This window comes from Amyelois transitella, chromosome 26 (genome assembly GCF_032362555.1).
Source record: "Amyelois transitella isolate CPQ chromosome 26, ilAmyTran1.1, whole genome shotgun sequence".
Taxonomy (NCBI): Eukaryota; Metazoa; Arthropoda; class Insecta; order Lepidoptera; family Pyralidae; genus Amyelois; species Amyelois transitella.
The window spans coordinates 3,076,597-3,327,630 of NC_083529.1; the positions used below are offsets into that span (position 1 = coordinate 3,076,597).

General features: G+C 35.1%; 10 protein-coding genes and 1 pseudogene across 15 annotated transcripts; 6 read left to right on the forward strand and 5 right to left on the reverse strand.

Moving 5' to 3' along the window:
- Positions 1-53,678: 53,678 nt before the first annotated feature.
- LOC106135292 (uncharacterized) lies at positions 53,679-141,310 on the reverse strand. Of its 4 annotated transcripts, none has more exons than XM_013335549.2 (11): positions 141,071-141,310; positions 102,230-102,297; positions 95,701-96,356; positions 92,962-93,119; positions 92,270-92,413; positions 89,790-89,979; positions 75,814-75,937; positions 60,907-61,018; positions 59,568-59,670; positions 55,790-55,976; positions 53,679-55,117 (listed from the first exon to the last, which is right to left on the reverse strand). In XM_013335549.2, the coding sequence occupies exons 2-11, from the start codon at positions 102,285-102,287 to the stop codon at positions 54,372-54,374; spliced, it is 2,478 nt and encodes an 825-aa protein (XP_013191003.1). In that variant the 5' UTR covers positions 102,288-102,297; positions 141,071-141,310; the 3' UTR covers positions 53,679-54,371. The 4 variants fall into 4 exon arrangements, with proteins under 4 accessions (XP_013191003.1, XP_013191002.1, XP_060807745.1 ...); XM_013335548.2 differs by lacking the exon at positions 141,071-141,310 and adding an exon at positions 134,516-135,036; XM_060951762.1 differs by lacking the exon at positions 141,071-141,310 and adding an exon at positions 121,642-121,662.
- Positions 141,311-145,210: 3,900 nt separating this feature from the next.
- On the forward strand, positions 145,211-150,944 carry LOC106135274 (UBX domain-containing protein 6). The gene is made up of 9 exons (XM_013335524.2): positions 145,211-145,352; positions 145,432-145,765; positions 145,906-146,039; positions 146,559-146,700; positions 146,993-147,087; positions 147,526-147,679; positions 148,021-148,178; positions 148,478-148,607; positions 149,173-150,944. The coding sequence occupies exons 2-9, from the start codon at positions 145,514-145,516 to the stop codon at positions 149,446-149,448; spliced, it is 1,341 nt and encodes a 446-aa protein (XP_013190978.1). The 5' UTR covers positions 145,211-145,352; positions 145,432-145,513; the 3' UTR covers positions 149,449-150,944.
- An 800-nt stretch (positions 150,945-151,744) lies between these two features.
- Positions 151,745-158,632, forward strand: LOC106135276 (uncharacterized; annotated as a pseudogene).
- Positions 158,633-158,770: 138 nt separating this feature from the next.
- On the forward strand, positions 158,771-166,062 carry LOC106135277 (uncharacterized). Of its 2 annotated transcripts, XM_013335526.2 has the most exons (6): positions 158,771-159,844; positions 160,052-160,223; positions 160,849-162,263; positions 163,250-163,454; positions 163,592-163,767; positions 164,571-166,062. In XM_013335526.2, exons 2-6 carry the CDS (start codon positions 160,088-160,090, stop codon positions 165,441-165,443), a joined length of 2,805 nt encoding a protein of 934 aa, XP_013190980.1. In that variant the 5' UTR covers positions 158,771-159,844; positions 160,052-160,087; the 3' UTR covers positions 165,444-166,062. The 2 variants fall into 2 exon arrangements, with proteins under 2 accessions (XP_013190980.1, XP_060807727.1); XM_060951744.1 differs by having other exon boundaries at positions 158,771-160,223.
- A 57-nt stretch (positions 166,063-166,119) lies between these two features.
- On the reverse strand, positions 166,120-192,521 carry LOC106135278 (structural maintenance of chromosomes protein 4). Its single transcript, XM_013335527.2, has 25 exons — positions 192,114-192,521; positions 191,817-192,008; positions 184,037-184,213; positions 183,696-183,800; positions 182,993-183,180; positions 182,442-182,582; positions 181,983-182,151; positions 181,483-181,595; positions 180,924-181,062; positions 180,553-180,626; positions 180,181-180,303; positions 179,016-179,133; positions 177,772-177,974; positions 176,594-176,778; positions 175,802-175,925; positions 175,097-175,238; positions 174,747-174,875; positions 173,912-174,069; positions 173,369-173,507; positions 172,291-172,470; positions 168,783-168,965; positions 168,145-168,274; positions 167,720-167,837; positions 166,926-167,109; positions 166,120-166,284 (listed from the first exon to the last, which is right to left on the reverse strand). The coding sequence occupies exons 1-25, from the start codon at positions 192,402-192,404 to the stop codon at positions 166,126-166,128; spliced, it is 3,864 nt and encodes a 1,287-aa protein (XP_013190981.1). The 5' UTR covers positions 192,405-192,521; the 3' UTR covers positions 166,120-166,125.
- A 774-nt stretch (positions 192,522-193,295) lies between these two features.
- On the forward strand, positions 193,296-195,855 carry LOC106137113 (uncharacterized). 2 transcript variants are annotated; one of them, XM_060951747.1, is made up of 5 exons: positions 193,296-193,568; positions 193,830-194,012; positions 194,110-194,199; positions 194,595-194,917; positions 195,535-195,855. In XM_060951747.1, exons 2-5 carry the CDS (start codon positions 193,977-193,979, stop codon positions 195,578-195,580), a joined length of 495 nt encoding a protein of 164 aa, XP_060807730.1. In that variant the 5' UTR covers positions 193,296-193,568; positions 193,830-193,976; the 3' UTR covers positions 195,581-195,855. The 2 variants fall into 2 exon arrangements, with proteins under 2 accessions (XP_060807730.1, XP_060807731.1); XM_060951748.1 differs by having other exon boundaries at positions 193,296-193,536.
- LOC132903433 (putative nuclease HARBI1) lies at positions 195,837-197,928 on the reverse strand. The gene is made up of 4 exons (XM_060951746.1): positions 197,345-197,928; positions 196,820-196,952; positions 196,214-196,349; positions 195,837-195,971 (listed from the first exon to the last, which is right to left on the reverse strand). Exons 1-4 carry the CDS (start codon positions 197,485-197,487, stop codon positions 195,844-195,846), a joined length of 540 nt encoding a protein of 179 aa, XP_060807729.1. The 5' UTR covers positions 197,488-197,928; the 3' UTR covers positions 195,837-195,843.
- A 326-nt stretch (positions 197,929-198,254) lies between these two features.
- Positions 198,255-199,758, forward strand: LOC106135287 (pre-mRNA-splicing factor 38). The gene is made up of 2 exons (XM_013335541.2): positions 198,255-198,943; positions 199,513-199,758. The coding sequence occupies exons 1-2, from the start codon at positions 198,288-198,290 to the stop codon at positions 199,730-199,732; spliced, it is 876 nt and encodes a 291-aa protein (XP_013190995.1). The 5' UTR covers positions 198,255-198,287; the 3' UTR covers positions 199,733-199,758.
- A 301-nt stretch (positions 199,759-200,059) lies between these two features.
- Positions 200,060-210,196, reverse strand: LOC106135289 (protein SAND). The gene is made up of 7 exons (XM_013335542.2): positions 209,834-210,196; positions 209,187-209,347; positions 208,047-208,247; positions 207,348-207,508; positions 205,760-206,018; positions 203,210-203,684; positions 200,060-202,723 (listed from the first exon to the last, which is right to left on the reverse strand). Exons 1-7 carry the CDS (start codon positions 210,110-210,112, stop codon positions 202,583-202,585), a joined length of 1,677 nt encoding a protein of 558 aa, XP_013190996.2. The 5' UTR covers positions 210,113-210,196; the 3' UTR covers positions 200,060-202,582.
- Positions 210,197-217,314: 7,118 nt separating this feature from the next.
- Positions 217,315-223,894, reverse strand: LOC106135267 (probable chitinase 2). The gene is made up of 8 exons (XM_013335514.2): positions 223,758-223,894; positions 223,203-223,379; positions 222,909-223,009; positions 222,284-222,549; positions 221,129-221,286; positions 220,558-220,712; positions 219,127-219,658; positions 217,315-218,941 (listed from the first exon to the last, which is right to left on the reverse strand). The coding sequence occupies exons 1-8, from the start codon at positions 223,816-223,818 to the stop codon at positions 218,748-218,750; spliced, it is 1,644 nt and encodes a 547-aa protein (XP_013190968.1). The 5' UTR covers positions 223,819-223,894; the 3' UTR covers positions 217,315-218,747.
- Positions 223,895-232,470: 8,576 nt separating this feature from the next.
- Positions 232,471-241,126, forward strand: LOC106135271 (acetylcholine receptor subunit alpha-type unc-38). Its single transcript, XM_013335520.2, has 12 exons — positions 232,471-232,610; positions 233,528-233,728; positions 234,395-234,526; positions 235,609-235,767; positions 236,275-236,462; positions 236,632-236,738; positions 237,178-237,312; positions 237,925-238,030; positions 238,632-238,827; positions 239,369-239,515; positions 240,445-240,605; positions 240,875-241,126. Exons 1-12 carry the CDS (start codon positions 232,532-232,534, stop codon positions 241,094-241,096), a joined length of 1,833 nt encoding a protein of 610 aa, XP_013190974.1. The 5' UTR covers positions 232,471-232,531; the 3' UTR covers positions 241,097-241,126.
- The last annotated feature ends 9,908 nt before the right edge of the window (positions 241,127-251,034 follow it).

Genomic DNA, 251,034 nt, shown 5'->3' on the forward strand with positions numbered 1-251,034 from the left:
TTTAATTAATAATTCCCAAAATAAGGAAGTTTATATAAAACAAAACGTACCAACTCAATATAAAACAAAGAGATAATCGAATTTCACATCGCTCCAATTACGATGATTCCTGCCCCTCTTATCTTTATCCATATATTTATTTCACTATTTTCATCAAAAGTTGCGGCGGCAGCGGCTTAGAATAGTTTTGTTCTGATTTTGCATCAGATTACCCGATTTGATCTTTTAGACCTTCTTCTATCAAGTGCCTATTTATGCCTTAAAAAGAACCGTTAATCATTTTAAGCAAACTAACCTATATATTTCTAGAACACTGTAATAACACCTTGTACATACATTTTCTTCTATTGAAAAAGTACATTTTGAAGTCAACTTTCCCGCTTATAAAAAATGTCGTGAAATTTTTATTATAACCCCTGATCCACTGCACAAAATGGAATGTCATATTTTTTATTCCGTTATCACTTATTTGGTTTGATGTTCGAAATTTACTGCTAACATTTGGAGGTTATAAACGGTTTACGATGGCCCTTCGAATTATTGAACCTCGCTTGTATATAGTTATAATTTCACAAGTTTTATTACATAGAAATATACATAAAATCACTCTTCTTATCAGCATACTACTTTCGCTTCATCCACATTCATAATCCTCTTCATGCAAACTCAGTATAAGGTACAAGTTATTAATCTTGCTATGATTTACTAATTAATCTTGCTTTGATTTACGTGTAAGACTATATTACCGTTGTAATTTTTCATACCATTATAATGTATTATTCTCCTTATATTTTTAGGTAAAATTCTAATTTAACTTAAGACAAATGCTTTTGAAATTGTAATATAAGAAATCAGTCAAATTGATCGTTACCGAAAATTTTATATGTTGAAATCAGATAATTATATATATATCATATGTGTATTATTCTTTACCACAACATCCAAGTAAAAGTCATCGAAAAATAGTATTACATAATTTTCAGCGAAAATATTTTACTTTCAAGGGAAAAAGAGATAATAAGTAATTGAGAACGCAAAAGCCAGCTCGGGTAGAATTTCATCGAGTTGAAACGCGTATAAAGGTGAGTATTGACAACACGCATTTTTAACAATACATACAAAAATGCAAGTATTTTGATGATCGCTGATTGAATGTGAAGTAGTTCTTTCCTAGATTCAGTTTAAATTTAATCATTGGAGCATTAAGTTATTACATTAAATTAAGCTTCAAAAACTTGTCTTACCATGAAAATTTATGTGCGTATTGTGTACTTCAATAAAACCTACTAATGGTTGTGAAAACTTGGTCAAATAATTTCAAAGCATCGTCATCCTGGCGTCTTTCCCTGATACATAAACACCACTCTGGACAACCTTGGGTCCACCACCGAGGCCACTCCTGTCTTAACTACGTAATCTTGGATATTTTCACTATATCTAGTTGCCTGAATATATAGGTTTCTTCGTGATGTTCCCTCTACATAAGAGCATCTTAGCACACTGATGCACATAATTATATAACTTTAGAAACAACCATAGGTAAATGGACAACTTGAATATGTGTCTTCCTGCGCATCATGCAAAAAAAAATTAATGAAAATAATAATAAAAGAAAATCGCAATTTAAGTAAAAAATATATTTGTATTTGATTGACACACACCTTAAAAAGAACTCTGTCAATTTGAAACTGATAACATTATGAAAATTAATCTAATAAAACTCCGCGGATATCAATCTTTCAGGGAAGCATATTTTGTGATCGCCAAACTTCGTATCGTATTTCTCAAAGCCCGCAATTTTTAAGTTAGCTCTCCGACTAGGCTTGCGATTTTGTTACTATATATCGTCAGTTATATTTATACATATATATACTTTTTTAACTTGTACCGGAATTAAATCTTATATCTCCGATGTGAACAGCTAGCATAATTTACTAGTTTACAAATGTATGTTTACAAATATTTAGTAGTGGTAGCGAAAATCCCGGCACAACCGTCACAAAACTCAAAAGGCTGAGTGTTTTACCCCCGGAACCATGACACCTATAATGTTAAGTTGGTAAATTTTATGCTGCAATCCAAAACATTGATAGCGCTTTTTCGTTTTCTTTACTATTGAAATAGTTGCGATGACAGCAATAATAAATATGATTAACAATCGATATGATTGTAGAAAAGATCGATTGCTAGCCAGACTCATTGTACCGCTAGCCCTGCGTCAACTGGTGGATACGAATAGGATAACTTGGAGACTAATGTTCAAGTTATATCAAGGCACAGAACAAGTGACGTAACAGATAAGACTTTTAGCAGACTTTAAAGGACAACGATAAAGTAGAATTAAAAATAGTATAAAATAATAGCTTGTCTACTTGGCCCCTCATGAAAAGAGAGGCATTCGTTTTCAATGTGGGGCCTATTTCGGAAAGTTGCTGAAACAAAGATAAATCTGAATCGACTCTGAAGATTAATGCGTAAAGTTTACGTGAAAGAATTTTGGGTCACTTTACCTCAAATCGGTTCAAACCTAATTTTCACTAGAGAACCCTAGTGGAACGTATTACCATTATTAAATACTTACTACTGTAGCTTTGCCTGCAACCTTTATAGTAAATAAACATCCAAGACCCAAGCCATTTAAAAAAGTTTGTTCCTCATCATGCCCTGGTCGGGATTCGAACCCGGGATCTCCGGTGTCACGCACAAGCGCACTACTGCTGCATCACAGAGACCATCATACATATATATATATATACATTCTTATATCACGTCTTGGTTGCTAGCCCTTCACCTTAAAGAAGAATAGCAGGTGGGAAATGCTCAAAGCCCATGTTCAGCTTTACGGCTTAATGATAGAATTGAGATTGCAATAGTGACAGGTTGCCAGCTCATCGCCTAAGAATTCCAAGGTTTATAAGCCACAGTGTGTATACAGCTTATTATTTCATTTGATACTGTTGACAGTGTCTGGCGTCTCTGATTTATATACACAGCAGGTGACCCAGTTATGATGTATGGGAACGAGGCCTATACTCAATTTAGAAGATTACGGAGATAAGGTTAAATTTAAAATTTTACTTAATACTTCAAGTTTTATTAGGGAGCATTAAGAGGCCGTGCATTAAAGTGCCGTGTGGTTCCCGGCACCAATACAAAAAAGAATAGGACCACCCAATCTCTTTCCCATGGATGTCGTAAAAGGCGACTGAGGGATAGGCTTACAAACTTGAGATTCTTTTTTTAGGCGATGGGCTAGCAACCTGTCACTATTTGAATCTCAATCCTATCATTAAGCCAAATAGCTGAACGTGGCCATTCAGTCTTTTCAAGACTATTGGCTCTGTCTACCCCGCAAGGGATACAGACGTGACCATATGTATGTATGTACATTAAAAGGCAAATGCCAATATGAATGTACCTTGATCGATTCGGGGGTGTTTTGATGATAGGTCAAGTTAATGTCTTCTGATGTAAGGCCCGATTTCACCACCTCTCTGGAGAAGAGTCCTGGGTGCCCCTTTGTCGAGATCCTTTGCAGGGCAACCTAGTCCTTATTGGATGAAAGTAAAGTGTAACCTTAATCCAATATGTGTAGGGTTGCCCTGGCATTATAAAAGATATCAGTTACTTGAATGTGCAGGTTTCTGTCTTCAATAGAACACAAGATCCTTCTTAATAAGGACGTGAAGATATGTGTGTTTGTAACTATTTCATGCTTAACCAGCTGGACAAATTTTGATGAAATTTTAGTACACGTTTAAAATATAATAAATAGTGCCGTGTAGTTCCCGGCACTTTAGAATAGGCCCACTTCATATAATTTCCAATGGATGTCGTAACAGGCGACTTAGGGAAGACTCTTTGGTAAGCGACAGGCTAGTAACCTGTCACTGTTTGAATCTCGATTCCATCATTGAGCCATACAGCTGAACATGTACTTTCAGTTTTTACAAGACTGTTGGCTCTGTCAACCCCGCAAAGGATATAGACGTGATTATATGTTTGTATGTTTAAAATATAACCTGTAACACCACATACGGTACTAACCGCTGCCGCTTATGCCTCACACCACCTCCAGTTTCCCTCGGGTCTGCTCCCACAAGGGTGCTAGTGTGTACGGCTTAGAATGAGTTATGAACAGTTGTGGCAAAACTTTTTATACCTACCCCCATACAAGCTGGCCGTGATATGCTTTTTAACCACCGACGCAAAAAGGTAGGTGTGGTTTTGACATTGTTTTTTCGTATAGTCGCTCATCTGTTTAATTTGGGCTCCCTCTTTCCTATGATTTTTCAGAGTATAATCTGAACGTGCTTGTTTATTTTAGAAAAAGATTACTTTATATATTTCCATGTAAGTCGTAAAAGGCGATTTAAGAAGTGGCTAATGAACTTAGGATTCGTATTGATATGCTAGTTACCTGTCACTGTTGAATTTCAATTCCATCGCTAGGCCATACAATTTTATGTGGTGTTTCAGTCTTTTCAAGACTGTTGGCTCTGTCTACCTCGCAGGGGATATAGACGTGATAATATATGTTTCTTGCCGTAAGAGTAGCAGTGGAATACGTGCAAATAGTCGCAGGTTAAAGTTTGTGGACTATAAAAGTCAGAAATGACTGTTATTAATTTGATTACTACTCTTGACTGATTGTATCTAATCATGCTAATTAAATTTATACTCAAACAGTTCACGTCTTAAACTTTTGTAAGGTTATTTTTTTACATAATTAACAGAGTACGTTATATTTGTGGAATTGTAATATTAAAGTATAATAAAAATTATAAGAATGATATTCAGATCAATTATTTCATTTTGCGTGAGTAAGTATTTTCTTATAATGTAACCTGCTAAGACAGATATACACTTAAAACATTAGGTTATAGAAGATAAGGAACAATGTGATAAGGAAACGCTGTGATGTGGAAGAAGATTTAGTGACAGGATTAGAAAAGGGAATGCTTACATTTCATTCATCTTATACTTATACGCGTCGTAAAAGGCGACTAAGAGATAAGCTAATAAAGTTGGGATTCAATTTGTAGGCTAGCAACCTGTCACAATTTAAACCTCAATTCCATTTATAATGCCATACAGCTGAACGTGGGACTTTTCAAGACTGTTGGCTCTGACTACCCCGTAAGGGACCTAGACGTGGTAATATGAACGTATGTAAATAACGAAGTTAGGACATATTTTTAAAGCCGTTTGAAAAAGTCTAATCGCATATCATCTTAAGTTTCAGTCTACCTAGCTCAGAATTTTGAATACTACGATGAAATACTTAGAGACTATAACATTGTGCTTCAGTTCAAACTACCAGAAAGTAAGAAACTTCCAGATCTAGACCGGATCAGTGACTGCAAGCTGTGCCCTAGGGTATACATATAATACCTACATTTTTATTTACTAGCCGCGCCCCATGGTTACGCTCGCACGGGAATTTCGAGACGGAAGTACTTATTATGTTTTTCCAGGTTATATTTTCTAGGTTACTAAATTTATACCAAATATACATTCATACAAACATTATTTATCACAAAAAGATCGTTTAATGTAGACCTAATTTGTTTTATATAAGGTTCTTTTATTTTGGATAAAAAGCACAAGTGCACACGTCCTATTATTTCAATTCTATTTATATAAAACGAGATGACTGACTACCTGATAGACGTAAAGGAAGATTTATATATATAAGATTTGTAAGTATATACATAAACTTAATACTGGACAACATACTGACATATCGTAAGCTATATGCTAGTGCTCATAAATTAAGTTTTATTTTGTGTCGAAATCTATACGTCACAAGTCACAAAAATAAAAAATCATGCGACGTTATCAGTAAAAAAACAGCGAAAAACCTAAATCGCGCAAGCAAAGATTTCATGGATTGGAGCATATATACAACCTCCGACACAACATCGTCGGAGCCGCGGTTCCCCAGGCATAACACCTAGCCTGGCGGAAGATCTTCCCTTTGGTGGCGGTCGAGCCGAATCATCTCTCCAGCTACAATTTAGAGAGGCAATAATTTTTTTTTTCGTTTTTTTTTAAGGTATATTGGCCAGTCTGCGGGAATGACAGCATAACCTACTTGAATCACTGTGTATTTAACTGCTTGAACAAAACTCTTTTCATGCGGTACGGAGTCTGCATCAATTACAGGAGAAGCATGAACGATGATACATTTACAATTGTAATACCGAAAGATTTCGCGAGAAACAAAAGCACTGTGAGATATGAAGAAACGTTTGTTAAAAATAATGTTACATTTCACAGTGCCACTTATATTGTAAGTTTATAACAATGCCGAAAAAAGAAATAAATAAATAAATAAAAAACATTAACACGACATTGTGACCAAACATTTTTTTTAGGTTCATATAAGTGAGTATATTTAATCACAATCTACATACATGTAAATGTATGTGGTACAACTATGTGTGTTTGTAAGTATGATTATGATAAAGGTTCGTAGGTAGTCTATAATCAATGAGCAGGTCCATTTTTTAATCAGACAAAAAATTAATCAAAACAAGCAACATTTTTTTTATCCTCAAACAAACAATAAAGTTTTATATAGGTTTAACAAATAATAATAATTAAGTTTTAGGTTTAATTGCCAAACATCTGAACGTGGCCTTTCGGCCTTTCGATGACTGTTGGCTTTGTCTACCTCGCAAACGATATAGTGGTGATTATATGTTATACCTGAGTGTGTCTCATCAAGTTAAGTAGCTCGCTATCCTCAGGCGACTACTTGCTGGTATGCTGTATGTCGTGTCTATAGCTAAACCCACATACATACATATAATCACGTGTATATCCCCTGCGGGGTAGACAGAGCCAACAGTCTTGAAAATACTGATAGGCACGTTGATGACACATTCAGCTGTTTGGCTTACTAATAGAATTGAGATTCATATAAAGTGACAGGTTGCTAGCCCGTCGCCTAAAAGTAGAATCTCAAGTTTATAAGCCTATCCCTTAGTCGCCTTTTACGACATCCATGGGAAAGAGTTGGAGTGGTCCTATTCTTTTTTCTATGGGTGCCGGGAACCACACGGCACACTTTCTTAAAAAACGTAAAAGTAATCCTAATAAAGATTGTCGTTAATCTATGGATTTTAAATTACCTCTCACTCTTACCTGCGACGGTTTACTTAAACGTTACACCCATGGTCGTTTTACGACATCTATGGAAAAGATGTGGAGCGGTCAATTTGTAAACTGACTACCACATGTACATATGTATGAAATAATATAATTAAACATTATTCATTGTTTTATTCTTCGAAAATATAACAATGTCCAGTTCTCACCATCTTGAGTACAAAATCGTCTTCAGGAGTCTTCTTATATCCCGGTCGATTCTTAGCCTCAGCAAGAGTAGCATTTTTCTTATAAATTACACAGGCGAGCCTACATTCGTTAGTATAAGTCTTATTGTCAGTCGCACATACAGGCAAATAAATGCCTGGACAAATGTTGCATTCCTTTTTCGTTGTAAAATTGTAGGCGTCCAAATCTATCACGTCGACCGAATGGGGATTGAAAAAATCTATGAACTCTTCTATCTGCGAATGAACTGCGGTGAATAGAATTACTGCAAAGAAAACGGTTGTTTTATTATAATCATTGTAGTTAGGTCTAGTTCACATCGTGACGTGACGTGAAAATATAAACTTTAACATATCATCACGTCTATATCCATTGCGGGGTAGACAGAGCCAACAGTCTTGAAAACACTGCTAGGCCACGTTGAGCTATTTGGCTCTATGATAGAATTGAGATTCAAATAGTGACAGGTTACAAATATCCCTTAGTCGCCTGTTACGACATCCATGGGAACGAGATGGAGTGGTCCTATTCTTTTTTTATTGGTGCCGGGAACCACACGGCACTTGATGTAATATTTTATGATTTTAATTAATAATTAATAAAAAAAATAAAAAAATAATTTTTGGAAATTGAACTGTACAATCACAAAAACAAACTGATAAACTTGGAATTCTTCTTTTAACCTGTGACATTCTTGAACTTTTAAGTCATCGAGGTAAACATGGCTTTCATTATTCTTGATGATACTATCTACTACTATTAGTCTATCCCGTAACGGATAAAGACATAATATGTATGTGTATGTATATGAAAATGATTATTTTAACAGCCGCTGATGTGTCAAATAAATATAAGTATATTTAAGGTATTAGTCGCTAGCCCATTGCCCTAAAGAACCCTATAGGACTTTCTTTAATGACAGGTGATTTTTTATTGATGAAATAATGATTGGGACTGACCTAAAAAGTATTTTACAAAGTCATTTCTTCTATTTTCAACCATTTGAAAATAATTTACAACCAGCTAACTTGAAGGAAAGAATGATATGGATAAGTGGAAAATTGTCATGAAATTTGTAATCAATATTTCATCAACATCAATTTGAAATGCAAGAATACGCAGGAAATTATTTACTTACTTATTTTAACCGACTTCGAAATAGGGCGAGGTTCTTAATTTGTCAAAATCTTTGAATGATTAATATGAATTGAAGACGCGTGAAATCAAGTCAACTCAATCATCAATGATTTAAAGGTTATGCATATAACGTAATTCAATGTTCATTAATGTATTCACTTGACTTATTCTCATCTTTAAAAAGAAGTCCAATTACGAGTACATGTTGTCATATCAGCTCTCGCAGAAAAAGTGTGCTCGCTTTTAAAAAAAAATATTTAACCTTTTTAAATACTGGGGTCACCGGTCAATCACTAATGTTGCCATTCCAATTCCGGTGTTGCTGGCATTTGTTTTTATTATTTTTTTATTTAATTATTCTTTATTGTAACTTTTACAATTTGTTAAGTACCATTGGGTTAAGCAGAGAACCTTCGTGTTTTTTTTATTTTACTTTTTTGTACGCTTTTGGGATCTTACGTCTTTAAAACAACGGCAATGATGGAAGCTGGTGATGGAAACACAAACATTGCACTTATAATGCGTATTTAAATTTATCATTCTCCATTGCTAATAAGAAAAGATAAATTCGTTATTTAAAAAGACTGTAAAACACTCACACACAGATAATTACATCTATATTTCTTACGGGGTAGACAGAGCCAACAGTCTTAAAAGAATGATAGGCCACGTTCAGCTGTTTGGCTACTAAAACATTTTTTTTATCGTTAACGTCATGAATTTTGGTTGAAATATGAAGCCAATAACTGAACACAATTTAACATGAATTAATGGTAATTAGCCTATAAATTTAATTAGCAACTTTTTATTGGTAATTGAAATACAATAAAATTGTTGTATTTAAGTGGTATTTAAGAAATAGTTAATTTGTAAGTTAATTCAAAATGTTAGCTTTGGGTAAGTTTAAACTAAAATCGTTTAGATTTTTTCTCGTTTCCCTTTCGCTTTGGAAACGGTAGTAGATTTAAATGCAAGTTATTTTGACGTCAATAAGTGATACTCATAAACGTAGAGAAAAAAGGAGACGTAGTGTGGCTTGAACAAAAAGTGAAGCATCGTAATAGTGACATTGTACGCATGTGTGGGTGACAGAAATAAGATAATCTATGACGTACCTAATGACGGCCGACTCTCACACTATTGATGAGAGTGTGTGCGTGAGGCGTGTATATATACAGTGGGCCGGAATACTATTGGTGCTTCATTTTTCCGTATAGCAAAACTCTGTCCGTCTTTTTTTCTACGTCTACCGTGGTGCCATCTATTTAAAAAAAATATAGTTTTCTATCATTTTTTTTCTTTAAAGTTTAAGTTTATAATGAATATCTTCTTTTTTTGTCATTTATCTAAAACATTAATACATGTGGTACCCGGCACCAATACAAAAAAGAATAGGACCACTCCATCTCTTTCCCATGGATGTCGTAAAAGGCGACTAAGGGATAGGCTTAAAACTTGGATTTCTTCTTTCAGGGCAATGGGCTAGAATCCTGTCACTATTTGAATCTCAATTCTATCATTAAGCCAAATAGCTGAGCGTGGCCATTCAGTTTTTTTATGACTGTTGGCTCTGTCTACCCCGCAAGGGATATAGACGTGACCATATGTATGTATGCATTAATACATTTTTTAATTAATACATTATTTGTAGTTAACATTACTTCCTTTACAGAAGCGGTTCTTCTCACCTTAGCGGTTATATTCCAAAACGTCGAGATATTGGCACGATACGCGACCAATCAGGAAATCCAAGACTGGTATATGAAAGATATAGACGATCCCTTAATCCCCCTGGAGCTTATAAAAGACTGCAATAAGTGTCCAAGAGTCTACATTCCTATTTGTGCGGCCGATAACAAAACTTATACAAATATTTGCAGGTTGAATTGCCTTAATCAAAGACTACCTAAGCGTCATCAAGTCCAAATTCGTTATATGGGATTATGTATGACTTATATGGAGGCGTTTGATAAAGATTATTCGTATTTTGGAATATAATTTAATATAGTCATAATAAGAGATTTGGTTTAAATATTTTTGTTTGATTTTGATACCGTTTCAACTGATTTCCAAATCCTAAACGGAATTCTTTCATCAATATTTAGACTGTACCTAATAACAGGACATCTTCTATATAATTTTTTAGGGTTTGCTCTTGTGGGAATTTCGGGACATAAGTAAGTTATTCCAGTTTATATTCTACCTGTTTACAAAATTTGATCAAAATCCGTCCAGTAGATTTTCGGTGATAGGATAACAAACATAGACACATCCACACATCGTTATACATTTTCGCATTTAAAATATTAGTAGGCAGAATAGGACAGTCAGCTCATTTTCCCGAAAACCCGAAGCATGTTGCTGATTAACTTCTATAGCCATTTCACGAAGCAAACATAATATCACGCCTCTTTTCCGGAGGGGTAAGTACCGACTATATCTTTCCACTTGAACCTTGCATACTTCTTTTGCTTCATCCACATTCGTGATTACCTTCATGCAAGCTCGGTGGTTTCGGGTACTCTTGACCTGACCTTGACAAAGGACATTATTGTAATGTACTTCAATATATTTAAAGAAATACATACATACATACATAAAATCATGCCTCTTTCCCGGAGGGGTAGGCAGAGACTACCTCTTTCCAATTTTAAAGAAATATGTGGCTAATAACTGGCTGCATTTTTTACAACTCTACTAATTCACATTCACCATAACGTGACTTGGATAATGTGCTTCAAATAAAATGGGTATTAGATTCTAATCACGTTTTTTCAGTTACTGTGTGTTATTAGACCGTTTAAATACTGAATTTCAATTTCGTATATCATAACACTTCATGTCGTTGATAAGATCACATTTTTGATATTATTTAATAAGAAAATCAGTTTCGCAAAATGAAATTTAATAGTAAGTTTTCACTTTTTTGATATAATGCTCTATTAGAAGTATTTTATTTCTATTGCTATTTCTTAAAATACAATGTTAAATTTCATAGAAATGCCGGTGGTTAAGTGATACAATAATATTAGATGATTATATTTATATATTTACATATGTATGTGAAAATGTCATTACAAATTTTTTCAGCTTTACTCTTACTTACAATCCTAATGACTATACCGACATCAATAGCGCTCTGGGGTATCGACTCTCTGAGGAGATATGATAGGCGCATGTGGAGATATAGGCCCAACCTCCCCCGTATGAACATGAAGATCAAATGCGAAGACTGTCCTGATGTCTACTTACCCGTGTGCACTCAGAGAAACGAGACCTACATGAATGTCTGTCTGTTCAGATGTCACGGTTTCCATAGGACTTACGACAGAGTTGTGAGACGTGGGATTTGTATATATTTTTAGATGTTACTAGCTCTCCCGGCAAACGTTGTTTTGCTATATAAATAAATTTTAAGTAATTTCTAATTTAAAAAAAATGTTAAGAGTGGACAACCTTTATCACTAAGGTGTATGAAAAATATATATGTTGATCGATTCTCAGACCTACTCAATATGGTCGCAAAATTTCATGAGAATCTGCAAGCCGTTTCGGAGGAGTACGGGAACGAACATTGTGACACGAGAATTTATTGAGAACTAAATCTAAGATAATATTTATTTTTTATTTGATTTCTTCTTAGTAAGACCTCAATCAGCAAATTCTATGGTGATACATATAATCACGACCTTATCTCTTACGGGGTGAAAGAGCCAGCAGTCTTGAAAAGACTGAAAGGCCACGTTTAACTGTACCTATGATTTGACGATGGAATTGAAATGAAAATTTTATGAAAATAACTAGTTATACGGTTGAAAATGTAATTTATTTTAATTCAATAGCTATTGAATTACAATAATAATAGTATATGTAAGATACAGCGTCGCTGCTTCACATTTATCGCAAATTGTAAAAGTCGATCAAGGCTCCTAATGAGCTAGCAAACTGTCACTACCATGCTAACAAGAATTCCCTTAAGGTACGAGACTCTGTCTACCCCGTGCCAGCACCTTGTGTGTATGAACATATCTCATTTAAGTAATACTTAGTTAATTAGTGAGAATAGAGCCAGAAGTTTGCGGTAGCTATGACGCAACTCAATAGTTGATGCCGTGTGGTCCAAGTTATAAGAAATGTTTCACGTAGGTATATAGATGACTTTAAAATGAAGATGCTTCTTCCGCCTGGCTTTAGTCCCGGTTAAATATTCACCACTATGGGGACCTTTAGAAAAGATTATTAAGTTAGTAAGTACCTCACCTTTATTTAAAGAATAGTAACTTTATTCTAAACTGACCAGAATGATTTCTGGCAGAGTATACGGCCTTTGCATTGTTTATTAGTTTTTTTAATCTCTAGTACTGTGAAAGTAATACAACAAAAAATAGATACTAATTAATCGGTGATCTTAGAAAAAAGAAAAGTGAAAATTATAGCGTTTATTACATACACTAGTTTTGCTGTGTTATTGTTACTTCTCGATTGTTTACCTTAATTTAAATAAATAAAAAAAAAATACTGCTGTTGTACTTTTTTATCGAGTTGTAAAAAAAGACAATTTTCACTCTCAAACTTTCGCATTGCATGATTATAAATGTATGTAAACGGGAATTAACACAACCCGTTCGAAACATCAGGAAAAAAACGGTATGTTCCAATTTTTGATTAAAACTATTTATAATATTTTTACTTAGACCGTTTCCTTAGACGAGTCAGCTAGTGGATTTGCTTTATTATAATTCGGAGTTGTGTTCAACTCGGACTGTTCGTAATTAAATGTGGCTGGGTACAAGGCCAAAATGACGAGGGGAGAGAATGGTTCCAGCAACAGTCTTGAAAACACTGAAAGGCCACGTTCAGCTGTATGGTCAAATGGTGGAATTGAGATCCAAATAGTAGCAGGTTGCTAGCTCATCGCCTACAGGAAGAATCCCAAGTTTATCAGCCTTTCCCATAGTCGCCTTTTACGACATGGATGTCGAAGTGAAAGAGATGGAGTGTTCCTATTCTTATGTGCCGGGAATCACACGGCAGTTTAGAACTTATCCTAAGTATAAGTAGACTAATAATACTGCAAATGACCAGAACCAATTGGAAAAATTTAACCTACTGTTTTGTGTTAGATTTTTGTGGTAAAGAATAGGATAAGGTAACGACGAAGAAGAAGAAGAACCTCAAACTGCGGCCGAAAAGACAACATACACAACACGATTAAAATAACAATTAAGAAAACACATACATGTGGTCACGTCTAAATCCCTTGTGAGGTACAACAACAGTCTTGAAATGATAGATATTCGGCTTAGTGATAGAGTTGAGATTCAAATAGTGACAGGTTGGTAGCCTATCACCTTATAAAAAAGAATCCAAAGTTTGTAAGCATATCCCTTAGTCGCCTTTTACGACATCCATGGAAAAGATATGGAGTGAGTGATAGAGACTGGTGGTATGATCTTTTTTCTTTTTTTTTTGTACTAGTGCCGGGAACCACACGGCACAAGAACAAATAAGAAGTCTGTACAAAATGGTCCGCCATTAAACACAAGAATTTTCTAAACTTTTAAACCGTAAGCGTTAACAATAAAACAAAATTACTTCAAAAGTGGCGGACATTAAAATCCGCATAAAAATTCTTCAACTGACAAAGTTTTCACGGACCAATAACGAGTTTCAGAGTTTATGAAGTGAAAATTATTATTTTATGGTGAGTGTCCGCAGCGAGTATTTTTTTGAGTTACGTACATTTGTTTGAATGCTAACCGGTGTTTCATCGTAAGGAAACCGGCACATTCAAGCAACTGAAAGTGAAATCATGATCCAATAAGAGTAAGGTAAACTTTCAAGGGATGCAGAGGTTGCGAGGTCTTGAATCCGTACTCCTCTCCAGAAAGCCGAGAATTTAATCTGAACGCCAGGAGGAAGTGGAAGGTGAGTATCTGCATTAGCAGAATCAAAAGTCTTTTACTTTTGCTGATATACATACATAACGTCATTATTTCTTACGATTAAGATAGAGACAGTCAAAAAGGACAGGTTAACTGGTATGCTTAATAATGGAATTGAGATTTAGATAGTGACAATTTGCTAACCCATCGCCTACAAGAAGAATCCCAAGAATATGCAGTTGGCACACAATATGTTCTTTATACGCTTCGACGGCTTCTGTGGCGCAACGGTAGTATGCTTATCTGTGACACCGGAGGTCTCGGGTTTGAATCCCGGCAAGGGCATGATGAGACTTTTCTCTATAGATAAAGATTCAGGCCAATCAGACAAAAGTTAAAGAACTTTTGTTTGATTGGCCTGAATCTTTATCTATATAAGTATTTATTATAAAATAAAGTATCGTTGAGTTAGTATCTCGTAACACAAGTCTCGAACTTACTTCGAAGCCAACTCAATCTGTGTAATTTGTCCTGTATATATTTATTTATTTTACGCTTACAGATCAGTGATGATTATGACATATATCTATAAGTACCATCCTGACCTCTGCAACCTGTGTGGGGGAATCTAACACACATCGGATCATGGTTACACATTCAGTTGTTCCTCGATATTTCCCCTCACCGTAAAAATATCTGATATTAGGTAATCTAATATTAATAATTCCGAAAAGAGTGAATGCCTGGATGAGATTCGAACTTGTTTATGACGATTTTTTAAATCAGATAGTTAATTCTTTTTTATAGGGTATTCTCGGTTTTAAACGCTCAAACTTAAAATGTATGCAGCTGTTTTAAACTGCCCGATAGTCGTGTTAAGAGCCATTAGATGGGATGAATAGTGGAGCGCCTCATTTAACATCTTAACGCAGATTCTTCTACATTTTTATAAAGGTTTTTTTGTAACTGCGGTCTTCCTTACTAGTTAACAATATTCCATATTTACTTAAAATATACAAATGATTATTAACTTCATTTAATTTTTTCCTCCATCTCTAATCAAATAAATTACACACAACGATAATAAACCTTTGCAACACATTGATACCTACTCAAAAACTAATGTGGGAAAATAATGTTAGTTTTTACATAACGAACATTATTTTCTCACGTCAGTTTTTAGATTTTTTTTTATTTTAATTGATTATTAAGTTATGTTAAAGTTTTACCGATGTTAATCGTACAATAATTTATTGTACAGTTAGCGATGAAATGAAATATATATTTTATCTTTCAATAAAAGTTTACTTTTATTTTTAATAAATTCTATTGATTGATTGTCACTTTTATCGAGAAAATTATACCTTACATAATTGGCTGTATAAAAAGGAATTAAAAGTCACGCGTATTATCGTACATTCTGAAGTGCGCCAAGAAAAATATTTTTAACTGCGCAATAATAATGCTCAAAGCCTTATCTGGAAGTGTTTTAATGGTCACATTATAGATCGTAAAACGCCTGGTCGGTCTGTAGTTTTATGTGGAAAGGAAAACCGAGATTAAGACATTTACTTCTCTTTTATTGAACCCTAGGCGTGCTAGAATAAGTCCGTTAAATACTTTGAAGTTGGTGAGAATAATGGTAATATGGAAGATACATGATGCTACTACAACTATTGCTAAGAAAACCCAAAATTTTATTATCTTTATTTTATTCTCCCTTCTGTTTCTCATTAAAAATTTTAAATAGAGTATGTTATATATAATATAGGCTTTATTTTATATGTTAAAATCTCTGTACCATGTTGAAAAAATAAAGTTATATCCTTTTCTAAAAAAACATCTAGTACGAAGACCAGCAATAACTTACGAACAAGCGCAGCATAGGAAAACCAATATATAATTCGGGAATAAGCAAGATTAAAAAAAACATACTGAGAATGCAATCAGACGCAAGGTAACAGATGCATGGTGGACCCCAGAATGCCGGTGAGGCTAAAGGGAAAGTTATATGATCCATCATTAGGCCTGTCTTGTTGTATGGCAGTGAAACATGGCCAGTACTTGAGTGGCACGAGCAGGTTCTGCGTAAGGTATCACTGAAATGAAAAGCAATGCGCTGGATTTGCAGAGACATCGAGTGAGGACATCCAGTATTAGCTGCAGCCTACGTATTCTTGATCTTCTTCTTTGGTATGATCCCGGTTATATCCTCACCGCTCTAGGGAGGAGCCCGTGGTGTCCTTAATGGATTCTGGATTGGGTTATTCAGGTTTTTACACGAAGCAACTCCCATCTAAATTTCGAAACTTTTACAGGGGAACCTAAATCCATATTGAATCATGGTTACGTATCCTGTTCTTGATATAGCAGATAAATACAGGAGAACCAACTTCGCTCTAGCCACATCTAACAGAAGAATGTAGCCTCCGCCGAGTTTAGGTAGAATGGGCAGGCCAAAATAATCCTGGCTTCATACCGCGAAATGTATGCATACTATTCATGCGATTGGTCTTAAAATTGAAGACAGTCCACCAGTCATAAGGCTCCGAATCATAATGACGAAGGGTGCAATCGGGGACGCGCATTGATGAAAATTAACATGCAATCTGACACGCTTCAATTAAATATAACACAAAGCCGCGTACAAAATTAATAAGAATTTACAATTTTACCAATTTATTTATTTCACATACGCGTATGCAGATATCTCAACCAGCTCATCACGAATAATATATAAGTTGGAACTGCGGCGTTGTTAAAAAGGCACACATTTCCCTTGGTTCATAACGGTTATTTGTGCTCCAGAAGCGACCTCGCACTCTAGTTGGCATTGGTTGAAGTAGGATTTCCCGTTGGATCCACATACGGGATCATAAATCTGTGGACATGTGCAGTTAAACGATTCTACTGGGTTCGATAAATCGATTTTCTCTGGCGATGTTGTGGTCGGCTGCTCATTATTATGGTCGGTGTTGTTCATGATTCCTATACTTTCGGGGCCTTTGTCGTTTCTGTGGAAGAAATGGAATTATTTATTCATTATCCTATTGACGGCAGTCTCGGTTGCCCCTCTCTGAGGAGGAAGTCCGATGGAATCACAGCTTAAAATCCTACCACGGCCATTTACCAATTATTTTTTTCTGAGTCAGAATGCTTCTGAGAAGAATGCTTTCCCTCACCGTAAGAGCATTAATTAGCTGTGTAGTTCCCGGCACTAAAGAATAGGACCACACCATCTCTTTCACATGGATGTAAATGTAAAAGACGACGATGGAATAGGCTCATAAACTTGGGATTCTTCTGTACGCAATTGGCTGGCAACCTGTCACTATTTGAATCTCAATTCCTTTAAAAACATACAGCTGAACGTGGCTTTTCAAGACTGTTGGCTCTGTCTACTCTGGAAGAGATATAGATGTGGTAATATGTATGTATGTAGATGATCTTACTGTGCTTGACCTGATGATAAAAAAACACCTGCAACAAAAAATAAAGTGAAATTTAAAGAAAAGTGAATCATAGGTGCTTAACTCTTCTCATAAAGCAACCGGGACCAACTCCAAGAGGTTGGTTGTATTTTAGAGTCTTACTCCAAAATAAGCTGAATTATGCAAAATTTATTAGCATATTTTTTTATTCAAAATTACCCACGGCTTTATGTGGTTAGAGCTTCCAAAAAGCAGAGATGAAAATATTTTTGTTCTACTTTTTGCTCTAGCCGCGGTAAATTAATATTATCGTATCGTATCTAGTTTCCATATTCATGAAAAATTTCATCAACAGCGCAACTTCGGTATTTACAATATTTATTATTATTCACTCATTTATTATTATTATTTTTAAAGCATGGATTTATTAAAATTATTTTGATTTACATATTATAATAAAATAAATTAACTTACAAATAAAAATTATAAGCAATGTTTTTGTATCCATCGTTATTAATGTCGTATCTTCGTTTGGCGTACCAATAATTGTGAATTTCACAGTTATACCCACGGAGACACGTGAAGATAAGACTGTGATTGAATTACTGAAAACTAATTAGCTTTGTGACTAAGTTGTTTTGTTAAGGTGTCCGATAAAAAGGCGTGATGCTCATAAAGGCACAGATTCAAATCCTATTTCAACACCAATGAATCTCTCGAAGTTATCATAAGTTTGAATAGTAACCAATGCTGTTACGTTGAAGGAAAACATCGCGAGGAAACTTGCACATTCAGGTAATCGTTAGTAGTAGTTACGTACATAAGTTTGAATAGTAATCGGTGCTCTTACGTTGAAGGAAAACATCGTGAGGCAACTTGCACATTCAGGTAATCGTTAGTAGTAGTTACGTATATAAGTTTGAATAGTAACCGATGCTGTTACGTTGAAGGAAAACATCGCGAGGAAACTTGCACATTCAGGTAACTGGTTTTCTGGTCTTCGTTTCCCTGCAAAGGTTGCAGAGGTCAGATGAGAGTGGCTTCTTGTAAAAACCTAACACATCCAATCCAGGATCCATTATCAAGGGCGTACTCTGGGCTCTGCTCCATAGTGGTAAGGATGTAACCAGCTAAAAGCAGGAGGAAGAATAAGCTTTTTGACTGGAAAGAGATCATATTTCAAGAACAATCAAACGCACATGATAATTTTTTATTACAATTGAGATGTGAACTTAATAAATGGAGATATCATTGGAGGAAGGTGTCTCGAGTAAAAAATTAAAAACAATTTATAATTTAGAGGTGGGGTTTCTTACAACCTAACTCATATTCCGAGATATCAGAATCATTAAGGTAGGATACATAGAGACAAATAGCAATAAGATGATAATAAATAGTAAATATTTAATCCAAAGGCCAGATCAACAATTTCAGAATTTCAACTTGCAATCATACTGCACTGCGTCAAACTGTGAATAATAGACGCTCTCTGAAAATGCAGGGAATTTTTATGTTAGACTTTCGAATGAATTTAAATTTCACACGAGACTTTGATTGAATTAACTTGAAATACCGAATAATCTTGCCGTACGTTTCCCGGCACCAATATAAAAAAGAGTAGAATCACTCCATCTCTGTCCTATGGATATCGTAATAGGCGACTAAGGAATTTGCTTTATAAACTTGGCATTCTTTTTGTTGGCGATGGGCTAGCAACCTGTCACAATTTGAATCTCAATTTTATTATTAAGCCAAACAGCTGAACGTGGCCTATCAGTCTTTTCAAGGCTGCTGGCTCTGTTTAGCTCGCAAGGGTTATAGACGTGGCTAGATTTGATCAAGTTACGTTTGTCTAGACTTTCTTCTTTCCCTGTTCCCATTTGTCTTACATATTTTTGTGAACAGTACAGCTGAACGTGGCTTTTCAGTCTTTTCAAGACTGTTAGCTCTGTCTTTCCCGCAAGGTATATAGATGTGATAATATGTATGTATTTTCAATGAAAAAAATCTTTTACTTTTTCTATCAACCAAATGGTTAGGTACACCTTGAAATTCCTTATAACCATCGAGTTTAAACTCATATCTAGAGAGTTTATATCTATGCAGGAAGACTGAATAAAGCACCCGACATTTATCTCAATCCATTGGACTGAGAACATCCTTCGAAGCCTGATCGATCGAGAAATGAGAGAGGAGCGATTTATAATAAAAACGAACAGGCTTTTGGCAACTTTTTGGACACACAGATGGTAAGTATAGTCAACAAACTGTTAACTATACTAATTTAATAAATAACATATCATTGCAATATAAATGAATAAGAAACAGCGTGATAGGGAATGCGGTAGTATGCATATCTGTGACGCCGGAGGTCCCGGGTTCTAATCCCGGCCAGGGCATGATGAGAAACTATTTTTTTCTTATTGGCATCGGTTTTAAATGTTCATCAAGTATTTCTTATAAAATATATTATCGTTGAGTTAGTATCACGTAACACAAGTTTCGAACTTACTTCGAGGCTAACTTAATCTGTGTAAGTTGTTCCGTCTATATTATTTATTTATTTTTATTATTTATCATGTTCGAGAATTTTATTTCAACCTTTTTAACCGTATCTCACGTATATTTTGAAGAAAATAAAGCGAACAGGGCGCCCTAGTGCAAACGATATTTCCTGCTACAGAAATGTTATAACGTAATAGATTACTTTTTATTATTTTTATGTCAATCTATCTTATTTCCTATTTAAACGAGACAATTTGTTAAGATGGATCGAGTATGGTTCATTGCCCACAGCCATCTTTGTTCGAATATTAAAAAAAACAAGGTTACATTGCTTACTGCCAACACCGTCCAAACAAAACGCAACCATTTTTTTTATTTGTCATGTAAAGTTACCTAATTAAAAACTCCATTTAAACATTATAAAACATGTAAGTATGTAGGTACCTTCCACATTCGTATTTTCGGTTTCTAAATTCAAAATTCCAAGGTCACACACACCGGTCCGCCGAGATTGTTGGTTAATTGCCGTACACATTACTCACTGCCTAAAACTGTCCAAACAAAACGCAACGCATTTTTCTTGCAGAGTCAACCCATTTAATCATTATTAGGGTGCTTTTTGTTTAGCAGTTTCGAGTACCAAGCGGTTTCTGGACCGTGAAAACAGGCTTACCAAAAGAAGTATTTCATTCCATGATTTCACCACACTTTTATTGAGACTGGCTGTTTTTCGCCAGAAAAAAAAGTTTATTCCATTTTTGCAATTTAGAAGAGCTAGAGCTAGCAGCGTTTTTGACTTATATTTTCTTCTAAAAATATGAAAAATGATATTAAATTATGTGAGAAACTACATAGGTATTTAAGGGTTTTTTTATGCGTCGGATTTCTAAAAGGCTTTAACGATCGATAAAAGGACCAATCAAAATTATCAAAAGTAAAAAAATTGTTGTATATCTAAAAGGGATCTTGTCATATAGAAAAAAGTTCATCACTACCCATCTAAGCAAGAGGTGTGATTATTTTGTACGTAATTCGTATGTTACAAAACTAGCGTCTATTCAGCAAAACATATTATGTATATTTCATCGTAGGTATATCATTTCCCAGGGGCACTCGCCAAACGCTTAAATGAGTCCTCACTAAGTGAACATTACATCGAAATTCAGTTTGCAAAGTTGGTAGTACAGTTTCAATAATAAAACAAGCTGGCTAGCTACTTGTAAATTTACTGATAACTACTTAAAAATATATTGGAACGTCTGCGTACTTATTCCGGCAAAACTTTGCCTACTAAAATTCTGCGGTATATTTTCTCCGTCCTATGGAAGTAATAGGCGAACTAAGGGTAGACTGTTGGCTCTGTCTTTCCTGCAAGGGATATAGACATATATATGTATGTAAAATAATATTCAGTAGTGGGATTGCTCAATATAATTATTTATAAAGGTTCCAATATCATATGCACCTTTTATACCAAAAATACAATTTAACTTTAACTTCTTACCACTTCAAACTTGTATTCTCCGAGGACAAAAAGTCGGTTTTTATTTTGATCAGAGATTAATATATAACAATACAATAAGGAAATCCGCCTACCATTTTGTCATTCAACAATCTTATCGTTTCTATTTCAAGTGTTAGACGTAAAATGAACAACTTGTATTAAGACATTATATCTATAAATACAATTATTAAGGTAGCTACCAAAAAAATAAAGTTCATGAGGCGAACAAGAAACTCAGGTGTTATCTATGACTCAATGTCGTATTTAAGTTACGTTTTCTAAAATGCGTTATGGACTCGCCTAAATAATGTGTTATGTTCTTCATTATATCATAGGAAGTTTTTGTTTATTGATGCGATTATTTCATCAATGTTTTATTATTTAACAGTCTTGAAAATACCGAAAAGCATTAAATTAAAATTGAGATTTAAATAGTGACATGTCGCTAGTATATGCTACTCACCCAGCGAAACTAATACATTCATTGAAAAATCAAAGACCAAAGTCAATCTAAAAAAGATCATTCTCCATGTTTTCCCGGACGGTAAACCCAAGGTCTTCTTTATTTATTGATTTCTTTAACTTCACAAAAAAAAAGTAAAAAGGGCGGACTTACGTCTACCAGCTGATGAAACAGAAAAACTTTAAGTTGGTGGTGCAATAAAGTGCACATGCATACTGCAACACAACATATATTACAAACAAAATACATATACATACAATAAACATCTTTTCTTCTACGCCAAAAAAGGCAACAAAAAAAACTCTTCCAGAATACGCCTTCATCGTCTCAAACTTGCCGAAAGTGTGCCGGGCGGGCTGTTTCGCATTCTTTTTGGGTAAAAACATCTGGAGTGTCGCCAGACCGCCGCAGTCATGGGGGGTAGTCCAGGAATCGTTTGCTGAAGAATGTTATGATATCAATTTTACTTTATATGATTTTATAACGTGTGATAAGTGTGGAGGATGCGAAAGAGGTGGAAATCCATAATATCTGCCCACCCCAATGGGAAACAGCCGTGATAGGATGTATGTTTTTAAAATGGTATGTCAAGTGAAATATACAAATTTAAGTACCATAATATTAACATACAGACACATATCGCCTCTTTAACCATCATAGTGTAGTCAGAGCCAATTCTCATACGTTGAAGGTACCAAATGGCTTAATAATATACTCGAGAAGAATCCCAAAACATAAAAGCATTTCCCTTGATTAACTTTTACAATGATACGAGTTCTGCATAAAAACAGTATTTTTAATGCATTAAAAGTACCCTCTGTCCTTCTCCGTACTCTATACTACATATATTTTATGCAAAATATCCTATATCATGAAAATTGGTTCAATGGTTAATAGCTGCGAAGAGGTAAAAAAACTTACTTCGGATTTATAATATTAGTATGGATGCATTTTTATGTTATGTGACTTATAGTATACACATATGTACATACATATTATCACGTCTATATCCCTTGCGGGGAAGATAGAGCGAATAAAAGACTGAAAAACTACTTTCAGCTTTATAAAATTAAATCTTTTGAAAACGCAAGAATTTTACTTCTTGTAAATTTATTTAAAAGAAGCTTTATAAAAGCTGGCTTTCTTGAAGTGAATAACATTTTAATTGAATTAGTCTGAATTGACAGCCTTATATTCACTGCTGAAATTATATTGAAGCAATTCAAAATTACTTTATAACTTAGAATATTTTTACATAAATTTGCTTTCAAATGAGAACTATTACCTAATTTAAAAGAAATTAATGCGTTTTTTTTCCATGACTAAAACGTAGGGTGTTTTAGATTTTACTTGTCTGTCTGTTCATCCATGTAGTTGTAAAGATCGATCATTACAAATCCGTTCCATCTAATTGTCATATATAGAAAATTTATACACTGACATGTTTGTATAAAATTACGCCTCTTTCCCAGAGTGGTAGGCAGGGATTACATTGTTCTAATTGCTATAATCCCTGCATACTTCGTGTAAGTCAGTTAAGGGAACTCTTGACCTGACCTTACGCCATTATGACCCCATTATACTTTCGTCTGGGCGTTAAGTTTTCATTCACACTTTCCTTGAATAGAATAGAATAGAATATTTATTTGCTTTTGACTAGGGTTTACAAAAGTTGCAAAACAAAACATATTTCCTACTGGTCAGCCATTCATTATACATACATACATACATTATTATGGTCACGTCTGTATTGCCCTTGCGGGGTAGACAGAGCCAACAGTCTTGAAAAGACTGAATGGTCACGTTCAGATATTTGGCTTCATGATAGAATTAAGATTCGAATAGCGACGGGTTGCTAGCCCATCGCCTAAAAAAGAATCCCTAATAAAGCAATAAATAAAGTTTGTAAGCCTATCCCTTAGTCGCCTTTTACGACATCCACGGGAAAGAGATGGAGTGGTCCTATTCTTTTTTTCTCTTGGTGCCGAAAACCTCACACGTCTCAATTTCCACGTAATCTATACTATACAAATAAAATCTTCCAACATTAAAATATTAAGTCTGTCCCTTAGTCTACATCGCTACCCTAGTCGTTAACGTAATGCAAGTGCTAGATAGCTAAACAGTGATTTTTATATCGCTCTGTAATATTCTTGAGCGGTAAAAATGTTTCTCAGGCAAATTTTTTATGTAAATACTTATATTTTCTTGACAATTTCAAGATTTCTCTTGAAGTTGTTTGGTTAAAAGCTGTTTGAATTGTGGTTAGTAAATAAGTGTCTGGGTAAAGTGAAAGGAAAGTTACATTAAGGTACATTATTTTTATCGTTTTGCCATATTTTGGGTCAGTCTCCTAAAATGAGCATTTTATTTAATAAAACAAGCTATAACAATCTATAAAACAACTAACCTACCTTTAAATCTACATATATACGAGTATATACACACATACCTATATATATATATACAAACTAAGCTCCACTTTTTACACAACTAGCCCAACGCCTAAAAGAAGAATCCCAAGTTTATAAGCATATCTCTTTGTCGCCTTTTACGACATCCATGCGAAAGACAAGGAGTGGTTCTATTCTTTTTAGTGCCGGGAAACACACGGCAATCTCTCAATCTCAACTTACATTATAAATGCGAAAGTAAGTTTATTCATTTGTTTATTGCCTCTTCACACGTTATCTTTTAAACCAATGTTCCCGAAATATTGCATATTTTAGAGTCTGGAGAAGAATACAGGGTTTTTTTCATTCCGGTAAAAACTGAAGTTTTCATGGAATTTGCGGAAAATCTGTAAGTAGCGCTACTCGTATATTCGCGTGGGCAAAGCTGCGGGTAAAATCTAGTACTTATATACCTGATCGCTTATTTCATTGGCCAAGGCTCAACATCTTCCGACATAAATTCCCACAAGTCCACGTTAAGCCAGCCTGTTCTGAGCTGTAAATATCTATTTACAATCTGAGTTAGCCGGCCCTCCTCATTCGCAAAAAGTCCTCGGATGGTAATCCCTTAAGTTATTGGGGTGATAAATTGTCCCAGTCGTCGTTTTCCGGACAATTCAGTAATTTACAAAAGCGGATACTGCGACCCGCGGATGCTATCACGGTTAAGGGGAAAAATGTATTTGTTTAGCTGGAAAATGTCTTGATAAAGTTTTGTTGCGATTGATTTTCAATGTATTTTTACCATGTCAATTTTATAACAAAGAGTAACATGTGATTATTTGTGTCTTTTTTCACAAATTCTATATACCTCTTGCGCACGATAAACTATCGCTGTCCCGTCTCAAGTCATTATAAAAAGCGAAACAGCGACAGTTCGTTGCGCGACAAAAACGCTGTCGCCTGTGCTAATGAATACTCGTACTATCCTGAATACTACCGACTTCAACGGGACTTGCACCTTTGAAGTCGGTAGTATTCAGGGTTCGTGGCAAGAAAGACGAAGTCTCTGCCTACTCCTGCGGAAAACGAGCGTTATTTTATGTATATTTGTTTGAATATTACCTGACTAATATTCATATAGTATTAAGAAGTACTCCCTTCAATATTATATCATTATTTCTCTTCAAAGATCTTTAAACTTCATCAAAGCTTAAGCTTGTGAGAGACGAATTATTTTACGCCAACAATGACGCTGACACCATTCAAAGTTATCGTTATATAAACCCCTTATTACTAGATACTTTACTTAAGCATTATCTTTTCTATACAGTCACCTCATTATAGATAATTTCTGTGAAAAGCCTGTGAAAAATTGTGGCCATTTGGAGTAAGAAATTCAGAGTAACCCGCAAATTTTTCCTTTGATCCCGAGATTATGTTCAAAGATCTTTATGCTGAAATCAAGAAATAATAGTGGAATAGAAGAAAGACGTCTATTTATTTCGATATTCTTTCTATTTAGGAAGTTAAATTTTAGAATGATTTGCAGAGTTAGAAATATAACAAAAAAAAGGCTTTCATTTATTCTTTTATGCGATGGGATAGCAACCTGTTACTACTTGAATCTCAATTATATCATTTAGCTGAACTTGTAACCTTTCAGTCTTTTCTAGACTGTAGGCTCTGTATACCTTGCAATGGATATAGACGTGATTATATGTATGTATGTGTATGTAACATAACAAAATGTATAAAAAGAATGCCTTGATTTTATTAAATTTAAAAATGGATTTAATTCGTGTGATTTCGAAACTATTGTACTTTTAGCATGATGATATGATGATGAATATGGATGAGGCGAAAGAAGTATGATAATATCGTAGCAAGTAGAAATGATGCGAGAAAAAGTTCTGATTAATGTTCTGAATAAAAATTATGCTTACATCCCGTTTATTTCGCGTCTTCGTGGGAATTTCGAAATATCTTCTTATAGTGCTTCCCTATACTTCTTTGTCAACTATGAGCTTCATCATAGCTTAAAAATAGCATAAATTATAACCCAGACGAATAGTACCTAGTTTGGGCTATACACTGTTTTTGTCTGTAAATTAGCAAGTGCTACTTAGAAACGCAACTGATTGAAATTAGTTATTATTTAGTGTCTTTATAAACATCTTGTTACAATTCTATGTTCTCTATATTTTACAACTTAAATGTTCACCATTATCTGAGTTTAAGGATTATATTTTAATACACATTTTTATTACGAGCTATTCAAACTTTTTGATAGACGGGCTGGGTAACTTTTAAAAATTGCGGAATTTTGCGTGATATTTTTTTTACCCAAATGCTCAGACCCTAAACATAAGTGGCCTATATGTCACCGTCTAGTCTGAAAATGAATTAGATGATGTTTGTCCGTAAACTCTTTTTGACAACATTTAAAATGGTTGAATTAGTAACGAACGTTATTTAGTTAGCAACAAGGCTTCTTCTTCCTCTTAATGTCAATTCTATTTACATTCTAACCTCTCTGGAGTGATCAGTAGTTCCTAGATTGAATAAGTCAGGTTTTTACACAGAGCGACTCCCGTCTGTCCTCAGCAACCATTGAAGGAGAACCCATTTTACAAATCACATATACAGCTATCAAATAACTATTGAGTGATCCAATTCTATTAAAGTGCTAAGAACCACTCGTCATTAAATATGATATTTAGTATTCATAGACAAACGGGTCGGGCCTACTGAAATTAAATCTAAAGAAATATGTAAGTAGTGCCTTTGTACATAGCTTTATATTTTTTTATTTTAATTTTATTGCACAAAATATAAGTGGCAGACTTAATGCTAGAAGCATTATCTACCAGTCAACCATTGGGTATGACAAAGAACTTTATGTGGAGTCAAAATACATAAATAGATACATAATTGATATAAATAAATAGGTGCAGCGATTACTGAAATAAGTGAAAAGGTATTATATACCCTCGCGACTCAAGAGCAATCTATATACCCGTGATTTGAAACTAGAACGACTTGGGGATGTCCTGATGGATGGATTTATACCTTATTGTACAGAAATTAAAAGTGTTGAACAGTGCTTTGCTTATGCACTGTTAAACACTTTTACTACTGTACTCTAATTTCTCAAACCTTTGTAACAGTCGCAACGCTAATACATTTTGATTAATACCGAGAATTTAATATCACTTTAGAGTTTATTGTTCGAGTTGGTAAACGTTCATCCAGTTGCAGAGATGTTGAGCTAATTTCTTCAACGTTTGCAACGGGAGTTGACTAAGTTTTAAACTTTTAAGAAGGTACACGCAGGCACAGATTTCTTGCAAAAAGGATAGAACGTCTGTTCTAATTTCTTTGTTATATTAATTCGATCTTTGGAACAGACTTAATAAAACATCTTCGTCGTCATTGTCACTTGCCATCAGGTTAGATAGAAGACGAATGCCTAATCCAATATTTAGAATAAAAATTATATTGCATTTCTAAGACTTTAATATAATTTCTGGTTATCTCAAATGAAAATAGTACCTACCTATTAGATCAGTTATTCTTATTTTTTTCAAAACAACTAAGTACAGTCTAAATTTTACATACATACATATGATCACGTCTTTATCCCTTACGGGGTAGACAGAACCAACAGTCTTGAAAAGACTGATAGGCCACGTTCAGCTGTTTGGCTTAATGATAGAATTGAGATTCAAATAGTGACGGGTTGCTAGCCCATCGCCTAAAAGAAGAATCCCAAGTTTATAAGCCTATCCCTTAGTCGCCTAAATACTTAATTCTACTGAAGACTAAATTTTTTAAATAGAAATTACTCAGAGTCTTGCTAGCTTCATTTCATTTTACTATTCAGTGAATGAGCCTGTGGTTTGAATTAACGGAATATTTGAACTCAAAAACATAAGAAATTCCTAAATACCTATAATTTACGGGCACGTCAAAACAAGTAAATTTTTTGTTCGAAATAAAATCTAACTACTGTTTTATATCTCGCCTGTACCGTGTAATATTTCGACTATCACAAGTATTCAGCGGAATCCTCTGTAAATCCCATTCAATCTTGCCTAAGTTAAATTCTAGACGTTTCTCAAATAACTGTACGGCAGCATTGGAGGCGCAATAGATCTGTCAAAAGCTAGTTCGTGGTTAAGCTTTACTTTCAGATTACAAAAGATATTAATGTTCATTTTCAGATTTTAATTTCTCTGATATTTTAAATATGGTTGTGTCTGAAATTCTTAGAATATATACTATATTTAGGACACTCGTGTAAGAAAGCGGTATGGGCTGTGCGTTGTCTATCAGTAAGGGAAGAGTTTTATATTAAACAAGCGACCCATCCCGACTTCGCACGGTATTTATACATATAATTAATCCTCAGAATACTTTCTTTCTAAAATATCTAACGGCAACAAAATCCGTCCACAACTTTCCGAGATTAGCGCATACATACAGACAGAGAAAATACGAAGGACTTTTTAAAACCTGTAGTAAGTATAAAGATTCTTGTAGATGACTTATAAAATCTAGTCCCTCTATTAGTCTTTTCAAATGAAAGCATCAACATAAAGTTTAAAAGATAGGGTGGTAAAATGTTATCACGTCAGAATGCATTCGTCCATGTGACCGCGCCTTAATACTTACAAATTGTGACTTCCGCAATGCGGTAGAAGGAAAGGATTTATCGTCTGTTCTGTCTATAGACGTGGGACTCTCTGCAATTGTTTCAAGGTAGACATTTAAGTCGATTCCGGATTTGTGTCGTCAACTATAAAATTGATTCCAGGAATCTTGAAAGCAAGATTTCGGCTTAAAATATATAATGCAATAGCAGATGTAAAATTTGAACTTTTTGTCATAATTTAATAAGATATAAAATTCGGTACAGTATAAGATCAAATTTACACCATAATATACAACCATGTTAAAGATGTCAGATGGAGTCGCTTCGTGTGATATTGAAAGAAGTTTTGACTTCTTATTAATCGTGAGACTGGGTGAGTCTCACGATTAATAAGAAGTCACAACTTCACAATCCTGAATGGTTAAGAGTGAACCCCCTGTTGAGCCCAGAAAGGTGAAGAAGACCGAAGATGATAAGCCTACACGAACGAATCTTGATCATATTAAGAACGTCCTAGCTAAAGATCAACAGTACGCCGAGCATGCGAGATGAGAATTATGAATGTGGATGAAGCGAAAGAAAATGTGGTCTCTGCTATTCCTCCGGGAAAAAATTGTCCTGTTAGAAAGGTATACCTAAAATCTAATTAAGGACGTCCTGGTAAAGGGTCAGGTCAAAAGTACCCGAAACCGCCGAGCTTACATGAAGAGAGTTATGAATGTGGATGAAGCGAAGGAAGTATGCAGAGATCGTGGCAAGTGGTAAGAGGTAATCTCTGCCTACCCCTCCGGGAAAAAGGCGTGATTTTATGTATGTATGTATGTTCCTAAAATCGACTTTCTGCAAATTCTTACAAAAAGAAAGTAAACCTCCAAAATTTACTATTTCCATATGAAGCCCATATTGCTGAGGTAATTATGAGGAATGACAAACGTGCGGCCCTCGGGTCAAAATTTATCGGATTTTTACTGCGTTCTCAGTCTATAAAGGCTGACCTTATTTAACTTGCCCGCTTGAACTGCTTGGACCCTTGTAATTTCATTGAAACGGGTACAGTTACTACTGTTTAAGGGTAGCAACACACGCAAAGGAATGTTTGTTTGTTTTTTACCGACCTCAAAAAGAAAGTTCGTAAGGAAATTCATTTGTATGTTGAATATGGTTTATAGTATTAATTAGGACTTACGTAATATCAATTAGGCCAAAATAATTATATATGGGTCGATGAAAATTTTTAAATTAACACTAGGAAACGTTCCAAAAGATAACAATAAAAAGGGTAGAAATGTATTTTTTCTTCAAATTTTTTTTATCCAAAATCGGTATGACATAAATAAATACAAATTATCTTTCGTCTAAGAAAAAGGGTAAGAAGTAAGTACGATTGTAAGTATTTTTTCCAACTATCGCATAAAATAAAGTATAGCATAAAATAACCTTTTCAAGTTACAAATATGCTTAGCTTATGCTTGTTTTTTGTATAATTCGTTTCTTAAATTTAATAAAATGTTGAATGGTTTTGAAATTTATTAAGTCACTAAATACACGTACAATTCTAAATGTAGGTCCAATAAGATACGTGTGCTAAGGCCTTTAGGACCATTTAAGTGCCAAAGCTGACGGTTCACTAAATCGGTGCAAAGGAAATGAAGTCGATAACTAAGGAAACTAAGGATTTCATCTGAAGACACAAATTCTTAGCAAGACTCGACAAAATTAACCCAAAAGATTTGGATCATTCCCAAAAAGAATCCTAAAGTGCGTACAATCGGTTGGGTCAACGGTTCGTGATAATTATTGGTTTAATAACTTATGTTAACTATATCAACTATTAGTCCTGCTTAAAAAAAATCAGTGTCTTATGTCATTATGGATTCGTGATAGGTATATGTCTTTATGTTCATTTCATTTTGTTATTACTTTTTTTTCATACTTCATTAGTAATTCTTACATTTCTTTATTGTTTTTCTCCACAGTAAGTATGTACCTAAACTAGTATAAGTACAGACACTAGTCTCTCACACAGATCATTATTTTGGAACTGCATGGTTCACCTTATTTCTTATTTTTAACTGTGTAATTCTATGTGAGATTGCCGCGTGGTTCCGGGAACCAATATAAAAAAAATACGACCACTCCATCTCTTTCCCATGGATATCGTAAAAGGCGACTAAGGGATAGGCTTACAAACTTGGGACTCTTTTTAGGCGATGGGCTAGCAACCTGTCACTATTTGAATCGAAATTCTATAATTAAGCCAAATAGCTGAACGTGGCCATTCAGTATTTTCAAGGCTCTGTCTACCCCGCAAGGGATAAAGACGTGACCATATGTATGTATTCTATGTGAGAGAAGAAAAATAAAGATTATTATTATTTAGCTCCATTAAGGAAAAATACCTTAACGATGCGCTAAGTAGGCTATTTTAGTATGTGACAAAAAACCTTTGCAATATTACAATATGTAGATAGAATTTAGCTGACATCGTTGTTTACAAGTCGCAAATAATAAAATCAAAGCTAACGAACAAGGTCGCCCTTGTTTCTATATTCAGCAATATTAAATTTACTTTCTAAATATAGTAACGATACATCAGATGCCATTATTATGTTATTTCATTAAGATACTCGGAAATTGGCATGATTAAGATATAATTTAATTATTTATTTAATGATGTAAATAAAATCTTAACTCCAAAAGTCTCTAAAAGTCTCTAAATCTCTCTAAAAGTTCCCAAATTTCCTGTCTGTATGTATCATTTAACCTCGGAAAGTTGTAGACGGATTTTGTTCTTGTTTGAAATGTTGGAAAGGTTTTTTGGAGGTAAAATAATTGCAATTAGGACATACTGAATCATGTTTCTGGGACATAAGGTCCCATGTTCGAATCGCAATTGGAGTATGATAAAGATTATAATGTACACATATAATCACGTCTATATCCCTTGCGGGGTAGACAGAGCCAACAGTCTTGAAAAGACTGATAGGCCACGTTCAGCTATTTGGGTTAATGATAGAATTTAGGTTCAAATAGTGACAGGTTACTAGCCCATCGCCTAAAAGAAGAATCCCAAGTTTATAAGCCTACCCCTTAGTCGCCTTTTACGACATCCATGGGAGAGAGATGGAGTGGTCCTTTTCTATTTCAATAAAATGTTTTATAATGTAATACATTTTATTGTACAAAAATTAACTGTTTTCTGATTACTTGGTCGCTGTTTGTGTACTTTTTGAATCTCAATCCCCTCATATACATCTGACCGTAGCGCTTGAGTCTTTTGAAGACTATTGGCTCTATCTAATCCGTAAGGTATACAGACGTGATAATATGTATGTATCTATATATTAATCAATACAGTATCGTAGAGTTAGTAACCCATAACACAAGTCTCGAACTCACGAGGCTAGCTCCACCTGTGTGACTTCTCCCTTATATTTAAGTTTATAGGAAAGACTTTATCTAAAACTTTGAGTATAAGAACAAAATAAATGGTATTTACTTCAGTTAAAAATGAGCGGGTAAGCTTTATTCTAGAGACTTATGCGGGTGACCCAACACTGAACTATTTGTATCCATACCACAGAACTTTGTAACTTACGAACTTTTAGGGTAATAATGGATTTTAGTTTTTACCCTCGACGAACGTTAAGGTATAAAATCGCAGATCACTAGACGATCTATCTCATTAATATCCATCTATACTAACATTGAAAATGCAAAAATTGGTTTGTTATATCATTATTGCAAATAAATATACACAGTAACAAAAACATTGTGAATGCTTACTAAGTAATTATGAAAATAAAAATTAAATATCTTGCAATGGCGGAGAAATACAAATTATCTTTATTGCCCATAAAAAATACGTATGTAGTAGAAACATACATTATGAATATGTTGAGCAAAGACGGACTTATCGCTAAGCAATCTCTTCCAGCCAACCTTTGGGTAGTGAAAGGTATAATCCTGTAGAAGTGAAGTGAAGTATTATAATAAATAATATGAATAATATAAATAATATAATAAATAAACTACATACATGCATAAACTATAAATATAAACTTACACAGACTACATATTATATTATAATAAATAAAATACTACACAAAATAAATAAATACATAATTATATACATAATACCGATATAAAATAGCTTGATTAAAATGAATATTATTATGAACAAAGTTATGAAGAGAGATAGTACTTCTTCAAGTTCCCATGAAGTGCCTATTCCGTGAAGGGATCTCTTCCAGTCAACCGGCAAATAATAAAAGAACTAACAAATTTTGTTTACATATAATTTGGAGTATGAACAAGGACACGGGGGATCCCTCACATGGTCGGAGCCGCCATATTCTGAGGAACATACGTAAAATCTTTCTCCGGTAGGCACAGACTAAATTTTTCTACTTGCCCTGCATCTTTTTTCGTATAAAATAGCGCACCCTTAAACGACGGGATTTTAATATAAAGTTGTTTCCATTCCAATGTCGGCGACTCCACAATACGCTTTGTGTGTATAGAAAGAGGATAAAAAGTTTATATTCATGAAAGATTTTTTGCTTTTGTGAGAATATCCTTATTAGAAACTTGACTGAAGATCCAATAATAGATATGTTAGGCTTGTTTGTAAAAGAATTAGAAATTTTATTGGCTGTCTAAGAATTTAAAAAAGTTTGACATCAAATTCAAATTATGTTCAAAACCAATAGATTAATATGAGAGTCACTCTCAGAAACACGTAAATCTTCTGTCCCTTACTAATGCTTGAAGCATGACGAGTCGTAAAATGAAAACTGCCTAAGTCATAAATCGAAATTGCTCAAGCCTGTCCTTATAAGTAAGGGGCCCATTAAAATCGTCTTTAAGTGCAGAATTAAGATTAGGATCTGTTAATCCAGCACTCTTGAAAGGTCTAAAGGGCGCTGTTCACATTGGGCAAGTTACTGGCCAAGGCGCAAGACAGCAGCGTGTGACTTTACCGATAAATACGGAACTTCGACAGAGGCTACGCAATAACTTGAAAAAACCTTGACTTAATGCCAATAGGTTCAATGCAAATCGATGGCAAATCGATGGGCTAGCAACCTGTCATTATTTGAATCTCAATTCTATCATTAAGCCAAACAGCTGAACGCGGCCTATCAGTCTTTTCAAGACTATAGGCTCTGTCTACCCCGTAAGGGATAAAGACTGTATGAATCTTTTGATTTTTTTAATACTGGCTCGGCATTTGGACAGCGTCTATCTACAGTGTGCAAGACAACGGCCTTAGCAAAATAAAACTCTGACATTATATTTTAAAGGGTCTTACGAGAGATTTGGAGCGTTTTGAAGAGTAGTCTAATTTGTAGTGTTGTTTTTGCATGGTCGCTGTTAAAGTAAATTCTAATATACTAACGGTAAATAAGGATACTTTGCCTTATGACTAAAAGAAACACTGACCGATTATTAACAACGACTTCGTCCGCGTGATATAGTTATTATGGGCATCATTGAAGCCCTCATGAATGAATAATTTTTCCCGTTTTTTTTCAAATTTTTCATTATTTCTTTGCTCCTTATAGTTGTAATGTGATGTTATATAACCTTAAGCCTTCCTCGATAAATGGTCTATTCAACGCAAAAATAATTTTTCAATTCGAACTAGTAGTTCCTGAGATTTCGCGTTCAGACAAAAAAACAAACAACTCGCCTTTTACGACATCCATGGGAGAGAGATGGAGTTGTCCTATTATTTTTTCTATTGGTGCCGGGAACCACAAGGCATAAGTAAACTTCTATGATCCCAAATTAAATGAGGTGGAAGCTCGCATTTGCTTGAGTTCTCAAAACAAATCACTTATAAAAGCAATGATATAAACAGATATAAAATGACTTTGGTCATGAGAAAATGACAGTTTAATGGTTTCATACTTAAATGCAGTACTTGCGTACAGTTTCAAGTACCATCGGTTCATCTCTTAACTGACAAATACTCGTATAATATGATTTAAAAAAAACTGTTTATTTTAAGACCTTCCCAACACTAGCTATGAATGTACAGTTTGTGGGAAATGTCCATTTTTAAAAACATGAGGTATATTTCTATATTATTAATAGATTAATTTAGACTAGCTGTTGTCCCGCAACTCCGTTTGCGTGTCCTTGAAAATAATTGGATAGAGATAACATCGAGGGAAACCTACGAATTCGGACAATAGATATATAACCACAATTCAAGCCGTTTTGAATTTTCTACTGTATCGGAAGTTAGACAGAAGTCTGTTTCGAGTTACCCCTAGGCTCCCCAGGTAGGATGGAACTGGGAGTAACACCACAAGGATTAATAATGATTAATCGTTAAAAATAACATTTGTGCTATTACATCTTAAAACTAAAGACCCAGACTGGAAAGATAAATGTAGGAAAGCAGACCCCAGGCACAGGAATATGCAACAAAGAACACGCAAAGATGAGATTTATGAAGATTTATCGCTACAATTATAATAAACTAAATATCCGCCTATATCGTATTCGTCCTTAAACTCGAAGAGAAAAAAAAACTGAGATGTCATCGAGAAACAATAGTAGCACATCCGAGTAAGTCCCATTACCTACTCGCTCTTTATTATCAAAGTTGCCCCGACGTGAAATGTTGCTAACTGCACGACCCAAATAGGTGACATTGTTGAGAACTTCTATAATAACATGTACTAGTGAATCATTATTATAATCAAATAGATTTAACTTGGGAAAGTGGATGCGCAAAAGCTGGTTAGGTCTGTTCTGTAGTTTTTGATGTAGAAAATTAAATTGATATACATATATTTTTCAACTTTTCTTTCAATTGTCTTTGGTTTTTCTAATAAGAAAAACGCAGCAAGAAGAAAACAGAAATAGAATATTTGATGTATTTTCTAAATAGAATTAGTGACCATGTAGGTCGTAAAAGGCGATCGTCGTAAAAGGGATCGGTCGTAAAAGGGATAGGCAAAAAATTTGGGATTCTTCTTTTAAGCGATGAGCTAGCAACCTGTCACTACTTGAATCTCAATTATATCATTTAGCTGAACATGGCCTTTCAGTCTTTATGAGACTGTTGGCTCTGTCTACTCCGTAAGGGATGAAGACGTGTTTATATGTTGGTATGTATATCATAACCCCAAAATAGAAATGCGAACTATTAAATCGTAATAATTGCCAAAAATCAACAGAATCATAGCAAAAACGCTTTGTAAGGAAGCAATCACTTTCCAAAACAAAGTTCAAACATTTGCTGACCGTACCAGTGTATAGGTATCTAAGCCCTTTCATCCATAGAAGGGCCGGAATTTTTCAATTACTTAGCCCCGACATCGATGACAGTGCTGAAAAAAATGTCAAGAATAAGCCTGTAAGTCCAGTTAGAACTAAGAGGGGCTATAAAATAATAAATTTTAAATAATCATTTTACATGCCGTGTGGTTCCCGGCACCAATACAAAAAATAATAGGACCACTCCATCTCTTTCCCATGGATGTCGTAAAGGCGACTAAGGGATAGGCTTACAAACTTGGGATTCTTTTTTAGGCGATGGGCTAGCAACCTATCACTATTTGATCTCAATTCTATCATTAAGCCAAAAAGCGAACCAACAGTATTTTCAAGACTGTTGGCTCTGTCTAGCCCTCAAAGGATAAAGACGTGATCATATGTATGTATGTATGTATCATTTTATGGGAAAGCACTATTTTCGTGGGATTTGCAATACATGGCAATATGAACCTCTTGCGTTATTAACAAATAACGTACAACGAGTAACTATATGATCATATGATGTACAAATTAAACATGTTTATTCAAATTAAATTAAATTTTACCCACACAAAGTCACGAGCAATATCTATTAGATAGATATGTTTGCACTGAAATCTGTATAATATGCTTCATTATAATACAACACGAAAGTTTAAATTTAATTCTCATACTGAGCTCACAAAACTTCATTTATCCCCGGGGTTAAAAACAATTTCAATATAGTCAAAGTACACATGTGATAGCTAAGCATCAAACTGTTGTTGACTTGGCAAACAATGTCTTCAGATTCTGACGCAGACCTTGTATTCAATAGACTTCATTTGAAATCTATCTACTTATAGTATAAATGAAAGATGACACTGAATTTATTGATATAAAAAAAGTGCCGTGTGGTTCGCAGCATCAATAGCACACTCCACATTTTCCCCATGAATGTCGTAAAAGGTAATTAGGGGATCGGCTTATATAAAATAGGATTATTCTATTAGGCGATAGGCTAGTAACCTGTCACTATTTAAATCTTAATTGTATCATCATGCCAAACAGCTGAACTTAGCCTATCAGTCTTTTCAAGACTTTTTGACTACCCCGTCAGCAATATAGACGTGAGTATATGTATAAATATATCATAAACTACGCACGGCCTAAATAACTGAGTTCTCGGTTAGTTACCAGGTTCCATTTCCGATGTCACATATGAACAAATTAATGGTTTTTGTTATTATTATATTTTATGAACAAGAAAACGGTTGATGTACTTATACTTAAGTGTGCTTCATGTTCCAAGTAGCTTTAAGTGCCGTGTGGTTACGGCACATTAAAATAGAATCACCTTATATCTTTCCCATGGATGTCGTAATAGGCGCCTTAGACTTAAAAAAGAAATCAATATTGTTTCATGATTTCTTAAATTATATATTGCTCAAATATACGTGCATAAGAAGTTTCACTCTCAATTTTTTTCTACAATTTAGTTGATCTTTTACGGTTTGACATAAAGTATTATAGTTTCTGCAAACATAGTAGCTGCTAGTTTAAACTAAGCGATTGTTTGTCTAATCTATTTTGCTTAATATCGGTGAATTCAACTATCACATCGCAAACTTTCAAGTTGCATGAAATTCAGCTCTCTCGACCCACTTATTAGCAGAAAGTTATATAATGAATCGCCCGACAGAACAGCAGTATTTGACAAATAAAATTCAGTCTCTAATTATCACATCATCTCCTTAACAGTTTTCAAGAAGATATCTTTTAAGAATTTGCATTAATTTTTAATGTTGACTCTCACTTCTTCCAATCTACCGCGTCTTCAGTTCCTTTTCTTTTATAATGTCTTACAATTATAAAAATAAAAAAGTTATCACGTGTAAGTATAGCTTTTGCGTCTCTTTTGTGAACTACATGACAATCAAACAGAGTGCACATTTATCGTTATTAAAGTTTGCTAGATGTGTTCGTGTAATTCCCGACGATTTCAGAAAATAAAAAAAAGTGGAAAACGTTGGTACGAACGTAAATCAGATCAAATCTAGGACTTCCTGGCTAAAGGTCTATTCAGGAGTACCCTATACCGACGAGCTTGTATGGAAAATTATGAAAATGTATAAATTAATAAAAAAAGAACACAGTCATGATATTTGTATATTCATTAATTTATTCATTCGTTCATTTATTCAGATAGTCTTTGTTCATTTTTTTAGGATAGTAAGTAGTAATAAAAAGATGGCTGAAATGGCTTTCATTAAAGTCTCCACTGGTAGAAAACAATTTATTTTGGTCACATTCGACATGATTGATTGATTTTTTTTTCACGGTTGATAATTTTTGAATTCCCATCTTGACAAATCTATACCTTACGGGACAGCTTACCTCTAAATCAATTCTCCAGATTTATGACTACACTTAGGTAACATAACTTAGATTAATCTAGCCATTGTGTGCTATGTCACGAGATAACAGTCATTAGGCTGAGTTAGAGGCTTTAATGGCTAAATACTGGCTATCCGATAGACGTTGGCTATTGTTACGAGTACATTGACTGTACTATCTTGTATTTAACACTTAAAAACTCGCTAATGGGTCCAGTGGACCCAGTCCTTTGTATTTTGTTGATTTATTTTAAAATTACGACATTTGCGACGTTGCCGTTTTTAGTACCTTTCGGCCATAGCATAAAGCGGTAGATTACGATCTAATTTGTCAGTTAGCGTGCTGCCCGTGAGTGCTATGGACGTAAAAGGTGCGTATGGGTCCGCTAGACCCGGTAGCGATTAAATACGTAAGTGTTTTTTCTCTTAATTGTAGTACCTACATATGATCTCACCCGAAGAGATTTTATCCAAACGTTGCTATTTCTTTGATTAAACCACACCTACATATAAGAATTTCTATTATTAATATTCCACAGCATATCAAAACCTGTATTCGAAATATAATTCCGGAATTAGAACCAACTGCAGCATACAACGCATCCCTACCAACGAGTGGACGAAAAGTACGTTGTGGTCTATGTAACTGGAAGAGAGATAGGAAAACCAAGGTTTTTTGTGTAAAATGTAATACACCAGTTTGTGGAGAACACATGAAACAGATTTGTGCAATTTGTTATGGCTTAGTTTGATGTAGAAAAATGACAGAAAATGATTTTATCCCAAAAAAATTTAATCTAAATTTTGTTGATTTTGAAAGTTGATTTTGCTTGTTCCTATGAAAATTGATATCTTAGATATATTTTTTCTTAGTCGATACATTATAGTGGTATATTAAGGTAAAGAAGATTTTGTTTAAAATACATCGTTACAGAATTTATTAATATTAGTCTAAGTTCAGTCATAAAACTATGCCAAAATTACTTATATTTTTGTACTGACTACTTGATTAAGTAAAAACAGTAAATATTTCTTTTTTATTAAATATTTGTTTTCTTTTCGAACTTAACTAACGATATTAAAAGAAACCAACTCCTTTCATTAAGCAGTTTATAAAAAAAAGATGTTTTTTGTCTGGGGTCCGCTGGACCCGGTTGCGGGTGTTTATGTTGCTTTTTGAAGCGCGGGTCCCTTAGTGTTAAAGAAGATGCTAGTCACGCGAACGCATAAATAATTTAAATATACGGGACAAATTACACAGATTAAGTTAGCCTCAAAGTAAGTTCGAGACTTGTGTCACGAGATACTAACTCAACGATAATATATTTATAATAAATACTTAAATAGATAAACATCCAAGTCCCGGGACAATGAGAGAAAGTTCTTTTCTCATCATGCCCTGGCCGGGATTCGAACCCGGGACCTCCGGTGTCACAGACAAGCTTACTACCGCTGCGCCACAGAGGCCATCAGAATCACAACTTATACTTATCTCGTCGATATCGCTTGCGGAGTAGACAGAACCAACAGCCTTTAAAAGATTGAAAGGCTACGTTCAGCTGTATGGCTTTATAGATAAACTCTTTATTACACCAAAAGAAAAAGAAATCAGATAAAAAAAAAACAGTTTATAATGGGGTTAAGATTAAAAAAGTGATAGTACAAGAGGAATCCCAAATTAATAAGCCTATTCCTTAGCCGCGACATGAATGGAAATCATTGTAAGGAAATATACACATTTAAACAATATTGAATGTTTACTTAAGCATGATCCAATTATAAATTAGATTACAATGTATAAACAGTAATCTAATTTATACTTGAATCAGATCGGAATTGTTGGTGTAAAAGCCTGCCTTACCTAGTCCAGGACTCAATGACTCGTGATCTTGGCGGACATAACCTGAGAGGTGAAAACGCAACCGGGCCTTACGCCAGGAAAATGATGATAACTTATCACTACATAGTTTTATAAAGTCCCTTATATTTTCTGGCCGTACTTATGCACTAATCTCGGAAAATTTGAACAGATTTTGTTCCGATTTTAGATGTTGGAAAGAGAGTTTTCTGAGGAAGGTCAAAATCTATAAATGCTACCCGTCCGAAGCCGGGGCGGGTCACTAATGACTGGATAAAGTGACTTCGCTTTAAATGTTTTATAGTTAATTTAATACCAAGTGACGTTCAAATAATTAATTCATTTACCTCGTCTGTGAGTGGAAGATAAGGGGTTTTCAAAATCCGTCAACTAAGGTAAATACGGAATGCAAGTTTGTAAGAAAATTTATGATGTTATGAATTAAATAAGTGAACTTTTTACTTTGACATTCTACGACTGAGTTTGCTAATTAAAAACAGAATATATTGTTAAAAATTTATAATAGCGATGGGCTATAAACTTCAGATTCTTCTTTCAGTCGTTGAGCTAGCAAATTGTCACTATTTGAATCTCAACTCTATTATTAAGCCAATTAGCTGGCCTATCATTATTTTAAAGACTGATGACTTCTTGTCTACATCACAAGGAATATAGACTTGATTATATGTATGAATTTATGTAAATAATAAAAAAAGTAATTATGATAAAATCATGGAACAATGAAAGGAAAAGGGATAGACTCCCAAGATTTATCCCTCACCGAGTTTTACAAAGACAAAAGAGTTAGAATTTATTTCTCATGTAATTTATGTAATTCCAAATTAATTAATGCAAAAGTAAGATTTTTTATTAATTTATTCAAGCTTGAACCTGTGCAACACAATATTTCATTCAGGCGCTATAACTGTTCCTCCACCAACACTTAAAAAAATACCACAATCCGTAATTTAATGGGTGTACATTAAATTACGGATATGTATTATATTCTTTCCCGGATACCCCAGGCAGATAATAAACCTTTCCACTTGCCACGATCTCTGCATACTTCTTTCGCTTCATACACATTCATAACACTCTTCATGCAAACTCGGCGGAAGAATACCAACACAGGTTTGAAATAAACGATAAGTTGTACCCAGATCAAACAATACCTATCCGTTCCATAAAGGTGTCCTTGGACCCTGAAAGTCATGAAAACCACATCACATGACTTGCTTTATTTGAAACTCTGGTTCAAAATTAAGGAGTTAGCGTTTTGTCACGAAACGATGGTTCAACAGTTAAGATTCATAATTAAGTAATAGATTGCTACAGCAATGCCTGAAATATACCAATAAGTATCCGAACCTTGCCTTTCCCTTAATTGCCTTTAACAAACAGCATGGAAAGGATTTAGCACAAACTATGTTTTTTTTCTTCGAAGCTTAAAAAACAGTTTTTCCCGCTGAAATTACAAAAACAATCAATGGAAAGGTGTAAACTAGTTTATCTAATGCCTATTCATTCTTCTTTTAGGTGATGGGCTATCTTCTTTCACTATCTATCTCAAGGCTATCATCTGTCTACACAGTACTTTAAAGACAAAAAAGTGATATGCGTACGTAAACAAAAAATAATTGTTAAAATACTGTAAAATAAATATTTCATTAATTCTCTCTTTAAATTAACTCTCCTGCAGAGTTAAAAAAAAAATATGTAAAACTTACTTTGAGTGCCTATTAAATTAATTCGAATAACGCTCCTATATTTTCAATTCATTAAAATTGAATTTTCTGCTTGACCGTCCCATTTCATACGAGTACATTAAAGACATTCTATACATAATGAGTTTGTTCAATTTATTTTACATTTTATTTTGGCTTGGCAACTAAAAATGCTTGTGCCTAAAGAATTTTTCGTCTACATAATTTTTTTTGTCATATTTAATGTAAAAAGATTTATTATTAAACTGAAAACTTATGAAACTTTTAGGGTAATTGATATACATATTTTATGTTATCAATGCAATGCATAATATTTGTTTATTTTTTTTTTAATATTTAAATGTATACCTCGAACCACTTATAAGTTCCAGGCAACACTTAGCATAACATAAAATAAATATAGCTTTAATAATATATAATTTAATAGTACAAACTGTCCAATTTTGTAGGCAAATTAAGTTATACAACGAAACGTGGAAATTTTAGTTTTTCGAGACTATTGTCTCTGTTTACACAGAAAATGATATACACGTGATTATATATGCTCGTATATATGTATGTGTTATGTACTTTGTGGATAGACAACATGAATAACCACAGTCTTATTATGAAAGCGGTTCACAATATGTTAACCAGTGTCCTTCGTCCAATTTAAACTCTGTTATCTTTGCTATCGATATTATTAAACAATTCTATAAAACTATTCTAAATATACGCACACCGAATAAATTTTCTTATTGTCACCACTATTGGTTACGGAATAAAACTACGTCTGCTGTGAACCGCGTTCATTACGAGACTGATGTTATAAATTTTTATTCATTGCTATAGGACACTTCGTATCACTAATTAATTGTCATCTTTTGGTTTCACAACATTGGTTGATGTCAAAGAAATTACATAAAACTAAGTTTACTGCCGCTTCCAAAGCATCACCGCAGAAGAAGCGGTAACAAACTGCACTGCAACATTTTCTTCAACAACGTCAACTTCACTACAAGTTAAATAACTGTATGTCGGTGAATTTTATTTATAATCGTTTAATTGAAGTTTTCATCACTTACACCAGTACACTGGCATTACAAGGCTCGATTTATGTCCACTCAATAGGGGCATATACCTTTGTAGGTTTCACGATTATTTATTACCTTCCTGTTTGTACAATGACTTAACCGAATAAGAATCATTTTTACAGAATCATGGCTAGAAGAAAGATGTGATCTCTGTCTACCCCTCGGGAAAAGAAGCGTGACTTTTATTTATGTAAGGCAACGGATTTAATATAAATTGCACATGGAAAAATAAAAATTTGATTAGCTTTAGGGAAATATTCAAGGCAGTCAAGAGAAAGGTTTATAAAATTGAGATTTTTATTATTAGGCGAAGGGCTGGAAACCTGTCACTCCGGTCTCTTAGAGACTGTTGGCTCTACCTACCCCGTAAGGGATACATACGTAATTGCAAAGGAAGTATGAAGAGATCGTGGCAAGTGGAAAGAGGTAGTCTCTGCCTACCCCTCCGGAAAAGAGGCGTGATTTTATGTATGTATATATGTAGAAAATTATGCTAAATGTTCAAATCGTTTATTCTTATTATCACAGTCATAATCGATTTACCTCCAGGCTTGTCTGCGTGAACACTGCCTTATCGGATTGAATGCGAGATTGTAGGTGTCGCTTCGAATGAAATTGTTTTTCTCTGAAAGGGTTCAATATTCCAAAGAATTTAGGTTCAATGCTTTTTGGGGTTTAAGATAAAAAAGACTAAAGACCAAATTTCGAATGTCTTTCTAATTAAGGGTTTCTGCCTCCATAGCATAGCACACCATTGTTATAGCTGGAGAAACTATCGCTCTCCTGTTCTACGTTATTATAAAAAGCGAAACAGCTATAGTTGTATTAGATTATATATTATAGGCGAAGTTGTGAGTAAAATCAAATAAAAAATGAAACTGACACCCATTGACATAATATTTAATTCTATGCTGGCGAGACACATAATTTATTTATTTCTTAGGTTACTTATTACAGTCTTACGAATTCTCGATCAGCGGGGCTTAAAAGCGAATCAGCGATAGTAAGACGCGCGATTGAAACGGCGTCGCGCGTTGTTATTCTTGCTTGTCATATTGCATTTCGCGAATCTGTCTTTGTGTCAATATGCAACACCTAGCATTATGGGTGACTGACAAATTGCTGAACTGACATTTTGCATTTCTGACGTTCTTCGCCCCAAACTTTTTTTTTTCTCCCGACTCGCTCTTGGCCGTTTTCATCCCGTCCGTATGACACTGCATTCACTTTCCAACCGTTTCTAAAAATCACAGCTACGTGCCTGACCCCGTTTCATTCAAAACGATCCAATATTTACTCTCTCAGCACAAAAATATTTGCAGCTCGAAAAAAGTACAAAAGATTTCCTTCATGTTACCCTATTTGCAAGTTTGGTGTGCCTACAAATACATTTGCAAATATTATCACAAGTTATTTAAACAAAATTCAAGTTTATCTTTATTCACATCCACACTATTAACAATTCCACACTAATAATAAAGAGGAAAGATTTGTATTTTTGTATGTTTGTTACCAATAAAAACTACTAATAGGCTACTTTTTTTTCTGGATTTCTCGCAAGACCGCATTTAGGTACAGAAATACCTAAATTCGTTTTGAGCGAAAGGAACCACAGGTACAAATAAATTAACAAGATCTTGTTATTTTTTGTATTATTTGTTATAGTAAACATTTCCCGCACTACCACTTTAACCACTCCATTTCGGTCCCATGGATGTCATAGAAGGCGACTAAGGGATAGGCTTATATACTTGTGATTCTTCTTTTAGGCGATGGGCTAGCAACCTGTCACTATTTCATCACTATGTCATTATGAATCTCAATTCCATCATTAAGCTAAACATCTGAACGTGGCCTATCAGACTTTTTCAAGACTGTTAGTTCTGTTGACCCCGCAATGGATATAAACGTGATTACATGTATTTAAACCGTTTTAAGATAATTTTGCGCTTCATTGTCTAACGAGCAACGTAAATTTTTAATAAATAAAATCTATATAATTAAATAAAAGAAAGAAATTAAGTAAATGGAGATTTTAAAATTTCAAGTTATTAAGAATAAAACAACGCTACAAGTTTTTAATTAAATAAAAGTCAGTAAACAAAAGCAAAAGTAATCAATTTTGAGAAATATAAGCATCAAAGATCCTCAAAATTAGATTATTTCCGAGTAAATAAGTTCACATTAGGTCAATTTCAATGACATGTTGAATGGATCACTGAATTGAATATCTTTAAATTTTCAATTTTACGATCTGTTTCATGCAACTTATATAAGGAAACCCCTGATAAAATGTAGTAAAAATTTAACTTACTTTGAGGTCAACTGAATCTGATTTAAAATACAATCACATTCTAAGAAGTGAAGTCATCAGCTGATAATACCCTAACAAAAAACAAGAAGCTGTAATGTGAGAGTTATAGGATGTATTTAAGCTTATAAAAGTAATACTCTTCTTATAGATGATAAATCTGTCTCAATTCTATCATTAGTTTAATTACCAGCTTACCGTACGAGCCTTGATGCCTTTTAAAGACTGTCTACCATGAAAAGGATAAAACCTATCTTTCTTAGCCCTCTCTTTCTCTTAGAGAGCTTAGAAATATACGCTTCTTGTATAATTAAAAATATCATCTAATGAGTCTATCCAATTCAGTAATATAGGTCTACGTCATGTCTCAAAACAAACAAAAAGTTCTCGATTTCAATAAAAGTTTCCAACAAATGTTTTTAGACTGCAAATAAATTGACACAAACAATTCCTCTGTGAATTCCGAATTGTTTTTTCTAATACGATTTCTACTTTTCCAATACGTTCAAATCAATGTAGGCAAACCACATTCGCAATGCCCAGCCCGTAAGTTGAGTTACACGCACGTATGATCATCATCTCTACAAAGATTTTTAAGGCAACTGATATTTTTTGACCTCTATTTCGGTATTCTGGGCTGGAGGAAACAGTCCATTCTTTTTATTAATTTTCTGAAATGAGCCTGATAATAAATAAATAAAATATAGTTTTAGGGTGGGCAACAAGCTTCTTCTGAGTGACAAACTTAAATTGTGCTTCTGTCTACCCCATCATCAACCCGGCGGTTCCTGAGTTTGCTTGTTTTCCACGTTATTATCTCTTACCTGGCTTCCTTTCCTGGCTCTGGAGAGAAGCCCGGGGTAAGCCTTCGACCATGAATCCTGGATTGGGTGGGTCAGGTTTTTACACGAAGCGACTCCCATCCGACCTCCGCAACCTTTGCCGGAGAACCTGACCCTTATTGGATCGTAACTATCGATCGAATCTGTGCCTATCTGCACATTATGCATTTTAACCGGCAACCTTACCGATTCGACAACCCACACTCATGACTCTGTCTGCCCTATAAGAGAATAATTATTACATACATACATACATATAATCACGTCTATATCCCTTGCGGGATAGACAGAGCCAACAGTCTTGTAAAGACTGATAGGCCACGTTCAGCTATTTGGCTTTAAGATAGAATTGAGATTCAAATAGTGACAGGTTGCTAGCACATCGCCTTAAAAAGAATCCCAAGTATGTAAGCCTATCCCTTAGTCGCCTTTTACGATATCCATATCCAATAATTATTTATCTTGAAGAATAGAAGACAAAGATATGACAACAATGTGTATGTACGTACGAAACTAACAAATTCGCCCAGTCGCTGACATAACAAGGTGGCGCGAACTTACAAAAGGTGAAAAACTTTCCCCTTAAGGAGGCGAGCACAAACCTTTTGTATCTGAAGGGTTCCTACGGAAGGATTGCAAACTCTTCTGTTAGCGTCCATGAATAAAGAAGAATTTTCAGCGAAATTGTCGGACCGATAATGACTGTTCAGGGCTTGTACCTCCCAAATTGTTCAGATTCATCATCTTATTGGTTCCGGTTGCATCTTCTCGGATGTCACGTCTTTATACTTACGGGGTAGGCAAAGCCAATAGCTGGAATATGGGTAACTAAAATTGAAATGGGGGATTTTCTGCTGAATCAGGTCAAGACCATCTTAAACCGACAAGTTTGATGACTGCAGATGTAGTTATGCGTATAGTGGCAAGTGAAAAGTAAAAAAAAATATTTATTTTTAAAATAGGATGCAAGGTGTCTTTTTATGTAGATGACCAAAGTGGAATAAAATGCATTTTCGCGTGGCATGTAAAATTTGGAAAAGAAGGCACCTGTCCTGACCCAAAAACCCACCTAACCCAATAAAACACGGCGAGATGTCTATAAAATATTTATAAAACTCTGTGGTATTCTAAGCTCAAATTAAGTTACGAGTTCAATGTTGTAGTAGTATAATTGACAAGCTCATTTAATGAATTTTGCCAGTATTTCTTTGTCAATGATAAAATTAAGCATTTTCGCACAGCTCTACCCACATAAATCGATAATTTCCGTTTTTTTCCAAACCCGTGAGAATGTTTAGAAATAAGTGGGTTATTTTTAAGTCTGATTAATTAATTAGGTACATTCGTCCAAATGTCATTAAGAGCTACAGAAATTATAGTGTAAAGCGGATGAAATTGTGGCAGAAAGCTAAAAACTAATTATAATTAGACATTTGTATTTTGTTATCAAACAAGTTCATAACTAGTGCACCTAATTTTACCTGGAAGATTTTTAGGAGTATCATGAGCTTTTTGATTTCTTTATATTACTTTACATTCTTTACATGGAAACGAAGCGTTGTTCAAAAATATATTTTAAAATAAAAGAGATCATCAATTGTTAAATGCGTCTTTATTAAACTTATTAAACAGTAATTTAGAATGAAATGTAACACCCTATTCTAATAAAGAGACTATATTCGATCGAGACGTGCGTAATTGGATGGGGTTTCAAAATTTTATTAAATCAAATGATAAATGGGTCTAGACAGAAATTTTATTACAAGAAAGAAGAAATGTCTTCTATTTTTCATAAGTATATTATGATGACTTTTCGAATACCAGTAAAATGTTAAAAAAGATCAAAAAATTTTGATGGAGGGATAGGCAGAAATAGAACAGTTTTGACTTTCCACGATCTTTGCATACTTCGCTACATTTAATCTTGTCATGCAAATTCGTCAAATTTCTGCCGGTAATAAGTATGTAAGTCAATGGAATTACTCAAAATCTCGCTCACTCAATCAAAATTCCAGAGTTCATATAACAATAATCTTCCCGAAACCTCGATCTCGAAGCGATAATGTTTTATCCAGTTCAGTATCCAGTTTTATCCTGTCTTAATAACAAAAAGTTCCCACTTATTCCCATCATAGCCAACCTTAATATCATACACAAAGGTTAAACACCTCAAACGTGATTACGAAGTAATTGAATTACAACCTAGGAAAAATTCCCTCAATTTCTCCACGAAAAAAAATATATTTTTCCCCTAAATTTGGCAGCAATTACCCCCGTAGGGTCTTTCATAACGCTTTCGTACAAAGGAATTGAACAAAAGATGACCTTCCTTAGAGAACTTGTACAATAAGAATCACGTATTCTTTGACGCATTGGAACGCTGGGAAGTACTGAATATGTATAGTTTGACTTTTAAAGATTATTTAGTACATAGTTTGGTTATTGTTTTGGGCAATTGGTTAGCGACTTTGAATTTTAGTTCTTACTGCGATTATTTATAATATGGACGATGACAAGGTCTTAAAACGAAATAAATTAATTAATAACATAATATAACACATGTAATTAAAAATATGACGTAATTTTTAGTTTTGATTTAAAAAAATAATTAAAACAATTATGCCATCAGTGAATGAAAATACTATGGAACAACTTTTATTAAGACATAATATCCTATAACATCCCTCAACCTCAACAGTTTGGACTGTTAATTAAGTAAACGCAATAATTAAGGGAGCCACTAAACAAATAAGGTTCATGACGCGGAAAAGACACTCAGGTGTGACGTCATACTTAAGTTCCGTTTTGTAAGAGGCGTTTTGGACTCGCCCAAATTATGTGAACACAAAAACCAATTGTGCCGGTACTAGGAATTTATTTTGAACTTTCTCGTGTTGTTACAAAGATTAACATCGTTATTTTGTACAAAGAGAGTATTATAATGGCAATGACCCTTTATAACATTGTGAAGAAGGTGATTTTAATTGTACATTACATAACGAATATCTCAAATAATATTATAAATTCGAAAGTAAGTTTATTTGTTTGTTACCTCTTAAATAAAAGACATATACCTCTCATCCTGGTTAAATCTATATTTCATGTGGGATTTGCGAAATACCTGTTTTCGTTTATAAATGGCGCTGAATTCATTCATAAGATATCATTATTATCTAGCCTGAATTATCATTCAGGCGAAGCATCGTGTAAAAATTAGCAAAGGTATAAAATAAATATCATCACACGTTATGTCGTAAATACTGAATAACTATGCAAGGACGAATTTGTATGATTTGTCAGATAAAATCAGTCTTATCTGAGAACCTCTTTTCAACAGCAGCAGCAATCTCTTTTCAACTTAGTCATCTCCTCATTACACTTTTAATTTCGAAACGGTGAATATTTCACGGACGGCACTTGTCGACGATTAATTAGCACTTATTTATTATGGCTGAGGAAAGTTGACAGTGATGAAAGGGCTTAAATAACCCTACCCCGGCTTTTATAATGAAGAAAAACCCCGCAAGAATGTAAGAAACGACTGTCAGAAAATCAATACTTACTTAAGTATATTGACATTGTTTTGTTTGTGATTTATAAATAACCAACAAAAAAAATCAGGAAGATTGATTTTTTTTTTACAAATATAGCGTGAGAAATAGTTACCACGTATATTTATGTAATCGCGTCTTTATCTTTAAGTACGGGATAGACAGAGCCAACAGTCTCTCTTTTACAGGAAAAACGGATGATTAAAATGACGTAAAAAGTAAATATTACACGCCGTAAAAAGAAGATAATATTATTGATGGCATCATCTCACATAATTCTGTAGTCTGTTATCCCAAATCCTATAAGAACAGTACGATGTCATTTCCAGTGTATGTGAAATTTCAAGAGGATTTGCTAGTTAAAATTTCTTATGCCAACACACTTTCCCATTTATAAGCAGGGATTAATTTCTCTCACGGCGACATTTTCACAGTCCCTTAAATACCACTTTACAAAGCATTTGAATATTTAAATGGTGTTTTTGCAATGTTATTTTTCTTCAAAGGTCGCAGAGGTTAAGATCCATTAGTTGAATTAAGGTTCCTCTCATTGTGAATGCCATTCAGAATAGATGTTTTCTCGTAAACTTTGCTATTTTGGTTGCGGAGTATTGAGTTGGAAATAGTCAACAGGCTGTTTGTATACGTGAATGGAATTTTTAATTTCTTGATTCCAAAATATTAGTGTATTCATAGAAATTGGATAAATAAATTATGTATTATACCGATAAACATTAGTGTTTAATAATCTCGTATATTATAAACTTGCGAGACCCAACTTTCACCCCCTATTTTAGTATTTTAGGGGTTGATTATTGAAAAAAGTATCCTGTGTTATAACGCGGGTTTTTAACTATGTGCATACCAAATTTTATTCGAATCGGACTAGCGGTTTCGCTGTAAAAGCTTAACAGACAGACTTTCGCATTTATAATATGAGTAAGGGATATTAAGGAAGAAGAATATTGTATTTTTATGAGAAAATGTAAAAAAATATATAGATGTTTAAAGTGAGTCATAAAAATACTTATGATTATGACAATAATTTACGTCAGAAAGTGAACCTGAGGCTCCAAAGCTTAACAGAGTAATGTGCAACTGGAAACACGCAAAGATAAGAGATAGATAAGAATTTCCTTCCTTAAATAAAAACCTTCAAAACATTACTTTAGCAGAAAAGATTTGCCCCCTACTAAGAACTCTATTGTAGAAAGTAGTTGAGAAAATAAAGCGCGAAGAGGAAGTTAACATAGTTACTATTAGTTAGCTTTAATTCCGTAGATAACGAAATTATATTTGACTCCGGTGCAAACAATGTCGTTTTAAATGATTATCTAGCGTCAGAAAATCAATACTGTTCGATTCCATCAAAGCTAATGCTTACTTACGAGCCTGAACGGTACGCTCGAGACTCGACCGCATTTACACAGATGTTGTATGTTTGACCCTAAAGATTTGTAATTTAAGGTCTTTATGATTTGTAATTTAAGGTGATTTAAGGACTTTTGACCGAGCAAGTGAAGTGAGTGAGGACCGCGCAAATGAACGTGGGAGATTATTTTTGTATGTATGTTTTTAATAATATTAAAATTATTAAGAAATATTTACAATTTCGTAAAAAATAAAGGCGTTTTCGCGAGGTCTTAATTCGGCGGCGTCAAATACAAGTAATTACAGACAGGGACAAAATCACGCCTCTTTCCAATGACATAGGCAGAGATTACAGCTTTTTTACTTAACACAATCCCTGCGTAAGTACCTCTTATGTCCATCACAACTATCTTATTGAAACTAAACTAACAAAGATACTTAAAATACTCCAGAGCCTATGTTATATGCCTTTATTTATTGATAAATTGCAAGGAACATGATGAGAGTGGACCGAACTTATTACTTACAGCATCTCTTCTTATACCAGTTGCCGTTTCCATAAAGCCCGTGGCTCTAGCTGAAGTATTTTCTCCAAAATGGTAGCCGAGACAAATAGTAGACGAGACAGAATGGTTTTAGAATGCTGAACATGTACCTTATGGCACAGCAAAAAAAAAGTATCCACTAAGTGATCTGACGACTTTATTAAATTTCCCCACAAATTTGCCACTAAAATAAATGCAGTCAGACCGTTTCATGCATAGAATTTCATGCTGAAAAATTGTGTTGACTGTTGATAATAACGGCCATTGACAAATGAAAAAGAAAATACCTGTTCTTTTCCTTTAAAACCTTTACTATGTAACAGTCAGCCTTAGACCGTAATATACGCAAGCAAAGATCAGAGATAAGTGGCAACACTGCCTATTTTTCTCGCATTTACCCGAAAAGCACATCCATCCCACCCCAAAATTTATTAGTGGAACCTTTCTTTTTGCAACTTGATTTAGACCCCTGCTTGGCGCTATCTTAATTGGAGAGGGCCCTAGGGACATCTCTTTATGGGGCTAATGGACGCGTTTAATGTGATGGTGCAACATAATATTGACAATAATAATAAATCTGAACTCTGCTTCATAAATAACTTTATTGAAAAACATTGTGAAGTTTTTGTAAAGATATAAAGCTACCTTGCTGTTGTTAGCTATGATATGACAATGACATTCAATGATAGAACCAAGGATACTGAAGATCTGGAAAACAAAGTTTACTATGTTTATATTTCTCATTAGCACAGTTTGGCTGACTTATCTATATTCTACAACTTTTTTCCTATTTTTCAATGGGCATTTAAATAAACTGAGGATAGGAATCATAATACCCACAGAATACTGCTATTGTTAAAACATAGTAATCCTTATTCTATAACTACCTAACTAACCACAGGCCGCTAACGAAGATTTTTTTTAAAATCCCGAACCGAAGCACAATTTTGTCACATATGAACACGATCACATCAAAATTCGCAAAGCGCTGAACAACATGCTTTAAAATACCATTATTCTACTCTCTGTCCAAAGTTCGAGGTTCGAAGTAACTCTCAAGCAACTTTTGGGCGAGTCGCAAACTTTTGCTTAGACGTATCGATCATTGAATTTTAACAGATATGGAAATTTACTGCCGAACTTGGTAAATTGCTTCTTATTTGTGACTCTTTTGTTTGTTACCTAAATATCCGATCCTCCAATCAATGGAAAATAAATAATGGAATATATATATATATATTCCATTATTTACCCATACAGCAGCTGAACGTGGCCTTTTAGTCTACCCGTGACTGTTGACTTGCATGTTTGTCTACCCCGCAAAGAATATAGATGTGACTATATGTAAGTATCATATCCCTTAGTCGCCTTTTACGAAACCCACAGGAAAGAGAAGGTAAAGTGGATTGTAAAATAAAAAAACACATTATATTGATTGCATAAGTGTACTTAATTTGTATATAAAATACTTATCTTAAAACTAACTTAACTATGTAATATCACATATCACCAGCGACATATTTCATGAAAAATGAAATTTAACATTTGGCAAGCAGTATACAGTCATCACAGATACGAAATAGAACTCTTAATTTAACAATCACTTTATAAGTCAATATACTCAAGAATTTATAAATCTACTTCCTTATTTTCGTAAATATTTGAACAGTTCGTCCATTAAATTTTATGAGAAAAGAGCAGACCATTTTAAGAGATGTCAAGTCAAGTTCTTCGCTCTTTTTTAATTTGAGCCCTCTGACCGTCGAGACTCAATATTATAAATATACCAGAATATGTAATTATGTTTACAATACGCTATAAATACATGGGCCTTATAAATAATGTCCAAATCATTATGTATTCTGACGCAAAAGGCCTTTTTTTCTCTATGTATGTATAAAACATAAACAACGATGAATTTCATAAGACCTTCACAAAAAACAGGATACTGAAACCTAGCAACTGAGTAATAAACGTAAGTACTGTCCAATAAATAAAATACTGAAAGAATCGTTGAACTTACTACTTCAAATCAAATGAAGAATGTTATAAATCATACAATCAAATAATAAGTACTGTTAAAACTTCACTAATCTCCATTAATAATACCTTTCATTGGATAAATAATTACGTTCCTATACTCAATTTTACAATACACAAACTACATAAGAATACAATACTGACTAAATTATCTAAATTATTTGCTGACGATGTTGAATTCATTACAACAACAGGCCACCAATGGGTAATTGATATATAGTTATTCTCTTCTTTTGGTTTTTCTGTAGTAGCATGTTCTAGCATATTGTCAGGAATGTAACTACCACAAGTGGGAAAATCGCGAGGCACTGGGACCATATCCTTATGTTCACCTACTTTAAAAACTAAAGCCATTCCTACTTCTACATGAAATTCTATATGACAATGAAACAACCAGTATCCGGGATTATCTGCTTTAAATCTAAGCACTGTGTAGCCTCCATCGGGTACTGTAACCGTATCCTTAATTGGAGGATTCTTTAGATTTCTCTTCAATAGGCCAGCTTCATCAAACGCCTTGACTTCTTCTATTGTCGTTTCATTCGCTAGTCGTCTCAAACCGACTACTCTAAAGCTGTGACCGTGTAAATGGAATGGATGATTAGCATCAAACGTTACTCCTTCATCTAAAATGATAAGTTCTACTACAGAATTGAGTTTTACTGATAGAACATGGGAGCATTCACAGTAACCTTCTTCACAAGATGCGTCGATGCTGGAAGAGTTGCAGAAGTTTTCGGCAGAAGGTCTGGTAATTAGGAGTGGACTAGAAGGCATTTTCATGCTGATGTGGTTGAGCTGAGGTGTGTAGAGACGGTTTTTCTTATTCGGTACTGAAAAAACAATATTTTATTACCTATACATACATGAATTTATTGGAATTTACACTAAAAAAAACAACACAAAATTTAAATTGATTAAAATTTTCAATCACAATTTTAACAAAATCAATGTGCAATGGTATTCTGAAAATGCTTTTGAAACCACTGGAAAATTTTGTGTTGATATTTAAATAACAGTTTTAGAATTGTAAGCGAATTCTCCGAAATATCAATTTCATGGCATAAAGTTTAGTTCCATTCAAATACTGCACGAGTTCAAACTAGGAATCAAATTTTACGACTGCCGACATCGAATAGTTTGAAATGTCATAAAATTTTAGTATCACTGAATACGACAGTTAGCGAGCAGGCGTATAGTAACACAGATTTTGATATTTGACCTGAAAATAATGTTATGGGTATCTAAGTTAACCAAGCATGCATTAATCGAGGTCGTAAATTGTAACTCTCGAACTCCAGTTAGTCAGGACTCTAGAGTATGACTATTATTGTGACAATTGTTAATCAAAATCGGACAAAGGTTTATTTGTTGTTATGCAATAAAATAAGAAATCTTTTTGTTTCGATTATATGAAAGATCTACCTAATGAATCCAGAATCCAGAATGTCTCACAAAAGTTCACCTAAAGTACCTCTTTTTGAGAGCAGCAAAGTTTAAATTACCTTGATAATACCCATAGTACGGAGACCTATGGTAATGCGAATTGTTCTTCGCGTAGAAATCGTAAGCAATATAAAACTGGTAATCGGCGACTTCTTTCAGGCTATCGTCCGGGCCGGCCAGGGACCGCATCTCGGCCACGCTTATTGTTTCTTCTTCTTCCTCACCTTTGTTCAGGGCGTTTAATTGCTGGAAACAAATATAAATTTTGAATGATATAAAATTGATTGAAATTGATATGCCGTGTGGTTCCCGGCACCAATACAAAAAAGAATAGGACCACTCCATCTCTTTCCCATGGATGTCGTAAAAGGCGACTAAGGGATAGGCTTACAAACTCGGGATTCTTTTTTAGGCGATGGGCCAGCAACCTGTCACTAGTTGAATCTCAATTCTATCATTAAGCCAAATAGCTGAACGTGGCCATTTAGTCTTTCAAGACTGTTGGCTCTGTCTGCCCCGCAAGGGATATAGACGTGACCATATGTATGTATGTATAAAATTTAATTCTATTTGTATATTGAACCTGAAAAATAATATCATCTCTCTCTTTCTTGCATATTCCCGGTTGCACCCTCCAGAGTAGTGAACGGGGCCCAGGGTCCGCCTTTCGACTTTTCTCTTTGCACTCGGTCCGGTTTTCAGATACATTTCAGTCCATTGGCTACCATATCATGTTTTGATACGCCCAGACGGGATTTCTTCAGCCACTTATTCAAAAGGCTTCCGCAAGCATTTTCCCTTGCGGGGTATACAGAGCAAAAGGGTATACCACAATAAAACTTAAAGCCATGTATATTTTTATTATATTTTATTAATTTTATCTTGAACTAAACACAACTTGAACCCGAAATTCGTGAAAATGCCAATACAAAAACATCCTTCTAATAACAGTTCAAGGAAAAGTGAGGCTGACAGAAGTAATCGCTTACAATATATTTGTACTCTGACAACAAAAGCTTGTCAACGAACGCTTTACCGACTTCCTGTTATACAAGAAAGTATCTTTTTTCGCGAAATCACTCTAACAGATTGCAGGAAAACGTAAAATATCAAACCATTATAGCTACCATTTTGACATTTAGACGAACTTGTATGAAGAAAGTTATGAATGTGGATGGAGCGAAAGACGTATGCAGAGATCGTGGCAAGTGGAAAGATGTAGTCTCTGCCTACCTTACCGAGAAAGAGTCGTCATTTTATGTATGTATGTATGTATAACGTTTCAGGGTCTCGATAACATAGTGTTAAAAGTGTCCAGTAGCTAACAGAAAGATTTTGCCTCTTCGAAAAATGTTAATGGTACTTCAACGAATGACACTTTTAATTGAATTACAGTTTATTTACAAATTTTAATAAAACATGTGTCTATCTTTTTCATCTCCTTTTGTTAGATAGACAGCTCTAATAAGGTATTTGCCAAAGTAAGCCTTAAGTTATTCTATTCACTATCGTTGACAAGGCACTAATGCCATTAAACAACGTTACGTAAAATAGCCAATAGACAATCAAGTTGCTTTATAATCTGTTACGCGCAACAAAAATAACTTATTTTCGAAAACAGCCGTCAATTTATTTTCGTCTTATCAAACCGAACAGCTGTTACAGGGATATATAAAGCATTAAGGTGAAACTCCATTACTTATTAAAGACCCTCTATATTAGGTTTTAGTAAATATTTTTGCCATTTGCACTTCATTTTCCTCGCGTAGGCACTGAAATATGTTTATTTTGTTGTGTATAGAATAAAACGCCTATTTATATACGAACAGCATTTGTTCGCGATTTCTTTCGACGTGGGCGGCTTTGAAGATTTTTTTTCCAAATTTCATCTTTCTTCTCCCAATAGTTCTTATAGTACAGTTTATAGCACATCAACCTACCCAAATTGGATGAAAATTCGCCTCTGCAACTTATGTTATATGGTTGACTGTAATTATGTCGGTGGTCGAACAGTAAAGTGTCCGAATTGAAAAAAAAAGATGCATATGGAAGCATAGATTCAAATCCTACCGCGACCATATTCTTGCACTTAATGAGTGTGCGGCCTTAGTCGCCTTTTACGAAATCAACAAGAAAAAGGATGAGAAATTAAATTTAAACAATATATCCTCTTCAAATATTCAAAAGAACACGTAACAACTATATTACTGAAAATTTCCTAATAATTCGTTCCAAGTTTTTGCGTAAGAGGATAACAAACATCCACACGTCCTCTCACATTTATTAGTAAGAAATAAGTAGGAGACTCCATTGTCCCATAGACCTTATCATATCTACAGCTATAGAATGATAACCTCATTTTCAAAGACCGTACTATCTACCAAGTCATTTTCTTCACCATAAAAATATATTGTTTGATCTGTAGTGCGTAAGCCATCTTGTTGGGTTCCCTGAACGCTCGTAAAAATATCGGCGTACCTCTATCAGGGATTGATAAGACGCATTTTGGTGTTATGTTCATTCGATAATGTCGTAAATATATGCATGACAATATGTTTATGTACTGCTGGGATCCTATTGTAATATTATAGGCTTGAATTAGAAGGTTTTGCCTTCGACTTTACCTATAATCTCTTTTTATAAAAATGAATTATCGACAAGTGGTAAGATGTAGTCTCTCTATAGGAAAAATGCTATATTCCATAATGAAACCGTTAATGATTCTTTAAAAAAGAACGTAACAGCCTGCATTTCCAGAAAGCTGGCGTAATTTTATTTATGTTTATATATAATAGAATCACTTAGAAGTGATCAACTGAAGTTTAATCCTTATTCTAGGCATCCATCAATTTATATCTAGAAAAAAAAGATAAATGGACATAATAATAATAAATTGATATTTAAAACAGACAAACGCATAACACCTCTAATATTTATAACAACCCTATATAATATGCAATAGGAATTACCCTGTGGGCCATATTACCCTCTGGAGCCTTGCCAAATGCTATCAGCGCACGCTATGATTACATTTCGCTATAATATTATGTGTAAATCGGCTTTGGTTAATTTGTGTGTGCTGTAATAATTTCGATTATTGTTAAGGTATATAAAATGTCTGTCTCTTAATCACAAGGTCGAAAACCTATATGCAACATTTATATCCCAACACAAGTCTTGAATTGGGGCTAACACTATCTGATTTTTCCATTAATATTATTGTTTAATTCCATTTAATCCTACTAATATTATAAATGCGAAAATTTAAGAGTTTGTCAGTATGGATGTTTGTTACTCTTTCACGCAAAAACTACTGAACCGATTACGATGATATTTGGTATGTAGGTAGCTGAAGACCCAGAATAACATATAAGCTACTTTTTATCCCGGAGTTCCCGCGGGATTGATTCCACGCGGATGATGTCGCGGGCGGCCTCTAGTATATTATAAATGCTAAAGTTAGTTAGTTTGCAAACGTAAATACCCCTTTCACGTATCAATATTTTTGAAATTTCGCCTTTACATGGATACTTCGGAAGACGGCATTATATTTATATCATAGGCATTGAGAGTGCAGTAGATATGCTTTCGGTATTATATTATATATATTCAACGGGGATGATGACATTCAATTATCACCAAATCAACAAAGGCACCTTTGCAAAAGGTTATTATTGCTTATTAACTTAAAACAAACACATTTTAACGAAGTGTTTTATTTTATCATGTGCGAGTAAATTAGAAGAAAACTCATGACTACGAAAGAAACGAGAAAACAATTATTTCTAGAATACATTTCACTTGAAGGCGTGATTATATGTATGTATGTATACTCACTAATCCCTCATTGTGTAGTTCCTCCCACGTGGGATCGCCGTCCGGCTCTCTTTCCATCGCCCCTTCGTAATGCAGCACCGCCACTTGCTTCGCTTTTGTGAATCTGTTTGCAAACACGTTTAGAGTTAGGTTGTGGGCATGTTGACGAGAGAAGCGTAAAAAAATCTCGTGATTTACAAACATATGAACATGTAATTACATCTTTATCCAACGACGTAGACAAAACCGAGAGTCTTGAAATGAAGTATGGGCACGTTCATTATGACTTAATTAATTATGAAGTGCCGGAAACCACACGACTTATGAAATAGGACCAAGAAAATATAATTTTGGTTTGACCTCTTTAAGGCCAACAGAATTTTCGGTTTTTATATTCATATCATGCAAAAATGCCCTTTAATTGCATTATGTTATTTATTTTTTCAATTGCTTATATCACTTGCCATCTCACTAGTCACTCTTTTTGCCCATACTTTCCTTTACGCTATCCGCCCATATCTTTTTCTGTCTTAAATTGTATCCTTTTCCTTTTTAAAAATAAATCTAATTTTTAAAAATTACCTTGTCCACACCTTTAGGACCGCGCATAATACCTCGTCCTTTGTTATAATGAAGCTCCTTAGACTGAACTAGCTTTGCTAATATCTTACAAAGAGCCACTTCATATAATATTAAGGTATCAGACGGTTTTAACTCTGTTATACGTTTAAACAAACATTGATTGACGGACACGTTATCTTGAACCACGCTACAGTTGATTAAATTAGGTTAAATTTGAACTTCCTATCAATCTTATCCGTGTGTTCCCGGCACATTACAAAAGGAACACTCCATGTCGTTCCCATGGATGTCGTAAAAGACGACCAAGGTATAGGCTAACAAATTGGAATTCTCTTTTAGGCAATGATGGGCTAGCAACCTGTCACTTTTTGAATCTCAGTTCTATTATTAAACCATACAGCTAAACGTAGACTTTTAGACTTTACGAGACTGTTGGCTCTTTATACCCCGAAAAAGATAAAGTATTGGTTAAGGTTGCATTAGCGATAAGTCCTTTGTACCTCATGTAGTAGGTACACTTCATTTTATTGCCATGTACCCTTCTTGTAGTTCGTTTTTATTTTTTCTTGGCGCACTAAAGAGTATTTTATTTACTTACTCACACTTATAATAAAGAAAAAAAATTGTATTTTTATGTTTGTAACAAACTCAAAACAAATGAACCGATTTTAACACAATTTGGTACACAGTGGTCACTTTTTCTGGGAATTGCCGCGGGAGCAAAGCTCCGCGCAAAAGCTAGTTTGTCTATATTTTTTGGATTTTTAAGGCTACAAACCTCTCGTCGCAGTCCATAAGGCCTCTGAATCGAATCCAGTAGTTGTCGATTTCGTTGTTGGCATCCAGAATGAAGTCGTATCGTTCTCCTGCATACGTCACTAGTGATGTCGCTGTAACAATAAATAGATAAAGGTTTTATTGATTCCCGGCACCGATACAAAACAGAATAGGACCACTCCATCTCTTTCCCATGGATGTAGTAAAAGGCGACTAAGGGATAGGCTTATAAAATTGCGGTCCTTTTTTTAGGCGATGGCCTTGCAACCTGTCACTATTTGGATCTCAATTCCATCATTAAACCGAGCAGGTGAACGTGGCCATTCAGTCTTTTCGGGACTATTGGCTCTGTCTACCCCATAAGGAATATAGACGTGACTATATGTATGTATGTAGGTTTTATTGACAATCACACAGATAGCCCAAAACAAAATTTGGAGAAAAATGATTCGACATAAAAATGAAATTAAAATAAAAAATCTTTTCAATAAGCTTTTAATAACATGTTAATAAAAAGAACTTATAACTTGAAGTTTCTAACCAAAGAATTATAAACTTATAATTAACATACATACATACACATAGTCACGTCTATATCCCTTGCGGGGTAGACAGAGCCAACAGTCTTGAAAAGACTGATACACCACGTTCAGTTTTTTGGCATGATGCTAGAATTGAGATTCAAATAGTGACAGGTTAGCCCATCGCCTTTAACAAGAATCCCAAATTTATAAGAGTATCAAGAATATTTATTTACAATACACGACAAACAAAGCTTGAAAAACCTCTGAAATCCCAATCTGGAACTGAAACACTATTACAGAATGCAAATTAATTCAATTCAACCCTGTACAAAGTTATAGCACTTCTAAATAATACCAGTACACCTGAGACTCCAGTTAATAAATAAAACGAGCCTATCCTTAAATTAAAACGCCTCTCAGGAGAAAAAGCATAGTACATCTATCATCTTTTTCATCTCGCATAAACTTGGCAAACGGATATAGTTTATATATTATTCATACCGCCCAGCCAGTAAGTTCCCTGTATTCAATTGATGGCAAAAATACACGAGTCCAATTCGATATGTACACTTTTTCTTAACTACGACTTTTTACTAATGGAACAAAAAGCTGTTTTTTTTTTAATTATTGTGATGTATTTTTAAGAGTGTAATTATTGCAGACTTATCCCAAAGGAGCATCACTAATAGGATTATCATTATAGAAAGATTCAAAAATTATAGCAATTGATAGTACTTATGCAAGTTGAAGATTTAACTGTAACAAAATTCATAATGCAGGTAGCTGCCAAAAAATGACGTCACGCTACGAAAATTAACACCGTCTTAAGTCATCATTCATATAATCACGTCTCTATCCCTTGCGGGGTAGACAGAGCCCGGAGTCTTGAAAGACTGACAGGTCTATAAGAAGAATCCCAGGTTTAAAAGCATATCCCTAACTCGCCTTTTTCGACATCCATGGGAAAGAGATGGAGTTGCCCTATTCTTTTTTTATATTGGTACTTGGAGCCACACGGCATCATCTCTTAAACCATGACCAAGAAAAATTTAATATTGACAAACAGTTTTACTAGTAGAGAAATAAACAAAAATAGTAAAAAAAAATTACTTAGCGCATTCCTAAAGGCCAAAGGAATAAACAGGTTTTTGTGTCTACAGAAAGGTCCTCCTGGTTCAAAAGGGTTTGTTGGATTATATAACTTTCAACATTGTACACATAAGTGTTGATATAGGTGTACAAAGGGGTCATAGTTTTAATCACGACGTGAAATTCTGGTTTTGTAGATCTAGCTGTTTTCTTTTTTTTAATATATTTTGAAAAATTTCTTAAATATTTTTAGATTAATTTTCATCTTTGTTCTGTCATTAATCCCGGTCAAATCCTCACCTCTGATTTTTTGACGAAGCGACTCGTCGTCTGACCTCCACAACCTTACCTACAACTGGCAAGAGTGAATAATATTTTTTTGGGCTCAGGTGTCATCTTAGACCTCACCTAGCTTACAGATTGGTTTCTCCAATGCAATTTTCATTAAAAAAAACATTCCAGGGGAACCAATCCCATATTAAATCATGGTAGATTAATGTACACCTATTTACTTAGTAGCCTTTTACGTCATCCATAAAAAAGAGATGAAGTGTTTCTATTCTAAAGTTCCGGGAACCACACGGCACATTAAGAACCGTATTGAGTAGCTTCAACGATCAAAACCTTCAACACAGATATTTCTTTGCCAGCAGCCGTCAAGACGAGAATCGCATATTATTGACGATATATCTAAATTGAATCTCTTATTCAAACACTTGGAATATAATGCACTTCCGAAGGCTTCCACACTTCAAACGCTTTCTTGAAATCCATGCTTCACTTGACTTTATATTCATGGCAATAGGAAAATGAAAATATTGTGCTTTAAGAGTTTTCCAAACTGACATTCTGTTTAGATGGGGAATATTGAATGTGAATTTTAGATGTGAATTATACTTTTATTAAAAGTTTTTTGGTTTCTTTCTTTTTCCGTTTGATTTGATTTTTCAGACAATTTAGTACTCTTAGGTTACTAAAGTTAATTATACGTAGATATATATGATCTAAAGTGCTGTAATTATCTTTCTTTTACTTGTAAAGAAATTCGACAAACATTTGCATTACATTCCCTTATTTTTGTTCTAGCTCAAACTACAAAATCCAATAAAATTGCGCGAAATCTAACCCTCACCTGGCTCTTGGCATCATCTTTAACCCTTTATGTGGTCGACAAAGCCCATAGTCACAAAATAATCACGTTTTTCTAATGCTGAATTTGAGATTTAAAGATACTCGTAGTGGCTTATGTTCTTGAAGGCGACGAACTAACAACCTGTCTCAGTACCAGAATCTCGGTCATATAACTGAATGCAACCTTAGTGTCTTCAAGGCTCTGTCTACCCTGTAAGGGATAAAGACGTGATTATTGTGTCAATAATTTTATTCGCTACCGCAGACAGCTATATAACAAAAATTAACTATCCCAAAAACCCTTTAAACAACAGATCAGTTAACTACCATCCATTTAACTCCTATAACGGTATATCTCAGGCTACAGTGTCAGAAGATTAGGGATCCGCCGAGTCATCGTGAATTTTCTCTATTCACGCGATGTTTTGTCGCTGCCTGATTATCTTGTAGGCTTGGGGGTGCCGTGTGGTATAGAACCACTTTAATTTTTCATAGCTGTCGTTAAAGGCGACTTACAGAGAAGGCATATTCATTTTGTACAAGTTTCTTTGCTGGTCCGGGAGCGAAAAAAACATAGTATGCGCCCGCTTCTCTTATTTTTTGTCAAAGACGATTGTCAAAGCTAATCAAGAGAAACGCCAATAAACTTGAGATTTATCTTGTCTGTACAATTGTATACATTTGAAAATTTCAACATACTTAGAAGGGAAAGCAATTTTTAAATTTAGGATATAGATTCTTCAGGTTGAGATTTTTCCCGAAAGTTTTAGTAAAATCTTACCAAATTACCCAGATTGAGTTAGCCTCGAAATAAGTTCTAGACTTGTGTTACGAGATAATAGCTTAACGATAGCATGTTATATTATATACCGTATACTTATAAACATGCAAGCCAATCATAAATAGTTCTTTTTCCATCATGACCTGACCGGCGATCGAATACTGGGATCTTTTGGTTCAGAGGCGAGAAACCTACAACTGCGCTAAAAAAAGCCCACAAAAAAGAAGATATCATACTATTATTTGTAAAAAAAACAAATGCTTGTCAGACAAGAATATTTCATAAAGTACCTACTGAATAGACTTCCGTAACCGAATTTCTGGGTACACCACTATAAATCACTAACAGTACATTACTCCTTACCAGTCCAGACAGAATCAGCATGAATCCTAACTAATGAATTACTTGAAAACGGTCCGTTTTTATTTCTGTCGGTTTCATTGAAATAGGATTAATATAGGGCTTGTTTGTTCCAGCAGTTTTCATTTAATAAAGAATCTGGCAAATCCATTATGTGATATTTTATATGTTTTTTTTTACCTATCTATGACAAAATTTCTAAGTACAAACGCCCTCATGCGGCTTTACTCGTGTCTAAATCGTAGCTACCTTTAAATTTATAATAATCACACAGGTTACACACACAATCGGTAGTGAAATTGCTTACCTATTGGATAAAGCTCGGCCGATATCAAATACATACATACATAATTACATATAATCACGTTCTTATCTAATATTATTATAATATTGAGATACCAATAGTGACAGCTTGCTAACCCATCGCCTTAAAGAGGAATCTCTATTTTTTTTTAGCCTTTCCCATAATGGACTTTTACTATCTGCAAAAGATGATAAGCAGCTAAAAATATTAAATGAAAATTTTTTACCATTTTTCAAAGTGCATTTCTAAAAAAACAAACAATATAAAATCGCATAGAATGTGTGTTGATTTTTCGCTCATTTATTTTATCCACAACTACCGCATTCAACTACTTTTCAATTCCCCAACTATAAAGCAATTTGGTTGTAATAAAAAAATGGCAGAGATTTTTTAAATAAATATGAAAATCTCCCGCTAAAAATTTCTACGAAAAGATGCCAAATTTCACGTTCCTAAAATTTAAAATGCTCGTCAGCCGGCGGAGTGTCTTGTAAGTAGAGCGAAATAAAAAAAAAACTGTCAAGTGCGACTTTTACTCCTATGTGTGGGTTCCCTACAAATTTTAAAGTAGAGAAATGTATAGATAAATTTGGGTTGTTATGCAGCTCTGTTCGTGTAAAACTAAAATACCCGTTCTTTCTATTTCTTTATAAATTCACAGAAAAAGTATCATTGTGTTTAACCACAAAATGGTTAACTATATTCAATCATACATCAATAGGTGTGAAATTGAGTGACCGGATAAGGAACAGTGTGATAAGGGAATGTTGTGATGTGAAAGAAGATGTAGTTACAAGAATAGAAAAGGGTATGTTGAGATGCTTCGGTCATGTGGAGAGGATGAATGAAAACAGGTTGACTAAGCAGATATACAAGGAGAGTGTGGAGGGAAAGGTCGGAGTGGGAAGACCAAGACGAACGTATCTAAATTAAGGACGTCCTGGTAAAGGGTCAGGTCAAAAGTACCCGAAACCGCCGAGCTTGCATGAAGAGAGTTATGAATGTGGATGAAGCGAAGGAAGTATGCAGAGATCGTGGCAAGTGGAAAGAGTTAGTCTCTGCCTACCCCTCCGGGAAAGAGGCGTGATTTTATGTATGTATGTATCAATAGGTTCAGTTGTTTACGCGTGAAAGCGCAACAGATTCCTGAAACTTCCTAACATTAGTTAAGGATTAATTCTTTCTTAGTGTTAGTATAAATATAAGCGTGGATGGATATTTAGAATTTCCGTAATAAATGTCTGACGTAAGTCTATCATAACAGGATTGTCATGTCTATCTAGATTAAAACTGCCGCATCTAGATCAAATTGGAAACATATGGAATAGAATTATTGATATAGGCCTATACAATAAAAGTTAATAATAAAAATACGAGGAAAGTCAAGCACACGACTAATACATGTTGGTTTCGTATTATTATATAAAGACACGGAACCCTAAAAATCATTTTAGGTCAGATAAATAGGTTGTGTGATGAAACGGAGAAATTAAAAATAAACTCTTAATGCCAGTAAGATCTAAGATTTAGTCTTTTAAAAAGTTAGAAATTAAATTATTTTATTTTTTTTCGTATGGGTGAGCAAAAACTACATCTTTCCACTTGCATAAATCACTGGGTGCTCCTTTATTGTTAACTGCGTCAAAATTGATCTATCTTGTAATAAGAATTCGTCAAATTGTGTATAGTTTGTATCGTGAAACATGATTTAAGAAATAACTTAGTGGTTTCAACAATGTGCCGTGTGGTTCCCGGCACCAATACAAAAAAGAATAGGACCACTCCATCTCGTTCCCATGGATGTCGTAAAAGGCGACTAAGGGATAGGCTTATAAACTTGGGATTCTTCTTTTAGGCGATGGGCTAGCAACCCGTCACTATTTGAATCTCAATTCTATCATTAAGCCAAACAGCTGAACGTGGCCTATCAGTCTTTTCAAGACTGTTGGCTCTGTCTACCCCGTAAGGGATAAAGACGTGATCATATGTATGTATGTATGTTTCAACAATTTTGGGAAAAGAATAATGGCGTTAAAAGGTTTACAAAAGTTGAAAAAAATTATAGACAATGTTTGCTCATACTCTGAAGTGTGGGCAGAGACTTATCTTTAGATTAATTTACATTCATCAATCTTCCAATTATTTTCTTTAATTTCCTTCCGAAATATCTATTTATATGTATCAAACTGGAACTTTTTGGTTGGTTTTTAAAATTCATCCATGCACAAGAGAGTAGAAATAATTCATGTGTTACACTTAAAGTATTCGTAAAACCTGTGTACAAGACTTTTAAAACTTACAAAATATACAATGTAGTTTACTATGTGTACATAAAAATATGGTTAAAACTTCATTACAAACTCAATACAAAGTTTAGTGTTGTTTTAAGATAGCTAGTTTATGAACTGTACATAGTGAAATGTACTTACATGCATAAATTACGTCTTTAAAACTTACGGGGTAGACAAACCCAACAACCTCGAAAACACTCCAAGGCCACCATCAGCTGGATGGCTTAATAATGGAATTGAGATTTAAATAGTGACAGGTTGCTAACTCGTCGCCTACAAGAAATATTTCTTTTTACCATAAGATATATCTTAAACTTACATTTTTCTGGATTTCATAGCTTATCGTAATCGTGTCAAATATAATAAAAAAATTGTAAATATATTAATAATCTGGTTTATGTATTTACTAGCGACCTGCCCTGGCTTCGCACAGGTAGCATTTATAGGTATAAACCTTCCTCAGAAAACCATTTTTCCAACATTTTAAACAGGAACAAAATCCGTTCGTATCTGTTGTATCTACCACGAAAAGATAACAGAGTGATATATGTATATATACATTCAGTCAGAAAAGTATCGGGAATGGATTATTTATTTATGGTTCCAAATTAAAATTTTAGTTTTTTTTGTTGTTGTTAGATTGGCACAACTGTTTTCCATTTTGGCGCGGAGTTTGAGTTGCATCTGTTGTTTACATTAAATACAGTGCTATTTTTAGTTATATCATATCTAGTGTGTATTGCTAATTTCATAATGGATAAAAACATCGAACAAAGAGTTTGTCTTAAATTTTGCATTGCCAATGGAATATCGTGTTCGGAGTCACTGAAAATGTTACAGAAGGCTTACGGTGAATCGACTTTATCAAAAACTCGTGCTTATGAGTGGTACAAAGCGTTCAAAAGCGGTCGAGATGTGATGGAAGATTTGCCTCGCTCTGGTAGGCCATCAACGTCTGCAACTGAAGTTAACATCGCAAAAGTGAAGGAAATAGTGACTGAAAATCCTCATTCAACTTTGAGAGAGATAGCCACCGAACTTTCTGTATCTCACGAGTCGATCCGTACCATTTTAACTAATAATTTGGGTATGAAACATGTTGCCGCTCGGCTAGTCCCAAAAGACCTGAATTTTTTTCAAAAACTCAATCGCATGAGAGTCGCTGAGGACATGCTAGAACGAGTCAATTCCGACCCAACATTCATGAAACGCATTGTTACTGGTGACGAGACGTGGGTTTACGAGTTTGACATGCAAACTAGTCAACAAGCTTCGGAGTGGCGCCTTCCAACTGAACCGAAACCGAAAAAACCACGCCAAAGTCGTTCAAAAGTCAAAGTCATGTTGACTGTTTTCTTTGACTATCGCGGTGTTGTGCACTCGGAATTCTTGCCGGAAGGTCAAACGGTAAATAAGGAATATTATTTGAGTGTTATGCGGCGTTTAAGAGAGCAAATCCGACGAAAAAGGCCAGATTTGTGGAAAGAAAATTCTTGGATTTTGCACCATGATAATGCACCTTCGCACAAGGCCATCATTGTGAACGAATTTTTCACCAAACACTCAACAAATACCATCGAGCAACCACCATATTCACCAGATATGGCTCCAGCCGACTTTTTTCTTTTTCCTAAACTCAAATTACCACTTCGTGGCACCCGTTTTCAATCGGTAGAAGACATAAAAGAGAATTCGCGGCGAGAACTGACCTCAATTCCGGAAACAGCGTTTAAAAAATGTTTTGATGATTGGATTATTCGTTGGCGTAAGTGTATCGTTTCTAAAGGAGCATATTTTGAAGGTGATAAAATAAATTTGGATGAATAACAAACAGTTTGTGTATTATTGATCTTTTCCTGCTACTTTCTTGACAGAGTAGTATGTCAAATATATATATATATGTCAAAATTATTTATTTTGACATATTTTCAAAGTTGTTGATTGTTAAGATTCCATAAACGTTTCTTAGTCTCAGAGTTTTAAACTCCCTATTGGCCATTAATATCTATAAAAGTGTGGTTTACGCAAAATTTCATTTCGAGATAATAAAGGATGCAATATATCCTAGCAGGATTAAGCTGATAGGCCAGGGGCAAAGGGAATAAAAAGTGTCAAATATGGTGCTGGGAATGTTTAAAGTTATTTATATATGAGAGATGAGTTGAGTTTCGTGTCAATTCAGTAAGACTCCTTGCTGTTGTATAATTTTAATATATAAATATATATATATATATATTAAAATTATTCAATATACATGTATAAAAATCATGTTTTAATCATATATACATATATTAAATTCTAATATATTAAACTTACACGGAGAACTACTTCTTTCACTTCATTCAAATTTATCATTCTCTTCATAGCTCATCGGTTTAGGGTAATCTTGACCTGACCTTTATTACGTGTACCTCGTATAGTAAATATATACGTGTACGATGTACTCAATCTAATTTCCATATTTAAAGTGTTTAAAAATTCATAGTTTAGAATAGAATAGAATAGAATAGAATAGATTTATTTTCAAAATTGGATACAAGGTATCACTTATTGACGTCACATAACTTAAATCTAATTATAACTACTACCGCTTCCAAAGCGCATGTGTAGAAGAAGCGGCGGAACAAACTACACTGCAGCATTTTCATAGGACGTCAATTTACAAATATAGATCTCTTAAATCTAAATCGTGGACGAATGCACATTGTCTACATTAAAAAACATGTATGAATGTAGAACTGATTATGTCAATACGAATATTTCGTCAAATAAAATAAATATAAAAAAAAATGTACATACTGTACAAATTATGTCAAGATCATGTCAAAAATACACAAGCATTTAAGAGGCCATTATGTCCAGCTCGGGCCACACATGTTTATCATTAATATAATCATCCGTGCTGTAATAGGCTTTCCTACAAAGCTCAACTTTAATATACTGTTTGAATTTTCTATCATTCATTTCAAGAACACTTTTTGGTAATTTATTATAAAATCTTATACAATTAATCAGAAATGATTTCCCTACCTTAGCCAGCCGATGTGCTGGGATCGACAACTTGTTCCGCAGTGATCTACTAGTACATTCACCTACTTTTTTGAAAGAGTCTAAGTTTTTCCTAACATGCATGATGTTATCGAATATGTATTGTGAGGGCAAAGTTAAAATATTTAGGTTTTTGAAAAAATCTCTAAGGGAATCTCTTTGTTTAAGACCGTAGATATATCGAATTGCCCTTTTTTGTAAAATGAAAATAGTTTGTATGTCTGCTGCTGATCCCCAAAGCAGTAGACCATATGACATTAAACTATGAAAATAACTAAAATATACTAGCTTAGCAGTTGCCACATCAGTCAAATGCCTAATACGACGAATAGCTTCTATTAGTCGTATATATTCGAATATTCTAATCCTTCTCAAATTATTATATTAAATTTTAATATCCTAACTTTCCTAGACTATTAAGTATACGTCAACATTGAGTTAATTTAAAAATACCGTATGCAGTATGCGCGGTTTTGATAAAAAACTTTATGTCGCATAAACCGGCAAAATAAAGAAGTGTGGCAATTACATTCATTGCAGTTAAGGGGTAGCTCTACGTATATGATGTCGCGTAATAAATTGGTTAATGTTTCATAACCGTTGTATAAAAATACCCCTAGTACACGTATATCGACCAGTTTTTCCCTAATTGGGAATTATATTTTGTAAAAACAAAATAATAAATCCACACAAGCAACCTTGAACCACAGAAAATATGTATAATGATTCACTACAATCCCGCAGCAAATTCATTGATTTTGTAAAAAAGAATATAAAGCAAAGTTTATGCATAGAATTGTAGTAAACACTTAGTAATTTAACTAGTACGAATCAAGTAACTTAAAAAACATTTACACATTTTTGTTAGTTATATGAACAAAACTAATACATTATAATTATAATAATATATGTTTAGTCATGAGAGAGTAATTAATATCTGTATGTTATCTGCTGCAAATATATGTTTATGTATTTAGCCAGCCTATTGCACTTTACAAATTGTATCTAATTGGTACAAAAAAGAAACTTTAGCTACTTTAATATACTTTTTTGTCATAGTTAGGACCCTTGCAGCGTACCGCCGACTTGTGCACTGCGCAGTTTAATTACATCCAATTCGGTCTGTCCGACTCGGTCAGACCTAAGTCGCCGCGAGCCCTTAGCCTTAAATGCGCAAACGAAATTTACATTGTTGGATTCCGAAAATGGAAAAGTGTGGACTAACGACGCAAAAACAGTTGATTGAAACTAGTGCTGCAATAAAATGGAAATGGGGGCGGTACGACAACGGTCTAATGTTGCTCTTAGAACGTATCGGTGTTGTGTGTCATAGACCTCTAATAAAATTGGACACTATTAGGTAACTTTGAATAAATGAATGAATGAATGAAAAATTATTTATTCAAGTAACCAGACTCATTATGTTAGTTTACTTATAACTACGTTAGTAGGCCCATATAATATCATGTTTCTAATCAAGAGCGTTGATTGTAGAAAGCGTCTGTGGTCGAATCGGAAAAGTTAAAATGCGTGATGCGCAGAGGTACAGGTTCAAATCCCACCTTGGCCATGTACCAATAACTATTTTCGAAGTTATGTACATTAGTTTGAATACTAACCGATGCTCTTACAATGAGGAAAACATCACCCAATCCTGGATCCATAATCAATGGCGTACCACGGGTTACTCTCCAGAATGGTGAGGATGTAGCCTGGACTAACGCAAAGAGAAAGAAGAAGAGAGTACAAATGTGGATTATCCAAAAGAAGTAAGTATGCACGGATCGTGGCAAGTGGAAAAATAGCAAGCACATGTAGAATTATTCATTTTAATAAGTCAATATGATGCTGTGTCTAATATACAGAAAAAATAGAAGTCACGCGCAGGTAACATTGTGCAAGGCGTAAAATGTAGTTCGGTGTTGGTAAGTAAAGCAATAAGCGTTAAAAATTTAGTAAATAAAATGATATAACAAAAATAAAATAACAATTAGTAACAAAATGCAGTTCTTATTGTTATTTTATTTTTTGATAATAAAACTGCATGCATTTTGGAAAACTGGAATGATTTAAAATGTTTAATGTGGTCGTAATTTGAGTCTGCTTGCTAGTATGAGAAAAAACTGACATATACTTTCATTTTTATAAACATATAATACACACCTACATAGACACGTCTATATCCCTTGCGGGATAGACAGAGCCAATAGTCTTGAAAAGATTAATAGGCCACGTTCAGCTGTATGGCTTGATTACGGAATTACGATTCAAATAGTAACAAGTTACTAGCCCATCACCTACAAGTAAATCGTATAACGACATCAATGGTAAACATATAAAGTAGTCCTATTCTTAAGTGCCAGCAACCACACGGCACGTTATAATTATCGAAGTTTTTAATTAGATAGTAATGGATTATCAAACAACTCTAAACTAGCCTTTGCCTGCGTAGAAAATGAGACTAGAGAATACCAACTATGGCCACTGGGGAACTTGGAATTTGCAATTTTATTTAAATAATTTTATACCCGAAAATTTAGTTACGTCCATGCAAATGTAACATCAGACGCGGGAGTAGATTGCGTTTAGGGTTGCTAGATACACTGTCAATATTCATTATCATATCTTCTACAAATCGCTGGTATTTGTATCTATATATCGGTGACTTTACTAGTAAAGGGATGTACATACATACATATGATCACGTTTATCCCTTGCGATGTAGACAGGGCCAACAGTCTTGAAAGACTAAAAAGCCAAGGTTCAACTGAAACTGATTCATGATGGAATTGAGATTCAAATAGTGGCAAGTTATATCGCCTACAAGAGGAATCCCAAGTTTAAAAGCCTATCCTTTAGTCGCCACTAAGATATCCATGGAAAAAATCTATAGTGGTGAGAATAGAAATTCTTAAGTGCCGGCAACCACACGGTACGTAATTTAGTAGTATTTTTTTATACCGACTGGCAACCCTAATTTGTTGCCGGTTCTAATCCCACACACACGTGATTCATGTTCCTGATTGCATGATTAAACAGCAAGCTAGTGTGACACATTGTCTTTGTATTGTAGATTTATAAAAAAATATAGTTTGGGACTTATAGTTAGTTTCGGTCCCATTTCCAAAAAAAAATCTTGTTTGAAAGATGAGTCAGTTATTATTATATCTTTCTTCCAATTATATCTAATTATACTAGTTGTTCGCCGCGAACTCACGGAATCTACATAGTTATTTTCTTTAAATATCTTAAAAATTACTTAACCGATTTTGATGCCTCACGAGATTAAAAATTCTATTGTTCCTACATATATATATTTTAAGTTTCAACAAAATCTGACCACCGGTTCAAAAGGTATCGCGTTACGAACATAACACATTTACACACACACAACAAAAAATTTATATATATTCTCCCCAAGTAGATTGGTACTTTAAAAAACATTTCTGCCGTAAAATACATCACAAGAGTATCATTATGACAGTTTCTGCATTATTTAGAATGCAATCATGATACTGTCGGCAGTTCGCTGGTTCAAAACTATAACTTTCTTACTACGCGGCAAACCTTTCGAACGATACATCTTTAAAATTACGCATCCATTTTCCGAAATAATGGGTTTTTTCCATTGATTTTATCCTACCTTAGGAGAGACTCTTTTCTTACTAATAAACATTAGTTGCATTGCTGGCTTATAATCTTAAAATGAAGGCAAACATCGTGAGGAATGTTTCCTCACGATGTTTTCTATGTGTAACAGTATTACCCAATTCAGGATTATAGTCTAAGACACGCCCCCCTGAATCTTATCCAGAGAGGTAAGGACAGATGTAAATGAGGCTAATGCCAAGGGATGATAAGTTACGATGATGATCATCAGTCTAACATATGGTTAATTCAGCGTAAAAAAGATTATTCCATCTAACATTGAGTGGGTACCACACAATTTTTGTTACAGAAGTATTATTTAAATATAGTTTATTTTTAGAATAAATTACGAAAATGTAATAAAATAATAACATGGGACTTACGATGTCAAAATGAATGTAGAATTTCATTATTAAAGTTAAAATAAACACGCGTATATTTATGAAGCCGCGCCGAAGCTCATGCTACAGAATATTGTGAGTGCAAAGATAAAGCCGGATAGCTAATAAACCAGTTTTGCGAAATGGAATGACACAAATCACTTTACAATTTTCTGCGCAGTTGTACAGCTATTAAAGAAATGCTGGTAAGACTAAAAAAAATCATTTTTTTTTTCAAACCTAATCCTATTCCTAGCCTGATCCTGATGTATCGTTCGGTAACCGTTCTTATCGTTACCGAAATGTGAGAGGGTCTCCCGCTGAAAAAAAACCGAACCCCCACAAATTTTACCCTGTGTGAAGCTTTATCTCTGTTCCAATTTTTAGTACTGCAGAATTAGCATATGCAAATATTAAGGATCAAAGTCTGACGTTACAAGCATCAGGAGTTTAGAAAAATGCCGCGTGCGGGAATTTCTAAATTGCTGTCGTGATTGGCTGAATCGTTTAGAGTAAATAACAGGTTATTGCCTGTAATAGTGATTGAAGGTACCGCCTCAATGGTTCAGTGGATCGTGGGTTCAAATTATGTAGGAAGCTTATAATTTTGTTTTGTTGCTTTTAAACAAAGTTTCGATTTGGAAAAACAAAAAGTAAAAGTGCTGTGTGGTTCCCGGCAGTGCCGTGTGGTTCCCAGCACCAATACAAAAAAGAATAGGACCACTCCATCTCTTTCCCATGGATGTCGTAAAAGGCGACTAAGGGATAGGCTTATAAACTTGGGATTCTTCTTTTAGGCGATGGGCTAGCAACCTGTCACTATTTGAATCTCAATTCTATCATTAAGCCAAATAGCTGAACGTGACCATTTAGTCTTCAAGACTGTTGGCTCTGTCTACCCCGCATGGGATATGGACGTGACCATATGTATGTATGTAAAAAGTAACTGTTTCTTTCGGTAATTAGTATTTACATAAGTGCAAGTACAATAATATACATTAATGTACAGATGTGGGATACAAATGTACAGTAACTTTACTATAAGTATATATGAAGTACCAAATCCTAGTATTTTTCCATCATTCCATTATTTTTTCTCAAATACTTTACTGAGTACCTACTTTATAGGCATATTCATCTAGTCCAGCTTTTCTCACGATCTGCAAAGGTTATGAAGGTGAGACGGGAGTCGCTCCCTGAAAAATCCCGAGCACCTCTTTAGGGGATAGATGTAACCAGGACTTACAGCAGTAGGCAGAAAAAAGTTTGGTAAAGGTCCAGCTGTCATTGCTGAGATCTGATTAAAAGCGTAACCTATATTGCCAGGCTAAATAAAGGTCATTATCGCTTACCAGTGATTGGTTCCAAGTCGTATCCATCCGAAGCTATGACGGTGATGTTGTGACCATCTATGGACAGTTCTATGGGGCAGTTCAGGAACTCCGCGTTGATCACACGAAACCGGTACTTGTAGCCCTGGGAACAAGGATAATTATGGTTTGTTTAGGTGTCATTATCATATCTGAGGGCGTTGATGGTCCACCTATTAGGGTATCCGATTTTCAAAAACGTCATGTAAAAATGTGTTCCCGGTGTGTGGTTCTGTACCGTGTGGTTCCCGGCACCAACACAAAAAAGAATAGGACCACTCCTTCTCTTTCCCATGGATGTCGTAAAAGGCGACTAAGGGATAGGCTTACAAACTTGGGATTCTTTTTTAGGCGATGGGCTAGCAACCTGTCACTATTTGAATCTCAATTCTATCATTAAGCCAAATAGCTAAACGTGGTCATTCAGTCTTTTCAAGACTGTTGGCTCTGTCTACCCCGCAAGGGATATAGACGTGACCATATGTATATATGTATGTATGTCATGTAAAAATTAGGATTCTACCAAGGCCTTGTACATTGGTACAAGACCGTTTTAATCGCGCGAAAAAACTATCGCCGTTTCGCTTTTTATTATGAGGTGAAACGGGACAGCGTTAGTTAATCGCGCGTGCCATGCTAACTCCCCTGAAAACTGAGAACAACAAAAAATGATTTTATTCACTCCTAACCTAACATAAGCCCTCTGTACTCGGTCCCTTGGAAACAATCCTGTTTAAATATTTCCACAATTCCCGGCAGACCATCGAAATGGTCCCCATACTAACGATAGTGGCCATGAAATATGCTTGTCTTAAGATAAAACTGCATTTTAACCTACTTCAAAAAAGGAGCTCTATGTTATACAAGTATGTTTATTCGAGAGTACATCAAGGACTACCCTTCCGGAAAATAGGCTTGATTTTATGTGTGAATGTTTTTTCGAGATTAATATAAATAAATATAATTAAATTTCTAGAAATTTTATTGGTTAGCAGTTCCTATCTCGTAAGAAATATATACATATATTTTATGTTTCAAATGTTTTTCCGACATAATACAGGAATTACATTTTCTGTATTCTGGGATTCAACCATAATGTTAATTTCTTATAACTCAAGTTCTTCTGAATACTCTGTAGAATGATTTTTCAAGACAAAGGATAAGTAGTTAACACTATTCCACTGTAATACTTTTCGCGTCAAATCATAAAGTTTATTGCCACTTTCAGCTAACATGTACGCTGGGCCAATTTCGTTACAGCTAAGCATTTTTCAAAATATGTTATATATGTAATATGCTCCTTGGTTGCAAAATAAAGAAGAAACTGACTGAATGACACAACCCAAACTACTGGGTCTAGATTTTGGCATGTGCATTCCTAATGTAGTCTAGGGGTAAAGATTTCCTGAAATTCAATAAACTTATTCTATTCTATTATAGCAATCTACATAATATCTATTATATATCTAATTATAGCAAAGTAACATTCTACGAAGATTCTAATGGTGGAAGAATTTTTGAAATTGGTTAGGTATCTTCGGAAATTACCGGTCTCAAACATTCAAACTTACAAACTCTAACCTCTTTAAAATTTTTGTATAACTACTAATGTAATACATTCTTTAATCAGGGCCGTAGGGGTTGGTAGGGATTACATATTTATATTTGCAATGGTCCCTACAAACTTCTTTCGCATCATCCACATTCATTTCTCTCTTCATGCATGCTTGTTGCGTTTCGCTAAGAGGTCTCAAAACGTTCGTCTAGGCCCTACCTCTCCAACGTTGCCATTCACACGTATTATTATAAAGTAAAGGTTGATTGTTTGTTTGTTTCTAAGGGCTTATGTTTAGAAACACTTTACCAATCATGAAAATTATTTTATCGTTATAAAGGTGTCTATCAGGGGATAAGCTACGAGGAGGAAAGCCGTGGCGAACTGCTACTACTTTATAATTAGAATGATATATATACATCCTATATATACTTTATAATTTAAAACAGAATGAAACTGGGTTTTTTTCTCGTTATTAAATAAAATAATCCTAAAACACTAGAGTTTTCGTGGCCCATTGGATTCTATTTTTTTATTCAAGACCTACTTCACCAACCTAGTTAAAAATGTACAAGTGGATTTGCTATTCCACAGTACAAGGCGTTTAGGGCGCGGTACAAAACGTGAGTATAAAAATATAATGTATAAAACGTATGTAACGCCACTAGGAAAATATTTTTATATGACAAAGCGTTTATGGTCCAACTAATTTTTGCCCGAGGCCCCGCTAGTGTGATTAAAGTAAGATAGTTTAAGGTAGGTACTACTACAAAGTAAACCACCTATATTCTCTCAATTATTCATAAACAGAAAAATGCTTTTTGATAATTAACGAATTCATTAAAATTAAAAGATGCAAAAGTTGTGACATTTTATAGAACAAAGAGCGTAAAATACAAAAGTACCAATAAATTGTGCACTTACGATTGTGACTCATAATTTCAACTGAGGTCTCATAATATGCGTCCTTAATATTATTTTTGGGGAAAAGTAGAAAAGATAAGATTTATCACCCTAAGAAAAAAGAGCTTTATGGGCATAAAAATGGTCTAAAATTCAACAAAGAGATTCCTTTTGTTCTCTTATTATAGCGTTGCAGCTAATACGTTTGTTTGATAAGCTTTAAGGGTGCCATTCCATAACTACGTGTAATATACTATGCTATGACCTGCAATTAGGTAAATTAGGTAAAAAAAGGCTAATATCGCATGAAAAGAGTTATTAATGTGGATGAAGCGCCTACCCCTCTGGGAAAGAGGCGTATGTATATATGAAGCGAAATAAGTATGCAGGCGTCGCGTATGAGTAATGTAATCTCTTCCTCCCCGAAGGAGGCGTGGTATTATGTATGTATGTATGACAAGGTATAGATGGTTCGGTGAGCTTGCTATTAACATTCTTAACTATTGTTTTATCAATCTTTGGTAGACTACGAAATTCATGTCAAAATCTAAATTACATACATACATACATACATAAAATCACGCCTCTTTCCCGGAGGGGTAGGCAGAGACTACCTCTTTCCACTTGCCACGATCTCTGCATACTTCTTTCGCTTCGTCCACATTCATAACTCTCTTCATACAAGCTCGGCGGTTTCGGGTACTTTTGACCTGACCCTTTACCAGGACGTCCTTAATTTGATCAAGATACGTTCGTCTAGGTCTTCCCACTCCGACCTTTCCCTCCACACTCTCCTTGTATATCTGCTTAGTCAACCTGCTTTCATTCATCCTCTCCACATGACCGAACCATCTTAACATACCCTTTTCTATTCCTGTAACTACATCTTCTTTCACATCACAACATTCCCTTATCACGCTGTTCCTTATCCTGTCACTCAATTTCACACCCATCATACTCCTTAACGCTCTCATTTCCACTGCATTTATTCTGCTTTCATGCTTCTTTTGCCATACCCAACTTTCACTCCCATACATTAATGTCGGGACCAACACGCCCCTGTGCACAGCCAGTCGAGCCTTTTTGGATAGTTTCTGACTGCTCATAAAGGCATGCAAAGCTCCATTCACCATGTTCCCCGCGTTCACTCTCCTTTCAATATCACTATCATACTTGCCATCTGATGTAAACTTTGATCCTAGATATACAAACTCTTTCACTTGCTCCACTTTTTCTCCTCCAATCAAAATATTACATGCTGTCATTTCTTTCTCCATTTCAAAAACCAGTGTTTTAGTTTTACTTACGTTCACTTTCATTCCTTTCTCTTTTAAAGCTTCATGCATACAGTTTACCATCTCCTGTAACTCCTCCGCTGATGACGCCAGTATAACCTGATCGTCGGCATAGAGCAGACATTTGACGAGTAACTCATTCATCCTTAATCCACTTTTAGACTCTTTCAAATCTGTCAAGCAGCTATCCATAAATAGGTTGAACAGCCACGGTGACGCAACACATCCTTGCCTAACGCCTTTCTCAATCTTAAACCACTCAGTGTGCGCTCCGTTTATCCTGACACAAGCACTCGAATCCTCATATAAGGATTTCAGTGCTCGTATTAAGAGACTGCTCACCCCATGCATAGAAAGTGCTGACCACAATTCATTCCTCTCAACTCTGTCATAGGCCTTTTCCAGATCTACGAATGTGCAATAGACTTTTTGACTCTTGGCCAAAAACTTTTCGGCTATGCACCGCAAGGAAAAGACCTGATCAGTACATCCCATTCCCTTTCGAAATCCCGCTTGAGCATCCCATATTTTGTCATCAGTTTCATTCCTGACTCTATTAATCAATACCTTAGCATACAATTTGCCGACGACGCTAAGCAGGCTTATACCACGATAATTTTTGCAGTCCAGCTGTGACCCTTTTCCTTTGTAAAGTGGCACGATAACAGCCTTACACCAATCTTTTGGTACTCGGCCGCTTCTCCAACACAAATTGAAAAGGCAGTACAACTGACTAGCTACTACGCCTTTTCCTGCTTTAAGCATCTCGACCGACACTCTATCACACCCAGCAGCCTTTCCCGCTTTCATACTCTTAAGTGCTTCCACAATTTCGAACATTTCAATTTCGCCTTCCATCTCATTCTCTTTTTCTTCGCTATAGCAGAAATCTTTCTTATTTCCTTCCTTTTTTTCAAATAAACTTTCAAAATAGTCCTTCCATATCTTTAGTACACATTCTTCTCCTTTCACAACGCTACCATCCTGGCATCTGATCCTAGTCAGCTCTCTGGTTATAGTATTTCCTCGGGCTGACCTTACGGATTTCCAGAATACTTTCAGATTTGACTGAAAGTCTTCTGATAGCCTTTTATCAAAATCCTCTTTATACTCTTCTTTCTTTCTAATCACAGCTTTCTTAACCAAATCTTTCATTTTCTTATATTCCTTACGTGCTTCATTCACATCTTCATCTATAACCTCTTGCATTCTTAAGTTAGCTTTTGCTGCTAACAAATCCAGCCATGCTTTCTTCTTTAATCGCACAAGTTCTTGCACATCTTTACTCATCCACGCATTTTTGTGATTTTTTCCTTTCCTTCTTCTACTTACACCACACACTTCAACAGCTACTTTCACAATTCTTTCTTTAAATTCCTTCCATCCATCTTCAATATCGCTCATTTCCTCTAAATCTTCAAATTCATCCTTCAGTCTATTAATATACTTCTTACCTACATCCATATCTTGCAAATTTTCTACTTTTACTCTTTCCAAAGCGCTGGTTTGCTCCCTTACCCTGTGCCGCCAGCGATTGAAGATACCCCTTATCCGGGATATCACCAGTAAATGGTCCGAGTCAATGCCAGCACCGCGATATGCACGGGTATCCAGCACTTTGTTCTTCAATCTTTCATCTACAATCACAAAGTCTATCATACTTTTTAAAATACCTTCCACTCTTGTGTAGGTGTGGATCTCTTTATGTTGAAACATTGAGTTCGACACAAAAAGATCCCACTCTAGACAAATTTCTAATACACTTCTTCCATTATCATTCACCTTTTCGTCACCAAACGCACCAAGCACCTTCTCATATCCATCACGCTTTACACCCACCCATCCATTAAAATCACCTAACATAATAATCTTCTCATTTGGCTTGGTAACTTTCAATACTTCTCTTACACTATTCCAGAACTCCTCGTTTTCGCTTTTTGCTGATGTTGTACCCCTCGAACCCACATCCCAAGGTGCATAAACACCTAGAACGAAGATCCGAGTGATTCCAACTTTCAGCCTAATCCATAGAAGACGAGGGCTGACACACTCATACTCATTCACGCACTCAGCCATTCGTGCAGAAAGAATTAGACCGACCCCTTGACAGCCTCGGCTGGTACTGGAAATTCCAGACCAATACGCCGTGTAAGGGCCGTGCTGCGTCGCGTCGCATCCTTTCCGCTTCGTTTCATTCACGCACAACACATCCAAACGTCTTTCATCCATCATCTGGCATACTTCCTCAATCTTATCCTTCATTCCTCCTCTTACATTCATCGTCGCAAAGCGGCTTTCAGCAGACCGCATACCGCTCCCGCCGGGAACGAGACGTGATGGGGTGCGGACACCATCGCCGCCATTTAGGTGCTCTTTTAAAAAATTTGCATCCATGCGATTCCCACGAGACGCAAGGGAACAATTTTGTCCGCCCCAGCAGAGCCCCGCATGCCAGGGTAAGGCTAGCCATTACCTGGGGATCGCCCAACCCCATGGCGGAAGTGGCACGCTCGAGACTAGGCTCGCCCCTAGCCATGCATCCATCGGCGCGGCAGACCTTAGATTGGCAGGGATTTACATTAAAGAGGAATCCCAAGTCTATCCCTTAGTCGGCTCTTACGACATCCGTGGGAAAGAGATGGAGTGGTCCTATTCTTTTGTAATGGTGCCGGGAACCACACGGCATAAATTACCTATAAAATCAAAATTCCATCTAGTCATGTGATATTTAATCTTTTCGAGATTATTGGTCGGCAAAGTTGGCTAGGTTGGTTTTTGTGTGTGTGTGTGTGTGTGTAATTATGGTAGTCGTGGTAAGAAAGAGTCCCAAAACGTTCGATGAAAATGCAAACCCGGGAACTACTGTTTAACAGTAGCATAGCGTAGCAATAGCGCTGGATTGCCGTCTTAAGTCACCATTTTGTCTCATTGTACACTCGTAAAAGCAACGCAAAGATATAAAACTTGCAAATGCATTTTATTACTGAAAATATGAAATATTTCTTATTTACGTATTCTGGATTCTTTTGGATTTATATAAAACAAATGTTTTTGAATATAACTAACATATATTGATGTCGTAAAAGTCGACTAAGGGATATGCTTGGGATTCGCCTTTTAAACGATGGGCTAGCAACCTGCCACTATTTCAATCTCAATTTTATAATAAAAACTGCTGAACGTGGCCATATCACACTTTTTAAGACTGTTGGCTCTGTCTGCCCCGCAAGGAATATAGACGTAATTATGTGTATGTATGTACTAGCATAGAAATCGGAATTATATCCATTTTAATATTTCCTTGCTTACTTTAGCAAGTTTTCGACTGCAGCTTCGCTCGTTTAATAATAAATAAATGATTATTTTTATGGGATCCGTCCACTATAGAGCAATTCCAATTCTTTCCCTTGGATGTCGTAAAAGGCGACTAAGGACATTCATCTGGTTCGAGCTTCGATGATGGTATGGTAGCAAATAAAAAACATTGTCCCGTATATATTTATTATTTATTATAATCAAGAGAAAGACTTACAAACTCTTCTTTTACCACCATGACGGCCTCTGTGGCGCAGCGGTAGTACGCTTGTCTGTGACACCGGAGGTCACGAGTTCGAATCCCGGCCAAGGCATGATGAGAAAAGAACTTTCTCTGATTGGCCTGGGTCTTGGATGTTTATCTATGTAAGTATTTATTATAAAATATACATACATACATACATACATAAAATCACGCCTCTTTCCCGGAGGGGTAGGCAGAGACTACCTCTTTCCACTTGCCACGATCTCTGCATACTTCTTTCGCTTCGTCCACATTCATAACTCTCTTCATACAAGCTCGGCGGTTTCGGGTACTTTTGACCTGACCCTTTACCAGGACGTCCTTAATTTGATCAAGATACGTTCGTCTAGGTCTTCCCACTCCGACCTTTCCCTCCACACTCTCCTTGTATATCTGCTTAGTCAACCTGCTTTCATTCATCCTCTCCACATGACCGAACCATCTTAACATACCCTTTTCTATTCCTGTAACTACATCTTCTTTCACATCACAACATTCCCTTATCACGCTGTTCCTTATCCTGTCACTCAATTTCACACCCATCATACTCCTTAACGCTCTCATTTCCACTGCATTTATTCTGCTTTCATGCTTCTTTTGCCATACCCAACTTTCACTCCCATACATTAATGTCGGGACCAACACGCCCCTGTGCACAGCCAGTCGAGCCTTTTTGGATAGTTTCTGACTGCTCATAAAGGCATGCAAAGCTCCATTCACCATGTTCCCCGCGTTCACTCTCCTTTCAATATCACTATCATACTTGCCATCTGATGTAAACTTTGATCCTAGATATACAAACTCTTTCACTTGCTCCACTTTTTCTCCTCCAATCAAAATATTACATGCTGTCATTTCTTTCTCCATTTCAAAAACCAGTGTTTTAGTTTTACTTACGTTCACTTTCATTCCTTTCTCTTTTAAAGCTTCATGCATACAGTTTACCATCTCCTGTAACTCCTCCGCTGATGACGCCAGTATAACCTGATCGTCGGCATAGAGCAGACATTTGACGAGTAACTCATTCATCCTTAATCCACTTTTAGACTCTTTCAAATCTGTCAAACAGCTATCCATAAATAGGTTGAACAGCCACGGTGACGCAACACATCCTTGCCTAACGCCTTTCTCAATCTTAAACCACTCAGTGTGCGCTCCGTTTATCCTGACACAAGCACTCGAATCCTCATATAAGGATTTCAGTGCTCGTATTAAGAGACTGCTCACCCCATGCATAGAAAGTGCTGACCACAATTCATTCCTCTCAACTCTGTCATAGGCCTTTTCCAGATCTACGAATGTGCAATAGACTTTTTGACTCTTGGCCAAAAACTTTTCGGCTATGCACCGCAAGGAAAAGACCTGATCAGTACATCCCATTCCCTTTCGAAAACCCGCTTGAGCATCCCATATTTTGTCATCAGTTTCATTCCTGACTCTATTAATCAATACCTTAGCACAATTTGCCGACGACGCTAAGCAGGCTTATACCACGATAATTTTTGCAGTCCAGCTGTGACCCTTTTCCTTTGTAAAGTGGCACGATAACAGCCTTACACCAATCTTTTGGTACTCGGCCGCTTTTCCAACACAAATTGAAAAGGCAGTACAACTGACTAGCTACTACGCCTTTTCCTGCTTTAAGCATCTCGACCGACACTCTATCACACCCAGCAGCCTTTCCCGCTTTCATACTCTTAAGTGCTTCCACAATTTCGAACATTTCAATTTCGCCTTCCATCTCATTCTCTTTTTCTTCGCTATAGCAGAAATCTTTCTTATTTCCTTCCTTTTTTTCAAATAAACTTTCAAAATAGTCCTTCCATATCTTTAGTACACATTCTTCTCCTTTCACAACGCTACCATCCTGGCATCTGATCCTAGTCAGCTCTCTGGTTATAGTATTTCCTCGGGCTGACCTTACGGATTTCCAGAATACTTTCAGATTTGACTGAAAGTCTTCTGATAGCCTTTTATCAAAATCCTCTTTATACTCTTCTTTCTTTCTAATCACAGCTTTCTTAACCAAATCTTTCATTTTCTTATATTCCTTACGTGCTTCATTCACATCTTCATCTATAACCTCTTGCATTCTTAAGTTAGCTTTTGCTGCTAACAAATCCAGCCATGCTTTCTTCTTTAATCGCACAAGTTCTTGCACATCTTTACTCATCCACGCATTTTTGTGATTTTTTCCTTTCCTTCTTCTACTTACACCACACACTTCAACAGCTACTTTCACAATTCTTTCTTTAAATTCCTTCCATCCATCTTCAATATCGCTCATTTCCTCTAAATCTTCAAATTCATCCTTCAGTCTATTAATATACTTCTTACCTACATCCATATCTTGCAAATTTTCTACTTTTACTCTTTCCAAAGCGCTGGTTTGCTCCCTTACCCTGTGCCGCCAGCGATTGAAGATACCCCTTATCCGGGATATCACCAGTAAATGGTCCGAGTCAATGCCAGCACCGCGATATGCACGGGTATCCAGCACTTTGTTCTTAAATCTTTCATCTACAATCACAAAGTCTATCATACTTTTTAAAATACCTTCCACTCTTGTGTAGGTGTGGATCTCTTTATGTTGAAACATTGAGTTCGACACAAAAAGATCCCACTCTAGACAAATTTCTAATACACTTCTTCCATTATCATTCACCTTTTCGTCACCAAACGCACCAAGCACCTTTTCATATTTATCACGCTTTACACCCACCCATCCATTAAAATCACCTAACATAATAATCTTCTCATTTGGCTTGGTAACTTTCAATACTTCTCTTACACTATTCCAGAACTCCTCGTTTTCGCTTTTTGCTGATGTTGTACCCCTCGAACCCACATCCCAAGGTGCATAAACACCTAGAACGAAGATCCGAGTGATTCCAACTTTCAGCCTAATCCATAGAATACGAGGGCTGACACACTCATACTCATTCACGCACTCAGCCATTCGTGCAGAAAGAATTAGACCGACCCCTTGACAGCCTCGGCTGGTACTGGAAATTCCAGACCAATACGCCGTGTAAGGGCCGTGCTGCGTCGCGTCGCATCCTTTCCGCTTCGTTTCATTCACGCACAACACATCCAAACGTCTTTCATCCATCATCTGGCATACTTCCTCAATCTTATCCTTCATTCCTCCTCTTACATTCATCGTCGCAAAGCGGCTTTCAGCAGACCGCATACCGCTCCCGCCGGGAACGAGACGTGATGGGGTGCGGACACCATCGCCGCCATCTAGGTGCTCTTTCAAAAAATTTGCATCCATGCGATTCCCACGAGACGCTAGGGAAAAATTTTGTCCGCCCCAGCAGAGCCCCGCATGCCAGGGTAAGGCTAGGCTTAGGCTGGGATAAGTCCGCCATTGTATGTACATATTCTTCTAAATCCAATAACTGTTTTGTAATTTGTTATATTTATTTCTATGTGCAATAAAGAGTTTACAAATACACGTACAATTTGATAAATAAATAAAGAATTTCAGAGAAAAATTACAGAAATTCTAGAAGAATCATAGTGCGCGTTGCCAGATGCGCTGGCAATAATTTCCCTTCCACCAGCCAACAGCAGTTTAACTAATTAAAAGTTGTCTTCAACAGCTCGGTGTGCGTCCAAACCGCATTGTATTAAGTCTAGCTTAGTCTAGCAACAATCAAATACTAACGGTAAGTCCTTAATTAAGAAATAATTAATAGAAATAAAAACAAATCTGTCGATTCCAATATTATGAATGCGAAACTATGTATCTATAATTGAAATTCCAATAAGAAGAATCCCAAATTTATAAGCCTTACCCTTAGTCGCCTTTTACGAAATCCATGGGAAAGAGATAGAGTGGTCCTATTATTTTTTCTATTGGTGCCGGGAACCACATGGCGCAAGTCCTGAATTAAGAAATAATTGCTCAAAAGGCGCACCCCGGGCTCCTCTCCAAGGCGAACTTAACCGGGACTTACGCCAGGAGAAGAAGATCAGAGACAGGCAAAGTCATCGAAAAGGACTTTGTTCAGCATTGGACTTCATCACAAAACTTCCTATCCAAGAACTCCCTTGTATCGTCAAAAATATATCAACCTACCCAAAGTCACTGCGTCATAGAATTCCATGCAGAGTAAATTATTCTTGATATGCGGTTGACTGTACTTGTCGCACAATGAAAATAACTTTAAAGAATGAATTTAAAGACCCTTGTTTGAAACTACGAATATGCAGAACTACGTAAGAGCAGATTTATTGAGGTCTCGCGACTTGCAAGTTGCAGTGTAAACCAACGATCAACTATGTTATAGATACTCAGGATATTCCTTAATACGAGTACGTAAGAAATAAGTAAAGATTTTAAGATGCTGATGATCCTTTATTATTTTCTCCGTTTGTATATACGCGTTAATTTCAGAAGTAAGATGTGGACGGATTTTGTTCTCAGTTGAAATATTGGTTAGGTTGGTTTTCTGACGAAGGTTTACATCTACGAATATAAATGTTACTCGTGCAAAGCCGGGGCGGGCCGCTAGCTTTAAATAATATTAGGTAGGAAAACTACCTTTAAAATAATCTGTGTTAAGCTTTCTAAGAATCACTTAAAAGTTGAACTCTAGTGGAAAATTAAATTAAAATCAAATATTTATAGGTATGTAATATGATGAGACGAAGGAATAAGAGAGAAAAAATAAAATCATTGAAAAAAAATTTACAAACAGAGAAAATATTAATGAAATTTCAATCGTTTCGTCGTCAAAAAAGAAAATATCTTCTTACCTTTCCATTCTATTTTTCTATCTATTTTGTGTGTTATCTATTTTTATATACATCTTATTGTGAACATTGTAAGCAAGCAAGCTAACTTTTCCACGTTTCCAAGCTAAAACTTAAGGACAAAATATCCCACATACAACATATACATTACAACTCAAATAGAGTCCCAAGATTACGAACGCATAATGTATTCATCTAAAACTCTATTTATTTCTCATATTACGTTTTGTTGGATACTTGAAATTTTCTTTACTCATTTTTATCGAAGAATAACGTCATTTCGAAAAGAAAAGAATAACAGTCATTAAATTGGTAAATTTCTGACGAATCATTTCTGTATTAAGGTCCAAATTACACATTTTTTAAGATTGTTTTGATCTGTGAATGAAATTAGGATACTTTAGGCAATGAGCTAGCAAACTGTCACTATTCAAATCTCAGTTCCACCCAGTTCAAATTTGGCCTTTCATTCTTGGTGAAAGTATTGGTTCTATCTACCCCATAAGGGATAAAAGCATTATCCTATTTCTTTACGACATCCATGGGAAGGATATCGTGATGGGTGGTTCTATTCTAGATTACCGAAAACACATGGTAATTTTAATAAACAAAAATTTTATTAAACTATAATATTAATATTGTAGGAAGTAACAGCAAAAGAGCTGTTATCTGACCGGTACAAATTCCATTTAAATACCTAGAAAGGCCTTCGTAGATTGATAGATAGCTTTTACCGAAATCCTTCGTGTAATTTGATTCCAAAGCTCGTCCATGATTGTTCATCAATGCCAAATAAGATGTAGGGCTGGTCTAAACACGGTTAGCTTTAAACCCGTGACCCTTTTGGTGGTTCAAAACTAAATAATTAGGTAACAGGCAGATAAATTAACAATTTAAACTAAATTTTACCCGCGTTAATTTACATGATGTAGTACTTATAATTAGTTAAATTTTTTGTATTCTATATGTAACCTATGGCAATCCTATATGTATATTGGTGTAACATACAAACTTAAAAAAACTTCCTCTCATTCTCTTACTTTTGTGTGCACCTTTTGGAGGTTTATACATTTTTTGGCACCTGGGTAATCAAATTCCACATTTTTCAGAGCGAAAATCACCTAATGTCAAATCTGGGTGATCAGAATCAACAAGATTTGATTAGATTTGATTCCACATATTTTGTTCCCTGAAATCACCTGATGGCAAATCCCTTGAGAGATTAAAATCTACAAGACTTAAACTATAATTATTTATTTCTTTATATCACTTGAATGATAAAATTCCATTCAGTTTTCGTTTTTTTTTTAATTCGTTTCCTGAAACTATTTTTAATTACATGCTAATAAAGGAGTATATTAACAAGTACATTTCAAATGCAAATTAAAAAAAATATGGTATGCTTTGAGAAGAAGTAAAAAAGTTTAGTATTTGGTCAGCGAGTAAAACCTTGAAAAATAAAACAATAAAAGACCCGTTAAATATTTTCGTGGTGCAATTTGATAATTTATTGACGTCAATTAATAGAAGTAACGTTAATAAGTGTTTTAATGAACAGTTTAATATATACTTTAATAACTGCAATATACCTAATGTCTCATTTTTATTGTCACTATTTTTTAAGCCCCGACACAAAAAGAGGGGTGTTATATCTAAGTATTATCATCTGTGACTCAGAAATGGATGAAGCGATTTAAATTTAGTTGTTTTTGGCTTGCGTGCGAGTGTTTTTAGACATGTTTAATAAGAATCGAAGTCTTGGAAGAAAATCTACGAAGGGCGGAGTTTGAACATAGTCTTCGGTAAAGGATATAAAATAATAAAATATAGGTTAAGGCTATTATTTTACACCATTGCCAAAATAAATGAACAAAAGACTCACCTGTTCAACAACATAGCTAGCGGCCTTCATGTAAAACTGTTTGTTGTTCGCGCCGAAGATCTTAAACCTGCCCAGACCGTTGATAAGCAGAGTCGGGGGTTTGTTGTCACCTTTGGAATGATGATGGTCGGTGAACATGCTGACTGACAGCTCGTGGATCCAGTCAGTCACCAGCATGTAATGCTCCGATCTGCAAAGAGATTGGCACTTGTCTTACAAAGATTATATTCCGTCTTATAAGGTACGAAAGTAATTAAACAACTAGATTTTATCCGAAGCTTCGCCCGCGCGAATTAAATGCCACCTACAAAAGAATACAGGTTACACGCATATTCCACGGGAACTACGCAAAATTTCAAGAACATTTGGTTTAGTATATAACGCTTAAAGAGACAACAAACAAACAAATATTTTTGCATTTATAATATTAGTTGTAATAGTCTTTAAATTATCAACTTCAAAAAGTATGTACTATTAGTAGTGCCGCCGGCATAAATTGGTAAGAACTAACTAACACACTTTTTGATTAATAAGAATACTCTTTTATTATGAAAATTAGGAATTTACTTGATAGCATTCTGTTATCAGAGGGATCGCAGGTCTCCGCAGGTTTGTTTCGTGATGTGTTTCATACGCCTGATTTAGTAACCTCAATATTGTCAAAAATGTAGCTCTCATTCGTTCAAAAAACCCGCAGCACAAATAAAAATGTGAAATAAAAACGAAGGCACTAATGATCCGAGCCAAACGTCTATGTAATGCAAGTGCACTTAAGGCCACAAGATCTCGAAGTACGAATAGATTGACTTCTGAACTTATTTCCAAGTTCGGACACCTACGTGGACTAAGGTCTGAAAAGGTTCCGTGCTTGGAATATTTAGTGACCGGGGTATTTATAAGTGTAGCCAACCCCAAATGTAGTTGCCCCTAAATGTTTGCGATGCCAAATCTACTTTTTACTTACAACGACTGTTTAAATAAACTGAACTGATTATTTTCACAGACTTCAGTTTGTAACTTTTATTTGCTGTAAAAGTGACGTTAGAATTTTTGGAGCAGACACCACGCTCAGATGATCGACCATGCTATTATACAGTTATATCACAGAGTAAGAATAAGCAAATCTAAACAATGGTCCAAGCAAGAAATACACGTTGAATAGAACGTTTTTATATCTTTTTACTAGATTTCCCTTTGAAAATCGATTTCTATGATCAATCGACAACAAATATTCTGCACTGTCGAAGTACTTTTCAGTTTCGAAACCCAAATCTGCAGCTTATTTCTTAGGTCATCCAACGAATAATTCCATGAAATATGCGACCTAAACAGCTCACACCGTCAAGAAAGAGGCTATATATGGATTCCAACACCTCGAAAAATATTTTATTGGCAAGACAAACAGCTATTAAGATTACAATATGTGATGAAAATAATTATCAAAGAAGCCAATTATAGGTCCTCATAGCTAGAATTATAATGGGTCGAAGAAAAAAAAAGATTTGAACATTAAAAGCTTATTTTGATTGAACCTTGTCAAATGTCAAATAATTTTCAGTTTTTATTTATGAAAGAGATTTTTGTCATTATTAGGTTACACACGGATCTACGATACAGTCACTTGTCAGGTTCATCGTGTATTTTTCAACGATGATATTGCCAAAATCATCGTTTTGTCGAATGATGGAGCTATAACATTAAAAAGTGAAGTGAAGTGACATTGGGGTTGGCAACACTGGTATATATGTCGGCTGTTTATTGGTCTTGTTATTTGAAAATCCTTTAGATATGGCCCATTGAATTCAGAATAATGTTAACAAGTTATTTACCTGCGATTTTGTCAGCGTGAATAACTATTTTTAGGGTTCCGTAGTCAAATATTCGTTTCCCGAATCGCCTGTTACAATATAATGTTACAAGTACGATTGAGATTTTACACCGGTGAAGCCTAAAACCTGAAAGCGTGAGGAACTCCCGCATTCACGGTACCTTCAAGACCGTGACTTAGTAGACAGTTTACAAAACAGCCGTCTGCTTTGGCACGGTCACGTCTTGCGGAAGGTACTGAGTATAGCGGGAGCGATGATTCGGCTCGACCGTCACCAAAGGGGAGATTTTCCGTCAGGCTAGGTGTTGAGACGGAGGTTATGTATATGGTCCAATACGTGAAATCTTTGCTTGCGCGATTTAGGTTTTTCGCTGTTTTTGACTGATAGCGTCGCGTGATTTTGTTTTTGTGACTTGTGGCGTAGTCGCCACACTGAGAAACAAAGGTCTGGTATTGCCGCCTCTGCCGGATCTAAGTATTAAGGGTGGGCAAAAGAAATGCCTGTCTAGGCTATGGATGTCGCTAGTAATGATATACGATCCAATTGAAAACTGGAAAAAGTGAAGGCAGAAAAGTCGGATGGCTACCCCGGGCCCCAGGCATCAGAGTAAGGGATGTAACTGGAATCACGCTAAGATAAGAGAGAGATTACCTATCGTAATCATAGAGGGCTCCATGGGGGTCTTGTGACTTCGGCTTCCTCACGATGAAGGCCCCGGCTGCTCCATCAGCTCTTTGCATACCAGAGTGGCTGTGCCAGAAGTGCGTGCCCGCGTGAGACGCGTTGAATTGGTATCTGAAATGACAACAAATATTATGAAAGTGCCGTGTGGTTCCCTAAACCAATAGAAAAAATAATAGACCACTCCATCTTTTTCCCATGGATGTCGTAAAAGGCGACTTGGGGAAAAGCTCATAAACTTGGGATTCTTCTTTAAGGCGATGGGCTAGCAACCTGTCACTATTTGAATCTATCATTAAGCCAAACAGCTGAACATAGCCTTTTGGTGGCAATATTGACGTGATTATATGTATGTATGTATCAAACTGCTTTTGTAAGTTATTTTTTTCTTAAGCTTCACAGCACTATTTAATTAATAAATTTTCATTATTAATGAGTGTTCCTATTTAATTGGTCTCCTGTTACGACATCCATGTGACTAAGAAGTTGATTATTACTTGATAAAGAAGCGTGGCTAAAGGCTTCACTTACGGATAAAATAACATACACGACAGGTTCGACGGAGCACAATCTCGCTGTTTCGAGCAATGATTTCCAATATCATCATGATGCTATCCAACCTTTGATAGGAGAAGTACTCCAAGAAGCAGAATATTACTAACCTAAAAGTAGTCTCTGGCAGTATCGGACACTGGGTGACATAAGGCGTGCCGTCCATGTAAGGAGTTCCTCTCTGATGTTGCCCGTGCCAGTGAACTGTGGTACTTTCCGTCATCAGGTCGTTTTCTACGTCTACGATCACTCGGTCATGTTGGCAGACCTGCAATGGAATATGTATGTTCAAAATTTCGTAAATTTAAATTTAGAATTAAAAGAATGGAATGAGTGACTGTACAATTATAAAAAATGATAACTTAGCAAGCGTCAACCGGGATTAATTAGTCTTAAAACTCGTATTTTCGTACCTCTTCATCTCTTTCGATGTAATTAGAAAGAGACGGAGGGAAACGGGAAATCAGTTTCTTGGAATCAGGAAATGAGATGGCAAAAGGCAAGGTTTGAAGTAAATGTTTCATTCATTTTTATAGTTTGATTAGTTTTTTATTTTTTTTTTTTGAAGTAAGTAAAATTTTATTTATTTATGTACACAAAATTATATACAGGAGCATTTAATACAGAAATTCTAGTACAAAGGTGCTACTTATTTCAAAAGAAATCTCCTAAAGATTAAGAAATCTTTAATGTAGGATTAGAAAACTTTGACCTTTGAAAAAACTGTTTGTTTTGAATTTTAGTGGCTTACAGCGTAAATTATTTTAGAAGTTCTAAAAGTTATAGAAAATACGATCAAAATGGTTCATACACTATATTTCTGTCATGTTAGCAATACCCAATTTTCTTTCGTAACTCAAACCGTATAAAATAGGTACCTTAAATATTTCGACGATTATTCCACCGGGAAAGCTCGTTTAAGCTCACCTGCCAAAAGGTTTCACATTCGCGTCGCATTACATAAATTATCTTTAAAATTACTATGGTACAGTAATCAAATTATCATATGAAATCAGCTGCAAATGAAATTTGATTATTTTTGGAGCTATAAGCTGAGTTTAAGTTTTAAACTCACCAATTTATTTTCAATAAAATTTAACTGCGTTTTACTATAACTCTTGAAATTACTAAGTCTAAACACTTTAATTTAACCTGAAGTTTCCTTTATATACGTCCATTTTTTAATTAGATAGGGCTATATAACAAACAAAAAACCTTAAATCAGATGCGTAAAATATTTTTTTACTACTCTATAATTTATTTATTATTATATAATTAAAAACAAATTCGTTAATTATGTTTAGATAATATCCGAGTCTTTCCCAGGAGGGTAAGGAAAGACTACATCTTTCCACTTGGAACGATCCCTGCATAATTCTTCCGCTTCATCTACGCTCATATGTAAAACTCTCTTCATGCAAGCAAGGTAGGTTCATAACTTTGTTGTAGAAAATAATTTCTTCGTCGTCTAAAATCAAGGTTTTCGCCGTTCCATTATTATTAAGTAAAGTAAGCAGGCGGAATCCTCAGACCGTGTTCTGAATTAGCTTGTCGAGATTTCAAGGGAGATTTAACTCCGACAGGACCTTGAAGATAAAGGTCTGGATAACGCGGAGGACCGGCACGTTCCACGGAAATTTAACGAAATTATTGTGCTTGAAAATTTTAAAATTATGTTACAAAATGTAGTTTGAGAGAATACAGGACAATCTTTCTGTTATCTCAGATGTTGTTCACAAAATTCTTGATTCTTTAAAGACGACACCTTGTATTTGAGTGAAGATTTGTTAAAATGATGATTGTTTAGCTGTTGCACTGTTACACTCAAAAAAATAAAAATAAAATATTATATTCGTGTTTTGATACCTATCCGCCTTGTCGAGTTATAATACAATATTTGTTAGGGATTATGTTCTTTGATTTCTGTCAACAACATACATAAAATCAAATGTAATGGTGCCATCTGTACTAACTATGGGTCTTTAGATAATTTTAAAATAAGAAAAAAAAACTAGTATGAAGTAGAAATAATACCCCTACAAAATAAGGTTCACCTAAAAATAGTAGCAGTATGTGACATTGTACATTTATTTAGTATTCACTCCTTTGTACAGTTAGTGAATTTTTTTCTAGATCTGCTTGTCATAAATATTTAGTCTAGTTTACCTACGAAAAACGAACCTAATTGATATTCGATTTTATACCAAAATATTTTCAAGTAATTTTATGCTTCATTGAAGATACGCCTACACTTTTATTTAACATAAACAAGTATCAAATTCCTGGAATGTTATTACAGCGCTGTTAGCTTGGAGCAGAAAGTAACTAAATACTAATATAATAAAAAAATAAACAGACATCTAGAATAAGGTCGCTCGATTTCTTGAAAATAAATTGGTGACGGGAAAGAGGCGTGATTTTGTGTATGTATGTATGTAAATTGGTGACATTTCCGATTTCATAGAGGTATCTAAGCGCTTAAAGGAAAAGCATAGATAATTAACATTCAATAATTCCAATGACTGATATTCTGATGACAGAATTGTACAAACTTATAATATCGTTAAAATTGAAATAAACATTTTATAATGCAATCGGTAAAACCGATGACGTGATACAGTCCGAAGGAACAAATATATACTAATTGCCTCCTTTGTCTAGTTGTCAATTTCGCCTTGTAGAGATGAAGTAGCTCTTAGAAAAACAAAACGATACATACCTTACGAAAATAAATATTTGCGAAGTCATGCTGCGGAAGTACTGCATATGTAGTTTGAAAAGATGACCGTAGAATCAAAGTCATGCAGGATAGAGATAAACTATTTTAAATTAACACCAAAATTACTTACTTCAATTTGCGGTCCAGGCATTTTTCTATTTACAACATTGAGTGCTCTATTCATCCCATCAGCTGGTATACAATCCGGTCGGAAGCAATCAGTGACATTGAATGGACAATCAAAGCATGCTTTGCTCATAGTCTGATACCATTCCAAATTGAAATGGTAATAACAAATCATCGGTTCTTCACCTTCTCTGCATTCTCTATGACAAGGATGTTCCCCATCAACTATTTCTCCTGTCACTTCATCGTATTGCACATGAGGTCTTATTTGAGCTCTTTTTATAGGCGTTTTACCTTTATCCGTGCCTTTAACTTCAACTCTATCTAAACTCTTATTTGTAACTTCATTAGTTAAAATATTCGATGTATTTGTAAAAAATACAGGCATTATAACTCTTGATGCGCTTTCAGGTGGTTTGAACGCTGTTTCATCGTTAACAACTTTAATATTATGGACTTCTGGTGGGTCTTCTATATCCACGTCCATGGATACATCGTCGATGCTTCGGTTACTACTTCTAGATTGTCTACTACTTTGCGTTAAGTTCTGTTCTGCTAGTGTTGTTACTTTGACTTCTGCTTCTGTTGTTGTTGGTGGCTGGGTCGTTGTTTCTACAATCGTCGTTGTTGTTACTGTCTGAGTGTTTATTACAGAAATACCTGTAACAAAGCATATAGTTGTTAGTGATGCAATTAAAATATAATAGCTAATTGTATTGACTTATTGATTGTAACTGAAATAATGCTATGAATATTAAAATTTAGTGTATTTATCATTCAGTCGCCTCCTATGTGTTACAGAAAGGAATAGATATAGTTCTTGTGCCGAAAGGCTCAAAAAAAGCAATACCCCATTAAGTTATAACATTAAAATGTTAATTAAAATACCGATTAATTTACTTGGAAATATAACGAGCTTATTTAATGTGTTCATCAATTTTATTACGTTATATATTAATCATTATTACAAACATATTGCCGCCAGTAGATGATTTCATACGTGGAAATTAACAAATTAATTTTATTGATATAAAGGATTGCTGTTTAAACTCTTAGAGAGTAGGCTCCTAATGCCTAATGTGCCAACCTGCCCACAAAACCCATCCGGGCCTTCTGGTCATTTGTGGTCGTGGGATCACCATGATACTCTCTAGCTTCTTTTAATGCTAATACAATTATTATATTATAAAAAATAAATATACACTTATATGCACTCTCTAACTTATTATTTGTTGTGTGTTTTTTGCAGATCTGTTTGCCAATCAGCAAAGACTTCCTCCTGCCTTTTCCATTCTTCTCTAAATTAAGCCACCCTTAATGTGGTTCCTGGCAACAATAAAAAAAAAGGACCACATCGTCTCGTTCCCATGGATATCGTTAAAGGCGACAATGGTACAGGCTTATAAACTTAGGATTTTTCTTTTAGGTGATGGGCTAGCAACCTGTCACTTTTTGAATCTCAATTCTATCATTAACAGCCGAACATAGGCCAATCAGTCTTTTCAAGACTGCTGAATCTGTCAACCCGGCAAAGGATATAGACGTGATTATATGTATGAATGTTCCTGCACTAAATTCAATATTTCACCGAAAGTCAAACTGTGTAAGGTTAAAAATATGAAGTTTTAACAATACGTTGCCTACAATTCGTGCATATTTTAATGAGTACATGACAGACACTCATCAACCTCTATTGATAATTAAGTGTGAACACGTTTTTTTCCCTAAGTTTATGGTCGAATCACGTGTTTCATCTCGTGATGTATGGATACAAATCTATCGAAATATATTGACTGACTTACTAAGTGACTGACATATTAACGCACAGCCCAAACCGTTGGATTAAGAGATTTTAAATAAAGAATGTACCGTTCTTCTTATGATTGTGGTTTTACAGATGTGATGCACTTACATAGGATTGCCTAATATTACTAGAAGATGAGTGATTAACGGGATATTTAGCTTTTTGTGTGCGAAACCGCAGAACTCTAGTATTCAGATCCAGATCCAAAAAAAAAACTAATATTCTTATACATCTTTACATACAGTTCATTTACTTAAAACATCTATATCCCTTGCGGGTGGACAGAGCCAAGCCAAGAATTTCGAAAAGCCTCGTTCAGCTACGAGAATAGATACGAGTATGATATGGTAGAGTATGTCAGGATGTCATTATTGATGTTACCCTTTCACGCAAAAACTACTGAACCGATTACAATAAAATTTGGTATGTAGGTATGTAGCTTAAGACCCACCCACTTGGCTATATATTGGCTACTTTTCAATAGGTACGAACGAAGTCGCGGGCGGCCTCTAGTATTATAATAAAACCGCAAACATCTGTCTTGTCTTTATACTTTAAAGTTTCGTATAAATCTATTGTTTCGAGGTTACACAGACTACTCTTATTCTGAAAATCATTACGAAAATTGATCAGAAGCTGAACGATTTGCAAAAGCTTGTATTTATTTAAGCGAATTCTTACTTCGACACATATAGGTAGGTACCGACCGACAAACCCTATGTACCCGGATCCATAAATTCGCACGTGTACATTTGATTACCTCAAATTATACGACCAGTTCATTGTCCTTGACTCACTGACTCGAATCAGTATTTTTTGTCTAAATATTCAATTACGTTAATCATTAATTGCTACAAAAAAGGTATTTATGTTGCCATCCGGTCGTTTTTGCACAATTATCTTAAATCTTAAAAGAACGGGTTATGAAATCAATTATTGCAAATCTGGCATGATACGAGTATATTACCTTAATCTTCTATAGGTACTTATAGATATAATACACTTAAGGCGATCGTGGAAAGTAGAAAGATGTAGGTAGTAGGTATCTGCCTAACTCTCTGGGAAAGGATAGAAGAGATTTTTTTTATGTTGATGTGTAAGGATGATTGGCATATATTTATTTAGTTTAAAAAATAATAATTTATAATCATTTCCCTTTTTATTCATTGATTGAAATATACTAACTCACATAAACTCAGAGCTTAAATTTCTGAGAGTGGAGACAATATATCTTTGTAATGCTGTCGATATCAAATTCAATCGCGCAGTGTTGCCAACTGTCTCCGACGAGAAGGCGCTAAATCTATCCCACAAAACTGCTAGATTGACACATTAACTAGCGCTTAAAATGTTTAAGACAATAAATAAAAACGTTACAATTTATAGAAATTACTTTTTTTTGCTCGTCTATTTGGTTTTCTACATCTGATACTTTTTAAAATTTCATAAATATTTGAGAAAAAGGCGCTTGGTTTCCAAAAATGGACGCTCGGAATTTTGGGCACTGACAAGGTCAAAGAGGCTAGATTTAGCGCCAAAATCGCTATGTTAGCAACACTGATCGCGCAACTGTCGCGCAACTATCTCCCACTCACCAATCAAGGATGTACGGAGAAGTTCAGAGCTAATCGCACCATTCATCTAGACGTATACGGCGATCGTGTGATCTTGGTACTAATTTCATTGATCAAATATATGTAATTAGCAATCTGTCACTATCTAAATCGCAATTTCATATTTACGCCATTTAACTGAACTTGGTCTTTTAGTCCTTTCAAGGCTGTTTTGACGATTGAAATAAAATTAATGTTCAAGAAACTATCTATATTTTGAGCTTAAAATGGTTTTGTAATATTTTTTCCTAGTCAATGTGAATGCACACAACTTAAGATGTATACGCTCTGTGTATGAATAATTTAAGGTCATTTGTCATGATTTTGCAATATTTGTTATTGCTTAGTTATGAGTATGTCTATTACCATCTAAAAGAGTCACGGTCATTGGTTTGATGATAATAACAACTTGTTCACATCAATGATATCATAGCGCAATAATTAATCTTTTTATTTATTGATGGCCGTCTATAACTTCATTTTTGTTTTTATTTATAACTAGTTTTTCCTCGCAACTCTGTTTGCGTGTTATTTAATTTACTCAAATTTCGGTATATTATATTCCTTTTGGCTTCTACATCACATGATCCAGATCTTTAGTTTTTATTTCGCCATAAGAAAATGCTCATCAGGTTGAACAACTTTTGTTAAGATGTCTAGGCATACGTTAGCCAGGCATACCTAAGAGCTTTATAACAAAAAAAGTTTCATTCAAATCCGTTCAGTAGTTAGACAGACCGACAGACCATTATCAGAACCATTCTACGCCTAGTATCAAGACAAACTAATCGCCGCGTGGGAATTGAAACCCGGTTCATTCCGGATACACCTCCCGCCACAGGACATCGCCTGTACATGAACATAAATAAATATATAAGGGACAAATTACACAGATTGAGTTAGCCTCGAAGTAAGTTCGAAACTTGTGTTACGAGATACTAACTCAACGATACTATATTTTATAATAAATACTTATATAGATAAACATCCAAGACCCAGGCCAATCAGAAAAAGTTCTTTTCTCATCATGCCCTGACCGGGATTCGAACCCGGGACCTGCGGTGACACAGACAAGCGTGCTACCGCTGAGCCACAGAGGCCGTCCGAACATATATCGAGTGTTTGTGAACTTATTGAACACCCACTCATGCAGTACATAATAAATACTAGAACACTATTTAAAGACATAGATGGACCACAGACTCGGCCTATGGTCCTTGTCATGCCTTTATGTTGTTCCGACTGTACATTGGAGGTTTGTATGTATGATAAACAAATCCTCGCAGATATTATCTACCAGTCATTCGTCATACGTCTTTATTACGGGATAGACAGAGCCAACAGTCTCAAAAAGACGGAAAGGCCACGTTCAGCTGTATGACTTGATAATGGAAGAAGTGAACTATTGCGACACGTTAAAGTATTTTCAACTAGACACAACCCAGACTTTCATTATCCATTATTCAATATTAAATATGTAATGACAAAACAAACAAAAGTTCTATTAAAATTTACATCATTTGCATTACGATGTAAAAGTAAATATTTCAAGCCTTTATTCGTGTGTTGCAATTATTTAAATAAAGCATAATATTTGTGATGTTACTGACTAAATATTGCAGAAAATTACACATTTAAATCCTGGTTAATTATTTAAGTTGCGTCATAAAACATTTGAATTAGTCAACTGAGTTAATGTAAAACGTAAGTTAGAATAAGTAATAATAATTATAAACTTTAATATGTAAGGAAGTTGGTAATGACTTTTCTTTAACAATAAGACCGAGTAATATAAAAAATTTCTACCATCAAGATTTTCATCAAGTCTGTGTTTGTATTTCGGAAATCTAAGTAAAGATTTTTTTTAAGTTTATATTTTATCTAATTTCTTAGTTACACATTTTTTATCTTCAAGGTATATTTATCATATCAAACGGGACGTCCTGGCGTCAGGTCAGGATAACCCTTAACGACCCTGCATAAAGGTTTGAATGTGGATGAAGCATAAAAGTATACAAGGATCGTGGCAAGTGGAAATATATGTAGTTCCTGCCTATTCCTCCGGTAAGGAGGTGACTTTGTGCACGTTTGTATTTTATTTCAAGAAAGTGCAAATAAGATTGCCTTTTTAGATTAGGACCACTATATTTCTTTCTCAAGGATGTCGTAAAAGGCGGCTAAGGGAAATGCTATCAATCGGAAAATTATTTTTGTTGGCGATGGGTAGGCAACCTGACACTATTTAAATCTCAATTCCACCATAAAGCCATACTAATTTGGCATTTCAGTCTTTTCAAGACTGTTGGCATTGTCTACCCCGCAAGGGATATAGATGTGATTATACATATGTATATTTGTACACTGTTCTTTAACCCCATGTCAAAAAGTACTTTACCTCTCCAATTAGAACCTTCGCACGGAATCCTTATCTCCCGATGTATTGTGTGCGCACCTTTATCTGGCACATGTAGTACGCTTGAGGATTTAACAATTTATGTGTAACGGCATTTATTTAGGGTTGAGCACATCGCGGTATTCGAAAGTTTTTTTTTTATTTTCCTCAGAAAAAAGTTGTATATTTATTGAATTTTTAATGTCTCACCTGTCAAGGTATGGATACCACTATTAAAAACAAAAAAGGTTTTGAGGTTTGAACCCCGATCAGTTCGTTTATTGTATTTTATATGTAATTCTCAAAATACCATCCCCCGTAGCATGGTACGCGCGACGCCGTTTTCATTGCCTCAAAAGCTATCCCTGTTTCGTCTTTTATTATGACGTGAAACGAGACAGCGATACTTTTTCACGCGATTCAGAACGATGTCGCGCGTACCATGCCACGGAGGTAGGTTCTTAATTTTTGCCGGCATTCATGAATACCCCCAAAACAACTAATATCTTTCTACTTATATGAAATGAGTCATTATTTCTTTTTTTTTTAATTTAGTTAACACTTTTACATAAAGCATGACAACCCTATCCACACCTGGTTTACAAAATTAGCAGGGGGTAAATCCAGCCTGAGGCGTTATCCTGAGTGTTAATTTTAAGTGTGTTTATCTCGTACAATAAGCTTCATACGAGTATAATCTACATAAAAATAAAAATATACTTACTAATAAATAATACTAAGACTGTCGATCCCATGACACGTGTGAAAAATTGCTTGTACATCGTTGCAAATCTGAAACAATTACAAATATCAATTAGTATAAGTTGTACCGGCGCGTACGTACTCACATAACGTAATGTTATTCAAACGGCTTCAAATGTTTTTCTTATAAGTATAATAGCTAGCCCCCGACTTTGTCCGCCTTAAATCTCGTTAAATTGAAAACTATTATTGTAATCCAATGTCATAGTTGCATTTATGCTCAGTTTTTTTTTGTACAAACATTCGCATTTAAAGTTACTAGAATAAGATTTAATTTAAAGAAAAATATTTACATTTAATTAAAAATCCCATAAATAAAATGTTTTTATTTTTAGGGTTTAAATTTTATACATTTATTCCACTCTTCCTACCCGTGATGTAGGCGTGTGTTTTTTTTCTCGAGTACTTGATTATTCCATGGTGTTATCATGAAAAAGGCCTTTTGAAAATATTTTGGATATACAAACACGCTTTCAAAGACCATTTTATAATTTACATAATTTAATATTTTATGCTTTTGTGAAAACAAGGAAATAACGTTTATTTTGGATTCTCTATCCATATTATACTAGTATTATTATAAATTTGTTTGTTTGTCTTTTTCACGCGGTATCTACACGTACTGGACTTACTTAAAATTTTGCTTTTATATACGAGTAGGTACAATTAATGGTCTGCAAAATTACACAGGGTATCTTTTAAGATACTTTATCTCGTTACTACAATTCCCGAGGAATTTCTGTAAAACCTGATTTCTTTTAGTAGCGCTAAATTCGTTGTTTTTGTTCGCTCACTGCCGTTTCCGCAGGAATTTTGAAAATACTTACTCTTAACCCACGACGGAACTTACATGTGAAATTTTAAATCATTTTGACAGCTCAATATGGGTTATTTTATCCAAGCATTATAAAAAAATGTGTTTTAAAAAAAGAAAGATTAACAGAATCATATACGGCGAGTTCACACGACCACACATTACGCGATGACCGACCTCGCCGCTTATTCTGAACCACTAATTGACTACACGCTAATATTGTGGCTGCGTTCAACATTTAGTGGAATATTAAAAGGATTATAGAATGCATACTGGTATAAAGGAATATGTTAAGTGTCTATTATTAATCTGTTTATGTAAAAGCTTTAAGATTGTGATATTACATATAAGTATTGTTATATTATATTGGTTTGTAAGTAAGTATTATGACTGTTATAATGAGCATTTTAGAACATGAGAAGTGATTGATTCTGGCCAGAAAAATATATTTTTATTCAGATGTTTTATCTCTGAAACATACTTAAATAAAAAAAAAACAAGAATAACTCTTTTGAACCTTACTCATTTTGCAGACATCGTATAAATAAAGAAAATTCCCTTCAAATACTCTAGAGATATACGGTAAGACTCTAATGTCTATTTATAACCGATAATGTGTTTCCATTACTTTCCATAATATATTTAATTCCCACCGGAATTGCGATAGAGCAAGGTAGTATAAAAAATATAAAACAAAGTACGTATTTTTTTTCATTCTTCCTTACAAAAAGTATTATAGGAAATTACTTATTGAATTTTAAAATAAAATGTTCCCGTGGGCTCCCGAAATGGGTAAAAATACATACATATGGTCACGTCTATATACCTTGCGGGGTAGACAGAGCCAACAGTCTTGAAAAGACTGAATGGCCACGTTCAGCTATTTGGCTTAATTAACCTATCGGATAAAAAAGAATCTCAAGTTTGTATTATAGTTTTTGCGTGAAAAAGTTACAAACACACATCCATACAAACTTTCGTATTTATTATATATGTATGTAGGATAGGATTGAACCGTCTACGATATATCCACGCATATCAACATATATTAACCGCATTACAATCACGTTTCTATCACATCGCGACGAGATCGCCACCGTTCGTCAATCGTGCTACGTAATAATGACGCGTCAGTGTTACGTCAAGCGTTTGTGTGTCAATGACAAACATTTTGTAGGCGCAATGAATACAGAACAAATACCGCACTATCGCACGTATCTGTGCTCTGTGGCAGTGAATACAGAGCAAAGAAGAAAGTTCTAGTCGTAGAATACGGTATATCCATACTACCATTGGTCAGACTTAGACCAGACGAAATCATTAAATATTTACAAAATTATAAATATCTCAAAAACTACTTAACCGATATTTATGCGCTACGAACTTAAAAATTCTATTGACAAATCCTACATATATTTTAAATTTCATCATAATCAGACCACCGGTTAGAAAGTTATCACGTTACAAACATAGATACATATAAACGTACTAACAAACAAACAAAAAATGTATTTTCGCCCTAAGTTGATTGGTAGTATACATTGGTAGCATACATGTGAATGATTGTTCGTGTAATTGTCAGTTATGAACTTTGCTCTGTGATAACGAACACAGAGTAAGAGACCGCGTTGGTTACCTGAGTAGTCTGCCCTCTGTGCCGCTGAATCATCATCGACCTTGAAATTAATTTGATAGGCAGTTTGTCAATGATAATGCTATTAAGTTGGTCAGCGGACTACATGCGTACGATATAGTTACACTTAATTATAATATGTTGTGTGCGTATTTTGGGATAAGTATATTGGTACATACATACAAACATACCTATGGTCACGTCTATATCTCTTGCGGGGTAGACAGAGCCAACAGTCTGGAAAAGACTGAATGGCCACGTTCAGCTATTTGGCTTAATGATAGAATTGAGATTCGAATAGTGACAGGTTGCTAGCCTTTTGCCTAAAAAATAATCCCAAGTTTGTGAGCCTATCCCTTAGTCGCCTTTTACGATATCCATGGGTAAGAAATGGAGTGGTTCTATTTTTTTTGTCAATACAAATGCCGTGTGGTTCCCGGCACCAATGTGCCGGGAACCACACGGCCGTATATTGGTATTTATAGAAAATCATAAAATCAAAATGTATATAAGTATTTTTCAAAGTTAGTAATGCTGAAGACTTTCAGCTCTATTGTAACAATAGTTGCCGGCCTCAGTGGCGCAGCGGTAGTACACTTGTCTGGGACATCGGAGATCCCGGGTTCACATCCCGGCCAGGGCAAGCTGAGAAAGGAACTTTTTCTGATTGGCCTTGGTCTTGAATGTTTATCTATATAAGTATTTATTATAAAATATACTATCGTTGAGTGAATTTCTTGTAACACAAGTCTCGAACTAACCTCGAGGCTAACTCAATCAATGTGTTATTTAATTAGTAATTACGGTAAATGTCCCATGCGGGGTAGACAGAGCCCACAGTCTTAAAAATACTAATAGGCCTCTTACAGCTGTTTGGCTTGATGATAGAATTGAGATTCAAATAGTGGCATGTTGCTAGTCCATCGCCTAACAAAGAATCCCAAGTTCATAAGCCTATCCCTTAGCCGCCTTTTACGACATCCATAGGAACGAGATGGAGTGGTCCTATTCTTTTTTTTATTGTTGTCGGGAACCACACGGCACTAGATTTGTTATAGGAAATGTAAATCAAATAAGAAGATTACATAAAACAAAATGCCATCATCACGCTCCTGGCACTTATCCCGGATTACTCCTCTTTGAAAAGGAGCCCAGGGTGCCAGTTTGAGTAAAACACTGGCCTACAGCCTGGTCTCCTCAAAAAAAAAATTAATAAATCATGAAATTTACACCACAACTTCATACTATTTAACAAAATGAAATATTATAAGTAAACAGAAAGCCACTTTACGCAATTAACTTATTTTAATTAACCCTTAAAATTACAACTGGAGAACCACTACACCACTTTTTATTTTATTTCGCGGAGTTTTCACAAATTTGTGAGCGAATTTAAAGGACGCCGGGAATTGCAAAATTTTGTTAAAAAGTTACCGAGCGCGCTCGTAGACTTACTAAAACATAGAACTGACAGCTAACATTAGTCACTTCAGTGTTTAGTGCACTTTTTGCAAGGTGAAGGTGCGTCTATTAAATAGTAAAATACGCCACAGCTATTTTCGCCCGAACGAAAAATCCCGCGGGAATTCAGTGAAATCCTTCCTTCGGGAATGCGTTCATCATAATTTCTGCATAGTCACCGCCAAATGTAGCCCGTCCTATCGATAATAGAAATAGATTTATTTATTTAAAAAAAGGATACAAGGTATCACTTAATGACATCAACATAAGTTAAGTACGAGTATATTTGAATCTACTACTGCTTCCAAAGCGCAAGTATAAAAGAAGCGGCGGAACAAACTACACTGGCTATATAGAAGGCACTATATAGAAGAAGATAGGTATATTAGCATTATTGTTAAATTTACATTATGATAAGCTTGAATAACTGAGAATTGTGGGCACGGCTTAAATTTAAAAATTTATAATCAGCCTGTATTTGAGACTCCCCTTGTGAGTTCTAGTAAGATAAGTCCTTTTTTACATGTTGGTAGTTGTTTTAAGAGTATAACAATATTATATCATTCTATTTAGCTTTTCTATGACATTACAAGCCTTTTATCTCAATATTGTATAACTTTAGCATAAAAAGTTTCTTCAAGATTGTGTTTTATTTTTCTCTATAATTTTATCAAAGCCACACTTAGTGCAAATTAACTAGTTTTATCAATTAGTACCTAAAGGTGATTAAACCAGACCGTGCGGATGGCGTCGATTTTGTCCTACCCTAGATGGCTAAGATAAATGATTATGAGCAAAAATGTGTCAAAAAACTAATTTCCCCAGACGTGGGATACAGTTACATAAATTTATTGCTTCCGTGTACACCTATATTTCAAATTTCAACAAAATTGTTCGATTAACTCTTGACTAATCAGGGCAAAGTTAGTTTACCTTTTGGGGTTATGTGCCGTAATAGCGAAAAGGGTAATATAAAGGGTAATATTCTTATATTTTTTAAAGTAGGTATTACTTTAAAACTTGCCTGACATCGCTTGAAATGTTTCAACACTCATAATTAAATTAATTTCCTCTAAGAGTTAGTTTAAAACAAAATGGAATATCGAAAAGCCATGATCTTAGCCTTGTAAGGATTTGACATTGAATTTGGATGCGCGATGGCTTGTGAAATTTAATGATTCATTGTGTCAAAATAAAAAAGAACAGAAGTGAAATTTATAAAAAACCAAATGCAGTCGTTGTGTGAACCTAATGTGATACCAGTCGTTAGCCGCGAACTTAGACCTCAGAAATACAAAATTGATCTTTAATTTTATTATCTCAAAGTTGATTTGTAGATTTGTACTAGCTTAAACCCACGACTTCTTTCACTATTACAAGTGCACTGACTGTCATCTAAATTAAAAAAAAACCTATGCTTTATATAGCCCTCTTAGGAGTAATTTCTGAATATCACAGTTTTTAAGTTGAACTAAGCCTAACACATAACAAAAGCCTACCAAAAGTTTCCACGTGATTCGAGTACAAACAGACAGACAAACAGAAATATATTACATGTATAGAATGTATAGATGGATTTTTTAAAAAAAAACAATTCAACCTCATACGCCAGTTCTATACTTTCATTATTTGACACAAAGAATGGCAGGTAGATAATGGACAATTAAACGACTTTCCGTGAACGTTTCTCTGTCAATTTGGTATTGTTTTTGACGACCTTGTATGGTCACAAGGTTGTTGATGGGCCTGTTAGTGAATGGTCATTTGTTGATTTGTTACCTCAATCACGGGTTATTTTCCGAAATAATATATAATTAAATAAGTCTGGAGAAGGACACCTGTATTCTGTTGTAAATGGCGCTAAATTCGTCGCTTTTTGTAGATGACTCTTTATCCACGAGGACGAAGCTGCGGGTAAAAGCTAGTATCTCATAAATTCTAATGTCGACCCGACATAGTAACCATATAAATTGTATTGTAGACCCAACGTAGTTAGTGACCTGTGACTTTGTGACATTTTCAGAAAAATAATTATCCCTAACAAAATTACAAAATAAAATGTTTGTTTCATCTTGTTTGCCAAATTAAATAAATAGAAAATGTAAGTACTTATAAAATATTTCAAACTTAGCGACACGAAAATGCCAATTAGTATTCAGAATGTTTTGGTAACGAAAAGTAAAATAAATTGAGTTATACGCCCACATTAGCGATGTTGGTCTTTGAAATACATTTATTTCAGTTAGAAACATTTGAATTAAATGACACTAAGAGATCATCCCGGTTTCGCCTTCTCGCGTGATTCGAGATATTTTCTTTTTCACAATAAAATAGTCTAAATAAACAAAATCTTCAGAAATACAGATGTTGTATACAAAATAAATTTTACAAACACACATATATATAGTCACGTCTGTATCCCTTGTGGGGTAGACAGATCCAATAGTCTTGAAAAGACTGATAGGCCACGTTCAGCTGTTTGGCATTTCACATACAAATATTCTAAAAGATTATTGGTGTTATTCAAGTGCAATATTAATATATAAATAGGATTAATTAACTGACTGGTTAATAATTTGCCTGTTAAGGCATTTGGCATTACAATTCAGTAGACAGAGCTTTAATACACAAGAATTAAAGCCTTCAGATGGATTGCGTAATGATGGAAGTGACATTCAGATTAAGTCAAATCCCAAATGTCTTGTTTGCATTTGAAACGGCCCCTGTGGCGCAGCGGTAGTGCGCTTGTGACCCCGGAGGTCCCGGGTTCGAATCCCGGCCGGGGCATGATGGCTCTTTCTCTGATTGGGCTGGTTCTTAGTTGTATGTTTATATGTCTTAGTATTTATTATAAAATATAGTATCGTTGGGTGTGTATCTCGTAATACGAGTTTCGAACGTACTTCGAGGGTAACTTAATCTGTGACAAATAACACAGAAATACGTACATATATATCACGTATATATTTTCAATCTGCACGAGCAGAGAAGCATCTAGCATACAAGATATTTTTCCCTCCCGATCAGTAAGCCTAAGTAGAACATCATCCAACAAAATGACAAAAAAAAACAAAATGTCTAAATATCAGTGTGCCTAGCGCTAGCTGATCGCCTATGTAGCGTCTTATCGAAAGGTCTATATGACAAAACGCCTTTTTAATTCGCTTCTAAAATCACGAATTTGTCCATCATTTTTAATGAAAAATAAAAAGTTCGCAAAATCCAACCGCATTTCACTGCATAACTAAAACGCCGCATTCGCCTAATTACCAAAATACGGAAAGTATAGAAGTAAAGTTCGTGTAATTTTTGATGTTGTCCTTTTTTATGATTTTGCTGTGTGGTTCCCGGCACCAATAAAAAAAGAATAGGACCACTCCAATTCGTTCCCATGGATGTCGTAAAAGGCGACTAAGGGATAGGTTTATAAACTTGAGATTCTTCTTTTAGGCGATGGGCTAGTAACCTGTCACTATTTGGATATTAACTCTATCATTAAGCCAAATAGCTGAAGTATTCGAGACTGTTGGCTCTGTCTACCCCGCAAGGGATATAGACGTGACCATATGTATGTATGTATGTGTATGTATTAAGCCAAACACCTGAACGCAGCCTATAAGTTTTTTCAAGACTGTTTACTCTGTCTAACCTGCAAGGAATATAAACGTGACTATATTTATGTATGTATAATTATTCAAACCACACTCCCATGCATTCACTCATCTTTTATAATTCGCATCAAATTTTCTGTTGGTTACTACAAAAAGTTTATTTCAACTAAATTATGAAAAATTCATATAATTTTGTATGGACAGGCCATTTTAGTTCAAAATAACTGAGTTCAGAAAAACAATTATTTATCATTCATTTTATTTACTGCACATGAATAAGAACTGTTAATACAGTTTAATAAAATAAAAGAAACAGTAACAACCTATATATAGTTCACCACTAATTGCATCCAAAATACATTATACTATAATACATTCAGTCAGAAAAGTATCGGGAATGGATTATTTATTTATGGTTCCAAATTCAAATTTTTGTTTTTTTTGTTGTTGTTAGATTGGCACAACTGTTTTCCATTTTGGCGCGGAGTTTGAGTTGCATCTGTTGTTTACATTAAATACAGTGCTATTTTTAGTTATATCATATCTAGTGTGTATTGCTAATTTCATAATGGATAAAAACATCGAACAAAGAGTTTGTCTTAAATTTTGCATTGCCAATGGAATATCGTGTTCGGAGTAACTGAAAATGTTACAGAAGGCTTACGGTGAATCGACTTTATCAAAAACTCGTGCTTATGAGTGGTACAAAGCGTTCAAAAGCGGTCGAGATGTGATGGAAGATTTGCCTCGCTCTGGTAGGCCATCAACGTCTGCAACTGAAGTTAACATCGCAAAAGTGAAGGAAATAGTGACTGAAAATCCTCATTCAACTTTGAGAGAGATAGCCACCGAACTTTCTGTATCTCACGAGTCGATCCGTACCATTTTAACTAATAATTTGGGTATGAAACATGTTGCCGCTCGGCTAGTCCCAAAAGACCTGAATTTTTTTCAAAAACTCAATCGCATGAGAGTCGCTGAGGACATGCTAGAACGAGTCAATTCCGACCCAACATTCATGAAACGCATTGTTACTGGTGACGAGACGTGGGTTTACGAGTTTGACATGCAAACTAGTCAACAAGCTTCGGAGTGGCGCCTTCCAACTGAACCGAAACCGAAAAAACCACGCCAAAGTCGTTCAAAAGTCAAAGTCATGTTGACTGTTTTCTTTGACTATCGCGGTGTTGTGCACTCGGAATTCTTGCCGGAAGGTCAAACGGTAAATAAGGAATATTATTTGAGTGTTATGCGGCGTTTAAGAGAGCAAATCCGACGAAAAAGGCCAGATTTGTGGAAAGAAAATTCTTGGATTTTGCACCATGATAATGCACCTTCGCACAAGGCCATCATTGTGAACGAATTTTTAACCAAACACTCAACAAATACCATCGCGCAACCACCATATTCACCAGATATGGCTCCAGCCGACTTTATTCTTTTTCCTAAACTCAAATTACCACTTCGTGGTACCCGTTTTCAATCGGTAGAAGACATAAAAGAGAATTCGCGGCGAGAACTGACCTCAATTCCGGAAACAGCGTTTAAAAAATGTTTTGATGATTGGATTATTCGTTGGCGTAAGTGTATCGTTTCTAAAGGAGCATATTTTGAAGGTGATAAAATAAATTTGGATGAATAACAAACAGTTTGTGTATTATTGATCTTTTCCTGCTACTTTCTTGACAGAGTAGTATACACACTCATATCCCGTCTTTATCTTCAATCATACATCGAATGACTCAAAAGGGGTTAAGTAAATCTAATTTATAAGTAAAACCTTTTATATCTTACTTTCATCATTAAGACCAGAGATAGTGACAGGTTACCCCATCGTGTAAATAGGAATAAATTTTTCACTCTTCACTTATCTCTATGATCGATGTTTTACATAATTACTATGCGGGGCAGTTCACCCGCAACAAAATAACTGTGCCCACTGGGCCGAGTTGCAGATGCGAGTGCAAAAAATTAAAAAAAAAATCTCAGTATGTGCCAGTCTAGTGACTGCTAACGGATTAATATGGTAGGGTGTAATGTAATTAGCTAGCAAACTTCACACTTCAGTTCAGACGTAAAGAAATTTGAATTAAGAATCTATGCTACGAAGATTGTTATTTTAAAAATTCTTTTTTATTTGTTCCTATTTTCCAAAGATAAGCCTAAATTTTTTTTTTTTACATTTTCTCGTTATCTTAGTTTGGTTATAATGTCTACCTATGGTTATTTAAGTTTAATTAATTAGGTATATTTTATGATTATTCTTCTGTGTTACTTTTATATATACACACATTAAAGATAAAGGTAGTCTAAAATATAAATTAATGTGATAAGTAGGTCATGAATGAACAGAAGTTCCTTATAGATGCGGTTAAACCCTACGCGAGAGGAGTCGGGGTGCAAATCTAGTAGTAAATAATCCTGCTTCGCTTCCATTCGTTTGCATACATAAACTGAATTAAATAAATGAATTTAACTGTGCCGGATTTAAACGCTATAGGCTAGTATTAATTGCATTTTATTATTCAATCGTGATTGTTTTAATAAATGTATTAATCGTATTGTAAATGGTTTATTGTTTCAACTGGCGTAGAAATGTGCAAAGTTGTTTCATTTTACCTGATGTCAAACTGGAAAAACTAAGAGGTTTTTGACGGCTTCTATGGCGCAGCGGTAGTGCGCGTTTTGTCACCAGACACCAGAGGTCCCAGGTTCGAATCCCAACCAGGGCATGATGAGAAACGAACTTTCTCGGATTGTCCTGAGTCTTTGATGTTTATCTATATAAGTATTTATTACAAAATATACTATCGTTGATTTAGTATCTCGTGACACAAGTCTCGATCTTACTTCGAGGGTAACTCAATCTGTGTAAATCTGTCCCGTATATATTTATTATTTGTTTTTCAGATTCAGTAGGTTCCCTAAGAATGCTTCTTTAATTGTGAGATATCCTGCTTCTTACAAATATTTTTGCAAAAGTTTGTAAGGATGAGTGGACGTATGTTTGTTACTCTTTCGCGCAAAATGTACTGAACGGATTTTAATGAAATTTACTACACGGATAGAAAAATCTACTGTACATTCATTGGGTTACAAACCAATGGTTTTACCATGAAAGAAAACATCTCGAGGAAATCTGCAGATTTAGGCAAAAAGTTACGAAGGTCAGGCGGAAATCTATATATAAGTAGTAGAGTTTATATATAGAATTGTAGAATTCTACCGTCGTCTATTCTACCGTCGCTAAATGACTGAGTGACTGACTGACAACGAACAGGGCGTAATAAGATGAAATTGGTTAATAGTGTTTGGTATGCAGTTTACTTGTGTGGTCTAGAGGTGGCATAATTTCCAAAATTCCCGCGGGATTGGCAATGAACGGGATTTTTCGCAGGCGAAGCCGCGGGCGAAATAGCTCTTTACTTTACCATATAAGGTCATGGATAGTATGAAAGTATGAATATGAATTACACCGAACGTTATCTACATCCTCTTGTTTTTAATATTTACATGAATAATTTATTTATCTTAACTTTATGCACGTAAAATTTATGACTGGTGGACTAAATAGCTTTAAGACATTCTCTGCCAGTTGAGCCTTTGGACCAAACTGAGATGGATGTACGGTTGGTGCGATAACTGTAAAAGATGTAATAATATAAATATGAATAAAAGGTCACATAATATAACAGTTTATATACATACGCATGTCTTTAAATATATACTCCAAATAAAATAAACATACATATACTACATAAGCTGAATGATTATCTCATAATGATGATTATAATAATGTCCTTTATTTAAACTTTATAAGATTATTGGCAAGGTTAAATGCGTGATCAGACGAGGACTCAAATTGCAAGGTAAAACAAATCCGTATGGAAAAACACATGCTTTGGTCCAGGATGCGAGAAAGGATCTGGTATGTCACGCGAGTAGAATTTATGAATTTAATTGGTACGAGTATAATTATAGCTTGATGTGTCACACTCTTTTGTTTCTGCTTACATATTACCTGAGTATTTTTTAATTTTAGACTTGAAGCGTATGTGCTTCGAATTTTTATATTAAAAATACTTATCTGTTGCACTGCACATCGATTCGCTTGTACATTTATTTGTACGATTGTAATATTTTTTCTTGGTATTATTAACAACTGTCAATTAATCCAATTATTTAATGAAAAAAAAATCTTATTTCATATTTTATATAAAATATTTATTTCCTATCTGTTTATAAAAGGCACTTCAAAGATAAATTGTGTTTTCAAAATGATATTTCTTGTAATCTGAACAATGTAAATACATTTAAGTGCGTACAACTATATTGAAAATATAACATACGACATGAATTCTTGAACATCAGAGATTAATTAAATAACAATTTTATGGCTAGTGAAAAAGTATCAAAATTATAGCAGTTATATATATATATAAATGCATGTAAAATATTTGTTGCCTGTTTGCAATAATAAAATGGGGTTTAGAAAGAAAATTTACATTGAAATAAGAATTCTTTTTTAACTTCTTGCTAAGGCCATAGTTAATTCTAAAGGACAATCATTAATGATTCTGCACTAATTTAATTAAAAAACAAGTTAATATTTATATTAACAAGGCTTTATTCAAATACGTACGAGTAAGTGAGGCAGTTTAGATAAATTCAACAAGAGTGCGGGTCAAGGAGAGCCTAGTGAAGAAACTAACTGGTTTGGGTCTTATAGGATACGTGGTAGATGCACTTTTAGTACTTTTTTTTTGTTAGGAGACATAACAAAGATAAAGCGAGCCCCAGAGTACAAAACTTGTTTTATGGGATACTTATTACTATATCTATACATATAATTAAACAGTAAAAAAAGTTTTCGTATGCCTGAAAATAAGTTTACGCGGAAAAATTCGAAATATACGCGGACGAAGTCGCGGGCAACAGCTAGTTTTATAATAAATATAAAACTTGAGACTACTAGGCCAATCAGAAAGAGTTTAATTTGCATGATAACGGGATCAACCCCGATCTATGTTTCTGTAGTATTTTTTTTATATTAACCGTTTGAGTTTAAAGCTAGAATAAGATCTACATATACTCCTGTAATATGAAAAGAATGAAAAAGTAATACCCGTTGAATTGCTCTTAATATTATCGCTATCTTTCTGGCGTTATTGCTAGTTGCGTCTTATAAAGAGCCCGATCACCCTAGCATTTAAACGTAAGTATAAAAAAGAAAGAATATTATTTAAGTGGGCAATAAAGACTTGCTTTTCATTTAAGTTCGATTTTCAAATAGAACAGCGATGAATCACCCGGTAAGCAATATTACCAATATTACCCGGTAATTGAACATGAACATAAAATGTAGAATGTTACTTTAAAAAAACAGGATCAAGATTTCACCTTTTTTATTATGTTAATCTGTACTTATTTATAGCAGTATATAAAGCAATTTCGTGTTGTGAAGAAATGAAACGACAATGTTATATTCGAGAGAACATGAACGAAACCTAGATTTAAACTTTAAAAGTTAGTATTTTAGATTTAGTTAGATCTACATAAAATAATGTTTCTGGCTATCATTACAACAGTTATCTTTCTTTATTCTATAAACAGGATAATAGATACTATAATTTATAGATTTTTGCGATAGAATTAAAGCAAGGTGAAAATCATCATTTTATGTTGAATAACTTACGTACCTTGAACTATAAATATAACTAATACTTATGAATATTCACAGAACTTGCAACACTGCACATTTAAATCACAAACTGTCAGTATTTTGATCACAATCACAAATATATATATTTTAAAAAACTTATAAAAAATAATATTGTCTTTTTATATTCATGGTTTATTTTTAAAAAAAATAGAAAAAATATCATAGGTACGTCTAACTAAAATAAATGATTGTCTTTTAAATTTCAAATCGAACGCCGGCGTTCCTTTTTCGAAAGGCGCGCGGCCGCGAACTCCGCATGTGGTTTGCACGGTAAATGACCATAGCACGGTATGTCTCACCTGTAGATAGGAACGCATCTAAGCTGAACAATAAAAAACTTTATTTCTGTAGGTATGTATGTTTGTAAATTATAATTATTTATGGTAAATACTAGTTTTTTTTTTATGTTTTTGCGAATTTTTGATAGGACTTTGATTTTAACTATGGATATTTATGGCTTACAAAACCATGGTTCACCATGTAAGTAAATATATTTACTCAGTTTTTGATAAAAGAGTTAAATATAAATTTTCAGATCCCACTTTAAATTTTCAAAGAGTCATAAAATAATAAAAACATATAAAATATAAACACTATAAATATGTTATAATGTTCAATACTATAGTGTATCATAAATTAATAATCAAAAAAATAGTAAAAATAAAAACCTTTCTGATTAAGCGTTCGTCGTTATCAAAAGTTAATCACAATGACAAACAAACCCAGATTGAATTATTTGATTCAAGTTTAATTCAAACCAAAAAAAATTATAATATTTTATTCACACACATAACCACGTCTACATCACCAACAAACAGTGGTAAACAGAACTAATAATTGCTATAAAATTTAAAGGTCCTAGGTTACACTTAGCTTTATGGCTTAATAAATAATCGAGAATCTTCTATTCAAACATTCAGTTTCGATAATCAAACTATATTTCGCAATATTATCTTAATCCGAGCAAACCCGGCGCCGGCCGCTTGTTTCGACATAACGACCTTGCGGAGTACGTGAGAAGGTATTTGGCGCGCGACGCCTGCATACTGCATTGGATATGTTTAAAAAAGTAACGGTTTTTTAAAAAAAAAGTCATTGTTTTTGTCACGTGGCACAGTATATAAAAAATATAAATTGTGTGTATGACTTTAATTAATAATTATTGATCTGTCAATTAATTAAATTGTATCTAAACGGTATTGTGTCGCTTAGATAATGCACTGGGTATGTTAATAAGTTACGGTTTTCAAAAAACGTCATTGTTTTTGTCACGTGACGTAGTGGTTAGGTATTTAAAATGTATAATTTGTATCAATTATTATTGATGTAAAGTGACAGATTGCTAGCCTATCACCTAAAAGAAGAATCCCAAGTTTATTAAACAGTATTAGGTATTGAAATTTGAGTAAGTAGGCATAATAGTTTTCAAATTATCAAATTCCAAGTTCATTGGAACGAGCCGGATGTTTTATCGTTTAGACTTTGACCCGTAACTTTAAAAGGATCTTGATCTACTACAAGATCAAATTAAGCTAGATTACAAAATAACATTACCTAATATTTTAATCTCATAATAAATCAGTCAGCCAACTTTCACTGATATAGAACAAGTTTTGAAAACTGGTGACAAATTAGAATTTTTTGCTTTTATATGTATTTGACTAATTCTTTTTTCTTTCAAAACTGAGGTTCTGTTTACCTTAACTCTTATAGTTTAGTTTATACTTTTATGGCTGGACTCACACGAATTGAAAACCTCCTTAAACTTTTCTTGAATTCGATTAAAGCGATGTTAAAAAAACGGCTTTATCAAATATCAGCCCTATACCTACAGCCTGTTACAGCATAGTATCTCAGCATGTATCAGTAAAAGAAAAAAATAACCAATAGCGTCTAGTTTCTCGTTTCAAAGTTCATTTATATATTTTTCTCGTCTTTATTTATATATCAGATATTTATTTCAGGTTGACCGGTGAATACCCGTTGATTACAATCCGGTAAAAACAGGAAAATTATTAACAAAATCATTTTGCTTTCCTTGTCACTGACCCCAACTAATTCGATTTTCAAACTCATCATTCATATAAAATTAAACGCGAATAAGCGTATACTAGTTTAATTTTATTTGGTCGAAATATTTCATTCTAAATCTTCCTTTCTTTCCAATAATATTTCTACACTACCTTGTTTTAAAAATTCGAGCATGTTGAGTTAATGACTGACTCCCTGTTTTCCATAGTTTATAAAATGGTTCTTACCTGCAAACATACTAAAAAATAAAAAAAAATAACAGAAAAAATTACGAGATAGACGTGATTGTACGAATGTACGAGTATGTGTATGTTACTAAATTCTTTTGAACCTTCAATTAAGATAAAAGTAAAAAGGCAAAAAAAATTGGAAAAACATCACCCATATTTTAAGATTGGGTAAAAAATTATAAAACGTTTTATGTATCGGACACTTCTAAAACCCAGTTTAACGGGAAATAAAATGTTTTACAAATATGGCCTCAGGTAATGATATGGCGTGTGCTGTATATTTAACTAGAGGCCGCCCGCGACTTCGTCTGCATGGAAACCCTAACAATCCCGCGGGCACTCCGGGATAAAATGTAGCCTATATGTTATTTTGGGTCTTCAGCTAATACAGCTACCAAATTTCATCGTAATCGGTTCAGTAGTTTTTGCGTGAAAGAGTAACAAACATCCATACTGACATCCTGACATACAAACTTTCGCATTTATAATATTAGTAGGAGAATTAAAAGAAAAATGGCGTCGGTGGTCGATAGGTGACGTAATAGTTGTAACAGAGACGAATTTGCAGTGAATTTGGGTAGATTGATGTGATGTTGACTGTACAGGTTCCAATCCTATCAAAGACAACAACGATCATAAATGTGAAAGTAACTGTTTGTCTGTTAAGCTTTTACGCCTAAACTACATATAACAACGAGAAAGTCTCATATACTCCATCATTATAGCCACTTCAAAACCCAGTAACATTTGTAAATAAAATCACCTAACTTTTTGGTACAAATTTGAGAAACAAACTTTGTAAAACAGTTTCATATAAGTAGTTCATTGGTTTTTCACTGTTTTAGTCATAAACTGGGTTAATACATAAGACGTGTTGGAGTAATAAAATATGACAATAAAGATAGCATAACAACCATATGTTCAGGAAAATTAGCAAATTATGACACTTGAAGATATAATTGTGTGCCATAAATCTTTAAGATCGTATTTGCTTTTTTGTTGCATTGTCCTTCAAAGAATATATTATAGTTATTTGCATCCATAAAACCTTTTAAAGAAAATAATAATCTTCCCTCATCGTAAAAGAGTCGGCAAGAGCATTTTTATATAGTATGTACGTACGCATGCAAAGGAAATTGAGGAGTCAGTGCGAGTTTTATTCGATCAAACGCGTCCAGCAAGTAATCATGAATTTTGACTGACTGACCAGTCAGCGCACAGCCCAAACTACTCGACCGGTCGAGATAAAATTGAGCATCCAAAGAGTTGCTATGATGTAAGGATTTTCGGAAAATCCCGCGGGAATGGAGATATCGAGATGTTCAGTTATACGCGGGCGAAGCCGGGGTCGCTGTATAGTCTAACAATAAAGATGATAAAATTAAACATTCAAGGGACAGTAGTATAATTGATTTCCGCGCAGACAAAGCTGCGGGCGGAAGCCAGTTAAACAATATTCATGTACTTAGATAAATAGCACAACTTGATTTTCCTGGGAATTTCTTTGTAGTTTGTTATGTGGAAATAAAATTTACTGACTTAACTAAATGCTGGCTGCCTACCTCGGGTTTTTTTATGAATAAACTAATTTACGTGCATGGCCAGTTCGAAAAAAGTAAATTGAAATCATATTTTGTAATTTCACAAAAAAAAATGCGGTTGTTCCAAAAACAAAAAAATATCAATGTTCTGATTGTAAAATTCCCACGTATTATTGGTAAATTATGGTAGTTTTAATGACTCTCATTTAAGCAATGTTATGACGGCGATACAGAATTAATTGTCAGTAAATTCACCACTGGGTCAGATCAGAATTGAAATTGTTTTAAACCTCATTTCGATAAAATTTTTTCGCAATGAAGACATACTTTGGTTCAAAAATATATACTTAGAAAAATAATACGAAACTCTAATTGAATCGTCTGTTGGTCTTTCAGTGTGAATTTCTCACATGAGAACTACTACTATTTTGAAAATCATAATTTGAGTTAAATATTTATGTTAATTACTAGGAGTAGGAACACAAGGAATTTACCTAACTTTGATACTTATCTTTAACTTAAATACAACTTAGTAGTGCCAACATAACTAACAAGTATTCAAGATCACGATTATTAACATTTACGACAAATTTCGGCAAATCCTAAAAAATACACACATATTCTGCAATTATGTGAAACTGGTTTTAAATTCCACTGCCGACACAGCTTATGACTAAGTTTTGTAAGTTACTATGTCTGTACTTAACGAGAATATAAAGTGGGGAGGGAACCGTACATTTTGATCCCTATTGCTAAAGTTTAACAAAAGTTATATTTTAGGGTCTACGGTTTAGAAAATTTGGATTTCATCATTTAGCTAAACGTAGCGCTCGTGCTGTGTGACTATTGACTCTGTCTACCCCGTAAGGGATATAGCCATGATTGTGTATACCTGAAAAGTAACTCTCTTCTGTAGTACCTCCCTACGCTTGCTAATCTGGCTTATCTATTAAAAAGAATAGATATCAGATCTTATATTTATAATAGTTTGGTTATCACAAATGACAAAAGAGAGAAATGATGTGACATTATGACTCTGCAGTAATATACAAACAGCTAATAACATCTGAGTTTTGATTAAAAATTGGCTTGAATTATTGGCGTGGCTTTTGATAACCATACGATTGACCGAATGATAAACCAAAGCCAAGCCACGCCAATCAATAAATTTTTCGTAATAAAATTAACTATTAGAAGATCTTCTAATAACTCTCGCGGGCTTATTTATTGTTTAACTCATAAGTAGAAATTGGAAAAAGTACTCATATTATTTCGTATCTCATCAATACCTTATACCGCAAATGATTCGGGAACGATACTTTTTATCTGAACGAAAAGTTTCCCAACTCATCAAATTTATGATAAAATTGGATCAAATTACCGTTTTTAAACCAGTTAAATTGCTTTAAAACCGCTTTGACGTCACCTTTTTTCTTAGAACTTGGCGGTACGGTACCCGAGCTATGGGTTTCCCGTCCAGAGAGAAGATTCCGTTTACATTGTTTATGGTTTGTATACACCATTAGTTATTTCCTCGTGTTTTACATATCAAATGAGTAGGTATGACGATGGTTGAAAATTGAAGTGGACATCAAAGAAAACGTTTTTATTTTTTTTCTAATTGACTTAGATATTGGATGCTTATTTATACAATGTACTAGAGACCGCACGCGGCTCCTCCTGCGTAAAACGAAATTGTCCCTTTAATTTGCATTTCTGTCGAAATTTTGGGAAATAAATAAATGTGCGCGAACCAGTATATCACATCTTATATTTAAGAACCACTTTAATTATGTCCGTGTGGTTTCCGGCTCTTTAGAAAAGAACCACTCCATATCTTTCCCATGGATGTCGTAAAAGGCGATAAAGGGATAGGCTTATAAACTTGAAATTCCTCTTGTAGGCGGTGGGCTAGCACCCTGTCACTATTTGAGTCTCAATTCCATTATGAAGCCATACAGCTGAACGTGGCCTGTCAGTCTTTTCGAGACTGCTGGCTCTGTCTACCCTGCAAGGGATATAGACATGACAATATGTATATTTAAAATTAATTTATACATATATATATAAATTAATTTGATTTCCTAATACGAAGATCACTTAAAATTAGGTTTTCTTAATGACATCATCTAACAGTTATGATCATTACCTTTTTTATCGGGGTCAAATGACAGCGCGGGTACAGAAAAACCCTAGTGATTTCATCTTGGTTTACCGCTCACTATGGGGTATTTTTTTTTACTAACTTTTGCCCACGACTTCGTCTGCGTAGTGGTTTTTTGACAGTGGAGGAAGACTGAAAACTCACACGAGAAGAAAAGAGGAACATACATTGTATTACGTCTATATTCCTTACGGTGAAGACACAGGCTCGAAATGACTGAAAGACGCCTTAATGATGGAATTGAGATTTAGATAGTGACAGCTGGACACCCATCACCTGAAAGAAGAATCCCAAGTTTTATTTCCTTTGATTGACTTCTACCGTCTCCACGGGAAGACAAGAGGAAGAGTATAAAATTATTTAGAAAATCCGATACATATTTAGACTTAATTCTAATAAGTTTGTATGTCTACTAATACATAATAAATGTTTGCAACATCCGAAAGGGTAAATATGAAGATCTGTTATACTCGTACATAATATTTAAGACCTTGTTTGTACTCATATTATGTAAATAAAAGATTGAATTTGAATTTTTCTTCACCGTGTGGTTCCAGGCACCAATACAAAAAAGAATAGGACCACTCCATCTCTTTCCCATGGATGTCGTAAAAGACGACTAACGGGTAGGCTTACAAACTTGGGATTCTTTTTTTTAGGCGATGAGCTAGCAACCTGTCACTATATGAATCTCAATTCTATCATTAAGCCAAATTAGCTGAGCGTGGCCGATCAGTCTTTTCAAGACTGTTGGCTCTGTCGACCACACAAGGGATATAGACGTGACCATATGTATGTATGTCTTTACCTAGTGTAATCTCGAAAACAGTAACTCTTAGAGCCCAATTAGACGTGGTTTCTCATACAATAATAACAGTTTAATATAACCGCGGTTTCCCTGAATGGCTGTCACCATACAAATTGGAATAATATTATTGCCTATTGTTGACGCGCAGGAAATTGTAGATCGTCAGATATTAATTATTCATTTGACGAGCTGCGTCAAATCAACACTGTTTGTATTATGACTTTAATCACATAATTAATACTAACACCTCTTCTAGTGCTAAAATCCTTATTATGGGATATTGTTTCGTAGCAATCTCTCTTCTTTTATCACTTAGTTATCTAGCGGCCCGCCACGGCTTCGTCTGTGGTATATACATAGCCTTATAACACCCGCAAATAATGTACATTCTTAGAAGCTTTTTAACAGTGAAACAATTTTCATGATCGCTTCAGTATTTCCAAAGATTAACCCTTTCAAAAAATCATAGTCAAGAATGATGACTATGTTTTTTATGCCTTTCTTGTTTGAGTTTCAGATTCGATATCCAACTACGTAAAGCTTTTTTAATTTTTATGGTTTTTCTGACATCATTTGAAACAGTTTACTGAAAATCTCCGAACACCGCTCGGCCGCCCAGGTACTATTGATAAAAGTTGTAACTTTTTAAATAATTACTATGTAGCGAGAAACTGATTAATAGAACCTACAGAATATAATATAACAACCTTGCTACAGTTTCACACACAGGCATCAAGTCACTAGAGATTAATCCCATACAATATCAGAATATCTCGTATTATCCACAGCTTTCCCTACGGGAATCAAATACCAACTATTGATTTCACCTCTTATAATCTTTAACATAATCGGGCTAAAGTTGATATTTGATTGAAAAAATATAAAGTTAACTTTGTCTTTGTATAGATATTTGGTTTGCGGATTATATTATGTACGAAATTTATTACAAACGCTACGATTCGATTGACAGCAAGCAAATATTGTACATTTTGATCTGTTTACTTACTTAAACATTAGTTATGTACGAAATAAAGTTACGTTTGTTAGGCAATACTAAAATTACTGAATAATACAGTCCCGCAGTTACTCACGCTTTCAATTTGAATTTCACCATAATCGTTATAGTTGTATATTTTTTAATCGGAATTAAGATTTTGTTTGACCGTGTGATTTGAACTCAGTCAGCCTGATTGTAAGCAAGATGGTCTAAAGTGGTATACGCAAGTTCAAATAATGCCCAATGAGGTACTCTTGCCTTGAAGTAGCTAAGTTAGTAATATATCCAGGAAAAGAGACGCGGGGAGGGAATTCCAGATTTCAAAAAGCAGGTTCACATAACAAAACATTTGCTGAAAGTTTTCGAACTATAACAATATATTTCTTAAGTTTTTTCTCAGGAGCGAAACGCAGTCGACTAAATTATTATTCTCACAGAAGATATAAAAGCAAATGTACTTACTTGTTTTATTGTTTCTTCCAACATCTAGTTTTAGAATGCACGTGCCTTATGGCGAGGTACGTGAGTAATTTGACTTTTAAAACATCCATGTCATATTTCAGTTAAGGAGAAGTGTGACACATCGCCAGAAAGTCTATTGTACATCTGTGCCAAATTTCGTGAAAATCAGTCTAGTAGATTTTTAGTGTATTCCATACAAACATACAAAAATACGGGGCTTTTTTGTTTATAAATAGTGTGGAGTACACTTGTGGTTTTCCGCAAACAAAAGATTACAAACGTTTTAATTTTTCAAAATTGTAAATACTCGTAAATCAAAACTGACTTAACCGATTTTGCTGTTTCACGAACTCAATAAAATTGACAGATCCTACATACTTTTGAATTTTCATCAAAATCTGATCAACGGGATCTGATTTTGATGACATATATCGCATTACAAACATATGTACATAAAAAAAAATATTTTCACCCTAAAACTTATATCGTTCGCTCGAAAAAATTCACAGTGATTTCAATTTCAATAAAAAAGTGGCAAGAAAATCTCATCAAAATTTGAACCAACCACCGCTTCCTCATTCAAAACTCTTGGATATCTCCTATATCGCTCCATTCATTCAAACTTTATTCTTATATAAGTTTGATACCATCTGTAAGCTCGCAAAAGTTCCGACTCAAAGTTCAGGTCCCTCATTTGCCCTCATTCCGCTTCGAAAGGGAAGGAGCCTAAATTCGCGTCTTTAAGGCCGTTATTTTGACAGAAAATGTCTTGTTATTTCTTAATCCAACTAAGACATTTTACTTTTAACTAGGATTTGGGCTCGGCCATTTCGTATTTCTTAGTTTAATTTTGCTTTGTTAAAATTGTTGTTACATTCGAGTTCTGTAGGGTTTTGAGACAGTTAAAGTCTATATGGAATGACTTATGAGAATAGTTTAAATATCAAACAAGTTTTCTAAAACAACAAACGATTGAAAATTCCCTTAATTATGTGCCGTGTGGTTTCCGGCACTATAGAATAGAACCACTCCATATCTTTCCCATGGAAGTTTTAAAAAGCGTATTAAAACAAACGCACATATGTATGTCTTCTCTTTAAGCTTGTAACTCAGCTCATCTCTGAACAGGATTGGCCACGGCAATTACCTTTTATGGCAACTTTTGTTAGTGACCGCGGCAAATTAACTCGGCAATACGTGGCGGGAATGATGTGAGAACAGAAGTATACTTTTCAGACATAAACCACGTCTTACGGGGTAGACAGAGCCCCAAAAATATTATAAGGCTTTATTGAGCTCAATGGTTTTTAATAATAAATAAATAAATATATACGGGACAAATTATACAGATTAACCTAACCTAACCCAACGATACTATATTTTATAATAGGTAAATACTTATATAGATAAACATTCAAGACCCAGGTCAATCAGAGAAAGTTCGTTTCTCATCATGCCCTAGCCGGGAATCAAACCAGGGACCCCTAGTGTCACAGACAAGCACACTACCGCTGCGCGACACGGGCCGCCTAAATTGATATTTCAGTTAGAAACAGGTATTAGCCCGTTGCCTTGAAGATATAGATATGTATAGATTTAAGCTTCTGAAATAAATAAATAAGAATTCCAAAGTCTTTAACCAGATTGACTTATACAAATGGGACGCCAGGGAAGCCAGCTATCATACCATTGACATACACTATATGTTTTTTATTCTTATTAGATATGAAATTTCATAGACAGACTAATATAATTACAGAAATACCAAAGTAACAAGGCTTGGAAGACGTTTTGACCGGATAGTTTAATGATGAATTTTAATTAAAACAGTGACAGGTTGCTTGCCTATGGCTCAAAAGAAAAACAAAACGACTTTATGATTCCACACATAAAAATTTTAAGGTGAACTTCTCTGAAATCTATAATGGTCTGAATATTTACATAGTTCTCTTCATGTGTTCATAAACACACGCTTTTTGGTAATGAAGAAATAATATTATATATTCTGAGCTCAAAATAATTCAAATTTTTGAAAACTAAACCTGCTAGATTCTTTTCAGACTTAGCAGAATTATCTAAGTCAATTTGACATAAATACTTACAGTACATACCTACATAGTAATCACGTCTTTATCCCTGGCGGGATAGATAGAGCCAACAGTCTTGAAAAGACAGAGAGGCCACGTTCAGCTGTTTGGCTAATGATGGAATTGAGATTCAAATAGTGACAGATTTCTAGCATAAAAGAAGAATCCAAGTTTATAAGCCTTTCCCTCCGTCACCTTTTACGACATCCATAGGAAAGGGATGGAGTGGTCCTATCATTTTTTCTTTAGATGCCGGCCATCAACCATACAGCATCTTTGGGAACTTTTGGTAGTGGAAATCAGGTTGACCTTTCCACAGTTAGATAAAGGAACCTTTTCACGCGACCTTGTCCAAGGCTGAGCCCTGAATGAGATCCTGAGATTACCAATTCAGTGCCTACGTAGGAGTACCGGCATTGTCATCCAATCAGAGGTCTCCAATTGACTTATTGTATCCTACCTACATAGTTCGCTAACAAAACTGTATCTCACATTCAAGTCCTGATGATTCCACCCTATTGTTGTAGTAATAAAGTTCAATCTTGTTTATTGGTGAATCAGATTTGTTCTCATTGGCTTGAATGGAAGTAAGGAAGGAACAATTTTCACGTGTTGTCCAAAATAGATTGCACGAGCATGTGTATTTTTGACGAATTTTTCGGTGGTTATATGAAACGGTGTAAATAAAGTCAAGTCAAGAGTGCCCTAAACCCTGCTTGCATATAGATGAATATAAATGTAGCAAAGGAAGCATGTAGTGATCGTAGGAAGTGAAAAGATCTTGTCTCTGCCTACCCCTCAGGAAAAGAGGCGTGATTTTATGTGAAGAAAGTCTGTTATTTTTGGCGTTTTAGAATAAGTCCTACATATCTCTTTTTGATAGTGCCGCGTGGCATCCGACACTTTAAAAAATGGTACACTAAATATTTTCTACCATTCCATACATACATATAGTCACGTCTATATCCCTAGCTAGCTAGACAGAGCCAACAGTCTCGAAAAGACTGACAGGGCACGTTCAGCTTTTTGGCTCGATGATAGAATTGAGATTCAAATAGTGACAGGTTACTAGCCCATCACCTAAAAGAAGAATCCCAAGTTTATAAGCCTATCCCTTAGTCGCCTTTTACGACATCCATGGGAACGAGATGGAGTGGTCCTATTCTTTTTTTATATTGGTGCCGGGAACCACACAGCAATCTTCAAAATCAAAACTCCAAACCTTCAAATAAATTGCAAACGAGCAGTTTACTTATTTACTGACTTAATTGGTAAACCAAATGCGACAAGTTTAGCTTAGACTTTAACTGTATGCACTGTTCAAACACTAAACAGCTCAATTTAGCCTCAGACAACTTAATACAAAGCTGTGACGTCATATTCCAGTACTCGCGAACTCCAATTAATAATCTCAGATGTTTGCCGCCAGAGATCTCCAGATAAGTAAATGTTGAGATGAGAAATTAAAATTATTTAGCAATATTGGGTAGGTACAGGTGAAACGAGTCTTATAGGGCTTAGACAGTCTATTTTATTAAAAACTAGTGACCTAACTCGGCTTTGCACGGGAAGCATTTATAGATGTAAACCTTCAGAAAATCCTCTGGAACAAAATCCGTCCACAACTTTCCGAGATTGGCGCGTACATACAGACAGAGAAAATAGACTTATAGGTACGTATTATGTAGTGACAATGGAAGCGTCTGTGGTCACACAGTTATGGTGATCGAATAAAATGCTTGTGCGCAGGATCAAATCAAACCGCGGCAATGACTACTTTTTATAAAACAAATACGTAAAGTACAGGACACGATAAAAAAAGCTATAATATTGTGAAAAACGTAACTCCAAATACTTTATCAGTTCATATACAATATAAACATGATATAAAAAAAGGGTGTTGCCCGTAAAAATTAAAAAAAAAAACGAATAAATAAGCAATTTTTGACTTCTCGCATATTTGCAATAATTATTTTATTTTTAGAGAAAATAATGATGGAAATAAGTTGTAAAGGTATTTGTACACCTACTCTGCCCTGCAGCACCTAAAACGCAGTAATAGACATTTTAAGAGTTTTGTGTTAAATACTGAACTTTATAGCGTACGTCATAAGGAGCAATGTGATTTAACAGATTTTTTAATACAAGGATTTTTAAGATAAAAAAATCAATTTTTTAGATTGCAGTAACTCAAAATCGCATTTCAGATTACACTGAAAACTAACTAACTTACAGTAAGAGCAGTTACGTTTACGCGGCTCCATGATTTCACCACCTTAAACGCAGTGAATATCGTCTCTGCCTCAAAAAATCTTTGATGTATACCTAAATAAATATTAATGCATGTATATTAAAATGCAGTAATACATTTTTGTATGGTAAGGATTTTTACTGCATTTATAAATATTATATGAATTACTTATTAAAATGCAGCAAAAGAGTTGAATTCGGTTTCTTATTTAGTATTCATAAAGTAGGTCCTGAAATAAATACCAACTAATTTGCAGCAAAATCAAAATACCTTATTTGGTTTTGTTTAAAACGTTTTTGATCGCGATCGTTACTTTTTAAAACGCAGTATATTTTTTATTTACTGCAGTATAGTCAATACTAATCTAAATTTACAAAATAGTATAAAATAATTAAAACGCAGTAATATTATCTATTACTGCATTTCAACTAGTTACGTATACAAATAAGACTGTTTTACTCTAAAACGATACCTAATTTACTGCGTTCTTGTCGGGATACGTATCCTTTTTTCTCGCTCTAGCAGTTGCCTACCGTACGCAGCGCGTCGGTGCGAAAACGCAAATTACATTTTTTCGGGATTCTTAAGGTAGCCATATTATAACCCACTTATAATAAAAATACGAAAGTTTGTAAGGATGTGTGTTTGTTACTCTTTCACGCAAAAACTACTGGATAGATTGTAATGAAATTTGGTACACGAGTAGAATATAACCTGGAATAACATGATAGGTACCTACCTAATGTTTAGCCCGAAATTCCCAGGTCGCAGCTAGTACTAATAGCTATAGTATTTTTTATAAATCACTACCCCGTATTTATCCCTAACTCGGTAAACAATTTATCCCTAAAATAAAATACTTTATCTAGAAACTTTTTAAAAGCTTGTTTGGATACACGGTGATTTTTTCATCGTTGTGGAAATTTTGTATACATGCTCAGTCCATGATACTGAACAACTTTTACTATGGGGCCAACTTCGAAATCACGAAAAAAAATCAGCTGTTCCATACATTTTGGTCATGTTAGGTATTTAGTTTTATATAGAACACCTGATTTTTTTTTCGTGATATCGAGGTTGGCCCCATAGTAAAAGTTGTTCAGTATCATGGACTGAGCATGTATATGTTGCCGGAAATCTGTATAATACAGGTATTCTATACAATGCCTAGACAATGTATAGAATACCTGGGGCGTTCAGGCAATGTATGAAATATTATGAATATTATTGTTCATTACATTCTTTACCTAGGTAATGTATGCAATGCCTAGATATTGTATAGAGTACCTATTGTTTCACAGGCAATGTGTCAAATAAATAGATCGTGATCTATATTTGTCAATGTTAAACTGAGCAGAAAGCTAGGTAGGTTTGGGATATTTTTTAATGATTACGTAGAGAAACTTGAAGGACAAAAAGCTAGGTCGGTTTAAGTTTTTTTTTATGACCACATAGAGAAACTTCAAGCGTAGAAAGCATTCGGTATTGTATAGAATGCCTAGGCAGAGTATAAAATAAATAATGTTTCATACATGATGTTTTAGGTATTCTTTACATTGCCTAAGTCATGTATAGAATACCTGATTATACAGATTGCCGATAACATATACAAAATTTCCGCAACGATGACAAAATCACCGTGTATACCCATGAGATGACACACTTCCTGATGATAAAAGCTTGTGCCAAAAATGAAATTTTTGTAAATAACTTGTTTATGGTCACTGCCTACTATTAAAAAACAGAACTAAAACTATTAAGTTATCGATTTTATGAAGACTTTATGCTGTTGCCCGCATTTCCACCCGCGTCGAAAAAGTTGCCTATGTCACTCGCCAGTCTTCCAATTTCCACACAAAAATCCACACCAATCCATCGCTTCGTTCGAAGTGAAAGACGAACAAACATACACAATTTCACATTTGTAATATTGGTATGGATTATTTACAGATATGCAACTAGGAAAATGAGTGCCAGGTCCAAAAATATTTTGAAAATGGTTCCTTTGCTTACGGGCTCCAGTGAAGACAAAGAAAATAGTCTGAATTCAACAAAAATACTCGATGATAAAAGAATTTGGTCTCATTATATAACACTGCAAGACATTAATAAAATCAAATACTCTAACTTTGAATACAGCAATTCCTATGAATACATAAAACAAAACGATTCATCTAATTTCTCATCCCAACTCAAACAGCTTATCCAACCAAAAACCAGTGAAAAACCTGAGACTCCAAACCCCTTAAAAGAAATAGATTTTTATTCTAATAGTGATATGGTTGAATTACAAAACTTATTATGCTCTGAGGTTCTGCCTGCATCAATACCTACAGAGAAGCTTGAGACTCCAAAACCCTTAGAAGAAGAGTCTTATTCAAGTAAAGATTTGGTTACATTACAAAATTAATAATGTTCCGAGGTTCTACCTGCATCAATACCTACAGTGAATCCTGAGACTCCAAAACTCTTAGAAGAAGTTTCCTTGTTTCATTTCAATTTAATTTAAGAGCTAAACTCTTGTTGATGATGTATCCGCCACACTTCCATGTCCAAGAGGACAGAAGTAGACTTCTGTATTTCATTACTACACGCATATTCAAGATACAAATTAAAATGCAGTAAAGAAAACGTTTTGCTGCAAATTAGTCTGCAACGCTGCAAACAAATCAAAATATTTGCAGTGCTAGGTTTTTTTGCCGCATTTTAATCTGCATATGTTTACATTTTTGGATGCAGTAATAGCACGTAATAGGCCTTGTTTAAAAAAAAACTTTTATATTTTGGAAATAAACAAAATGTTAGATATATTTTTGATGTCAGTTCAATCTTTGATATCAGTTATTCATTGTAGTAAAAACATTTCATCAAATTATATAAAATAATAATATAAAATAAAGCATCAAAAAGTATTTCGCGGTTTTCTCGAAACCGCGTTTTTTCTTTACTGCGTTTTAGGTGCTGCAGGGCAGTACTTTAACAGTCACTATAAACATACAAATGGATGTATAGAATAGGCTGTGAGTAATATAGAACTAAAGGTGCACTAAACAGATTTTGTAGGTAATCAAGAATGGATGCGCTTTTTCAGAACAAACGCGAGAACAGCGCGATAGCGACTAGCGCGATCCAGCGACGATAACCGGAAGGTTGGTATGTAGAACCTTAGGTTGTATTGAGAACGTGATTCGCAATTATAGTGTATAGGTTTCATGATATTCTGAGAATGTGCTATTTTGAGAACATAATTGCTTGGTGTATTCTGTCTTAAAGCCAAATAGCTGAACGTGGCCTATCAGTCTCTTCAAGACTGTTGGCTCTGTCTACCCCGCGAGGGATATGATACATATTTAGAAAAATTTGGGTAGGTACAGGTGAAACGAATCTTATAGGGCTTAGACAGACTATTTTATAAAATACTAGTGACCTACTCGGCTTCGCACGGGAAGCATTTATGGATGTAAGCTTTCCACAGAAAATTCTCTTACCAACATTTTTAATAGAAACAAAATCCGTCCACAGCTTTCCGAGATTGGCGCGTATATACATACAGACAGAGAAAATAGACTTATATGTATTATTTAGTGACAATGGAAGCGTCTGTGGTCAAACAGTTATAGTGCTCGAATGAAATGCTTGTACGCAGGTTCAAATCAAAACCGCGGCAATGACTACTTTTTCTAAAACAAATACGTTAGGTACAGGACATGATAAAAAAAGCTACTAATATTGTGAAAAACGTAACTCCAAATACTTTATCAGTTCATATACAATATAAACATGATATAAAAAAAGGGTGTTGCCCGTAAAAATTAAAAAAAAAACGAATAAATAAGCAATTTTTGACTTCTCGCATATTTGCAATAATTATTTTATTTTTAGAGAAAATAATGATGGAAATAAGTTGTAAAGGTATTTGTACACCTACTTTAACAGTCACTATAAACATACAAATGGATGTATAGAATAGGCTGTTAGTAATATAGAACTAAAGGTGCACTAAACAGATTTTGTAGGTAATCAAGAATGGATGCGCTTTTTCAGAACAAACGCGAGAACAGCGCACTACTAGCGCGATCCAGCGACGATAACCGGAAGGTTGGTATGTAGAACCTTAGGTTGTATTGAGAACGTGATTCGCAATTATAGTGTACAGGTTTCATGATATTCTGAGAATGTGCTATTTTGAGAACATAATAGCTTGGTGTATTCTGTCTTAAAGCCAAATAGCTGAACGTGGCCTATCAGTCTCTTCAAGACTGTTGGCTCTGTCTACCCCGCGAGGGATATGATACATATTTAGAAAAATTTGGGTAGGTACAGGTGAAACGAATCTTATAGGGCTTAGACAGACTATTTTATAAAATACTAGTGACCTAACTCGGCTTCGCACGGGAAGCATTTATGGATGTAAGCTTTCCACAGAAAATTCTCTTACCAACATTTTTAATAGAAACAAAATCCGTCCACAGCTTTCCGAGATTGGCGCGTATATACATACAGACAGAGAAAATAGACTTATATGTATTATTTAGTGACAATGGAAGCGTCTGTGGTCAAACAGTTATAGTGCTCGAATGAAATGCTTGTACGCAGGTTCAAATCAAAACCGCGGCAATGACTACTTTTTCTAAAACAAATACGTTAAGTACAGGACATGATAAAAAAAGCTACTAATATTGTGAAAAACGTAACTCCAAATACTTTATCAGTTCATATACCTACAATATAAACATGATATAAAAAAAGGGTGTTGCCCGTAAAAATTAAAAAAAAAACGAATAAATAAGCAATTTTTGACTTCTCGCATATTTGCAATAATTATTTTATTTTTAGAGAAAATAATGATGGAAATAAGTTGTAAAGGTATTTGTACACCTACTTTAACAGTCACTATAAACATACAAATGGATGTATAGAATAGGCTGTGAGTAATATAGAACTAAAGGTGCACTAAACAGATTTTGTAGGTAATCAAGAATGGATGCGCTTTTTCAGAACAAACGCGAGAACAGCGCACTACTAGCGCGATCCAGCGACGATAACCGGAAGGTTGGTATGTAGAACCTTAGGTTGTATTGAGAACGTGATTCGCAATTATAGTGTATAGGTTTCATGATATTCTGAGAATGTGCTATTTTGAGAACATAATAGCTTGGTGTATTCTGTCTTAAAGCCAAATAGCTGAACGTGGCCTATCAGTCTCTTCAAGACTGTTGGCTCTGTCTACCCCGCGAGGGATATGATACATATAATCACGTTCATATCCCTCGCGGGGTAGACAGAGCCAACAGTCTTGAAGAGACTGATAGGCCACGTTCAGCCGCACATATGTGCGGCTTGGTCGTATATGGTGTTTTGAGAATAGCATTACAGCGACTGAGGGATGGTTGGATTGGGCTACATAGATATGTGAAATATTCATATTTCTGTACCTAATGGGTTTTCTACCTGACACCAATTAAATAGATTTGGAAATTAGTTTAGCGACACATGCTTGAAATGAGGAGATGTTATTTTTTACTTCGCATTGCAAACTGTAGAACCTTTTCTATTTACCTAATTTCCAAGTCTATTTAATTGGTGTCTCTCAACTGTCATTTATTTGTGTGGTTCTGCCCACGTGACTCGGCACGCGCGACACCGTTTTTATCGCGCGAAGAATTATCGCTTTCTGTGCAGTCTCACATACCGTCTTGCGCAATGTATGAAATAAAAAGATAAGACTTTATGCCAATTACTATGGATACGCCAGCCATACAATAAAAAAAAGAAAACATTATCTAGAAATAAAGTTGTGTTAAATGCAAAAATGGAAAAGGTATTGGATAATGACATTGTAAAAAACAGCTATGAAGTCATCTCTGAGCTTCAATAAACGTAGTTAATTGGCCCTGTCTATCCCGTAAAATGTAACAATGTTTGTGTGAATTTGGAATAATAATTGCCAATTCTGATACTTGTCTACAGTTAGCCTGATGGACTCTCCACTGCCGTATCTACATATATTAATCTAATCAATTTTGGTAGGATGATTGTCATGTAAATATTGCGTTACAGATAAAATATCTAAAGTGACGTAAAAGTTTATTTATTAGACTGTGATTAGACAAAAAGACAACCTTTGGACTTTTGGACTGCTTAGTTTCATGACTACTTAATAACTGTCATGTCATCATCCCTCTCTGATTTCCTCTTTCGGGAGCCCTGCGTCCATGTATGGTCACTACCCATGTGTATCTAAATCAGAGTAATTTTATCCGTAGATACTCCAGACTAACCTTCTGGACCCTGTCCTGGTTGCACTTGGTGGAAGTGCTTGCTCCCTTCGTCACCTCTAACGATGTTACGCCAAGAGGCAGAAAAGGTTGCCGTAGACAATACCAAGTTAGATAAGGCAGATTTTGAATCAATAAAACTTATCACGTAACCTTACCTTATAAATCCAATACAAGTAACGTGGTCGCTGCTGATATGTGAGATTCTTAAAACTTTAAGTAAAAAACTGTCACAATGTATAACGAAACACGTCAAGTTTAAACGTAGCTAGAGGCTATCGAGAAACGCAGTTTCTTCTTGAAAATTTTCATTTTTCTCATGACGAAAGGATCCACTGTGAACGTCTTTATTTTATCTCAATTAAACTTTTTGAACAAACCACTTAACAAACTTTTTGGTTTGAAAAGTACTGGCCAAATACTCGACGGCCGTCGTCAAAAAAATCCATTTGCTTTATGACCAAAAAAGAAAATTTTCGCGGTAAAATTCGAAAATAGAACTCGTTCGCACGTCAGCGCACAGGAAGATTGCGCGGGCATTTGTCAGGTCAGTATTTTGACCGTTCCTTGGGCGTATTATTTATTTTTATTGGAAAATTAGCCAATAAAGTATTGTAAACGTAACGTCTATATGGGACCCGAGCCCACGCCATCTGAATACGCGACTGAACTCGAGCAATCCTGTCTTCAAATTCAGTTTAATAATTTAAGAGGATTGTATGCTATAGGATTCTGTATGTAAGTACGTGGCATATCTCTGGTGTCATTTGTATACTTTGTGACGCAAGGGCAGTCATCTTGAGTTGATAATACACCAGCGCTGGTTTTTAGTTTGAAAAAAATTACATACTACAGATATAAATATTTTGAACACTTCTGACATGGTGTCAGAATTTATTTATTTTCTAAAAATAAATTTATTTGCTAAAGGTAAGCAGACTCTAGATCCCGAAGTTTAATAAAATAATGCGGCTAGATGAGAGAGAGATGTACCTATACTTAACAGTTTCAGTGTGATGATGAAACATAAGCGTCTTACTTAAGTATTGACAAATCAATAGTTGCCCTATATGCAAGAAGGCAATTCCATTGGGGATGGAATTTCGCTCTTTGACTTCGAAAAGCCGGAAATTCTTTAAAGCCTTAGTAAAAGATATTAACCTACCCTAAATTCTATAAGATAGGAACTGATACCCAATCTACCAAATCAGAATTGGGAGCGATAAGATGTCTTAACCCTTAAATACTTTGATATGATGGCTTTTAATACCTTACTTCCTTCTTTTTCGTACATATGATTTTCATTCTTGACTCTTTCTTACCTACTCTCATAGTGAAAATTTCTCATTTAATTATTTTTTATTAACTTTTCACAGCTCCATATCAATCCTACCCAACATAGACTTATGTTTCAATAATTTTATTGTCCACTGCGACAACCGCCTACCTACATATTAGCTGGCCGTACATCTTGTAAGGTCGGCAAATAAATCATCATTGCATGATGTAGTTCGTTCTACTTCTTCACTAGCCTATGCTGATGCTGTGTGGGCTTCCCCATCTCATTTTGGATCTGTCCACTGTTTGGTACTAACTACTAAATTTGGTACAATTCTGATATATAAATCTTTCTCGTAAATCACTCTTTAAAAAAAGCCGTATCAAAATCCGTTGCGTAGTTTTAAATTACTAAGCTGAAAGCATTTTGTTTCTTGTTCGTCTGCGGGAACTCCGGGATAAAAAGTAGCCTATGTGATATTCTGGGTCTTCAGCTACCTACATATCAAATTTTATCTAATCAATCGGTTCAGCAGTATTTGCGTGAAAGAGTAACAAACTTCCATACTGACATACTCGCTTTCAAAACTTTCGCATTTATAATATTAGTAGGATATATGATATACGTGCTAACCGATGCTCTTACATGACCTGCACATTCAGGCAACTGCATATGTGGCCATGTCACTATGGGTTAGGTTCCCTTGCTAAGGTTGCGGAGTTAAACGGGTGTCAGCTAGCAACCTATCACAATTTGAATCTCAGTTTCATCATTAAGCCATACAACTGAACGTGGCCGTTCAGTTTTTTCAAGACTGTTAGCTTTGTCTACGCTGCAAGGTATAAAGATGTGACTAGTATGTATGTATGTTGTACTTACCATACAAAATAAATATCTTTTGAGTTGAGACGAGAAAGTTTAATAAGAATGTGTCATATGACTCGTAAAACATTACCTACTTACCTTATTAGGTTACCACCTTACCTTATCAGTCTAAGTCAGCATGATCATTCGCTTATTTATGAATATGATTCACACTATCTCATTTTTCACGTGATGTGCTAAGTGCCGTGTGGTTCCCGGCACAAATATAAAAATAATAGGATCACTCCATCTCTTTCCCACGGATATCGTAAAAGGCGAATGTCCATCTCTATTCCATCATTAAGACAGACAGCTGAACGTTGCCTTTCAGTCGCCTCAAGATTGTCTACCCGATTTGTATGGGATAAAGACGTGAAATGTATCTGAGAATATATATAACATTTTTTATTGAACATTAAATTATGATTAATCTTAATAAAAACTACGTAAATAAAATAAATATCACACAAGAGATGAGACCAGACTTTTACTTACTCAAAATTTTAAAAAGATTGTTTAGCAGATAACGATGATGATGATGAATAGACAACAAATAATCTTACTTTTGTATTTATATAATATTTGAAGGGATTTATTTGTTGTAATTTGTCTTACTTTTATTTACTTAGGTAGGTACTTCTTTTCTTATTAATAGTTCTTAATATAAGTCCTCATGACTATATTGATATGAATCTTAATTAATGTTGCTGATAATAATTACACTGATCCAGTATTTAACCTTTTGTGCAATGTCAATAGAAAAATTACTAAGCTAAAATTATCTATTACTTTCAAGAAAATACGTTACGTAATATATTTGCTTCTGAGAGATTTGTAATTATAATTGTGTAAAATAAAAATTTATTTGTAGATTGAAATTAATTACACACAAGGTACTAGCGGCGCGCCACGACTTCGCCTATATACAACCGCAGATAACGGTGAAATATTGTTTATGATCGAGTCAATATTTCCGAAAATAAGCAGTTACAACAAACAAACAATCAAACTTTACCTCATTAATCCATTATCACATCAATATACATACATACATATCATCACGTCTATTTCCCTTGCGGGGTAGACAGAGCCAACAGTCTTGAAAAGACTGATAGGCCACGTTCAGCTGTTTGGCTTTATGATGGCATTGAGATTCAAATAGTGACAGGTTGCTAGCCCATCGCCTAAAAGAAGAATCCCAAATTTATAAGCCTATCCCTTAGTCGCTTTTTACGACATCCATGGAAACGAGATGGAGTGGTCCTATTCTTTTTTTTTATTGGTGCCGGGTACCACACGGCATCGCATCAATATTTATATATTAAAGAGGAAAATAGTATATCAATATTTATTTATTTAAATTATAGTACCCGGTTGACCGAGCTTTGCTCGGTCTACTAGAGATGGCGCTGATATAGTTTCTTAAAACGCGGTTTTTAAAATGTTTATATATCTTGGGAACCGAGCTTTTCTCGAACCTAGGACCTTGATAAATCGATTCCTTGAGCCGAAAAGCCCCCCTAATCTGTAACTTTCATGAAAATCGCTGGAGCCGTTTCCGAGATCCTGATTATATATATTAGTAAAAAAAGTAGTTTATTAGATACTGGTATATAATTAACATCAATCATATATGAGAACGATTACAAAAGTTTATCCCTAAATTACCTGACCAGGTATCGAACCTATGGTTCAGAGACAGGAACACCTTCTTATTATTTTGTAAGAAGGAACTGCTGACAGACATATTAATGCACGACTCAAGCCGTTGAGCGTAGAGATATGAATTTTTTTATGTAGGTTCATTTGTAATAAAGAGGAGTATAAAGAGAAGATTTAGCAAAATTGAAAAGGAAACAGAAATTAAGAAGATATTCAAACCACAAACCATATGACCTCCGCAACCTTAGCAACCGTAGCAGCTACAAACCTAACCCGTATTGGATCGACCATGGTAACACATCCAGTTTTCTGAATGTACAGGTTTCCTCAGGATGCTCTTACGGTGAGGGAAAACTCCCTCACCGTAAGAGCATCGGTAAGTATTCAAACTAATAGTCGTTGGTACAAGGCCGAGGTGGGATTCGAACCTGTGCCTTTCTAAGCATCACCCATTTTAAGCGGGCACCTTACCGGTTCAGACCACGGAACCCTAAAATCCGGATTCAGTTCAAATCAGAACGCACCAGGGTTCCGTATCTCACAGTAACATTATTATTCTTCCTAAGTTTGAGGTTGTTTCTTATCAAAGTATATTCCTTTTGTGCCTATCCCTAAAGTATCATTACTGTCCTAGAAAGTTCCCATCTAACTTTAAGATAATCCGTGTTAAAAAGAAAGAAAAGGTCAAACAATTATATGCCTCGTCAACGTTCATAAATAATTCCATAAAAAAACATTCTACCTTTTTTTATCAACATCACTCGGATTTTAATCATGTATGCACCGAAAAAATCATGGCTAGACGTCGCAAAGATGATATGCGATCCAATGGACCAAAATCTGAGGACGCCGAAAACCGGACCAAGTGGAGAGAGAAAAGTCGGAAGGCGAACCCCGGGCCCCGAAACACTTCTGTGGAGGGTGCAACCGGGAACACGCAGAGATGAGAGAGAGCGAGAGAGAGACTCGGGTTGAATCAAGGGTGTCAATGGGAATACACCAGAGCGTTTTATCACGATGACGATGGCCTCACATAGGAAACGTGCGACAAATATCAGCGTACGTTCCATTTTCCGTTTATTAGAGAACAGCCAAGTGCAAATATAATTTGCCTAGTGAGGGATCCGTACCTCAAACCGACATCTACAGATTCAACGTCTACAAATTGTTAAAATAAAGTAAAATACTTCAGACTAAAGCTATCTAGTGATAATTTAAGTAAATTTTCATTTCTGGGATTATAAAGATATACATACATATAATCAAATCTATATACCTTGCGGGGTAGACATAATTAAAATTCAATTAGTGGCAAGTTGCTAGCCCATCGCATACAAGAATACCAAACTTAAAAGCCTAATTTATTAAGCCATTCCCTTAGTCGCCTTTCACGACATCGAACAAATACCTACCTCACAAAATAGCTTAGTATACCTGTTAGCTTTACTTCATTGCATGTAATTACGTGCTTAAGTGGACTAAAAATTCTAACGTCAAAATATTTAATAGATAATTATCTGATTCAAAATCTATAACCATACTATACCGCTAACATGACCGCTCAACCGCTTCTTAGTTATATAGGTACGATTTTTAATTATTCCTCTCTTAGTACACCCCTAGACCACATAAAGAACCTACACGCCAATTTTCCAATATTATACTCGTATGTCCAGCGGTTTAGGCTGTGCATTGATATGTCTGTCATTCACTTTCTTCTTATATACATTTAGAAGATAGAAATGTTAAACTTAAGGTTTTCATAGAGTATGCTCTATCTGGAGCTTTACTCATGCACACGCAGTTAATAGAGTTAGCAGACCGTTTACAAAACACCCTCAGACTATTTGAGATCTAAAGGAAATGAGCACTTAGCTTTGAAACGGTAAGGGTGTTTACAAACTCGACGGGTTAATCAGCCGGTTAATTTAGACATTAAGGTTTGTTTTCCACTATGGTGGCTCAGGCGAGGAATATTGTTGAACTAACATTAAAAATACTCAAATGCTGCTCGCGTAGCATGGCACGCGCGACGCTATTTTTATCGCGCGAAGAACTTCGCTTTTTATTATGACGTGAAGCAGGACAACGATAGTTTTCGAGGAGCGTGTTTTACAAGCCATTCTAAGTAAGCTCGTCAGGTGGCAAAGAAAAAACATACTATGTACCAGCTGCTTCTCTTCCCTTGCTATTATAAAAGTATATTATAAAAGTCAAACTAGATCTACATTCATTCATGTATTTTAATGTAGACAATGTGCATTCGTCCATGATTTAGATTTAAGAGATCTATATTTGTATATTGACGTCCGATGAAAATGCTGCAGTGTAGTTTGTTCCGCCTCTTCTACACATGCGCTTTGGAAGCGGTAGTAGTAAGAATTAGATTTTAGACATGTGTCGTCAATAAGTGGTACCTTGTATCCAATTTTGAAAATAAATCTATTCTGTTCTAATCGATCTTCTTCTTATTCTTTGTACATATTATCCCATTATTTGGATTCAGGTCTCCTCACTTATTTGCGCCAGGTTAATCTATCCTGGATTGTCATATCCGGAACTTGGATTTTCTTGAGGTCTGTGTCCATACTTGGCCACCAGGTCAATGGCGGGTCAGGTAAAAGTCAATCGATGCTAAGGCTTATAAACTTGGGATTCTTTTAGGCGACGGGCTAGCAACCTGTCCTATCTGAATCTCATCATCAAGCCATACTACAGCTGAACGTTAACTTCAAAACTTTTCGATATCATAGACTCTGTATTCCCCGTAAGAGATAAACACGTGTTTACATGTGTAGATAAAGAAAAAGGGCTGTTTGGTTGTAGTACACCACGATACGTATCGAGCACCACGGAAAAGCAAGAAAATATAAACATAAAGTTAAAAAAAAATAAGATTTTTACTCACCTTTTTTTTTAGGTAATATAAACAATTCATAAATCACTTAGCGCCACAAAACAATCACGAAGCACATAATTAATTTTCGTCCTTTATTGGTTTGTAGTAAACGGTAATTCTATAACTTTAGTCACATAAATTTTAATAAAAATGTCTTCAGCTTGCACGAATTCAGCACAAATATTTTCGTCGGCTAATACTTCACAAAATAAACAGTACTTACCTACACATTTTACAGTTTCCTCACTAACTGATATGTAGATTAAATAAAACATTTGTATTATCATTATCTCTCTTCTCGTATAATCTAATCGTCATCAGATGACTACCTACGAATATTGTGAGGGTTGACTACCTGCTTCAAAATTAGTATGTTTAGGTTATTATTTATATACTAGTTTTATTAACATGTGGAATAGAAGGTACCACTGCATATCACTTCAATGGATGTCGTAAAAGGTGACTAAGGGAAAGGCTAATAAACTTGCGATTCTTCTTGTAGGCGAGTAACCAAGCCATACCTACCTACAGCTAAGCGTGGCCTTTCAGTCTTTTCGGGACTGTTGGCTCTGTCTAGCCCAAAAGGGATATACCTACATGTTATTATAATGTATGTTTGTATGTAGGATTATGGTGTTTTAGATGCCTTGTCTTATTGCACTTTAGGGAAGGACTTTAGAGATTCCAAATGGATGTCGTAAAAAGCTACTTAGGGAATATTATGATCGAATATGAGTAAGATTCCCCTGCAAAGGTCTGCAGACAGACGGGAGCCACTTCGTACAAACTTAATCCAGGACTTACTCAATCCAGGATCAGGATCAAGTCAAAGGGAGAGGATCGTAGCAAGTTAAATCCATAATCTCTGCCTACCCCAATGGGAGACAGGCGTGATGATATGTATGTATGGTGACATGGCGCACCCTGGGCTCTTCTCCAAAGAGGTGAGATTGTAACCGGCTATAACCCCAAAGCGAAAAAGATCATAAGTCCAAGATTTAACTAAGCTTCACCTAAATACTGAAAGACCGCTTCTTAAAGACCTTGTGCTTTCTTTCATCACCCAAAAAAGTGAATCAGATCTTAAAAACTTTAACCCTAGATCTAAAAAGCTAGTTCAAAAAAGCACTCTTCGAAACCTCTTTAGAAGTTCAACAGCCAATACAAACGGAAAGTTTATTAGTTTTTGGCGCACTTTATGTGGGCCGTATGGTTAGTTGGTGGGAACGTGCGAATGGTCACTTGAACTTAACTGAAGTGGTACTTATCTAAGTTCACTGGTTACTTTACTTATAAACTAACTATTGAACGGGGCGTCGCTCTAATAGGAATTTAAAAAAAAAAGGTTACTTATCTTTTTTTTGAAGGTTTTGTCTATCTTTGTCTCAAATATTGTCAAAAACGGTACTGTAGTTAAAGTACATACAAAAAACTATAATGTCTCCTCTATATAATATCTGCTAGTACCTATACAGCTGAACAGGACCTTTCAGTTTTTTCGAGATTATTAGCTCTGTATCCCCCGTAAGGAATAGAGTCGTGATTATATTTTCGTGATGTACGTAATATAATTATGTTATATTATACTTACAAAAATCATTAGTTTTAACCAAAATTGGTTAAACCCTTCAAAACGAATAATACTAGAAACTATTTAAATAAAACGATTTGAAACGTACTGAGTAGGTATATTGATAGGATAAAAAGAAGATTGCTCAAATGTAACGATAGATTTTGAAAGTCAAATTCATTACCTACTTCAATTATGCAAACTAATTGTTCTGTCTAGAAACCGGAACAAAGTACTTAATTCCAAGTGTACCATTGAGCTAATACTAGTTTCAGAAACAGCCTTTGTTAATGGACTTCCCCTTAAATTAAGTGGACACTCTAAACTAGGAGCAATTAGTGTCACAAGGGGGAGGAAAAAATTAAGGAATCGGGGACGCTTTCGTTACGAAACACTAAGATTACAGAAAAACATTCATATGTCTTAAGAACGCCAATGCGATTTTAAAATCATCCAAAACCATATGAATATCGTTAAATTATTAATATCGCATTTACATACATACATAAAATCACGCCTCTTTCCCGGAGGGGTAGGCAGAGAATACCTCTTTCCACTTGCCACGATCTCTGCATACTTCCTTCGCTTCATCCACATTCGTAACTCTCGTCAAGAGTACCCGAAACCGCCGAGTTTGCATGAGGAGAGTAATGTTATCGCGTATTATTAAATTATTTGTATTTTCGAATATTTTAAGTTACCAACATTTAACTATAATTTAGCCATGTAGTATAAGTAGGAATTATCATAAACAAAATATTTAAATACTTAAGTACTTAAATATTATATCTTGAATTTTGCTTGTGCTGAACATTTTTTTATTAATAGGTACCTACCTACATTAGCGAAATATCTGCCTGTGCACATTTTAAAAGTCAATCAATGAAAGAATTAACCAATCTTCTTTCAGGCGAAGAGCTAACAAACTGTCATTATCTGAGTCTCAATTCCACCATTGGGCTATGCAGGTAAACGAGACCTTTCAGTATTTTTGAGTCTTGGTTCTATTTAACCCGTAAGGCATAAGACGCAATAATATAAGTAAGTATATTCAGATTCGGGTTATTGTAAATTTGGCACAAATGTAGAAAGAACACACACACAAAGAATTGTAGTAAGCAAGGTTAAGGCATGTAACAGATTGGCTCCATTAATTTAATAATTCTCAACGCAGTTCTTTCTTCGTTCTTTCCATGATCTGTATTATTGATGAGACAGAAATAACGAGAAACGACACGCAGTGTTATCGTTGATTTATCTTATTTAATCAAAAACTTGTTAGGGTGATAAATTAAATTTATTGTGTTTACCTTATACCTAAACAAATGTTAAAAATAAAAACGAACCTTTATGGTCATAATAATCATTCCCGGTCTAAGAATATTGATGAACCCGAATTCAAACATAAACAATACTTAATACAATACTAGAAGACGACAGCGGCTCCACTCGCGTATTTAAAATCCTCTTTCAGTGCATCTTAAGACCACATAGGACACCTACATGCCAAATTTCACTATTCTAGACCCAGCGGTTTGGACTGTGCGTTGTCTGCCAGCCAGTCACGAGTAACGCAATTTGATTATGGAATTATATTCTCTGGAAAGGTTGCGGTGGAAAGTTCGTATAAAAAAACTAGGAACCAGGTCATATGGTCTTCTCTGGAGAGGAGTCTGGGGTGCGCCACCCCAGACTCCTCTCCAGAGAAGTGAGGACCGAAACTGACACCACAATACAAATCATGGCCTATAATATTATATCTATCAAAAATTCAAAACAAACACAACAAAGTTGTTACCGTATAGCACGTTGGCGTGCGATCTTCCATCAAGAGAGCCGTACTCACGATCAATTAAAGGATAAAATAAATTCCTGTAAATTATTGTTATACACATGCAACCTTTTTAATTGTCAAGGCCGTTTGATGCAAGTGCTTGCAAATGTAACCTAAGGGAATAGGCAAAATCGGCTTTTACCATGATTATATTATCTGAGTTAAAAACTTCTGCAACAAACAAGAAAGCAAAGAAAGCAAGTTGCAAAGATCAGATGGGAGTCACTTCGTGTATCGTGTGTAAGAACTTTATGTCCTCTATATATGACTAAGTATAAAATCTTTTCCTATGTGACTTCACTTTTGCCCGAGGTTCGATCCCGCTGGAATTTGAAATATAGGCAGATAGAACCTCATCTCAGTGCCAATCATGGACGTCTTTAAAAAAACAACTATATTAATATTGTCAAAGTCACGCTTGAGTCAAATTGACATTGTCAGTTGACATTGTTGACATCGGTGACGTCGTGTCGTGCAATGCAAAATAAAATAGTTTTTTTTCACTTCAGTATGACTGCGATTTTATTTTGAGTAATTTGCATATAAATCCAATAAATTTCTATATGTAATGTCTTTATTCGATAACGGCGTTTTCAACAATACCCTTTACGAGGCTTTGTATCTTCAAATTGGAGATACTTTTGCTTTCGCAAGGGATTTCGTTGGATCTTGCGTGTCATCTTTACCAATAGAGAATTTTACCAAATCATTTGTGAATTTGTCTGAATTGTCGTTCTACGACGATATTATCGAAGTATTCTATTTTAATGAGTTCCAGATATTGCTTTTGAAGACGTTCTTCCTAATATTACTATTTACATTATTGTTGATTTTCGTATCTTGGCGTGTTTACGGGAAACGCATTTCGGAACGGTTTATGAAACCGGGTAAGCCTTTATTATTTGTCCGTTTTCCTATCAATATTTACCTGATAACCTTTATCTTACCTTATCTCATTACCCACAGCTACTTCAGCCACAATAGAACAATTGAAGGAAAGTGTATCAAAACTAAAACTGCCTAAGGAACACACCCCAAGAATATAAATATGGCGGATAAAATAAAAAAGTTCTTTCAAAAGAAAAAGGTAGATGCGAAATTCAAGTTGGCTGGACGAGGACATAAATTAAGTGAAGATACATTGAGTGGTTCTAGTTCAAACTCATCTCAAAGACTCGTCCCTGTTGTAAAGAGATCAGGCCTGTCTGAGGAGAGCAAGGTTGCTGCGGAAGCTGCCTTGGCTAGGCTGCAACAGAAAAGAGAGAATCCAGCTTTTAACACTTCATTGGCTGCAATTCAGGTAACTTTGCTCAAAAAAAAACATAATGTTTTAAAAAGTAAATAATATCTTTTGAGCGTCTATACTACCAATTAGCTGCTGAAATCATGCACAGAGTTTGACAGATATTTTTTACTTTAATCACTATTTGGTAATTTCAGGCACAAGTAAAAAGAGAGTTGGAAAATGAGAAAACACAGCCCACCACATTATCCGGCACTAGCAGTGAAGACTCGATGAAACAGGAGCAGCCTGTATTGTCTAAAAACTATGCTGCTTCAGGCATCTTCTTTAGGTAAATAACTTTTAATAGCGAATTTCCCATAATTTTTGAATGATTACATACATATATATAATCATGTCTACATCCCATGCTGGGTAGACAGCCATAGCCAACTATCTTTAAAAGACTGAATGGCCACGTTCAGCTATTTAGCTTAATGATAGAATTGAAATTCAAATAGTGACAGGTTGCTAGCTAAAAGAAGAATTCCAAGTTAATAAGCCTATCCCTCAGTCGCCTTTTACGACATCCATGGGAACGAGATGAGTGGTCATCCACAGCACAATTTTTGAATGATTCCATCTTTTTAACCACCTTAACAAATGTGATTCCCAATTTGTTTTTTATCTTGCGTTTTTTTTTTGTTGAGCATTTTTTATTACATCTTGTTTATTTTCTTAGAATTTCGAGATATCTCCCATACAGTTCTCAAGTAACATATATGTGCCTTTCGTTGTCCCTTACCCAATTTTATGAGTCAGTCAATCTTTTAATAACATTGTTTTTCATACCTATTTACATTGATTTCAGATGTCCCATGATAAGCAATGACATACTGCCGCGGGATGAATGGAAGGCCAATATCAAAGCTTTCTTGTATGAACAGTTAGAGGAAGAGAGAGGCCTGACAGCCTGTCTCATCATACAGTCATGTAACAGCAACAGGGAAAAGGTAAGTTGAGGTTTTTTGTCTTATCAAAAATTTTTTTAAACTGACATATGACACAGATTGACCTAGCCGCAAGTAAGTTTGAGACTTACGTTGTGTGATACTTACTCAAAAATACTATGTTTTTAGCGACACAGCTGATGGATTCACAGAGAGTGGGAGTTTGCTAACCTGTCACCTAAAAGAAGAATCATAAACTTATAAAAGCCTTATAAGCCTTTCCTTCGACAGACTTTAACAATCTTCATATATTCTATGTGAATATTTTATAATATATCACTTGTCAATATTTCAGATCGATACTTGCGTAGAAACTCTATGCAAATACTTGGAGAATATTATCACTTACCCAGAAGAAGAGAAGTATCAGAAAATAAGGATGTCTAACAGGTGAATTATTGAATACAAATAAAAATAATGAGGTTGTGTTTTAACGCAATTATCCCAACTCAATTATTGGTTGCACAGTAAGAGTAAGCTTAAAAGGATGCACTAAGAAAGGATTTCAGAAATTTCCCACAGTAACAGAAAAATGTGCTGTGTGGTCTCCGGCACCATTACAAAAGAAAGAATAGGACCACTCCATCTCTTTCCCGTGGATGTCGTAAAAGGCGACTAAGGTAGGCTTATAAACTTGGGATTCTACTTTAAGGCGATGGGCTAGCAACCTGTCACTATTTGAATCTCAATTCTATCTTAAGCCAAATTGCTGAATGTGGCCTATCAGTCTTTACAAGACTGTGGGCTCGGTCTTCCCCGCAATGGATATAGACGTGAATATATGTATGTATGTAAAGGTACAACATAAATTGTTAATACGTCTTACAGGGCATTCTGTGAACGAGTTCAGCCTATAGAAGGCGCATTGGATCTCCTAATGGCGGCCGGGTTCACACAACAGAAGTTGACCAGCCCGGACGGCACAGAGGAAGAATATCTAGTTTTCAACAAGGATAATGTTCCTTCTGTGGAGAGTTTGACTGTGAGTTAAAGTGCCCAGTTTATTTGTCTTTGATTCTCGTAGAGTGCCATTTTTAAATGAAGTATGCATTTCACTCCATCCACAAGGTGACCTGATAAAGATTTATTAATGAATGAATAAAAAATAATTTATTCAAGTAACCAGACTAGATGTTAGTATACTTATAACTATGTTAGTATCCTATCTACATCTTAGAATTGCAGGTTGAAAGTATAATAAATGGATATATTTTGGATAGGCATGTAACTTCTTCGTCTTCATCGTCACTAACCATCAGGTGAGATGGAAGACAAATGCCATATCCATATTAAATAAAAAAAGGTCTTTTTTGTCTTCAACAGACTCTGATAGATGCCCTCCGCTCCGCTGAGCCGATACAACTGGAGCTGGACCGGAATCTTCAGGTTCTCCTTCCGTCGCAGGCGGCCGCTAAAGTTCAACTGCCTAATTCATTTTATGCCCTCACTCCTGAGGAGTTGAAGAGGGAACATCAGTTGAGGTAAAATTATGAATTATTACTCTTTATGATAAATTAATGAAAAAATTACAGAGAATGTAGTTTCTAAGAACCTAATACAATACAATACAACTTGACTTATAGTTGCCCATAAAAAAATTACATATTGTAGTAGAAACATACATTACGAATATGTTGAGCAAAGGCGGTCTTATCGCTAAGCAAACTTATTAATCTAACTTGCCTACCACCTACCCAATGTGGGTAACATTGGATCACTAGATTAATGTACCTTTCCCCTTAACGCTACCTCTACCTATCATTTAAATCTCTATTTTCAGGACTGAAGCTTTAGAGAAAAGTCAGATGCTGCGCACTAAGGCGATGCGAGAGAAAGATGAACTTAGAGAAATGAAGAAGTACAAGTTTGCTATCATTAGGGTGCGTTTTCCTGACGGCATATTGCTACAGGTACCTACAAATATTATAAATTTAATTTACTTTAAATGCTTGTCAATTTATTTAAGTTAAATGTGTGACATTATTTTATTATAATATATACAATAGGAAACTGACTAATTGAATGATATGTCAGCGCCCAGCTCAAGTAGACATTGAATTTTTTTTTATTATTTAAATTTAGGTATCTTGTGTGGTCTAGGAGTCAACTTAGACATAATTTCCCGAATGACGATGATTGTTTATGATGAAGATTTTTTTTTTTTCACGGGCGTAATTAGTTTGATATAATGGAAGTGAAATAGATTTAGTTTCAAAATAGGATAGAAGGTATCGCTTATTGATGTCAACATAAGTATAATTAAAAACTTATTAGAGAGAGCTTTCCAAAAAGTTATTCATAAAAAAATGAGTAACCATATTTAAATGTCTGTGGTCAGTCTGACCGTAGTCAAACTGTGCAAATAGCGAAATAATAATATTATGTTCCCTTGTGTTTGGTAAATAAATTTAAAAAAAGATATTTTACGGTCATGGATACAAGTCCAAGATGATTGCTCGATTCATTTGATTCCAGGGCACATTCTCCGTATACGAGCGATACAACGAGATACACGAATTCGTACAAGAAAACCTTGAACATAACGGATTACCTTTCGTCCTCAACACGCCTTTGGGTCAAAAGTTAAGCCTCGAAGATGACGGGAATAAGACCCTTATAGACCTTAGATTAGTACCAGCCACAGTGCTCACTTTTGCTTGGCACGCGTCGGTTATAGACGAAATTCAGAGAAGCCCTAGCAGTAATGTGTATTTGAAGCCTGAAGTCATGGTTTTAGTACAAGAAGTGTAATTTGGTTGCCTGTGATTCACGATGTCCTTAGTTCGATCTCCGGTCAGGTCTAGTTGAAAAAGTATTTTTGCCTAATTAAACAAATTTGACTGAATGGTTATATTTATGTAAACAATATGTAACTAAAACCCTGTCCGATCCGTTAAGATCATGTTGGAAAGCTATTGTAGGTTAAGAAAATTGGTTTCACGGGAAGGGATTGTATAGAAATTATAAAAATATCTGTATATATGGCGGTTTCTGTGGCGCAGCGGTATTGCGCTTTACTGTGACAAAGTCCCGGGTTCGAATCCCGGCCAGAACATGATGAGAAACGAACTTTTTCTGCTTGGTCTTGGATTAAATTGTTGAGTTAGTATCTCGTAACACAAGTTTCGAACTTATTTCGAGGCTAACACAATCTGTGTAATTTATTTAATTATCTGTTTAAAAAAAATTAAATTTTTGATGGAAGCTGTCAACACTTGCTTTGTTGCCATATTTGAATATGCTGAATATAACTGCAACTTACCATATAAAGATGCTCTTTTCGGATATGACAGGGCTTTTGTTACATTGTGTTATGTTGAGTATGACATTACATAATATGCTTTAAAGCTTAGACCTTTATAGTTTTACTGCTAATCGAGAAACGGACCATAATATTAAAATTATTAAAGTCATTTTCGCAAGTAAGATTGTATATTGATATGGACTATTCGCTTTCAGAAAAGATTACATAAATTGTGATGATGTAATGAACTTTAAATTAGATTTATAATTGATATGTTTAAAAAATTCTATTGTTGCATTTAAAAGCGCACGTTAAAAACAACTGTCAAACAAGCATTACATTGCAATCTTTATCTTTCTCATATGATTAGTAAGGGAGAGGAATACATTTGCTGATAGAAAGATATATGCATTTGCAATGTGTAGATGTTTATTTTCTCACATTTTTATAATAAATATATTGTCCATTCACGTTTAGTAGTCATGATGTTGTTCTATTTTATTGCAAATTTTGTAATAATGTTGTTAGGTACGAATAAAGCAATGCGTTACAAAACTGCTTTTGTATCACCTCTTCTCCTATAAACATATAAAATACTATTACGAATGTAGAATCATATACTATTATTGTTAACATATAAATTTCTGTTAAAGCACAATTTTAATTTTTATAGTCCCTTATATGGACTACATGCACTTTTAACGTAAATGCTATATTTATTTTTGTTTAAGTAGTACATGAAATCTATTGAGTACAAGATAATTACGATTTTCCAATTAATATTTTCAATGTTTTAGGTTTTTTTATTTCTCAATTGGTCAAAAATAGAGAAAAATAATTTCACCATGTATATTTGGAAGTGTAGCTACTATAAACTTTATTGTATATTTTGGCTGGTGTTACGATTAACTCAGTCCTTATTTAATTTATTAAAAACGTGTATCATGTCATTTAAATATAGATATATTCGCCTTGAGGGCAAATAAATATTTAAAACACCGTTTGTAATAGTATTATTTTTGTGTAAATAACACCACCGTTTATAAGATTATTCCTTGTACTAGGAAACACTATAACTGTTTCGTTAAAAAAAACTAAAGTAAAAAAACGCAGATGGGCCGAAATATATTTAAAGAGGTCGGTAAACAAATGACAAACGGAATCCTCGATCCCTGGGCCCTCTTAGCTTAGTGGCAGAGACTGCAACCGGGAACGCAATAAGATGAGAAAAGAAAGAGATTTTTTTTTATTTATGTCGGTCTCTTTAGATTACTAGGGGTCTATTTCATAATGGGGGCCAAAGAGGGATTTAGAGAGGCATAAGAGATAAAAATATGGACACATTAATATAAATCTATAAAAAAATTAACTCCACTTTTCCCGCTCTTTTGGTTTCGGCGTAATGTGAAAACTGTAGATTATATATTTTTTATCTGTTTTTGTTACAAAAACAACGTTCAAATTTATTAATGTACCTAAATAATTATGCGACGCTTGCATATACAAAAAGTTAAACTAATGCAGCAACGCCTAAACTAAATTCTAAAATTACGATATTCTTTTAAAAAAAATATAATTAAAAGAATTCCGTTAACGTTCCCGCGTGGAAACTACCGGATATGGTTTACACTATACTATGATAACAGTTTCCGTTTCCGAAAGATTCGATCCTGAGATTCGATCATTCAACTCAACAAGTGTCAAAACTGAATGAAAACGAAACGACTGGCAAGTGACGCGGACAAACAAAATAGAAGCAGTGTTATCAAGGAAGGGTTATCTTATCATACTGTTGACGTGAGTAAATACATAGTAAAGTTCACTTTTTGTGGAATCTGCTTTCTCGTACAAAATAGTGAAGGTTTTCTGTAGGTATTTTTCTCATGCAATTGTTTCTTGTGGGTTTGAACGCAATTTTGAATTCTCGTTCTAATTATTGAATATTAATAATTATGTGAGAAATATTTGCTTATAGGCATAAATTTAATACATATTTGATCGACGTTGAATCTGCTAGTGAAGTGAATACAATGTAAGGTCAAATTATGATATTAACATGAAACATTCCTGTCTCGAGTTTAATTTCTGCATAGTATAAAGAACCATGGATCTGCAGATATCATACCAAACTTACAGAAAGATGAAGATGCTTCACGAAAAATTAGAGTCACCTAATTATGTGATGAATAATTATTATGCCGATGCCTTCATCAACAAAATCAAGGATACATCTGATCCGGGTATGTACTTGCACATAGGTATGTATATAAACTCAAATACATACATATAATCACTGTTGGCTACGTCTATCCCTTCAGTTCGTTCGTGTCGTTCAGTTATATATAAGTATAATTGAACGCAAGGAATAGACGGAGTCAACGTAGGAGTCAACAGTGATTATATGTATTCGGAAGCCATACGGCTTAAATATGGAATTAGGATTTAAATGGTGACAGGTTCCTAGCCCATCGCCTACAAGAAGAATCTGTAGTTTATAAGCCTTTCCCTTAATAGAGTGTGGAACGAAACTGATGACAAAATATGGGATGCTCAAGTGGGGTTTCGAAAAGGATGTACGGATCAGGTCTTTTCATTTCGATGCATAGCCGAAAAGTCTATTGCTCATTCGTGGACCTCGAAACGGCCTGTGATAGGGGTAGAGAGGAATTAATTGTGGTCAGCACTTTCTATGCATGGGGTGAGTAGTGCCTTGATACTAGCACTGAAATCTTAATATGAGGATACGACTACTTGGGTCTAAATAAACGGAACGCACACTGAGTGGTTTAAAATTGAGAAAGACGTTAGACGAGGATGTGTGGCGTCACCGTGGCTGTGTAACAGATTTGAAAGAGTGAAAGTAGATTAACAATGAATGAGTTACTCGTCAAATGTCTTCTCTATGCCAATGAACAGGTTATACTGCCGTCGCCAGCCGAAGAGTTACAGGAATTTGTAAACTGTATGTTCTTAGCTTTGAAAAAGAAAGGAATGAAGGTGAATGTAAGTAAAACAAAAACATTGGTTTTTGAAATAGAGAAGGAATTGACAGCATGTAATATTTTTATTGGAGGAGATAAAGTTGAGCAAGTGAAAGAGTTTGTATAGGATCAAAGTTTACATCAGATGACATGATGATGAGATATTGAAAAGAGATTGAACGCGGGGAACACGGTGAATGGAGCGTTGCATGCCTTTATGAGCAGTCAAAAACTGTCCAAAAAGCTCGGCTGTGCGTAAGGGCGTGTTGGTCCCAACATGTATGGAAGTGAAAGTTTGAAGTGGCAAAAGAAGCATTAAAGCAGAATAAATGCAGTGGAAATAAGAGCGTTAAGGAGTATGATCGGTGTGAAATTGAGTGGCCGGATAAGAAATAGCGAGATAATGTTGTGATGTAAAAGAAGATGTAGTAATAGGAATAAGATGGTTTGGTCATGTGGAGAGGATGAATGATAGGAGGTTGACCAAGCAAATTTTTAAGGAGAATGTGGAGGGAAACGTATTTTGATCAAATTAAGGACGTTCTGGAAAAAGATCAGGTCAAAAGTACCTAATGGCTTATAAAGACAGTTATGGATGTGGATGAAACGAAAGAAGTACTCAGAGATCGTGGCAAGTGGAAAGATGTAGTCTCTGCGTACCACTTCGGGAAAAAGACGTGATTTTATTGTACCTAAGTATGTAGTTCAACCAAACCACCGCAATTAAACTGCAAGATGGTAACCGCATTTTAAAATCTATTTCCTCATTGTATCTCTCGGGTAGATATCTTATCTCTGCTCTTATTTATCGTATTTATTATGATTATACTATGAAAAGTAGTTTATAAAATTATTTGTTTACTAATCTCAGCAATAACTTCAACTTGAATGACTTGGATTCAGAATGAATTTATCACATACTTCGATAGATATATGTACTTTTTTTTTATTTCTCTAATTTTCTTTGTCTCTTCCTGCAGAAATATTCCAACTCGCCATTTCACCGCTAATGTCCAACTTGGTAGCTGATGCGTTAAGTCGTTCGGAAAAACATCACATTTCTGTCAAAGTATTCCTTACCAGGCTTCTTGCTCACATCTCCGCTAAAGAACTTCAGTTCGTCAAAATTCACGGACAAATTGGCGATTATATCACCAATTGTTTCAAATATATTCAATCTAAAAATATGGATGAAAGCTTAAGGCTAGCGTACTTAGAAGTAGCCCTTTCTGTGGTCGAACATTGTTCTGGGATAATGTGGCTGCTACGGACAGGAGTATGGAAAGATATTCTCATGTTAGCAAGCGAAAAGAAAACTGTGTATGTAGTGCGCCAAGTTTACAAGTTTGTCTCAAAATTTATATGGGCACTTAACGATCTCGGCGACTTCATAAACATCAATGTGGTTTTAAAATTCATTCTTACTCCTATTTGGGAAATAGCGCTTCACAATTACAATGTAATAAGTAATGAGTATGAGACTGAAATATGTAAGAAGATAGAACCAATGTGCCATATGCTACTGGCAATATTCAGTGAAAAACGACGCATACGCACCCGCAATATAGTCATGAATTGCCTCATATCAGAGTATTCCATAATTGTCAACATGGAAGTGTTTTCACTTAGACTACGTTCAAGTGACACTGTATTGATGTGTACTAAGATTTCTTTTTGGGCAACGCTAGCAAGCGTATTCCAATCAAAACCTCTAGTTGAAGGAACTATGTACACCAAAGGGGATTTACTTGAGCTTAGTAAGTTTTATTATAGAACGTTAAGATTTTTGCTAGAAAGACGTAATGTAAAATTAATATTTGAATTCTGCAACGCTTGCAATATTATATGGAATGATACATGGCGAAATGAAATGCCTTTTTCGTGCGAAAACAACAAGAGCCTGGAGTTGCAAAGCCATATAGTGTTTATGTGTCTTATGCCGTTGATCTTTTGGAATACAAAAGAGAAAAATTATATGGATGTCATGCAGGATGATGTAGTTGTTCGGAATGTGAAGCATATGATGAATAATGTTAATTATGAACAGACGATGCGGGCTGCGTATGGTCTGAGACCTCTTATGCATGGGGCGGATATGATGGTCACAGTGAATCACAGTGTGAAGATACTGTCAAGTTTAAAGTTGCACTTCACAGATGTGCTTGCGACTATTTCAAGTTTTGTTTTTCCTATTAAGAGACTATGATCCTGATGAGCACTGTTCTCAGGATCAAAGTCGATGTGAAAATATCATTGTTATAACTCACCTTATGGAGAATTTGCTGTACTTGTTGAAACATTACAATCTTACCTGGAATGAGAGTGTGGAGGTATTGAATGTGTACAGCGTTGCTAACGAGCTGTTGAAGAAGCCAAATTTACCACCTAGGGTGAGTTACAAAAGGTGACGCGGTCTATATAGTTATGCTCGAATTGTTTCGTCGAAAAGTTCGTTATCATACCTAGCATTGATTGTCCGATTTATTTTTTATTTAAGTAATTTTATCTACTTCCAGTTTGTGGTAGTCTCGTTAAACGTGCTGGCATTTTCTGTGAAGAAATTTCTGACACCGAATCTCTCCTTACTGGTGGAATCTACCCCTGGTTCAGCTGTCCACGAGATTGGAGCTCTTATCAGCGTCAAAATGAATGATGAGCACTGGGAGGTGAGGGATTCTGCGCTGGAGTTGCTGTTTGTCTGTACAGATATATCTTTTATAAGTAAGTTCCTTTTATGATGTCATTCCTAAGCATGAAAGTTTCATTTTTTCAGTTACAAAAAAATATCTGCAATATTTTTCTGTTCATCTTTCAAAATTTGTTAGCGTCTTTTTCGTGGTTATAAGCGTGCGTGCGTGTGTGTTTGGGTTTATGGCCTGAATCCAGTGCTGGCAAATAACGTGTGATAGATATCTATTTTTTGTTTAGAATTCCCGCCTTTCCAGAAGCAAATAGTGAAGGAGGATCTAATAAACAAAGCAGCGGTGATGACCTTTGGTGACCATGAGCCGTATGTGCAAGCATCGGCTTTGAAGTGTCTCGGCGCCGCCACCAGAGTTCCTTGTTTTTGGGAGCAACTAAAAACGGAGTTTCCGAATATACAAGTAGGTAGAATGTAAGCCGTTCTAGAGGTAAACAAAATGTCATGAATAAAAAAAGACATGTTATAAAAATGGAATCAGTAATTATTTACGCATTAAGCTTCTCCCCAAAAATCAGAGCAACATAGGTACAAGTTATGTCTATCATGTTATCTAAATAATCCAATTATTATTAATACACAAATGATATACATGTTGAGTCAATTCAAAAACAGATTAATATTATTCTGTGGTGTCATCATAAACATGAATAAAAAGGACAGTACTCGTAATGCTATGCTATTCACAAACTTTTTAAAGATGTGATCTATGTCTTTATTTATAAATTATTGCTTCTTAGGTCTTGGTTGTTTAACTATATAAGTACTTCTTCTTCCTCGTGCCGTAAATCCCGGTTAAATTCCTTAATCAGGAAAACCGAGTAAAATGGGCGGGCGAGTTGTCGAGTCCGTGTACCCCTCTATGTGGGGTGAGGCAGGGGGGGCTCAGCTCACCATTACTTTTTAATTTATATATAAACGCACTTATAGAAAAACTTAGTAGCACTCGCGCTGGTTGCTTTGTCGATGGTGTGTGTTTAAACAACCTAAGCTATGCAGATGATATGGTGCTTCTGGCTCCCTCTGTGTGCGCCCTGCAAGAGCTGCTTAATATTTGTGAGTCCTATGCTATCCTATCACATGGTTATATATATAATGTTGAGAAGTCAGTATACATGGTCTTTAGGTCTAATAACAAGTGTCCCGATATAGTGCCTCCTATACTATTAAATGGAGTTCCATTAAAGCGGGTGCATAAGTTTAAATACCTAGGACACTTGTTAACAGTGGATCTTAAGGATGATGTGGATATGGAGAGGGAACGCAGAGCATTGTCAGTCAGGGCGAACATGCTGGCCCGGAGGTTTGCTCGTTGTACAGAGGCAGTTAAAATAACACTTTTTAAAGCTTACTGCACGTCTCTGTACTCGGGCTCTCTTTGGTTCAGATATACCCAAAAGGCTTACAATGCTCTGCGTATCCAATTTAACAATGCGTTCAGAATACTGTTGCGGCAACCGCGGTTTTGCAGCGCATCCGCGATGTTCGCAAAGGTGCGCGTAGACGGCTTTGATGCGGTTTGGCGAAAAAAGTCGGCCTCGCTATTAAATACTGTTCGTACCAGTCGCAACAGTATTCTGCGCTCAATAGCGGACCAAGTGTATAGCCCACTAGTCTGCGGGCTTGTAAACCGAACCCGGTCGCTTTTATTTGTAGAATACTAACATACTCTTAAGCTTCTATTATACTAACAATTAGATAAGATACTAACTTATTTTTAATTAGATATTGTTACTAACAAATATGGACGTTTTATTGTCTGAAATAAAGATTTATTAAATCCTTACCTCTTTAAAAAGGAGCCCGGGATTTTCCTGTAACGTTAGTTTAGTATCCCATAGCTAAAATAAAAAACAAACCTTAGGTATTCGTAGTCCGAAGTAGCATAGCGTGATATCTGTGAGTTTTTTTAATTCTATAAAAGGTCATTTTGTAGTCGTAGATAGTGTATGTGCATGCTTATCTACTTTAAGTATGTTATTATTTTTAACGTAAATAGATACTTATTTGATAACCAACTTACAAAACAGATTAACTTCATAACAACTGACACAAAACCTACTTATGTTTATTTTTACAGGATCAACTCATTTCAATCCTGCGAATGAACTCTGAAGGCGCTGTACGAAAAGAAGCTTGCGATGTTCTTTGTGAAATATATCAACACGTGAAATTGACAGACACTGCTAAACGTAAGCTCTACGAGTTCATGGTGTCATCGGCTCTCAGCGACTTCCACTGGGAAGTTCAAATCAGCGCTTTAAAATTCTGGAGTATAGTCATTCAAACCCTTCTCACTGATCAAGGCATGTTAGACGGCCAATTCCCTCCAGTCACATTCTCAAAAGACTCACGAAAGATTGTCACTTTGAACGCAGCTGAAATCCAACGAAGACTCCTAAAGGTTTTAGATGAACTTTCTTCGATCGGTTGCCTTACAGTCCTCGTGAAATTATTGAGTGACGACAGCGATACGGAAATTATAGAAATGGCATTAAACATATCAATAAAACTAATAGATATTTTAGAAGAATACAAGTTAACAGAATGTTTAAAGATGAATGCTGGAGAACCGCTTAGCGTTGAAGAACTGACATGCCATATTACTGACGATCATAATGATAAGATGAATACGTTTGCTTGCACAACACAATTATCTGATAGCGTTATTGAAGAAATCTTGAAAATACACGATGTGAACTTACTTGCAAATATTTATGAACGGATGAGTTTGCAGAATTCTAATTTGAAGCCAGAGCCCCGAGTAATACCTAAAATAAGATTGCTCAAGACTGCTTCACCACATTTTTTTGTTAATTATTTGAAAAGTAAAGATTTCAAAATTATTGTTGAGCATAAGAAAAACTGGAAAAAAGGCATACGAAGTCTATCTTCGCTCCTTGATGACATACTCGGTGTATATGAGATTAACAATGATATTAACTCTGTAGATTGCTATTGACAACATAATATCTTCTAATCGAAAGTAAATGGGACGTCGTAAAATTTGCCAATTTTTTCTTTTTAGTACAAAATATAATCACCTCTTTTTACTTGATCTTGAAAATACTGAAAGGCAACATTTAGCTGTATGGCTCAATGATGGAATCCAGATTCAAATAGTAATAGATCGCTAACCCATTGCCAACAAGAAGATTTCCTTGTTTATTAGCCTTCCCTTAGTCGCCTTTTACGATGGCCCTAGGAAACATATGGAGCTGACCACATTTATCGAGTAGATACATGATCTTCTCCCGAACTCACCGAACAAATATAAATCGAAACAGATTATTACATAAATATCCTCAATTTTTTACTATTTTTGCAGTACGATAGAAAATTCAGTTTTCTACTTTTAGATAGTTTGGGCTGTACGTTGTCTCCGTCAGTCAGTTACTTTGTAACGCAAGATTTTTTTTATATAAGTAAGTAAGTAGTATTTGATCAGTTTGCATATTGGAAATACTAAGGCTAAGCCATTGTGTTACATAAACACTGAAAAAAGAATAGAGAATGTACCTGTGAGGAATATACTGCATTTTATGAATAAATAATACCGTAAAATTCCAAGTTCATTAGTGCTTTCCTTGGTTGACTTTAAAAATCTGCACGGGTAGAGAAGCAGTTCGAACACATGTTGTTTTTCTCCGCTACTTAACCAGCATAGAAGCTTGCACTACATTAATGTGCATATTCCCTTAGTCACCTATTACCACATCCATAGGAAAGAGATGGAGTGATCCTTTTCCAATTTGCTGGAAATTTGCCAACCCATCTGCAATCTTTGAATAAATGAATTATTGAAAAATTGGAAAAGTTTTATGTTGTTAATCATGAGTGCATCACTATTGCTTAATTCCGGTTACAAATAATAAAGTTGCATCTCAAAGTAATTTTCACAATGCCCGAAATGGGTACTGTAATATCTTAAAACAGAGTATGAAAACTTAAAAAAACTAGCAAAAAATAATTAGGTATCACATTTTCGTAAAACTTAACCGTTCACATCTACACTGTAAGCTGTATACGGTACAGCCTTTGGGTACAGCGTAAAAATAATTATTAAGTAAACAAACGTCATGTGATTTTATTGTGTCATGTGGACTTCCTGTGACCTTGTGACTAACACTGACATTTCATTCGCAACTAATTTCGCTTTTATTGTTTGTTGTTGTCTCGCGGGCCTCGCTTATTTTCATTTGTTTTGAAATTGTAAATTATGTAAGTGTTTCACAGGTTGCTTGAAATAAACTAATACCTATTAAATTAATGTGAAACCCTTTTTTCTTTTTTGCACAAAATTGAAATATATAAAAATAAAAGTACATACATTCACAGGCCGATAAGCTGATAAGAATTATTACTGATTCCCACTCAGTCAGGCCTTCATCTGCCTGTTTTTCTTCGATAACGTAATTATAAGCTCAGTTTTAGTGTACAAAGTAAGAAACTATATTCAAAAAGATGGATGTTCAGATTTCATGTGAAACTCTCAACAAGATAAAATTGTTATTTGAAAAACTAGAGGCACCGGATTATGTGATGAACAACTATTATGCTGACGCCTACATCAATAAAATCAAGGATACGTCTGATCCCGGTAAGTTATGTATTATTTATTTTTGGCTTTTATTTGAATAATTATATAATTATATTCGTATCAGCTGCATGAAGTCAACTACATACTGAATATAAGCCTCACAGGTCAAGCAGGATTATTTGAGAGAAGGGTGGTGGGAGAGTAGGTACTTCCAACATTCAAATATTTCTTTTTATTTTTCATTTCTTCAAGTCCTTTTTTTAGTTTATGTGTAGTATCAATTTACTGAATTTATTTGGATGAAACATACAATAAACAAGCAATCAAAGCTACAATATATAGTAACTCTAAAAAAAATTGCTTTTAATATTGTCATATACATACATACATATGGTCGCGTCTATATCCCTTGCGGGGTAGACAGAGCCAACAGTCTGGAAAAGACCTAATGGGCACATTCAGCTATTTGGCTTAATGATAGAATTGAGATTCAAATAGTAACAGGTTGCTAGCCTATTGCCTAAAAAAGAATCCCAAGTTTGTGAGCCTATCCCTTAGTCGTCTTTTACGACATCCATGGGAAAGAAATGGAGTGGTTCTTTTCTTTTTTGTATTGGTGCCGGGAACCACACGGCATGTATATGAATATATTGTCATATATTTAAATTATTTAACCTTTCTACAGAAATTTCCCAACTCTCCACTGCACCAATAATGCCTGAGTTGGTGGCTTGTGCATTGAGTCATTCAGAGAATTACCACATTTCTGTAAAAGTATTCCTCACTAGGCTTCTTGGTTGTGCCTCCGCAAAAGAACTGCATTTTATCAAGATTTATGCTCAAATTGGTGACTACATCAACAGATGTTTCAAAAATATTCACTCAACAAATATGAGTGAGAGTTTAAGGGTAGCATACTTAGAAGTAGCTCTTTCGCTAGTCAAACATTGCTCTGGAATTATGTGGCTTATAGAGACGGGAGTATGGAAAGATATTCTGATGTTAATAAATGAGAAAAGAACCATATTTGTGGTACGCCAAGTGTACCAGTTTGTTACAAAATTCCTGTGGGCACTAAATGACCTTGGTGATACTGCCAACATGAATGTTGCTTTAAACTTAATTCTAACTCCTATTCAAGATATTGAGCTTCTAAATCTAAATGTAATGAATGATGAGAAAGAAACACTTATATGTAAGAAGATACAACCAATGTGTCATATGCTGCTAGCAATTTTCAGTGAGAAAGATAGGATCCGTACCTCCAATAGACTGATGAATTGCCTTATATCAGAATGTTACATTATAATAAATATTGGTTTGATCTTGGGTCTGTTACGTTCAGATGAAATCATACTAATATGTACTAGAGTATTATTCTGGGCAAATTTGGCTAATATTTTTCAAAAGAAACCTTTGGTTGAAGGAGTCATGTATACAAATGAAGATTTGCTTCAATTGAATGTGTTTTATTACAACACCTTAAAATGTTTGACACAGAAACGTAATGCCAAGTTGATTATGGAGTTCTGTGGTGCCTGCAATGCTATATGGAATGTAACTTGGAAGAATGAGATGTCATTTTTGCGTGACAATGACAAAATTGCGGAGATGCAAAGACAGATGTTGTTCATGTGTTTCGGTCCTTTACTTGTTTGGACAGTCGAAGACAAGAGTTTTATAGATGTGATGCAAGACGAAATAGTTGTTCAAAATGTGAGACAAATGATGAATAGTGCTCATATAGAACATATGATGCGAGCTGTATACAGCTTCAAAAGCATTCTGTATGAGACAAGTATTATAAATGCTGTGAAATATTGTGTGAAATTACTATCGAGTGTGAAGATGCATCTCACAGATGAATTTGCTTCGTTCATGTTTCAAGCATTATATTTTGCTCTAAGAGAGTTTGATCCAGACAAAAACTGTTCCCAAGGGCAAAGTCGTTTGGAAAACCTCATTGTAATGACTCATATTCTGGAGAATATGTTGTATGTGGTGAAACACTACAATATCACCTGGAACGAGAGTGTGGAAGTGCTGAGTTTGTACAGTATTGTGTATGAGCTGCTTAAGAAGCCTGATTTACCCTATAAGGTAAGACTATACAATACATTTAGTATGTTATTCAAATAGAAACTAGGTACAAGGATTTCCTAAAACATCCACAGAGTACAAAGTTTTGGGCCAACTGGAGAACAATAGCTTGTTTACTAGATACAACTACACAATACAATTAACATCCAAATTAAACCAAAGGCAGAAGCGAATTCGCGTTACATGTAAGTCTTCTTCCTCTTGGCCTTTATCTCAATAATATCCCCGCCGCTCTGTGAAGAAGCCTGAAGTGTACCTTTTGACTAGGATCCTGCACGAGCTACGCCATTTTTATCGCGCGAAAAACTATCGCTGCGCCGTTTTACGTCATAATATATTCTGAACTTTACTTGTTATTGGGATAAATTGGGTACACCAAGGTCAACACCAAGAGACTAGCATCTGACCTTCACAACTTGATCCTATTCTAAAATGCCGGAACTACACGACACATCTCTGGCCATCATCGACGGCCTCTGTGGCGCAGCGGCAGTACGCTTGTCTGTGACACCGGAGGTCCCGGGTTCGAATCCCGGCCAGGGCATGATGAGGAAAGAACTTTTTCTGATTGGCCTGGGCCTTGGATGTTTATCTATATAAGTTTTTATTATAAAATATAGTATCGTTGAGTTAGTATCTCGTATCACAGGTTTCGAACTTACTTCGAGGCTAACTCAATCTGTGTAATTTGTCCCGTATATACCTACATCGCCATATAGCTCATCTATTATCCTAATCTTATACTTTTCATAAGGTTAGGTATGTAGCGACATGCAAACTTGCTGAATTGCATTTTTATGTAGAGCGACTGGCGATCTAATCCCCTCCGTTCCCAGTCGTCTCGTGAACTTTATCGGTTACGCGCATATATGTATTGTAAAATATTCTATTGGCAATAAATCTCAATCAGGAAGATATTTGTTTCACTCTCTAAGCCCCACCAGCATAACCCGACAGGTACTAAGTACCTAAAATTTATTTTGCAGTTTGTTGTAGTCTCATTAAATGTCCTGGCATTCTCTGTGAAGAAGTTCCTGACACCAAATCTGTCTTTACTTGTGGAATCTACTCCTGGTTCAGCGGTCCATGAAATTGGATCTCTTATCAATGTAAAGATGAATGATGAGCACTGGGAAGTGAGGGACTCTGCACTGGAGTTGCTGTTTGTCTGTACAGATATATCTTTTATAAGTAAGTTATTTTGGGTTAACATACATATCCATATGTGGGCTATCCAATGTAAGTTGGAAGCAATACAGTTTTTAGTGTACTCAGTGACGTTTGAGTTTCCGCCAAACTTTTTTGTTTTAGACAATTTTGTTTTTCAGAATACCCGCCCTTTCAAAAGCAAATAATAAAGGAAAACCTGATCAACGCGGCGGCAGCTATAGCCGTCAACGATCAAGAATATTACGTGCAGGCATCAGCTTTGAAGTGCCTCGGAGCCGCTAGCCGGGTACCTTGCATTTGGGAGCAACTCAAAACGGAGTACCCGAACATACAGGTTTGTCGAATTGGCGCTTGTTGCTATTGGCTCTTTTGGAATAGAACCTCGATAACCACGGGAAAAAACGAACCTCTTCGTTTTTTCCCATGGTTGTCGTAAAAGGTGGCCAAGGGAATCGGCACATGCATCAGTGTCGTCATTTGTAGCCAATTTTGAAAATAAATCTATTCATCTAGTGTAGCTTTCACCATGACCCAATATGGGTTAGGTTCCCTGCAAAGGTAGCGGTTGTTAGATGGGAGTCGCTTCGTTTAAAAACCTGTTTGTTTTATTTGATCTATGTAATTTTTCTAGATAAATAATTTTACATAAAAATCTGCATGTTGAAAGTGCCTAATGCACCCAAATTAAGTCATCATTATTGCACTTCAGGAGTACGTACGTGACATATTTACAGGAAATAAATAATTGTTAAATATAGCGCCTATACCAAAACCCCGACTTCTAACTCAGCAGCATCCCCACTTCTAATTAAACATAATTTGTTGTCATAATAAATTAATTATTCCTTTTTTATAAGATAGTTTTATGATGTTTTTAGACGCCTTTATCATTCGTGCTTATCTATTGTTGTTGTTACTTTCCATTTGGTGTAAACATAAGGTAATCAATACATGATAATGCACAATCACATAGATACAAGGAAAAATCATCGATATTTTGTATTGCGACATGGTCGCAAAGTATAGTGTTCGCAATATGTTGTAAATAGAAATGATTCGTAATGAATTACCAACTAATATTTTCATTTTATGCCCAAGATAACAATGTTTTAAATCTATTTTTTTCCTTGTCCACAGGAAAAACTTGTATCAATTCTGCAAATGAACTCTGAAGGTATAGTGCGGAAAGGAGCTTGCAATGTTCTCTGCGAAATATACCAACATGTGAAACTACCCGCAGTTGCTAAAAATAAGTTATACGAGTTCATGGTGTCATCAGCTCTTAGTGATTTCCATTGGGAAGTTCAGATTAGCGCTTTAAAGTTCTGGAGAATCGTCATACAAACTCTTCTTACTGAACAAGGCATGTTAGATGGGACTTTCCCTCCGGTCACATTTTCAAAAGAATCACGAAAGATAGTAGCTTTAAACGCAGCCGAAATCCAAAGAAGGTTGCTAAAGGTTCTGAACGAACTCTCTGCTATCGGCTGCCTTACAGTTCTCGTGAAATTGTTACATGAAGAAAGCGATACAGAAATAATGGAATTGGCATTGAAAATATCATTGGAATTGATTGAAATATTGGAAGAGCACAAGTTATCAGGATGTTTGCAGCCTAGTTCTGGAGAACCATTAAGAGTAGAGGAAATATCGTGTCATATTGTCAATGATGAAGATAATATTATGGATACATATATGTCCACAACACAATTGCCTGATAACGTTGTCGATGACATCTTAAAGTTGGACGATCTAAGTCTACTTGAAAATGTAAATGAACGCTATACGAATTTACAAAATTCAGAATCACAAGTCAGACCCAAGATAAGATTGCTCAAGTCGGCTTCTCCATATTTGTTTGTACTTTACGTGAAAAGCAAAGACTTTAAAAGTATTCTTGAGCAGAAAAAGAAGTGGAAGGAAGGAATGCGTAGTCTCTCTTCGTTGTTGGACGACATACTCGGTGTATACGACATGAACAAAGATATCAATATTTTAGACTGTTATTGAGATTTTTATAGTTTGTAAGACAAAGTGACATATCAAAAAAATATATATATTTTACAAATATTAAATAAATATTTTTATATTTTATTGTTGAAGATAGTTTTTACAAGCTTGTTAAATTATATTATAAAAATATATTTAGAATCAAATGAATAATAAAATTTCAAAGTAAAAATGAGATACAATTTTTATTTCTCTGGTAATAGTAATCATAAAGCATTTATTTATTGTATTATTTTATTGCTTATAAAAATACATCCTTATCACAGAATCTATTAAAATTCAAATACTTAACACGAAATGTAACAGTACAAAAATATTCCAAGGTAGAATAATAAGAGATTGAAATATCGCTATCCCGAAATTTAAAGGGAAAGTGATGGACTGACATTTCTACGAAACAGATTTTGCTGAAATTCCATTATTTTTTGTTTAACATTCCCATGGTCGAGCGCAGACTTGCCACCTTTTTCACGAATTTTGACAAAACAAGCTACAAAGATAAACATATCTTTCTTTTCACTTTCTTTAACACTTCGTAAATAAGCCCCCTAGAAGTTTTAGATACACAAATAGATATAACTGAATAGTTCTAACGAGGTCACTGACTTCGTAACAACTTCCTTGGAATGACAGAAAGTGGTTAAAAGAGAGTTATAAAACTTAAAATAATATTCAAATTCTTCTAAGCAGCAACGTCATTTATTTGTTCCGGAACTTTGTTCTCAATTGTAACAGATTTAGTGCAGTCCTCCGTCTTGTAAATGCCGACGAGACGGTTCGAAACCTCGAACATGTTGTACCGGAGAGATATTATTATGAACTGCGCGTTTCTCGTTCGTTCCTGTGGAGTGAATTTGCATAATCTTCTATTATATAAAAATGAATCGCAGAATGTTTTGGTAAGCGCATAACTCAACAAAGCCTCGACCAATTTGGGCAATCCTTTTCTTTAAATGTTCGTGGAAGTTCATGGATGGTTTTTACGGGGAGATAAAATAGAATTATTGCCGGAAAACCCCTAGAAACAGCCTCAAAAGTTTTCTAACTAAAACGTAGAGTCAATATGAGCTTTATTGCTTTTGTATAAAGTTCACTGTTGTCACAGGAGTCGCTTTGTTTGAAACCTAACCCAACTTGCCCAATTTATGCAGTTGCACATTCTGACAACTGAATGTGTAGTACATATATATAACCACGTATATATCCCTTGCGGGATAGACAGAGTCAACAGTCCTGAAAAGACTGATAGGCCACGCTCAGCTTTTTGGCTTAATGATAGAATTGAGATTCAAATAGTGACAGGTTACTAGCCCATCGCCTACAAGACGAATCCCAAGTTAGCATTAGGTACCCTCAGTCACCTTTTACGACATCCGTGGCAAAGTAATGGAGTGGTCCTTTTTTTATTGGTGCCAGAAACCACACGGCACCAATTATAAAACATATTATATAACGTTCTTTATAGACGTTTATAAAACGTACCTTGATATAATTAGCGACGATCGACACATTTTTGAAGTCCAACGCCGCGTCGATCTCATCCATGACGTACAAGGGCGTGGGTTTGTAGTAATGTAACGCGAACACCAGCGCTAGGGAGGAGAGCGTCTTCTCGCCTCCGGAGAGGTTAGAAATGTTCTTCCAAGACTTGTTTGGGGGGCGGACACTGAAAAGTTGAGAAATCTCTTTAAACTATCTTTTGACACGTACTTAATTTGAACATATTGGAAACGATTGATCTTTATCAAATTAAGGACGTCCTGGCAAAAGGTCAGGTCAAGAGTACCCGAAACCGACGAGCTTGCATGAAGAGAGTTATGAATGTGGATGAAGCGAAGGAAGTCTGCAGAGATCGTGGCAAGTGGAAAGATGTGGTCTCTGCGTACCGATCCGGGAAATAGGCTTGATTTTATTGTGTGTATTTATATGTATGTGTGTAATTGTACAGTCGCCTACATAAATACATGACTCTCTCTTCATACATATTAGGGGTCGAATTTTACTACAAGTAATTGAATGTACGTTGGCAAGATTGATTATGATACCTGACAAATGTACTTTATGTAAGGCATTCTATCTAATAACGGTTGGCACTAAAACAAATATGAAAGAATTTGGGACCATACTTGAAATGATAAAAAATTAAGTACTATCAGAAAATGCTGTTCAACATAAAAATTTCTTAATATATAATGTAAAATAACCTTATAGCCACGTGGTAATCTATGATTCCTTAAGAAACATAAATACTCATGCTTAAAAATAATAAAACTCACCTAAATATAATGCCTTCTGTGAAAGGGTCAAGAGAGTCCACCAATTCTAACTCAGCGTCGCCTCCCAAAGTGATCATCTGGTACATTTCCTTCAGTTTACTCGTTATTGTGTTGAAACCTGACAATAAGATAAGTATATAAATAAATTAAAGATATAAAACAAATTTATACGGAACAAATTATAAAAATTGCGTTAGCCCCAAAATTCGAGACTTGTGTTATGGTTATGGGATACTAATTTAACGATACTATATTTTATAATAATAACATATGTATATAAGTTATACATACAAGGCCCAGGCATATTAGACACAGCATAGAATCTGAAGTGATATAAAAAACCGGGCTTTATATGTATATATAGAAAATTGTAGTTTTGGAGTTTATTTTACAACCAAAAATACAAATTCGTTTATAATACTAACCGCATAAGAAGTCAGTGGTGCGTTTCTTCCTCAGTTGATCGTATAAAGCCCTCATTTCGTTTCTCTTCGTAGTGATCTCGTCCAATTCAGCCGCCCGTTTCAGATATAACTCCTCTTTTGTCTTGTAATCCTGGCAAACAGATTGATTGTAATTCAATTATAAAAATAAAAAAAAAATACAAGAGAGGTAAACAGTACCGTGTGGTTTACGGCACTAAAGGACTACACCGTCTATTTTCCATAATAATATGGGTTTGGTACCCCAGAAAAGGTTGCAGAGGTCAGATGGGAGTTGCTTCGTGTACAAAACATACAACTGACGGCCTTAGTCTTGACAAGAATGTAGGCTCTGTCTACTACGTGAGGTATTAAGACGTGATAATGCGTGCGAAGGTGCGCGCCTTTTTAACAAGATACCCTCTGATATCAAAAATATTACCTCGTTCGATGTATTCAGGAGACAATTAGCCGAGCACATTATCTCAATTTACTGAACTTTTGCGGTTATATTTCGTCTATTAGTGTGACAACGAACTTATGTATTATTTATTTTTTTTTTGTATTTTATGTTCTTATGTAAGTGATGTAAAATATGTCTTTATAAGAATAAAAGTCTATAAACATGATGTATGTCTCACTTGTATAGCCTGTATATTGGGCTTGGCGTCACCCAATCTCGCTTTCTGGGCGGCCAACCTGTTCCTCAGCTCTTCCACGGACGCCTCTTCCAATTCTTCAGGAGTATGCTTGGCCAATGGTTCCGGTCTCTCAATTCCGGGAATACCGTCGAGACCGGGATCTTCAAGTTTTAAAGTTTTCAGCTGAAATTTACAAAAATTTGATGTCATACCATATAGATATACGAAAGAGGTAACTGATTGACATTCAATGGACTACTAGGATTGAAATTTGCCATAAAGGTTCCTTAGATATGGTCCAGAGTCACATTTAGAGCGAGGATTTTTCCGAAATCCCTAAAAGAACGGAAATTAACAGGACTTTCATTTTGCGCAGGCTTCCATTTTCTTGTATACAGACGAAACGTCCGAAATAAAGGTAACGTTACGCGCGCGTTTTCAATGCCTTCATTCCCTACTTATAAATACAAAAGTCTGCCTGTCTGTTCCATTTTCACAGCTAAACCCCTGGATCAATCTTAATTAAATTTGGTATGCCTGTAGTGTAAAAAAAAAGCCGCGTCCTAATGGAGAATAATTTTTTTAAATACTAAAATGGGGGGTGAAAGTTTTGTATGAAAATCAATAATGGTACCCCACGCGAATCCGGGGCGAGTCGAATACAAATAGGTACTTTATTAATTGTACCGCATTTATAGCAAATATAAATGCGGTACAATTATAGGTGTTACAAAGCATTATACATTTCGCGCATATAACCAGTCATGGCATGCAAACTTATCGTCAAAAGCAGGGGAGAGCGGGGCTGGTACTAACAAATTTTGCATTATGGTTTATATTTTCAATAGTAATTAACATTTTTGTTTTATTTTTTGTTTATAACATGCTTTGATTATCTGGCTATGATATTAGTAACAAAAACTATCAGCTAGGTAAGTAATTTTAGAAACAGACTAATCAAAACCAAAAAAGTCGTTTGTTAAGACATACCCCGTATCTGGGGCAAATATTAACAGAGCTGGGGTAAGTATTAACGTAAGGGGCAATAATTAACACAGACTATAATTCTATTAAAATACATAAATAAAATGTCTTTTATATTAATAAAAATGTTTTATTGTACTTAAGATTAAATAAATCAGTACTTTTTATGATAGGAACTGAAAGAATATAGTACATTCAGTCAGAAAAGTATCGGGAATGGATTATTTATTTATGGTTCCAAATTCAAATTTTTGTTTTTTTTTGTTGTTGTTAGATTGGCACAACTGTTTTCCATTTTGGCGCGGAGTTTGAGTTGCATCTGTTGTTTACATTAAATACAGTGCTATTTTTAGTTATATCATATCTAGTGTGTATTGCTAATTTCATAATGGATAAAAACATCGAACAAAGAGTTTGTCTTAAATTTTGCATTGCCAATGGAATATCGTGTTCGTAGTCACTGAAAATGTTACAGAAGGCTTACGGTGAATCGACTTTATCAAAAACTCGTGCTTATGAGTGGTACAAAGCGTTCAAAAGCGGTCGAGATGTGATGGAAGATTTGCCTCGCTCTGGTAGGCCATCAACGTCTGCAACTGAAGTTAACATCGCAAAAGTGAAGGAAATAGTGACTGAAAATCCTCATTCAACTTTGAGAGATATAGCCACCGAACTTTCTGTATCTCACGAGTCGATCCGTACCATTTTAACTAATAATTTGGGTATGAAACATGTTGCCGCTCGGCTAGTCCCAAAAGACCTGAATTTTTTTCAAAAACTCAATCGCATGAGAGTCGCTGAGGACATGCTAGAACGAGTCAATTCCGACCCAACATTCATGAAACGCATTGTTACTGGTGACGAGACGTGGGTTTACGAGTTTGACATGCAAACTAGTCAACAAGCTTCGGAGTGGCGCCTTCCAACTGAACCGAAACCGAAAAAACCACGCCAAAGTCGTTCAAAAGTCAAAGTCATGTTGACTGTTTTCTTTGACTATCGCGGTGTTGTGCACTCGGAATTCTTGCCGGAAGGTCAAACGGTAAATAAGGAATATTATTTGAGTGTTATGCGGCGTTTAAGAGAGCAAATCCGACGAAAAAGGCCAGATTTGTGGAAAGAAAATTCTTGGATTTTGCACCATGATAATGCACCTTCGCACAAGGCCATCATTGTGAACGAATTTTTAACCAAACACTCAACAAATACCATCGAGCAACCACCATATTCACCAGATATGGCTCCAGCCGACTTTTTTCTTTTTCCTAAACTCAAATTACCACTTCGTGGCACCCGTTTTCAATCGGTAGAAGACATAAAAGAGAATTCGCGGCGAGAACTGTCCTCAATTCCGGAAACAGCGTTTAAAAAATGTTTTGATGATTGGATTATTCGTTGGCGTAAGTGTATCGTTTCTAAAGGAGCATATTTTGAAGGTGATAAAATAAATTTGGATGAATAACAAACAGTTTGTGTATTATTGATCTTTTCCTGCTACTTTCTTGACAGAGTAGTATATTGTTTTAAATCTACACTAATTAACAATCATTCTCACAGTCAAATGATTTTTAAGCCTATATAATATTGACACACACAACAACTTTAAACTTAATGTATAAAAATTAAATAAACTTTTTAGTGTTAACAGTCTTATAGAGTCCTAATAAGGTAAATAAAATAATATCTTCTTCAACAGCAACAACATAATCTTTTCAATTAACTATAAGTACTCAACAATCATTAGTCTATATACTTTCTATTTTTTTCCAGAACTTCTTTAGCTGCTAACTCTAATACTTCTTGAGATGTAGACCCCCTTGTGCTCTTCCTTTTATAGTTTATCATTCTACAAAAAAAATACTATTGTAAAAAAACACTTAGTTAATACTGTATTATACATACATACGGGGTAAGTATTAACATGTTAATACTCAATACTTAACATGTTAATACTTACCCCACTCAATTTGTTAATTTTAGCCCCAAGGCTACTTTTTTTACTTAACCAATTACAGCAAATAATCTAGTCAAAATAATTACAAACAAATAATATAGTTTTACTGTCAATAAATTACAGTTTGATTTAGTATAAACTTTGAATCAATTTAGGGAATAAATAAGTCTTAAATCAATTTATTGCAACACAAGAAAAGTTCTCTTACCTGTCAATCCGAGGTCACTACTCACAACTATTACATGCGATGGCCGGCCGGCAACTGACAAGTCAGGACACATTCGGCTGCGTATATAGTATTTCTAAACCGAGTCTCATATTTTTAACACTTTACGTTTGGCAGGAATAAGCTTGTTAATTCTTACCCCTGTTAACACCAGCCCCGCTCTCCCCTACCCGAAACCGCCGAGCTTGCATGAAGAGAGTTATGGATGTGGATGAAGCGAAGGAAATATGCAGAGATCGTGGCAAGTGGAAAGAGGTAGTCTCTGCCTACCCCTCCGGGAAAGAGGCGTGATTTTATGTATGTATGTATGTATGGTATGCAAACTTATTGTCGCTAGTTGTTACCTCCTTCTCCCACATCGGGGTCTTGCTCCTACAATCCTGTATAGTCTTGTTCATCTTCTCCACTGCATTATTCGCTTCCAACCGTTCGCTCTTCACTTTGTTCTCTTTGCTTTGTAGTTTGGATATCTCTTGCTTCAGTTCGGAGAATTCCCCTGTGCCCTCGTTTATTTGTTCATCTAACTGTAATATAAAAAAAATATACATATATACATATATAATGGGTGTCCCAAAATTAACGCAAGATTTGAATTTGCCGCCATTTGTGCAGTGAAGTGTTGGCAACCCTGAAAAAAAAAGCAATTTGACAGCTAACAGTATAGGGTGATTAAAAATGGAGCGTTACTTGATAGAACAACGTGTCTTCATTATTAAAGAATGTTTCAAAAATAGTGAAAGCTTGGCGGCTGCAGTTCGAAAATTTCATACAAAATAAGGTCGGAATAGTGTTTGACTAAACTTTGTCAACTGTGAAGAGATTAATTGAAAAATTAATACTTCCAGCCCAAAATCCACACCATACAGTCACGCGTTGTGGATGCATTTGTTTTTCGACAATCACATGTCGGTTATCCGATCTTTTGTATGAAATTTTCGAACTGCAGCCGCCAAGCTTTCACTATATTTGAAATATTCTTTAATAATGAAGACACGTTGTTCTATCGAGTAACGCTCCATTTTTAATAACCCTATACTGTTAGCTGTCAAATTGCTTTTTTTTCAGGGTTGCCAACACTTCACTACACAAATGGCGGCAAATTCAAATCTTGCGTTAATTTTGGGACACCCTATATATATATATATTTTGAAAAATTTCCAAAATTTAAATCGTTGCTAGGTATTTTTTATATTCGTCGATAGGTACGCTCATAGATATTTTATATATTTATGAAAGTCGTAAATGTTAAAAATCAGTTTTGGAAATGGAAAATACCAGGCATGAGTTTTATTTTTTTTTTAAATATCTTTCAAATGCGTAGCGAAACAGCGATTATTCTTCGCGCGATAAAAACGGCGTCGCGCGTGACATATGCTACGGGAGTAGACTTGCTTTGTATGAGAGTATTTCATACGGTAATACCTCTTCCAATTCCTTCTGTAGTTCTGAATTTTCAAGCGTCAGCTGCTTTTTCTGGTTGCTCCAGTTCTCCAAATTCTTCTCAGTCTCCTTGTAATCCGCCTCCATTTGGTTTATTTTGTCTTTCGACTTCTTCGCATTTCTATAACAAAATCAACAAATAAATATATATGGGCCAAATTACACGGATTGTGTTAGCCTCGAAATAAGTTCGAGACTTCGGTTACGAGATACTAACTTAACATACATATTTTATAATTAATTACTTATCATACTATATTTTATAATAAATTACAACTATAATCGTGTCTATATGCCTTGCGGGGTAGGCAGAGTCAAAAGTCTTGATACTGAAATGCCACATTCAGCTGTGACTTGATGATATAGAATTGAGTTTCAAAAGTGACAGGTTGCTAGTCCATCGCCTACAAGAATCTAAAGTTCATTACCCTTTCCCTACGTCGCCTTTACGACATCCATGAGTAAAATATGGAGTAGTCTAATTCTAAAGTGCAGGGAACCACACGGCATAATTTCAAACTTTACCTTATACTAGTGTTGATAGCGACCCTAAGCTTAGTGATTTCCGTAGAGATCTTATCAATCTTCTTGGTCAATTCGTCCACATTTTTCTGTAAATCCTTCACTTTGCCGCCCGCTACGGCCGAAATTTGGGCGTCTACACCGTGGACCTCTTTTTCTACCTGAGATCAATGTAAAGTTATCATGTTTAAAAGCTATGTTTGAGTTCTATAAATTGTTATGTTAACTTAATGCAGTCTTCAAGTTATGATGAATGCAAAGTTATTTTGCATATTCATTAACTCGTATAAGAAATAGTTGACATGTGAAAAGTCATGATAAAACTATTATATTATACAGCAAAAAAATCTTCAAGCTGAATTAACAATTTGAAATGTAGGTGTAGGTACTACATAAAAGTCAATAAATAACAAACGGGAAACCAGCACACGAATGTAATGAAAATATTACCATTTAGACCCAGACGTCAACCAATAAATTAGTTCCAAGATAAGAAAAAGTTAAACTGGCGTTAAGTTTTTGTCGACAATAAGAAATCAATAACATACATACATACATATGGTCACGTCTATATCCCTTGTGGGGTAGACAGAGCCAACAGGCTTGAAAAGACTGAATGGCCACGCTCAGCTATTGGCTTAATGATAAAACTGAGATTCAAATAGTGATAGGTTGCTCGCCCATCGCCTTAAAATGAATCCCTGGTTTGTAAGCCTATCCCTTTGTCGCCTTTTACGACATCCATGGGAAAGTGATGGAATTGTCCTATTCTTTTTTGTATTGGTGCCGGGAACCACACGGCCACAGAAATCAATAAAAATAATAATTAGTCAGTTACCTCTCCCGCGTCATATTTCGCCTTCTCCAGTTTCTCCTCGGCGTTTTTCAATGCGGCCTCCAATTTGGCTTTCTGCCTCTCGTCCACTTTGCTCGACTTCGCTTTGTTTTCTTGCTGTTTTATTTGACTCTGAAAAATACAAAATTAGTTTAACGTAAATAAGTTTAGCTGCAGTGTAGTTTGTTCCGCCGCTTCTTCTACACATGCGCTTTGGAAGCGGTAGGAGTTGTAATTAGATTTATGTGATGTGACGTCAATAAGTGATACCTTGTATCCAATATTGAAAATAAATCTATTCCATTCTATGTTTATTACAATTATTATATATAATTTAAAACCAACAATCTTACCTTCAAAACGGGCACATGTTCAGTCAAACTCTTCAATTCAATATTGAGTTTGTTCAAAGTGGTTTTCCCTTCCCGAGCGTTCTTTTGTAAAGATACCACAGAATCTTCTAGATTCACTTGTTCACTGCGCAGTTCTGTTAGTCTGTTAAACAATAATTGGTTTCAAATGCGGCACGAATTCATGTACAATTTTATACCTCTAGCGTTGGAGAAAACATCGCTAGCATTCTTGTAACAAAGGAAGTGTAGATTTTAATGGCATAATTTAAAGATAGTAAAGTGTTTTTGGCATGATCATCATTTCCCTTAAGTTTGACACCTAAGCAGTTTAATTTTTTATGGCGCGAAAATTCTTGACCTTATTTATTGACTTTACCAGAGCGCGCCATTCGAACCCACGATCTGAACTGTCAGGTTGCTTTTTGTTGTTTTTAGATTTTAAATTTAATGTAATATGGTCGTTATTTCAAAGAGTTCTTATTTGGTTCGAGGGTTTCAGGCCTTAAGGTGCGCTTGCGCCGTCGAATATCGCCGTGGCGACTAATAAAACTGGTAGTATAGTACCTACACGAGATCTTCTTTTGGGCACTAGCAACCTGCCATTACCTGAACCTCAGTTACATCCAGCTTTTAGCCTTTTCAGTCTACTGGAGACTGTTGGCTCTGTCGACCCTGTAACAAAGGCGAGACATATGATATACCTACCTAGTCTCCAGCCCCCCCAGCCGCCGCTCGAGCGCGGGGTCGCGCTCGCGGCCGCTGGTGTCGTGCTGCACGGCGCTGGACATGCGCCCGCGCAGCGCGCTTCTACCGCCGCCGGACATTGTTCCTGCACACATTATACATACATATATATAATCACGTCTATATCCCTTGCAGGGTAGACAACAGTCTCGAAAAAGATGAAAGGTCACGTTCGGCTGTATGGCTTAATGATGGAATTGAAATTCAAATAGTGACAGGTTGCTAGCACATCGCCTGCAAGAAGAATAGTCCAGGTTTTTAGCTGTTCCCTTAGTAGCCTTTAACGACATCCATGGGAAAGAGATGGGGTGGTCGTATTCTAAAGTGTCGGAAACCACAGGGCACATATACAAAACATCTTAGATTAAAAAAATAAAGTGTAAAGTCTAGAGTAACCTAAACTTACTAATTTAATTATAAACTTACAATTTTTTTCGTGAAGCCTCGTCATTTCATAAAATAATTAATATGGATAGATATATCCTACTAATATGATTAATACAAAGAGTGAGTGAGTATGTCAGTATAGATGTTTGTTACTCTTTCACGCAAAAACTACTGAACCGATTACGATGAAATTTGGTATGGAGGTGTAGCTGAAGACCCAGAATAACATATAGGCTATTTTTATCCTGGAGTTCCCGCGGAATTGATTCCACGCGGACGGCCTCTAGTAGATAATAAGAATACGCCCGATAAGTCACAATTTGAAAAAAAAATTTATAATGTTGGAAAAAGTTCAACATCACTTACCAGCAATTTCGATGACATCCCCTTTCAAAGTGACAACTCTATATCTTGTAGCACCGTATGCGATCCGCGACGCTTGTTCCAAATCCGTTGCTACTAAAGTGTCGCGTAACGCGAAATAGAATGCGGGCAACACCCGGGAATCCTTCACTTTGACCAGGTCGAAGAGACGGGGTGCGTTTTCTGGGCTGAAAATTAAATTCTAATTCAAAATTTTTATTCATTATTATAGGATTATAGGATATCGCTTAATAATTGTCAAAACGTATGGTTTAACAACATTGGTTGACGTTAAATAAATAACTTAGAACTAAGTTTACTGCCGCTTCCAAGGCGTCAGTGCAGAAGAAGCGGTAACAAATTGCACTGCAGCATTTTCATCTTAAGCGTTTTCTTAATTAAGATTTATAAATCATGATGTAAAACTCTTAAATCATCTTTATGGGTTGAGTGTTTATACCTAAATGTCAAAAACTTTACCAATACTTACGCCAAAGTCGGGAGATCTATAAATGTAAGTACCGATACAGGTTAGGTAAAGTTAGCATACATACATATATATTTAATCACGTCTATATCCCTTGCGGGTTAGACAGAGCCAACAGTCTTGTAAAGACTGATAGGCCACGTTCAGCTATTTGGCTTTAAGATAGAATTGAGATTCTAATAGTGACAGGTTGCTAGCCCATCGCCTAAAAAAGAATACCAAGTATGTAAGCCTATCCCTTAGTCGTCTTTTACGACATCCATGGGGAAGAGATGGAGTGGTCCTATTCTTTTTTGTATTGGTGCCGGGAACCACACGGCACTTAGGTAAAGTTAGGTTTGTGTAAAAACCTGATTTACACAATCCAGAATCATCGGCAAAGGCGCACCGGGCTCCTCCTACAAAAGTCATGTGCGTACATTAGTTTGAGTGCTAACCGATGCTCTAACGGTGAAGTACAACACCGTAACGAACTACCGCACTTATGAATGAATGAATGAATGAATGAATGATTTGAATGAAACTTACTACGTGACTTTCTTCTCGTAATGCTGCTTCAAATACTACTCTTCATCCAAAGCTAGCACTTATGAACGAATGATTTGAATGGCACTTACTATGTGACTTTCTTCTCGTAATGCTGCTGTTCATCCAAAGCTAGCACTTATGAACGAATGATTTGAATGAAACTTACTATGTGACTTTCTTCTCGTAATGCTGCTTCAGATGCTGCTGTTTGTCCAAAGCTATGAAGGTGGCGCGTCCGATGTCGTGCCGCTTGAGGTGCTCCACGCACGCCTGCGCGGTGTCCACGGTGTCGCACACTATGTTGTCCAAGGCGCCGCAACATGTCGATATTGCGACGTCGTATTTCGAGTCAATGCCGCCTAGGTCGCCCTTGTAATGAAATAATACATACATACATACATATAATCACGTCTATATCGCTTGCGGGGTAGACAGAGACAACAGTCTTGAAAAGACTGATAGACCATGTTCAAGTTAAATTAAATAATTAATGTATAAATTGATATCTCTATAGCGTTAGATACAAAAATCAGTCGTATTTTTTTTTTATAATGTGAATTGATATCTCTATATTGTTAGATAAAAAACAAAAGTAATTTTTTTTTTAATTTTCTTTCGCCTTTTTGACCATGACCCTAGATTTGGTGAGTCGGGTTTTTACACAAATTTTATGTACATTAGCGTAAGACGCCTCGTGTAAAAACCGAATATCGATAGTGTAAGAACAAAAGAGAGAGAGAGAGATTCAAAAAGTGACAGGTTGCCAGCCCATCGCTTTAAAGAAAAATCCCAAATTTATAAGCCAATCTCTTAGTCGCCTTTTACGAAATCCATTTTTGGAAAGAGGAGAGGTCCTATTCCTTTTTAAAGATGCCGGTAACCACACGGCAGGATGTACATAACCAATCTTTCTCTTATCATATTACCGAGAGATATTGGTTTGATGGTTGTTGGTTGATGTAAGGGAAAAATACTTGATTATATACATATGGTCACGTTTATATCCCTTACGGGGTAGCCAGAGCCAACAGTCTTGAAAAGACTGAATGGCCACTTTAAGCTATTTGGCTTAATGATAGAATTGAGATTCAAATAGTGACAGGTTGCTAGCCCATCCCCTAGAAAAGAATCCCAAGTTTGTAAGCCTATCCCTAAGTCGCCTTTTACGACATCCATGGGAAAGAGATGGAGTGGTCCTATTCTTTTTTGTATTAACGCCGGGAGCCACACGGCACACGGTGATACATATATTAAGTATATATATCTTACCAGCTTGTATGAAGAGAGTTATGAATGTGGATGAAGCGAAGGAAGTATGCAGAGATCGTGGCAAGTGGAAAGAGGTAGTCTCTGCCTACCCCTCCGGGAAAGAGGCGTGATTTTATGTATGTATGTATGTATCTATCTTACCAGCCTCCCGAATATTCCCGGCAGCGTGCCCTGCTGCTTCTCCTTCATGAGCGCATCCAGCACTCTCCCGCGGGATTTGTTCGCGCTCATTGCTTGCCGGCACTCCTCTAGTTGTGCCCTGTATCAAGTAATTAACATAGTATTTTTTTTTAATAAATAAATATATACGGGACAAATAACACAGATTGAGTTAGCCTCGAAGTAAGTTAGAAACTTGTGTTACGAGATACTAACTCAACAATACTATATTTTATAATAAATACTTATATAGATAAACATCCAAGACCCTGGGCCAATCAGAGAAAGTTCGTTTCTCATCATGCCCTGGCCGGGATTCGAACCCGGGACCTCCGGTGACACAGACAAGCGCACTAACGCTGCGCCACAGAGGCCGTCCGTAGTTCAATAATTAACATATACACAGATAGCATAAATTACTCAGGTTCAATGAATGGATAAAGCGACATATTTAGGCAGAGATCATGGCAAGTGGAATGATGTAGTCTCTGACTACCTTTCCAGGAAAGAGGCGTGATTTTATGTATGTATGTATGTTTAACACCGTGGGGAATGGTTACACAACCGTTGAAACGAACATAATGTCTGTTATAGTAAAAAGTTAGGTAGGTGTGTCATCGATACTATACTAAACACTATCGCAACATATAAAGCCCTCAAATTTCCCCTATTTTCTTCCTGTCTGTATGTATGTGTGCGATAATCTCGAAAAGTTGACGAATTTTGTTCCTTTTGTTGGAAAGAGGGTTTCCTGAAAAAGGTTTATATCTATTCTAGCGACCCGCTCCGGCTTAGTCCGGTGTAGCATTAATAAATATAAACCTACGTCTTGAATCACTTTCTAAGAAAAACAAGGCGTCATAATATGTCATGTAGTTTTAAAGATGTAAGCATACATAATATACAGAGGGGTAGACGCGGGAAGCTACTTTGCTTTATACTAGATGCTACCCGTGCGAAGCCGGGGCGGTAGTATTCGCTTAGTATTATAATAAGACAAGATTAATATTTTTGTTTGTTACAAATAAAGTCAAATATTTGGCACAGGGATAGACCAAACCTTCGATTGTAAAAATTAAGCTACGTTTCTTTTAGAAATTTCTGCGGGAATGGTAAAGAAGAAATAGAACAATTAAATATTACATACCTCAATGATCTCGCTTCACTGGCAACACTGGATTCCTCTTTCTTCAAAGTCTGCAATTTCGCCTGGACTTCTAGCAACTGTTTCTCGGTCGTGGGCACTGTTGATGCCAACTCCTTTTGAAGGCTAAAATTGAAAAAAAAATCTGAGAAATATTGTTACGAAAGTTTTTGTTTTTTAAATATTTAGTCGACAAAAAATTATTCACGTGCGTGTACTTTTACATACACATATTCACGTCTTTATTCCTTATGGGGTAGAAAGTCAAGAAATATTGAAAAGAGTGAAAGCCCACGTTCAGTTGTATGGCCCAATGATTGCATTGAAATTTAAATAGTGACAGTTCTTATAAAAAATATAATTATTTTTACTTACTTTTTCTTTTCTTTAAGGTCGCTTTCTGCTTTTTCATACGCTTCCTTCAATTTCTCGAGTTTCTCACTCTCTTTCTGTTACAGAAATAACAAAATTAATCATTTGTTAACTGTCTTAAGAAATTTAAACAAATTTTATTTCAAACATTTTATATTTTTAATGTTACATTTAAATTCTAAAACTCCATCCTCTGTGTGCATTTTAAAGTTTTCGCGTTTGGCGAGTACAAACATATAGATAGACAAAAAAATCTAAAAATCATATTTTTGGTTTCTGTTGGTCTTACACAGATCCACCATGTCTATGTAATATATTTTAAGTACAGACAACGATCAGTTACTATTTTATTATATTAATGATAAATTTCTCACCTCTTCTGTACTCAAGTATATCTTCAATTCGGATTCCGCTAACTTATATTGTTTGTTCGCTTCGTCCACAATTTTCTTGAGGTCCATGAGTTTAGCTTGCAACTTGTCTTTAGTTTCTTGCAAGCCTTGTGTCTTGGACCTTTCAACAAATAAATAATAATCGTAAAAAAAAAATTACCTATAGATGATGTAGAAAAAGTTTATAAACTTTGTGCAAAACATTCAATAATTTCAATAGAACATAATGTTTGCAGAGGGTAAATGAGAAAGCTAGAAGACTGAGGCAAAGATGTACCTTGATCTAATCTGGGATAACGGTAGAAGTTCTGGTCATTAGTGTCCCAAACCGACGAGTTTATATGAAAAACATTTATGAATGAGATGGAGCAAAGTGTTATGAAATCCCTTCCTTGTTCAGGACGCGTTCAGGGATCGTTGCAAATGGGAACATGTAGACGTCCTTTTTCCCCAGATGAGAACTTATATATGTGTTTATAACCAAACAGCATTGTGTTAATTTTTTTTAAATTTTTTATAATTTTTTTTTAAAACATCTTACCTGACGCCCGCCATGACAGTTTGAAGTTCTTCTTCTGCCTGTTTCTTACTCTCCTTGTGTTTCGCTAACAATTTCTCGCACTCCTCTATTTCTCGTTTGTTTTTCTCGGGAATCTTAAATATATAATTTACTTTATTATAGTTTAAAAAATAATTTTAGACTTTTTCGACGTGAGACTAAATCATGTATTTAGTTTTTCCGGAAACGAAGCCAATAGCAAAAGTTTACTTTCATATGTTGTACAGCAAAATCGTTCCTTTGTCAAATTATAAAGTTATCACGAGCCATCTATACAAAATTACAAATAAGGACAGAGACTGACTAATTGGCTGACATATCAACGCCAAGCCTTAACCGCTGGGTCTAGACTTGAAATTTGGCATAAGGACTCTTTATTTCAAGAAACTCCCGCGGTTTCGGAAGATTTTATGTTTTACGCGCGCAGAGCCTCGGGGGAATCCTAGTTAACACATAAATAAAAATACAAAAAAATTAAATACCAGTTCCAAATCGATAAGCTTCCCTTTCTCCTGTTCAAGCAATTGGTCCAAATTCTTCTTCTTCTTATTTCCCTGCGTGGTATCGGCTACTACGGAGACAGTTTTCTTTTTGCACACCTGTAGTTTCTCGGTCAGTTCCTCTTTTCTCTTTTGTAGCTTGTCGTATTTTCTGCAAAATATATAAGTAATTAGTAAACTTTGTACGCACAATGGGATTCTTAAATATTCATTTTTATTACTCTTTTGTACATTTTTTGTTGCAATAAAGTAAACAAAATTAATTTCCTATGCTTCAGACACCATATAAACTAATAATGCCCTGATAAACATAATATTTGAACCCACAAATGATGTCACACAAACTTGAAACTGTTAATTTCAATTACAATAAAATATTCATCTATTCTTGTCCACACAAGTATAACTTACGCCTAATAAAGTGATAAAAAAAGAACTTACTGCATTCCATTTTTGAGTACAGAATTTTTCTCCTGCAATTCTTCTTTGATTTTGTTCAACTTCTCGTCAATATTATTCAAGTTCTGTTTCAATTCGTCCATCTCCTTCTCTTTGTTCTCGATTATCTTATTCGTTTCGTGTCTGGAATTAAGACAAATATGTATACCAGTAAGTGGAAAGAGGTAGTCTCTAACCTACCCCTCCGGGAAAGAGGCGTGATTTTTTTGTATTTATGTATACTAGTACCTATATAGCGGACACCGCGCCTTGGGAACACGCCATGATGAGAGAGAGTTAAATTAGTATATCACCGCGGCTCCAGCCGTATAAAATCAAAATTATTCACATGTCAAAATTTCAGGAAATCCTATTTTAATGCTTCCCTATGGAAGGCATGCCTCCAGGAATTTCGACTGTAAAGTCAAAAGTTATAGAGACGATTTTAAAGTGAATTTGGATAGATTATATGCTATTTACCGTACTAACAAGTCTTCTGACTACCGTCTCTCTCTTTCCGTAATGTATGTGTGTGTGAACATATATATACTCACATATACTTCTGTAACAGCATATTCCTAGTCCTCAACGTGGTGTTAGTCAAGTTCATCTGTTCCACCGCTTCTCTCATTGGCTGTTCCAACTTTTGCTTCTCCTGCTCGACCAATCGCACACGATTTAGCTTCTCTTTCCTCATCTCTGTGTACTCTTCTACGCGGACGGACAGCTTTTCTATTGGCTCCTGGAAATCATTGGTCGGTTAATTATTATGATCACATGGACTATTATGTATATATAGAAATTTATGTTTTTATATATCAAATATTTTTTCAATTCGAAATCGGCAACATATTGTAGAAAGCAACAAGCTTCGTCAGAACAATAACAGATATTGTCCACAATACGTATCGTCAAAATTTCTCAAACCAATTTATTTATTATCAAATTATTCGTCACTCTCCGTGAGATGAAAGCTCTTCCCTGTGAAGTTCCTTTTGAAAGTGGCAAGTGATATAAAAATTTATATTAAAAAATTTCTTTGAGTATATACCTACTGCCAATTTTTTAAGATCATCACGATCACGACATACGGTTTCTCTCCAGGAAAGTGAGGACGCAAATCACGCCAAGAATGATGAAAATGAATTTATGCGAAAATTGCTACTTTTTTTTATTTCAAACCTAAAGTTGGCATAGAAAGGAGGCATATGCCCAACAGTGGGTCACGGAGGGCGGTTGACGATAATGATTTCTAACCTTATATCTAGAAGTTCCAATGATGTCTTCTAAATACTCGAGCATTCCTGATTCGTGTTCCGTTTGAGCTTTCGGCTTCATCATCGCAATTTGTTCCACCTCGCCCTAAAACATACGACAAATATTATACAAAATATAATCACGTCTATATCCCTTGCGGGGTAGATAGAGCCGAAAGTCTTAAAAAGACTGAAGAGCCAAGTTCAATGGCTTCTATTATACTTAAATGCACTATGCGGCTACTATTATATTTAAATGCAGTAAAAAGAACTAGTAGGTTTTATGAATAAAAAATAATCATGTCGTTTTTTATGTTGGTGTAATATAAAAAATAAAAATACCTGCAAAATAAGAAACCTATTGTGATCCAAATCGATACCGTGCGACCTCAACATCTTGGCCACTTCCTTGAACTGCACCCTCTTGTTGTTCAGCGTGTAGAAAGACGAGTTGTCTTTGAAAGCCGTCCTGGTCACGACTATTTCGCTGTTTGGGACCACTGTGAAGTCTTCGCCTTCCTAAAATAAAATAAAAAATATTAAGTTTAATTAATGCTTATACCCAGTCCAAAAGTAAGTTAAAGACTTGTGTTGTGGGATACAAATTCAACGATACTGTATTTTATAATATATACTTTAATAGATTAACATCCAAGACCCAGGTCAATCAGAAAAAGTTATTTTTCCAACATGGCCTGACCGGGGTCGAATCTGAGACCGTTAGGTTCAGGTGCGAGAACCCGACAAAATATCTCCTCTTTTCAATACATAAAATAACAGTACTGATCAAGTGTATGTACAATGCGCGCGCGCTTTTCTAGGGTCTCCGAGCGGTAAAGAGGGTCGCAGGGGGGACCACGGCGGCACGACGACATAAATATAAGTAGGACTTAATAACTTTACAAACTATTTTCATCGAGAGAAGAAATAAAATTGCAAAAAAATAAAAAACCACACTTCCACTTTCTCATGATCTGCGTGACGGTTCCGTTGGTTAATTTGGGAGCATAGCTAACACCTTTAGAATGATTAAAAACGGTTACTTTAACACGCACCAGATATATTAATAAACCATTTGAATACAACAACACCTTAGTATTGGTAAAGGATTTAGTTGTTCTGAAAAAAATTCTTAGAACCTACTATGAAGACTATACTACTTCGTAAGTGGATTATGTTTGGTAATGTTTTTATCCATGAGAAAATGGTGAAGTGACCATACCATTTTTAATGCTATTAGCATTAAGTTCGCATATTGTACTTTACAAGGTGTAAATGTTACAATAAACAATAATAAATCGTGTGTGACTGCTGCTTCTCTTGCCGTGCACATTGTTAAAATCAACTTGGGATTTTTGGGGAACCTGTTACTATTTGAATCTCAATTCCATCATTCAGCCATACAGCGTTAACGTGGCTTTCTCAGTATCAATGGCTCTGTGTATCCCGAAAGGGATAAAGACTCGAATTATGTTTATACGTTTATTTATCTCTAGGATTTATTGTTTAAATTAAACTTATTTCAAACGTTTTTTATTAACTTTTTATTTTTTGTCTACAGTATCCGCCTTGTTTGGACTATCCGCTACGGGACTTACGTCAAGGGTGCCAACTGCTTCAGGATATGCCGTGCCCTTAGTACCTTCGTATGGTCCTGTTGTAGTACTCCCGCCAAACCCAGTACGCGTATCAACGGCCTCAGGACAAGCCGTGCCTTTAGTACCTTCGTATGGACCTGATATAGCACCCACGCCAAGTGCTTCAGGTTACGCGGTGCCCTTAGTACCTTCGTACGGCCCAGTTGTAGTACCTTCGCCAAATTCAGTACGAGTACCAACGGCTTCAGGACACGCCATGCCTTTACTAACTTTGTAGATCCTGTTATAGCTCCCTCGCCACCTGCTGCAGAACAAGTCACTACCACTAACTATGAACCTAATATAGCACCTTCCTTAAATTCAGTACCAATTGTTTCAAGACACACCGTGCCTTTAGAAACTTCGCATGGCCCTGTTATAGCACCTTCGTCAAATGCGGTACCAACTGCTTCAAGATACACCGTGGCATTAGTACCTTCGCATGGCCCTGTTATAGCATCTTCGTCAAATGCGGTACCAACTGTTTCAAGATACACCGTGTCATTAGTACCATCGCATGGCCCTGTTATAGCACCTTCGTCAAATGCGGTACCAACTGCTTCAAGATACACCGTGTCATTAATACCTTCGCATGACCCTGTTATAGCACCTTCGTCAAATGCGGTACCAACTGCTTCAAGATATACCGTGCCATTAGTACCTTCGCATGGCCCTGTTATAGCACCTTCGTCAAATGCGGTACCAACTGCTTCAAGACACCGTGTCATTAGTACCTTCGCATGGCCCTGTTATAGCATCTTCGTCAAATGCGGTACCAACTGCTTCAAGATACACCGTGTCATTAGTACCTTCGCATGGCCCTGTTATAGCACCTTCGTCAAATGCGGTACCAACTGCTTCAAGATACACCGTGCCATTAGTATCTTCGTATGGCCTTGTTATAGCACCTTCGCCAAATGCCAACTGCTTCGGGACAAGTCGACCCTCCAACCGTTTGTAGGTTATTTTCACCAGCTGACAGAGGATTCGCTACGTTCTTGGAATAGAAACACCCAGTATTTTCACATATAGCATACTAATGAGGTCTAATAAATCAAAGTCGTCGTTGACTTATCTTTATTTTATTTGTGTGCTAACCTTTATGTTTAGTGTATTAGAAGGACGGATGCCGCTCTTTGATTTTGGCTAAGAATGTCCGCTTGAACATGGCTAATATTAGAATAATCTGGATATCTCTTTTATGCCTTCTTGTACAATGTCGGACGAATTGCGAAAGTGACGAAATACAGCATGAGACAAGTAGGAGATGTTGTCTAGTTAAGTCAAGAGACGTGATAATAATGCGACGTATTAAGATAATGCCGAAATACGTAAAATGACGAGCTGTCAACTAAACCACTAGCCCATCGCCTAAGAGAAGAATCCCAAGTATTTACATAGTAAACTAGCTATGGCCCGCGACTTCGTTCGTAAAAGTTTGCTGAAAAAGCTCCTGAATCTCCTCTTAAAGGGTGGGGAAGAAATTTTTGAATACCAGTTTTCAAGTTAGACCAAGCCTCACATATCTATGAAAACCGCAATTAAATCAGAGCAATAGTTTTCACGTTCAGGTTCGAGGACCTACCAACATACAGACAGACAGAAATTATAAAAATCACATATATGGCTTCTACTGACTTACATATATGTAGATCCTCATTTATTGCCAATATCTTTCAATTACAGACACCAGTCAGTAACTATTTTATTATATGTACAGATTTAATCTTGATTACAATACCAATGTCTTAGCTACATAGATAATTACAAAGTTTTATTTATTTATTTATTTTATTTATTTATTTATTTGGAAGACCAACAACCGTTTACAAAAAATAGCGTCACATATGTAAAACAAATGGTCAATTATAGGTCCTCACAGATACAAAACACTAATACAATAAAAAAAAAAGGAACATCAATCTCTAAACAATCAACAATAACAATCTATGAGTTAACGTCTAGTTACTAAATTTAAAAGAACTTAATTCTATCTCCGGTCAGCCATCAACCACATCGCTTGGAAAGAAGAATTGTATAAGAGTCCGCCTCAATTTAGGAATGCTAAAATCAAAGATATCAATATCAGCGTCTACTGAAATTCGATTGTACAGATGAGCGGTTCTCCATAAATAAGAATTTTGTCTATAATTAGTGTTGACGAAGGGGGTATTAAACAATGGATTACTACGCATAGTTCTAGGTGGGACTTTAAAGCCTATTTTTGCAAGAATATCAGGACAATCAACAATACTATTGATTATTTTGGAGAAAAATATTAAATCTGCCACATTCCTTCTAGTGACTAGAGGAACGAGATGTTGCTTCGCACACAACTCGTCATATTGATCAAAGTTACATGAAGATTCATCCAAATGACGGTATTTATTACAGCAAGCGGAACCGAGGAAAAAAACTACTGTAATTTAAAGCTGTTTTTCATATTATACTTACGTATCCATTGCTAATTGATTTGAGACGCATGGACATAAACATTATAAATTCACGTTAAATGCCATAACCTGTCAACGATAAAATTCAAACCGTAAGGGCTGGGCTTTTGGTATTATTAAAATGTTATACATACATATTCCCTTACGTATTGGACAGAGTTCACTCTCGAAAAGACTAGGGAAGGCCATGTTCAGCTATATGGCTTAATATATAAATATTTATAGGGAATGGTAGCTAGGTTAAAGTCTAAAAAGATTCTAAGAAGATATAGTCCTAAGTTTATAAGCCTATACGGAGTGGTATTATTCTAAAGTGCCGGAAACCACATGGCACATATTTCACATAGTTTCAATAAAAATTAATCTCACACCTGTATCATACCACAAATACAGTATTAATTTATCAATACAACATTAGTCAATAATGAGAACCAAAATTGAAAATCAAACGTGACGAGAAAACATGTACAATTAATGGTTTTCATTTTAAGTATGTACTACCTAACCTAACACATATCATTAATCTTCTTATACATACTGTTCGTTATATCATAAACTATGAGTACAGTAATTTTAATCCTGATGAGTAAGTAATATGTTTAGCTTACATTTTATCTAAATCAGCATATTTTGTTATTGCTACCTTGATGACCTGTCACTTTTTGAATCTCTATTCCATCATATAGCCATATACAGCTGAACATGGCCTTTCAGTCTTATCAAGACTGTTGGCTTTGTCTACCCCGCAAGGGATGTAGACGTGGGTATTTGTATGTATCTTTTATTATGATATTGGTATTTTTGTTTTTTTCATCATGCTCTCGGGCGTTTGTTTTGTTTTCGTCCTCCCTTACAATGACAGAGACGCTCACGATATATGTAGCAAAGTTATGCTCATAATCATATATATGGATCAAATAAAAGAAATTCCAAAAGATTAGACAGAAATATTTGACCAAATACTTAGAATTCAGATGTGGAGTATAATATATGCATATAAAAGAATACTGAACATTACTTTCTATAAATACTAAAAGATGCAAATAATAGGCAATATTCCTAAAAAATAATCATCAGATGACAGAATAACTTAATAAAATTTAGCCGCATGGAAAGGTAATACTATCTTTGACAAGTCTACGATAAGAAGGAAAAAGAAGGTTTAAATGAGAATATGCTATGGCCGGAGTGTTTGTGTGTGTGTGTGTCTGAGAAAGAGAGAAAATATAAGATCAATTATTTTTACAGTAACTCTCGTTAGAGGGGTAAGCTTAGCAAGATACCCTCTCAGAGAAATTCTAGAAAGTTCCGGCGAAAATCCAGATGATGAAACATTTAAACAGAAACATATATTAGAGCCTACAGCTGAAGATTTGATAAGAGGTGCATGTAATTGTCAACAACCATGGTTAGAGCCCGTATGCGCAAGTAACTGGAAGACTTACGCCAATATGTGCGACATGGGATGCGATCGGGATTACCATGACTTGGAGGTGATATTCTATGGGAAGTGCGGGGATATGAACCAAATGGGATAGTTCCTGTAATTTAATTTGTTATTGAATATTTTTAGCATGAAAACGAGAAACATGTGTATTTATCGAGACAAAACATGGACTTGTGCTAAAAGCATTAATATACTAATCAGTCATTGGATTATATAGAAAATTAAGGAAGCAAATATTAAACAAATGTAGGTACCTAATGGTAAAAAATACAAATACTATAATTTCTAAAATTTTGGGTCCCAGAAAACAGAAGTATTTGTGAAATATATATATATTTATTTTTTTTTATCCGAGGACTTGATGCCATGTACTGCCTTTCTCAACAGATTGTAACCAAATCCAATTTCATCGGTCCATACTATCAGTCTAAAAATATTGGAGATCAAAGAATTTATTTGTGGTATACATATACTAGGTACTAAATTTCAATCTATACTAATATTATAAAGCTGAAGAGTTTGTTTTGTTTGTTTGTTTGTTTAAACGCGCTAATCTCAGAAACTACTGAACCGATTTGAATAATTCTTTCACTGTTAGATAGTCTATTTATCGAGGAAAGCTATAGGCTACATTTTATCCCGGACATCCTACGGGAAACGTCAACAATGCAGGTGAAAGTTGAATGAGTCGGCCATCTGCGAGCTTTCCACGCGAACGCTGCGCAAACCAACAAAGATATAGTAAAACAATGTACTAAAGATGTGAAGTACTCATTTTTTGCCACAAAATAGTCCGCGAGAGCATATATCTATCTCTTAAGGTTAACTTACAATAACCACTTTTATGTTCATTTTTTAAGATTATTTTTTCATTATAAACATAAGTTATTTTGAAACCAATTTGCTTTAATTCAGTATTAATCCTTATCCACATAAATATGTTTATTACTTTCGGCTTTTCATGTAGACTAAAATTGCCATTTACAGTATATAAATCAGACGAATAGGTTTTGAGATATAGTCGTTATAAGCAATTTGCAGCGAAACATTTAATACGGCGAACCAGCGTTCTTTCTAATACGCGTGACCGCCTGACCGCCACCTGTTTGCAAAAATAAATATGATGCCCAAAATAACTATTCCACGCGGACGAAGTCGCGGGCACAGCTAGTGTGTGAATAAAATTGCTGTGCCTAAATCGAAGTGCCAATTTTATTTCGCCTTTATGTATATGAGTAATAATTGTATGCCTTTCGTCATACTAACACTGTTAAATAGCTAAACAGCACAATGTAATTATTTACATATTTCTTAGTAATTGTGATTGTTTTTGTGACTACCATAAGTTTAAAGATGAGAGAAGTCTTCTTATAATTTCTATAGGGAAAACTATAATAATAAACCTTAGTACTTTTTATATAGGCAAACAAAAATATCTATAAATTAAAACCAATTTGATATGTATGTAAACACTACAAAGTTATTTGTATTAAATGAGCTGTAACAATGAACATATTAATAATCATAAACATACTAGGATTAAATAGAAAATTTCGATATGGTTATTTATTTAACAATGATTGTACAGAAAGGAAATCTCGCTCCAGCCATGAGGACTTCATTCTTTGTTTTATTGTGTAAGTATATACATTTTTGGTAACTTATTTTTAATTATGAATAAAATAAATAAGAAATGAATGTAATTTTGTTTGTGTATGTGTAAAAGAATGTGTTAGTAATTGAAAAAAAAATACAAAAAATTAGTAAGTATAATTTTTCAAAGTTTGGTCCAAAAGTTCAACTGCCAGTGAAAACCTGTTGTATGTTTTATGTGCATAAGTTAATAAATAAATAAATATTTAAAAAAATAATGGTTGCAAAAAAACAAGATTTTTAATAAAGGCAACTAAAATCAAATATTATTGTTCATATCAGGCAACTTATAAACATAAAGACTATTTTTTTTTTATAATCCACTCATCAAGCTCATTTTACAGTGTCTGTTTCTGGAACTCTGTCACAGGACGAAAGTGACAACAGTGACCAAGAATCAAGCAGCCCATTTGATCAGACGTTCCATGAAAATCTTATACTTTTTAAAGAAGACTTGACAGATATAAACTGCCCATGCCCAAATATTTATAAACCTATATGTGCAAGCAATTGGAGAACATACAAAACTAAATGTCACATGAAATGTGATCACGTTTATCCGTATTTGGAAGTTATTTTCTATGGACGATGCGAGGATATAAGGAGGATTTTGAATTTAGATTATTACTATTGATTTTTAGTTGAATTTATAGAAGAATGTGTTTGATGTTATAAATTTAATCAAAGATTTTAGAATATTTATCTGCAAGGTCAAGACTATTATACACTAAAACATATTAAAATAAAATATTAAATAATATTAAGTTTAAATAATATTAATAAGAAATTAATGCAAATATATATATTATGTTTTTTTCTGATGTGCTTTATATATTTTTTATCACTGAATTAACAGAGCTGATTTCTGAAAGGGTTTTTTGTTGAATATTCACACACAGGAAATAGATTAAGAAGAATTTAAAACAACTCACCCCATCTATGATTTGACAGAAGTGCACGGCTACACTCGCACTGTTGATGTTAGGGTACTTGCTTGAAGAGTGTATCAACACAGATATCTTCTTGGACCGGATCTTGGTGGCTCGGTAACCAAACACAAACAGCATGGAATCAATGACATTACTCTTGCCACTGCCATTGGGGCCAATTATTGCTGTAAAACTCTGTATAGAAAAGTTTGTTTTTAAGTTATATAGTGTAAATATGAATGTGCGTTTTCTCTGTTAAAGGATAGTTAAAATTAATATAATAATAAGAAAGAACTTTACTTTGTGAAAGGGACCCAGAGTTTGAACACCGGCGTAACTTTTGAAGTTCTCATTGACAATATGAGTTATGAGAAGCCTAGGGCCTGTAGCGTCGAATGTTAGCGCCGGTTTTGGTGCCGGAGGAATGTAAATATCTCCAATACGCACTCCACCTTCTTCGTCGTCAGATATATGATCAATATCACCGTTCATAGCATTATCATCAGGATTTTCTGTATCCCCGTTAGGTGCTGAAGATTCATCTACTTCCATAGGTTCTTCATCTCCCTTCTTCTTTTTTGTTTTCTGCATGTTATATGGTAATAATTGAAATAAAGCAGTTCGGATTTTTTAAGTTTTTACATACAAATACAATAACCGTTTCTGAAAATAATCAAAAGCGCGCTTCGCTTGTTGCTGCTTGACAGCCCTTTGACAGCTTAAGCAAAACTGACTTTGACAATAAGAAGGGGACACGAGAGACGTAGGTATGCGTCATGATGCGTGAAGGGATTTTTGTTTTTTGGCTTAAGGATTTTCTTTCGTTACTCGGAACCTCTTTACTAAAAAACGCACTTGGAATGGAATAGAAATTGGGTATGTTTGACGCTTGCCAAAGTTAAGACTCACATTACTTACTAGCTTTAAAAGAGAACGTAGAGCAATAAGAAATGAAATAAAATTTCGTTTGAGTATGTATAAGTTTCACATATAAGATTATTGTGTGTCGCAATATGATTCACAAATAAAACATAGATCGACGTTTTGTCTTCGAGTGCAAAAGTAAAAGTAGTTCTGGAGGCTTACCACAACCTTTTATAGAACCGTTCAAATATTAAGGCAGTTTATTAGCAGGCCTGCTCAAAACTCCTACCATGACGTCTTATAAGGTGAACGGTTTAAGCTGAATGATGAACGGTTATTTTGTCTATGGCTCAATGTGGGGATGTCAATAAAGAAACGTTCAAACCTCTAATAAAAATAATAATACCATAATAATACAATAATAATATAATTAAAGATAACAAATACTTATAAATTTAATTAAATATGAAGTTAACCTAAATTTTTCTGAATTGCAATGCATTGTTGCACGCTATAAAATACTTTTATTTGTATAAATTAAATAAATGTTAGTTTAAATTGGTTTTGAACGAATCGGCCTGTCACATAAATTTAAAGTAGGTAGGTACCTGCTAGAATACTTGAGTGATACTTGAAAGTTTTCGATAACTTTAAATTCGTCCCTAAGTCATAAATAATGTTTTTCATGTGTAGAGCCGTTCTGCAACCACTTGAAATATCCTTTTTTTACTTGTCACGGCTTTTTAAGTCGACGCGCCTTACCTCACAACAGTTTTAGAAGTTTGCCGGATCGCAGTGATTTTTAATATTCTTAACTTTTGAGGCTATTATTTATTTTACAAGAAAACTATATAATGTCGTAAGTAGAAAGTGTTTACTTATAATACCAAGGTATGTAAACATTGATTCCTTTATTTCTTAGAGTCATCTTCATCCTACTCCCAGCTTCACCTGCTTAAATCAATAATCTTTATTTTCACTTTTGCAGTAAGTTTCGGAAATCCTTATTTAGTGAAACCTGCAGATTTAAAATCTCTAGCCCTACCAGTTTACCTGGTGTGTTGACCTACAGGCACTCAATCCATGAGTTTTCTCTTTTAATTACATTGTCTCAGTTTTAAACTATACCTAAATGTTCTTTAACTGTTTTAGTACTGGGTGGACCTGAAGGCCAAAATAAAACGTAAAAATAAAACAATTTGAGAGAGCATCAGCAGGACAGGAGGGGGCCCGCCAAGTGGGGAAGAGCTAACAGAAATTGACATAAAATTTTTAAGTATCCTTGGTGAGGAATATGGCATGGGTTTACCAGCGGTGCAGGTGAACCCATTGCAGGTAAGATCCCTTAAATACATTAAAGCCTACAAATTATAATTAATACAAAAAATATATGTTATGTTATATATGTATTAATGAAACCATTTATTTTTAGGATGATATGAGACCTGAAGCTGACCCCTCTGGCATTCGAGGTATTGAAGTCGAATCCATTACAGAAGAATGGTTAGAAGTTCCTTCTAGTGTATGTATTCAATTTCATTATTACTAGATTGAGATAAAACATTAATATTTATTGACTAAGGCATCGTGATCTCAAAATGTGTTGTCATAGGCGCCTAGTACATAAAACTAAGTGAATAGACTATATCATAGTAGCCTAGTGATGATGAATTATATACCATACTGATTGTATTTTGTATAATAAATTTAACAATTTGATTACATTACAAAGCCATACAGCTGAGCATGGCTTAGCCCTTTTGAGACTGTTGGCTCTGTCTACTCCTATGGTCATAGAATGTGATTAGATAAATGAATAATTCAATGCTTTAAGTCTTCTTGAGACTGTAAGCTCTGTCTACTCCTTTGGTATAAGAATGTGATTGTATGAATGAATATTTCAATTGTTATTTTCAGGTATCTCAAACTGTTAGTTCTATCGAGGCAGATTCTCTACCTGCAGATGTAGAAATTACTACTGCATCATCAGATTCTTCACAAAGCCACGCAGCAGCTGTCTCTGATGAGGCTGTCGGCGTCGAAGTACCTAGTGTGGTACAGGCTGAAGCCCCGCCACAACCTAGGCGACGGTGCGGACGTGCTCATTTAACAGCTGCAGAAGCAAGGGTGCAAATAGTTGAAGCTGCACGACAGAGGGCTGCTACTGAAGCTGCAAATAGTTTAATACTTCAAGAAGCTATTTGTCTCTTCCGTGAATTAGTGGCTATAATTAGAAGAAGGTGAGCAATAATTAATTTATTCAATGTGCCAAATTCATCAAAATTGGTCCAGTAAACCATTTCAAAATGTCAATCATTTCTCTTAATAATATTAGTATAGCTAATCCATTAATAACTTGAAGTTTTCTTTGAGATATTCACTTTTCTGCAAATTTACAGAATGTTTTGTATATATTTAAAATAAAAAAACGTTTTATTTAATTTTTATTATAATTATTAAGTTATTTTAAAATATGTCATTTTGGAATGAGCAAAATTAAAACTAGAACTACTTTTAAAAAAGTAAAAAGAAAGATGATTACTAAGCAAAATTAAATTTACAAATTAAATTATTCATGTAAAATTCTTTTACTTAACATAACATAACATTTACATTTACTTATTATATATATATATATATACATTTACTTATTGAATAAGTACTTTTATGCTTTTACATAAAAAAATATTGGTATTCAATTTAATTTAATAACAAAAAAACTATATTACTTTGATGAATATTAAATGAAAAAGATTATTGTTCATAAACTACCTGCATAGCTACTTATAACTTACTCTTAAAAACGAAATATTATTGAATAAAAATCTGCAATAAAATTCTATTTTTTGATTTTCAGGTACGGCGAAGAACCCAGAGACGTGCCACAAGATCCCGCCGTGTAGATATACCACGTTGAAGCTCAATGTTGTGTTGCCCAGCTGGTTCATGAAGAGCTTCCACTGGTGGTTGTTGTGCAACTTCCCTTGCTTGCTCTTCTTCTGTCAACCTTACTTCAGGCAAGTTGTTTTCATTACAAATATTGTGCAATATTACACAAGCATTTGTAATGAAGCCAGCAACCTGTGGTTGATAATGCAACACCCTGTGGCACAAGAGACACCGGAAACGTGCTTTGAGAAGACCTATAGTTCTTTCTATCACATTCCTAGCCTTTACATGCTTTTGTGTATAATATGCTTCCGGTGTAGACACACCGGAAGCACATATAACCAGACGGTTCTGCATCCAAAATAGGTGTCAACATCGTTCTTCGTTGTGAGTACCCAGAGTCACCTGGAAATAAACATTATAACTCTGTTATTTTTTTATTTTATTTGAACATTCATATTTTATATAAATTTAATGATACATTTTTATTTTAAAATTGTATCCTACAAATATTTTTGACTTTTAAAATTTTATTTCATGTTTTTAATTGGTCTAGTTTTAATTGAAAGTGAGTTAAAAATATATCTTTCAAACAATATTGTTCATATTATTTGCTATAATAAGTTCACCAACAAAGGTTTTCTTACCTAAAAGCCATGTTTCTTCAGGCCCTAAATTTTCCAAATGGTAACATACAGGATGGTGGCTCCATATAAATGAGTCATGAAATGACCCTGGATGACTCGCATCAACACTTAGAATTTGTTGATCCGCATCACAAATCTGAAAAAAAATAATAAGAAAAATTTGAAATTACTAAAGTGGTTCAATGGAAAAAAAAATTGTAAGTAGGTATGTATAGTAGAAAATCATTGGTGGGAGAGTAGTTTTAGCCAACTCATAAACATGAAAAGTTCATAGACATTGTTCCTGAATTAGGGCTGGCCCGGGCCCAGGGAGGCATCCAGTAGACGTGTACTTAGTATATACCTATTCAATATACATTTTTCAAAATTACTCGATTATACCTACATTATAATAAGGGACAGGCTTATAAATTTGGGATTCTTTTTTTAAGGTGATAGACTAGCAACCTACCATTATTTGAATCTCAATTCTATCTACCATTAATCTCGGCCTATCAGTATTTTTGGGACTGTTGGCTCTGAATACCCCGCAAGGGACATAGATGTGATCATGTTTGTATGTGTTATATATTATGCTATAAAACTATTAAATAAAAGTTTATTTACCAACTGAACATTTAGAGAATGGAATTTCTTTCTACAGAAATATCTATCTTCATGCTCATTAGGCCTTACTATGCGAACATGGGTACAATCAATACATCCAATCACACCAGGGATACCAAATTTATTGAAAAATCTGCAGGCAAAAAAGGCATATTGTTATCAAACTTAATTATTGATATAATATAAATAAAATTAGCTAAGTAAATATAAGCGTGCCTTAATCTTTTTAACTGACGACTTTCATAAGTCTGTGGGAATTTTATATATTTGTATAAGAGGATTACTATTAAAATAATGTACTTTATGGAACTTGATTGACCTTTGCTTCTATGCTTAAATCAGTTGCTCTTTTAGAGCTTTTTGCCATTATTGGCTCCAGCTCTTCACAAAGTTTGTGCACCAAGTCTGCGGTTAACCTAGACAAGTAAGATACGAGTAATTATGTTATCATGTTGTTGAGAAGAGAGAGATAGATCTTTCTTTATAATAGAGCATAAGGCGGTTGATATGTGAACATTTACATACCTGTACTCCTTGATGAAAGCATTTTCATCTAAGTCAAAAGGATCATTATTTTCTCTGTTCCTTAAACGATTCTTTTTATTTGCCATTCTGGATTCGTTGAAATCACTTTCCAAAAACTCAAACAGTTCATACTCGTCACACATCTTTGCAATAATGTTAGGGGTGTTATTAATGTTTACACAACTTACTCTTCTGTAGATTTAACTTTTTTGAAAAATTCATAGGTATTTAATCAAATTCTTATTAAACAATAGCTTTGCATGTATTTTAATGCCTTTTATCCTACAAATCCTTAGTAAACAAACACGGAACATTTGGTGAATATCTTACAAAACAACGCCAAAATGTCCAAAGAAGCTACCTGAAAGTAACTTTTTAAGAATCGCTTTATTTGACATTTGCGACGAGCAAGAAACAATTCCTGCTGTCAAAAGTGGCCGTTGTGGTAGGAAAACTCTATACAAAAAAAATGGTGAACGGTTTACTGAGCAGACCTGCCGCAGACCTGCTTATAATTGATGTCATGGTACGAAAAAGCAGTGCAGTTCAATTTAGGTCCTGCTATAAGACGTCGTGGTAAGCCTCCTGTGCTTTTCGAGTTCTTATTTTCTGACTTTGAGAAACAATTAATATTAGTTATGTTTTTGTGTGGTTTACAACAGTGGGTTTGTAACCTTTAGGTAGACTTGCCTCATTTATGAAGCAAATCTGTTCAATCTACATATTTTAAAATATTACTTACTTTATATGTCTGCGGTTCCATCCCATTTTAGGTAATATTGCGGATTTCGTAGAGGCGCCGCGCCGGCTAGTCGGGCGGCTAGGCCATAAAAAATCTCAAGAATGCCAACTGTCAACAGCTTGTTTTGTTGTGTCAATGTCGCCTCAACTCAAATGCCAATGACACAAAGTCAAAATAAGTAAAATAATCAAATCAATAAAGATGGCGAACCGCACGGTAAAAGACGCGAAATCTATTCGTGGTACAAATCCGCAATATTTGATTGAAAAAATTATTCGATCACGAATATACGACTCTAAATACTGGAAGGAAGAATGTTTTGCTTTAACAGCAGAGTTACTTGTGGACAAAGCCATGGAATTGCGTTATATCGGCGGCGTACATGGTGGCTTCATTTACCCAACACCCTTTCTGTGTTTGGTTTTGAAAATGTTGCAAATTCAACCGGAAAAAGATATTGTAGTCGAGTTTATAAAGAATGAAGAATTCAAGTATGTTCGTGCATTGGGCGCTTTTTACATGAGACTCACAGGTACTTCGGTAGACTGTTACAAATATCTAGAGCCACTTTACAATGACAATAGGAAACTTCGGAAGCAAAATCGAGAAGGGCAGTTCGAAATAGTCCACATGGATGAGTTTATAGATGAATTACTACGAGAAGAAAGATTGTGTGATGTTATTTTACCCAGAGTGCAGAAACGCTATGTGCTTGAGGAAAATAATGAGTTGGAACCGAAAGTGTCAGCTTTAGATGATGATTTGGATGAAGATCTGCCATCAGATGAAGATAATGCGGAGCCTGATGCCAAAGAAAATAGAAGGGACAAGGAGAAAAGAGACAGAAGAAGAGACAGGTAGTTTTTTGTCAAAGCTATTGATTATTGCATAGTATGGAATGCTAAAATTTTCATATTTCAGTTGCAGTTACAACAATTACCAAAAATTTAAATATTAAAGGGGAACAATAAACATGTTTGTTTTTCGTATTTTTTGCTTAATACTAATAACATAACAATACTAATAAATAACAGTAGTAAGCAAAATATACGAAAAAGAAACATGTTTATTGTATATCAATAAAGTTAATAATAAAGGGGTGCATCTATGCAACAATTTTTTACCTGCAAGCCCAACTTGCACTTGACCAGTTTGTTATATCATCCATGTTTTTTAATGTAGACAATGTGCATACGTCCATGATTTAGATTTAAGAGATCTATATTTGTAAATTGACGTCCTATGAAAATGCTGCAGTGTAGTTTGTTCCGCCGCTTCTTCTACACATGCGCTTTGGAAGCGGTAGTAGTTATAATTAGATTTAAGTTATGTGACGTCAATAAGTGATACCTTGTATCCAATTTTGAAAATAAATCTATTCTATTCTATTCATAACTATAACTGAAAATAACATTTTTGTTTGCAGATCCAGGGATCGTGATCGCCGTGATAAGGAACGTAAGAGAGAACGCTCAAGAAGCAGAGATAGGGAGCGCAGACGTGAACGGGAGAGGGATAAGGAACGAGAGCGGGGTAAAGAGAGAGATAGACTCCGCGAACAGAGAGAGCGGGAACGGGAGAAAGAACGAAGAGGGAAGGATAGAAGAGAACCGGAAGGTGATAGAAGGAGAGGTGGGAGATATTAGTGTTAAGATTAAATGGTTTAGGTTTATTCAGAGTTTCATTTAACTGTTAACCTTTTCTTGAACAGTACAGTTGATGCACAAACATATTACTTTGAATCTTTGCAAGTTTATTATATGTCCATGGTAATGGGCGGCCATGTAAAACAAATAATCTGTTATTGATACATTTGTTTTCTACTGACTACACCGCAAAGTAGGTAGTGTAATGACTTTCCAATCACCGCCTGTGGGAGATTAAAATCTTTGTGGAAAAAATGGTGGTCATTATTGCATGCTTTGTTAAAAAAGAGAAACAATTTAAAATGATCAATACTTTATTATTGCTATCAGAACAACAGTTAATAAAAATAATCACATTCTCTGTACATAGAACGATTCATATATCATTAAAGGTCTGTTCACATTAAAACGAGACGCGATAGGATATTTTGAAAGAGCAACTCAAAATTAAACTTTACTATAGGAAAAGATAGGCAAAAAGATTAAGTTATAATGTGAGCCGCCCCTATGTGACAACTTCGCACCGCATCTCATCGAGGTGTGAACGACCCTAAATTACTAACAAAATAATTACAATTTATGTACAACAATACTGACTGAATTGAGTGTATAATTACATTTTATTTCTGATTTTAAATGAGATTATGTCTATCTACCCCTGTATAAGACTAAGACCGAGAATATTGGTAGAATATCGGTACCGTGTGGTTCTCGACACCAATATAAAAAAGAATAGGAATAGGAACATCTCTTTCCATGGATGATTCTAAAGGCGACTAAGGGATAGGCTTGTAAACTTGGGATTCTTCCTTTAGGCGATGGGCTAGCAACCTGTCAATATTTGAATCTCAATTCTATCACTAAGCCTAACAGCTGAACGTGGTCTATCAGTCTTTTAAGGACTGCAGGCCCTGTCTACACCTCAAGGGATATAGACTTAGATCGAGAGGTGATCAAATGAATGAATGAAATCGAGAATATTTGTAGAAGTGACATGCCTTTGGTCAGGTGGTCAAGGTATCTGACTTCTGAATGTACTTACCCATAGAGTATTGATTTGGAATCCCACAACGGTTTCGAGTCAAAACTCTTACGATGAGATAAACCATAGTAAGTAAACCTACACATTCAGGCAACTGCATTATAACCATGATCCAATACGAGTTAGGATTCCTGCAATAGGTGCCGAGGTAAGATGGAAGTAGCTTCGTGTAAAAACCTGACCAAATCCAGGCTCATGGCCTCATAAACACTTAATTATTTTAATTTAAATTGCAAATAATGTATCTATCTAAGAAACTTTCATATTTGTTGGCCCGCATACATCTTTTCAACTAATTGATACACTAACAATTTATCAGGTACATTTTTCATATCGTACATAGGAAAAACAGCCCCAATTAAGTTCTAGTTCCATTATCAATACATTTTAGTAACCCACCCCACAGAAGTATACATCAGATATTTCGGTGTAACCTGATTGGTTGATGGCTCTAGTGAAATATGCACGCCATTTTCTTTAATATAAGGAAAGTAAAAACTTATATCCGAGGGGGAGGCCAGGCTACCTGTAGCGCAGATTCGCAAGAACCTATTACAGGAACTAGCCTCTCCTCAAAGATTGATGTAACTAGCTTAGTACTAGCATAAAGAAATCATGTACAATCTTTGTTATCTGAGGAAATAAAACGATTAGGTATATTAAAATAAATAAATATAACCGTCATTGAACTATGCTAAGGTTAATTATTATTCTATTCGAATTCATATTATGTACTACTTTTGTGTAACACCGATGTACCTGAGTAGAAGTAAAAATGTATGGCGCGAATCTATTTGAGCCAATCAGAGCGCGCCATTTGAACCCGCGAAGAACTGTCCGCTATGACCGAGGTAGCAGGAGACATTCTTTTTTTGGATTTAAAGTTAAATTTACTCGTAATGTGTATATATGTACATATATGTATGTATGAATATTTAGAATGTGTTTTGTAAGAGCTTTTTTCAGATTCTTAAAAATATCTTTGCTCGAAAACTCAAGTTTCAATGGCAATTCCAACTTGTTTTGAGTTATAAATATAGTTTTATTCCGCACCGTCTTCCGTTAATTAATTTTAAAATTACTAATAATCTATTTTTATTTAAAGTATTAAGTAGGCATTTTTTCTGACCTGATTTTGATTTGAAGAAAAAGTTAAGGGGGCAGGCCCTACATTCTATACCTATCATGAGAAATTAATTATTTAACAGACAACAGTTTTTTAAGTGAAATGTTTGTCTCGGAAGCTTCGAAAATTGATCTAGCTATAGCTACCTAAATCATTCTAGAACCTATTAACAAAATGTAGCCATTGCAACAAGTAATTTTTGTAGTAGGAACCAGTTTTTTGGACTTAGATCGATAAACTTTTCTATAATTATCTGTAGCAAATTTGGCTCAAAATTTATTATTCTTAAACATACACTCACAGTCGCTCATCAATGCTTTTAAATGCTTACGTACGTTATACGTTCATACATTTGGTGATAACCGATCTAAGATTTGAATTGTATCACATTAAAAAATATTCGTTTAATTTTGTTCGAATATAAAGGCCATTTTCGCGCAAGTTCTACCATGCCTCCATATTTGGACATAATTACGAATTTGAAATTTTATTCTATTATCCAATCACACCATCGCAATTACAGTTCAAAATATAAACCTTATTCCAAACACAAGGTTACCTCATTTTAAAATCGAAACTAATTTGAACCTTTCCAGAAGGTTCTAATTTGTTCTACCAATCAGAGTTGATCGTCGCGTTGTATGGACGATTTTATTATGCCGTGTAGCACGGAAAACTTTAGCTAGAAGGTCGGAGCGTTCATTATGAAAATTCTGTGTTCCTCTTTCCTGATCCATTGTATTATTCTGTCTACCGCTCGGATGGCTTGGTCCTTTTCCATTAGAGCGTCAAAGGTCACGTAAAGTTCGAAGCCGTTCGTCACCTGAAAGTAAAATAATCATTAGTGATTTGTTTCCCGATATGTTACTATTAAGGATTTTCGTAGGTAAGAGTACGGTATTTTAAAGTACATACATACATAAAATCACGCCTCTTTCCCGGAGGGGTAGGCAGAGACTACTATTTTAAAGTAAAAGGGGCATAATTAAATTTGACGTACATTAGCTGATCATAAATTTCCAACTAAGACACAAAGTAGGGTAGCTCCCTCGAGTTCAAATTATTAATGAACATGAGTAGTTAAAATATGACTTATTGATAGATATTGATAGACTAGTCATAGAAAAACCCCAAAATAAAATCACTTCTTTTTGACCGAAGCGGTAGTCAGAGATTACATCTTTCCACTTGCCACTTTCCTTCATAATTCACTTCAAGGATAATGCTTATACTACGAGTAGGTATATCAGTGGCAACACAGACCACCTACCTGCTCTTATTAGAAGAAAAATAATTAAATTAAACTCACCCACGCCAAAACTGTCTCATCAGCGTTAGACCTAAAGATCAGCTTCGCTGGCGTCGAAGTACAATGCATTTGGCTACAAAAAGTTCTATAATTAACTACATAATCTATATCGGACAGTTTCTCCGGCCTTTTCACTACAATATCGCCGTAATCCTTATGCCGTATCCTGTAATCCTGTAATCGGTCTAAACTTATCGGATCCGAAGTGAAGAGTTGCGCTGTAGATTTAGACTTGTACATGAAATGTCTTATTTCGGGTATTCCTATGTTTTTTAAAGGGTTAGTTGTGGGTAGTTCTTCGTTTCTGTTCAAAGCGTCGTTGATAGCGACTAGGCAGTTGGAACGGCGTAGTTTTTCGGCGATAGTATGTTTGGCTTGAGACAGGGGGAAGAAAGCGTCTCTTTGTACTGTTAGGAGCAGTAGGCAAGCTTGGCAATCCTCTGCTATGTAGGACACGTGACCGTGGAGGAAGCCCCTGGAAATCAAATTAAATTATATATACATAAACAAAATCAGGTCCCTGTCCCGGAGGGGTAGGCAGAATCTACATATTTCCTTTCCACCTTAGGGTACCTTTTATCCCGGTAAAAACTATAGATACTTAGTTCCCGTGGGATTTGCGAAAAACCTGTATTCTTTTGTAGGTGGCGTTGAATTCATTACTTTTCATATAAGTGCTGCTTATTAAATAAATATATACGGGACAAATTACACAGATTGAGTTAGCCTCGAAGTTAGTTCGAGACTTGTGTTACGAGATACTAACTCAACGATACTATATTTAAAGTAAATACTAGTGTCCGACCGAAGCTTCGGCTTCGGCTTCGGCTTCGGCCACCTTCGGCCAAAAAATCCACCTTCGGCGAAACATTCGGCTTCGGCCCAAAATCCGGCCGAAGCCGAAGGTTTCGCCGAAGGTCCGAGCGACCGTCGAGATTGAACTAACTGTTACGAAAGTCATGAGGCGGCGGGGAGTCACTGTCAAAATATCACATTGCTGATTGCATGCATCAAAACAAGTCCGTACGTGTATTTAAACGAGTGTTTTTGTAAGAAATCAAATCATTATTTTTACCAGTAGGTAAATCACAAACTTTTATCTATACATATAATAAAACAGTAAAAATATTTTGTCTGTAGGTACATTTAGTATTTTCGACTGAAATGGATAGAGGGACACTTAGAATGAATAATAGAAAGCAAAAATATTTTTTTTTTAATTTCTTGTCTGTCTGTCTGTATGTATGATCACGATTATCTCCGAAAGTACTAAACCGATTTACTTCAAACTTTCACCAATTGCTTTGTTTTAACTCAGAATAACATTTAAAGTTTGTTTCATCAAAATCGGTTCACAAAAAAAAAGTTATCGACATTTGAATGAACTCAAGGCATCAGTATGCCTGCAAATAAGTTGCGAAATTAAAAATTCAAAGTCATTTATCATTATACGACGGCATTATACCTATAACATATAAATATAAGTGAAAGGCGACTAAGGGATGGGCTTACAAACTTGGGATTCTTTTTTAGGCGATGGGCGAGCAACCTATCACTTTTTGAATCTCAATTCTATCATTAAGTCAAATAGCTGAACGTGGCCATTCAGAATTTTCAAGTCTGTTGGCTCTGTCTACCCCGCAAGGGATAAAGACGTGACCATATGTATGTAGTCTACTTTAATTTCGACACCAACGCAACGGCTTCGATGGTCCAGTGGTTAGCCCGTGAGACTGTGAAGTTGGCGGTCCAAGTTCGAATCCCAACAATTACAAGATATTTTTTATTATTAAAAATATATTTTTTTTGTATTGTTTGAGTATTTTATGTAAAAAAACTGAAAATCAAAATACTACATACATTAAAACGGTAAAAATATTTTTTCTGTACATTTAATATTTTGACTGAAACGGATAGAGAATTTTTTTTTACATTTTTTGTCTGTCTGTATCTGACTGTATGATTAAAATTCAACTCGACATTTACGCGGACGAAGTCGCGGGCAACAGCTAGTTTATCTCTAAACCAACCACCTCTATGATATATCATCAACTTCTATATGAGACAGTCAATATATAAACCTTCAATATTGAGGTTTTGAAATGATTTTAATATTAATTGTACCTTGTAGACAATATTGAACAAAATTAAGTACTGAGTGCTGAGAGAATATAAACCTTCGGCTTCGGCTTCGGCTTCGGCCGAAGGTTGTGGCGATAGCCGAATAATCGGCTTCGGCTTCGGCTTCGGCCAAAAATAGACCTTCGGTCGGACACTAGTAAATACATATATAGATAAACACCCAAGACCCAGGCCAATCAGAGAAAGTTCTTTTCTCATCATGCCCTGGCCGGGATTCGAACCCGGGACCTCCGGTGTCACAGACAAGCGTACTACCGCTGCGCTACAGAGGCCGTCAAATTTCATCGTTTTTGTGTAGATGGCGTTAAATTTGTCGCTTTTTTATATGGCGCTATATTCACTCGGGCGAAGCTGCGGGTAGAAGTTAGTGTGTCATAAAATATATATATATTTTTAAAAAAAACTCACGTAGCATCGAATTTGGGCAAGCAAATCGGTGTCCAACTTTCGGCCGTTTTGAAACTCTCCGTACTTCTTACCAAGTTGAACAGTAAATGTATGTCGGACGGGTGTAGAGTATATTTCTTCATCCTGACCAACGTTATGAGTTGGTTACCAGCTATTAGTATAGCGAATACCAAATCCCTTATTTTGTTGCAAGTTGAAATTATTGCGTTTGTTATGTTCTCTCTAGCTTTTTCTGGGAGCGGTAGACATCTGACGGCACCTGAAACAAAGAATCGTAAACTTGTGTGGCGACATGTCTACGCCACAAGTCACAAAAACAAAATCACGCGATGCTATCTGTCAAAAACAGCGAAAAGTCTAAATCGCGCAAGCAAAGATTTCACGGATTGGAGCATAAATGCAACCTCCGACACAACGTCGTCTGTCGCGCGGCTTCCCAGGCATAACATCTAGCCTGGGGGAAGATCTTCCCTTTTGTGGCGGTTGAGCCGAATTATCGCTCCCGCTTCACTTGTGCATGCACGCCTATGATCACGTCTTTATCCCTTACGGGGTAGATAGAGCCAATAGTGCAGAAAAGTCTAGAAGGCCACGTTCAGCTGTATGGCTTAATGACGGGATTGAAATTCAGTGATAGGTGTGAATGTGAAGTGAAGCTCATCGCCAAAAAAGCTAAATGAAGAATCCTAAATTTATCACTATTTTAAATCTCAATTCCACTGTTGCAAAGCTGTCCGTGGCCTTGCAGTCTGTGAGGTTTTTGTCTCTGCCTAGCCCGTAAGGAATAAAGACGTGTCTATATGGATAGATGGATTTAAAATAAATTAAACATAGCAAAGTTTTATATATTACTCACTAGATGGCGGTGATTCGAAATAAAACGCGCTATGGTTTTGTTCGCGGGTGATATTAGATATTTTCGAAGGGCGAGTAGAAGTTATCATCATCTATCCTATTATGTCCCACTGCGAAAGGGCATAGGCCTTTCTTCAAAAGTATTTTTGATTGCTTTCAGCGTGGAACGCTATGAAAGCATAAATGATAATAATTAAAAGAAAAATTGCGACGAATTGTGAACATCTCTATATTTATTTAAAGAAATCAAACAAGAATAAGGACAAGACAATAAAACAGACCTTATTTGTATCAGTCAGTTTGTATTTCTGGGTTTCCTAATACAACTAGCAATGTAAGGTTTCGCAAACACAAGATATAATTTATAAGTACTATAATACTTATATAATAACAAAGCGCGTTACTAGATACAATTTATAAGTATAGTATCAAGATCAGTCACATCAACAGCTTGAAAGTTCTCCATGCTGTATGGGTCCTGGAACTTTAAACCGTGTTGCATGGATGTTGTAAAAGGCGACTAAGGGAAAGACTAATAGAGATTCTTCTTGTAGGCGATGGGCTAGCAACCTGTTTGAATATCAATTCCATAAATAAATCATACATCTAAACGAGGTGTTTAGTCTTTTTGAGACTGTTGGCTCTGTCTACGCCGCCAGGGATATATGTAGATGTGATTTTATGTATGTACATACGAAAAATGTATTAAATTGATAGAATATTTTTTAGTTACCTAACAAGAAAGCAGGGTCCTTTTCCATAAAAATGAACAGATTGTCTATCAGCCTCTCCGCGCCAGACAGCAGTCTTCTCAGATCATAGTTACGGCGCTGTTCAAAAATCCTGTTCAGTTGAGTTAAGGTCAACACTGACACTATCTGGTTGAAGGCGTAGCTGAAAAAATAAGCACATTTATAACAAGAGCTATTGAGATGAGTAGACATACATATATATACAATCACGTCTATATCCCCTGGGGTGAAGACAGAGCCAACAGTTCGAAAATACTGACAGGCCACGTTCAGCTGTTTAGCTTAATGATAATTAAGATTCAAATCGAGACGGGTTGCTAGCCCATTCGCCTAATTAGGGATTATTCTTGATCCTAAATTTATAAGCCTATCCCGTAGTCTAGATAGTCTGTGACACCAGTGGTCCCGAGTTCGAATCACCGCTAGGACATGATGAGAAACGAACTTAATAGAACTATATAAGTATTTATTCCCGTTATCTGTCCTGTATTAATGAAAATATAAACTTTTATAACACAACAATAAGGTGTTGCTAAAGTGAAGACCTTATCTTTTTAAACATCCCAAGGACAGTCTTACCCACATCATCCTACAGATATACATATTACGTGCATAATGTTTAAATAAAATAAATGTAAGGGACGTAAGTTAGTCAAAACTTAATAAATAAACTAACTCACGTCAACTGCAGAACTAGTTGGGTTTCACTCTCGTTAGACTTCGAAACAGCCACGAGTATCAATGGGCCTTTGACCAGGAACACCGCTTTACAGTCCTTAGTGGTCATAGACCTCAACATGTCTTGGTTTTGTTCTTCTACCACGCTCACTAGCGCTTGTATGACCCCACATAGACCCGCCAGTTTATCTTCATTGCCGTATCTGAAAAATTGTTAACATATAATTAAGGACGTCCTGGTAAAGGGTCAGGTCAAAAGTACCCGAAACCGCCGAGCTTGCATGAAGAGAGTTATGAATGTGGATGAAGCAAAGGAAGTATGCAGGGATCGTGGCAAGTGGAAAGAGGTAGTCTCTGCCTACCCCTCCGGGAAAGAGGCGTGATTTTATGTATGTATGTATATTTAAGGCATCCTGTAAAAAATAAAAAGTAAATAAAACATATATACATAGGTATTATTTGAGCTTGCACTTGTACCACAGAAATATGAGAACACTAAAACATAATAATTTGCAAATGATTAGGTAATGTTTAAGAAAATAACATATCCTGGCATACACTTCTAAAGAGAGAGATTAGTATAAATAAGAAAAAATACTTTTGTGGTTGGTGGTAAGATAAGATATAAACTATTTCAAGCCCTCTGAGGTTCTTTGTTATTTTGATTTATGAAAAAATATTTTTTATCCACATATGCAACTCATCTCGTCATTAGATTAAATAACATGTGTCATAATAAATTGATAACATGACCCAGTTATTTAATCAGTTCAAATACATGTTACATCTATGTCCATAATATAGAATGTGCATGTTTTAGTAAAATCAGGATTGTGGATATAATGTATCGGGATAAAAAGTAAAACAATAAAATCTTTAAATGATATGTGAGAAATATTAGTGGCATCCTTTTCTAGTTATGTTTAAATTTTAACTAACGCTCATTTGGTGAGGGAAGACATTGTGAATTTGTCACAAAACCTGCACATTAAGACATGTGCAACAATGATTCTAACTGAGTAAGGTCGATAATAGGATGAACTCAAGTTTTAAGTAAAATCTTCACTCCTAGGGCAATTTTACAACTGGAACTCACACAAAGAGCTTCCTCAGTTTTTTGCTAAGCTGTAAATATATAATACCTTGAATAAATAGGTTTTCCAGCAGTGCTCAGTACAAACACATGTTTCTCCTTGTTCACCAGTTCTGGTGATTGTAAATATTCATCACGGCCATCATCTGAGTCATCACCATTTTGTTCATCTATCAGATTCGAGGAGCTAGCTGATGCTGACATGGATTCCTAAAAGAAAGGTTTGGTTTTAAAATAATGTTTTTTTGACATATATATATACATATGTGAAATATACATATATATATATACTATATCCCTTGCGGGGTAGACAGAGCCAACAGTTTGAAAAGGTATATGCTATAGTATAGCTATATGGTGGAATTGACATTCAAATAGTGACAGCTTACCACCCATCACCAACAAGAGGAATTCCAAGTTTATAGCCTATCCCTTAGTCGCCTTTACGACAACTATGGGAAAGATATGAAGTGGTTCTAATTTAAAGTACCAGAAACACACGGCATAAAACAAACAATAAAAATTTTAGTAGAAAAAAAAATTTGACACTAAGGATAAATCCTTACAGTAATCTTGTCTAGTCTGTGTAATTTAGAGCAGCGTATTTTTAAAGCTGCTTGTGAAGTTGATGTTATGACTACTTAATCATAAGTTATGCTTCTAAGATACACACGCTTTAAGATGCAAAAGACTTACATTTTTGTTCTGCATATCATCATTTGATTTAGTATTTTTCAGTTGACTGTCCTTAGAACTTTCACCGATTTCACTTTGGATTTCACTAATAGTACTGCCTTTCGCAGATAAGGAATTGTTCCTCTCCAAGAGACTAGAACTCATCTCCGATGCAAATTCTTCGAAGGAATCCGTAGGATTCAAAACGCTTTCAGGGCACGCCCCCGGCCCCAAGTCATCCGGAGTGTTTGGCTGGATATTGTTTGATTCCGGAACTTCGCCTTTAGAAGTAGAAGCCATATTAGTGGATTGTGTTGAAATAAATTAAGATTTATTAACAGATTTCGCTCCCTCATCTAATCTTTAGATGTTTTGTAGATTTGAGATCTGTCATTGTCATAGTTCATTATTTTACCGTTACAGCATTTAAGTGTCAGTTGACGTTTTATTTTTTAATTTGGCATAGTATTAATGTTGTATAAATCACACGAACTACAGACGTAAATTGGGCTATAGATCCTCGTTCGAATTCGGAATTGTAAAATACTTTATGTTGATAGGTTTCTTTCTTAGGTATTCATTTTTATTTAATAATGGTGCTTCACGCTGGTTTTGTGCTTTCGACATTGCTTAACCCAAAGCTTTACTGTTTGGCTTTACCAGTACATTTGTTTTTAAGTTTCCGAAAATCACATTTGCATTTACATATAAGGGGTAGACAGAGTCAACAGTCGAAAATTTCAAAGGCCACGTTCAGCTGAATGACTTTGTGGAGGGAGCGATGATTCGGCTCGAGGTTGTATATATCCAAGCAAAGCAACGTAGCTCCAATACGTGAAATCTTTGAAATCGCGTCTTAGATTCTTCGCTGCTATTGGTTGAGCGCGTCAATTTCTTCGCGATGATTGACAGTAGTTGTTTGATTGGATGTTGTAACGAGTGGCGTAGAGATGTCGCCACAACTTAATGCATAATGATTGTGTTGAGATTCGATAGTGGCAGGATGCTAGCCCAACGCCTAAAAGAAGAATCCCAAGTTTTGTTTTCCCTTGATTGAGTCTTACAATCTGGACGGGAAGGTAAGCAGCTGTGCGCACACTTTGTTCTTTATACGCTACTAGATCAGCCTGGAAACTTGTACACTAGATGAATGTGCCTTTGTCGCTTTTTATGACACCTGTGGAAAAGAGATGAAGTGGTCCTATTCTGAAGTGTCGGGAACCACGTGACAAGGTGAATACGATGTGGTAATCCCAATATGGACTGAAAATACCTGCACTATAAGTTTTTTTTTATCGGCCAGTTAGTTTTAATTGCTTAAATAATTTATACAATGTTGCCCGAATATCAAAAAAATAATTAAACTAAAAATAAAATTTGTTTAGCAGAACAGACCCAAAATAGACCTCATTTGTTGTTTAACAAAAAAATTGTTCCTAAGACTTAAGCATTGAAAGTATTACAGAAACAAAGGTGCTTAAATAAATATCTCATCTCCACAATTAATACGATATTATTATCCGTGTAAGTCATTACACTTTTCTCAAGTATGAACATGATTAATTTCCAACAACATAATTCAGCCATTAGAAGGTCGATTTTATGCTTGATCAGGCCTTTGTACCTATTTCGGTTTCGGTGTGACAATCACAATTCATTGGAACTAACCATAAATCACATCTACTTATACAAAGAGGCACGAAAGCCGCCAAGATTGGGAATTCCTTGCTATAGGACGTAGCCCGAAAACCAATTTTCGCGGTTTTATACTATAACATAAAAGCCAATTTTATGAAAAGGGTCTCCGGTCATTAAATGCCGAAAGGTACTTTATTGGCGGGATTTTTCATGGATTTTTTACAAGTAGGGAAGGGATTTGGCTGGTTAGTGGATACTTATCGATCGATATTACAATTGTGATTCTATAGTCAGGACTATATAAGTTTATCTAACTAAAGAAAAGAGTCATTGGTGCACTGTCGAGGTAGGAATTGAACCTGCGCCTCGTTTAAAATTAACAAAACAATAGTCTTTATTTTCGTCTAAACTAAAGTTATTGATGACATTTTGTATCAAATGTAGCTTCAGTACGTTACGTGAAAGTGTGTTTGTATGTTCGTCTCTCACGTCGAAGCCACCGAACCGATTTCTATGAAATTTTGCAAACATATTGTTAGGAGTAGTAAAAGCTGCTTATGTATAATTATTTCATAAGTAATTTTGGCTACCTTAATTCATCGACTACCTACCTACATCCCTATTTCTGAATAGAATGGTAGGGCAAGCCCTGTGATTGATTTATATTTGTTCGTCCATAGAAAGCAGCTCTATTGCTGTCGATAAACTCTGTTTTGTTAGCGATTTGAGACAAAGTTCGGTTTATACGTTGTGGTTAATTTAATTAAAATGTTTTCAGGAAATCACTTATCGATACGTATTGTCAAAATTCTTTTTTTTTTTTTTGTAAAATTAGAATTGGATCATTGCATTTTCTGTTCCTAGGAATTAAGTGAAAGCACGGAGACGAAGGCGGAGGCGAAGCTGGAAAAAGGACGACGAAATGGCAGCTCATTACATTTAGTTAATAAATGAAACCTTCTGGCCACTTCTAGGACAACAACTTTATCTAAATATGCTGTACTAACTATTATGAAGCCCTGCAGTTTTTCACCCGTAGGAATTTCAAGGATAAAATGCCTGTGCTATTTTTGAAGGTTATGTGTGTCTCTGTGCCAAATATCATCAAAATGGGTCTAGTAGTTTGGAATACTCCTAACAACATACCTTTTGTCTTGAAGAACGATAAATATAGCACTCCATTTCAGGGAAGTCCTCTAAAACGAAATGTTATTCAAATAGCGATCTCATCAGATAAGCACTGGACTGAAGCGATAAAAATATCTATGAATTTCCAATAAAAAAATCTTTTTGCGCGCAAAAAGGAATTTGCGGGGTACAGTTTAATAAAAATTTAAGCTCGTTTAAACAAGGCGATTCATATTCATGAAAAGCAATTCTTCATTCGTAAGAATAAATTACTTTCCCGCCAAAAGATATATTTTAGGTTACCACTTGGTTCTCGCATCACGTACCTTCTTACCTATTATGATGAAATTGTAACAAATAAAGGCGTTTACTTATGAAGGTCTTATGTTGATAAGAATGGGTGATTTAGACTCTTTCCATTATAGCGTATTGTCGATTTTATTTTCAGGTTCCAATTATTAACAGTGGTTCCAAATTATTCCAATTCTGGTAGCTCCCTTGCTGAAGACAGGCTGAATGTGGTATGTGAGTCTTGTGACTATTGTCTACTCCGTAAGAGATAAAGACGTGATAAGTGTGCGTAGGTACGTATAGATTACATAATTATCAAAAGCTACTATAATTCTAAACACAAAGTGTAGTGGAAAAAGTTGCTAAATGCTGCCAGGATTATGAATGCTGAAAATATTTTTGAAAATTATTAAAAGGCAGAAGCATCGGATAACAGCTACCAGCGAGGTACATGAAGAATCTGATATGTAGACAGATGACTCTCTATGACACATGATTTCTACAAATAAATGTCTCTCTCTGATGTCCCCGCAACGCAAGCAACGCGTCCTTATCAGACATTCAGGGTATCAATGTCTCAAATTGCTATTTAGCACACCCCATAAAACCTGGACAAGTGTCTAGCTATCAGAACTTTCCAGATCACTGGCCACGAGACACATTGGACCTATGGCGAGTGGAAAATATGAATGCTGCAAGAATTCGAATTTAAATTGTTGCCAAGTAGATTTTTAAGAATGCAATGGTCCGGAAAAGCGGAACGTTTATCTATTTTGCACGGAATTGGGGACGGAATATGAAATTTGTATAGAAGATCCGTGGTCGACCGTATTGATGATTTATTGATTAGACAGCGTCAGTGGCCTGCTGTTTTACTATAAGTGTCTTAGTATAATTTCTCGTCTTACAGGAAGATATACATACATACATACATATGGTCACGTCTATATCCCTTGCGGGGTAGACAGAGCCAATAGTCTTGAAAAAATTGAATGGCCACGTTCAGCTATTTGGCTTAATGATAGAATTGAGATTCAAATATTGACAGGTTGTAAGCCCGTCGCCTAAAAAAGAATCCCAAGTTGGTAAGCCTATCCCTTAGTCGCCTTTTACGACATCCATTGGAAAGAGAAGGAGTGGTTCTATTCTTTTTTGCACTGGTGCCGGGAACCACACGGCACACCACAGTAAGATATAACGAGATTATATTATTTTTGGAGACAACGAGGATTTCATTAAAAACTAATGCCTTCTTAACTCTGCTACAAAAACTAATGCCTTCTTAACTCTGCTTCAAAGGCTATGGTTACTCGTAACGATGGATGTAGTAAAAAGTATGTTGTGAAGAGCTGTAAGCACAAGAAAAACTCAACTGGATATGAACCTTAACAAAATGTCACCACGACCAAATCATCTTGGTATTAGAGCCGAAGATATCAAAGGACACAAGACTTCGTGCTCTCATCAGCCTCTTTCAAGACATTACACCGCTTAGGGCTGACAGACGAAATACTTTTATAGCATCAATTCATTCAGAAACAAAATGCCTTCTTAGTGTGTTGACTACATATTTCAACCAAATCATATTTATGATAATCGAGTATGTCGCCACCTCAGGAACCGACAACTGCTCAGGCAACATGAATAGTGTAACTATTATTCAATTATCCGGCACCATTACAAAAAAGAATAGGACCACTCCATCTCTTTCCCATGGATGTCGTAAAAGGCGACTAAGGGATAGGCTTCTAATTAAGGATTCTTTTTTAGGCGATGGGTTAGCAACCTGTCACTATTTGAATCTCAATTCTATCATTAAGCCAAATAGCTGAACGTGGCCATTCAGTCTTTTCAAGACTGTTGGCTCTGTCTACCCCGCAAGGGATATAGACGTGACCATATATGTATGTATGTATGTATTATTCAATTTGGGTAAGTTGTGTTCAACGGTTGCGCAGGTCTTTTCACTCGTTTCAAGTAAAAAACGTGACTAAGGCACACCCCGGATTCCTCTAGAGAGATAAGTAGGTACGTAACCAGGATTATTACCAGGAGGATAAAATGTCAGTCAGTCGCTTCAGTCTTGCATTTATGTAAATAAAATCATTTGAATTTGTAAAAAGTATCTCGTCTGCTGTGTTCCTAAATAAAGAACACAGATCACGTAACATAAATTTGTCTTTCCGCAAGTTTTAGGTATTCCGTGTAAAAAGTGTAGTAATAAAACAAGCATTTGTAAGTTCGCGACTTGGGCAGAGTTTTGAATTCCATTGTGGAGTGGCTACTACGGGTTTTTGGGGAAAATGTCTCTTAGGTCCTTGTGGAATTTATTATTTTCTTATAAGTGAGAGAGATATTTTTAGAGGATAAAAGTTGTAAATGATAGAAAATAATTTGAATGAAAATAATTGTTAAATGATAAGTATTATGGGTGCAATCAGCTGATTTCTTCAATTCAGCCAAGGCCTCCCTTGATTTGACATCATCTGATGGTGATTCTAACAGCTCCAGCTTACCAACATGTAGTTTAGCTTCACTTTTGTGTGGTACGTCTTTTCCTGTGATTCTTTTTAGAGGGGCCACTTCGGTTTCTCCAATCATACATTCAGAGCATTATTTAAGAAAACCACATGGGTCGCAGGTCGCACCGTCAGTGGACTGTTTGTTGCATCTAGCACAATTAAACATCTTGGGGCGTTTAGGTTGATCTTCTCTGTTTTAAAAAAGAAGGTTTAGTTACCTACTAAGTATGTGCTTCTAAGCGCACGATCTCAACGACTTATTGATGGTATGTGGGGCAAAAAGAAAGGAATTCCCGATATTCCCGCGGAAACGGAAATTACTGAGATTATTCGTTTTACGCGGGTGGAGCCACGGGCATATTCTAGATTTTTTTTTAAATATTGTTTCTTGTGAATCTCCTCGTAGTAATATTGTTTGGGAACTGCCGAGTTGAATTTGAGTGACTTTTAAAAAGTTAGCATCTGTTGACTTGTTCGAAAAGTAAACTTGGTAAACTAGGAAAAAAATATTTTTTAATTATCAAAGGAACTGAAAATAAAAGGATAAGGACAAATAATAACAGGAATAAAATATATTGAGCAAATAAAAGAAAAAAAGATTTACGCGCGCAAACTCTTAAATAGTTGTGTATAATTGAAAATGTATTTGATCTGAAGTTGTTTAAATGTCGCTTTCATTCCTTGGCGAAAAGTTTCTCAAGTACCAAAATACCTAAGTGTTTTTAGCGGAGCAGCAAGTCGGCACTTTATAAACTATCTCCCCGCGCTATCTACAATCTTAACGGCGGTGTGTTTTGTCATAGTCGAGGTCATTCAACAGACAAAAAATTAGGATAATATATACCTACTTACCTAGTCTATATTCAGTGTTATATTATACATATGATTTTACATACATATCTACGTAAAATCACGCAACTTTCCCGGTGAGGTGAAAGACTACATCTTTCCACTTGCCACTTCATTCACATTGTTCCGCCGCTTCTTCTACACATGCGCTTTGGAAGCGGTAGTAGTTATAATTAGATTTAAGTTATGTGACGTCAATAAGTGATACCTTGTATCCAATTTTGAAAATAAATCTATTCTATTCTATTCTATTCTATTAATAAGTCTCTTATTACAAGGTCTATGTTAGACGAATATTGGCATTGTTATAAAGGTCACTTATTTTACCTACTGTTGAAGGTTTTATTCAGTCAGATTTCTAAGAAACGTACGAGTATATAACACGCAAAGTCGAACAAAATAGTTGTTAATAGAAAAACCATTAGATACTTTGTACTAACTTATAGTTTTCCCAGAAACCTTACACGACAAAGAATCTCTCATTTGAAGTCAATTCATAAAGGGAAAAGTTCATCCTTCTTTTTACCATCAAAGAACATGATTATTGGACCGTGTTCGAGCTAAGTTCACTTGTCTCCACAGAGCAAGTATCGTCCGGCGCAGCGTTCTCAGCTCTGTGCCTGTCAGTCAAGTAGACATATGGCATTGTGAACTTCAAAGATATTTTGCGAAGGTTCGTTGATTCACTGAGGGTTAGTGCTTTATCCTGGTATCGTCGATGTAGGAATTATTTGGATATCTAAATGGTGTTTTGGTGTTTTTTAACTAATTGTCATAGGAAAAGAGTGATACACATACAGAATCAGGAATCTTGATAATAATTTATTAAAAAATTACACATATACATACATATAGTCACGTCTACAAACCTTGCGGGGTAGAGAGGGCCAATAGTCTTGAAAAGACTGAAAGCCCATTTTCAGCAGTATTAATGATGGAATTAAGATGCAAATAGGTATAGGTTGCTAGACCATCTCCTACAAGAGGTATCCCAAGTTCATGAGATAGCCCTTAGGCGCCTTTTTTATTAGCCGTTCCCTTAGTAATAGAAGAACTCTAGTTTTCTTAACGACATCCATGTGAAGATATGAAGTGGTTCTATTCTAAAGTGAACGCACAGAAATACATACATTAAACAAACATTTTTTTTATTGAAAGTAAAAGGCACATCCAGTTTTTCTACTGTATAAAGTATTTACCATGACAATACATCCACGCCACCTTTTCTAAGATCCTCGGGCGGTGACGCGTAAATGAAAATTTCGTATGATCGACACGAACGTATCCTGCGTATGTTTGAGTTGCCACAAAACATAGATGGTACGGAATTTGGTCCCGTTTTTATTTTACTGGTAATGTGGTGGTGCTGACACTGGAGAAAGACTCTAGTTTCGGAGTCAGATCTGGTTAAAATTATTGTGTGTATAAGGCGTATGTTAAAGTACTTTTTTTTAGAATGATCGATGTTTAATATACTTTAAATTTTGTCTTATTTTCTTGTCGAATTGTACAAATAATATTTCCATTATTAACCCATACAGCTGAACGTGAAAATATAAATTTCAAAAGTATTCTGAGGACAAACTTGGGATTCTTTTTAGGCGATGGGCTAGCAACCTGTCACTATTTGAATCTCAATTCTATCATTAAGCCCAATAGCTGAACGTGGCCATTCAGTCTTTTCAAGACTATTGTCTCTGTCTACCCCGCAAGGAATATAGATGTGACCATATGTATGTATGTATTCTGAGGACTGTTGGCTTTGTCTACCACTCAAGGGATGTGGACGTGACTGTATGTATGTATGGGTGAAACACAGATTGCAAGGACCGTATGTGCTATTGTTATTGCTGAGACGGCTGGGACTAACAATAATATTGGTTTGGTGCCAGCCAGCCATAGTTCTATGAAGTTACTAGTGGTCGAAACACAAAAGGAATCAAGAACCTTCGAGAACAAGGTGTATGTATATTGAAACAGCTCTTTCTATGTGGTACGTCTCATCTATTTATGTTTTCTTATAAATGTTCGTATCTTTAAAATTACGAAAAAGTGAATATTTTCCTATCTGACTTGACCTGACCTGACTGTATGAATTGTTGTAAAATTTGATTCTTGTTGTGTCAAGAACCAAGTTTATATTGAAGAAAAGAAACAGATTCAGAGAAAAGTTAGTAATAATGAACATTTTATACTAATTGTATGTGTTTATTTATTGCATTCAATTACTTTTTGCACTATCAAATATTATCAACTATTTCCTTTGCTATATGAGCGCTTTAGTTATTTCACGAATTTCTCAGTTCCTGATAAGAAAACACCCAGCACATTTCTCTCAATAAAAAAATTGATTCGTATAATTTTATTGGAACGGTCTTTAGCGTCATCAGTTTTGAGTTAATTGACTTTCATATCATCGAATTGTTAAAGAACGGTCCTGATAAATGGCATCTTATCGGTTTAGTATTATAGGTATAATGTTATTAATTTAATTAAAAATTGCCTAACTAATCTAAATCGCATTGAACTTTATCTCCGTAGTTGCAAATCAAATTTTCCTGGTCCCAGAAAGTTGTTGCGGGGCATTTGAACCTCCTTGGTTTTAATTCACCATTTCCATCAAAAACGCACATGTAGAATGAAGAGCAGTCTTCAGGATCAGCTGTGAAACCTTCTTCTTTGCAAATTGAGATTGTCGTGGCTGTAAGAAATAATAAACAAACATTTATGTCCGAAAGGATTCCATGAAACAAGTTATCATCAACAATAGCGCAATCTTATTTTTATTGAGTTACAATGGAGTTTTTAAAACGAAGATCTTTGATATACTAAGTAGTTTTTAAATAAGCATAGTTTATTGTAGCAGTAAAATTCAAATCAAAATACCTTCTGTAGTAACAATATTAACATCTTTGGGTGTCGTTGTAGCTTCACTAGGAACAGTGCTACTTGTAGTAACAATACCATCAGTTACTATTGTGTCAATCGAATCTTCTTCAGTAGTTGTTGATGATGTGGTTACAGGTTCTTTTGTGGTTGTTTTAGGTTGATCTGTAGTTGTACTAGGATCTATAGTTGTTGTAGTAGACGGTTTACTAGTTGCTGCTGTTGTGCTCGGTTTTTTAGTTGTAGTGTCTGGTTTTTCATTTTCACCACCATTTTCATTTCTTCCTAAAGCTTTATTAATGGCTCTTAGCAATGGAAAGTGTCCATCACCACAAACATTATTAAAATCATCAGTCTCAATGCTCCAGACCATACCTCCAGCTAAATTTAGGCTATTAGCATATTCAATCTTTCTGGTTAAAGATTGAGCATCGTCATATGATATCCAGTTAGCACCTTGAATTGCGTATGGTACTTTGGCTAGACTATCATATTTTAAGTCCCATGTTTCAGTCTGGAATCTATCGCAAATCTGGAAAAATTATGTATGAGTACTTGTATTAATATATTTGATTGTGGTATTTTTTATTTAGAAAATTTATACATCTGCCACCAAGGTTCTTGCTAAACGAGTAGTGGGCAGTATGTGATGAAAGAAAATAATTAAAATTCATTCATTTTAACGTCCCATTAGTAAGGTGGATATTATTGTGATTCTCTAAGAGAGAGAGAGAGAGAGAATGGCAGAAAAAATTAAAGACCAAATGCAGACTGAAGAAATGGTTCATTATAGCGATAAACCGGTTTACTGACTGCGTCTGCGTGCACATTTCGTTTATTCTTATCACGTCGAGTTCGCCTTTCTAGCTAATTAAAGTTTTAATTCCTGCGCTTTTTATCTGACGTGTTTGCTGAGAAACTAGAGGAAACTTGGAGTAAAGAGATTGTACTATACTTGAATAAACAGCTGTCGTTATTTGAGTGAAGGAATCACTCTTTTTAACTCTTGAATAAAATAGGAGTGTTATAAATTTGATGTAAAATTTTGTTTCTTTATGTGTCTGTTTAAGTTATTGTAATAGAGAAACGAATAGACGGATTTAGAATGGCCCCAAAATTTGTTAGAATCTTTTCTTGTATTATCTGTCATCTTGACGTGTTCCCGGTTGCACACTGATTGTCCGCTACGCTTCAAGGCCCAGGGTCCATTCTCAGTATCTATTGGTATCAATTATCTATTGGTGTAATATAAAATGCACTTAACATTAGCAATATTTACAATGAAATTAATGAACGCACAGCTGGAATGACTATATGAAATGAGCACAAACGTGGCATAAACATATTAATGGCGATGATTTCTAACGATGTGAGCCACAGAAAAAATCAAGTTTCAAATAGACGCTTCATCTTGTTTACCAGCCAACTTACCTCATTATACCCCATATAACCAGCAGTAGCAGTGTAAGGTCCTGACAGACCAGCGCCTATTGCTGGTGCCCTCACTCCGTTGACTGCTGGGTTTGTTAGGGTGAACGTCCTGCCGTAGAGAGGCATGCCTAGAACTAGTTTCTCGGGAGGACAACCTGGAATAGAGATCATCTTTCAAGTAAAACCTTTATTAGGTAGTATAAGATTAGTATTTTTCGGTTAAAAGTTCTGGTCTGCCGTGTGGTTCCCGGTACCAATAGAAAAAAGAATAGGACATCTCCATCTCTTGCCCACGGATGTCGTAAAAGCGACTAAGGCATAGGCTTATAAATTTGGGATTCTTCTTTTAAGTGATGGGCTAGCATCCCCTGCTAAGGATATAGACGTAATTATAAGTATGTAAGTTTCTCAGTAGAATTAAGGGCCCACCTCATCTTTTTTTCAACGTAAAATATATCGCCTTCTTATAATATCCACTTTGGTTAACTTTGGAACTCACAGCAATACCAATACCATCTTTCGCCATTTATCTCTACTCAGAATTTAAATTGTGATAAGCAAAATACATTACCTTGACCCAACCAGTATTCAACAGCAACATCAACAGTGTACAAGTCTTGTCTGTCTCCAGTATCACCTTCTCCTTTATGGAGGGGTGCGTTGTGACCAGTCATGGGATCCCAAGCACCGTACATATCATAAGTCATTAGGTGAATGTAGTCCAAGTACCTGGAATAATTCAATGATCTCACAAATTGACTTTAGCGAATCTTCGCCTTAACAAACTACTCATAGCATTCACTTTGCTTCATATTTTTTTAACCACATCTTCTACCAAAAGTTTTTGTTCTGAAGAAAAATTTAGAAATAAACCCAAAATTAGTCAATGTATGGTAAATACTATTTACCAGACTTACTATAGTTATTGAGGGTCTAATTCAAGTTTTTGAATTCGTTAAGGATGATTATTGAAATTTAAGAATAAGACAAAACATTAAAATAGCATAATTCATATCTTAATCACATTTTTATATGGATTTAATGAACTAAATTTTAAGACGTTGATGAACAGAATAGATAAACAAACATACGGGATTATTACCGATTTGCATCAAACAATGACTGACTACCTAAACAGCGTTATCATATCAATAAATAATTCTGACAGAGCGGAACTGTTGAACCTTACGTTGATAAATACTGATAAAAACGTTGCCATAGAATTTGATTGTAAAAAAGAAATATTATGAAATTGCAAATGAAAGATAAGATGCAATTTTTCTTAATTGTGAGAAATGACTATAAAGCGAGATAGCTGATAATATTATAGACTTACCGCATTTGATTACAATACTCAATGGTATATATGACCGATTATGTATGATATAAACCAATAAAGTGTTTTGTGCGTGACGTAAAGGATTCCGTTTTCTTTGATAAGCAATAAGGAATCTTTATGTTAAAAGTATGTTTATTTCGGTTAGACGCAAATGTTACTATAACTCCCAAACCTTTCTTATGTCCTTCTATGTAGATTTTATAAGAGATGATAAAAGAACGAATGTACTTAAAGTCAATCAACCAAAACTTGGTGTGAGACTGTCAGCAGACATTAAAAACTGAGACAAAACGTATCCATTCAATTATATGCGGCCTTATAAAAGCAAATATCTTTGAAGATCAAGACGAAAATGAAGACATGCAAATAAGAGATAAAGTAACTTACTGTGAAATAACGGGTATGTCATAAGAGAAAGACGCACTGGCTCTTACAGAAGACACAGCCGCAGTCAACAGCAATCCAAATTTATCAAACTCTTCTTTCAATTCCCTAATGAGTTGGGTGAAGTTATCCACATCAGCTAGTCCATGTACTGTGTCCCGTCGATTCGGGTATTCCCAATCCAGGTCTAAACCATCAAAGTTGTATTCTCGGATCATGGCAAGAGCGCTCTGGATGAAATTCTGGCGAAATGTAGGGTTTGCTGCCATCTGCAAAAATATTTTAAGATTTGATTGGTGTTTCTCTGAGTAACTTAATTATGAAGACGGTAATTCGTTATGAATGAAGCTGCCATATAGTCTGGTAGTAAAACACAACAGTGTGCGTCACCTGCATTTATAATGGAAAGCTATCTATCGTGGGTAGTTCATCAACCGTTTAAGTTTGGTTTGAAAGAGGACTTTAGAAGCAGATCGCTAACGGAATGACCTATGTCTAGCAGCAGAATTCTTGGGCCTGGGATGAAGATGATGCATTATATGATGCTTCCCAAAATTATTCTTATATCAATATTTCATATTGAAATGTTAAATGCACTTAGATACATAATAATTACTATGGGACTTACAATAGAATATCTAGCCGATCCTTCGTTCCAACCACCAACAGCTAATATTGTTTTTAGATTTGGATTCTTTTCTTTCAAGTTAGTGAATTTTCTAAAATTACCTGAAAAATATATGCATTATGAAAATTTATATTGGATAAATTAGTTGACATTAAAATTACGATATAATCAACATAAGTATTAAAATCTCATGGTCTCACGTAAGAAGTTTATAGACAAACAGTGATAGATTGCGAGTAAAGTCTAAGTCAAATGAAAAATCAGTAATTTAGTCATTAATTGTTCACAAATTACCTTGACCTGCGTCTAAGTCCAGATTCGAATCCAGGGACACCATTGTCCCTTGACTGTCGATACCAGTAAACGAGTACACCACGTGAGAGCACAGGTCTGTGTTCACATTCTCCACGGCAAATTTACCTAGTCCAGCCCTGTACGTCGCCCAGGTTCCATAGTAGCAGACAACGACCTCTGAAAATCATATCGATTTCATAATTTTTATTAAGAAACAAATTCTTTTCTTTTTTGATTTTAGAACTAACGAAAGACTTCTCTATAGCATCTTCTATATCACAGTGCGTTTTGATTATATTTTGCGCTATAGGGTTTAAAGCTGATGATGTGATAAAGACATAATCTGATTCTTCACAGAATGTGGCAAGCTATGCCAATATTTGTATGATAAATATTGGGAATTTTGAAACCTAGTCTATAGAAATTTACGCCTTTAAGGAGCCTAGAAAGCCATGTAAGGACCTAATTTTAGACTCCTCCAAAGACATTTGCAGGAAGAGATATGGTTATTATGAAACTGTTCCAATAACTTTAATTTAATTAATATTCACTTACTGTCACCATACACAAAATAACTTGAACAACTTAACAGAAACACCAATGCAAGCCAACTCATTTTGATTTTTTAATAATAACACTATACTTCCTATTAAACCAGCAGTAGGAATAGATTATTTCATGTAACACGCATGTTAATAAAGATTTACTTATCTATTTTATCAATAACAATCACTAATACCTAATAAGTACCTAACAATGAATGATAAATGTATTTGCAAAATCTCTATAGATTGATTCATCTGTGATCTTCATTCATTTTAATCATCATTATCTTACAGGCGTCAGTCTCAGTCGCGTCCTTACCTCTTTGCAGAGTTTGTGACATCGATTCAGATTGGGTAAGTCAGGTATATAAGAAGCGACTCCCGTCTGACCTCCGCAACTTTGTACGGAATTCTTATATAGGATCATGGTTACATATCTAGTTGCCTGCATGCGTAGGTTTCCTCACGATGTTTACCACCAACGCAAGAGCATCATTTTTGAATTGACATACTTAGTTCTTTGAATTTGATTATTACATATGAAAATGGTTGTTTTGTAAATTTTACTTTAGCGTTTTGAAATGAAATAAGTCTTATACATTTTTCCTAAAACTGACAACAAAAAAACTCTCTCTCTCACTTTTGTGTGCATATCGTCTTTTTCCGCTACGCAGATAATTTTTACGTATTTTAAACTTTACTGAACCTTTACAATAAAAATGCGTTATCTACTAAATTATGTGAATTTTGAGAAATTAAAAAGAAAAGAATGAGTATATCGAGATATGTAGTTTTGAAATTTCTAAACACTACGTATACTAATTAGCAATGTTTAATCATAGTTTATCTTATCGAATAGGATTTTCATAGAGTATAATAATGAATTAACTATGACGATATGAAGTATATAGTATGTAAACAAATTTATTTCAGTATATTTAAAGAAATATTTGCATTTTCCTTTTCCTTTTGGCGATAATCCCGGTTATTATTATTGTCTTTTCTGAGGAAGAGCTAGCGGCGTGCCTTTTTGATCATGATCCTGGATTTACCCAGAGTTAGGGTTTTACACGAAGAGACTCCCGTCAGCCCTCCACAATATTTGCAGTAATAAATTAACTCATATTGGATCATGCACATCCAGTGGCAGTATTCATATGCAATTATGCAGGTTTCCTCACGATATTTTTCCTCATTGTGGTTTTATAAGTTATAGGAAATATCGGTTTATTCCACTTTGGTCAACTGTGTGATCAAGCTTCACATTCGACGCCCTATTTTGGAAATCGGGTCGTACGCAACTGCATAATTAAAACTACGCCTCAAATTTATGTGTCATAAAATCAATTCACAGCAAGTCTACAATTTGATGCAAAATAAATACGAACAGTACAGAAGAATAACTGGTGTTCTTTTCCATGTAAAGTAGGAAATACAAACATACATTAAATAACACTCTTTTCCAAGAAGGGTAGGCAGAGACTCTTTCCACTTCCACTGCATACTACCTTCGCTTCATCCAGATTCATAACTCCCTTCATGCAAGCTCGGCGGTTTCGGGTTCTCTTGCCCTGACTCTTTGCCAGGATGTCCATAATTTGCTCAAGACACGTTCGTCTAGGCCTTTAAAGTAGGAAATACAAGTAATTAACATAGTCTTAAAATTAACTTACTAACGAAGACTTTTAACAATTGTTTTTGTATCTAGATATTATTTTATAATTCTTCATGTATATATGTTATTTCCATTTAATTATTATTATCACTATGCCAAACAGCTGATCGTGGCCTATTGGTCTTTTCGAAACTGTTGGCTCTGTCTACCCCGCAAGATATATACACGTGATTATATGTGTGTATGTTTAATTATTATAAAGTAGTTATGTTATCGCTTCACTTTGTTTATTTTATAACTTATATTTACTTATTATAATTTTATAGCTTAAGTTAAGTGTTAAGTCTGCAATATAATTATTTTTCATTTGTTCGTACATTACATTTCGGCTGAACAGTTTAAATTCGTATTACGCGGTGTATCGGAAAACTTTACGCAATTAAGCCGGTCGAATCATACCGAAACTTTATTGTTGAAGGGGTATCCGAAACCATTAACGGGAATTCCATCGGTTTTGGGATTCAAAAGTATCTTTTTAATTAAAAAAACAAGGGATGAAAGGTATGTATAGATTCATGTAACATATATACTACATTCTAGTAGGTAGTAGGAACTAATAGTATAAATTCAAAAAGTTTGTTTGTTTGTTTTCTCTGAACGCGTTATCTACTGAACTAATTTTCTTGCGAATTATTAAATTTATCTTTTAGTTTTTCTGTAAAACTATTTCTATACCAAATAGAATAAAAATATAAATAAATGTCTGGAAAAAACATATACTTTTCATCCCGGTAAGAACTATAGTTCCCGTGAAATTTGTGGAAAACTGGTAATCTTTTGCAGGTGGCACTAAATTCGCGCGTGTAGGTATCGCTTATCACTCGCAGGCGAAACCGCGGGTAAAAGCTAGAACATTTATAAAACCACACCTTTTTGTAGAGCGGTGAGCAGAGACTACAAGATTCTAATGATATACTATTACGAAGCCTATTCTATGAGGCCACCATACAAATTATACTAAAAATTCACTTGTCACTCCTCCCATAATGCAGACAAACTTATGACGTTTAATTGTTAATTCCCGTTTTCGCGGGAATTCTGTGAAATCCTCTCTTAGTGCACCCCAAGACTACCTAAGGAACCTACAAGCGCAGCGATTTAGGCCATGCGTTGTGACTGACTAACTAAGACATTCACTTAGTAACGGAAGAGTTTTATATTTAAAGCTTATTCAACACTGTATGGTATCAATAGAGAGAGAAAAAACCTGTGTATCCTTGCGATTGGACAGCGAAAATTGAATTTTTAAGGCCCTACACCGGCTTTTATGTCGGTACTATGTTCTAGTTTTGTTTCCGTAAACATTTCGGCAATAATTTAGCTAGCCCGACGGCCAGCGTTCAAATAAAAGTCGAAAAAATGTCTACGCCATATGCGCTTTTCCGGCCTATGGGTAAGGTTTGCAGAAAAAGTTAATTTATTATAGTTTAGAAAATGAATTTATTAACAGACGCTACAAAAATCGTTTAAGATAAGAAAAATTTGTACTTTTTTGTTTGTTGATTGTTTGAAATGATTTTAATTTATATTCTGCATCAGAGGTTTGACCATTACACTAAAAGATTGACTCTTAAGTCTTTGGCTTAATTCAGGTTAAAGGTACTATACTTACCTTTAAATTAACAAAGTAAGTCATACCTATGTAGGCAGACAATTATGTAGAAATATAATCATGTCTTAAAACACAGAATTAGTCTTATTCATTAGTTTAATTTTTGAGAATAAAGAATTATATGACTTTTTTTTATGAAGATAATATGATTTGTTGCGTCATAACGACATACAATAATACTTATTGTTCGAAGTAAACTGTTCCAAGAAGATTTTTTTTTGCAATCAAATTTACATAAATTTACTTACTGCCTACCCCTCCAGGAAAGAGGCGTGATTTTATGTATGTATGTAAATTTACTTAATATTGAGCCTTTCATTGCTATCTGTACTTGTTCTATCCTTTTTTCAAACAGGATGCGGTAACCGCCAAATGGAATTCATGGGCTTCTAAAATTTGCTGGTAATATTTTTATTAATAGACTCAGGAATGCCTATTAACATGAGGAATTCCTTTTAAATGAATTTAGTATGTGGATATTAAAACTCACTATGGCTCAGCGGTAAAAAAATCAATTATTTTCTGACGGTCTCTGTTGCGCAGCGGTAGTGTGCTTGTCACTAAAAGTCCCGGGTTCGAATGCCTGTCAGGGCATAATGGAAAATTATTATTTTCTTTTCTGATGTCTTTCTACATAAGTTTTTTTTATTATAAAATATAGTCTCTCATAACTCGAACTTACTTTGAAGTTAACTCAATCTGTGTCATTTTTATATTTTTATTCCTTGTTATATGAATAATATCTATCAATACACACATGCCTAATGCGATAGCGAAGAAATTTCATAACAGTTTTTTATTCCCTTATATGTATATCATATGAAATACACTATAACACCATTAATAAATATTATCTACGAAGGTAATAATAATCCCTAAGAATTATATGCTTTCAAAAATCTACGACTGCAATCAGACTGAATAATTGTAATTATCAAAGCTGTAGAAGATAAAATCATGTTTCTACGTACTGTGTACGTTTCTTAGAATTTCATATTTAACATGAAATAATGCAATCTTTATAGTAAAGTGAGTCATAGAGTTATACGACAGAACATGACTTTTTAATCTTTGGCTCTATACATACATACTAAATTCGTAGCGTAGTAGTATGTTTGTAGTAAGCTACGAATTTCGAATTCATCCTCATAAGAGTTACCGTGGGATTAACGAAAAAGCTATTATTATTATACATAAAATTGTTTTATGTAACAAGACTACGAGAATAAGGAAAACATCAAATGAAAGCCACATTCGGCGACGTTGTATTTATTAAATCAAATTACAGAGAAGACTTTGGCTAAGGGCTGTTTTACATTAGTAGCAGTAGAGATGTAAAGATTATTTTTTGTAAAATCTTTAAATGTTAAAACTGGTGTTTTGTATTTGTTTGGTTCGGTCTTGTGTATGAACTAAACCGGTTGATTAAGAAAATCTAATGGATTAGTGTAAATGAGAACGTTGGAAGTGGAAGGTCAAGAACTTGTGACTTGATCAAATCGGAGACTTCCTAGCGAAAGCTTAGGTCAAAAGTACTGTAACCCGACGAACTTGCATGAAAAGAGTGATGAATTTGAATGAAGCGAATGGTCACGTCTTTATCTCTTGCGGGGTAGACAGACCCGACAGGCTTGAAAAGACAGAAAGGGCACGTTCAGTTTTTTTACTGGTTGTTAGCCTATCGCCTACAAGTATTAGCTATTAATTTAAAAATGTCTCGCTAAAAGTGACGTAATGAAATTTGTATTTGCCTTTTCGCATGGCCCGACACGGACTTTGCTCGTATATATTTATTCAAATTTATTGAAATAAATGTAAATGTGAGAAATAAATCTGTTGGGTCTTTCTGCCAGTCAAGCAACAGGTGGCGTCGAAAAAAAGGAAAAGTTATTTAAAAGGTAAAACAAAAAGTTAAGTACAAAACGAAAAAGTAGCGGGCCAGGTTAATTTTAACTCACGTGGAAATACAAATGGTTTTTGAAATGGAGAAAGAAATGACAGCATGTAATATTTTGATTGGAGGAGAAAAAGTGGAGCAAGTGAAAGAGTTTGTATATCTAGGATCAAAGTTTACATCAGATGGCAAGTATGATAGTGATATTGAAAGGAGAGTGAACGCGGGGAACATGGTGAATGGAGCTTTGCATGCCTTTATGAGCAGTCAGAAACTATCCAAAAAGGCTCGACTGGCTGTGCACAGGGGCGTGTTGGTCCCGACATTAATGTATGGGAGTGAAAGTTGGGTATGGCAAAAGAAGCATGAAAGCAGAATAAATGCAGTGGAAATGAGAGCGTTAAGAAGTATGATGGGTGTGAAATTGAGTGACAGGATAAGGAACAGCGTGATAAGGGAATGTTGTGATGTGAAAGAAGATGTAGTTACAGGAATAGAAAAGGGTATGTTAAGATGGTTCGGTCATGTGGAGAGGATGAATGAAAGCAGGTTGACTAAGCAGATATACAAGGAGAGTGTGGAGGGAAAGGTCGGAGTGGGAAGACCTAGACGAACGTATCTTGATCAAATTAAGGACGTCCTGGTAAAGGGTCAGGTCAAAAGTACCCGAAACCGCCGAGCTTGTATGAAGAGAGTTATGAATGTGGACGAAGCGAAAGAAGTATGCAGAGATCGTGGCAAGTGGAAAGAGGTAGTCTCTGCCTACCCCTCCGGGAAAGAGGCGTGATTGTATGTATGTATGTATGTATGGAAATACAACACGGTGCTTCTGATTTCCTAAAAAATAATAAATGAAATTCAATACGTACATAATATAATTAAGCTTATTTCCGGATGAGACTACATATTTCCATTTTCCACGATCACTGCATACTTCTTTTGCTTCATATCAATTCATCAGTCATCACGCGAGGACGTCAGTTTAGGGTCCTTTAACCTAACTTACCTAAGCATTCACCACATCAATTGTATTGAGGTGAAAATGAATTAATTCTACACACATATGTATAATAACATCTTATCCCTTACAGCGTAGAGCATACAGTCTTGATAGTCTTTCGCCTGAAATAATTCATAAATGTAAGAATAATAAATGGCTTCCTTGACCTAGTGGAAACGCAGCTTAAGAATACCTGGTAATATTGTATACAGGGGATTTGCCAAAACGAACAAATTAAAGAGAGTGTGTCGTGTGGATTGAAATACAATTATCAATTCATTATGAAATGGGAAACGCCATGTTCGTGACGTATAGTATAGAGTTATGTTAATGACGGCTGTTCATTAAAATATTATAAAAAGAAATGGTAATGGTAATTAATTATTTTGGAAACGTTTTAAAGAGAAGACCAAGACAAACATATCTTGATCAAATTGGAGACGTTCTATTGAAAGGTGAGGTCAGGTCAAGTTTACCCTAAACCAACGCGCTTGTACGATAAGATTTCATAGAATTAATCCACTTTTGTATCTGGATGATATCACCTATTATTTGTTAGTTTCAATTTGACTAACCTGAGAGCATTATCAGCCAGTCAACTTAAGATTATGAAAAAGAATTGTAGTACAAAATTTATTAGTAATTATGATACCGTAATATGATAAATTAATATAAGTTTTTGCATTAATATTTAAACTAGCTTTTACACGCAAGACCGCACGCGTTTCCTTTATATTCAGTTCCCGTGGGAATTTGTAATTTCCCCTCTTAGCCTTCTCTTGACTGTTTGTCAGTCACATAAAAGTAGTAAAGCATTAATTTCATATTAATTAATTGATGACGATTCAACTTAATACATACATATAGGTATAATCATGTATTTATACAGTGTCAATCAACGGAATGGCTTATAAACATGATCTTCTTTTTGAGGCAATGGGCTAGCAACCTGTCACTATTTAAATTAATCCTACTATTAAGCCATACAAATCAGTCTGTAATTGAACTTAATTTATACAAAAATGATTTTTCTTTCTTAGTTTAATTTCGCAGTAATATCTTCAAAAGACAAATTACTAAAAGCGAAGCCATTGAGTACAGTAAGCCAAATTTAATTCATCCCAAAAAGAAATGGACACTTACAAATGAGACTGGTATTCTAAGAATTCCGACCCGCGCGGTGCAGACAAATGTAGCAAAAAGACTAAAATAATTTGTCGCACCGTCAGTGGCGAGCTTTACGTAACAGGAATGTTTACTGAGCGAAATAAACATGGCGAAACATATTGCCAGAAGTGCTATTTTGTAACGATTTGTGCTATGTTTTTGACATTTTGTCAACTTTATAAATTTTCTTAGGTTGTGATAAAAAAAATTCCATTCATAAGTTTGTTTATCCACAATAATGCAAGTTTATTTGTTTGTTTGTCTGATACGATCTCCATAACATTTCGCATACACCACAGAGATGGACATGGGGTAATTTACACATTGGCGAAAGCTTGTAACGAATAAATTTATTTTTTAAGCTCATAGACGAACAAAATCTTCAGAATTTTCCTTTTTTTTTGTACATGATAGAAGCGTAGTACTGCGCAAAAGCTAAGTTAGTAAGATAATATGCGCTGATTTAATTTATTTTTAATTTATAGAGCATCTTTTGTTATTCGCTTTTTAAATAAATACTGTTATGTAAAATGGATAACTATAAACAAAAATAAAATAGTTTAAGTATTGTTACAACAATATAAATATAACAGAATGGTCGTTTATCTACGTCCGTTCAGATAGCTACCAGCGTTTCCGTTAACATGCACATCACGATGACCAGAACATGTAGATATAAAAGTGTTTAAATTTATTTTCGAAGAGGTTATTCTTTTGCTATTTTCAAATAAGTGGATTAGTAAACCTAATAAATATTGCATTGTTATTTGTTAATGTGTGAAAGAGTTGCGAGTGACTCGTAGTATAAGTCGTAGAAGAACGGGTCAATAGAACAAAAAACCTTTGCATTTTGATTTTACAATACATTGGCCATCTGTTGAGAATGTATCTCGATTATAAGAAAGAGACTCAAGAGGAGTATGACTTATGGTATCAGGTCGTTAGTCACGATTGCATCCTGAAAACAAAAGCCAGAATTTTAAATTTTTCAGAAGCATTTCTTTCTCGCTTCCATCAATCTCGCTCGCTCGCTCAGTCAATGAGAAAGGTCCGAAGTAACCTATCTCATTGATCGAGTAAGTGAAGCGAGTGAGGTGAATTTGGGGCAAAAACACATATTCAAGTTCTTTTTGAAATATTCACAATTTTGGTAAATCTTAAGTGTTGGCGACTTTTACGTTCGCGGCGAACAACTAATATTTACGAGGTAGTTTTTATCGGTGATGTTAAGTATAGTATCCTCCATTCATTTTATCATTCTGTTAATTTTATAACTATTTTATTGTGTACTCTATGATTTAAACATAAAAATAGTGTAAGCAGTATTATTCTGCCGGCATAACATACATCCGATAACAACATAAAGCTGATGTTATGAATCAGTCAGCCTGTGATGTACAATAAGTTTAAGCGTTGAAAATTGTATGTGATCGAAAATGGATTGGATTTTAATTCCATTGTGTGTTTGGATCGGAATGAGCGCTGCAGACCCTGGTGTGACGTATAATCAGGAAAGTAAGTAAATTGAAACACTAACGAGGTAGACAGAGCCCAAACTCAATGCTAAAATCTTGAATCGCCCTCCTCCCCGCTTCCCTGTTTAAAGATAAGATTTTTAAAGAGTGAATAGGTAGGTATTATTTATGCTTATTATTTATCTTAAAAGGATTCGAATTTCAAGTTATTTAGAATAAGTTAAAAAAAGCCTAGTGACTCTTTGTTTAAATTTATTTTTAACTCTGCAGGTCTAAAGCAGACCTAAAGGGTTTCTCCCACGCACATTTCTGAATGGGGAATGCTACTGCCATGGCTTCTGAAAAATACTTTCAAAAAATTTGCTACGAAATTTTACATCTGTGTTGATATAGAATGAAATTAATGTAAGTTTTGATTAAGTCCTGATCAAAAGTCTTACAGTTATTTCATTCTATTATTTTTTATCTCTGTGAGTGAATTTATATTATTTTACTATATTATTGGCAACAGAGAAGTTCGACCATTGAAAGGATCATGTCGTTCTACGCAGAATTATGACCAAGGCATTGAACTAAAAATTTTGGTTGATTGGTGACTTTACGAGTAAAATCACTACATATTATAAAGTAAAGTCACCCTGTTTTATCTGTCTGTAGGTATGTGCTAATCGCGGAATGTTGTGGACGGATTTTGTCTCTATTAGAAATGTTGGAAAGTGGGTTTTCTGAGGAAGGTATATATTTATATTTTATAATAATAATAAATGCTACCTGTGCGAAGCCGGGGCGGGTCACTAGTAACATATTCATACATAACCTAGACCTAGTGGCACAAGAAACAGGCCTAGTTTGGTGTCTCCAGAGCTTCTACAAGTTCGACTTATAGTACCTGGGGGACCGAGCACCGTCTCGTTGAACGTCAGATAATTTTTTCACGTTTAATGAGTTTTGTTTTAGTGTCAGCGAAATGCAAGCAACACATCTGCAGATTCGGTTACAACTACGATACTTACTACCGCATCGATTCCAACGACAGGAAGCCTACGGACCCTAAGGTCGCGTTTGAGATGCATATAGCTATACAAGCCGCTAGTAATGGACACATATTACTGTCGCCAGTCGAACATCCAAGTTTTTCGGATTCTGTGTATGAATTCGGTGAGAATATCACGGTATATTTCCTTTTACTGCTGAATCTCCTGCCTCTTTACATTTTATATCCTCAGTTCTCTAGGGACAAGCTCTGGGACTGCATTTTGAGGATAATTCTAGATTGGGTAGATCGGGTTTTAACAAGAAGCGAAAGTCTGACCTCTGCGACCTTCCATGACCCTGCAAATCTTATATCTACTGCTCTGCACGAATATTCGTATGTCCTTTAGTCCCTAATTACGACATCCGTGGGAAAGAGACGAAGTGATTAATTTTTATCGCCAGATAAAATATCTAACGATTTAAAATTATCACTTCGTTTACAGTTGTAAATAAATAAAGCTATGTATTGTCTGATGAAAAAAGCTACAACTATAAGGATGTCCTAGAAAGCGACCATAATCATCATCAGCAATAAGTCATAGCTATGACTATCACCAGCATGCATGCTATTGTAAAAATTTGTTTACATGCTTATATGTATGTTGTTGTTTTACATGCTTTGAGTGGATTCCAACCTTTAAACCAAATATCGGAGAATAAGGTCAAAAATGTCCTAAGATATGTGTAAGATAGGGGCAAGGGAGAGGTAGTACGCTATGTAAATTATCTGTCCTGATTAAGTGCATAAGAAAGTATACTCGCAAAATAATAAATTATTAAATTTTTCAGTGGTCGGTGGTGGAGCCAATACATTTACAGAACTCCGGCGCAATTTGAGAAAAAACGCTAAAGCATCCGCTAAGACCTTTAGAATCTTGTCCAATTCTGAATTAAGAGGATTCTATATTAAGATCACTAAAGGTAATGACCATTCCATTACTTACAAGCTGAATGTATGAAAACAAAATGTGAATTATCAATTATTAAATCAACGACATTGGTTAATGACATGATCTGAGATTAGCAATGGTATCACTACATAGTATAAAACAAAGTCGCCCATTTTGTCTGTAGTCCCTTCGTATGCATAAAACTTTAAAACTACGCAACGGATTTTGATGCGGTTTTCACTAATAGAAAGAGTATTTTCTCCGACAGGTTTTTATATATAATTGAAATACATTGAAACTATATTAGCTGAGTTATAGCGATTTATGTCCAAGAAGTCAGAAAAAAAATCTAATTGAAGATTGCATTTGTGCGTGCGCCGCTTATACCGTTGGATACAAGTAAGAACAATGTATAGCAAAAACATTGGTCTTTATTAGTTCTACAAAAAAGTCCGCGATGACATATATCCAGCTTTTTTATTTAAGTCACAAAAACTACTTTTCTGTATTAAAAAAACATTTAATTCGTTGGGTGATGTTTAACTGGTGATATAACCAATAATACATATATCCTTATCAAAATAAGTAAGTTCATCATCACGAGCATTTAATTTAGATTATTTTTGCAGTTTACAGTGTGTTATTTAGACATATAGTTTAGGAGATATCACGATATTAGTATTGCGGCACGGTACGGGCCGGCCGTTGCGGCGGGGGCAGCGTCCCTATAAAAACGGTACATAAAAAATAAATAATATTAAAAAGTAGGTACTACGACTTTGATCTATACATATAAGACAAAAAAAAATCTGTACATTACTTAAATATTTTTTCCAAAAACTGATAGGGGGGGCGATCAAAGAAGAGTCACAGAAACCAAAAAACATTTTAATATTTTAAACGCGGTTAAGGGAAAGAGAAGTTAATGTGAATTGAAAATTAGTATCCAATATGTGTTGGTGCGTTGACTGTATTTGTCGAAGTAGCGGGATACACGCAAACGAAGTTGCGCGGGTCAGCTAGTTGATTATAAAATTGATCAAAATGACGATAATGATAATGTTTTTCCAAATAAGGTAGTTAAAAGCAAACACCACTTGATTCTTGTTACAGATGGACATGTTGAATTTGGTAGAGAAGGTAAAGTGCCTCCAATCATAGACATCTATGATGTGGATCCAATAGACGTTAAGTACTTCAGCTTTGCTTCATGGAATGGTGTAGATGCTAGATTCCTCTATGATTGTCCAACTCCCAGCTCTAACGAAAGCAGTAAGTTAATTAATTTTTTTTGACGGGATTGTAGGTGTAACCATCTTCCATTACTGCACACGTAATGATATGTACCTATTCTATTAATTTATCCTTAGCTTGAATTTTCGGATTAAAACATTTTAACTTTGCGTAGATTCAACAAAAAGTTGTGACACCACAAAAGTTACGGAAGGATTTACTTAATATAGATTAATCGGCAAATAACCTAGTATCTTCAAAAAGCTTCGCTTAGTGGAAACTTTTAGATATTTATGCTTCAAATTTAGAAAGATTAATGTTAGCTTGGCTTGTTCTGTTGTTTGTAGAAAGTCAAAGATAAGTTCGATATTTTTCACTGTTTAATAAATTAATATGATTAAATAATAAATCTGATTCATATTTCTATTCTTCCCAGTCTAGCAGATAAAGAAATCTGCTTACTAATCGGATGTATTTTTGTCTAGAGGTGAAGTTTTTATAAATTATTTCAGTGTAGGATGTTAACAAGAACCATTATTTTCTTAGCACGAAACTCAACTGAGATCACACCAAGGCTATCTATATCCGACCAACTTAAGAAGAACATCTTGACGAATCGGTTCCCTAGTTTAGCGCCATCCCAAAACATGACAGTTGAAATTGGCACGGTACTCATCAGCGCAAGATATGACTCATTTGATGCAAAGCTATTTACCGACTTGGCCTTTGTTACTGTTAGTATGGTTTTTGTGATTTATATAAATTATCTATCTTTCTCTTCTTTGGCTATTATCTTCTTTATCCGATATCTTCTGTTACATTTTCGTTTGATAGCCTAGAGTAAAAATCTGTAATGCCTAAAATGAAAAATGATCAATTAAAATAGTGATTTAAATTTCACAGAGTTGGAAAGATAAAAGTGCAGCTTGGGATCCAGACAAATACAATGGGACAACCAGAATTAATTTTAGACAAACACAGATATGGAGACCGACATTCCTTGTGTACAAGTGAGTATCAATGATATTTTTTAAGGTATACGTAAAATTAACAATCTTTATTAAGAATTTGAACTTGCAGAGAATCTAAGACCATAGTTTTTGGTGTCTAAGAAAAGTTGCCCCAAGTAAAGGGAGCGCACACGGGAGAAGAAGATTACTTTATAAGTATTAAGCTATTTACTTCTTCTGGGACTCTATTAGAAATTCTTAGTTGAACTGCTTTAGAATACTAGTTGTCTTCTGCACTCGTTTTCTGGTTAACACACCAAACATTTTTGTGGGCGAGTTTTGCGACTTATGCTCGGGATATCAAACGCCAAGAACATTGGGATACATACATACATACATAAAATCACGCCTCTTTCCCGGAGGGGTAGGCAGAGACTACCTCTACCTTTTTCTTTCTCTTTACATTGGGATAGAGAGAATAAATAGTTTTTTTTTTCAGTGCTAACACCTTGGACCCGCTCGACGCGAGTACCGCTGGCCTGATTGCTATGGATTACAGTGGTCAGAATACGTTCCATTTTAGGACTAAAGTGGAGTCCTGGTGTGTTGTGGATGACACCACTGCTTTGAATAAGTGAGTGTTGGGGTTTGGTACATCTTATTCACATATTCCATTTCACATAACTTACTTTAAACTGCAGTTAATAAACTCTTCTTCCACGTGGCTTTCGTCCCGGTTTCATCTCCAGCTTATTGAAACCCACAGGAGCCCGAGGCGCGTTTTAATGGCAAATTGTAGTTAGTTAGTTATTACCTACGTACAAATAAATCTATAGGTACCTTTCAGATGTGTCCATAAAATAGATCAAATATTAGTTTTTACCACGGTTGGTAAAAGTCAGTATTGGTAATAAATTCTGTATGTAAGTCATGCTGAAGACACTCCGTTAATGTTTTACTGCCGTTTGTTTCTCTGCAAATCAGAATAGGCCTGCTCCGTTTTCCCTCTGGATGTCGTAAGAGTCAATAATCCTTTATTAATAATCACACAATAATAGTCAATAATAAGCACTTTCACTTTGTGCAACAATCATGATTCAAGCTGATTTCAGGTTTCAGATTGTGGAAGTCAGACGGGAGTCGTTCTGTTTTATTATGTGTCTAACAATCTTGTATAATGTCATAGGAGGGGTTCACCCCAGAGTATGATAGAACTCATATTAGAAGATTTTTTTTTCTCTTCCAGGTGGCCTTTGGATAGCTATGACTGCGTAATTGTTATTCGACCATATCAAGTTCATGAGTTAATAACGCTTAAACTATTGAAACCGACTGATGTCAAAATGAAATTCGTAAGATTTTTTTAATTATTCCTACTATCTACTTACATAATAAAATAATTCTAGGTTCTTTGTGAGCTTTTTAAATGGTTATGCGTGTTATTTTATTAAGCTAATTCTATCCTTACTTATATTATTAAGTAGCGACCCGCCCCGGCTTCGCACGGGAAGCATTTGAACATGTGAAACTTCCTTTTGTATACATATATATAATCACGTCCATATCCCTTGTGGGGTAGACAGAGCCAATAGGACTAAAAAGACTGATAGGCCACGTTTAGCTGTTTGGCTTAATGATAGAATTGAGATTCAAATAGTGACAGGTTGCTAGACTGTCGCCTAAAAGAAGAATCCCAAGTTTATAAGCCTATCCCTATTCCTTTTGTATCATTCTATCTATTAACAAAACTGCATCGAAATCTGTTTTGTGATTTTAAATATCTAACTATACATACAGACATCATACAAACAGACAATAGGGAGAGACGCGGGAAGCCCCGGGGCGCAGCTTGTACTAGATATGGCAATAACTTTCTTTTACCAGCAAGAATTACCTGTAAAGGAAACTGTCACACAGACGATTTTAAGACTGATTTAACTATATTGATTTCAGTACACTGACATAGATATAAAAGTGAGAAACGAGTGGGAAACATCGGCTACATCCCTAGTCTTCTCATCAGGGCAGTGGGCAAAATTGCACAACACTACGTTCAATGACCGAACAGCGAGTGACGTCATGGTTATATACTTGACTATGCACAGGAGAGCTGTCGCTTATAATGTGGCATTTTATACTCCGTTGGTCGGTAAGATTTTATTGCCGTGTGGTTTTTTACACTTTAGAATAGAACCACTCTATCTCTTTCCCATGGATATCGTAAAAGGCGACTAAAAGGATAAAGTGTTAATTTTTAAATAGAAACTAAATAGAATCTTTCCGCGGATGTATTAACTGGTATTAAAACATCTCCACGCTATGTAGTTTATGGCATTTTGTGGAAAAAGGAAAAAAAAGCTGACATTCTATAACAATAGTTAATAGATAGTATACCTACGTTAATTCGCTGTCATTTTCAAACGAGCCATTAAATTTCGTTTAAATTTGGCCAAATTGTAGACAGCATTTGTTTTAACACTCCATTTTTTATACTTTTTTGTCTCCAGTTTTACTGAGAAAATACTCAAGTATTAGACTAGATATTTCTTTGTTGGCAAAAAATTTTATCGAAATAATATAATTTGGAAATGAATTGCAAAGTAAAGTAAGCAGTAGTGTATATAACTTACCCTTACGTAAGTCGAAACAAAAAAAAATTTGCTCAAAAAGATAAAAAATCTCGATTTCAGTTCTCGTCACCTTCCTTCTCATGTCGTTTTGGACTCAACCATTGGTCATGTCCAGGGTTTGGTTCTACTCAGGCTGCGCAGTGACGATCAGCTTGGGACTGTGCTATATAGAGTACATAATGCCGTGTCACAATGTACCTTCCCTGCGTAAGTACATTTACTTTTAGTAGTATTTTTTATTAAAATCATCGCCATCTTCTGCCTTTTACAACATCCGACGCAAAAAGAGAATTTTTTGAAAATGTTAAAATTTTTAAATCTATTAAACAATCTTGTTTTCAATAAAAAAATAAATAGGACTACTCCATCTCGTTCTCATTGATGTCGTAAAAGGCGACTAAGGGATAGGCTTATAAACTTGGGATTCTTCTTTTAGGTGATGGGCTAGCAACCTGTCACTATTTGAATCCCAATTCTATCGTTAAACCAAACAGCTGACGTGGCCTATCAGTCTTTTCAAAACTGTTTGCTCTGTTTACCCCGCAAGCTATATAGATATGATTATATGGATGTATACCAAAAGGCGATTATAATGGGTTTTCTTATAGCGTTTATTTTTCATCAATCCCAACCCATATTACATTATAAATGCGAAAAAAGTTCATTTGTACCTCACAGTTAAACCACTGAACATTTTTCCATGATATTTTCCATTTTATAATATACCTATACATATGTAGTGTGGAGTATAGAAAAAGTACTCCTGCATGCGGTCGAAGGCTAGAACAGGACTAAAATTTAATACATACATACATATGATCACGTCTTTATCCCTTACGGGGTAGACAGAGCCAACAGTCTTGAAAAGACTGATAGGCCACGTTCCGCTGTTTGGCTTAATGATAGAATTGAGATTCAAATAGTGACGGGTTGCTAGCCCATCGCCTAAAAGAAGAATCCCAAGTTTATAAGCCTATACCTTAGTCGCCTTTTACGACATCCATGGGAACGAGATGGAGTGGTCCTATTCTTTTTTTTTTATTGGTGCCGGGAACCACAAGGCATTTAAAATTTAATAATTTTCATAAAATATTTAGCTAGTAAAATAGATAATGACTGGAGACCTATATTTTCAGTGGTGCTGTATATAACAGTACTGTTTGGAGTACTGTTCGCTCTGCTGCTACAAGTGGTGTTGATGACGTCAATTATCAGAGCGCTGTGTGAAACGCAACCAATTCAGAATCTTCTAACTTCTTACATGTTTAGGAAGATATTTTTATTAACTCCAATGACGGTATGTTTATTTAATAGTTTTCTCTTCATTGTACCACAAATAATAACCAGAAAACAATGTTACATTTTTTATTAGTTTTTTGAAAAATTAAACTTATGTTGCAGTAAATATTTGCCGCCATGTTTTAAGAAACGTTCGTTGTCTCTTGCTTTTATGCCCTATTTCATTTGTACCCTGTAAGCTTCTTTATGGGGAGTGTGAGGAAAAAATAATTTTTCTCCCCACTTTAAGCTCGGTTCAAGTCTTATTACTAATTTATTACATTTCAGGTAACAAAGAACTATGACACATTAAACGAAGGGTTTTCCTACGAAGGTGAAGATTCTGATGTAATTATCCCAAGAACTAGCAATGTGGAAGAGATGGTGGCTGATGTGACCACAGAGAAGGCCACATTCGGAGACCCAGAGGAATTGGCTGAAGCATTCGATAAACTCTTGTTTTTCGTTTACTCTTTGGCGTTTGCTGTCATGTTAGCGTTACATTTTTAATTTGCAATAAAATGGACAGAGCTATCAGTATCGGAGTATTGATAAAAATGTAGTTTTTTTTAACTTTTACGCTTTTAATATGACGTTAGCGTGATATTGTAATGTGCAATTGAATGTTCTAAATGAGTATGGAAGTATTGATAAAATTGTTCTTATTTGTTCACTCTTTCGTTTTTGTTGTCAGAGTAACTTTTTAATTTGTTCTATGCTGATCTAGCAACGAAGACAACAGTAACAGTATGTGCCAGCTGGGTCTTTTTTGACATATTTTGTACAAGTTTTTGATGGGACCCATATAAATTAACAATAAGAATTCAGAAGAATTGTCTAACTAAGGGATCCACTTATAAACTTGGGATTTTTCTTGAAGGCGATGGGCTAGCGACCTGTCACTATTTGAATCTTTATTTAATCATAAATCCATATAGATGAATGTGGCCTTTCAATCTTTTTAAGACTGCCGGCTCTGTTTGCCCAGTATATAGACGTGACTATATGTATGTAGGAATTGTCTTAAAATATTACTACTCTTTTACATTCGGGTCAACAGTTAACAAAAATGTCTAGTTTAAAAGAATGATAGTCGTCTTTCTAAATATGACTTAAAATAATATACTATTAGGAAGCATTCTGGGTTAAGGCTGAATAGGTGAAGTAATAATATTATCCTGTACCTAGTTCCACTTTAATTTCGTTAAACATACAGGTATTACCTCTTTTTATAATAGTTTTGTTACATGAATTTCAGTAAAATAAATTTTCCATTGCATAATAATTTTGAAGCTCAACCTCAACGTAAAACAATTGTTTTCGTTCACAAAATAACAATACCTTTCATAATGAATTCAATTTTAATTAACCAATCATGTGATTTCTTGTGATCGAAATCAGACACGATACACGCTATCAAAACATTTCTGTGGGAAAATTTCAACCATTTGTGGGATATGGAGTGGTTTATTTGTTCAAGGAATATGTATGTGGATTTAAAGGATGTATTTATTAAAAAAATGTTGTAATTAAAGGGTAATTACAACAAATTTTTAATAAATACAACCTTCTTCTTATTGTGGAAGCGAAAAAAGTATGCAAGAGCCATGAAAAATGTAGTCTCTGCCTACCCCTGAGGGACAGAGGCGTTATTTAATGTATGTATCCTCCTAGCGTAGGTTGAATAACCTAACCTCTGTTGCGTGTAACTAAACTTACCATACTTATATTATAAAGTGTTAGCATTATTTGAGTTTTATGGTTTCTGTAAAGAATAACCAATAGAAACCATTACCTACTTCTTTTTCTTCCTCCTGACTTTAGTCCCGGTTGCATCCTCACCATTCTAGAGAGGATCTCAGGGTATGCCTTATGACCATGGATCCGAGATCGGGCGAGTCAGGTTTTTACACCAAACGACTTCCACCTGACCTCCGCGACCTTTGCAGCTATACCAAACCCGTATTGGATCGATCATGGTTTCACATCCAGTTGCCTGAATGTGCATGTATAGGGAATACCGTAAGAGCATCGGTTACCATTCGAACTAATGTACGTAAATTCTAAAAGATTCACTAGTACATGGCCAAGGTGGGATTTGAACCTACGTCTTTTTACGAATCACGCATTTTAACCGTGCCCGCCTAACCGATTCGAACACCGACCCTCTCAACAACACAAACTATACTACACCCTTAGAAGTATTATAGGCTATTTTTACAGTGAGAAAGAAGCCATTTGGTTCCCGGCACCAATATAAAAGAATAGGACCACTCCATCTCATTTCCCATGGATGTCGTAAGAGGCGACTAAGGGACAGGCTTATAATCTTGGAATTCTTATTTTAGGCGATGGGCTTGCAACTTGTCACTATTTGAATCTCGATTCTATCATAAAGCCAAACAGCACTCAATTCTATCATAAAGCCAAACAGCTGAACGTGGCCAATCAGTCTTTTCAAGATTGTTGGCTCTGTCTACCCCTAAGGGGATAAAGACGTGACTATATGAATAAATGAGTGAAGAAAGAAGCCTTAGGAAATCATCTAGTCTGCATTAAAATGAGACTAACATGAACGGTTTGCACTCAAATACCTGCTCACGAAGCTTTCATCCGAATTGGAATAAATCGAGCTTTTTGTATAAACTTTACATGAATTACTGGAAGTGCCGTATGAAAGTATTTAAGTCAATATTAACTTATGTCTTCTGTCAAGCTAAAAGACGATTCAACGAACTTTTTCTGCACCACAATAATATAGATTGCTTTTACACACAGAAACCTTCGCGCGGAAGTCAGACTCACACTTGGCTGGTGTATTTTTCACTATAGTACATACATACAATCACGTCTTTATCCCTTGCGGGGTAGACAGAACCAACAGTGAAAAGACTAATTGACCACGTTCAGTTGTTTGGCTTAATGATAGATTTGATTCGAATAGTGACAGTTTGCTAGCCTATCGTCTAAAAGAAGAATCCTAAGTCTATCTCTTAGTCGCCTTTTACGAAATCCATGGGAAAGAGATGGAGTGGTCCTATTCTTTTTTCTGTCGGTGCTGTGTGGTTCCCGGCACCAATAGAAAAAGATTCACTATTTCACTATAGTAGCCCTATAGTATTCTTCCAGTACAAAAATGATCAGTGTCAACACAATTTGCAATACATAACGAGCCAATCACGATTCTTTGATAGCGGTGCGTGCTCGCAATCTCCAGAGTATCGCATTTTTCATGCAAATACTGAACTGCGGATGTGGGTATTTTGCTCAATGTGAGCGATCATTGCTTTACATCAATATTATCATTGACGTTTGTCCCGTTTGCGTTCTCTGAGACCGGGGCCCGCCTTTGACCTGGATTGGGTAGGGTAAGGTCAGGTTTTAACACGTAGCGACTACATTCTGATTTCCGCGATTCCTATGTGGGAAACCGAAGCAAACTTGACTCATCATAATATTATTTATACATACATACGTATGGTCACCTCGATATCCCTTGCGGGGTAGACAGAGCCAACAGGCTTGAAAAGACTGAATGGCCACGTTAGGCCAGTGATAGGTTGCTTGCCCATCGCTTAAAAAGAATCCCAAGTTTGTAAGCCTATCCCTTAGTTGCCTTTTACGACATCCATGGGAATGAGATGGAGTGGTCCTATTCTTTTTTGTAATGGTGCTGGGAACCACACGGTACATCAGATATGTTTACGCGTAAGCAATCATATATATGGTAAAATAATGTCAAATATGTCAAGAAAATGAATATAAAGAAAATGAAAACTATGCAAAATACAAAAGAATGGATGGAAAATTGTGAGAGAATGGTGTCTGAGATAGGTTTCAAAAGAAGCCTGTGGTACATAGATCACCACGTATCACATAGGAGAAACGAGTAGAGGGAAATAATAGTTACCAAAAAGTGAAATCAATGTGCCAAGTTAAAAGAAAAATTAAAAAGGTATAAGTATTGCAAAAAAAATAGTGCCGTGTGGTTCCCGGCACCAAAACAAAAAGAATAGGACCACTCCATCTCTTTCCCATGGATGTCGTTAAAGGCGACTAAGGGATAGGCTTACAAACTTGGGATTATTTTCTAGGCGATGGGCTAGTAACCTGTCACTATTTGAATCTCAATTCTATCACTAAGCCAAATAGCTGAACGCCATTCAGTCTTTTCAAGACTGTTGGCTCTGTCTACCCGGCAAGGGATATAGACGTGACCATATGTATGTATGTAATAAAAATACGTTTAGATGTAGCTCATGGTTAGAGATCCTTCCTTTTTCCTTGCGTTATTCCCGCTTTCTCACGTTCTCCCTGGTTAGCCACGGCTATATTCCCGCCTCTCATTCTCTCCTTCGAAATGACGGAGTAGACAGAGCTAATGCCAAGTTACGTTACGTTATGTGTTTAGGTAATGTTTGTTTACGTGCGATATGTGTGTGTCATTAAAATTGATGTAACAGGTAGTATACGCGGTACAAAAAAATATTTGAAAATCCCCTCTATGTAAGTTGTTCTAAAAATTACAAGAATAGAATAGAATAGATTTATTATCAAAATTGAATACAAGGTATCACTTATTGACGTCACATCACTTAAATCGAATTATAACTACTACCGCTTCCAAAGCGCATGTGTAGAAGAAGCGGCGTAACAAACTACACTGCAGCTGCAGCAGCATTTAATTCCATAACTCTGGTTAAGTACGAAATCGTAGGCAAAAGCTTATGCTCTAAATGAATATAAAAAGACATTTTATAAATAAAATCATGAATATTAATGTTCCAAATCCTAACTCCAGAAATAGAATCCACATCCTACCTCGTCTGAATCCCACGCATTTTTCTGCAAAAAAGGTTACTACAATACTTCATTACGTTTACATACATACGTAGGTATCTACAGATGTACTGCTTCCTCGGTTACAGGTGCAAATATTTTATAAGAAAAGGCAGTAATACTAATGATTGTCACAATACGCGCGTTTCAAATCAGTTTCCTCTAAAGGCTTTCTACATGATAAATGTATTAAATTACGAAATCAAATACATTTTAGCGATAACTCAATGATATTTTATTTTATAATATCCTAGCTAGCGACTTCGCTCACGCACATTGGTGTTTATCACAAATACTATGAAACAGCTTTTTTTTAGAGAAAATTTCCAGGTGAAAGAAGACTATTTTATTGAAAATAGCATGAGTTTGGCATGTTTGTTTTTTAGAGAGTATGGAGAACAAATAAAAGAGTTGTAGAAATTCCTACAGGAGCGGTAAAACGGTTCATAGTGCGTACGAATTTGCTGGCCTTAGATGAATGGGTTTATTTTTTAAGTCGCCTTTTACTACGAGCACATCCATGGCAAGGAGATAAGCCATTTCTATGACTTTCTATTCTAAAGCCAGAAACTATACGATATTCAATAAATAAAACGAATTCAATTTAACAAACCCTTACACAACATCCATTAAATTCCCTTTAAAACGCGGTCACAACGAAAATATGAAAGGTCCCTTCGTATAACTTAATTAGTGGAGTTTAAAGCAAGTTGCAGACAGTGATGGATAGAGGGCGCCAGTGACACTCGGAGTAAAGTTTTGGAGCCTTGTTTTATGAATTATGGTCGAGCCAATAGACAGCGATGGTAATTTATTGAAATGCCGTCACGGGTCCGATCGTTTGCATTAATATTTTAAAGGGTAGATAAACCGATGCCTTAATTAAAGGTTTTCCAAATATCGATTACTTATCAATATATGTATACTAGAGGCCGCCCGCGACTTCGTCCGCATGGAAACCCTATCAATCCCGCGGAAACTCTGGGATAAAAAGTAGCCTATGTGTTATTCTGGGTCTTCAGCTACCTACATACCAAATTTAATGGTAATCGGTTCAGTAGTTTTTGCGTGAAAGAGTAACAAACATCCATACAAACTTTCGCCTTTATAATAGTAGTATGTATGTATATAACTTACATAAATCAATGTATCTATAGGTACTATTGAATTTCAATGGAAATGTGATAAATTTATTGTCTTAATTAGCCTCTAGGCATTAGTTTTGGTAACGGCCTCTCTCTAAAAAAAAAAAAACAGGAGCTCGTAGCGGAAAAGTCTGGTTAAAAAATACGTCCATACAACATTTACGTAAAATGTACAATATATGGTCGTGATAGATCAGGTCAAAAGTACCCAAAACCAAATTTATCTAAGAATAGAGTTTAATCTTATTTTATAGTTAGATTTTGGGTGATTTTTTTGTAAACCTCTATTATCCTTTTCTTTCTTCAAGCACAAAATAAATAATTAAATTTAAGTTGATCGTCGGCTGTTGACTGTACCTAGAAGTCACAGGTGCAACTCTGTAGGGTCGGCAAAACTGTCAGCAAATTAATCCTCCAGTTTATTTCTCGGGGAATTCCGTACGGAACGTAATCTCGATTTACTGCCTTCAATAAACGGTGGATTATGTCCGAAATTATCGACTGTTATGTAATTGGTACTTTTGTGAAGGTAGCATGGAATAAAAGTATTGTATACATAGTAGACACAATTGAAAGGAGATGATAGGATAATGTAAATTATGTTGAGTGGTTCCCGGCAGTGCCGTGTGGTTCCCTGAACTTTAGTATTGGATCAATACATCTTTTTCCATGGTCGTAAAAAGCGACTAAGAGAATAAGAGCAGATTCATTTAGTGCAAACAAAAAGCTCTGCTCTCTTTCCGTACAGATTGTGTAAAATGAATCAATGATAATAAACTTGGGATTTTTCATTTAGGCGATGGACTTGCAATCCGTAACTATTTGAATATCAATGCCATCATTAAGCTATACAGCTGCACGTGGTTATTCAGTTTTTTTTTCAAGACTGGTTCTAACCCGTAACATAGATAGTAAAAGTAACCAAATTAATAAATAAAAAAAATAATTTAAGATTTTCTTAAACTTTACACAATTATTCAACTTATGTAGTATACTCGTATGTACCTATGTTTATTTTATATGGAGTATATATGTATCTATACTCATACTCATACATGTAAACTTTTATTTGTAAGTGTATTACTTAACCTATTATTCATATTGATGTTCTTTTACAGCTATCGAACTACCCGTACATTTATGTCAGTTTGCTTCAAAGGTTCCACTGGAACAGTGGCATTAATTTCACCTGTTGTACATTATACGTGCATATAAATTTAAGTATTATATGCACGTATAATGTATTAGTTAAGAAAATATATAAATTTAAATAACTAAAATTTTCTATAAAATACGAGGGAATTAACGCTATCTGGTCTAGTGCGTTTTCGCGTAAAGCTGCAAGCACGAAGCATTAGAATAAGCTTTGAAATAATCCGGTCCGTTTTAAACATATGTGCCACGGTGCACGATTCCACAGATGTTTCCTGCATCCCGTTTCTAGAAAATCTTATTTTGTGAGCTTAATTTTATTTCGATGTTATTGTGATACTTTAACACAACTGTATCGCCTTTTAAGACATCGGTGTCAAAGAGATGAAACGGTCATATTCTTAAGCCAAGTACCATACGACACTCAATAAATAAAATGAATTAAATTTATACTGCGATATAATAGTATATAGTTACTTAGAAGACGTACTTAGGTAGAGTGTTAGTATGTAAATTTGATAAATTAAGGGATATTCGAATCCTACCGCATGCCCCATGTTTTAACGACTCCATTTTGAATCACTAACATTAATTTGATTGCTCTTTACATGAGAAAAAACATTATAAAGGAACTTAAAGATTCAAGACACTTAATATTTAACTAAGTTCCAGTTCTAAGCTGTGTTTCGAGTTCAGTCCGACCGGAATTGCTCTATTTCCACCCAAAATGTTGGATTTAGAGATTTGAAATTTGTCATGTAGGTTCCTTATGTGGTCTAGGGGTGCACTAAGAGAGTATTTCACGAAATTCACACGTGTACAGTTATTAACAGAATTAATTGTTCTGAGCGAGCGGAGCCACGGGCTTATTGTAGTAAATAAATAAAATCAGTGAGTATCTATGGAATTTCAGAAATTCGAGCATCAGATATAGGTACGTGTTAATTTGTGGATTAATTAATATTTGAAGTACGGTGCTTGAAACAGCGGCAAATAAACAATGAATAATGAAGCTCGCATAGATTGATTGTACCACATATATAGAGTGCTAATAAAACATAGAACACGCAATTAGTTCGAAGTATGCAGTATTATTAATTTATTGCTAGTGGATAAATGAGCCTCTGCCTATCCCTTCGGAAAGGATACATGAATGTATCTAATAATGAACCCTACTAACTCAGAAATTGCAGAATCTATGGAAATTCAACGCAAGATGCAGTTTTTATCGCGAAAAACTATCGCTGCCCCGTTTTATATAATAAGAAAAAGCGAAACTGCGATATTTTTCCGCGTGCCATGCTTCGGAGGCAGGTGTAAAGGACTATATAGCAAGTTTACCGTATGACGAAAGTCTAAGTTTGAGAAATTTAATTTGGTTTTTCTGTTTGTAATGTTATATTTCGAAAAGTTTCATAGACATCCGATCAGTAATTTTTATATAAATGAGACTAATAACAAAGCTTTCGCATTAATAATATCAATATGATACTATATTAACTGACTGAACTACCAAGTTAATTTCAGTTTTTAATTTTATCATTAAAAACAAAACACAATAGTTTGCCTTCCAATTCCATTTTTTTCAACAACTGCGCGCTCTTAAATAAAGTGGTTCTATTGTTCCTCTATGACCACAGAGTATCAAACCACCCAAAGCCGACTTTGTTTTGCTCTGTGGATTGTATGGGATATCTTATTACTCAGGATATTGAAGTTGGGTTAATGTATTGTTTTCTAGAATACAATATTCCATTAAGTTAATTATTTTACTTAAGATTTGAGAATGCTGATCAAAATATTCTCAGTCAAAATTCAAAAAATTCAAAATTCAAAAATAATATGTATAGATATAAAAATCAAATAGATAATTTGTTTTTTTACAGTTTTACTATTATTCAGATCTTATAATATCAGATTAAATTGTGCATCAATCATGTGACAATTTTCAGGAATAAAAATTAACTTTTTGTAATTTTACACAATTTTTACAAAAGAAGAAAAACCCTATGCCAGATATAAAAATATCTAGGTATTTTAAAACAATAGATTTCCCTAAATAAAGACATTGCGACATTTATTATTACATGTTTCGAACTTATTTCGAGGCTAACTTTGTGTAATTTGTCCCGTATATATATATATATATATATTTATTTATTATTAATTACCGTATACGATAAAAACCTGACCAATCATAGCAATAACAAACATACAAACAAACAAACGCACAGCTATTGTGTTAATGTCTACCACAAAATGTTAATTCCAGCTTTTCAGTAGCCTCGTTACGGGTAATGGATGGCGGTGTGTGATAATTAGTATTAAGAATATTATCTCATTTATTATATAAATACCCGAAGCCAATGTATTATTTTGCAACTGAACGTGGCGTTTCAGTCTTCAAGAAAGTTGGCTCTGTGTATCCCTTTAGGAGATAAAATGTACATACATACATACATATTGTGACGTCTATATCCCTTGCGGGGTAGACAGAGCCAACAGTCTTGAAAATACTGAATGTCCACGTTTAGCTATTTGGCTTAATGATAGAATTGAGATTCAAATAGTGACGGGTTGCTTGCCAATCGCCTAAAAAAGCATCCCAAGTTTGTAAGCCTAACCCTGAGTCGCCTTTTACGACATCCATGGGAAAGAGATGGAGTGGTCCTATTCTTTTTTGTATTGCTGCCGGGCACCACACGGCACACGGAGATAAAACGTGATTATAAGTATATACATAAGTATGTTTAGCAAAATTTTATTAAAACTTTTACTTATCACATTAAATCCCTTCAAAATAAAAGCTTTATCATACACAAGCTGCTTAACCGACTTGCAAAACGATGTTTCCGACCTTGTTTCGCACAAACGCAGTTAATACTTGGCAGCTGACTGAATTTTTAACAGTGGACTAAATAAAAAACGAATTACGTCAAGACTGTTCTAAATTGCACAAGCCAATCAATTAATGAATTATTGTGGTATCTCGAAGTAAATAGTGTTAAATTTAGTTAGTAGTAGTAGTAGTAGTATTTAGTTTAAATCTTAATGGTTTTGATTTAAATTACGAACAATCTGGCCTTGAATTGTGATTATAAATTTTAAAATTATGAGCACTCTTATATTATCATCTGTATGTTATGTATAATTAGGAGTAGAGAAGAAGATATTTTTCTTTCATCCCTGTAAAATTCTATTCCGTCTATTTCGCGTGAGTTTGTGTAATGCATACTTATGTAAGTGTATATTATATGTTTACTTTAATGGTAACATAAAATTAGAAGACAAAAATTGGGACACAGAAAAATC

Bases quoted from the DNA above. Each gene is read 5' to 3' on its own strand.
- LOC106135292 (XM_013335549.2), bottom strand. From the start codon at position 102,287: ATGTACAAGCAATTTTTCACACGTGTCATGGGATCGACAGTCTTAGTA. The intron at 96,357-102,229 runs GTAAGTATATTT...GCTTTGTTACAG, and splicing joins AGTCTTAGTATTATTTATTA to GTATTTCTGTAATAAACACT. The intron at 61,019-75,813 runs GTAAGCGATAAT...TTATTGTTACAG, and splicing joins CGACTTGGAACCAATCACTG to CGACATCACTAGTGACGTAT.
- LOC106135277 (XM_060951744.1), top strand. From the start codon at position 160,088: ATGGATGTTCAGATTTCATGTGAAACTCTCAACAAGATAAAATTGTTA. The intron at 160,224-160,848 runs GTAAGTTATGTA...ACCTTTCTACAG, and splicing joins CAAGGATACGTCTGATCCCG to AAATTTCCCAACTCTCCACT. The intron at 162,264-163,249 runs GTAAGACTATAC...TTTATTTTGCAG, and splicing joins AGCCTGATTTACCCTATAAG to TTTGTTGTAGTCTCATTAAA.
- LOC106135278 (XM_013335527.2), bottom strand. From the start codon at position 192,404: ATGCAGAAAACAAAAAAGAAGAAGGGAGATGAAGAACCTATGGAAGTA. The intron at 180,304-180,552 runs GTAAGTAAAAAT...TTTCAATTTTAG, and splicing joins GACCTTAAAGAAAAGAAAAA to CCTTCAAAAGGAGTTGGCAT. The intron at 172,471-173,368 runs GTATTACCGTAT...TTTATATTACAG, and splicing joins TACAGAAGGAATTGGAAGAG to TTAGATGAACAAATAAACGA.
- LOC106137113 (XM_060951747.1), top strand. From the start codon at position 193,977: ATGGGTTTACCAGCGGTGCAGGTGAACCCATTGCAG. The intron at 194,013-194,109 runs GTAAGATCCCTT...ATTTATTTTTAG, and splicing joins TGCAGGTGAACCCATTGCAG to GATGATATGAGACCTGAAGC. The intron at 194,918-195,534 runs GTGAGCAATAAT...TTTGATTTTCAG, and splicing joins GTGGCTATAATTAGAAGAAG to GTACGGCGAAGAACCCAGAG.
- LOC106135289 (XM_013335542.2), bottom strand. From the start codon at position 210,112: ATGGCTTCTACTTCTAAAGGCGAAGTTCCGGAATCAAACAATATCCAG. The intron at 207,509-208,046 runs GTGAGTTAGTTT...TTATTTTTTCAG, and splicing joins CAACTAGTTCTGCAGTTGAC to CTACGCCTTCAACCAGATAG. The intron at 203,685-205,759 runs GTGAGTTTTTTT...TTTGATTTCCAG, and splicing joins TTGCCCAAATTCGATGCTAC to GGGCTTCCTCCACGGTCACG.
- LOC106135287 (XM_013335541.2), top strand. From the start codon at position 198,288: ATGGCGAACCGCACGGTAAAAGACGCGAAATCTATTCGTGGTACAAAT. The intron at 198,944-199,512 runs GTAGTTTTTTGT...TTTTGTTTGCAG, and splicing joins AGAGACAGAAGAAGAGACAG to ATCCAGGGATCGTGATCGCC.
- LOC106135271 (XM_013335520.2), top strand. From the start codon at position 232,532: ATGGATTGGATTTTAATTCCATTGTGTGTTTGGATCGGAATGAGCGCT. The intron at 232,611-233,527 runs GTAAGTAAATTG...GTTTTGTTTTAG, and splicing joins TGTGACGTATAATCAGGAAA to TGTCAGCGAAATGCAAGCAA. The intron at 234,527-235,608 runs GTAATGACCATT...TTCTTGTTACAG, and splicing joins CTATATTAAGATCACTAAAG to ATGGACATGTTGAATTTGGT.
- LOC106135274 (XM_013335524.2), top strand. From the start codon at position 145,514: ATGGCGGATAAAATAAAAAAGTTCTTTCAAAAGAAAAAGGTAGATGCG. The intron at 146,701-146,992 runs GTAAGTTGAGGT...TCAATATTTCAG, and splicing joins GTAACAGCAACAGGGAAAAG to ATCGATACTTGCGTAGAAAC. The intron at 148,608-149,172 runs GTACCTACAAAT...ATTTGATTCCAG, and splicing joins CTGACGGCATATTGCTACAG to GGCACATTCTCCGTATACGA.
- LOC132903433 (XM_060951746.1), bottom strand. From the start codon at position 197,487: ATGTGTGACGAGTATGAACTGTTTGAGTTTTTGGAAAGTGATTTCAAC. The intron at 196,953-197,344 runs GTATGTAAATGT...TTTTGCCTGCAG, and splicing joins GCTTTCATCAAGGAGTACAG to ATTTTTCAATAAATTTGGTA. The intron at 195,972-196,213 runs GTAAGAAAACCT...GTTTATTTCCAG, and splicing joins TGAAGAAACATGGCTTTTAG to GTGACTCTGGGTACTCACAA.
- LOC106135267 (XM_013335514.2), bottom strand. From the start codon at position 223,818: ATGAGTTGGCTTGCATTGGTGTTTCTGTTAAGTTGTTCAAGTTATTTT. The intron at 222,550-222,908 runs GTAAGTCCCATA...ATATTTTTGCAG, and splicing joins GATCGGCTAGATATTCTATT to ATGGCAGCAAACCCTACATT. The intron at 220,713-221,128 runs GTAATGTATTTT...TCTCTATTCCAG, and splicing joins TGAATACTGGTTGGGTCAAG to GTTGTCCTCCCGAGAAACTA.